This window comes from Triplophysa rosa, linkage group LG17 (assembly GCF_024868665.1).
Source record: "Triplophysa rosa linkage group LG17, Trosa_1v2, whole genome shotgun sequence".
NCBI classification, from domain to species: Eukaryota; Metazoa; Chordata; class Actinopteri; order Cypriniformes; family Nemacheilidae; genus Triplophysa; species Triplophysa rosa.
The window spans coordinates 15,902,901-16,130,945 of NC_079906.1; the positions used below are offsets into that span (position 1 = coordinate 15,902,901).

At 38.9% G+C, this 228,045-nt stretch overlaps 12 protein-coding genes across 24 annotated transcripts; 6 read left to right on the forward strand and 6 right to left on the reverse strand.

Moving 5' to 3' along the window:
- Positions 1 to 4,693: 4,693 nt before the first annotated feature.
- On the reverse strand, positions 4,694 to 17,672 carry mknk2b (MAPK interacting serine/threonine kinase 2b). The gene is made up of 14 exons (XM_057356610.1): positions 17,543 to 17,672; positions 16,739 to 16,918; positions 16,367 to 16,457; positions 16,127 to 16,228; positions 15,870 to 15,967; positions 13,709 to 13,788; positions 13,442 to 13,515; positions 13,189 to 13,293; positions 12,790 to 12,845; positions 12,490 to 12,585; positions 8,641 to 8,835; positions 7,838 to 8,002; positions 7,710 to 7,750; positions 4,694 to 7,615 (listed from the first exon to the last, which is right to left on the reverse strand). The coding sequence occupies exons 2-14, from the start codon at positions 16,787 to 16,789 to the stop codon at positions 7,342 to 7,344; spliced, it is 1,428 nt and encodes a 475-aa protein (XP_057212593.1). The 5' UTR covers positions 16,790 to 16,918; positions 17,543 to 17,672; the 3' UTR covers positions 4,694 to 7,341.
- Positions 17,673 to 21,486: 3,814 nt separating this feature from the next.
- On the reverse strand, positions 21,487 to 27,991 carry mob3a (MOB kinase activator 3A). Its single transcript, XM_057357656.1, has 4 exons — positions 27,792 to 27,991; positions 26,397 to 26,883; positions 23,051 to 23,253; positions 21,487 to 22,343 (listed from the first exon to the last, which is right to left on the reverse strand). The coding sequence occupies exons 2-4, from the start codon at positions 26,812 to 26,814 to the stop codon at positions 22,314 to 22,316; spliced, it is 651 nt and encodes a 216-aa protein (XP_057213639.1). The 5' UTR covers positions 26,815 to 26,883; positions 27,792 to 27,991; the 3' UTR covers positions 21,487 to 22,313.
- Positions 27,992 to 28,269: 278 nt separating this feature from the next.
- Positions 28,270 to 38,251, reverse strand: LOC130568558 (tyrosine-protein kinase ZAP-70). The gene is made up of 13 exons (XM_057357504.1): positions 38,038 to 38,251; positions 33,289 to 33,748; positions 32,143 to 32,303; positions 31,498 to 31,636; positions 31,005 to 31,083; positions 30,837 to 30,853; positions 30,690 to 30,729; positions 30,272 to 30,467; positions 29,680 to 29,886; positions 29,341 to 29,533; positions 29,105 to 29,245; positions 28,903 to 29,015; positions 28,270 to 28,758 (listed from the first exon to the last, which is right to left on the reverse strand). Exons 2-13 carry the CDS (start codon positions 33,688 to 33,690, stop codon positions 28,632 to 28,634), a joined length of 1,815 nt encoding a protein of 604 aa, XP_057213487.1. The 5' UTR covers positions 33,691 to 33,748; positions 38,038 to 38,251; the 3' UTR covers positions 28,270 to 28,631.
- A 1,025-nt stretch (positions 38,252 to 39,276) lies between these two features.
- adamts10 (ADAM metallopeptidase with thrombospondin type 1 motif, 10) lies at positions 39,277 to 74,795 on the forward strand. Its single transcript, XM_057356749.1, has 25 exons — positions 39,277 to 39,441; positions 43,486 to 43,783; positions 48,633 to 48,976; positions 50,250 to 50,409; positions 50,649 to 50,851; positions 51,328 to 51,411; positions 52,581 to 52,726; positions 53,559 to 53,602; positions 53,693 to 53,798; positions 55,301 to 55,447; positions 55,993 to 56,134; positions 57,564 to 57,671; positions 57,903 to 58,048; positions 59,115 to 59,178; positions 59,757 to 59,859; positions 63,731 to 63,864; positions 65,138 to 65,261; positions 69,621 to 69,701; positions 69,939 to 70,102; positions 70,406 to 70,532; positions 71,033 to 71,162; positions 71,365 to 71,569; positions 71,653 to 71,829; positions 72,497 to 72,656; positions 73,035 to 74,795. Exons 2-25 carry the CDS (start codon positions 43,681 to 43,683, stop codon positions 73,142 to 73,144), a joined length of 3,312 nt encoding a protein of 1,103 aa, XP_057212732.1. The 5' UTR covers positions 39,277 to 39,441; positions 43,486 to 43,680; the 3' UTR covers positions 73,145 to 74,795.
- A 1,039-nt stretch (positions 74,796 to 75,834) lies between these two features.
- On the forward strand, positions 75,835 to 95,127 carry myo1f (myosin IF). Its single transcript, XM_057357464.1, has 28 exons — positions 75,835 to 76,002; positions 79,808 to 79,939; positions 80,523 to 80,612; positions 80,703 to 80,797; positions 81,873 to 81,960; positions 82,065 to 82,154; positions 83,139 to 83,270; positions 83,501 to 83,635; positions 83,738 to 83,870; positions 84,042 to 84,238; positions 84,326 to 84,406; positions 84,813 to 84,899; positions 84,990 to 85,076; positions 85,213 to 85,380; positions 85,472 to 85,557; positions 85,795 to 85,876; positions 86,005 to 86,111; positions 86,622 to 86,720; positions 86,850 to 86,994; positions 87,168 to 87,282; positions 87,554 to 87,723; positions 89,154 to 89,299; positions 93,063 to 93,209; positions 93,301 to 93,449; positions 93,521 to 93,580; positions 93,748 to 93,961; positions 94,039 to 94,211; positions 94,386 to 95,127. Exons 1-28 carry the CDS (start codon positions 76,000 to 76,002, stop codon positions 94,460 to 94,462), a joined length of 3,288 nt encoding a protein of 1,095 aa, XP_057213447.1. The 5' UTR covers positions 75,835 to 75,999; the 3' UTR covers positions 94,463 to 95,127.
- Positions 95,128 to 97,600: 2,473 nt separating this feature from the next.
- acer1 (alkaline ceramidase 1) lies at positions 97,601 to 102,553 on the forward strand. Its single transcript, XM_057357006.1, has 7 exons — positions 97,601 to 97,832; positions 98,609 to 98,730; positions 99,110 to 99,224; positions 99,679 to 99,817; positions 100,407 to 100,544; positions 101,106 to 101,243; positions 101,486 to 102,553. The coding sequence occupies exons 1-7, from the start codon at positions 97,799 to 97,801 to the stop codon at positions 101,661 to 101,663; spliced, it is 864 nt and encodes a 287-aa protein (XP_057212989.1). The 5' UTR covers positions 97,601 to 97,798; the 3' UTR covers positions 101,664 to 102,553.
- Positions 102,554 to 103,552: 999 nt separating this feature from the next.
- mllt1a (MLLT1 super elongation complex subunit a) lies at positions 103,553 to 118,217 on the forward strand. Of its 3 annotated transcripts, none has more exons than XM_057357495.1 (12): positions 103,553 to 103,676; positions 107,027 to 107,207; positions 110,155 to 110,237; positions 110,849 to 110,992; positions 111,719 to 111,844; positions 112,580 to 113,200; positions 113,415 to 113,508; positions 113,881 to 113,992; positions 114,529 to 114,628; positions 115,038 to 115,115; positions 115,403 to 115,474; positions 115,856 to 118,217. In XM_057357495.1, the coding sequence occupies exons 1-12, from the start codon at positions 103,665 to 103,667 to the stop codon at positions 115,982 to 115,984; spliced, it is 1,752 nt and encodes a 583-aa protein (XP_057213478.1). In that variant the 5' UTR covers positions 103,553 to 103,664; the 3' UTR covers positions 115,985 to 118,217. The 3 variants fall into 3 exon arrangements, with proteins under 3 accessions (XP_057213478.1, XP_057213480.1, XP_057213479.1); XM_057357497.1 differs by having other exon boundaries at positions 115,038 to 115,106; XM_057357496.1 differs by having other exon boundaries at positions 113,418 to 113,508.
- Positions 118,218 to 118,687: 470 nt separating this feature from the next.
- acsbg2 (acyl-CoA synthetase bubblegum family member 2) lies at positions 118,688 to 139,618 on the reverse strand. Of its 2 annotated transcripts, none has more exons than XM_057357259.1 (15): positions 139,441 to 139,618; positions 131,028 to 131,160; positions 129,574 to 129,653; positions 127,255 to 127,523; positions 125,206 to 125,294; positions 124,663 to 124,783; positions 124,427 to 124,507; positions 124,173 to 124,322; positions 123,880 to 124,056; positions 122,942 to 123,123; positions 122,236 to 122,478; positions 121,888 to 122,105; positions 121,651 to 121,790; positions 120,616 to 120,862; positions 118,688 to 120,400 (listed from the first exon to the last, which is right to left on the reverse strand). In XM_057357259.1, exons 2-15 carry the CDS (start codon positions 131,135 to 131,137, stop codon positions 120,282 to 120,284), a joined length of 2,226 nt encoding a protein of 741 aa, XP_057213242.1. In that variant the 5' UTR covers positions 131,138 to 131,160; positions 139,441 to 139,618; the 3' UTR covers positions 118,688 to 120,281. The 2 variants fall into 2 exon arrangements, with proteins under 2 accessions (XP_057213242.1, XP_057213241.1); XM_057357258.1 differs by lacking the exon at positions 139,441 to 139,618 and adding an exon at positions 134,270 to 134,462.
- A 963-nt stretch (positions 139,619 to 140,581) lies between these two features.
- Positions 140,582 to 171,457, forward strand: rfx2 (regulatory factor X, 2 (influences HLA class II expression)). Of its 4 annotated transcripts, XM_057355969.1 has the most exons (19): positions 140,583 to 141,017; positions 155,488 to 155,625; positions 155,786 to 155,897; positions 157,230 to 157,319; positions 157,735 to 157,814; positions 158,088 to 158,352; positions 159,798 to 159,872; positions 161,346 to 161,527; positions 161,849 to 161,968; positions 162,306 to 162,427; positions 162,580 to 162,698; positions 165,890 to 166,002; positions 166,147 to 166,304; positions 166,414 to 166,511; positions 166,932 to 167,081; positions 167,185 to 167,393; positions 167,625 to 167,778; positions 169,369 to 169,411; positions 169,503 to 171,457. In XM_057355969.1, the coding sequence occupies exons 2-19, from the start codon at positions 155,591 to 155,593 to the stop codon at positions 169,613 to 169,615; spliced, it is 2,238 nt and encodes a 745-aa protein (XP_057211952.1). In that variant the 5' UTR covers positions 140,583 to 141,017; positions 155,488 to 155,590; the 3' UTR covers positions 169,616 to 171,457. The 4 variants fall into 4 exon arrangements, with proteins under 4 accessions (XP_057211954.1, XP_057211952.1, XP_057211955.1 ...); XM_057355971.1 differs by lacking the exon at positions 159,798 to 159,872 and having other exon boundaries at positions 140,582 to 141,017; XM_057355972.1 differs by lacking the exon at positions 157,230 to 157,319.
- Positions 171,458 to 171,581: 124 nt separating this feature from the next.
- fcho1 (FCH and mu domain containing endocytic adaptor 1) lies at positions 171,582 to 206,341 on the reverse strand. Of its 4 annotated transcripts, none has more exons than XM_057355966.1 (27): positions 206,251 to 206,341; positions 196,702 to 196,753; positions 189,327 to 189,418; positions 187,190 to 187,264; positions 185,173 to 185,314; positions 184,764 to 184,916; positions 184,277 to 184,381; positions 182,252 to 182,350; positions 181,955 to 182,051; positions 181,598 to 181,703; positions 180,492 to 180,516; positions 179,879 to 179,939; positions 179,361 to 179,545; positions 179,152 to 179,176; positions 178,855 to 178,911; positions 178,121 to 178,172; positions 176,933 to 177,051; positions 175,654 to 176,598; positions 175,464 to 175,570; positions 174,405 to 174,519; positions 174,184 to 174,295; positions 173,807 to 173,962; positions 173,500 to 173,632; positions 173,109 to 173,305; positions 172,888 to 172,952; positions 172,283 to 172,450; positions 171,582 to 171,914 (listed from the first exon to the last, which is right to left on the reverse strand). In XM_057355966.1, exons 2-27 carry the CDS (start codon positions 196,738 to 196,740, stop codon positions 171,886 to 171,888), a joined length of 3,459 nt encoding a protein of 1,152 aa, XP_057211949.1. In that variant the 5' UTR covers positions 196,741 to 196,753; positions 206,251 to 206,341; the 3' UTR covers positions 171,582 to 171,885. The 4 variants fall into 4 exon arrangements, with proteins under 4 accessions (XP_057211949.1, XP_057211950.1, XP_057211948.1 ...); XM_057355965.1 differs by having other exon boundaries at positions 171,583 to 171,914; positions 181,598 to 181,709; XM_057355967.1 differs by lacking the exon at positions 179,879 to 179,939 and having other exon boundaries at positions 179,361 to 179,531; positions 181,598 to 181,709.
- A 522-nt stretch (positions 206,342 to 206,863) lies between these two features.
- znf692 (zinc finger protein 692) lies at positions 206,864 to 211,982 on the reverse strand. 3 transcript variants are annotated; one of them, XM_057357506.1, is made up of 12 exons: positions 211,752 to 211,982; positions 211,508 to 211,569; positions 210,975 to 211,165; positions 210,585 to 210,616; positions 209,932 to 210,444; positions 209,773 to 209,857; positions 209,491 to 209,601; positions 209,371 to 209,421; positions 208,840 to 208,918; positions 207,852 to 207,966; positions 207,662 to 207,761; positions 206,864 to 207,263 (listed from the first exon to the last, which is right to left on the reverse strand). In XM_057357506.1, the coding sequence occupies exons 3-12, from the start codon at positions 211,136 to 211,138 to the stop codon at positions 207,095 to 207,097; spliced, it is 1,419 nt and encodes a 472-aa protein (XP_057213489.1). In that variant the 5' UTR covers positions 211,139 to 211,165; positions 211,508 to 211,569; positions 211,752 to 211,982; the 3' UTR covers positions 206,864 to 207,094. The 3 variants fall into 3 exon arrangements, with proteins under 3 accessions (XP_057213489.1, XP_057213488.1, XP_057213490.1); XM_057357505.1 differs by lacking the exon at positions 211,508 to 211,569; XM_057357507.1 differs by lacking the exons at positions 209,491 to 209,601; positions 211,508 to 211,569.
- Positions 211,983 to 213,371: 1,389 nt separating this feature from the next.
- Positions 213,372 to 218,171, forward strand: lpxn (leupaxin). Of its 2 annotated transcripts, XR_008964710.1 has the most exons (10): positions 213,372 to 213,473; positions 214,491 to 214,615; positions 214,755 to 214,801; positions 214,977 to 215,076; positions 215,269 to 215,550; positions 215,629 to 215,802; positions 216,072 to 216,153; positions 216,257 to 216,405; positions 217,188 to 217,652; positions 217,740 to 218,171. XR_008964710.1 is itself a non-coding variant. In XM_057357508.1 (9 exons), exons 1-9 carry the CDS (start codon positions 213,461 to 213,463, stop codon positions 217,452 to 217,454), a joined length of 1,239 nt encoding a protein of 412 aa, XP_057213491.1. In that variant the 5' UTR covers positions 213,372 to 213,460; the 3' UTR covers positions 217,455 to 218,171. The 2 variants fall into 2 exon arrangements, 1 of the variants encoding a protein (XP_057213491.1); XM_057357508.1 differs by having other exon boundaries at positions 217,188 to 218,171.
- Positions 218,172 to 228,045: the final 9,874 nt, after the last annotated feature.

The following is a 228,045-nucleotide window of genomic DNA, read 5'->3' on the forward strand; positions in this document are numbered from 1 at the left end:
CGCCATCTCTCTCTATACACTGTTAATATCCAACCACCTGCAAACCGTAATACAGCAGTAATGATAGGCGGTCCATTTGCGACACATGCTGAACGCGTTTGACCAATCACAGCAGACTAGACCATCTGACCAATCACAGCAGACTACACTATCTGACCAATCAGATCAGACTACGCTGGCGGAAAGGCGGAGATTACACAGATGAATCGCGGAACGAATCATTTGAGAGTCAGTCAAGAAGTAAGGTAATAAAAACTGCTTATTATTACGAAATAATAGTATTTTTACATCATGTATGTACATAAACTTGTTGTCGGACACTCCATAAACCAAAATAAGCCCTTAAAAATATTGAGGAATGTACTCTTTAAGGTTTTATATACAATTAATACATGTAAAAAGTGACAGATTAGAAAATTTTATTGCTTAAAAAATGTGTAAATTTGTTTAATAACAAATAAAAATCTGTAGTAAACATGGAATTGAGCAGCAAGCGAAAGCAGCAGCTAGGAATCGATTCTTGAAATAAATCCTTTCGATTCCCAAACCAGGATTTGGAATCGGAATCGACTCCAAACAATTCAGAAACCCAGAATCAAACAGCCCTATGAAGAGGTGTGTGCGACTATGCGGCGCTGCGCAGACTGATAGGACATTCAAGTACCGCGAGAGTAGACCGCTTTTGACTCGCTTTCGCAGTAGTTTGATATTATAAATCGATCGGTCTGCGCAGCGCTGCATTGAGTCGAACCATTTAAAATGCCACGAATGTAATATAAGGCTTGTTTGAGATGCACCTTGCTTCGCCTGAAAAGAAGTCGATAAGCGCCTACAGTAAGGAGAGGAGTGAAAACAGCGCAGGCAAGGCGGACACTTCCCAAATCGCGCTGTCGAGTCGACTGGAAACGTCAGCAATGGAATAGTTCGCTTTTTATCGCATTTTTCTTGGGCCAAGAAAGTTTAAAAGTGAGAAATGTTCTAAAACTTATATTAGACAAACTCTCAGCCATGTCAAGTCTGTAAGAAAGAATTTAGATATTTTCTTTGACAAACGAATGCTTAAACATTAGAACCTCCTATAAGTTTCCAGTTTATCACAAAAATAAAAGAAATTCATTTAAAAATTGTGTGTGATACATTATTTATCCTTCTGGAGAGTTCCTATATTATGTAAATTCTGTAACTCATTTCCAGAAAACAGACATATTTTCTTTCAAAGCATATTTTTCTTTCATTCCTGGACAAATTAATAAAATGTGTTAGAATTTAACATGTCGTTTATAAAAATTAAATATGGAAACTGTGAAAAAGGAGGTCAAACTTTTTTAAATAATATGAATAACTTCTGTTTGCTAAGAATTTTATTCCCAAATGTAATGTTTTATTTAATAATTATTTGGGACAATAAAAATGCTGTCAAAAGCAAATAATAAAAAGCTGGAATTCTGTTAGACTCGATAATATAAATTATATTTCTTGTTTTGAATTTATTAATATGGATGGATTGAAAAAATCCTTCTTTTTTGTCTTCTTTGTTGTTTGGTTTGTTGTATTATCTTTTATGATTTTTTCTTGTCTTAGCCCATCTTAAAATGTATGTTTTTGAATGTAAACTGCATACCATCTTGTTTTGTAATGTTTTTGTTATGCTTTAATAATAAACAATAAAAAGCGCTTTTATCGCAGATGAAATCGATGCAATTGAATTGCCACTGCTTTTACATGAAAGTGGTTATGAGGACAATATATTTCACATAGGTGTGTTTTTGCCACATATAAATCACAAAAACTACTGCAGTTAATGGACGTATTAATGGAACACATAAGAAAAAAGATATCAGCTGACATTCTTTTTTTTATTCTTTGATTAGAACATAACAATACATCATTGTCATCAATTTACCATCATAAAACAGTAAATAAAATAAATACAAGCCAGGGTCTTTCAGTCCAGTGCTATGTCCTTAAATAAATCCATTGTCCTTATATGCTTTAGAATTTGTAGTGTTCAATAGATTCGAAGTACATTTTCATTTAAATTTTTCATTTCAAAATCAATGGTTTGCTTTTAATCTTTTTCACATTTGTAAAACATGGCATTTGATCAAATCAAGAACATCGCACCAAAATGTCATTGTATAACTGCAATTCCAAAACAAATGTACTGATGTTTCCATGTTTCTCAAAACAAAAAGAGCAGTTTGTATCAATATAATTTTTTTGTCTTTTGAGAGAACACTTGTCTGGATAAAACCTATGAATCAATTTGAAGGTAATCTCTTTCACTTTGTTTGTCATTAAATATTTGTGTGATAAAGTCCAAACTTTTTTCCAGGGGATATCATTTACAATTCCATTCCAGTAAGAAATTACATACGGCAAAGAAACCAAGTCTTGCTGAAATAAACTTCTGATTCTCTTATTTTTTTATTTGTTAGAAGAAAAGCACTGTTTACCTACAAATGTTTTACATAGGTCCAAAGAGTGACAAGATAACGATGTAAAAGAAAAACCTTTAAAAAGCATAAGAACTCCTTTTGGAATTGCATCAGCCACAAACTCCTTAGGGGTTACAGGAATTCCATGCTTAGCTAAGAATTCAGAATAATTACATATTGAACTATTGTGATTAAAAAGTTGAAATACAAAAATAATACCATTTCTAAACCAGCTATAAAAAAAAGATCAGCTGACATTCTCGCCCAATGAGCATTGAAGCTGTGTCGTCAGCAAGTCGTTTCTCATCGTGCTTTTATCAACGCAGTCGGGGGAGAAGCAACTGTCGGTACACGATCCGGGATGCCTGCACGATCCGTCCGCGCATGCGCATAATGACGTAGTAGATAATTCTGTTTAGCGACGACACTGCACGATCTGTTCCACGCTTTTCACTTCTGTGTGCACACTATGCGTTGAAATACTCTGTAACGTTTCCCCAGACTTGTTTGTAGTTCTTTCTTCATGTAAATGCAGATAGTCTAGGCGGAAATGCATATTATGTTACTTATTGTGTTCTGTAAACACCATTGAAGGGATTATTCCTCATTTAGATTATATAGATAGATATATTAGCCTATATATAGACCCATACTAATACAAAATGAGTCGATTTAAAGTTAACTAATATTAGCAGCTTTTAATAAAAACCGTTTTTGACAATACTACTGACCTCAGATCGAAACACAGCAAGTTAAGTAGGCCTAATGCCATGCAGCAATGAATCGCAAAGGGGAGTATGGAGGAAACTGAAGGTTTGCAGTGACAGACTCTCAAGACTCAGACTTTATTCCACATGTAACCAAAATCGTGTATGTTCATGTAACATCTCCTTTATTATTTTGGATTGGCAACCACGTAAACACATCGTAATGTATAGCGTAAGCTACATTTTAAAACATCAAAATAGACCCGCCATGAACTGTTAAATGAAAAACACAATGTAGCCTACAAAAAATATGCCGCCAGTTGTGCCGTCTGGCCATCAAGTGTTTCATCGCATGCTTGATACCAATAGTGTAGGGAAACCGTGACGTTGTTAACTACGTCATTATGCGCATGCGCATAACGGATCGTGCAGGCATCCCGGATCGTGTACCGACAGCTGTCGGATCGTGTACCGACAGCAACTGCGCTCGCTAGCGGATCTCGGCCAGACCGCCTCGCCGTCGCGAGAGTTTTTTGGCACACGTCAGCATGACATCAGAGTAAGGCGGACGTAACTCGGACACATTTCTAACCAGCATGCATCTTGCACTGATCACCAGTGATCGATTCTGCGCAAAATTTGGCCATCTCAAACAAGCCTTTTGGCAAATTGCACTTTTCTAAACGTTTGCACGTTTCTTAAATTACACATTACTAATTCTTTAATGGTTTTATTATAAAATTAGACGGCATGTGGCCGCCCAAATAAAGAGCACGTCCCTGTTCATCATGGAGTAAACAAACACTAGAGGGAGACATTAGATCGTATAAAGGGGCTACGAATTGTATCTTTATAACGTGCAAAACCCCAGACACTGTTTCCCATTTGAATAATGTTAAATAATAACTATATAAACGTGTTTTTCTACTTAAAGCACACTTTCTATATTTTATATATATTTTTTAATACGTTTATATGTATATAGGCATAGGATGCCACCTTCATATATAACAAAATAATATGGTAAAACTGCATTGGGCCAGCACACAAACCCTCATTTTATTCAGCCTCATATTTGTGAGAACACAGTAACGTTGGTGTGATCCAAGCAGTTTGTTGACTCACTTTCCTCCGCATGTTCAGCCCACACTTTTAGATTGCTCTGCTGCTCTGTGGTTTCCATAGCAGCCGGGGGCTGACTGGCTTTTACAGTGTGTTTGTATCAGATGCTGTTTAAGCAAAAACCGGCCTTGGCAAGTTCATGTGAAATATCAGCACACTTGGCTCTAATGATGTTTACTTAGTAAGGCGATACACCATGTGACTCATGCTCAGGTGACAGAGACAGGCATGATTGGGTCAATAGGATTGCTACTTCAAGGGAATCTTATAAGAGAGTCTAGGAGATTGAGCCTGGCTGCATCAATACTTGCAGTATCAGCATATGATACAAGCATCATGAGTCTGTGAACAAGCAGTGGTGGATCGATAAAATTCAACTTTTGCTGAGACCATGAACCACTGTGAAAGGATAACAAAAGACAGGACTATGTTCAAAGCATTTTATTGTGTTTTGTCGGTTTGTTTTGTACAAAACAATACAAAATTCAGCAACAACAGTCATAAATTTAGCTTCGAGTGAACTGCAATCAGCCACATGGTACAGTAAAGTGCTTCTTAAATCAATACCCATGTCGTCTCAGGTGATTTTTACCCCAATTTGTATGTTGGACAAACTTTGGAATTTAGAAACAGACAAACAGTGCTTCAAAAACAATAGCTTTCAGGCTAGAGGGTCACATATTGAGGATAAAATAATCTATTCTTGTGTACCTGAATACTCTTATCCCAAGAAAGTTTGGGTGGGACGTTGGGTCATACTACAATCCTTTACATTTGTTTTGCAATGGCTAATATTGGGCTGCGTAAAACAAGAGCATTGAACTGCAAATGAGAACATTTTACACACCCCAACAAAGAAATCTTGAGAATAGAATTTGGATTTGTTAACACAAGGCAACCCATATCTCCTCTATGGGTAAAACAGAGGTGAATATTTTGTCAGAGGCACAGGGGCTTTTGAGGATATACCAAGTGCCACAGACACTTCAGAAAATACAAACCCAAATATCTGAGATATCGGCAATATAAAGCAAAAAAGAAAAAGACAAAAATACTGAAGAGAAGTGTCGGAAATGGTATTTCCCAGACCAAAGATTGCTTTAAATCTAGCTTACGAATGCTTCTGTTTACCATTTGTACATACTCATTGTAGCAAAGTAGTTTCCTGAACAAAACATGAGGAAACCGCTGTACATACAATTCAAGTCTTACTATAAGACATAAAACCCCCACAAAAGATGCATCTGTAAAAACATTTTCAAATTAATAAAGAAAATCAATAAAGGTTACAATCAGTGTCATAATAATCAGCATAATGGGTCCTTCAAAACCAAGGCCTGCCATTAGGTTTCATATATTTCAGAGCACCACACGACAGAACTGGTGATGCGCTGAAAACATTCAACAGGATACACTTGAGCAATCCAAACTCCCAATGATGATACTAATGCTTGTCGATTTCATAGCCTCTGAGAGGCAAGTGATCTATGCTTGTGTCGTAGGAGTTAGCATGTAAATGGCTAAAGCTGATCCAAGATCAGCACTCCTAGACCCTATGGCAAAATGTGTTGCATCTCACGAAAACCATCAAGCATTACAGAGAAAAAAAGGAGTTTAAACAACCCGAAAGTCACTTTGAAGGCAAGAAAAAAAACATTTGAACAACAGACCTGCACTATCAGCCTCTTTCTTAATTTCCTTCAGGTTTTTTTTTGCCCTCTCTAGTCACATTCACTCTCTCGCTCTCGTTACAGCACATAAATCAACATCAATAAGTAACAAAAATTATACAAAAAGAAAAATATAACGTTCCACCTGAACAGCACCTTTGTAAAAATAAAATAGAATATTCTTTCAATAAAAAGTTAAACAAAGTTTGAAACATCAGTGTGGCACACTCCGAGTTGGAGTCAACCATTAACATATAAAAAACAAAAGGTAAAATTTCTTAGACCATTTCACTCATACAGCTACATTGTCTTGGAAGACTTATTTTTTTAAATACTTTTTCCTGGAATACTTTTCCATTTTTTATTTTTTTTCCGTTTTTAAGTGTTATTTGAAAATAATCTCTCCCTCCCCTCCCATTTATAAATCGCTTTGTTCGATATTTGCGTACCACAACTGTCCACTCTCAAAGACTTTACTCCCTGATGCCAGCCGTCGTCATTCATCTAGCCATACTGGCAAACGTGTGCTTGTCAAACCACCAACCACTAGAACCTTATTGTGCTTAAATGTTTTCATGCGCGTTATCAGCTATTGATAAGATATTTGGTGACAGGTTACTGGAAACTCTTGTGGCTTCCTGGACATTGGTTGGGATGAATCTATCATGCCAATGAAGTTTGCAAAGTGAAACCCTCACATAAAAAAAAATGGCTGGAAAGAACACTGGGGCAATCTGCAAGTATGAATTAGAAATACACAGTCTGGCACTAAAATGGCACTAAAGTGCTCGACAAAAGATGCTGGTATTCCCAAGTCAGGGGATTCTTTTACCGATGAAATGAATTAGAGGCGCTATTCAGAACTTCACTTAAATGAGATCTCCACTAAAATAAAACGAGTCATAACAGCCTTCATCCGCATTGCCTGAGCGCAAACTAGCATCTTCAGTATCTGCAGAAGGGGAGGGGGAGTATAATGATCGCACGCATACAGGAGGAACATTCCTGAAACGAACAAACTCATCTCTCACAGAGAAAATTCACAGTGAATCCAGTTGTAAAGTGGAAGCAGCACATAAATGAGGTTTGGGTATTAGACCTTTGGTGTGTGAGAGCTGGTATTTTATGCTCCGACAAATTCCTAAAATGTCTGATGTAACCCAGTATCCTAAACTCAACGTCGAATAGACTGTCGTTCCCAGGTTGTCGAGTGCTGTTCAAAAGTGCTCTAGAAGCATTTGCACCGGTGGAACCGACAAACAGACTTTAGGACAGACAGACTCCTAAATTTTAGGACTTTAGGAAAGAGTTCGGTTTCAATTGGACCAAGGGAAAAAAAAGAGGGGTGAAGGTAGAAAATACTCAATCATTGGTTTGTCTGTACAGGGAACCCAGCTCAACCAATCAAGCGCAGTCCCCCACAATGACCAGCGGTGCCAGGAGCTGCCGGAGCTCTGAGGCGGAGACGGGTGCTCCCTTCAGCATGCTTCTCCTCTGTCTGCGTTTGGCCAATTTGGAATTAGAGGGAGGGGAGAGGCGCACAGATGTGGCACCGATCGTGACGACCTGAGGAGAGTCCTGCTGTTGCTGCTCCTCCAGGTCATCCTGCTCGGCCAGTTGACGGTTCATGGCAACTGCCTTGCCGGCAAAGAAGGTTAAGTCCTTAGTGCTGCTATTCCTGTGGGCGTGCGGGAAAGACAAAGTTAGAATGACATTTGCAGATACTACATGCATCATGAACTGGTACCATTTGGAGAAGAAAAAAAACTCACCTTTGCGGCAGGATGGACGAGAGGAGACAATCAAGAGCACCCTGGAGAAAAAAAGGAAGAAGTTCAAATAAAAAATTTGTTGCAAAAATGTTCATTCAAGTAAACAAGAAAACATCAGAGCTTCTTACCCCTTGTACCCAAGGGTGCTGGAGAACCTGAGCGGCACCGAGACGTTTCTTGGCGTCCCGTACAAGCAGTTTGGAAATGAGGTCTTTGGCGCTGTAGGAAATGTGAGCCCATTCTTTCTCTGGAAACTCATACTTGCCCTCCTGGATGCTCTCAAACAAGGTGTTCTGAGAGGAACAAAGAAAAATATATTTATTTATTATTATTATTATTTATTTTACTTTTACATTTCATCTCAAATGAACACCAACCAGAGCTACATCTGTTCATAACAGTGCACATGGTCACTAGGGCTGTCACGATTATGAAATTTGGGTGACGATAAATTGTCTAATAAATCATTGCAATTATGACGATTGTCTGTTTTAGGGCTTTGTCATTTAATTCTCATACATTTTTTTATTCGGCTTTGAAAAGACCATATTGTTCTGAATAGAAGATTTTATTTTCTCTTAAAAAAAATGGGGTCATCATATATTTAAGGTCTAGGCTTTTACATGTCAATAATACAGCAGCCAAATACGTGTAAAACCAGTTTGATCAGGAGTGAATTGAAGCCACCATTAAAATGCTATCAGTCATAGAAAAGCTTCTAGTCGTTTATAAAAATGTTACTTACAATATATAAACTAAAATATGCAATATGCAGGCACTCCAGCTCCCCCTAGTGTCTTCTATAGAGGTTTTCAATAATTGCGATGATCTGAAACCATTGCGATGAGGTCAAACAATCGCGATGAGACGATTATTGAATAATTGTGACAACCCTAATAGTCACGTGACTACACAATGGTAGGCAATGTACCTGACATGCATGGCAAGGTTCTCCATTCTCCCAACCGCAGTCACTTCCACACCGGCCCACGAAGGGAGGGTACCCACTCAGCATGATGTACAGGATGACCCCCAGGCTCCACAGGTCACAGCGTTTATCGTAGATGGTGGCTTCCTCATTAAAGGCCTCCACCACTTCGGGGGCCATGTACTCAGCAGAACCACACTAAAGTAAAAGAAAAAGGAAGTAGGGTTGAGAATAACGTAAACAACTGCCACCTGCGTCGTCTCGGTCACAAGGCACAAACACATGTAGTCACATCAATTCTGGTGGCGTGCCATGTTAGCACAACAAAGATGGAACAAAAAGCAAACAGAGAACAGTAAAACTGAACGCGCTTGTATTGGTTCTAAGCAGTTCAATTTCTAAACGCTGCATTCAGCTGACAAATGTCATGTAGACCCTTAAGCACATCTGAGACATACTGTGTGAGAATCACATGGTGAACAGCAGGTCGTGCCAACCCGGAGGGGGGGCGGGTTGTCAAGATTAACAAATTGAATGCATAAGGATGCACCTCACGCAAACCTCGACTCTTTTCCTGCCGCAGTCCAGATGGAAAATGCGGCGTGGCGCATAAAACCTAAAACATAGTAACCACGGTAACGACGGTTATGTCACAGAGGCGGGGAAGTGAGTCATGGAGTGTTTTGAGGGCTCAGCTGCAAGCTCTTGTTGGGTCGGGCTCCATCCGCCTCTGCCTGAAACTAGGTCACACTTTGGAACAGGAAAAAAGAGGATTGTGTGTCCCAGAAAACCCACATACTGTTTATTACATAACAGCAACACGGTCATTTGCGACAGCGACACACACACGCACATCTTTGATATAAACAGGATAAAACCATTTGAGAGAGCAGTTCACTGGTTAAAGGACAAAAGAGATTCTGGAACATTCGGCAGAAAAGGGCTCTTTAAATTTTCCTCAGCAGGTTTTGCTATTATGCTAGATTGAGCATCTACAATTATGCAACAGAGGTCATTGTTACAAAATTACCCGTTCACATTTTTTCCCCGAGATGAATTCATTTAGCAGACACTTTTGTGCAACTTCGTGTATTTGTAAATAATATTTAACTCATACAACAAACTAAACTTGCTGCAGATACATACATTATCACACAAAGGTGAATTTCCAAAGTAGACCGCAAAAAAACACAGGCTAAAAACCACAAACGCTGGTATGACCCACACCCCACATTCAATGTTTTCTCAGGTGTTCAAGACCAACGTGGGTCATGCTTTGGTTTGTTTCTTTGAGGTTAAAGCAGCAGTCTGTCTGCACTGCCGGTCTTTTGTTACCCTTAGCCCAGCTGCCGCCTAAACTCCACCTCCAAACACACTTATGTAATGCTATTTCGCAGTGCAGGAATCCGAAGGCAGACAAAAGCTCCCACTGTTGCACCCAACCCCCATCAACACGGCTGTTTTCGCTCGCCATCTCTCAACACCCTCACATTCAAGAGAACACTTTACATCACCCCCACTCCTGAACAAAGACTCTCACGACACACTAATCCAGACTGGCCTATCTGGTAACAAACACTGCTCTGTAGTCTGTAACCAACCCTATTTGTGTACCTATATTTTAAAAACATGCCTAAGGGCGTTTTCAGATTGGGCTCGTTTGCTGCGGTCCGAACTTGAGTGCCCCCCGCAGCGTTGGTTTGGTTTCAGACTCAACTTGATTCTGTCGAACTCTGGTGCATTTGCGTTCGTCTTACGTCATCAAAAATGTGCGCTGCGCATGACAGAAAACAGAACACGGATCAATATATTGTGTTTTTATTAATTTGGTGCTATTATTCGCAACAGAGTAAATGACATTTGGGTTTACTGTATGCGCGTTGCATGCAGACGGCTTTCTGCTGCTTGCAAACAGACTATTTTGAGAAAACAGTGGATTACCATTGCCCTGCCGCTCTGATTCCACTTGCAACGCTGAAATACGATGCAGCCTGCACTCTCGCTCGAATCCAAGGTAAATCATCAACACTATCATCTCTTACATGTGTTTTAATGAAGGAAATACATCGTAATTGGCTTAAACGCATGCGCAGGTCACTTTACTTCCTCATCAAGTGCGCACCCGGGTCCGTGTTGCTTTCATATTCATGCGAACCCTGCCACAGTTCGAGAGCAACCGAACTCAGAACACCTCCTAAAGGTAGTCTCGGGTTCGGTAGCCAGGTACGCACCCGGGTTCGCTTGACAGCTTTCACATTAGGGATTTTTCATGCGAACCGCACCCTGTTCCGAACTAAACTCCAAGTGTGAAACTAGAGACTACCGCTGTCTTTTGGAATAACCTTAAGTGACTTTTAGTTTCAAGACAAACTTAAGATGCAAGACTAGCACGACGTTGCATCATTTATTTGGACTAACGCGATTGCTGTGTGCAACCACATGAGGACTAGCATCCGACAGAGTTCTTGGTAGATTATATGTGGGACTTTCCGAGTTCGGTGACAAACTCGCTTAAGGGCTTTTTGTGGCTAGCACCAAGGCATGCTTCAGCTATGCGAGCTACTCAACTATACATAGATAGCTGAATTTCCCTTGTGGTTATGGGCGAATATATCCTGCAGAAACCTGAATATCCTGCATTTCCCAGAAAAATCAAGACTTCCTTTTCATTGCATAGGTAACACCACATTAAAACAAATAAAAAAACGTAATATGCCTGCTTTAACTGTAACAATTGCCCTACAATAAGAAACAACTCCCTAGTTTGTTAAAGAGACAATCTTGTAAACAACAAAAGGTTTGCGATCTACTCAGGGAATGAAATCTAGATAAGATCTCTTGGATCGGGGCCAAGAAAAACATGTTGAGTGCATGACCAGAACACACTAGATGCTCCTCCCCCTTTCAACCGCCCTCTCATCAGACCAATCGCAGAGCAGTTGCTAGGAGTGGGGGTGACTCTAATCGAAAGACTAATGCCCAGACAGGCTCGAGGAAATCCAGAGAGACAAAAACAAAGAGAAACGCAGTCCAAATGTGCCGAAGGGGGGCGGTATGTGAGGAAATTGAAAAGAAGCCTGAAAAGTTTATTTGCGTTTAACTTCTGTTCCCGTCGAGCAGTCTGGCAAAATGTGGCAAGGCAGGAATGAAGTTTGAAATTATATCAGAAGAAACAAACACTGGGTCCAAGTTTAAGAATGAAAATAACTTTAACACTGTGTACTTTCAGAAAAAGTCCACAGCACAACGCATTTTAGGAATGTCGAAACTAAATGTTTTTGTTCTTGGCAGATTTCAGTTTTTCCAAAAAGTGAGAGCATAGCCCTCTTCAAAAAAAATTTATAAAAATAATTTTCACCGTTAACTACAATTTTGGGGAACTCGCCAACACAATCTCCATGTCTTAAATTAAAAAACAGGTTATTCCTTTAAGATTGTACACCATCTTGTCCACAAGATACAGTACTGATAAGTACAATACAAGGATGTAGATAAAGATGTGGCCTCATATCAGAGAAAACAGAGGAATGACTGAACTATTATGACCTCTTTAAAGTTTCACCGTGGTCATAAACCCAGCCGTTGACCTCATTCTTTTTTAGAATGATTAAAACCGGCCAATCAAAACAAGGTACATCAATGACACCACCCAAAGCCAACCAATACCATTAAAGCAGTAACCCCAGATAAGCAACGGCACTGAAAGTGCACACCATATCCATACACCCAGCAAAAACAACAAGCTTCCAATCTGTTTCTCCTTTGAATTTAATAACATTTGGTCTGGTAAAATCTGCAGCCAGTGCAAGAAGATAAAAAAATAAAGCAAGCAAGAACAAAGGTCACACTTACTGGAGTGAGGAGCTCTGGAGTGGAGATGGGTGAACTGTCACTATTGAGTTTAATTCCACTGCCCAGATCAAAATCGCAGATCTTCACAGGTGAAATCTACAAGAAACACACAAACGGGAAAATCAGATCATGAACGTATGCTCAGAAATGACTGACCACAATTGGCAGGTATGTTTGTTGAATGTTTTCACTGTGACTGGAAACGCAGAAACCTCAGACTCTATTATCAAGCCGCCTAAACCACAAATGCAAAATATACTTTTGAATGCGACTACAGTGACAAGCGAATGTAAAACTTACCCTGTCCACATATTCACACAAGATGTTTTCAGGTTTCAGGTCTCTGTGGGCCATACCTGCAAGTACACAAATGAAAGTCACATGTTAGCTTTAAGTGAAGATTGTCGATGGGGCGAAGCGATCATCGTGGGGAAATGTTTCCAACACAGACTGCTGCTTAGTGCCGCTATATTTAGTGGAGCATCCCCTCACCCATCAGTACTGACAGGATTAATACATATGAGATGCTCATAACTTCACATAGAAATGCACATCCTTCAAGCTAACAGATGAAATGCCAACTTGATTTCCAACGACCCCCACTTCTCACTAGTCCCAGCAAACCCCCAATGTGAAACATCATCTCCTTATCTCCACTTTCCAATCCTTACCCGCCCCTCCCCAACAGTCTTCTCATACCTTTGTTATGAAGGAAGTCCAGCGCACTCGCAATCTCTTGCACCACAATGCTAGCTTCCTGCTCGCTGAAGTATCTCCTCTTGTGAATGTGGTTCAAGACAGAGCCTAAAACGTAAGGTTACACGTTAACATCAGACCATGCAATCTTTTGGTTTCAGTCGATACAACCGGCTCTCTATTCAATTAACTAGTACCCGGGGGAGTCTGGGTAATGTTTCTCAAAAGTAACAACAACACTACAGAAACTGCGTACCTCCTCTCAGCTTCTCAAACACGAGGTAAAACTTGTCCTCTTCCTCAAAGAACTCCACAAGCTCCAAAATATTTCTGTTTGGTGAACAAAAGACTAGTGTTGAGTGACAACAGTCAACAAAACAACCTTAAAAATGACACGTACACAAGTTTCTTCAGGCGATATTGCTGTCGTCATTAAACTGACGCACGTTTAAGATTGAATATATACTAAAATAAAGAAAAACCGGTTTGGATATGCAAAGCAGATCAGTAATAACAGGCTTACCTGTGGCCCTGGCACTGGTACAGCATTTCCACCTCTCTAAAAACACGACTCCTGCTGTGTCCTGGCCTCTTCTCAATTATCTGAAGTGAAAAAAAATCATAGGTTAGGATCAAAGCCGAATGACACGGGCAACACCCTGAGGTGACAACCGACCTTTGAAATCTCCCCCTATAGTAACCATTTGGTTACAAATTACCTTCCTAAATAATTGTAGCACTTTTTTTTTTTTAAAGTTTTACACAATTCAGGACATAAACCAATCCAATCCACCGCATCTCTACATAGAAACAAAATATAATAACCTATATTCTAGTAAATACAATTCAACAGTTTACTCATTCACCTAGTAACTAAGCTAAATAGGAATCATACATAATTGCTATACAACAAACCTAACAGTCTACAATGAAATCACAAGGCCTCGTGTTTTCTCAGAATCTGTATGTGTGTGCGATTTGTTCAGCTCTCTGGATTATTGTCGCTATTGAGAGCCGAGCATGCAAGCGCACAAATGTGCATCGAGGTTAAGAATGAGGCATGTGGGCCAGCGCATTCCCAAAAACCCCAGTGCTGCTGCTCCACGGCTGAGTCAGCAATCAATCCTCGCTGCAAAAAAATTATAGGGTATAACATGCTCAGAGGAACCAGAGGCATGTGGCGACAGAATTAACCTAGTTTGTGCATTTAAAATGTCATCCAAAAGACTTACTCTCAAAGTATATACTTAATTAGCTTGCATGCAGGGGAACCAAACCTACAATCTTGTCATATCAAGCACCATGCCAAATTCGGCTACTGCTGTAACCCATGTAAACATGTTATTTCCAGGCAGCACATACATTATATGTTTATCTCCCATAAATCTTTATCCTCATATAGAAAGAGGCCCTTATAGAGACTGTCTGACTGCTGTTCTGTAAATCAAACCAAGCTTGTAAACACGCTACCCAAGCATGCTGGTCAGGAGGCCCAGCTGAGGAGGCTACTGGGTTGTTTTCATTCAGCTTTGCCTTTTGTTCAGACTGGGACATACAGGGGGAGGGTAGGGCAGGACATCTGGTGAGAGCTGTCTGAAACCCATCCCATCATTAACAGACCTAATGCTTGCTTGTAATGATACAACACCCCCAAGGGACAAAGACACATCCCTAAATAACATCGTCTTTGTGAGGTAAATTACATTAAGCCAGCTAAATGTGTGGATTAAGACCACTTTAGTATAGATAAGAACATGAAGAGCTCAAGTAATATGGAAAACATTTTGATGCTCGCTAAATAAAGAACTTGAAAAATCCCAAACAATCCAAGTTTCACAATATTTCAACTTCCTCAAATAAAAATGTGAGACTAATGTCTCTGGCACACAATGTTCATTTCACAACATACACTTGGTTCTAAATTCTGCAGTGCACGAGAGTGCAAAAAAAAGGGAGAAAAGAAAAGAGAAACTAGGTAAACACTTCCAGGACGTAACTCCACCCTATACCCCACTCCCATTATTGAGGTTCATGTTTTGATCGACTTGTCAGTACAGAATGTTCTTGCCGCTGTACATTCTACCAGCCAATGAGAGTGATGAACGGTAAAGGATGTTTCTGTTCCAACTCTCTGATTGGTCGACCTTCTTTCCGGTCTAACATAAACAATGAAGTCTTTCCACTAAGCCTGTACCAAAACGTCTAGCGCTAACACAATAGAGCGTCTAGTTGTTCAAACAAGGGTCTCTGAGAACTAGAACAAAACTCTGTGAAGTACAAAATACCAAGACAAACTACAGTTGAGTGTGAATTATTTCAACAAATTCAACAATTGTTTTATTAGATTGAAAAAAGAAAAACTATTACAGTTATCCCATTTCAGAAGAGGGTCATTCACAGACAGTCCATATTCATGAGCTCAACATCCTCAGCTTGTAGGAATCTAACTTGCCCTAAGCAACTACATGCAACAGTGCCAGTCAGCACAAAACAACTACAGTCACGTATGCATGTCAAAGGGGTAAATCTCATTCCCTGTAACCCAACACACTTCAAAAGGAAAGTCCTTTCTAACAATAGCCCTTGAATGCCATATCAGATATGGATGCCTGTTTGTTAACATGTACATGAAAGCTTAGCTTGTGGAATTCAACTTTTATTTCAAGATAAACAAAGCATCTCACCTTCACAGCATATTCTTTATGGGTGATTTGGTTGATGCAGGTCTCGACCCTGGCATAGGCGCCTTCCCCTAGTACCTCATCCTGCAGTTTATATACATCTGAAATCAAAACAAATACAATTGTTAGAATTACTGAACCCACTGTGAGCCTCAAATTGCAATATTGTCAATTCTACATTAACATGTTAGTCCCAAGGACATCAAGATGCAAAAATACAAATCGTCATCCCATTTGATATGCAAACACTTGCAACTCACCCTCAAATCGCCCTGAGAAGCTGTCCGTTGCTCTGCATCTCTTTTTCTTCTTGTTTCTCTTCTTGGCGTCTGGGATGTCGATGGGCTGACTGGATAGTATGTCTGATTAAAAGGACAGAGAGCAAATTCCAGTGTTGGGTATAAACACTCACATGCAAAGTGGCAGTGAGATATACGTATGTTTAATAAGATCATGTTTATTCACATCATTTGTAAAATATTAGGTAAAACGTAATATACCATGTCGGGCGGAACAATCAAAATTGAAGGCCGTGTCAAGAAGATGGGATCCGTTTTTGGTAAATTCCTCGGATTCAAAAGGATTTTGCCCCTGGATAGAAAAAAAACATTTTGCTCATATGTACTGGGGTTTAAAAATCAATGCACTTTGTCATGAGCATACAACACACATTTCAGAATTAAATGGCAATCGTTCACCTATTACTTGTATGGTTTAAAGTCCAAAAGATAAATATTAAGTTAAGAGCATTCTGGAAATGGATTAATGTTTAAACAACCCTGCGATCTTGAAATCAGCCTCATCTCCTAAATCGTAGTAAATACAGATCAGTGCTTATTTTCATGTACACCAAAAATAAGTCACACGCTCACCTTAAAGGAGCGATGGAATCCGGTAACCTCGGTGATTTTGTTCTGCACCATTTTGTCCTGATTTATATGACTTTGTTTGGACTGGTGGGCTGGCGGCAACAACGGCGGTTTTAGCTTCAGTGATCGAACTCACTCAGCTAATCCAATGTCTTGCGAACCGTGGCGCTTTAAACGGGAAACCTGAGAAAAAAAGTTAAACTGCACTGTAAATCAGGTACCTTCAGTTAAAACGTTGCACTCAAACTGCTAAACAACTACAGAACTTTATTTATAAAGCTGCCATTTTAAACTGTCACGAACCGAAGCGACACAATAAGACGCAGTAAAGGCATGTCACGTCACGGGCAGGGAGACATGCCCAGGAGATTTGTGCCAAGAATAACTTCGATAGAAAATCTCGCTATTTCCGTTCGTTATCCATTTTGCCAAAGTACGTTACTTTACGCGACTAATATGCACGCAAGCAAGTTCAACCGAGTGATTCAAATGAATCGAATGACTCCAAAACACAAAGCGTAACGTTAAGGTCTGCAATAAGTCCACCAGCATTAAGACAGGTCGAAATAAACCAAAACATCAGTAACGGTTACGCCAGACAATGTGAAAATGAACTGACCTAAACGTCAACTGCAATAGTAATTTCTACAAATTTCCTGAGATGTGGCAACAATGAACTAAATCCGACCGTTGGACTGCGTCCTTTCAAATAAAAAACCATGACGTTATCCCGTCCGCTCCTCTAACGTTAACGTTACCGCAATAGAAAAGCCCGATGTATCAGTCGAATGTAAAGCTCGTCCTTACCCCGTTGTTGTCTTTAAAGCTCCAGGCTTGACGCCGTTGTATGAGCCTCTGCTTCGGGAGCAGCAGATGGTGGCCGTGGGGTGTATAGGCTAAATGTGTGTAAGGTACAAAACGGCGCACGACGATACTGGGTTTTATAATCTCACGCCCCTTCCCACCTCCTTTCAGTTAGACCTGCCCCCTGTACCCTGTGTAAACACGTACCACATAAGCTCCACGCATCAAGCAGATAGACCGAGAGAGCCAGAGAAAGAGCGAGGGAGAGATCACGTGAGCTGATGACGAATGTTATGATTATAGCCTGAGGAGAATGGGAGCTGCATTCTTATTAAGAATTTTAAAACACTTTAAAAACAGAATGGTGACAATCTACTTACACACAAATTATTTTCAGGACACATTCATGTGTGTCCGTTATGTAAATTAAACGACATCAATACATCGTGTAAAGGCGAACTGCATTCATTTTGCCTGATGCAACATTCTGCAACAGCCAAATGAACTGTCAAATTTCCCAAATGACTAATCATGAATTGCAATTTCTCGACACCTGGTCTGAACAGGTTTTCTGTCATGTCAATATCAAAGCTAACATGGTTTTGTATATGCGTAATGACCAGGAAATAATATTCTTGTGCTTTTCCCTCAAATGACGTTTTATGCTAACATTTGTAGCGGTCACAGTGTAGCATTTGAATTTGGACCATTATTCTGTAAGCTTACTTAATAAACAACTTTATATTTTTGTATTAATAGTATAAAAATACTAGATTAAATTGCTTCCATGTTTGTTTCGTGTTGATTAAAACGTTAACATTTTCCTTAACAGGGTGGAATCCAAATATAGATAGTGGGAATGTTGGAATCCACGGGCAGGCGGCTGACACACCCGGATGGGACAGCAGCATGTTTTACAGACATGCTGAGATAGGTGGACAGTCTGGGCATATGATCCTCATGTTGGTGTTAATGAATGAGCCTTTATGAATTTGATCCTTTGAATGAGTGAAATGAAATAGCTGAGATCTGATCCCCAGACATAAGCTGAAACTGAAAACACCTGGAAAGGGATAGTTCATCCAAAAATGAACATTCTTTCATAATTTACTCACCTTTATATTAATCCAAACCTGTATGACTTTCTTTCACAGAACACAAAAGAAGATATTTTGTAGAATGTTGGTGACCAAATAACATTTGGTCACCCAAATGTTATGGTCACCAAATTGGCCCCCATTGCCAATGTTATGGACATTATGCCATTTATATGGACACAAAATGGCTAACACATTTCTTCAATTATCAGGTTAGGTTTTGAATGACATGAAGAAGGTAAATAAATGATGACAGAATGTTTATTTCTGAATGAACTATGCCCAAAGTAATTTCAGTGTAGGTTGTGATAATAGCATTCTTATCCAGAACTCGCAAAGGTTGTGTCAAACAGTGATAAATTCTTCTACCAGATGGCCCAGGCTTTATTTTCTCGTCGTATCTTTATTGTTGTTGTTTCAAAGCGTTCAATGCCAATTGTAGAGTTTGTGGGACATTATGTGACTCTCCCTCTTTTATATCTATCTGTCTGTCTGTCTGTCCTCACCGTGTTTGCTTTGGCCTATATATTCAGCCATGAAAACAGCACCAAGGATTACGCAAAGTTCAGTACAGGGAAAAGAGAAGCACATGATGAAATGCCAAGATATGTTGAAAACAAGCACGTGATGGAGGAGGGGCAGAGGGTACTCTGGGTTAACGTATTAAGGCAGTGGGGCCATCGCAAAAGGTTCTGAAAGGCATTCAGACTCTCCATAGGAATGCCTTTTATAGTGAATAACAGAAGCACATGCATGTAAGAGGGTGAATCTGAAATCGGATATTTAGTGGGTTAGTCGGTTATTCTGTAAAATGTGATTTTATTCACAACACAAGCAATGGATTAACATACTAATGTATGGTGCAAGAAATTTTAATGAGAGAAGAAAAGTGGTGGAGAAAGTGAGAAAGAGAGGTGTTTGTGAAAGAGGGTGAAGTGTGAGCGTGTGTTTGCAAAGGGAGAGAAAGAAAGTTAAGTGTACAAGTGTGTGTGCATGTGTTACATCAAGGGTGTGTAGTTTTTCCAAGTAGTCAGCTCGAACATACACACGATGAAGATTTATTCACACTTCGAACATACACACGGTGAAGATTTATTCACACTTCTGCCGTAGTATCTAAATCTTATGCTCGAAGGAGAGCAATTGCCATTCAGCACAATGTGCCTGGATCTGCAGTAGGCTACCTGCTTAACTAGGGAGTGCACAGAACAAAGCATACATAATTATCAGAAGTTTGACTAATTCAAAAAATGATCCCTTAAATACTTATAATTAACGTTTGAAACAAGTTGACTGTGGAGGGAAACAGGAGCTGCCTCTGTTTGTCTAAATAAAGGAATATTGTTCATTCTAGAAAATATTTTTGTGATTAAGCAACCTGCATGGGCCCATATTTCGTAAGTGCGCTTTTCTCTCTGATACCCTTTTTCCTAGAAATTGGAATTTAAGAAATTGTAATTTAGGCCAAACAATAAGCCCCAGAATGCAAATGCGGTGACAAATGGAAAATCAGAGTAATTATCATGAAGCGTATGATTTGCATGAAGACGTTTTGTTAAATATTTGCATGACTACTTTGAGAGTCAGACAAGATGGACTAATACTGAAGTATACACAATTTTTACAATAAACACATATAGAAAAAGGCATATCCTTCCAAGTTAAACACAAACTGGCATATGATGTGTTAAAAGTAAAAATGTGCTTTTGTCATAACCATGATGTATTGATCATGCCAATTTTAGTTTCAATTTGTTGTTTCTTTTGCACAACCTTATGCAACATTTACCCGCATTGAATCAGCTTGAAGGAGCCAATGCGCGACTGCAGTGTGTATTTGTGCGTATGTTCCTCTCGTTGTGCACGTATCAAAACTGAGAGAATGAGATCAAGGCTCCACCCACTGACGTGTCATTTTCCCTTCACTCTGATTCTGGTACATTCCAACAGATCACAACAATGCCGTTATTGCAGTCCTTGCACTTTCAGAAGTGTAAACACACGACCAGACGCTTTTGTTTTGCACGAAAGAGAAAGCGCGTGCAGCGCTGCACATCCGTTTATCAGTCAGTTTTGCTTTAGTAAAGAGTGTAATCCGTAGCCCACTGTAATTTACCAACACATTTACTTCATTTTGTCCACAATCACCTACAACTGTTTAAAAAGACAGAGATGGGTCCCTTTTAACTGCACGTGTGCGCATGTAAGCACATTCTTTATACCACAAAGTAAATAAAAACTTCTTGAATTGGTTGAATTTACGAAGAAATGTGCATTCTTGATCTCAGCATGACCTTGCTGTTGCAGCGAGACTGAGATACGCCCACTTATTATAATGCCGAACCTTCTGGAGATATCTGGCATTGCGTCAGAAGAGTAATTGCGAAATTATGGGTTGAGCGTGATTAACAATTAACAACTTGATTTTCAAAACAAACTGCAGGAACTAGAGCAAGAGGTTGAACAATAATTTCTTTTAACTCGGCACTTTTTTCAGCACATAGACTAGTCCAAGACAGAACAAAGGTCTCTTAATACTCACTGAAATTTCGAAAATTACAGTAGGCCTACTTGAAAAGCACATTATAAAAGGGTTTTCTTTGAAAATTAAAACTGGTTCCATAACCAAAATGTGGACCCAGTTTTTTAAATAACTGAAGTTTTACTGACTAGTTATTTAAGCTGGCAAGAGAGCCTATGGTAACGCAACATTTCATCATCAATCTCTGTCTGACTTGCGTGATGTGAGCGTTGTCTCCATCTAGCGGACAGAGACAAAATTGTTTCGTTGCGTTACACGTGTATGGATTTCAAAAATAGTATATCTCCAATTCAAGACTAAACACGAAGTTGTAAGTCAGTCTTTTACTTTTAATTGTGCAGGGCATCAGAAGGCTGACACAATACCACAAAACAGCTAGCTGAAAAATAAAACATTAGGATTGTCTTTCACAACAACAAAAAAAAAAGAACATGAAAACCCCAATATATCAGGGGGTTCGATTAAATGTCAACTCAAATGCACTGAAATACTGTGGGAAAAAAAACAGTTTTTCTCCAGACTACCTAATTTTTTTACAACTCAGTGCAATGCCAGATCTCTGACATGAATCTCTTACAGAATCAAAAATTCCAAATGTTTTATGCAGTGTTGTGTGTTTGTTCATTAAAAATGTTCCAATTTGATTGTTTTAGCTATTAGTAAGAGTATAGTACCATCAGCTCCATTTAAACACATTTAAATCAGTTCCAGACAATTTTGAACCCCCCACAAAATCAGTTTAAAAATGGTAAAAAGACCACAGTGCTACCAATAGCAACTAATAAGGTCCACAGACGAGACATAGTGGGTTTAATATCTCAACCACGTACATAAATAACCACAAATATAATCTGTATGTTATAGATTATAATAGCACAACAGGAAAAAAGGAATAATTCAGAAATTAATTTGGAAAAAATAACTGGTAATACTGATTTCTAATAAAAATATACTCCCTATGCCTGTATACACATCAGAATACAAATATGTAGACGTCTCTTGCTAAACAGAATATTACAATACTTTAAAAGTGTATAAAAATAGTCTTTAAAAGTTTTCTATTTTATCTGCTTTTAAATTGTTAATTTGGGTGGTTCTTCTGATCTGTGTGGAATGTGAGGGGCCGCTCTCCATTTCAGTGGCACATCCGTGATGTCATCTCTTTCTGTTTAAAGAAACACACACTGCATTAGTGCCCCAATAACCATCACACAAACCACATCACATATGTTCAGCAAGCAACAGGTAAAAAAAATGGCATGCACAAATATCAATGCTATCATTTTTGATTAAAAAAAATTCTTTCCTTTCAATGTATCGATTCATTTAAATATGGTGTGTATCAATATAACATGTATACAATCATGCTCCCTTTATTTCACTGTACTATACCATTATAAATCCCTTATAAACGCACTATGCAAACGGTGACACCAAGCTCCTGATGTCAGTAACGGGATCTGCCATGACACCTGATCTCAGGCATTCAGCCGTGACTACAGAGAGAATTAATGACTGCGTCTATGGGGCTGGATTTTCTGCCTCATGAGCTCAGACGCTCATTAACCGCATGTGAGAAAATGACGGTGGCTGAAATATCAAACATGCTGACTCATCTTGTCCTTGCACAGCCCTGACAATTAGTTAAGGCTTTTTGAAATTGGTTTGTTAAGCTACTAATCATGCGGTCACGCATTAGCATTCGTTCCTTTATCGGTCAGTCTTTTGTTTCTTGGTTTCTACACTCAAACAATTTGGGAAGCACATGTCTTTGTCCACAACCTTACACATGGAAACAGACAAATCTACAAATAAACACCTAATTTAAATATTCATCTTATAATTTTCTCTACATCTCACACACGTGCTTACCAGAGGCTCCAGTTCTTTGTGGTCTATGAGGCTGAATTCAGTAGCGAAGTAATAGAAATGTTTGTAACAGGTGTTCACATGGGCTTCGGCTCCCATGTGGCTCACACGGTCGAAGTGGTGGATGTACACATGCACGAAGACACGGAACAGACGAGATAAGATCTTCTTTGCTACTTGCATGAAGGTCTTGGGGAATGGCGTACCTAAAAATAAAAAATAAATTGTTTTCATTTCATTACAGTCACATTAAAGGGGTCATATGGTGCGAATACGTGTTTTTCTGTGTCTTTGGTGTGTTATAAGTTGCCTATGCGCATGTATTAGACACGTAAAATTGCAAAAATTAAAGTATCGGAACAAAACATGCATTCTATCTAAAAGCGAATGCTCATCCAGACCTGCCTGAAACGCCTCGTGTAAACACACCCCCACAAATCTACGTCAGTTCGTGGTATAATAATAAGTTTAATTTGTATAGCGCCTTTCCCAAGCTCAAGGACACTTCACAGTGACAAACAATATAAGCAGTCAATCGATACATAGATGGACAGTAGACATTTGCCACGTTCCGGAACATGCGGTTGCAAGTTGCAAACCATAGTAGTAATACAGATAGTCAAGTACAACAAACAATCAGATACAGCATTAAACCACAACAGTTTAAGAAGAAACAGGTGATGACCGATAATATTGATTAAACAAAAAAGTTTTGAGTTAAGAATTAAATTCATGTAGTGTGGTTATTGACCGGAGACACAAGGGCAATGAGTTCCAAAGTTTCGGGGCCATAACAGAGAAAGATCTCCCTCCCATAGATGAAAGGCGAGATCTAGGAACACAAAGAAATTCCCCTCCAGATGATCGAAGTAAACGAGAAGGAGTATATGGAGAAAGTAGGTCAGAGAGATAAGTAGGTGCAAGACCATGAAGTGACTTAAAGGTAAGCAGAATTTTATAAATGATACAAGAGGACACTGGTAGCCAGTGGAGGTTAAAAAGAATAGGAGTGATATGAGCAGACCGTTTGGTGTATGTTAACATTCTTGCAGCAGAGTTTTGAATATTTTGCAAACGGGAGATGGAGCGTGCTGGTAAACCAGAAAAAAAGAGCATTACAGTAGTCAAGGCGAGATGTAATAAATGCATGTACTAGTGATTCAGCATCTTTTGGGCTCATGAAGGGACAGAGTTTTGCAATACGTCAAAGTTGAAAGAATGCAGCTTTGGAGAGTTTGCTAATATAAGCGTCTAGATTTAGTGAAAAGTCAAAAATGATACCTAATAACTTGTAACTAATAATGATACCTTTTAACAGTAGCAGTTGGAAAAATTGATGTAGCTTCAAGGTCAATTTTAGGAGGGTTAGTTATGTTTTTTGTTACAGTTAGAGGACCGACAAGTAAAACTTCTGTTTTTGTCAAGTTCAAACTGAGAGAGTTGGAGTTAAGCCAGGTTTTTAACTCATTGACACATGTCAATAGAGTAGCAGTCTGGTGAATAGAGTAAGGTTGGCAAGAAGTGTATATCTGAATATCGTCGGCATAGGAGTGATACTGAAAACCATGGCGGCGAATAATTTGTCCAAGGGGCATAATATAAATGATAAATAATAATGGCCCTAGAACTGAGCCCTGTGGCACACCCTGTTTAAGAGGGACGGTGGGAGATTTGTAATTATGCATGGTGATGTAGTATTGTCTGTCCGTCAAATAGGAGGAAAACCAGGCTAACGCAGCTCCCGAGATTCCAATCTCTGAGAGGCGCAAGAGTAGTAGATTATGAGACACAGTGTCAAAAGCTGAGCTAAGGTCAAGTAATCAGAGTATGGAAAGGTTGCCCGAATCACCAGAAAGAAGGAGTCATTTGTAACCCTTAGTAATGCAGTTTCGGTACTGTGTTGCGAGCGGAAACCTGACTGAAATATATTAAAGTGTTGGTTGTGAGCAAGGAATGACTGCAGCTGAGTGGCAACAACCTTTTCCATGATTTTAGAGACAAATGGTAGGTTGGCGATTGGACGATAATTAGCATAGTCAGCTGGGTCCAGACTTGGCTTTTTAAGAATAGGAGTGATAGCAGCAGTTTTGAGGGAAACTGGAACAGTAGAAGAAGTAAGAGACATGTTTACAAGATGTGAAATAGAACCTGAAATAGCAGAGGTGCAGTGTTTCAAAAGGAATGTAGGTGCAGGGTCAACATGGCAAGAAGAGGAGTTGGATTTCAGAATAAATTCATTAATTAAGGTGGGGTTAGTCAAGGAGAAGCTATCAAGCAGTTGAGTAGGACGAGCTTGCTCACAAGTAGGAGTGGTCAAATCTGCACCGAATGTCCCACATAAAGCATGATTTAACTAAGACCGCCCAAATGTATACGCAAGTAAGGTGGGCGTACCTGTCAGTACAATTGCTTTGGAACCTGATGTTCCAAATATGGTAAGAGGCGTTACATTTATGTCACACGCTTGCGGTATTTGACCAATCACTACGCACTGGTTAACTGGCCAATCATAGCACACCTCGCTTTTCAGAGCGATGAGCTTTGAGAGGAGATACAAACATGCACGACATGTGGAAAATACAGCGTTTTTGAACCTTAAATCGTGCATACACATTGCATTACATCGAAAACAAATGATAATATTCGTTTTAGCCGTGTCATATGACCCCTTTAAGTGACATACACAGCATGCTAACATACAAAATGACACAAGTTCAAGTGTAACAGTATTATTTAAGTGTGTATGAGGTTTAGCGATTTTTTGTTGTGACTGTGATCAGGTACAAACATAGGAAACGACATCAGAAGGGATATTATTAGATTAAGCTACAGCATGCAAGCGTTCTGATTTCATTAACTCTCCCGTCTCTTCTCTCATCTGCACAACATCTGCAAAAATGTCTCATCTGACGCATGTGCTGCGACGGACATTTCCGCAGTGGCGTATCATTAGAACAGGTGACGCATGTGATCACATGTCTAGTGTGGCTTTGATGTCTTGAAGCAACTATCATATAAAATGTAGACTATTTAGACCAGTATTTATGACACGAGTAACCAAACAAATAAAAGTTAAGCGTTTAGATTTGAGTATTTGCTATTGGGAATTTCCCAGCCTCTCCTGGCATTTTCTCATCCTCAGTACACCATCCCACATCTGTGTTGCTTTTCAAATTGGGTCATATAATTTACAGTGGTACCGGTGTATGTAACGGGTTCGTAGAATGCAGCAAGACCGTCACCGAATTGAATATGTGTAAAGAAATGTATTCTGCATATGGGACAGAACGCGGGGGGCACTATTGATACATAGCGTGCACACAGGTTTTCTGGTTTGTGGTGTCCTTACCAACATTAGTGGGGAAGATATGTTCATTGTTGATCTGGACCTCAATCCACTCCATTAGCAGACTCATGTACTTTGGTGCAGGGAGAGCGGTGGGCTTCTTGTACTTCTGTTCGTCCTGCCAACGATACTCGTACTTGGGACCCCCGGACATAACTGGGCAGGTCTGGTCTGTGCAGGAGTCGCTGATGGTGCCGTAAATGAGGTTGATGCGATTAAAGAAGTCCACTACGTGAACGGCCACCCAATCGTTGAGGTCCTCACCGTGAGGCAGCTGAACCGCTTGCTTCAGGTCTAGGCCGGCGTTTAGGGACGCCTGCGCTTTCTTGTGCAGTTCAAAGCGCTGCGTGCCGGGCTCAAACTTGCGCTTGGGCCGGAATGTCCTGTCCTTGTTGAAGACTTGTTTGAGGGCCATGGACATGTTCGCTGGGGGGGGTGCGGGGTTGTTGTGTAATGTTGAAAATGAACCTTTTGTTAGTGAGGATGAATGCTGAAATAAAAAGGAAAACATAAACTTTCAATTTTTGTATGTGCTCATTTTGTAGTCTATTATTATACAGATGAATGGAACACAAACAGATGAAAGACACAACATGTCAAAAGAGTGCCTAACATTTTTGTCATCTGTGACAATGAAATAACTTTATATGTCTGGATTTTTGTTCACATTTTTGCAACTTTTCAAAACCACATTCTTCAAGCCAAGGATTAATTCCAATTCACTGAGCTTTAAAGCCAAGTGGCATTAAGTGTGCAGTAAAAAAACAGTATTTTAGATTTAGTATTTTTTTACTTTAGTATTTTAAGCACATTTAACCAAGCCAACACTATCTTTGCAGACAATCTTTTGAATTATAAGGAAGCCAGTTACCACAGACTATGAATGGGCTTTGTTTAGTGGAATAAAAAAGAAATACCAGTTTACACTGCATGTTGTACACAGAGCCTTATATTTAGAATATTCGGGGAATTATTGAGTAATTTCCGGTTGGGCACCATGGGTGGCATTTACTGATCACGGCACGGAGGAAAATATTTACGCATTATGATGATTCACAAAATAGACATAACTACATATTCATATTGCAAACGCAATTCTGAAAGTGCAGACAATTTTCACATATTTTTTAACGAATGGATGCCAGTACCAATGAAAAGCGAAACAAACTTGTTGCGTGAGATGCTCGTCTGTTTAAACGCTCATTCCGTGTGACGATGTTTTTAATGGCGCGAGCACGACTGACAATCACATGTATATAACTTTCACTAAACCACATTAACGAGATAAGAAAATAAGCTGTGTCAAATCTCGACACAAATCCATAAACTGTATAAAATAACTAGGTTGTTAGCGAAATGGTGTCGTAGCCTACAGTAGAGAAGTTGAAACAAACTTACCAAGCGAGCGCCTTTCTTGTTCCGCTTTGATGTGGACCGCCTTTTCCCGCCACCCTCTGTTTGAAGATTATTCAATAACGCTTTTTGTAATTGAAATTACATTGTATTTGCGTTTGTTGCAGAGTTAAAAGGAACGTGGCCTTCGCACTGTAACAATTATTTAGTCTACACGACTACACTTTCTAAGGAAACCACAAGCCCCGCCCTATTGAACAAAGTACACTTCCTCTCTATAGAACATTAGTGGAAGGTCTTTATGAAGGAAGTGGATTAAATAAACACATTTTACTTTTATAAACGTTGAAATCATCTATTCTAATGCGTTATATATATTATTGCATATTTATATACAATACAATATAACAATATAATATTTTTTATAAACTAAATTATTTTCACATTTCTGTATTACAAATATGTAATTCTAATTGTCTTAAATTAAATTACAATAATTCTGTTGTCTTAAAAAATATTTTATGACATCATGAGTTTATTGGCTAACTTAATTTTCTTGCATGTACAGTTTATTTAAAGTTGCAAAATAGCAGAAACATTAAACAATTCATTCAAAATACAAAACTCCAAAATTACAGGAAACTACAGGAAACACACAATATCCAACAGAAAGCAAGAGATTGTGAGTTTGAATATCACATTGCATATTTAAATATTAAATGATACACATTATAATAAACATAAGCAATACAAAGTATCTATTACTGATGGCAGCAGGCATATAATAAACAAATCACTTGCATTCTTCTGACGGAGAGTTTTATAAACATAAAGTCAAAAATATTTTCAGAATGCTTCTTCCCATGTTTTTATTGTGTCCTCAATTCAGTTAGCATTTGTAGGGGGACTTTCACCGTCTGTCTTCATGTACTCTGGTATCTTTTTGGCAATGGAGTAATAGAAAGTTCTCATCTTCTCCTCAACAATTACAAAGCCTGGTCGGTCTTCGTGCCTGCAGAAGTTAATCAGAAGTTATTTATACTCCCACACCAGAATCACATAGAAAAAACACATACATGATTTGTTCTTGTAACTGTGTTGAGAAAATCACTTATTATATTGGCTAAATTTAAAAACAATATTGGATCATATTTACTTGTATGTCCAGCAGTCTTTCATCAATTCATACATGGTGTCAGGGCATCCAGTTGGGCATTCCATACGATTTCCACTTTCTATAAAACTCATTACTTCTGGGCCTTTCATTTTCTGCACAAAAACGTGACAATTCAATATCATACAAGCAACTCATTTAAGTTGGCACTAAATATGTTGACCAAATCGCAGCAAATGCTTACCTTATACGGTTTTCCTCCATAGGTGAAGGCCTCCCACATGGTAATGCCAAAGCTCCAAACGTCACTTTTGCTGGAGAATTTGTGAAACTGGATGCACTCGGGTGCATACCACTTCAAAGGCCATTTCCCCCCTGTGCGTGCCTGTACACATAAAAAATCACACTCAAAATGAACACTGTCTACTTACGGGGCTGTTTTCCGATTTAATAAGGTTGTACACCTGTGAGCAGTCCCACCTTGTAGTAATTGTCATCTGCACCCAGCGCCTTGGAGAGACCAAAATCACTGATCTTGGCATATTGCTGGTTGACCAAAAGTACATTACGGGCAGCCAAGTCTCTGTGAACAAAGTTCCTGCCTTCTAAATACTTCATCCCCATGGAAACCTGATGCATTAACATCACTATGTTATCCGCATTGATCTGGTCCCTGAGAGATGCAAAAAAGCATATGATTCAGCAATGAAAACAACACCATGGAGAGAAGTGCTTATTGTGCAACATTTTGGTGTCAGTGTATTTGAACAAAGCAACTATTTGTTGAAGTAATTTACATGCACATATTGATGAACTCACTTTTTGCCAGAGAGAAACTTGTTGAGTGGGCCAGCAGGGGCCATCTCCATGACCAACATGAGTGCTTCGGCCTCACAGAGCCCAATCATGCGCACAATAAAGGGATCACTCAGCTTATGCATAAACTGTGCCTCTCGCATCATTTCCTCCTTTACTGATTTGTCGTTCTCGTTTTTCAACACTTTAATAGCCACATCGATCTGTTTGCTGTGTTTGGAAACAATTTAGAGATTGGAATCAGTTATGGGCCTAAATTTGAGTTGAATAGTATGCAACTATTACTAGAATATCCTTAAATCACGTAATCTAACTTTATGCAAAGAAAATATCTTTTCTTTTTATTTAACTGCCAATATATGAAATCATTTAATATATTTAAAAACATACAGAATAATACATTGCTAATATATTGAATAATAGGTTACATAAGGAATTGCTCTTCATATTGAAAAAAATATAACTTGGTTCCAATATATGGAAACGTATTAGGCGTAGTATCTATACATTGCATTATATTTTCCAGTTTATTTCCATAAGGGTATTTTGGGTAACGTCGTAACCTTTTAGGCCTATGACATCCCTTCTGGCCCACCTTTCCATTTTAAAAACACCTTTCTTCACACAGCCGAAGTTGCCTGATCCAAGCTCCACCTCGTCGATCATGAGCTTGTCTCTCTTGATGAACAGCGTTTTCTTCTTGCATTCATTCGGATCGTCATAAGGACTGATGAATGCATCATGGTCCATAGGCAAATGTGGACGAGACTCGGCTCCTGGAGGTTTGGGAACTGGCCCACATCATAGCTGATGTTACTTGTGTGAAGTTATTGGCATGCTCATTAAAGGTTAGTAGCCTACAGGTGACTTAACCTCTGCTAAACTTAACTAGTTTAAACATGTTAGATAAATGAGACATAAAGCACCTCTTAAAGCGAGATGGATAGGAAAAAGTCAAACACTTTCAAACATAGTTTCAACTTTCAAGTTTTGTTGTAACACTGTAAACTTACCCGAAGGGGGCGGTGTGTACCCATTTTCCTTATTCCACCTCTGGAATAGACAAACAGAAATGCTGCTCAACGATCAACATCAAACACAATATTGTTACATGCGTTTAAAATTAGGCATCATAAGTGATTGTTTTCAGTTATACTTACCGGGCCCTTTGAGACAACTACAGGTAAAATCGGAAAAAGAGATTTTAATAATAAAAAATAAAAAAATCAAAGGCACATACTTTCTTAGAAATAGGTAATTAAAATAGGTAATAGGTAAACAGAAAAATGTGCTTTAATAAATGCAGTGAGTATTTTAAAAGTCCATACCTGCATTATTTTGGTTGACACATGGTTCTCTAAGTACAGTCACAAGACCATCTGGTTTCATCTTTAGGTATTCAACCAGCTGCCCTCCAAAAAATAGAATTATTAAAACAACCATAGTGAAAGGTTTAGTTGTCATTCAAAAGTTTTGTGAGTTGTGTGAGCAAAATATTTATTAGCTAGACATTTTGGCATGGTTATCCTGTATTTGGTGGCCTAACACAATTCAAATAATTTTTATTTATTTCCATCTAAAATTTGTTTTAGTTGTATACCATTTATTTGTGTATGCTTCGAGAATAGTTTTGAATATCTACATCAAACAGGAAACTCTCTCTTGTGTTTATTTAGCTAAATATAGGCTAATCATTTAGTCCAAATATACAAAATTTTGTTTAAGTTGTTCTGTTCAAATGACCTTACCTTTTGAAATGATCTTACTCATATTTTCCCTTTTTTAACTGAAGAGAATATGAGATAAAAGTGTAAAGGTTACCTGCCAGACAGTGTCAAATTTAGTTCCCTCTGGCATCGCATATTTCCCTGATTTGTCGTGTAAGATCTGATAATGGTATACTGTTTTCCCGTATGTCACAGACAGCGCAAAGGTGCCAAATTCTTCTCTATCTCTGACTCTGGAAAACAGATCAAATTAGACAAAAGATGTCAGATTATTTGATTAGTTGAGAGAAGTTGTTTTTATAAAGCATCTTATCTGCTTTTCTAAAGGTTGACCATTTATTTAACCAGATACACCACTCTAGTTTGAAGGGATAGGTTACCCAACAATGAAAATTCTGTCATGAATTACTCACTCTCTAGTTGTTCCAAACCTGTATAAATGTCTTTGTTTGGTTGAACACAAAGAAAGATATTTGGAAGAATGTTAGTAACTGACATTTCTAAGGCATCATTAACTACCATACCAGAAAAAAATCCAAAAATATATCTTCTTTCGTGTTCAACAGAACCAAAAAATATACAATAATTTTTCCTACTATGGTAGTCAATGATATTTCATTTTTGGGTGAACTCTCTTTAAAGAAAACAATAATTGTCTGATTTGCCCCTAAAATCTGCCTTTTTGTAGCAGGAAACCTTTAGATTGTCAATCTGATGTGTAATCAAGGCTTTCGCTCACAGGAACTTTCCGTCCGGCTGAGATCCTGAGTACAGCCGCCTCTCACCCTCCTGTCGAGCAATCTTGCCATGGAACCAGGGCATTTTTTCATGCGCTGTGGTGGCAATCAGTTTCTCTAGCTGTGGGGCCTGGCTAATGACCGCTTGCTCCAGCGCTTCACCCTAAGGAAAAGTAATGAACAATCCTTCAGTGCCAGAAGATTTGTCAATCTCTCATTAGAACATCTGCTGTGTGCTTCTAGCTTGATGGGTCACATCATTTATGAAGCGTGTCTAAAAAGCATATTTTTTAACAAATCCAGTGGATAACATATGGTATAAAAGATACTTTTGAATAAGGGGAGGATTTATATAACCTATATAGAGGTATATGTCAACATGTTAACTGTTCTTTTTGTACTATTTTAAAACCTTTATTAGGAGACTGAAATTGACAAATACATTTAAAAAGTACTAATATTTTATGTAGTTACTCAATTGTTATGGGCTTTTAATACGTGCATATTTAAAGAATAAAAAAAGTAAAAAAGGTGTAGCATAACAGCTTAATAGCTTTTTATGTAATTTACCCAAATACCACATATAATGGTAGTTTAAGATGACATATATTGTACTGTATCAGTAACATTTGTTTGCCCAAGACAAATTTCTCTGAATTTAATTAAGTTAAATCCCAAATGTCAGTATAATATGTTTATATCAGAACACTTTCTTGGTATCTATCCTTAAAACATCATTAGAACTACTTAAAGGGATAGTTCACCCAAAAAAATGAAAATTCTGTCATCATTTACTCTTGTCATTTCAAACATGTATGAAGACGATATTTTCAAGAATGCACCCATTCACTTGCATTATTTTGTATCCATACAAGGAATGAGTGGGTGCCGGCGCTGTTCGGTTACTAACATTCTTTAAAATATCTTCTTTTGTGTTATGTGAAAGAAAGAAACTCTTACAGGTTTAAAAAAAAGGGTTTAAAATGACAAGAGAATGAGTAAATGGAGTAAATGATGACCGAATTTTCATTTCTGGGTGAACTGTCTCTTCTCTTTAAACCAAACTTTACATCAAAATGAAAAATTCAACAATGTTGTAATGTGTATTTTCATTGTCTTTGCTTGGTTACCTTTGCACAAAATCTCACCTCTAAATTCCAGGTCTGGCGCACATATTCTCTAAACATGTTGTCTCTCAGGCTGTCAAACACTCCAGGTGTGATCTGCGTGTCGGCCGATCGCAGGCATGGCTTCCTAAGGGTGCACACCAACCCGTCTGGGTCTTTGCTGTAATATTCGCAGAGCTCCGCAGGTCCACAATGAGGCTTTCCACCCGCAATGCAGTACGTCCCATTTAACTGTTTCTCTATAGAGTAGTGATAAAAGTCCAGGTTCCAAACTATGGAGAGGACATAGCCGCCCAGACTGCGGAGGCACTGACGCAGGAGGAAGAGACCGTCTCCCATGCCGGCCAGCTTCAGGTGCTCCTCGGCCTCCGAGCGACTGATGCTGCCATAGTAGAACGGGAGCTCCGCAGCAGGGTCGGACATGGTGGAGGTTACGAGGAGGCGGTGACGATGTTCCACAGATCAGGGACTGTGAAAAATGCTGCCGTTTGAGGCAGAAAGAGAGAAAAGAGAGGTTGAAGAAGCTGATGAGGTCATCAAAATGGGGTAATCTGTGAGATGTGATCTGTGAGATGCGGGATGTGGGAGGATGTTTTCTTCTTTAAGCCTCTTTAGCTTTGTTTTCCTTTGTTTCTCACACATAAAAACAGCTTTTACTGACCCCTCATGCACCAAAGAAATCACATATTGAATGTAAATGTTGTAACACAGCTGTGTAGATTAATATAACGCAATGTGTTAAGGCTGGTGTGGTTGATTTTTGCAACTGGCGAAGTCTCGCATTCGGTTCAAATCACCACAACAGGAAACTTAGACATATCCTTTCCCCGCCCCCGCCAGGGTTTATATGACAACCTCTCCACCCAGCACAGGTGCTGATGCTTCAAGAACGTTCCTACAGACCCATGTCAACAGACACATGCTCTGTTGAAACGTCTTTCTGAAGGACAGAAAGAAAAAAGGACAAGGTGCGAATGAAAAATGAAGTACTTGTAGATAACGGAAAGGCACAAAAGTGCAGCTCTGGCACCATGGAAAATAATCTACAGTATGTGCTGTGATTAATATTTTCCAGTTGCAGAAGATGTGTAGGAGAGGGCAAGGGCAATGTTCAAAGTATATGGATACATGACACACACACACGCACACCTATATTTATGAAATGAATGTAGACTCAAAGTTTTACAACCAAAGAAAAATCCCTACTCCTTTATTCATCGCCTTATGATGCCTTTCATTGGCTTAATGCAATTGATCTGACAATGTCTACCGGAGTAAAGTTGCACATGTCTTGAGGTTGAATCACATGGAGCATCATCAAATAAGAAGACAGATGCTCCTCCATTGCTATCTTTGATTTAACCACAGCTTCCTGGACACAGAGGTCTTCTGCTGGCCACACTTGCAGGGATGACAGTTACTAACTCTTAAAGAAAGACCCTACCACAGCCGCACACACACTGTCACAGACCACCACAGGCCACAGCAAAGACCCCGGGGGACAGTGAGACTTGAAATATATGAGGTATCACATGGCAAACATTTATCATTTGGTTCCATTGACATGTGTGCTGGAAATTGCTGTTTTGTTTTTGACAATTGTTATGTTTTGTCATGATTTTTTCAGACATGCAGTGGAGGTGGAGAGGGTAACAGGAGTCACAAGATGTCAACAAGCCTCCAACTCATGTTTCCTGAAACGCTACTGCATAACATGTCGGAAAAAGCCCACAAGTTTATCACTGTTTAAAATGAGCGGTTCTGGAACTTTTGGCAGATTATGGTGATGCTGAATTAGACACGCCTCCTTGCCCCAAAACCCCACCCTCTGCAGACATGCACACTCAAGTTAATTAGAAATATGGCATCATCAGTGTTGGGTGTAACTAGTTACTAAGTAATTAGTTACTGTAATTTAATTACTTTCCCCTTGAAAAAGTAAAGTAAGGGATTACTCTTGTTTTTCTGTTTAATTACAGTTACTTCTGATGTAATTAAACTAAATCCTTTGTGTAATATGTGTGTGCAATAGTGGAATTGACATAAAAATTCAAAGTCTAACTTTAAAATCCTTGCTTTAATGTATAATTCTCACATTTGTAATACTTTGGTCAGTTAATAATACTACTTTATGTAGTTTAATATTATTTATTTGAATGAATTAAATAAGCCGTTTCATATCCTTCAATCACTTAACTAATCAAGGTTGATGTAGGATATAGAAAGTAATTAGTAATAAGTAACTAAATACTTTTTGGAGAGAGTAATTTGTACAGTAATCTAATTACACTATTGAATATGTAATTAGTAACTAGTAATTAATTACTTTTTCAGAGTAACTTACCCAACACTGGGCATCATCTTAAAATTACAGGTAAGGAAAATAAAATCAACAGCAAACTCAGCTTCACACATGCCTTAAGAAACGGTAGAAAAAAGCATCACTATGTGAGAAACTGGTAAACTAGGCTTTCAGTTTCTGATACAGGGCCTCTGTAAAAAGACCAAAATGATTGACAAGCGTTCTGGTTGGCTAAACAGAACCTGCAGATTACAGAGACAAGAGTGATATAAAATTTATACTTCACCTAAAAATTATTTTATTCACCCTCATTTGTTGTTCAAAACCTGTATGACTTTCTTTGTGGAGCACAAAAAATATATTTTGGGAAATGTTTTTGACCTTTGGGAAAGGTTTCTGTACATACAATAGAAGTCAATGGGGGCCAGTTGGTTACCAACGTTCTTCAAATTTTATTTTGTGTTCTGCAGAAAAAGTCATACTTTTTCTGCATATGTTTAACTTTAGAATAACACAAGAATAAGACCATTTTAATTTTGGGGTAAATTATCTTCTTAATATTTCTTAACCATATAGCACACAATGCAAGATTTGTAAGATCTGTTTACAAACACACAATTTTAAAATCTTTAAAATGTAGAGGCGAGGGTCCATGCATGCTCACACATTGAGTTGCTGTGTCAGACATGGGTCTGTGTCTGGAGTAGGTCCTCTCTTTTGTGGGTCCACAAAACGAGGCCTACTTGTTTAACATGTATTTTGAGGATCAAAAATGTACTTTCAACAATGAATACGGTTCGCCAGTGTTTAATGGAAAATGTAACTTAATAATTTGTTTTTTCCGGTGTGAAAGACAGTGACGCACTGCGGCTGGGCCTTCCTCGCAACAGCAGCTCTTTTATAACAGAGACAATTTTTACCTTAAACAAAAACATGTGCATTCAGACATCAAGCGACAGCATTTGATGTGCATGTGCATCTAATGAGCTTTGAAATTGTGCTTCTTTGAAAATGCTAAAAATAATTAAGCGTTCTTACCGTATTAGTGTTTTAAAGGGTTTCCCAATATTACGAGTTGCAAAGAGTTTCAAGCTTATACATCAGTAATCCATCAATAAATCAGTAATCATTGCTGTAATCAAAGATGTTTAAAAAAAAATCTTCCAAACTATGATGTCTCAAATTTAAAGTCAAACTTTCTTGAATGGAAAAACAGTTTTGTTCAATCACGCAAACTACATAGGACAGTACAATCTTCTTTTCCCTTATATGAACTGTAAAAGTCTATTTGACCCTTGACCGTTTTCAAGACTGCTCAGTTTGTTTGTATTGCTCATTTTTTGTCTAACTTTGATTTTGTGCCTATTTAGATGGTCTCACGGGACCACTGAAACATCATGGGCATTTGGACATAAAGAGTTTGAATTCCTGCCAGGCTGCCACCAAACTCACACAAATTAAAACGTATGTATGTTAAAGATTCAGTGCTCTATATTGTGCTTTGAGGTTAAATAATTCATTCCACGGTAAACTTTCATTTCAAACATGCTGTATTTTATGAAGTGTGACCTGTTTTGTAAAATAACATCAGCTAGCTGAATTAGTTCAAAAATGTTGCTGTCAGTGGGTTAGTAGTTAACCCAAGTGTCAAAACACAATTTTTGAATGGTATATACAATCTTTATAATGCTTTACTGCTATGTTTAATTTAGAATTGTGTGTGTTGCTCTGTGGTGAGTGATAATATTTTATCTTGCTGTGACACATATTTATCATTGAATTTCATTTTAAAAGCATTAAGAAACAAACTTTTTAAGAGATTATAAACTGATCAAATGGAAATCATATACGATGTTCTGCTAAAACACTGACCTACATCTTGACTTTTATGAACTCATGATAGTTCTATTAAATAATACTTTTTATTAAAGATTTGTTTAATAGGACTAGGTGTTATAAATATATTAAATAATTAAAACTATAATTTACCTCTAAAGCAAAAAAAGCTAAATAATTAAATGCAAAATATAACAGCAGTGTTTGCCCAAATGAAACACTTCTACACTTTAATTAAAAAAAATAGTTAAAACTAATATACTATCTAAAAAATATTTACATTTGTGTGAAAAACAAGCTTTGTTACATAAAATTTGCCTTGATAGCTCCCATAAACGTTGCTTAACATGCATATGAGTATGCCAGCAGGATGTTACAAATTAACTTGATATCTGCAGTCTTAATTTAATGTAATAGTTATCTGTCAGTACGGTATTTGACCTCCTCTGAACCCTCAGCTGTGAGTTTCCAGCAACTTTTCTCTAATATCTCACCTCATTTGCACATGTTACATGTCTGACATTTTGATTAGCCTTGAACGTTTGTAAATTTGCCCGATGATAAGATAAGAACAGACGGTCCTTGGCAGACGGAGCTAAAAAAAAGCCAGAAAAATCTTATTTAACACTCACCGTGGCCTGTAGCTGTATCCAGGGAGACAGAGAAAGAAAGAGAGAGAAATAACTGGTGAAGAAGAGGTATAGTGAAGAAGAGGTATAACAAATGTATTTAGTCTGCTGAGGTGATGAAGCTCTGTGATCTGGCTTGTACGCTAGACGGTTTCTACGTTTGCCAAGTCTTACTGTCTGTGTGTGTGTGTGCGTGCGTGCGTGTGTGTGTGTGTGTGTATGTGCGTGAGCTTGAGAGAAAATGTGCACACAGGTGAAATGTGTGGGCTGTTAAAGTCGCTGAAATTTGAATTCCCTTTAGACTTCTCAGAAACTGTAACTTTTTCACCAAAGTCTGATGTGCAGCTTTGGGATGTGGCTGTTTTAAAAGCCAGCCTCCAGACTAATGCCTAAAACAGGTACAAAAACGTTGTAAAAAACGTCATAATTTGCATTTACTTGGTTTATGGATCCATTAATGTATTTGAACAATGAGCTCTTCATAGTGGACATAAGAAATATAATGCTTTTTATCAGTGTTAAAAGAAAAATAATCTATCCTAAGGAATTGGTCCAACAAAGGAGAGTTATTGTCAAAAATGTGTGTCAGGCATAGACATCCATTTCAGGTTAAATTACACCTATTAATTTCTAAAGGAATCCTAATTCGCTTTTCCTCAACCTCATGACTGTTGACGAATGCACATCTGGTATCCGGCTCTGTTTGGCGGGTGTGTGTATGTGTAAGTATGTGTTGTTGGGTATCCGATATCCAACAGGTGATCGAGGCAGCCCCCTCTGAGGGGCCCAAACACGCGTTCATCAAAGTGAACCTAACGGTGCGACGCACAGAGCGCAATTGTTCCTCGCGGTGGCTCCTCCCGGCGTTCAGTGTCTGTTATTGCTGTGAGCTCTGTGCAGAAAGTGATGTAAGAAGTCTGGTTCGTTTTACACAACCGGCTCGTTTGTGCGAACCGATTCAAATGAACCGGTTAATAAAAAGTTTCGAGTCATCGCTCAAAACGTTAGTGATTATGGACATATTTCGATAAATGCAGCTCTTTTTTTCGGTCACTTTAAATGATGGGGCCATAATATCGCCAAGTGTACCGTTAAATGTTTATTTACAGTCAAGGGATTTACAAACGTTTTGTGAATCGGTTCGATCGAATATCTAAAGAGAACCGATTCAGTAGAACGAGGGGTTTTGGAATCGAACATCAGTAGAGCGCGAGCAGAATTCACTCAGATTCTTTAGCGGTAGACTGAAGGCAGCAGAGAAATCACACAGCACCAGAGCACAATTCACCGGCTCGCCTCACTATGTGGCAGAAAACTAACCGGCACTGAAAAAAGACGACAGACCAGACGGATTGACCAAATCGTAGAGTCGCAAATTTCCCCTAACGTTACCTGGACAATTAAACGGTGAGGATAGTTTTATGAACGACTTTACGCACTCACTCTTTGCTTATTATACAGTGTGCAAACGAATGCGGTGCAGTCGTGCACACTTATTATTCTCAAATACTTTATTGCAAACTTTTTAGTCGCAGGGCTATGCATGCATGTCTGTTTAGCTGTCAAGTTCTTACATCCAGCTTGATAAAAGTATACCGATGCAAACAGCGGCGTTGTCAGAGTGGTGATCACTCTAGCAGAAAGGAGAAATAGCTCTCTTTGCGGGGATCCGAGTCTGCCAGGAGCCTCCGAGGAAAGCTTGCAGTCTCCTAAATGATCTGCAGTTGTAGTATTGCCATAAATGCCTGATTACAGCTGCTATAAAAAAAACACTGAATGTTAGACAAACATCTGAAATTTTATACATGTATAAAAATGCATGATTTGGCTTTTAAAAGGTTTTAAAAAGTTGGATAAACGATTAAATTTGAATGCGTAAATTGGCGATGGCAGGAGACCTTCTCCCTGTCAGGTAGAGCGAGCGCTTCTGGCGCGACTGTCAGTGCGCGTGTACGCGTGCTGAAGAGAGTTTGGCAAGCTTTGGGGAGATCCTGGAAACTACGAGGCTGACGAATTTTATTATAGTTAGTATACCAGGCTTATCTTTACTCTCGTATTTGAATAGTATACAGCTATTTTGAGCATACTAAATGTTTGTCACTTACATTTACATTTAGTCATTTAGCAGACGCTTTTATCCAATGCGACTTACAAGTTGGGTAAACAATGGAAGCAATTGGGTCAACATTAGGAAAACAAAAAGCATAAGTGCAATAAAACATGTCTCATAAAGCCTACTACAGTGTACAGAGCTATGTTTATATATATATAGATAGATAGAGTAGAAAAGATATAGAAGTCAGAAATGATCGGTCAGGTGCTGAAGGAAGAGATGTGTTTTCAGCCGATTCTTAAAGATGGCCACAGAATCTGCTGATCTTGTAGCAGCAGGCGGATCATGCCACAAATGTGGAAATTTGACGTTTCTATAGTGAACATAAGTTTATACGTATCTATGGTTAATATACGTTTTTGTAGTTATTCTGGACTTACATTTTTTTATTTTTCAAAAGGACAATGGTGGTAGCAAAGCGAGTTTTTTAAATCATATGTCACCTAGTCCAAACTCATAATCTTTGGGATAGGAGACTATTTACCCAGTGTTATCACCCTCTGCTGGTGAACATTATGACTGTCACACATCAGGGAAGGAAGAATATTTGACTTCTGTCATATTTTGAAATACAAAGTACGTAAAATAAACTACAGTCAGAGAAAAAGTGTTCAGAAGAATCCGACTGGTTCTGAGGTGTGTGGTATGAGAGCTGACTGAAATGGTCATGCTCTGCAGCCGGTCATGAATAGCTCTCACATTATGGTCACCGCTGATGGATTCAGAGTTCATTACCGGTTGTTACATAAGTCACGTCTGTTCTTCTCTGTGAATCAGTGATCATAATCTTATTTCACTTGTTTGTGCTTTGTTTATTCGAAACAGTGCAGCGAATACATTGAGAAGACTAATATGCCAACATTTTGTTAATATCATGTCGACTCTTTTGGAGGTTTTCCCAGTTTGGATCCTCTGGTTTGTGTAAATCAAGCCTTGTTGTTAGACATTGTTTGCGGATGCCAGAGACCTGTGGCTTTTTTTATTGCCACAGCTCGCTGTCAAGCTAAATTGAAGAAAGTTGCTGCCTGCATATCATCCAAATGGAGATGGCCAGGGAATGCCTAGTTTCCAAAGAGGTTTGGAGCGGCGAGAGAGTGCTTTCCAGAACATTGGACAGAAAAGAAACGGGGGGAGAGAGAGATTTCTCCATTGCGGTGAACTCTTTACATTCAGTCATATGGGTTTAATTATCAAAGTCTTGCTCGTGCCTAATGGCTCCTTGACCTGCTGGTGTAGTCTGACAGCACGAAATGCTTCTCACCGTCTCAGATCAAACGCGTTGTTTTACCTCATGTCTGATATACCAGATAACAAGTCTTGTTGTGAAATACCGTGTCACATCTACTGCTACTGTATGTTGACACACAGCGTGTAGCTCACAGATGCTTCTCGTTCTTGATTTGCCCTCAAGAACAGCCACTTCAGCTCCTTCAAGGCCACAGCTGAATCATTTGGATGATATGTCTTCCTGCAGCGTCTGTGGCTTGTGCTCTGTTGATCATTGGCTTAGCGTTTTATCTCGAAATAGACTGCATTGCAAAGAGACATCCATTGGAAAAGTTTCATTTTTCTCTCTTCACTCAAATTCTGTTGTATAGCATAATGTTTGCTTTGAAGTTTCTGAAACACAAATAAAGAACATTGAAGAACAAACTTGGACGTTTCCAAGTTCAAGTTAAGATAATGTTTTAATGAATCTTGATTATCTCACTATAAAACAAGTCTTTGGCATGAGGTAGAGTAAAAGGGGGATTTGCAGAGCATGAAATAACAGGAAAGGCCTTGGGACGGGGACGGGGGGTTGGGGTGGGGGGGCTTTGGATATGGTTGGATGGATTGAAAGGGTGTGGAGAGCATAGGGTCTTGTAGTCCATCACTATTTGAAGGGCACAAAGACCTCTTAGTGTTTTAAGACCGCTTGCTGCATTTAAGCTCTTTCAGTGCAGCTCATAGGAAATGAGGGGAACTTAAAACCAGTCAACCTGTTTTCCTCCGAGGCCTCTTTTGGGTCTTGACCTATTTGTTGGTGTTACATTTTTTACATCGAGAAGAAAGCGGGCAGGCAGGCAGTTTAACATGGCTTATTTTAAAGCAACAGAATTCTTGGATGACTCTTGCACAGTGGTTTCAAATAACTTTCCAACAGTTCTTTTATAGAAATTAGACAAAGCCTGCACACACAAAAACGTCATTTTTGTCTTTGCAAAAGACAGGACTAGTTATCCCAGATGGACAAACGAGTGTGTAAACTCTATTTTGACTGCGTCTCCCTGAGATGTTTTCTCTCTCGAATTCTTCCTTTTTTCATCAGGAGGCAACTTGTATCCTTATGTTGCCAAATAATTTCCCATCTGTTCTTGATTACCTTTGTCTGCACTTGGTTTCTCATCACCCATCTGGGCTGGTATGGCATCTCTGTTTCCCTCTTCCCAGAATGCACTGTGTGAAAGTAAGAGAGGAGAAAAGTAGACTGGGGTGAATAGCATATTCATAGCATACTGTGTTTGTAGTTTGCAAGATGTATGCAAAGCACACTGTAATAAATATTACAATGTAATGTGTTTAAAGTAAACTTCTATTTCCAGAAGTTTAACCAAACAGTTATTGGCCACCACTGACTACCATTGAAGGAAAGATTGCTTTATAAATTTCTTTGTTCTTCACAAAAGAAGAATGTAAGCAAAGAGTTCTTGGGCACTTTTGACTACCATTGTCATTTTTCCTACTATGGTAGTCAATGGTGGCCAAGAACTGTTTGGTTACAGACATTCTTCCAAATATGTCTCTCTGTGTTCATCAGAACACTTTTTTTACAGATTCGGAACAACTCGAGGGTGAATAAATGATGACAGAATTAGTATTTTTGGGTGAACTGTGCCTTCTTTTGTAAATAAAAATATATAAGGCAGCGTGCTTAATACCTGCATATACATGCATTAAACAGCATGTCAGTCCTCCATTCAGAACATATTCTATGCTTGCCCCTTTTCTCTGTTATTCATAACAGCAGTGCCACACAAGGCCCTCTTGTGGCATTTTTCATATTGAAGCGATATTCTTTTATAGGTGCCTTTAATCAGCCTACCCCAGACCTCGGTCAGAACCATCCCCCTAAACTTTCCATACTTCTTTCGTTCTTCCAGATTAGACTAAGGAGAGAGGGGCCCCCTAGTTCGGAAAGAGTGTTTTTTCTCCTCATTGGATGTGAAAGGAGTGATTGATTAGCCCAAGTGCAACAAGAGGCAAACAACAGCCACCCAAGCTGATATGTTTGACCGTTCCGTGGGGGAAAAGATTGGCCAAGAGACTCCTAATTCTCATGTTTTTTTTCTCAATAGGGAGGCTCTTCAAATTTATGAGTCCTGGTTCTGTAGAGCTCTTCTGAGAGGCAAACCGAAAGGATCCACAAAGAAAGGGAAGCCGTCATGGTCCCAGAATTCTGTGCGTCACTCTGGTGAGTGTGGGCCGTCAGAGGGCAGAAGACATGTTGGGACGGAGGGCTGGGCATCGCACTGAAGCTTGCTGTAGTAACCATGGAAACGGTGTGGAGGAGTTTAGCCTGTGTTGGCATCATTGCCATGGTTGCCAGTGGAGTGGCAGAGAGTTTGAGTGATCAGGAGTTTGCTCAGTCTCAAGGTGAGATTCCTGTTTGCTATGCGGTTTTATTAATAGCAGTATAGTGATTGTTGGGTATCTAGAGAAGCACTGAAAAATCAATCTGTGTTCAGTGAAACAGATTTTTTAAGTATATTTAAAATAACTACTAAAATCAAAAATCTTATATATTATAAAAGGAAAATCTCCTATCAAAAAAGCAAAATCTCATACTTGCACAGAAAGTTATGTGAGAAGCTTTATAGACTGTTTCAGTGGATGTTCACCTCTGGCCCGAAGTTTACTTCCGGCTTGTTATATTTAATTTAATATACATTAATATTAATTTATATGAATATGTTATTGTATAATAATTGTTTTAAATAAACAGTTTCTTGAATTTTATTGCATATCATTTTTTAAATAAACAATTTGTTGAATGGGTCATGTAATTTTGTTGCATTAAAGTTTAGCCAAGTAACGGTTCTTCTACTGGTAACCCAAAATAATACTGACTAGACATACGTTGAACTTGCTAGCTAATGAAATTTACTTGGTATTTTTTTTGCATGTTATCAGAAATAATATGCAGGGACTCTATTCTTTGCGAATGTGTACCAGAAGTTAATTTTTGGGCCACAAAAGCGTGCATGCGCAGTAACGTTTGATTATGTTGTTGCTTTGGAACCGTCTATACTGCACAACTGACTTGCTAATGACAGATCATGAAAGCCGGCTGATCCTGTGAAACACAAAAGTCGGAGTCTGAAAGTAAAAACAACTGTCTAGACAACCAGGAACATATGCACAAGGATGTGACCTCACAGCCATTACAAGAACCAGCCAGAACCATTGATCCAATCAGAGATCTGACTGTCTAGGGTATTTCCATAAATACATTTCTTTTTTAAAAGAACTTGCCAAAAAAACATATCTGGAGCCGGTAAGACTTAATCAAGTTTTTTCTCTAAGATGGCGATCAAGACTAAACTGTCAAACTTCCACAAGTTAATATTTAATTGAATGACCCAGTTATCCTTATTACAAGAGTTTTAAATATCAATATGTGTTTCCCTACAGCACAAATCCATTACGTCATTCCAAATATCCAAATCAAAAAATTGAAAAAGAGACAATCCTCATTCACATCCGAATCAGAAAATTGAAAAAGAGACAATCCTCATTCACATTACATAATAGGAACATGAATAAACATGTGGATTTGACTTCACCAAGTGTGTGAGCCTTTCTGTCTGCGTTTGTTGTGTTTATTTAAAGATGGATGAGACAGATGTGTACACATGCTGTAGTTGCTTTACTTTTCTGTTTGTTTGGCCTGCCATCCTTAAATAACATAATGATGTCTTCTAACCAGCGTTACATCACATAACCATGTGAATGGAAATTAAACCAATGTATAATGTATTCAGAGGGGTCGCCACAAGCATATTTTAGTCTCTCAGACAGAATTACACAAACAGAATATGGATGGCTTATGCTTTAGTGGTGACAAGGTCTCCGTTCAAGAAAGACGTCTTAGCCTGGCATGAGGGAGAATTTCCTTCTCCACAAGTCTGGACTCACTCACTGACTTGATGCAGCTGTTGCACATCTGGGAAAGGTAGAGAGACATCCCTCTGTCACTCTTTCTCTCCACGGGTTTCCACGGGAACGCTACAGTAAAAGGGGATTCGGTTTATACCCCCTTCCCCACCCCCAGCCCATTAAGGTTGTTCTTAACCTTCTAAAATAAACTCTCAAAACCTGGGCGGCTCCTGCCGTCAGTTTATTTGAATCAAAAGTGAGGTCTTTATTCTTTTAATGGGTGTCCGTCTGTGGAGAGAGAGGGGGTTTATGAGGAAGTAATCCAGGCGTTCTCCACCTCTCTTTTCCTCGTTGAGATTAAAGGGAGATCAAACGCTCTGTAGGATCGCTGCTCCCATTAGGTGTGAGTGCAGGGAGGACCCTTCCATCAATTGTGGGCCTTGTGTTTACTTAAGATAGGGCCCGTTGATGGTGGTCAGAGGGCTGGGTGTGTGAGTTGTACACTTTCATGCTTTGACATAAAAATCTGGCTCCTGTTACTGGATTTAAATGGCTAATTTAGTGTATATTTTTGACCTAAAGTGCTTTACAATACATTTTTACTATACGGACATAATAAGAATAACTTATCCCCTTTAAAGGGAGAGTTCACCCAAAAACGAAAATTTGTCACCCTCTTGGCATTTCAAACCTATATGACTTTTTCTTCTGCAGAACACAAAAGAAGATATTTTGAAGAATGTTGGTAAGTGAAAACCGTTGGTCTCCATTGACTTGCATTAGTTTTGTTTATATAAGTCAATGGGGACCAACGGTTTCTGTTGAAAATATCAATTTTGTGGCTTTTAGTTTATTTCTGGGTTTAGGCTACAATTTTTTCAGTATAAAAGACAAAATATCATGTCTGAACCTGGCATATGTCTGGCATATGTTAGCTATTTGACTTAATGCTTATGGATTCTTCAAAGTTGACAAAACAAACCTTTTGATTTGAGAAATTAAGCAAATAGATACATTTAAAAGATACAGTCTTTCTAAAAAAAAAGATACAGGGTAAATGGAACAAAAATACTGATGACTCATCATGCACTATACTTGTTTTTATCCAATCAAATAATATAGAAAACGGGAATGTCCCTCACCCGTAACACCAACCAACTAGCAAGAAGCAAATCGTGATTCAAATACACAGAAACAAATGATAAAAACTCAGAGTTATGATGTAAATTCTAAATGTAGCGTGTTATTTAAGCCCAGGAGTGAGCTTGTTCTTAATTTTAATGATGAACCTCCATCTGTTGAGCTCCTCTGCTTGTGGGCTTGAGTCCGCATAGGTTTCGAAAATCCAAAGAAAACACATGTGTGGCTCAGAGGCAGCTGCTTTTTCATTAATTACATTTATCAAACAGTCTTAGTCTGAATAAATGGCTTTAGGAAAAGAAAGATAACACTAGATATAGAACCGAACTCCCCTTTATGAAAGTCTTTTTGAAACAGGCTGTATTTTATAACATTGTTTGTTATTCTCCTTTTGACATTGTACACAATGCCACATTTAATATAAATCACATGCTAAGCCGGACGGTGTATTTCTACAGCTTTGTAAAGCAGAATTCCTACAGTGAATTGTTTATTATTGCCCTGCAAGTCATGAGAGGTTATGGAAAACAAGCTAAATGAAGGTCACACACACACAAGTCTAGTCTCTGGACCCAAACAAAGAGACATTTCTGTCGCCCCGCTTTCTGTTTAAACTGGCTGAATAAAGTAAACAACACAATGGAACAATCCTTGTTTCACATTAGGAACACTGATCCTGGCATGCTTTTTCGCCAGGAGTATTTGAACGTATTAAAGAGTTTGGTCTGAAGGGTGTTTGTGTCTATATGGGGATCTCCGCCTCATGGGTGGAGTCGTTCCAACACTGAATTTTCACAATTAATCTCCAGGCCCACTGTCGGGGACAGGAAGTATACAATTTCAGGATTTCCATAGCAACAGGCAGCCCTTGGCCTTTGGGCTTCTAGCTAGCTTTTCTTCTCTGTGGTCTTTTCAATGGTTTCACTGTGAACTATCTTGTTCCCCAATTGACACGGTCAGAGTACATGAATGCAACTGAATAAAATCCTTGTTAGTAATTATTGGATCTTTGCACATGTACCTCAATTTGTGTTTGTTTACTTTCATTTAAAATAATCGTCCTTAAAGGACTAGATCATCCGAAAATAAAAATGTATTTTGTAATTTACTGAATGAAGTGAATGAATAGTGAAAGCTTATTTATTCAGCTTTCAGATGATGTATAAGTCTCAAATTTAGAATAATTGACCCTTCTGACTGGTTTTGTGGTCCAGGGTCACAAATGAAGAACGCATTTTCATATTTCCATTTAAATGATAAGTTCATCCAACAATTGGCTTGGAAAAAGTGGCCAATATATTTTATTATGTTTCACAAAAAAGTACACATGTCTGTGAGTCATCGGGGTAGGAGATATATCTCATAAAGTAGAATCATTTTATATCACAGGAATTTAAATATCACCAATATAATATATCAATTGTATATATCATTCAAGTCGTAAGTTGGACATCCATATCTACGACTTTGGTTTTGTGGTGTACGTAGAAGCAGTATATACATACACTAAATCATACTGTGATGGAAAAATAACATTTAGGTCTGTAAAACTGACTTTAACAGTAACTGCTTTAAAGTCCCAGTGATATGAAATATTGCAACGTTTATTGTAAATAGTTTATCAATGTGGGTCATTCTCTTTTTAAAATGTGTGTGTCCTCATAATCTTTAGTTAAAATCTGAAAATGCACTTCCTTCCTGTAATGACTATCCATCTTAAATGACATATGTTAGACGGCTTGGGCGGAGCATCCGTTAACTCCTCCCCTTCAACTGTCAGTCTGCTGCCAGTTCCATTTCAAAATGCAATGGCTGTCTTTTTACATTCAATCAAATCGCAGAGAATGAAAAAGGCCACGGCCACTATTTTTCTCATTACAAATTAAATTTCACTCGGAAATGAGTCAAAATACGGAAATAAAAACGATCGCAACTTCTGGTTCACGGGAACTTTAAATTCTTTTAGTATTTGAAATAAGTAAATATAATATATAAGTATATATAAGTAAATAAGTTTCCCTCGTGGCCCACTGCTCTTTAAAATATCAGTTCCGCTCAGTTGAGTTTTCGCATTAGTTTCTTCGTTGCTCTAAAGTGTCGGCAATATCTATCTACATGTCATGTTACAGGTTGACAGGTCGCGATATATATCGCCACGATGTTGCGTCCTACTTATGTCTCAATGACCGTTTATGTGTTTCCACAGCTGAGTTTCTGTCCACTTTGGGCCAATATGAGATTGCCATTCCAGTGCGAGTGGGGCCACATGGGGAACCGCTGTCGGAAGAGGAGACCCCTAACTCACAAGGCCGACAACGGCGAAGCACAGAAGATCCACAGCTGTACTATCAGCTGTCAACGCCGAGCGCTGACCTCCTCCTCAACCTCACTTTACAGGGAGGACTGCTCTCACGGGAGTTCCGCGTGGAATACTGGAAAAAAGGCCATGTGGCCTGGAGCCATCCATACCTGCCCAACTGCCACTACGTGGGTCACCTGCAGCACCAGCCTCACTCGAGTTCTGTGGCTCTTAGCAACTGTAACGGCCTTGTGAGTTCCATTGTCGTTGTCTCTCAGAGAATGTATTTTACAAGTATATTGACCCATCCTAACCCCCTGATGATAGAGTGCAGACATCATATCAGTCTACAAACATGTTTTTTATTTAAGATGAGGGAAATATACATGTAGTATGGATGTGGCAAAAATGACATTTTTAGGAGCTGACATGCTCTTTTCTGTGGTAAAAATGTATTGTCCAACATACTGTATGCTGTAGTGAGGTCCAGACAGTGAAGAATACATTGTAAGACTAAACTAACAACACACATCAAACAAATACACAAAGGATTTGCATTTATTTATACACACTTTTAGATATTCTACCAATGATATCCATAATGTTGCGATAATGATATATGATACATCATAATCTCCTTCTTTCCACACTTGACTAAACTGTTATGGCACCCATTGAGATCTGAAATGGGCAGCTGTCTGACTTCTGTCTGTCTCAGCTGGTCTAAAGCTCGCTTCCAAAAACAGGTGTTTTGGAGCCTAATGAAGGATTTAGTTTCAAGCGGCATGCTGTGGCACGCTCATTATTTGCCTGTGGTGGTAAGGCACCTGCGTAAATAGATTACAGAGTCATGCTTATTTATCCTGACCCTTTAAATATTCTGTTGTATTGGGTGATCTGACTGTCGCGCATCAAAGATTCTAATACTTCAAGCCATTTATACAATTGCTTTGATTCATGGTTTTGGCAGCATGCTTGATATTTCATCCATTTGGGTCAATTAGGTCTGCGCTAACATGAGTAAATACAGTGGAAGATTAAGTTTGCTCATGAAGGCGGTAAAAGGCTCCCAGGTTAATTACTGATGGTCAGAGTAGCATGATTTAATTCAGCAGGGAATGCCCAGTGTGTTCACAAGAGCATCACTGGGCGCATTAAAGGATTACGCGGGCTTTGAAAAGTGTGCCTGTAAGAGATGAAAAGAGAAAACAATGAAACATGCTAAGACCCTTTGGCCATTAGCCATAAGGTCTTATTTCATCCAGGATTATTACACTCAGTGTTTGATTCAGTGCGAGCTCATTATTGTCAAGTGGCTGCTCTAATGATAGCAAGATTCGATTATCTTGTAACCTGTCCATCATGCAAAATCAGATCGTCCAGGGAGGCCAGGGATCAAGAACCACCAACTGTTAAGTTCTTTCACATGCAAACAAAAGCTCTTTGCGTGCCTCGGTGTGGAGCCCTTCATGTTAATCTGGAGGCGAGTGGAAACGCTAATCCATGATTTTTTGGTTTTTACAGCAAGGGGTGATTGTGGCTGGTGGCGAGGAATACCTTATCGAACCTCTGGTTTCTGCTAAAAACTTTACCAATGAGGACGGCAGAGAAGGACGCCCTCATGTGGTGTACAAACGGTCATCTTTGAGGTACCAGAACATGGACCAGTCCTGTGGAATCATTGGTGAGAGTATAAAACATAAATACTGTATCTTGCTTTAAAAAAGTAACATGCAGTTTTATGTTAACATAGTTGGCGACAGAGAGTCAAAAGATTTGGTTTTCCACTATGAAAAGCTTGAAACAGTTTGGAAGTGTCAAACCTTACCAAATAAACAAAGATGTTTGAACATATTGTTAATTGCTAAACTACGACATTTTGTCAATAACTGTGGTTATATGTTATAAATAACATTTGAACAGATGAGAAGCCTGGTAAGATCTATGGATGGTGGCAAAGAACAATAAAGCCGTCACCCAACCAGATGGGGCGAGGCCAGTTACCACTGAAGCGTTCGGTCAGCCGAGAGCGCTATGTTGAAACCCTGGTGGTTGCTGACAAGATGATGGTTAGCTATCACGGCCGCCGTGATATTGAGCAGTACATTCTGGCTGTCATGAATATTGTAAGTTTCAAACCTCCTTGTTTTTATTTCCCGGGGTGATGACATCTTTATGGCAGTTTGGGGAATGGATGTCTACAGTTGACATCAGCTGGCTCATCACAATTCAGTCTGCAATGTAAAATTATCTTCGGCGTACGATTGACCCCCTTCGGGTCATTTGAGTTGGCTCACCAGCTAATGATTAAATAAAAAACAGTTTTCTAAGCAAGTGTCTTCAGTAAGAATCCACATTACTTTGTGCAATTTATAATCCCCATAGGCGATTTGTGGCATTGCTACAAATTGTTTCATACCTGTGGTATGTGTTTAATGAAGAGCTTACCTCACCTTACAGCCAAAATGCAGCAGTTAGCACTTGTTTTATAGCGAACTGTAAAACATCCATCTTTACAGTAAACAGCAGTATTACAAAGGTCTAAAAACAGATAATTGGCTTGTTTTTTAAGACTGTTTTTTCTTGTTTCTCTGGAGGTCAGGTTGCCAAACTGTTCCAGGATTCTAGCCTGGGGAACGCAGTGAACATCGTTGTGACCAGGCTTATTTTACTTATGGAAGACCAGGTACTCTTTATGTAGCACACGTGCACACATCAGCCTTGGTCTGGTTTATTTCACCTGTCAAAGAGTTCCTTGTTTATTAATTTCTAGGCTAAAGTGTCTATCCTAGTCTGAGCCAGTTGAGACAGTCCACACAAGTTTGCACTGTTAGCTCTGCTGGGTATGTCTGGCGAGAGTCGGCCATGAGTACTTTTATTGTCGATTGTGACCTCTCGTATTGCCACATACAGGATACTGAAAAAAATGTAATAAAAAATAAAGCGAACCAAATCTATGGGCAGGTGGGAAATTTACACTGTACCGACACTGTTCCCCACCCGCCGATGTGTGTCCGGGCCACCTCCTGTGACGACACCACACGAGTGAGTTGGCTTCCTCAGCGGGATCTCTGGAACACACAGACAGAGTCAAGACCTCAAACGGTCTCCTACAGACAACATGGAAGGCAGGGGAAGGATCGGAATAGGTTTGCGGTGCATTTAATGAGCCATTAATGATCCCAAATCGCAGACAGCTAAAAATAAATCCCCCCGTAATTTGTTCCGCATAATGTCATTTGACAAATGATGGGAGACCGGTCATTAGGAGCAGCATTAGCTGTGTTGAGATAACCGCAGTCAGGCACGCGGAGGTTTTGTGGAACCGAACGTGGTTCATTTCCAAATGAGAACACCCCATTCTCCTGAAGCAGAGGAAACCTGGAAAGTTAGGATTTTACGCATAGGATTGTGGGATTTTACTGTGCCAGTGTGTGCATTCCTGGGTTATAAGGGTAATGGTGAATGCCAGGCAGTCACAGGGGTGCAGAAAAACACTTTCTGTTAAAGGAATAGTTCAATAATCATTTTTTCACCATCATGTCATTTCAAACCTGTATGACCTTCTTCTGTGTAACACAAAAGAAGATATTTTGAAGAACGCTGGTAACCAAACAGCACTGGACCCCATTGACTTTCATTGTATGGACCACTGAGACATTTCTCAAAATATCTTCTTTTGTATTGCACAGAACAATTTCTTTATTAGTTGATTTTTTAAATTTAAAAATAGAGATGTTAGGCAATCAATTCTCAATCTATATTAAATATGTATGTACTTCAGCTGATCAAATAATACACACTGTTATATCTGAATGTATTGAATGTCAATACAATCTTTTCTGTTCTTATCAGCCCACGCTAGAGGTAAACCATCACGCAGGAAAATCTTTAGACAGTTTCTGCAAGTGGCAAAAATCCATCTTGCACCGGAATGGCCATGGCAATGCCATTCCCGACAATGGAATCGCTCACCATGATACAGCAGTCCTCATTACTAGGTTGGTTTGTATTAGACTTCTGTTAGCACTGTGAACCCACAGTATGCTTTGTGGTTCTCAAACTTCTACTTTCTTCATGTGAGCATAACCAAACTGTGTGAATGGTCTTGTATTTAACATTTCAAACAGCATTTACAATCTTTCTGCTGTTTGTGTGACCTATGTGTTCCCTGCTCCATCTGTTTACTATTCATCTGTTCATTGGCCTAAAAATGGTTGAAGACTAATGTTATTACTTTTAAACGCCATAAGACCTAACACACAAACAGCTGTCTAAAAATTCATGGCACTCCTTTGGTCTAGGTCTAGGAAATGGGTCACAATTTAAAAAAGTGTTTACAAGTGACAGGGAAAAGGCAACATCTTTGCAATAACTAACATGGTGTTTGGAAGGACTGGCGATTAATGGTACATACTGTACATAGAGCTATAGCTTTCATCTACACTGCTTCATTGCTGTGTCTGCAAGTTACATGCAGATGCTTTATAAGTGACTTACAGTGCATTAAAAGTAGGCTATACATTGGATAAGTTTGTATGCCCTGGGAAACCCATGATCAAACCTTTGAGAAAGAAAGTGACAAAGAGATATAAAGTTAGTCTGGGAAGTGTTGAGTCGTTCATAGAAAGCTTTTATCACAGGCTATGTGTGCATTTCCTTTCATTGTCTTCACTGTCATACCAGGACAATGTCCAGCTGGTTGCTCTCTAGTGTGTAAACAAACACGTGCGTGTGTGCGTGTGTGTGTGTGTGTGTGTGTGTGCGGCCGAAGCAGTTCATTCACACTGACAAAACTTTTTTTCAAAGATTTCTGTAATGTTTGTTTTCCAGATATGACATCTGCATATACAAGAACAAACCTTGTGGAACACTTGGTAAGACATCCATTCATTGGCCAATTTATCTGCATATGTAAATTAAAGCATATGTTATAACACAATAGCATTTGTGTGTGTTCACATAAGGTCTGGCACCTGTTGGCGGTATGTGTGAACCAGAGAGAAGTTGCAGCATCAATGAAGACATTGGTCTGGCCACTGCTTTCACCATTTCACATGAAATTGGACACACGTGAGTGTCTGTCCTCATTCTCTGTTCTGTTTCTCTGTTCATGCCAGTCTTTTTTCCTGCAGTTTGGTGATTGATGCTGCTTGCGTTGGGTTAAGACCCTTAAACATTTCACTAAGGTTTAATCAAGCAGATGTCTATATTTACACAGCACGTTCTAATGAATAAAATGGCTTCATCCTTGTTTACATATGCTCAAAAAGCGCCCTGAAATTTCAGTGCCACCTGCTTATGTCTTCAGTCAACACTTTTGAACTTACATGTTTGACATTTGATCTCTACCCTGTGCAGTCCATTAAATCCAGCTTTGGGTTAACTTCAGAATTGAACCCGGTGACCCATTGGCAGCCTTTACATATGAATGATGCTCATCACCTACAACTACACTAATATTTTCTCTCCTTTTTGCAAGATATTTTTATCTTCTTAGTGGAGCAAGTGACGACAGACTCAAATGACTCCAGGCACTAGGCATTTCTTCTGTGGTTTCTTGCACTCCGAGATGTTGAAGTATTGTTTTACTTGGTGGTCCACCATTTCACTCACTTTGTGCAATTCATTCATGCATGAATTTATGGGCACGCCTGGCCAATATAGCGCACGTATCATTCCTCAAACTTTCTGAATATTTCCATGAAAGGCAATTTTGATGTTTTGTTTGTGGAAAAGTGTATTGCGCTATCATTGGGAGATCTCGGCTCTGTTTGTGCTGGGTCACCGACCATTCTGTTGCTTTAGCTACGCTCGCAGGTCTCCAAACTGTTTTCATAGGTGGTGAAGTCATTAGTGGTCTGGTTTTATTGGTTTGTCCAGGTACCTTTGAACCGACGACCATCTGACGCTGCCCACTGGGGCTGTCTAGTGTCTAGACAAAGGGGCATATGTTTGTGTGAGATACTGATGAGTTTGCGTGTGCACACATACTGCAACGAGGGGTGAAATCACTAAATATTTCACATACAGTTACTAATGCACAAAAACCTGCACGCACACTGTTCATTAACCACTCACAATCCAGCTGAAATTAGGTTACCCAAAAATAAAAAAATCTGTCATTATTTATTCATCCTTAACTTGTTCAAAACCTGAATATGACTTTTTTCAGCAGAACACAAATTAGGATATTTTGAGAAATGTCTCAGTGGTTTTGTTTGCACACAGTGGAAGTCAATAGGGTCCAGTGATGTTTGGTTGCCAACATTATTCAAAATATCCTTTGCATTTTGAATAAAGTCATACAGGTTTGGAAAGACATGAGGTTGAGTAAATGATAAAAGATTTTTCTTTTTTTGGTGAACTATCCCTTAGCTTTTCTCATAAATTCAATGCTTATTAAGATCTGTGCTTTATTTACAAAACTCAGCTCTGTCTGCCTGGTGGGATTGATATTATGGTAATACCGCGCAGGGAAAGTAAATCAGGAAAAGTAGAATTATTACATGTTTTATATTTTTCCAGACTGAGTCCGTCCCACAATTCCATAAAATCATTCATCTTTTTCACAGGTTCGGAATGAATCATGATGGTGTTGGCAATGCTTGTGGGGTGCGCAGTCAGGAGACCGCGAAACTCATGGCCGCCCACATCACCATGAAGACCAACCCCTTCGTCTGGTCTGCCTGCAGCCGTGATTACATCACCACCTTCCTCGAGTGCGTCTGTTTCCCAGTTCTGAGATCTATATTTCCACTTGGACATACTGTAAAAGCTGCATTGAGCATGATATATTGACCATAACTGTATTTTGCTGTCACAAATTTTCAGTATTAGAGTACTCACTTATAAAATGTATTGATATTTAGGCATTTTTGGCTGTTATCTCTTTACAAATTGACGATTTGGAAATGTGCTCATTCAGCCTAGTGTCACTTACAACACAGATGCTGCTGTCAAATACATTTTGTATTGTTTTAGTGAAATGTTAAAGTTATTTGAAATGTATTCATTTTGTGGATATTTTATTTGATATGATCATTTATGCCCCCTTGCCATTTAAAATAATGTCGTTCAACCAGTAATTTAATCCATGTGATATGGCAGTGCCCTAAAAACAGGTGGTCAAACAGGTTTTGATAGCTACTCAAGCTTTTGGGAAACCATCAGTTGGATTGAATTATTAATCTTAGTGTTAGTAGCCCAATTATTTTATCAAATTGCTTTCACAAATCCTGACACATCTCTATTTTGTTTTTGTCAGCTCTGGAATGGGTTCCTGCCTGAACAATGTGGCTGCCAAGCAGGAGTTTGTGTACCCCACCACAGCCCCTGGCCAAGCTTATGACGCTGATGAGCAGTGCCGCTTCCAGTATGGAGTGAAGTCTCGTCAGTGTAAATACGGGGTACTTGCCTTACTCAGTGACAACCATTGTTTCCTAAAGACTCTTTTACTATTTTTGATGCATATAACAAAACTGCACATAACTATATAACAATGCTTTTTGGACATGGCACCATGAAAATGCCATGTATTTTTCTGAAGATACAAGACCACGGTGTTTCTGTAATGCTTTTCATGCCTGTACATGCACATTTTATATCGACTGTACGAAACACCAATTTGAACAAAACCATCCTATTGCAGGATTCTTTGCAAGATATAGTTCACCCAAAAATAAAGATTCTGTTATCATTTACTCACCCTCTGACTTTTTTTCTTCTGCAGAACACAGAAGATATTTGAAGAATGTTGGTAACCAAACAACAGCGGTACCCATTTACTTCTATTGTACGGATACAAATCCAATGCAAGTCGATGGGTATCGCCATTGTTTGGTTACCAACATTCTAAAATAACAAAATATCTTCTTTTGTGTTCTGCAGAAGAAAAAAGTCATACAGGTTTGCAGGTCGCGTCTTTATATAGAAAAAATATGTTGCTGGCTGAGGTCCTATCCAATTTACATGTATATTCCCATAGTAAATCATTTTGCCTCTCTCTCTAAATGTGCACCAGATGGTCGCTCTACCTTTCGCTGACTCTAACATTCCATTTTTTCCTCCCCCTTTAAACTTCAGACTGCTGGCGTTCTGCCATTTTTGTCCAAAACCACAAGATGGTCAAAAATGTTGCATTTCGCTGGATTGTGGCTCTTTGCTTTGCCGGCTGTGTTTGACCTTCCCACCTCAAAAGACTCAGAGATGATTTTTACAGCAGGCGGTGTGTAAAGTGTACCATACCTGCTTTTAAAGAGTTGAGCCTTCTGTATTGTCTGCTTTACACGATATCAGAGCAGGAAGCTGAACATCTGGAGGAGGATAATACACTTTAGTTTGGCTCTCACTGCAACTATGTAGTCTAATAAAACAGGAAGTTGTTGGCTAAGAGAAGTGTGTTCTTTCAGTTAGATTGACAGACAAAAGCCTGAGAACATCTAATAATTAGAATTTGGGCTTAAGAAACATTAATTGTGTTTGTAAAAGTGCTATGGTATCACAATGGTATGGTAATGCCCTGTTTTAAGCAAAAATCGTTTTACCATGATTTTAGACAAATACCATGGTAATAATTAATTAATACAATAATTAAATAATTAGTGCTGTTAATTCTGACTGCCTGACGCTAAAATGTGATGATAAAACACCATTGCAGCCTCTATAGTCTCTTTTGGTACGTCTAAGCAACAGCATATTCAGGTTGAGAGAGTTGATTGGCACATTTTATTAAGCGTCAAAGGCTTGTTTCACTTTCACAGCTTCAGTGTTTATTTAAAGTCTGTTTATGTTCCATTGCCTGGAGTCAATTTCTTTAGTGTGTGTGTTTGTGTTCAGGAAGTGTGCAGTGAGCTGTGGTGCATGAGTAAAGGGAATCGCTGCATCACCAGTAGCATTCCAGCAGCCGAGGGCACCATCTGTCAGACCAGCACTATTGAAAAAGGGGTAAGCGCTGAGAATTCTGGGAGCAGGCCAGGAATGCCAGAACACTGCTATATCCAGGCTCAGGAAATAGCAGTCTGGCAGTCTGAAAGATAAAGCTTTTTTTGGCTTGATAGGCAGATAACATTTATTTTGCTTGATAGTAAAGTCTGCAACTCTCAATATTGAATTTTCATATGAAGTTTCGCAACAAATTTTTATGTTGACCTGTGGTCAACATTTCTATTTCTTTAGTGGTGCTATAAGAGAGTATGTGTGCCATATGGAACTCGTCCTGAAGGTGTGGATGGTGGGTGGGGCCACTGGTCTCCATGGGAGGAGTGTAGTCGCACCTGCGGGGGCGGAGTCTCATCCTCCATTCGCCATTGTGACAGCCCTAGGTGGGTCAAGGTCTTGTGTTTTATAGAATCTGATTGGATTGTTAGTTAATAGTTAGGCTAGTTGGACTTCATGCAGTGCAGACCAATCGGTGTGTCACATCACACAGCTTGAAAGCATGCAAAGGCCTCTACTCTCTAATCTGTGATGTCACATGGCAATTGGTTTGCGGGGTGTTAAACAAGTCCAATATCTTCCAAAATGTGTAAAAATGTCTTGTCAGTGTAATGTAATGAGTCAAAAATGTAGTTTTTACAATTCATGCAAATGGATATTGACATTGGACACGATTAACAATGGTAAATTTTAGTAATGCACGATATTTCATTTTGCCAATATTTTTCAATTCATTTTAACTGATATTGATATACTGTAAGGCTATACGTTTATTCGAGAATGATAGCACGAGACGTGCATCTCTAAGTTTGTTCTATCATGGCATTTCCAAAAAAGTTTTTAGTCAATGATAGAAAAAGCAATCGTATATGTGAGAACGCCTACACATAATCAACACGTCTTTTTATCGGCAAAGCATATTGGTGTTATTTTTATATGTGGTCGATACCAATATTTTATTTATAAGCCAATATTAGCCGATAAAATCTTAGTGCCAATAATATCGTGCATCCCTGGTAAATTTGGGACAATCCATGTTTGGTTTTGATTTTAATGTCATAAGTTGTCAGTTTTGTATATCATTGTTATATTTACTGGCAAATTCTTGCAAATCCCGCCCATTTGAGAGTTCACCCAATCAGGACTAAATGACATTGATTGAAGCAGTCTTCAGATTTTCCATAGCAAATAGCGCTTTTTATGCTGTAATAGCCTGCGGTATAAATCTCTTTAAGCAATCGCCTTTGTGTAATTGATTTAATCATTCGTGATGTTCTTACTTTCAGCCCCATTGAACTCTATGAACCTATTCTGAAGACATGCCAGAGAAAATCGGAAAACTAACAGATAGACAGGCAGACAGAAGATGTCTGGCTGAAATGAATTTAAGCAGAAGTGATTGTGTAATTGTGCATTTTGAGTTGCACTCAGATGGTTTTGATGCTTATGCAGGCCAACGGTTGGGGGAAAGTATTGTCTGGGAGAGAGAAAGCGTTTCAGATCCTGCAACATTGATGTAAGTTTCAAAGCCACATTTTGATTGTTTGTTACAGAAGACAATGTTAGTTCAGATGCTTATACAGCATATTATCATATAGCACACGCAAGTTGTAAGTAGCAAATGTTTGTTTGTAGATTCTGCTCCTATACACTCAAAAAAAAAGGTGCTATATAGCACTTAAAGTGGTTCTTTGCTAATAATCATAGGGGAACCGCTTTTAGTGCTATATAGCACCTTATCGTGCTTCAGAGGTTCTTCATAGGTTCTTTGGGGTGACCGAGGTGCTATATAGCACCGTTTCCGTATAAAGAACCTGTTAAGTCCCTATATGGTTCTTCAGCAGTTCTATATAGCACCTCAGTCATCCCAAAGAACCTCTGAAGAACCTCTGAAGCACCAAAATATGGTTCTGTATAGCTCTAAAAGTGGTTCCCCAATGATTACGAGCCAAGAACCACTTTTAGTGCTATATAGCACACATTTTTTTGACCTGCAGTCTGGTGGTTTTCTCTGAAGGAAGATAATGACTGATGAAGTCATGCTCCAACAGATTGTTAGACAGACTAAATTATGTGTGTTTGTTTATGGGTTAGGAGTGCTCGGCCGTATCCCAGGACTTTCGGGAGATTCAGTGCTCCGATTTTGACAGCGTTCCTTTTCGGGGAAAATATTACACATGGAAACCATACAGAGGGGGTAAGTGAAGGAATTATGTAAAGGAGTATTTGTTTTTAGAATTGGTGTTGTGTTGTTTTGGAATCACATGGATCAATAAAGCTGAATTGTATTAGAATCTTCTGCACTTTTCTATAGTGACCACATCCACCAAGCTATATAAAATACTAAAAACATGAAAAGCAAATAGATAGCCCATCATAGAACATATGAACTTGTGAATGGTGCACTACTGTCCAGGTACTGAATTGAACTCTTAATCTCTCAGTATCTTTTCCCTCTGTCATAAATTTACAAAAAAATGTTTTGTGAATTTTGGGCTTTTGGAGGCGATTTAGATATTTAGCCTGGACCACCATGCTCCAGAGATATAGATAATGATAGAGAAAGAGAATGCAGACGATGGTCTGGCATCCATATGCTGGGCTCTGGGCTGCCAACTCTCAGAGTTCCCAGTTTGAGATCCTGCTCTTGATGAGTTCAAAGCTGGGTAACTGCATTTAATCTGTCCCTTAAATAACATAATGACTTAAAGAGATAAACCCACTGCAGACTAGCCACAAGTGCTGCTTTCATCAAGACAGCTGATTTTACAATGGAAATCCCTACGGCTGTTAAATATCTGCCAGACTGATGTTTCAGTCTGTCATAAGGTCGGGTAGCAGATAGACCCTAGACCAGCATCTCCTCTTTATCTGTTCACCCCATCATCTTATTGCTTTTTGTGTTGCCTGCTTCACATTTTCTCTCTGTGTGGGCCTGCATTACTTCTTTCCATAAAATAATTTGTAATAATTTGGGTGTAATGGCATACCACCACCCATGTTTTTGTGATGAGTATAGGTGCCACAATGTACTGGTATTGTCAATAATCGTGATATAAAAAACACAATATTGATATTTTGTTAATACTACACCAACGATAATACTGTGAATTATTTAGCACCCATTTGAAAATTTGTCTTTGTGGTTACAAACTCTCTCTCTTTGCCTCACTGCGTTCATATTTTAAGTGTGATTAATTGGTCAAAAGAAAGAGAACACAAAATAACTTAAAGGTGACTGATTGTATTACTTTTTATATTTTATTACATTTTTAATCAATAGGTATCGCGATAATACTGTTATACTGAAATCTTTGGACACAATAACCGTATAATGAAAATCTGATATCGCGACTTAGTTAATTAGTTAATAGTATCTTAAACGGTGTCCAGATGCCGTTTAACAGCAGACGCATTGCATTGTGGGATACTGTGTTTAATGCAAGGTGCACTGTAAAAACAACATGGTGAATTCCATACAAGGGGACCCGTGATGTACACTGTAAAAAAAATCCCGTAAAAAACAGATAAAGTACTGGCAGAAAATTACCAGTATATTTTCCTTTATTTACATTTTCCTTTTTCCTTTTATAACAATATATAGCATTTAACAAAGCAGGCACTTTCCTCCACTTTTAAAGCCTGTCTATTGAAAAAACCTCATACTCAAACTCTCATGAACCCCATACACTCCAGTGAAGCGCTAGCCACCTCCTCAAAAATATACCTCTGTCCTGCCAGAGCAAAGCCTCATGGGACCTGTAGTTTTCCATCGTAAGACTGCTTCAGTAGGCTTTCATGTTTTCACAAGCACCATGGACCTTATCAGATTAGGCCAACACTAACAGAAAATTGGCATCGAAGGAACCTGCAACCTTTCATTCGCAGCTCAAAAACTGCCCTCCTTAGGTTTATAAAAAAAATGTTGTAGAAGGGTTATTGTTTAGCATGTAGACTTTGGTAAATGTTTTGGGTTGTAGCATCATCACTGCCAGACAAAAAGGGGAACAGGTTCAGACCTAATGGCCTTTCACGCATAATATTAAAGGAGGCCCATGGAGGGGCCTTGCTGTAGGGGGTCCGAGACAAATTAACTTACTCGTACCAGTGTTGGATTAGATTCTATTAACTCCTTGTTCTCTATCACATGACCAAGAGCAAGCTAAAAATGATGTGGCGCCAGTCTGTATCTTGGAAAACTGGCTTCACATTTCACAGTATGGATTATAAGACTGTATAGTTCCTTTAGATGCTAGAGCATGTGAATGTCATGGGTTCGATTTCCCCTCTTCCTCCTCCATCTCATGACTTCTGTCTTAGTCTCTCAGGGAATGCGCTGAGAACGACTTTTCCCCTCCAACATGCTTTATTTTCTGTTTCTTAAATTTGTAGGGCCGTGACAGAAGAGACAAGGGGAATGAAGCATATGTGTGTGTTTGTGTGTGTAGATTTGAATCAGATTCAGCTGCTTGATATCCATAAGCAAGCCATCTGAAATGTGCTTCTCCCATCACTCCCGGGCCCCCCATCCTTGTGCTACCCGAGGATGTATCGGCAGTGGAAGAATAAACTTACATAAACCCCACAAGCTCATTAAAATACCACATGCAGCCATGGGACTCAACGGAGTGTTGGCGGCTGTCCCATAGAGTTAGTATAGTTATAAAGCTCAGTTTGGCTGCGTGTAATACGTCGTTCACATGTCCCCATTGTTAGGGGTGCATTAAACAAAGGAGAGAGTTTGTTGTAAGTTAATTAGTTATAACACATGAAGTGCCAGGTCAACACAAATAACGAGTAGCCTATTGGAACAGCATGATTTCTGTGCGTGTGTGTCAAATTGAAAAGTCAGGGTTAAAAACTTTAATTCTGTATATTACATAATATCTGTGTGTTACAATTCATATCTGTGTCTTATGCAAGATCTTTGTCGCATTTAAACTATAAACAAAATGTATATGGGTCAAAGACATTAAAATGTACAAAAGTGATTTTATGTCCATAGAAAGCACATTAAATGTAAGTAAAAGGTCTACTTTATGGTTTCAACTAAGTTTGAAATAATGTAACATTGTCATTCAGTGTAACACAATATTTATGTACAAATTCAAACAACATGCTTATTCTGACTTGTATATATTAAAATATGAGAATAAGGGAGCATATTACATTTTATTGTGCTTTAAATGAGTAAAAAATTATTATTGACAAATGGGCAAAACCTAGGATTGTTGCACATGTTGAACTGAATGACATTTTAAGGGAAAAATGTATATTTATTTTTTGTTCATAAAAACAAAAAAAACAAAATGCTATTAAATTATCATCAATTTAAAGCAGTATTACACTTTTTATGCTTAAACCCTTTTTCATCCTTGACCCACATTCAAGACATTTGCAGAAGTATTAAGCTTATGAAGTTATGAATCAACTTTGTCTCAGATGTTTTGAACAAAATGAGATCCAATATGTCCAATATTATGAAAAGACGACAAGAAGAATGCATGATCTCCCTGTCTTTCCAAAACCTTGTATGTCCAGATTCGCTGTTTTTCAGAAAATGGAAAAAACACTGCACTTTTAAAATTCTTAAATCAAGTTGACAAGCACTTTTTAATTTCATTGGTTGGATATTTGTAAAACCAAGTGACAAACTTAAAGGGTGACTAATAAAAGTGATTTATGGCGAAAAAAAAAAATCACGAAATATGGAGATATGAGGTGTCGTATAGACAGCAACAACATATGAAGAACTGGAGAGAAATATTTGACTTTTCTATCTTGTCAAAGAAAAGTAGAAACATTGTTGATGCTTTTCTCTTAAAAACATTTTCCATTTGTTTTCTGTTGAATCTCATTGCCTGTTAAGCTATTAAAAAAAGCTCTCCATCGTGATTCTGTCGCATTTCCTGCAGAAAAAAAACATGTTACACTTCATTCAGTGACTTATTTACTTTCATCTCTGTTACTGTCTTCCAGGCCAGCTCTTGTTCTCAGTATTCACCTCATGTTTCTAACTAAACGGCACGTGTTTGTTGTGGTGTGATGTTTTGTGCGTTTGGCCGCAGGTGGGGTGAAGTCATGCTCACTGAACTGCCTGGCAGAAAGCTATAACTTCTACACTGAGCGCGCTCCAGCTGTGGTGGACGGTACGCCCTGCAGAGACGACTCTCTGGACGTGTGTGTTAATGGAGAGTGTAAGGTGAGACATGTGCGTGCTTTTATGAACCGTACGTTTCTTCAGATGGATTGGAACCGTCTGCCTGAGTAAAAGATAGAAATGGTTTGAATAAGTTCTCTTTATGCTTTTGTGATTGAAACGCACGTTTTTAGAAAATACGCAGAGCTGAATGAATGTCAAATGGAATGAATGTGTTAACAGCGTTAAGCACATTTAATTGATCTCATACGCTAGAGAGTTAACTTTCCTATCCCCTGATGTTCTGCGTGTGCTCTCTTGGACCGAGTTGGACTGCTTTATCCCTGTACTCTCGTCCAGACCGACGGTTCTGTTTATCAACAGTTCAGCCCAGAGTTCTGCTCTGCACTGAATGCCGCAAGAACTCCATGACCCTCCAAATCCATCTGTCGGCAGTACAGGCAGCTGAACATGATCACAGTGCTTCTCCCTCCCTCCCTCCTTGCCTTCCACTCATACTCTTTCTTTATTTCTTTCCTTCACTCCTATTCTACTTTTACTTTTCTTTCTTATTCCCCTATTGATCTTTTTTATGGTGTACATGAAAACCAAAGATCAGCAGGGGCAAAAATCTAAGTAGTGTTTGTGGTTTAGCCTCCAAACCAAATAGCCACTAACTTGCATTGTTTTTGGGAGGAAATAGGTCAAACATGTGCAGGTTATGGAATCTAGGCCAGGTCAACAAAAGTCTTTGGGGCTTTAGTGGGATTTTTCTGTGAAGTTGGACAGCTCTGGATTTGGAAGGTCTCGTAGTTTCAAGAGAGTACGTTTTGTGTTGCCTGGGTTTGTTTACCAAAGATTACAATCATCATTTTGTTATAATTTACTCCGTTATCATTTACTTACCGTCGTGACGTTAAAAACTGAATTGTAAGATGCTGGACAGTCTTAGTCGCCATTTACTTTCATTGCATTTGTCCTTTACAATGAAGGTGAATGGAGACTTGAGTCTGTCAGTTGCTAAAATTCTTCCTAACATATTTTGTATTACTACAGAATGAAGAAAGTCACATGGGTTTTAACAAGAAAAATCCATCATTTCATTCATTTTTTCAAAATGCCTTTTCATTCCTAATATTTAAGTGACACTATTCATCAAAAATGATGGCTGAAACGTACTTCCTGTGAATATTCTTCAGAAAAAAACAGCTGTTCTTTGCACAGTGGTTTTGTGTCGGTTTATTTTGCATGTCTGTGTACAATGAAATATCTGCTCTTTTTTTCTTGTACATTGCTTGACCTCTGACCCCTCTATTTACATGTACCTATTTTGCAGCACGTGGGCTGTGACCGGATCCTGGGCTCGGATGTTCGGGAAGATCGCTGCCGCGTTTGTGGAGGAGACGGGAGCAGCTGTGAGGTCATCGAGGGGGTGTTCAATGACTCCTTGTCCGAAGGAGGTACTGAGCGTGTGCACTTTGTTTTGAACTAGAAGGATTTGTATCACTGTGTGCAAAACAAACATTGCGGAAATCTCACTGAGCACTAAGTTTCCAAAGACTGTTCTGTTTTATATCAACAGGCTCATGAAAGAACATTTTAGGTGTTAAAATACAGGCCCTCCAAGAGGTTTCAGCTCCACTCTTGACAGAGGTTCAGTTTCTATAGCTGTGGATTCACAACCGGAGTTAAAATACAATATGCTTGGGTGCTAAAATACTATTCCCGTCAGCTTTGACTAGAGTTAAAATATTGTACAGGTTCAAACACAATTCCTTCATTGATGGCTGAAAATGTAAAGTTGCACCATGATCTGATATGAAAGCATATGCAAATAAACATTGCTAACTGCAGACGCAACTCATTTGTTGAATTCACTCACAAGAAGAATATAATTTAGTCTGTTGACTTTGCTCTTGTTAACTGAAGTAACACAAGCCCTAGTGCCTGAATTGAGTCGCTGCCCCCTAGATCTCATAAATGTGTGTGTGACACGCTTTGAGGTACTGGGAGCAGCCTCGGCCGGTTCGCTTGGTGTCTGGGGAAGTATTTTGAGTGTTGGCTATAACCCAGAAGGCTAATTGATGCTTCTTTGAGTGTCCAGAACATAAGAGAGATGAATGCTTCTTAGTGTTCTTTAGTGCGGTACACAGACCTTTAAACTCCTTGATAATACAGCTTTCATGTTCTTTAGTCAAAGCTTCTAAGAAAGCCTTTAAATACACAATCAGAGAATTATGTCATTAGATGAAAAAGGTTAAAGGAGACGTCAGATGAAAACCCCACTTCTTCTGTGCTATAATGCTATAAAGTGCTATAATCGGGTCCCCGGTGCATCTAGCAACCCAGAAAACGTGAAAAATAAGAACCCAGTAAGTTTGTTTTGGTGTGCCTTTCCCTGCAAGCATGTGAGAAATCGAGCCGTTCAGATTTTACTCCAATTGTGACGTCCAAAGCGGATTTTATTATAATATTACCGCCACTTAATCTACACAGTACCACCCACCGAGCTCCGCCATTGTTGTTTTAACAAGCGACAGCGGTGTACGTGACGCCATAGCTAAAGTTAGTGAACAACATGCAATGTAGTCGCTGCACAGAGTCCAAACCTAGGAAGAGACAGGGGTGGATTTATTTTATTTTTAGTGGAAATCCATCAGAAACCATAAGTAAAAACCTGCTTTGCGCGAATCACTTCAAGCCGGAGTGCTTTTTCAACCTGGGACAGTACAAGCAGGATTAGCTTCAAAGTTGTTCCTCAAGAGGGATCGAGACCGACTGAACGAGACAAAACTGCCGATGTAAGTAATATTTATCAACAGTCTGAATTGATGTAAATGTACCGTATATATAGGAGCATATGATAGCGTATACGTTAGCATATGATAGCGAAGGGAGCTAAGTCAGTCACGGGCTAAATAGAACATTCAAAACCAGTGTTAAACTTACTGTATATAAGTGCAGATGGACACTTGGAGTTTAGCTGTATGTATGTTAATTCATTATGTGCGTTAATATGTTTAGCTGCGGCAAGCTGTTTGTTTTGCTAATGAACAGGGCGAACACTAGGGTTAGTTTAGTTTTCTTCTTCTTCTTTTACTTTCGTTTTAAACGTCTCAAATCATTCGTGCTTAGGCTGAAAAATCTGTCACAGCAAACTAGCTCTCACGTTGTGTGTAACGTTATAACTTGTCAATGACAAGCGCTAAAATCCATGTAATTCCGCTGAGATCTGCAGTGGATTCCGTGGATTTTAGGCAAGCATACATGAACAACGTGAGCGCTGTTTGCTGTGACTGATTTTTTAGTCTCCGGACGAATGATTTGAGACGTTTAAGACGAAACTAACCGCAGAGGAATTCAGGAAATATAATTTAGCTAAACCATTGCCATGGCAGTTACTACACGTGTGTTGTGTTGACACGCCAGACAGAAGGGGGGGTGGGGTTCGCTGTAACTCATTATCAGTTAAAGAGACATGCACCAAAACGGGTTGCTGAGAGCATAGCTGTTTTTGACGAGACAAGAAGGGTTTTGTTTACACAACAGAGTGTTTTTAAGCAAAATATGTTCCAGACATTTCATGAAGACCCTAATAAATCATACCAACTTGTTGAAAGTGCTCGTCTGAGGAGACCTTTAAAGGAATAGTTCACCCAAAAATGCAAATTTACTCATGTCATTCCAAACCTGACTTACTTTCTTCTGCAAAACACAAAAGAAGATATTTTGAAGAACGTTGTTAAAGGGATAGTTCACCCAAAAATGAAAATTTGTCATTGTTTATTCACCCTCAGGTTGTTCCAAACCTGTATACATTTCTTTGTTCTACTCAACACAAAGGAGAATATTTGGAAGAATGTCAGTAACCAAACAGATGTCATCTCCATTTACTGCCGTAGTAGGTAAAACAAATATTATGGTAGTCAATGGGGGATGAGATCTGTTTGGTTACTGACATTCTGAGTAAATATTGACAGAATTTTCATTTTTTCAATTTTCAACCAAACAACACTGGTGCCCATTGACTTTCACTGTATGCACACAAAACCACGGAGACATTTCTCAAAATATCTTATTTTGTGTTCTACAGAAGAAAAAGTCATATACAGATTTTGAATGAAATGAGGGTGAATAATTGATGACATCATTTTTGTTTTTGTGTGAACTACCTATTTAGGAGTTGTGATGAACCTTGCACCTCAAGACCTGTGTAGATGGCACAGACTTAGTTTCGAGAGGCTGTTTCAGAACAATGTGTATAAGGACTTGTGTAGTAAAAATAATGCTACAGTTCAGATACAGTATATGTCGGAGAGTTTCCTTGCTGTTGAGGGGTGCTCAGGGACCCCAGCGGTTCTCAAAGGCGTTTTATAATTACCTGCTCACATGCAAGGACTCTCTTGAAACCTGTAAACCCTGGAACACAGAATCTTGGCCATGCAATACTCTATCCTCCATTTTCCTGTTAAACATACAGACCAACCATTATTAAAGGAATAGTTCACCCAAAAAACTATTCCTTTAAATTTGTTAGCTGATAGGAAGGTTTTGAAAGTTTTGAGGATAATAGAAACACATTGCAGGTATACAGTATGTGCGCATATTTGTCTGTAATGTAGTACTTTGCTAGTTTTAACATCTGATTTAATTAAGATTATAATGGAAAAAATGGTCACAAAAAACATTTTAATGTACTGTGGCCATTGTTTCCAGTAACACCGGTCTCAGGTATATTCATTTATTCGAGGTTTCCAGTCACCCGCTTTGACTGATTGAATATACAGGACTGCTATTAAAGGGTCATGACGTGACACTGAATGATTCGGATGATTTTTGGGAGATAGCAGTGTTGGCATGTGGGCCGCATGTTTGCTGTGGGTGGTGCAGTCTGCTGGATCTGTGCTGGGTTAAGGGTTATTCTCAGATTCAGGAAGCCCTTGTGGGCCACTCCCTGGGCCGGCAGCGGAGAACATTGACCGCAGTGGCTAGCCGAAGCAGAGATGACGGGTTATTCTTGGCTTTATCCTTGTTTGTGAGTTCAAGGTTTTTAAAGGCATAAATACAATTTAAACAAACAATTTAAAGTAACAACACTCATATATTTTTTTAAATGCGCTCAAGAATATTTTCAGGATGGGTTTAAAATTAGCAGTCAAGTGTCAAAAATGAGTGGAAATTTACTTGGGTGAGTAAATAAAATGGTCAGTGGAAGTAGGGAGTCAGCAAGTTCAATGTAGAGTAACAAGCTCTACACAAATATCGAAAGGAAAACATTATCTAAAATATTTAAATAGTTTTAGATATCAATTATTATAATTTATTAATGTCAAACACAGTTTTATGGGCAGTAAACCTTATATTTTTCATTGCCAAGTGTAGCAAAAAGTTATTTTTTAAACAAAATCTCTCTCTCTCTCTCTCTCTCTCTTTCTCTCTCTCTCTCTCTCTGTATGTGTGTTAAGTACTCCAGCATTCAGCATTGATGCAAAAGGCAGGGGGTCACTATGGGATTTACGGTCAATGTCTTCACCACATGGTCTCAGTTAACAACAGAGCCTCTGTCAGTGATACGACTGAATTGAAATAAGTTTAGCTATTTCTTTTTTACCTTCTGGTCAGAGTCTGGAGTTGTTTGTAGGCCTGTGGTGGAATCTGGCTTTAAACACAATATGTGTTGGGCAGCATAATGTAGAGACGTTGCCCAAGAATTCAATCGGAATTTCAAACTTCTGCAGATCCAGTCACAGTCATCTACTAAGTGCATTGTTCTGCTGCTATGAATAAATGTGTGTGTGTGTGTGTGTACTCTCTCTTAGGTTATGAAGAAGTGGTCAGAATTCCCAAAGGATCTGTGTTTATACACATCCAGGAGCTCAACATTTCTCTCAATTACTTGGGTGAGACGATTTTTCATGGTTTTGCCTCAAAAATGAGGCTTTGCACTGTAAAAAATATAAGCTCGAAAAGGTTCTAGTGAAATGCATCTACATTTTTGAGCTCAATTGAGGTTTCATAATTGCATTACTTGTGGCAACAGTCTTTTCAGCAGGCATTTGTAAAATCTTTTTTTTTTATTGTTTTCTTGCCCTCATGTTGTCGAAAAGTAGCATTAACCCTTTCTGTACCCACTGCAGTGTTGAAGAGCAAAGGGGATCAGTACTTTATCAACGGCAAGCTGACCATCGACACGCCACGCCGCTTTGACATCGCAGGGACCACCTTCTACTACCGCCGACCCACCAATGAACCGGAGACCTTGGAAGCACTTGGGCCCACAAACATGACCCTGATTGTTATGGTAACGTTACTGTAGCTCCATGGTGCTGGGTGGTCTGTATATTTGTGCACTGCCTTTATTTGTGGTACAGATCTTGCAGAATTTCGTAAGCTGCCGTGTATTTGGTTTCGGGGGGGAAGTGTTTGGGAAAGCGTCTGGAAAGAACAGCCATTATTTTTGCACTCTTCAACTTTAAATGCCTTGAAATAGTAAATAGCATGAAATTGTAATTCTTAGTGGGAGTAATATACAGTTCTGTTGTTTAACTTTTTGCTCAACATTTAACATTGACTTTAATCCTCTGTTGTTTGTGGTATGTTGCAGGTCTTGGTCCGTGAGGAGAATCCTGGCATCCATTACCGATTTAACCCACCGGTCAATAGAGATCTACTGAGCGGTTACGCCTGGTATTATACATCCTGGTCTCACTGCTCTGCGCTGTGTGCGGGAGGTAAAGTCTTGTGTATTACAGCTTCAACATCTGATCACAGACACACAAAACTTGCACACAAAACTATACATGAATGTGCAAAAGAGACGAAAAGCTGACCAATAAATTCACACAAACAGGATGTACAATTTGCTAGCCTGGGAATTGAACAGTTGCATGCACTATATACTGAGACCACCACAGAGGATGTTGCTAGCTCTGAAGTCACTTCCTGTCCTTTACTTTCTTTTCCCTTTATTCTTTCTTTTAAGTCTTTTGAACTAATGACCCGAATCCATGTTGCTGATAAGAAACCATTAGCTGAGGCGCATAACTATTTGCTGTGAAAACTTAAGCTTTGTTCCAAACAAAGCTTGCCTAGTGTAAGACGGCATTTAAAAATGAGGTTTTTCTTACATTTATTAATTTAGCAGTCGGTTTTATCCAAAGCGACATATAAATGAGAGAGCATTTGTAATGCCATTGTAACCATTGTAAGTGGCTGCTCTTCTCTGTTTCAGGGGTTCAAGTGCAGCAAGTCGTGTGCAAAAAACAAGCTGATCTCTCTGTTGTGTACAACCACTTCTGTGACAAGAAGAACAAGCCCAAAGACAAGAAAAGGATGTGCAACATGGAGCCCTGCCCTCCAACGTGGGTTATAAAACTCCTAAAATTTCTCTCTTCCAGTTTTGCATAAATTAAAATGCAGGTTGTCAATGCGATCTTAGACATATCTTAGTTATATCAGATAACAATGCAGTACAACATGGTGACATCACCAGTGGCTGATGATGAATGAATGAGGCATTTATGATGTGTGGATGATGATGGGCTTGATGTGTGCGTGTGTCAGGTGGAGGACCGGGGAGTGGTCAGAATGCAGCAGGAGCTGTAACGGAGGAGTGCGCACACGGGAGGTTCTGTGTGAGAGGAAGATCTCGGCCACAGAACAGAAAGTCCTGGATGACTCGGTCTGCGGCACCCCACATCCTTCCATGACTGAGCCCTGTCACAACCACACCTGCCCCCCAGAGTGGCAAGCGCTGAATTGGTCTGAGGTAGAGGAACACTAAAGAGAAAAATCTCTCACTTTCTCTCTCTCACTCCCTAAATCTGTCATTGTCTTTCACTCATCTTGCAGTGCACTCCTAACTGTGGTCCAGGTTACCGGTACAGGGTGATTGTATGTAAGAGTGGAGAAAGTGGAGAAACACTGCCTGAGGCAGAGTGCCCGAAAAAAAGCCGCCCGACCACTAGGGTGCGCTGTAACATACAGCGCTGCCCCCCACCTCACTGGGTCACGGGACCCTGGGGAGAGGTAAGACCTTCTCCGGTTAACAACTGACTTTTCTGATGTTTAAAGTTCAAGTAATGTTAGATTATGTCTTGATGAGATGTGAATGGCAGGCGTGTGCTTAGTTCCGCAAACACTTGCCAAGTTTGTAACCTTTTTGAGTTAAAGGTGCAGTTTGTAACAATTTTGCAGTAAAATATCCCAAAACCACTAAACTAGTGTTATATATTTTGTTCAGCTGAGTACTTACAATATCTCAAATGTTTCCAACTACTTGTAAATCGTGAGAAAATCGGCATTCTAAACAGTGACACGGGGCTGTGCAGTCGCCTGTCAATGGCGTCATATCCGCGTTCCCCCTTTGTTACCACCTCTGACGTAGAAAACCGTATGACAACAGTGTCGTGGACAAATGTGGAAGTAGTTTCATGCGTCTAGCAAGCCACTAACTTGTTTCGAGCAGTCACTTATTTATAGACCACAATTATTTGCAACATTTATAAAACTTTACCTCATCCGCTAACATGATTTCTCGTTCCCGTCTGATTGATGGCCATCAGCGGTGGAGTTGAACACAACAGATCCGGCACAGCTATGGCATTGTTGTTGTTTTGATCGTGCGCCCTCTAGCGGCGTTCTTTACAAACTGCACCTTTAAGCCAATGTTCTGTCCCATGTGTTTGCGTTTCAGTGCTTGTCTAAGTGCGGGATGGGTCAAGAAATGCGCTCAGTGCAGTGTCTGACACACACCAGCCAGCCGTCCAATGAATGCCCAGAATCGCTACGGCCTGCGTACACGCAGCAGTGCAAGAGCAATTGTGAATACAGTGGCCCTACAGATAACCCTGAAGGTTAGAGGTTACAGACAGACACAAAGAGACACGTTCTGTATTCAGATTTACATTGACCTAAATGATGTGGTTTGATTATGGTTAGAGCGTTATGGATTATAGCATGTTGAAATGAATCAAACGTGTCTAGATGATATGGCATTTTAACGCATGCACATGTATTTGAACATGTGTACAAATCAAACTTCAAAACTGCATATAAAATCAGGAATAGTTTACCCCAAAACGATCCCCATTGACTTGACCATAGTAATTTTTAATCCTACTATGGAAAGTCAATGGGAACATTTTTGGGGGTCAGAAATACACCTCATCAAAAGGTTTTTAGAGCTGATCTTTGTAGTACATGTGACTGATTTACATTTTTTTGTCTTGCAGAGTGTAAAGATGTGAACACAGTGGCGTACTGCCCCCTGGTGCTCAGGTTCAAGTTTTGCAGCCGCCCATATTTCAGACAGATGTGCTGCAAAACCTGCCAAGGACACTGACCTCTCTCTCTCTCTCTCTCTCTCTCTCTCTCCCCCCCCACCTCTTCCTTCTTGCGTGGCCAAACCGCCCATGCTCAGCATTCCACTGGAGGAGTGTTGTTAACCACTGACTGACTGACATCATTGTAGTAGAGAGTGTGGAAGAAATGAGAACGAAAGAGAGACTTGCGGCTCTCTGTCTCTCTCTCAGACCAGCTGCTTTGGGCCTGTTGCTGTGAATACCAGTCTGTCTGAAAGACCTGTCAGGGTTCTTTTGCTTTCAACGTGGTGCCTTCGCAAATAACCTGGTGTACAGAAACGGGTTTGTGACAATAGTTCTTGTAATGTGATAAAGGAAACTGTTTCTCAACGTTATTTTCTCAAGGGCCGTTCACACTGACAAAAAAGCGACCGATTGTTGAGAGAAGATGTGTAGTGACATGATGACCAGCATTGCACAGTATTGTGACTGGAAGATGTCAGTGTGAGCAGCTTTTAAGATAACAAACAGTATCACTCAGATCATTCGATCGTTTAGATCTCATAAGCTCTCATTCGCCTGTTGGGCTGGTGCTAAGATACTGTATCTTTAAATCTGATGGCCTCACGACTGTTTCCTGATAACGTGCCGTTATCTTATCTTCTGGACCTGTAATGCTTTCACTAATAATCGTAAGGTAAGTGCATCCGTCAAACCTGAAACATTTGAAGTGTTTAGCGATCAGAGAGATTGAGATGTGAGGGCTGTTTTAGCTTACATGTACATTGATGGACGCTGAAGTGGCCAGTGATATTTTAGCTCAGTTGCTTCAACTCAACTTTGCTCTGTTCCTCATTAAAAGGCTTGGAAAGAAATTCACGATGAGCAGATGTTCTTTTTTGGGGGATTCTGAGTCGTGATGTAACCTGTCATATGGTGTCTCATATGTAGTGTTTTATATATATTGAAAGTGACCTTAAACCCAGGTTCCAACCCACAGTTTCCTGCTCTACCCATTAGGCCGCTCGGCCTATGATCATATCGCTTGCAATTAGTTTTCATGCTTTTAGGTTTCCCCTAGTTGTTTACAAAAGCCTAATAGACTTAAAAGATTTGAGAATCCAAAACTTTTAGCTCAAATTTGTCACTAAATCATCTGTCTAAATTTGTTAGGACTGTTTAGAGTTCTAACAGATGTTGTCTCTGTCTTGGATCCTGGCAGCGCTTATCAAATGTTTGATTGAAAGAGCAGATGGCCTCCATTTAATGCTGGTGGCTTATCTGTGGTGCTATAGTATGGTGCTATGTTTTTATTGGTCATAATCTCAAGATTTATGTATTTTTTTTATTGTAGGGATTGCTGTGCTTTTTTTTGCTAAGAAATTATAAGCAAGATTCTATGAAAACTAGAATTATCGTTAAAGTCTCTCTATAGAGGCGCTAAATGCATAATCAGATTTTGGTACAGTTATTACAGTATGTGAAAGACGAACATGTGCTTTTGAAAAAAAGCTTTTTTAATATTTTGCTGTGTTCATACATTTGCAGAAACTGTAGATTTACATTGGATAACACAGTCACATGGTTTTATGTTTTCACATGCTATTCAGTAATATGCTGTTCTGTATCGTGTCGATGTAGTTTGTGTCTGAACTGTAAGTAGACGAGTTGAATTTGAAATACTGAAATAAAAAATGCATTGTGTACAATTTACACCCATTGTATTATTTTGATTGTATTCGTAGGGCTGTTGAACGATTTATTGCGATTAATTGCATCCAGAATAAGAGTTTATGTTTACATGATATATGTCTGTGCACTGTGCATATTAATTTTGTATTTATAAACACATATACATGCATTGTATATATTTCAGAAAAACATAAAAATGAATAAATGTTTATATATATATATTAATTAATATTAATATATACATGCACATATTTCCTAAATATATACATGTATATGTACGTCTATGTTTATAAATATAAAATAAATATGCACAGTGCACAGACATATATTATGTGAATGCAAACTTTTATTCTGGATGCGGTTAATCGCGATAAATCGTTAAAAAGCCCGGTATGTGGTCACCTACATTAATTTCACTCTAAATGTCAGATGTGTCCCATGCAAACCTCACATTTGTAAGTTCCACCCCTTTGTCATGACATTGGTGTTTAAAGGGACAGTTCACTCAAAAGTAAACAGTGTCCCCACTTATTTACCTTCATTTTGTTTATTCCCTTATGACTTTATTCTTTTCTAGTATGAAACAACATTTTCATATGGTTTTTAATCACTCATTATTTTTATTTGACTTCATACACTAAGGTACAGCATTCCTTTAATATAGGCTTTGGGCATCCCTGGCCCTGTCCAGAATTTCTCTCTCTCTGTCTCTGCCATTTTATGCTACTAAAGCACCATGATTTTGTATTGAGAACCGAATAGAGATGTTTAAATGCTGTTGAGGGTGTGTTCAGCCTTTCTGCTTATAGGATGACCGTATCACTCTAACTTTACTGCCATCCAGTCGCAGGAGGGGCTGCATCCTGTGTCTCACACCTCTCTTCAGCATAACGGCTAACCTTAAAACTTGAATCATCCTGAAGGGCGATAAGTTAAACTATCTATCATTGCGATAGGGGTGTGTGTACGGTCTGTGGTTGTCAGTGGATGTAGAAAGCATTCAACTTCTCGTCTCACCTAAAGGCGAGTTTGAGGAAGTCATATCTGCTCACAGACTGTTTCCCTTCGTTGCACTTTCTGCCCTTGTGCTCTACAGTCTGGCAGTCATGGCTGGGTGCTGAGAAACCTTTGGATTTGTCAAACTCGCTACACTAATCGGCCAAAAGAGAAGAACCACAGGGAGGAGAATAAACAAACCAACACAATGGTAAAGAAAACAGTTTATATGTCACTGCTGTTTAGTATGCTTGTGGCTTATTTTAATGAAGCTATCTCAGATAAGCTTTGACCAAGTGACTGTTACAGATACTGTTATAGATCAAATAACATTTTATTAAAGTTATAGCACAAAATCATTTAACTTCACTTGAGGTTTTTTATGTATATAGCAACACTTTTTTTGTTTACTCACAAGTAGTTGCTAAATCTGAATGTCAAAAGCAACATAATTTCTAAAAAAATTTGAGACGACTCCTGTAGGTCGACAGAACAGCACCACATACAGTCACAGGGTTTGTAAGGAATTTCGACAGCTCCTTAAATGGAAACCAATTGACTCTGTTTAAATTATGGTTTAATGTTCTGCATCTGCACATTTATGGGTGGAGCACATTTGTTATTGAAAGACGCTGTTCACATTTCCTTTGCTACTGAAGGTTTCCCTGAGTTCACCTGGTTGTCTGAAGCTTGTCAATGCTAAAAAGGTACTCTTAAGGAAGTGAATGTTTGACTCGTAGCTTGAGGTTCACGCAAGATTTTTTGGCAACAGCATCTAGAGTTTGTAGAGTTGGGTGGGAGGGAAGTGAAGATATGTGTCAGAGGGGACTGGTGGTTCCTGTCTTGGTATGCTTTCTCACATCTTCAGCTTTATGGAGTCTGTATTTCAGTCTATGCTAAAATGTCCTCTATAGGTGGCTGCAGCTTCCGACAGCCAGAGGATGGATGCAAAATCAGCGGTAGTCACATTGTTTTAAAGGATGCGGTGTGATACATTGTAGTCCAAAAATCTGAGAAGTGGGAAGAAAGTCATTCATTTGGAGGTTTCGCAAGGTGTCATGAGGCCCAAACGTGAAAAACAGCGAGACTGTTAACTCTCTTCCAGCTGTATCTACACTGTGTCATTATACAGAACGTCAATGAAGTGTGACTTGACGTCTGATTTGTCAGGTGTATTGTAGCATCCGGATAGATGAATGCTGTCATTTCCTCTTTCTGGATTTTATAAGAGCACATCAGCTAATTCTTTAATCTCTATATGACGCATTGGCCAATTTTGGATTAGAGAATCAGAGACTTTCTAAATACGGAAATCAGCATTTTCCAAAGTTCAAGCATATTCCACTTATTACCGGTTCTACATTACAGTGATAGGTCACACAAAAATCTTTATTTACTCACCCTAATGTCATTTCAAATGTGTATGACTTTCTTTCTTCCGGAAAACACAAAAGACGCATTTTTGAAGAAAGTTAGTAAACGAAGAACAGTGGCATCCATTCACTTCTATTGCAAAGACACAAAACCAATGCAAGTGAATGGGTGCCAGTTAACAACATTCTTAAAGTCACCATGCAATCAAACAGGAAAATTCGAAGTGTTTTACACAGCGTTGCAGTGATTATTTTAAATTATTTATCCGTGCACACCATTATTTTTTAAAGATTAATTTGCACTTGTTATCTTTAATCAAAAACGTCAAGCTCCTCTCCCCCAACAACGATGCTTTACCACATGACGTCAGCAAAAAAAAGAGGTAGGACTATACTAACTGTCCAATGGCCAGGCATTTTTAGCCCTCCCCTGCAGGCCCAACTTACAACAAACCAATCAAAAGGAGAAGGGCAAAATAAAGGCCCGCACTACATTTTTTTCTAATTTCAGAAGCCGTTTCACTAGGATACACGTCACGATACGAGAAAAGAAGTCAATCGCAACTTTAAAAATATATTTTTTGTGTTCTGTGGAAGAAAGATAGTCATATAGGCTTGAAATGACAAGAGGTTGAGTAAATGATGACAGAATTTTCATTTGTTGGGTGAACTATCACTTTAAATGTTAACTGTGGCTAAACTCTAAAGCTAATGCTTAGCTACTAAAGCTACTTATAACTTGTAGCTCAGATAAATACAAACATTATAGTGGAAGAACCCCATATGATGTTGGAGCTTTGGCTCAGGCATTCAGACCACAGACACAGCAATATGGTGAAACACATCAAAAGCAAAGAAGACTTAAGGAGAACATTTAGGGTAATGACTGGTTTACCTCAAATTCGAATGGGAAATCAATATGAATCCTGCTCCAAAGACGGTGAAGACTTTGAGACACTGGAAATGTTTGATTGTTAGCTGTTTTGAAACCTCTCCAATTGTGAACTGTGGAATATTTATTTATTCTTATAAAAAAGTATCAAGCAGGTATTTAGGCAGCACTGTTCATTTGCATGATGTTTTGTAAGAGGATTGTGCTATAGTGCTATGTACACACAATAAACTGTGACACACAGCTGGTCTATAGTCTCTGTATATCTGCTTCATGCTAACTATTTGTGGTTTCCTGTCATAATTACCACATGCAACCACCTTTCAGTCATTGAAATAAATCCACTTTATGTTTCAGAAGACTGGGGCTCTTTTTCTCATCACATTTGTAGGCTTTAGAAAAACGTTGTAATTAGAAGGATACAACAAAAAAAATCTGTCATAATTTATGTACGTTAATGTTATTTAACAGCTATATATGACTCATTCTTCTGTGGAACACAAAAGAAGATATTTTGAGAAATGTCTCAATTGTTTGTGTCCACACAATGGAAGTCAATGGGGTTCAATGTTGTTTGGTTACCAGCCTTCTTAGAAATATTGTTTTGTGTTCTGCAGAAGTCATACAGGTTTTATATGACTTGAGGGTGAATAAACAAAGAATGAATTTTCATTTTGGGGTTAAACCTATCCTTTTAGTATGTTAGACCTTACTTAAATCTGCAATTTAAAACCATCAAACCACCAATTCCCTGCAAACATTTGTTTTTAGAAAACATCGGTGTCAAGTCAATATGATTTTGAATTTCTGAGTTGATTTTTGTGAAGATCATGTTCCCTTAAAAACGCATGCGGTCGCCCATCTCAGTTCAAGTTTTAGCTTCTCTTCTTCTCTATGTGCAATCGTAAATGGTTAAATGTGGTGGTAAACACTTCAGCAACTGGTAAGGTTGAAAGAGGAACTGGATTCCGTTAGTCTGTTCATGATAACGCTGTCAGTTTTCCAAAGGCAAGGTCTTTTTCCTGCCTGAATATTAATGCTACATGCAAAACTTTGGTTAAGCACCTTCTCTCACACCCATTATTTTTATATAGATTATGTTGTTAGATTTAACATACTGACCTAAAAACATATGACCTCTAAAACAGAAACTTCCTGTTATAAAACAAAATATTGTTTTCTGGCCTGTTTGTCTTTGTAATCTTGAAAATGTAGTAAGCTCTGCATGTGACGCGACTTTCTTTTCCAGCTGATGTTTGACAGGCTATTGCATAATGCAATACATGTTCCTAAATAAATTTATTAATTGTTTTAAGTTAAGTTACTGGTAATGCAGCTTTTAAAAATGTTAGCAGGTGTTAACGTTAATTGTGATGTTATGACAATAAAAAACAAATATCAATGGAATTGAAAGGAAGCCATTGGGATGTTGAGATGCTCTCAAGGATGAATTTGATCTTCAGCATCCTCATCCTGGTCGAAAGGTTTCGTCAAAACCAAATGGCATTGTTGGCATTATTCTGATACCAAACAGCCACATTTCACAATCAATTCCTGATGGATGACACACCCATCCTATATATCCTATGGATGATTAGTTTACAGGAGATATGTTCAATTATACAAATGAAATAGGCTGCAGATGCCAAATTGTCCTTTATTGCTGTATTTTCTAATGACTGTTTTTTCTAAGTACTAAGTACTCTAAATGCTCCTCTGAATACTATTTTTCCATTCTGTCTCTCTTTCAGGCCAGTAAGTACCACTGGCAGAGTCAAAATGTCAAACAGAGCGGTGTGGATGACATGGTGCTTCTGTCCAAGATCACAGAAGATGCCATCGTGGAAAATCTCAAAAAGAGATTCATGGACGACTACATCTTTGTATCCTTTTAATCAACAGATTAAAACAAAAGTAATTAAGTTGAATGTCTAAAAGTTTTCTGATAGTAAGAATGCGATTTTCTTAAAATACTTTTATAAAAATCAATATTGACATCTTAATGTAAAAATATTGAATGTATAGAGCTTGAATCAAAAGTTTATGCCCTTCAGCTTTTGTGTATCTCGGATATACTCACTTCCTTATTTCACACAACGCTGAGCAGTGACTGTGTTGGTTATATTATGAGAAAACCTTCTTAAGCCCAACATTGCTTTGCAGAAAAATGCTGATTGTTGATTGTCAGTGATGTTTAGGTCACATAAGACAAAATAACTACAATTATACATACAATGTTATACAACAATTAAAATACAGTTATTAAAGTATTGTACATTTTTTGTTTCACTACAGTCTTCTTTGGGATATTTGTTTTTACATTTTTCAAATCAGCTTGCATTGCTCTTTGGCAAATAATCTTGAAAAGACAAGCAAAAATATAAACTTTTTTTAACAACTGAGCCAAATTGAAATAAAACAAAACTACACTGAATTAGTTCATATGTCCTTAACTCAAATCTAAAGACGTACATAGGGGCTGTATTGATCTCAGTGAATCCATTTAAACAGATGCCATACTTCACTGAGCATGAGATTGAACTCTACCAGGGAGCTGTACGTCCACATACAAACAAACACTGTTACTTTAAATATTCATTTGTATGTTGATGTCAAATTCACGTCTGTTCATCTTTCTCTCTTCAGGCCCAGTATGAAAACCCACCGCATATATATGCTCTGACTGATAACATGTACAGGAACATGATGATAGACAGTGAAAATCAGTGTGTCATTATCAGGTTTGTAAGTTTCAACACCAGTCTGTTTTCCTGTAACTTGGTGCATTCAAACTCAAAGCCCGTTTCACATTAAAGCCACACCGTCGTGAACCTCTCCCAAAAATAAACCGCTGGAGAGCGAATATCAGAGAAGTGATTCACTTTTGCTCTTAGAGACTCTTCAGCTTTGAGAAGACTTTTAACTTAAAATTGTGACATTTTACTTTCTAACAACTTAAGTATAATTTACTTTGATTTGACACTAAATGATTTGATGGTTGTGCAATGCACCTACACCTACACAGCAAAATCGCCAATGAGAGTGTGTATTATATATATACACTGTGAGTGTTAATTTGATTTATTTTAACACTGGCGATTTGGCCGTGTACGCATATATCACTGTGGCTCTATTGCCATTATTAATTCATCGTTTTCTTTTGACTTTTTCTTGCTTTTGGCAGTTCCTTCCCCTATTTTTTTTGTCACACCCACCAAAAGCTTTGCAGCAGTAGTGGTCACCGTTCTTAGTATAGCTTCCTTCCTGATTTGCAGAACACAGGCTGATGGCTAAAGACTAAAGGCAGTTACATTGCCCATCCACCCAATAACCTAACAGACAGCATTATTGAATAACAGTGTCTCTAAAAAGAGTTAAACTTCCAAGGCATGATGACCAGATATTTCGCAAACATTGGATTTCCGGGACCTTCATTCTCAGGCACAGCCAATGAAATAAAGCATTCGTGTGTAACATGACATTTTTGTTTTTGCAGTTTGATTTATCACGGTTTGCATTTCTTTGAGGAAGCATTTAATAAAGAATAGGTGGGTTTTAAAGCCATTACCCACAGCTTCCTGTGATAGTGATGAAAGCAGCAATAGTATGTTTGTGTAAAAATGAAATTGTGAAAATGAATCTTGAATGTGGCACATGGCTTTTCAGAGCATGAGGACATGGCGTCGATTCCCAGGGAACGTGCTTACTTGTACTTTGCAAAGCACTGTACATTGCTTTAAATACAAGTGTCTGCAAAATGCAAAATGAATGTAAATGCATATGTGTTGTGGTTACCTGTCTTGAATGTGTGTCCAGTGGAGAAAGTGGGGCAGGAAAAACAGTTGCTGCTAAGTACATTATGGGCTACATATCTAAAGTGTCAGGGGGAGGAGCCAAAGTTCAGGTAACGTCTTTGAAACTCTTCTTTGCAAAGTTCTTTTAATATTTATGCAGATATAAAGGAGATCTGAGCCCTGAAACCTCTTTTGTGTTGTTTGTGTTGTTTAGCATGTGAAGGACATTATCCTGCAATCGAATCCTCTTCTGGAAGCATTTGGCAACGCAAAGACAGTCCGCAACAACAATTCAAGTCGCTTTGTATGTTTCACACTCTTCATATATCTGCTCAGTTTCCTACACTCCCGAAAAGGATGTGTTAATCATTAACGCATTGTTTGTGTTATGCAATTTAACACATGGTGTGTTATTTTAGCACACTTGTGTGAAATAAATAAAAGGGACAACACGAAGTAATACAAAATGTGTTGTCCCAGAAATAACACCGTGGTGAATTCAGTTAAGGACATTTTAGTATAACAAGTTATTTTAAGTAAAATTAAAAGAAAAACTGAAAGTGAAATGGAAAAAAGTTCCAGTTTTTTAAGTATACTTTATGCAGTAAGTATACTAATAGCAATGTACTATTTCAATTCTTACTTGGGACTAAATTGTCCCACTTTTTAGTTTATAAAAGTGAACTTTTTAGTAATTTAAGTGTAACAGTAGCAGTCACTTGGAGTACACAACAGATTGTGCTGCAATTGTACTAGAAGTAAACTTATAGGGATACTGATAGTTTACTACTGATAGTTTAATACTATACTTTTAGAACGTTTTTTTTAATGACAGTACACTTTGAAGTTTACTCAGTAAACCGTTAGCTTAGTAGTTTTCATGCTGTATACTTGTACATTCTAAGTAAACTTAACATCATAGTTTACTGTTTAAATATTATAAAGTACAGTATTATTATTAAGATAATTTTAAATGTATATTATACTATTTATGTATTATACTGTTACCATACTTGAACATATAAATAAGTATTATTATTAATCTTTTAATAGGCTACTCAATCTAAAGAGTAAACACAACTACACAACAAGTATATACTTAGAAAACTAAATTATGCTTTAAGTATATATATACTTGAGCCAAATATACTTGATTATAATTTTATGTGTGTTTCTCGATACATAAAAAGTTCACATTCTTATTTTGAGTTTGTAAAGAGATATACTAATAGTGCACTTGAATAAACCTCTTATTTGTAAAGCTTTGTAACATTGGTTTGATTGACAGGGTAAATACTTTGAGATTCAGTTCAGTAGAGGAGGAGAACCAGACGGAGGGAAGATCTCCAACTTTCTCCTGGAAAAATCAAGAGTAGTGAGTCAGAATGAGAATGAGAGGAACTTTCACATCTTCTATCAGGTAAAGCTAGTGTTTTTTAAGAAGAGTTTGTTTACTCCTTGTTTGCGTACACAAGTTTATCTTGCACAAATTTAAAGAAACTATATTAATATTTTGTTTTATTGACACTTTCATTCTTTTATTCTTTCTTTCTTTCTTTCTTTCTTTTTTTCTTTCTTTCTTTCTTTCTTTCTTTCTTTCTTTCTTTCTTTCTTTCTTTCTTTCTTTCTTTCTTTCTTTCTTTTTGCTAGCTTATAGAGGGAGGCTCACCTCAGCAGAAAGAACAGTTAGGAATTATGACCCCAGATTACTATTACTATCTGAACCAGTCTGGCACCTACAAAGTGGATGGAACCAATGACAGCAAGGACTTCCAGGAAACTATGGTAAATCTTCGCATATAACATAATGACTTTCAATCTGTCAGTTTCATTGGAGTGAGCAATGACCCTACAATTGATGATGTGTATTGATGATTTTGTCCACAGGAAGCAATCCAGGTGATTGGCATACCAGCGGCATTTCAGAGTCAGGTGCTGCAGATAGTATCTGGCATCTTACACCTGGGCAACATCAGCTTTGTGGAAGCTGGAAACTACGGTCAGGTGGAGAGCACAGACTGTGAGTGATATGTGCACACTTGATAAACAATGTTTTGTCCATAATTGGGGACATTTCAACCTTTTTCCACCCTCACCAAACATACAAGATTTCTAATAATGGTGACTTCTACTCTTTCATTGGAGTGTTCTGTTCTGTTCTGTTCTGTTCTGTTCCACCTTCTCATCCCAGTGTTAGCATTTCCAGCGTACCTTCTGGGCATCGATCAGAGAGGTCTACAGGAGAAACTCACCAGCCGGAAAATGGACTCCAAATGGGGTGGCAAGTCAGAAACCATCGATGTGACTCTAAACAGGGAACAAGCGTGCTACACGCGTGACGCTCTTTCCAAAGCTCTGTACACGCGTCTGTTTGACTACCTGGTTGAGGTTAGGAAACAGTATACGGCTGTAAACATGCGGCTATACTGTAACCTTCAGTGGTTTGAGTTAGAGAATTGTTTTTTCTGTTTTTAGGCAATTAACAAAGCCATACAGAAACCTGTCGAAGAGCTCAGCGTTGGAGTTCTGGATATTTATGGATTTGAGATTTTTCAGGTAAATATTCACCTTTCCTCATTTTATTTACTGTATATTAATACAATTAAGGCTGTTTTAAATAGAGATGCACCGATATATCGGCTTATAATCGGTATCAGTCGATAAAAGCAATTAATCACACTATCGGCCGATGGTTTAAAAACAGCCGATGATCAAGGATCACGAAAATGTTAAGAAACATCACCAGTTTTATTTGAATTAATAACGTTCAGAAAGTTAAGAAATATTCATTTGATCTTTCAGAATCGGTTTCGGTTTCAGCAGATATCACGCAGATGTATTGCTCTTGTTGTGCATTATATTTTCAATTGAAGCTTTGTCCCATACTTTCATCTGTATTCTGGGAATAACTAAATGAATAATAAAGGTATTATTTTAACCCTCTCTTTCTGTCTTACTCTAGAAAAATGGTTTCGAGCAGTTTTGTATCAATTTTGTGAATGAGAAGTTGCAGCAGATCTTTATTGAGTTAACACTGAAAGCTGAGCAGGTACAAAAACATGGTCATACAGATGTACAGTATATATTTTATGTTTATGAGGACTTGATGTCTCTCATCATTCTTCTTTACTGTCCACAGGAAGAGTATGTACAAGAGGGCATCAAATGGAAACCCATTGAATATTTTAACAACAAAATTGTGTGTGACTTAATAGAAAATAAACTGGTAAGTCCACAGAGTGCTTTTGCAATATGCTCTTAATAATATAAGTCTAAACAAAAATCTTAAGGTAAAAAACATGTGCCATTATCTTGTTATATTTCTTCTCTACGCTTTAACATTATTTTCTCCTCAATCTCAGAATCCCCCGGGCATCATGAGTGTGCTGGATGATGTGTGTGCCACCATGCATGCTAAAGGAGAAGGGGCTGATATGACTTTACTTCAGAAGCTTCAGGCTGCTGTGGGGACACACGAACACTTCAACAACTGGAACTCTGGTTTCGTCATTCACCACTACGCCGGCAAGGTGTGTATAGAGACTTGCGTTGAAAAATTAGGTAAATATCAATGTCAGAAGTTGTCTGGCGAACAGTTACGCTCATATTTTTCTGATTTAGGTGTCGTATGATATCAACGGTTTCTGTGAAAGAAACAGAGATGTGCTTTTCCCTGATCTCATTGAACTGATGCAAAGCAGCGAATAGTAAGTATTATCTCCCTTTTTTGTTTTAGGCCTGAGCATTGTCTATGTTCCACCCCTTTTATGTAGGTTTGTTGGAGAAGTAAGCACAGAAAAGTTATGCAATGCAAGAGAGCTACAAAGCAAAGACAGATGAGCATAATGAGTTTTCCAGAAAAAAAACTGATATACCCACTTTTATTATAACCTCAATGAACGTATTCCAAACATCCAGAAGTATTTCTTTCTGTGGTACTGCAGTGACTTCATCCGAAGCCTCTTCCCAGAAAACCTCAACACGGATAAGAAGGGCAGACCAACCACAGCAAGCTCAAAGATCAAAGTAAGTCCAACTGTCCTTAATAAACTCTTAATACTTCTGCGGATCAGCACACCAGTCACATTTTCCATGTTTGGAGTCCAATTAAAAGAAAAGAATCGTTTCTTATGCAATCACTGTGTGGTTCACAGAGACAGGCCAATGAATTGGTCAGCACACTGATGAAGTGCACGCCGCATTACATCCGCTGCATTAAACCCAATGAGACCAAGAGACCAAAAGACTGGGAGGAGAGCAGGTGAGTTGACCACCTGAAGCATCACAGATTCACAGAAGAAGAAAAAATGATTGTAGATTGTAGAAAAAATGCTTTATAAATTTCTGTGTCCTATTGATCACAAAACAAGATATTTTGAAGAATGTAGGAAAGCAAACAGTTTTTACCATTGTAATGTTTTCTACTATGATAGTCAATGGTGGCCAAGAACTGTTTGGTTACAAGCATTCTTCCAAATATCTTTCTCTGTGTTCATCATAAAGAAAATATGTAAATAATAACATAATTTTTATTTTTGGGTGAACTGTCCCTTTAATTTAACAAGTTCAGTCGAATGACTTGTAAGGTCAATTTGATTGTGCTTAAAAATGTAAGGCAGCATTTTTTTCACAGTGAATAATATTGTCTGTCCTATAAAGGCAATGATAGCATTATTAGATACAACATTCAGACAATGAGACTTAAATTAAAATGCCAAGACACTAAACAAACTCACAGAATGTAATAAACTTTGATGGTCCTCTATCCTAGAGCTAAACATCAGGTGGAGTATCTCGGTTTACGGGAAAATATTAGGGTGCGACGTGCTGGTTTTGCCTATCGCAGAATCTTCCAGAAGTTTTTACAAAGGTAAGTTTTACGTAATATTATATTTTAGGATCAGTTCAAAAATAAATACATGCTGGAATAAGCCTGACTTTTTCACAACTTTCATGCGTGTTTGTATGCATTCTTTCCGCAAATGGTCACCTTTGTTAGGTACGCCATCCTAACTGCAGAGACGTGGCCGCATTGGCGGGGTGCAGAACAGCAGGGCGTTTTGCACCTCTTGCAATCTGTAAACATGGATACCGACCAGTATCAAATGGGCCGCAGTAAAGTCTTCATCAAGAACCCAGAGTCGGTGAGGATCTTAAATCACTAAACACCCCCAAAATAATAAGACGTAAATACATAACCTGTTTAGTCAAGACTGGCTATCTGACAGCATTGAGGGCATAAATAAACTGTTCTTCAAATTCCGCCTTGACTTTCAACAGCATTTATTGTTCCATCCCCCATTTCTTCTAACCGTAGCTATTTTTACTGGAGGAGATGCGAGAAAGGAAGTTCGACACATTTGCCAGAACCATCCAGAAGGCATGGAGAAAATACATTGCCAGGAAGAAATATGAACAAATGAGGGAGGAGGGTAAGTGTGAGATAAAGCGATGAGTAATATGTTTACCATCTATAAAACAAAGCTGTTTGTTTTAGGTTTGCTCATTTATGGATGACACTTATAGCATGTGAATATACAGGAAGACTCAAGGCAGAAGTAGATTTATGCAACTATGCTCATGTCTCATCTCAAAGGTTTCTGTATGACTGTCCTCAGATCTGTCAAACTCTGTGTAAAGGCCATAGTGTTTCACTGATTGTGCCCCCCCCCCCCTCTCTCTCTCTCTCTGTCTCACATTCAGCATCTGATATACTGTATAACTTTAAAGAACGCCGCCGTAATAGTATAAACAGAAACTTTGTTGGAGATTACCTGGGCATGGAGGAGAAGCCTGAACTTCGACAGTTCTTGACCAAGAGGGAGCGGATTGACTTTGCAGACTCTGTTAACAAGTTCGACCGCAGATTCAAGGTGAAAAACTCACAAGAACAAATAAAACAGAAAGAAAGACACAATAACAGACTATGTCCTGTGATGCAGAAACAACCTGTTTAAGCATGACTTTATCCAAAAGGTGCTGTGAGCTACTTTTATTTAGGCAGCGGCAATTCGCACTAAGTGTAAATAGCAATAGATGCTATTTACACCAAGTTTAGATAGCAGTAGGTTCTGTTTACACTATGTGAAAATAGTAGCATTTCTTAGCGATATGCTATTTACACTAACCACAACTAGCTGTATTTTCTTTGTATTAAGTAGAAATAGTAGTTAGATGCTATTGGTACTTATAAATAGTGTCAGATAACGTTACTATTTGCACCTCAGTATTGTTGTGCATTAAACATTATGCAATGTAAAACAGTGTAAATCATTATATTTATAAAAATTATGGCAACTTATTGAGATGTTAAAGCCCTACACCTACCCCTAACCTAACCCTAAACTTTATGAATAAAAATAATTTTAAGTCTTAATCAATTTTATTGAAAATAAATGCCTTTATGATCTGCAATGTGATAGAAAAAGGTAAAAAAGGGTTTTCAGCAAGAGGTGGATTAGAACCCCGGTCTCTAGTGCCAAAGCTATACAGACATTACAACTCACGCCACTGTAGTCGCTGTTTGAAATGGTGTCGTTCTTACCCTTTCTCTATTCCTGTCAAGAATAGTCAAAGGAAGAACCCAAACGCAGACAGCGGTCTATACTAGAATTTTAATTACAAAACAAAAACCCACGTTGGGGTAAAACGGACCTGAGGTAAATACAGAAAACTAAAGATTTCCCACTAGGGGGCAAAACAAGGTAGAGACAGTATAACCACACTTAAATACTAATCACAAACTTAGGTAGCATAATACTCATGGCACAATAAACTAAACACGACTCACATGAGGTACATAGTTTCTAACACACAGGACCCAAACATAAGGTGTCTGACACAGGAATAATACACAATGACACAGCACAGGACAGCGAACACCAGGTCAATATATAGGAGGACTAACAAGGGTCAATAACAATGGGAAGGTGTGGGGAATCAGACAATGGCGGGAAGCTAAACGAGGAAACGAGGGGACGGGGTCAAGACGAGACAGGAGAGCACATGGCACGCCAAAACAAACAATGCCATGTGTCTCACACAAAACACGTGGGGCTGTCATGACCCTGCCACAAGGCTAGAATATCAAGACAAGAAGAGGCAGGATCATGACAATTCTAATCACATATTGGTGGGCTGAGCTAGTGCAAATAGTCTCTGCCAACAAGGTGGGCTATTTGTACTCAGTGTAAACAAACACTCCGTTTTATTCATTGAAATGATGTGTTGAAAAATATATAATGATTGATAAAATACACATTCTTGCAAGCAGTCAGTTTCTCTTTTTTCGCTGATTTTTCAGACAATAAAAAGGGATCTAATATTGACGCCAAAGTCCATCTATCTAATTGGTCGGGAGAAGGTAAAGAAAGGACCGGAAAAGGGTCAGATAAAGGAAGTCCTGAAGAGAAAGCTGGACATCGGGAGTATCCGTTCGGTTTCTTTGAGGTGTGTTTCGGCACAACATGAACTCCAGATATGTGCTTGTTTAGGAAAGACGCATATGGCGACTGCATGCAAATGGGTGGAGCGAGCCCCAAACAATATGGACCACAAAACCAGCTATACGGGTCCATTTTTTGAAAGCTAAATGAATAAGCTTTCCATTGATGCATGGTACAATATTTGGTCCTTATACAACTATTTGAAAATCTGAAATTTGATGGTGCAAAAACAAAATATTGAGAAAATCGCCTTTAAAGTTCCAGTGAAATAAAAAATGTTTTTTTTCATGAAATATTCCAGCGTTTATTGTAAATAGTTTATCAATGTGGGTCATTCTCTTTTTAAAATTCGTGTGCCCTTATATTTTTCTGTTAAAATCTGAAAATGCACTTCCTTCCTGTAATGACAATCCATCTAAAGGCCGAAGTATAGTTCCCTTTTTACGCGTACGCGAGGGACAGCGTACAGTGCGCGTGACGCCAATTTCGTCATCAGAATTGTACGCGCGTACTGAACGCGCACCGCCGGAATTTTGTTACCTCGCGTACAAATGTACAACCTCGTTTCCAGCAGTAAAACATGATGTATGTGATATAGTAAAACAAATAACCCTGCCGTGCATTATAAGTATGAAATAGCAGCATATAGTCATATAGTAAAGATGAATTGTTTTGATTTTTCCCAGGATTTTAAAGTGAATAAGATGTGTTCTGATCATGTGCATTTAATCTACCTTAAATTATTTCACATTAGCGATGTGTACACAATTATTAAGCCTAAATGATTGCTTGACAAGCCTGTGTTTTAACAGTTCCGTATGACAATAAATGTCTATAACTGTTACGTCTTAACTGGAGCCAAAAGGTTTCTGAAGTCCACGTAAATAGAAAAGTATTGAAATTAGTTGAGAAATGAAAACCATGTTGTGTTTTTATCCAGAAAACTGCAGCTCCACCCATCCACTCGTATGTCTTTGTCGTCGGTTTTTGCCCTCACCAATATGGCGGTGGCATTGACGGGATTAGGAACCACTGTTAGCGGGGAACGCTACCACCGGTGTGTGTGTGTACCCCTATAAAACAAGATGTGCAGCACAATGAAGCGCATCCAGGGACAGATTTCTGTTTATAATGGGTTATAGTCTTTTGCCGCGCGGCTTGTGTGTGGTTTAATGATAGACAGGGTGTAAATGAAATGGTTGCAGCTTTCCTGGCAACATTACAATCCCAACCCGAGTTTCATCCTCGTCTCTTCTACACCCCTGATTCACAGCAACGCATTTTCGTTTTGCTGTTGAGGTGCCAAAAATGACTCCTGCCAAATTATGACTCCCCCATTCCCCACTCACATTAGCTGTTAGGATTACGTGTGGAGAAGGGGTGAGGATTAGCTAATCCCGCAGCAATTTCAATGAGGGGAGTAGTAATCTGGTGGGGAGTCAAAATTCGACAGTCCATAACAACAAGTTACAACATTCTGGACTCTCGAGTGAGCGGATAGGTTCAGTGTCGAGGCCATTGTGTGTACAGCTCATGCTGAACTCAGTTTATAACTTTGAATTCTGTTCGGATCTCCAGCTCTGTCTCTCGCCATTGTAAAAGAACAACGCGACCATGGCTCTCACACGCTGAACTTTGATCATTCTGTGCTGGAGTCTGTGTGTGAGATTAATGAAGAGTAATTTGGGTTTTGGGTTCACATATGCAGTGTCCGAAATTAACTTCTGCCATGTTATGTAGTTATGGCGCGCAACATAAGGAATTACGTTACTGTTTTAATGGCAGTAGGTCTTTGGCAGTAGGTCTTTCTTGCTGTCCAATGAAATTCCGCCTTACAATTACTTTGTATGGCATGTGCGAGAGGGGGTGTATCCTAAAACTGAGCCGAAAGCTGATTGGTTTCCCCCATGTGTGTACAGTCCAATGGCATTTTTTGACTCGATTGACAAATGGATAAAGAAAAGCATTTGGCAAAATGACAAAGTAAAGCATTTGGCAAATGCTTTTTTTAAAAAGCGATTTAAAATGTGCATTTAAAATGATTTATGAATGAACTTTTTATTTTTTACGTTTCAAAGCATGAATTAAATAAAACGTTTTAAATGTATCTATTTATTTAGACATTTAAAAAGATTTTTTCAATTTAGTGTTTTATTATTCAATTAAACTACATTTTAAAACAAGTTACAAGTTAAATAAATCAGTTTAAATAAGTCTATTCATTTCTCAATTTAAAAAGTGATTTATTTGTTTACATTGTTATGTTTTAACTATTCAATTAATCAAATGATTCTTTCTTTTATTTCTAATCGGCATCCATACAAATATACTTGTGATACTTTAGACTGGTTTTGTGGTCCAGGGTCACATGTCAGTTTTGCTTAACCAGTATTTCCCAGTACAAATGCAATTACAAAACTTTAAATGAGGAACACCAAGAAAAGAGGAATATTGTGCTCACTATTTGTTTTGAAATCATAATTTAAATACAGTTGTTTCGGCCTGACAACCTAATATTTTCAGTGAAATACGTTGCACGTTTAGCCACAATCGGCTAAATATACAACTATTCAAAAACACATTTCACCTCTTTCAAAGCTTTTTGGGTCTGAGCAAATGTTCTCTACATATTAATAGTGTTTATACTTAATTGGGGACGGTGCTTATGTGCAACACAAACAAGCTTCCAGACAACCACTGCTGCTGTTGCACACGGTCTCATGCGGAAGTTCTGCCACTGTTTGCAAACTGCAAAGGGGAAATTAACAAACAGGAAATATGTTAATATTTATGGCTCTGTTCTAATTTTTGCCTTATATATATGAAGCTAAAGCTTTTGTGGCTGGTGTGCTTGCACATACGTGAGGTATAGAGAAAGAGAGAAAGGAGAACGAGATGGTGTTTTTCAGAGGAATGGTGATTGTTCATTACTCTGATTGAAGAGGATATATCAAAGATGTGCTAAAATCATGTAGAAATCAATTGCAGAGATAACCACTGTTTCTTCTCTATAATAAAATGCATTATTTCCTCAAAAACAAATGGAAATATACAGAAAAAATAAGGCAATATATTAATTCAATTAAATTTCCATATGTTGGAACCAAGTTTAATGGGTAAATTAAAAAAAATAATGACCATTCCTTATGTATTTTTCAATATATTTATTTATTTGTGTAATGCTATTTATATATACAGTATATATATATATATATATATATATATATACCATATTATTTAGATTTTATTTAAAATATTTTCAAAATTCTGGTAATATGCATGAAAATATGTTTCTGCCTTATATGTTCTTAAAGGTTTTGTGGTTTGTTTGCACATACGTGACGAAGACAGAAAGAACAAGAGAGCGAGATGGAGATGGTATTTTTCAGAAGAATGGTGATTGTCCATCACCCTGGTTGAAGATAATCTAAAAATCAATTGCAGATATAAGTTCTTCCTTCTGTACTTTGTATTATCTCAGCAGTCGCGCTCTCTCACCTTTCCTCTCCTCTGCTGTTATCGCTCATACCTTTTACACTTCAGAAATCATTCCACACGTTTGCCAATGCAAATGATGTCTCTAAATGATAAAAAAAATCAGTTTATTGAGGATAATTGAGGCAAAAACAAAACACTTCTTGAGAAACAAACAGCTAACATCAATGGCCCAGAACATCATGCAAAAGTGGATGAGGGCTTTTTTGGCAAGCACCACTCACATATTTCAATGAATGTTAAACTATACTCTTTTTTGCATTACCCTCCAGCACAAGACAAGATGACTTCTTTATTCTTCATGACACCGAGTATGACAGTCTTCTGGAGTCCACGTTTAAGACAGAGTTTCTCAGCTTGCTGTGCAAGCGCTACGAGGAACACACCAAAAGCAAACTTTCACTGTCCTTCAGCGACAGGTCCTGATTCAATTTTATTTCTTTCAATGTCATTTACAATGAATTAGTGCAGTCTCCTTATAGCAGTCCAACATGGTCTCATGTTGAACAGGCTGGAATTCCATGTGAAGAAAGAAGGCTGGGGAGGAGGCGGCACCCGTGTGGTGGTTTTCCAGAGGGGGCAGATGGATGCAGTTCAGATCAAACCTGGAGGAAAGACGCTTTCTGTATCTGTAGGAGATGGACTTCCAAAGACATCCAGTAAGTGAATGTGGGAATGGATGGAAATGATTTACAAAATTTTATTGTGCTCTGATGTTGTGTTTCTCCAGAGCCAACCAGGAAGAATATGCAACAGGGTCATGGAGGAAGAACCCCAAAACAACACAGAGGTATAAACATGAATCTCTTCATTTATGAATCTTTAGTGTTGAAACCTGGAAGGCCACAACCAAATCTGTTGTCTAATATGTTAGAATCGGTTATCCTTACATCTGTCATGAAAATAACACCAGTAAAGCATTGACTCCACTGAGCTCCACTTTTTTATTTCTCACAGGTGGCCATCAAAATGGGGCTGCACAGTTTCCCCGGGCTACTGCTCATCAGCAACAGAGGGATGCCACATACTCCCTCCCCATGAGGCAGAACCCTCCACCCAGCAAAGCTCTTGCCAAACTGGGATCACAGAAGAGTCGGAAAGGCTCCAGGCCGGCGCAGAATCAGTCCACAAACCTTGATTTCCTCAATGTACCTGATCAGGGCATGTCAGGGTAAGAGAACTTCTGAAAGAACATCTAAAATCCCGTTTTTCTGAATACTGCGTCTAAGAAGGATCTTTGCTTACCAGAATGCAGAGGAAAAGGAGCATCAGTCAGCGGCCACCCCCGGCCCCCACAAGCCGACACAGACCCCAGACCCGACCACAAGGCCCACGCTGCAGAGCGCTCTATCAATATGTGGGCCAGGATGTGGATGAAATTAGTTTTGATGCTAATGACATCATAGATCTAGTCAAAGAAGGTGAGACCTGGAAATGAGAGAGAATGCCATTATTTAGCCATGTAGGACATGAAACCAAACAACAAATCCATTGTTGGCCCTGGAACCAAATTTTAAAATAAGTCACATAAAAAATCATGTCCTTGGCTTAACCATAATACCTTAAATGTGATGCGTTCTTTGGGTTTTCTGTAGATCCATCAGGCTGGTGGCGAGGGCGGATTCATGGCAGGGAAGGTCTCTTTCCTGGGAACTATGTTGAGAAGATCTGACCTTTTTATGTGAATGAGGTAGACAGCACTGATGAACCTGAACCATGACTTTTGACCCCAAACCACCACCAAATCTATGGAAATCTGGGAACACTCCAGTCTTAGCCTATGATAAGATCAACAATTTCAAATGCGCTCAAATTGTCAGTTGTCAATATTTGTTGGTACAATTTGAAGGCTAAGAGGGAGTATACGCTGTTTACAAAGACTCTGCACCGTCCACAGGTGACCACTGGGTTGTGCTGTTTACAAGATTTTCAAACTGTCTTAAAACCTTACCATGAATTAACAATGAATGTCTAATATACCAAAAACTGCATAGGTAAAAAATGCATGTTTTTTTATTTTCTATTTTTTAACACACATTGGTTTTCTAGGATATTAACAGTATTAAAGTGAGTCTTATTAAAATAACCATGCTATATTATAACCTGTATAATGTACAGTAGTATGAACTTTAATGAGGTCCTGAAAGAACTCATTTTACATACCATAATTTCAGCCACAGATTCTAGTGTCTATATTCTCATAAATAAGGAAATTATGTAAAAAAATATATATGAAAATATAAATTATGTATAAAAGAGTTCCTTATTTGTGCTGTACTTAGAGTGGTCCAGTTCAAGGTTTCTTTAAAGCAAATGCATACGTTTGTGGAGCTTTACTTTTTCTTGAAGCCTTGCATTTGACCTTCAATTTGCCCTTTGGCCAACACACCATTGTTCCTGAAACAACATTTAGACCCCAGTCTAAAAAGCCTCACCTTGCGAAACATGTTGTAGTCTTTGCCCCCACCTAATTTCTACAGACAAAACATTGAGAATATGTTTGGACTGGATTTGCAATAGAATAGAGGTTACTTGCCCTGACACAAAGTGTTTTGACAGACAGGTGAAGACGGAGAAACGTTCTTTCTGTGGCGTTGAAGGTAGATGGAACTCCCACTGTGGGAGAACTGGTTGAGCAGGTGTGTTCAGAGTGAAAATGTTCTCCTTAACAGGTGCACAGAGATACACAACAATAATCGGTCCCTCATGTAACATAAGCATTTATGCAAATCCTCAACATGTTGCTGAGTGTGAAAACAAATAGAGATTTAAGAACATGCTTGATATTTGCATGTGATCTTAATGGGTTTAAAGGAGTAACTGCACTTATTCAAACTTATTATACCCCATTTTGTGTCATGTAGGCTATAGCCTATGTTTTCCAGGCTGTAGGCTGATCTTCAGGGGCGTGTCCAGGATTTTATACATGGGGTGGCAAAGGGGGACAAGAGCACAATGAGGGGTGGCAATACCTACACGTATCAATCTTCATTTTCGCAGTTGTATTGTAAGGATTAGGAATATTATAGATTCCTAATTATTGATCCCTATTTTAATCTGGTTCACATCATTTTTTTATCAGCAAAAAAAGGAAAATCTTTAGCCTACATTAAAAATGTAGAGGGATTAGGTGATGATTACCATGACGACTTCTTTCTTTGAACTATAGTTAAGGAATAAATAGTGTTCACATAAATTGTTTAAGGAAAAGGGGAATTCTCCCCTTAGAGGACTTTTACAGTCCATGTTGTTTCAAAGCAGCTTTACAAAGGTCACAAAATAGTGCCTTAAAATCTCTCATAATCATATGTGAAATGATACATAATTCTTCTTTCAGGTCTGTTTCCCAGCACAATTGAATCCAAACTTGTGCTAATTTGTATTGTTGTTTCTGAAAGACAACCGCAGACACTTGAAGTTCATTGCTGATCATAGAACAGTTTTGAAAAGTGAATGTGAGCTGAAATCCTTCCTGGCTACATCATATTTATAAAAACAGACACACGTATAAAGAATAAGGATGAATATGTACACAAACGTGCAGTTGAGCAAATAGCTGTATATCTATCGAGATCAGACTGACAGATGTAGTCCTCACCTTCTAGCATGCGCAACGACTCTTGCCCAGCAGCGCACATTTTATTTATATCAAACGCATGTGATAGTTTTTTTCTAGTACAGACACTTTGTGGCGTCATTTGTGTGTCGAATTAGCGGCTAATAGCTTTAACGCTACACAACACTATAATTTTAACTTTACGCTTTGCCTTACGCAGTGATTTAAATAAAGAAATAGGCTATATGCGATAATGCGCTTTCATACTGAACTCGCCGAGGTATATAGAGAGAGAAAGAGATGGCATTTAGAACTGTCTTTCACTCTATGATAGAAAAGCTTTGCAGTTAATCCGAGGGTCACGCAACACAAGCATCTTAACAGTGGGGGGCGCGTTCCAAACGGATCACAGATCAACCACAGTCCACTGGACCACGAGCTTTAATTGCAACAGTAAACAGGTTTTACTACTACTATTGCTTTGGTATATTTGATGCGTGGAGATTTACATTCTCACCTACATGTCTCTGGAGAAGTGCATTTTTCTTTCGACTCGACTGCAGTTATACTACCGCTCCTGCCTGAGCGCTGTGATCAGGTTGCTCAAATGCCGACAGACACGCGCCTCTATCAGAATATTAATTAGCAATTTCCGATTTTCAGCAAAAATAATGCTCTCCACAAACCTAATCCAAAAATTGTTTGTGCATTACATTAGTACCCAAGTCTGTATGGTCAGCGTTGGGGTGGCAACTGAGGTGGCAAAGCTCATTATTAGGGTGGCAGCTGCCACCCGGTGCCACCCCTGTGGGCACACCACTGCTTTGCGGGTTAACAGGCATTTTAAAAGAATTTGCAGCCCATAAATGTACTATTTAGTTACCAGTTTAAACTGAACCAAAATATTTATAGCATCTCAACAATTCAAGAAACTTTCAGATTCATTCTTGACATTAATTTTTTTTGACAGATTAAATGCATTCTTTTTATTTTGTTCAGGCCTATATATGCAAATAAGCAGGCCTGCAAGATTTAAATTGGACTTTTAAAAAAAAGAGCATCAAAACGTCCTTTTACCTTTTCATTGAATATGATCATGAATGAATGACACTCATGACATTAAATACTAAAATTGTAAAAAAAAAAACATGAGTAATGAGTCGAGAGGTGTTTGATACTCGACAGGTGAGTTTAAAGTGTGGTTCACCTCAGCTTGTCAAACTTGCGCTGCAGCTCGTGCCGGAGGCGGCGCGTGGTTGCCAGCCGTTGTCATGTAAAACGGCTCGTTTCAGGTCTGTCCACATAGCGCATTCACAGCTTTACAGTACAATGGTACCATGAAGAATGCTACTGTTCGCTCGGTTTCACCTGAACTCTCCAGGTGATGTCACAGAGCGAGACCCGAGTAACAGGATCGGGGACATTTCTCCCCTACTTAAACCTACCTGACACATGGAGCGCGCGGTGGTGGATACATTTTTAAGAGGTAAGTGATAGTACTGCTTTTTATCTAAGAGTGCGATCGTTTGGAATTATCGATTTGAGAGAGTTTATATAGATAATCGTCAGCGTTTCGCATGCTTGAAAATGTGCTTGCTTGCGCTGTTGCTGTGCCTACAATTAATTTATTATCCCGTGGATTGGCATTGCCAGGTTTAATAAGGCTAAGTGGCCTATGGTGTAATGTTCTGAAGAACATATCCAGTGAAAAATGTGGTTGTATGGGTTTGTTAGTTTAGTGATATTCCTAACTGCATACAGGTGCAATTGGCTTATTTAACCTGTACAGGTAGCCTATTGATTTAGAAAACCACGTGACCGCAATCAGAGGTGTTAATAGGCTATAGCTACGAATCAAAAAGGATAAATTGATTTTTAATTGAAGAATATTAAATTGAAAAAAATATATACATGTTTAGTTAGTAAAACATTAGTGAAACATTTGTGTCTTAAAATCCGAATAGGTTTATGTTGCTCAAAATGACAACGTTTGAGTCACAGGAAGCAATGTTGTACTTGCATGCAAAACCTGCTCAGGCAGGATAAACGTGAAAATGTCACCTGTCCGTTTAAGCTCATGCTAGAAAAGACAGAGTTTCTGTCAAGGTAGTTAAAGTGCTTTTGTTCCCCATTCTGGATTTTTTTTTTTTTGTGCAAAGACAACGTGACTGTTTGGTGTTTTGTCCTTCAAAAAACATCAGTTAGTCATGTACATTTGGACGTATTGTGCATTGACAGTCTCTCTCTTTCTCTCTCTCTCAGGGATCCCTTCATTCCCATCAGCGGATAAAATGGCAAACATATTTTCTTATGAGAGCTCTGAAGTGGACTGGTGTGAAGATAACTATAAACACTCAGAGATTGTTGTGGAATATTTTAACACGGTATGCAGCCACAAAACCTTTATTCAATCACCACCCTGTCTGTGAATATCATCATTTAACACTCCTTTTTATTAATGAATCTTATTCAAGACATTGCTGCAGTCTCCATACAGTAATGTTCAAAAGTGTCATGCTTTTATCCAGAAACTACACCCACACTATTGACACATTTCCAGTGACTCAAGCACAATCTTCTGTCTATCCCATGTGTATCAAAGACTATTTGTTCAGCCCATTCAAGTGTTCCGGCCCTACCCGAATAACAAACCGATAAAAACATATAACTGCAGATATGTGTGACAGGCAGCCAGATTTAAGAGGCTGGGTGATTTGAGTATGTGTCCAATCCACTAACATACTGTGTCCTTTCCTCCTTCAGATGAGCAGTTTCATCTTCTTTGTGATCTCCCCTATTATGCTTTACCTGTTACATCCATATGCCAGGGAAAGGAACCTGGCCGTGCACCTGGTCTGGATCATGATGGTCTTTGTAGGCAAGTGTCAGCATATCAACACGAGTTGAATTTACAAGGCGTTGTGGCATTGATAATCCAGCAGGGGTCAGCATTGCTCGGTAGTTAAAGGGATAGTTCACACAAAAATAAAAATTCTAGCATCATTGATTCATCCTCATGTCATTTAAAACCTGTATATAACTCTTTACAATGTATAACACAAAATAAGATATTTTGAGAAGTGTCTCAGTGGTTCTGTGTCCATACAATGGAAATCAATGGAGGCCAAAGTTGTCTGGTTACCAACGTCCTTCAGAATATCTTCTTTTGTCTTCTGCAGAAGAAAGAAAGTCATATGAAGTGTTTAGGATGTGGTGTTCACAAGACCATGTACATATTTGTTATAATCTGATTTTTAACCACAATCGATGACCATGCATGTAATTTGGTCAGGTAAAAATAGATTAAAAGAGCCATTTGTATCCCTCTTCAGGTATCTTCTCCATGTATTTTCACATGACTCTGAGTTTCATGGGACAGATGCTTGATGAGCTGTCAATCCTCTGGGTTTTGGCTATCGGCTACTCTCTGTGGTTCCCACGCAGACACTTCCCATCTTTTGTTAAGGACAGGTAATGCTGAACTTTATTAACTACATTATGCTTTTTATTCTTAATGTACCATATGGACTCTTTCCATAGAACTGTGTGTTTTATTCCCTGGAAAACCTGCATCTTCAATTTAGTAAAAATAGTAAGAAGCAATTAAAGGATCCATTTACTCTTTGACGCGTGTAACAGTAACCCGGTTTTACTAAGAAATATCAAATTCTACTCACCTCGCTGTGGGAGAGATGGTGTCCACAGCTTTCTCAGTGAGGTCCAACCGACTGTTTATTAATATTTAAATATGGGTAAGAAATAGTTTAAATCTAGATGAGAGGGTTTGCTTAAAATCCCTGTAAAACTCGAATATCTAATTGTAATCCAGAAAACGTTTGATCGATGTTAAAGTTGTATTTTATTTTTTAATTCATCTGTCATCGTGGGTTGGATATCTAATACCTAAAGAAAGTATAAGCTCCCATGTATCATGGCTGTGCTAGCCTAACCTTGAGTTTTGATTATATTATATAGAATTTTTAGCTGACTATATGGTGAAAAAGTGGGTTTGGCAATGTAATGGTTAATGTTTTTTCTGTCTTTCTCTGTTGTTCTTCAGGAGATCCTTCTCTCAAATGGTTCTGGTTATGACGGTTGTAACCACTATATTCTCCTTTTTCAAACCTACAGCCAATGCCTACGCTCTCAACTTCTTTGCACTACATATCATCTACTCCCTGTTGGTGGAATTAAAAGAGTAAATTATATACATTCAAAGTCTTTTATTTGTCATATATACATTACAGTAAAACACATAAAGCACTGTCCTGCTTTTTCTAATATGGTGCATTCTTATGTAGGCATAAGGATAAATATATATATATTATATGTATCAGATATTAGATTTTTGTTCATATCCGAATTGTCGTTTCAAACCTGTATGACTTTCTTTCTCTTCCGCAGAACACAAAAGAAGATATTTTGAATAATGTTGTTAACTGGTACCCATTCACTTGCATTGGTTTTGTGTCCATTCAATAGAAGTCAATGGGTGTCGGCGCTGTTCGGTTACCAACATACTTCAAAATATCTTCTTTTGTGTTCTGCAGAAGAAAGTCATACAGGTTTGAAACGACAAGAGGGTGAGTAAATGATGACAGAATTTCATTTTTGGGTGAACTATCACTTTAAGGCTAGAAATACTAATAGATTTACTAGATTTGATCTTTAACGCTTATGAATGTGGATGCATTTTTTTCTTATTTTACCGTCTTGCTTGTTTTGAACTTTTCTCAACTGCTGTGTTTTTCTCAAACAGTTGCCCAAATCAGAGAGTTTTGCGACTGACCTGGGCATCTATTGGTCTGTGGGTGCTGGCCATCTCCTGCTGGATCAGCGATCGCTTTGGCTGTAGTTTTTGGCAGAAACTGAACTTCTGTTATCTGCATGGGATCTGGTAAGTGAGGCAGTTACAGTTTACAGCAGTGTGTTCCAGTCCTTTATTTAATTTGACATGTCACAGTCCTCTTATTATGTTAGGCTTGCATTTGTGTATCATTATTGTATAAATGGCATTTTTTATTTTCTGTGCATAATGGAATACAAGACCTCGATGCTGTGTAAAATATTTGTCATATAAGTCACAATACAGACTGTCAGGTGACCATGTTATTCTTGGTTTTTCACCTTTCTGTTCAGGCACATTTTGATTGTGTTAGCCACTGCTTATGCTAGCACTTTGATCGCCTACCTGGATGCTACCCTGGAGATCCCCTATTCACTACCTGACGTGCAGTACTGGCCACGGGATAGCTGGGCAATTGGGCTGCCTTACATTGTCCTTAAAGGCACCACAAAGCTGAGGAAAAGGTGTTAGCAGACAGAACAAAAAGCAAATGAATTGTCATATTTATAAAGCTACTTGGTGTAATGCTGATCTAGGTTCGGCTTGTTTTATTCTAAACAATATATTATATACTGTAGGCAGGATAGAGATAATCCTGGATTAGAGAGACACCTTGCTCTTTGAACGCTAAAGTGAAACAAAGTAATAGTTATATGAGACAAATTTTACATCTTGTGGTGATGTTGCCATTTCTGGCACTTCATCCTGTGTGTGTGTGTGTGTGCGTGCGTGCGTGCGTGCGTGCGTGCGTGCGTGCGTGCGTGTGTGTGTGTGTGTGTGCGTGTGCGCGCGTGTGTGTGTGCTCTGTAAAGTTGAGGGTGACTGTCTGTGTACTGATTGTATTATAATTTTTACAAACAACTTACCATCTGTTGTGTAAAAATTAGTATTTGCACTGTTGTGACAAGATTAAATGTATTTACGACATTTAATTCTTGAATTTTAATCAAGGGCTTTAACGCTTTTAAAAGACTATTATGTTTATTAACTAAAGTGTGACAATTACTTGATTTATGGGAAAAACTTGAATGGTAATTGTTAAGAAATGCTTTGGTGTGAACTTCACACTGATAAGGTGCTAATGTAAAATATGTTCGATTAATAGTCTATTTATGGAGAAGTCACTATATTTGTCTGATATTAGACGTCACTTCCATAATATTCTGTAAAATGGTGAAACTGTTTGTTTACAAACATAATAATTTGGGAATGTATTGATGTTGGAATTGTTTTTAAACGTATTTTGTAAAGAGAACTTTATACTTTCGATAACCTCCATATCCTTGTATGAAATTGTGTATAATGATGTACTGACATGACATCACTGTTAAAAAAGACTTATGTGGCATTAAATAATACTAATATCATCACTGTCTAGTTATGATTCTTAAAACATCGTTTGGTACAAGATTATTTAAAGGTTTAAAATGTTGTCATCGTGAAGGATCTTAATGCGCACTAAACTCTTGACACACAGAGAACTGGTTGGTAATGCAACTTGTCGTATGCTTTATTTGGAAAAATGGGGTCAAGTCGAGGTTAAGGATTTTCCAAACAGATGTATCGATTTGCTCTCACATTGCGCCATCTAGTGTACATCTTTGGGACAGATCACAGGTGCCGTGCATGCATACAGTTCATACAGCCTCACCTCCTTCTGCTCTGTCTACAGAGATTTTTAAATATTTAAAGATTTTTTACAAATATTTTGCATAATTTACAAATATACTATGTCTTCGACTATAGGATATACAGTTGTTGTTATATGATATTGGCCAACACTTTCAAAACACTAGATTCTCACACAGTTTGAAGTAGATTCCCCAATAAGTAATACGTGCCTATGGTATTTTCACGAAAAGTTACCAATGACGAAACCTTCGTACGTTTTACAGCTCAAAAATGTAATTATTACAAGCTTCCTAAATCAATTTGTGACTTTAAAAAAATATATTAAACTAAACAAATCCCCCAAAATGGCAAGTGAAATCCCTATCCGTTAATAATTTACTGTAATCTTCCTAATGAAACAGAGAACAGAGGTATGTCCTCAACTATCCAATCACAACACAGCTGTGTCTAACATGCTTTATTTTGAGGGAAAGAAATACATTTAAAAAGTGCACAGGAAAAAAATTAATAGCATGCCATGTAGTGCGACTAGACTGAAAAAACAAAAACATCCTATCGGTTCGGCTAATCTCTAATTATTACCTACCACCAGTACAGCAGCCCGTGGGAAGTCCCGCCTACCGCGCTTTGCGATTGGCTCCGATGCGTAAAGCGTGTCGTCGACGGCACCTGATTGGACGCAAACGCTTTCTGTTTTGGGTGCATGCCAGAGGTCCGGAGAGGGGAGGGGAACCGTCTAGTTTCCGGTTTTGGGCTGGAATTGACACACAATGAGGAGTCGGGAACAGCCGCTCAAAAGCCTTCTGTAAATAAACAGGACCTTCATCGTGCCGGTGAACTATGGAGAATCAGGTAGAGTATTAAACGCTTTTGGTGTTGCATGGGGTGAAGTCAACTTTTGTAAGCGCGCGCCTAGAGAAATCCACCATTGCAACTGAATGTGGACACTTGGAGCTCGTGAAAGCAGCGGATCGGAGCCGTATAACCCCCTCCCTCCTCCCTCCACTCAGCTATTTGACTCGAGCAGGCCACGCATATTAAAGCTACATCGGTATTTGAGGACACCAGCTCAGATGCGTTAGCCAGCTTTTGCAGTGGGCAAGTCCTGCGTGCACGATCACAAACACAAAGAGAGTGTTTTTGTCCCGTACTTCTGTGGCCCGGGAGTCAGTAACATTCTGCGGCTTTTATCAGAGGAAATGAGGAGCATGCGTTTTTATGCATTAGTGCTTGTGACAGAGCATGCACGGTGAAGGGTGAGGGCATTGCACAGGTCTCGTGTAATAGTGGGGGTTCCTGGTATGCTTCTGGAAGCGAGAATCTATCTTCTTCCAGGCAAATGAATTGCCCTTTTTATGCATTATGATTTATGAGATGCTTAAACGCGGAGCGAAGTAGCAGTGATCATATGCTGTAGATGAATAGGATTGCATTAACATTGGGGCTTTTATTGCTGGTTGATGTTTTTCATAATGTCTGTGGTTTGCAGGAGCTTAATTTGTTTTCCTGGTGCTTTTACATTCTGAAAAAAAACATTGTTACAATTAATGTGATTTGTTAAACCGATCCCTTTAAAAAACTAACTGAATCACATTTCTAATTTCAAATACAGTATTGCAACTATTTTTCTATTCTTACTAAGTGTAATATATTAACCGTTAATCTCCTTCAAGCGGTGAGTTGAATGTTCTTTTTCCCTTTGACAGTTTAAATGCAATAACAAAAGCCTTGTGTAATAACTATGGTATTTTGACAGAAATGATGGTTCTTCTTATTAAAATTAACCAGGGTTTTATCACTGTCACCATAGTCAAACTATGAAATTTGTATTAAAGCCATAGTAACCACAAATTATCACAGTCTCATACTCTCATTATGATAACCATAGTTTAAACATGGTATTTGTATGAAAAATATGGTAATACAAATGGTACTCAGTCTGCACATTTACTATAAGAAAACCATGTTAAATATTCCTAAAGAAACTTTTGTCAGGCAGTTCCCGGACAGGGATTAGATTAAGACAGAACTAAGGTTTACTAGTTAAATTAGGACATTTATGTAGTTTTTACAAACATGTTTTACAAACAAACATTACGTGTGTGCATTTTCAGACAAATCAATAGCGCTGATATATTTCCATACGGATTCTATTGCAAGCGGTTTTCAGTTAAGACAGTTCTAGCTGTCAGTTCTGTCCCGGAAACTACCCCCCTTGACTACTGATGGTACTGTTGATGACAAAAAATGTGTCATGTAGGGGAAAAATCGGAATCATCCAGCATAATATTAAGAAATGGTTTGCTTGGCATTTGCCTTAGCCGTCCAGTTATATTGTTTACCTTATTTTAATCTGCCCATGCTTTTATTAGGCATACTGCAATTGTATAAGACATGATAACAAATATCAATGACCTAATTTGTTTATAAATCTGAGTTGTGAATTGAAGGCTGGTTGTAAGCGTGTGTTTTGTACACACCATACTCCTTGCTATGAAAATAGCCTTGGTGCTGATATAACATTGAAGAGAAAAAAATCAACCAGTATGTCAATAATAATAAAAAATAAAAATCCTTATGAAAAATCATGAATGCAGACTAATTAAATTCTATTTCCTGAGCTGCTTCAAGCACAACAAAATTGCAGCTCCTCTGAGACTTGTTTTATTGCTCCCTCTGTGACTTACACATGTGTTGCTTGTATTTTACTCTGCTTGACTGGTAATCTGTATCATAGCAGTGATCCAACCTACTACGTATTGTCTCCGTTTTGGCTTTGATAAAGTGATGCAGGTGAGTCTATCTATGCTGGGGATTTGTGAGGTCTGCACCCTCCCGTCTTGTGTCGAGACCAGAATCCAATAGACTTGTGTTTAATCTGCTCCTTTTCTAAAAGGTCCTTTTGATGTTTTTGCCCCCATTCTCCTGGATTAGTGTTGGATCCTATTATGCCTGTCTCGTATCATCTTTGTATTCGGGCGGTCATGTTCCACTCGGGCAGGAAGAGGTTTTTTGCGCTTAGTGTTTGTAATTGTTACCTCAAGGCGAGTTGCTGTGACAAAATAACAAATAGCAAGGCCTGGAAATAGAACAGACTAATGCTGTATCGTCCTTGCCGTTGAAGGAAGCCAGCCTTTTGTCTGTATGTGACATGATGGCTGGGGATTGTAGTCAATGAATGAGAGATGGACTCATGGGGTAATTCTAATGCCTGGCAGCATCGGGCCATGATGGCCGGTTTGGAAACGTGGGAGTGTCGGCCAACAGAGAGTTAAAAGGGCATTATGATGTCAAGACAAGCAGGCCAGATGGCAGCCAATAAGATTCTTCACCTGTCTTTCTCTTTATTTTCTCACCTACTTTTACCTTCTTTTATATTTAAGCCAGGCTCATCTTAGTTGTTTTTTCGGTTCTGGTTCTCTTGGTGAGAAGGGGCACGAGTCAACAGCAGCTGAGCATCTGGGCACCTGGACCCACTTTGGCCCGTATCCACCCTATGTGGAGTCTCTGGGCAGCGTTCTTTTTTCCTGGCTGCTTTTCAAGGAATTCCCCTGATGTCTTTCTCTGCCCATTTGGCAGAACCAGCCATGATACAGATGATAAGTGTATTGAGCATGTGTATTAAAAACAGGGGTAAATGACTCCAAAAATATGTTGTGCCTAAGTTACTCCAGTATAACGGTTTCGACTTTATGAATTGTGACCCAGTCTGTGAAATCTAGGCTAAAGTCTCATAATCTAATAATGAGAATCAACGTTTGATTTCGATCATTAATTTCACTATGATTTCAATCTTTGAAATGGCCTTACTCAGTCAATATTAAAGATATATTCTTTACATTTTTTGTATGACTTTATGTAGAAAACAGTTAATCACAAAAATGACTTTAGCTGGGTGTTTACAGGCAGGGTCACAATTGGTGAAATATAAAATGAGTCTTGGGTGAATGAGTCTTGGCTATTTATTCTTCTCACAGTACACAGTACAGCTTTGCAAGTATTCAACTGTAAATTATTGTTATACTTGGCTTGCAAATATAATTAATTTTTCCTGAAGAAATGTTATTTACTCATACAATCTTGTCTTTCTCAGTGTCAACATCTTAATACTTTTACTTCTTATGTGTCTCATACCGAAGAGAATTGTATATCGATTGTATATGAATGGTTTCATTTAGATGTCTGTTTCTCTCTGTTGACAGTGTACGGTTCAGGTAAAGCTTGAGCTGGGTCACAGGGCTCAGCTGAGGAAGAAGGTGACATCAGAAGGCTTCACTCACGACTGGATGGTGTTTGTTCGAGGCCCGGAGAACAGCGACATTCAGCACTTTGTGGATAAGGTCGTCTTCCGGCTGCACGAGAGCTTTCCTAAACCTAAGAGAGGTACAACTTTATGAAGAACACATTTGCACCAATCACAGTTTAATATCCCAAAACATCACTGGGAGGATGTTGATGTGATACAGACTCGCTCAAATTTGTTGGTACCCCTCCACAAAAACCGAAGAATGCACAATTTTCTCTGAAATAATTTGAAACTGACAAAAGTAATTGGCATCCACCATTGTTTATTCCATATTTAATAGAAATCGGACTTTGCTTTTGATATTCTATTCAACATAATATTGTAAATTTCCTTTGTTTTATTAATGTCATGGACAAAAATGATGGGACCCCTAACCTAATATTTTGTTGTACAACCTTTAGAGGCAATCATGGCAGGCAAACGTTTTCTGTAGCTCTCAATGAGACCTCTGCACCTGTTAACAGGTAGTTTGGCCCACTCTTCCTGAGCAAACTGCTCCGGCTGTCTCAGGTTTGATGGGTGCCTTCTCCAGACTGCAAGTTTCAGCTCTTTCCATAGATAGGATTCAGATCAGGACTCATAGAAGGCCACTTCAGAATAGTCCAAAGTTTTGTTCTTATACATTCTTGGGTGATTTTAGCTGTGTGATTTGGGTCAATATCCTGTTGGAAGACCCATGACCTGCGACTGAGACAGAGCTTTCTGACACTGGGAAGTACGTTTCACTCCAGAATGCCTTGATAGTCTTGAGACTTCATTGTGCCCTGCACAGATTCAAGGCACCCTGTGCCAGATGCTGCAAAGCAGCCCCAAAACATGACCGAGCCTCCTCCATGTTTCACTGTAGGTATGGTGTTCACTACTTTGAAAGCTTGATTTTTTCGTCTGTGAACATAGAGGCTGATGTGACTTGCCAAAAAGCTCCAGTTTTGACTCATCTGTCCAAAGGACATTCTCCCAGAAGGATTGTGGCTTGTCAATATGAATTTTAGCAAATTCCAGTCTGGCTTTTTTATGTTTTTCTTTCAAAAGTGGAGTCCTCCTTGGTCTTCTTCCATGGAGCCCACTTTTGCTCAAAAAGCGACGGATGGTGCGATCAGAAACTGACGTACCTTCACCTTGGAGCTCAGCTTGTATCTCTTTGGCAGTTTTCCTTGGTTCGTTTTCTACCAATCGCACTATCCTTCTGTTCAATCTGGGGTCGATTTTCCTCTTGCGGCTGTGCCCAGGGAGGTTGGCTACAATTCCATGGACCTTAAATTTCTTAATAATATTTGCAACTGTTGTCACAGGAACATCGAGCTGCTTGGAGATGGTCTTGTAGCCTTTACCTTTACCATGCTTGTCTATTATTTTCTTTCTGAGCTCCTCAGACAACTCTATCCTTTGGTGCACACAATGATACCAAACAGCACAGTGACTACTTTTCTCCGTTTAAATAGGCTGAATGACTGATTACAAGATTGGATACATGTGTGATACTAATTAAAGAAACTAATTAGTTTGAAATATCGCTATAATCCAATGATGTATTATCTTTTCTAAGGGGTACCAACAAATGTGTCCAGGCCATTTTAGAATATCTTTGTAGAATAAGCAATAAGTCATCTCTTTCCACAGCTTCTTTGCTTTATTCTATTACATACCAAAGGCATGCAAGTATACATGATACAATAGCTTTTAATTTCATCACTCTTCAGGAGGAGTGAAGCGTTATTTCAATGAGCTGTAAGGGTACCAACAAATTCAAGCACGTCTGTAATTAGTCATTCTTAAAATTAGAAGCAAAAACATCAACCTATTTGATGTGTTCCATGTTTCTAAAGTAACAGAGCTGGTTTTGCATCAAAGTTGTCCTTCTGAAATCTCGTATCTCTATATTTGGTGATTTTTATTTTTTTGCCGTTATTTTATGTTTGTAACTGGATTTGCAAATATCTAACCAATAAAAAGTGCTTGTCAAATTTATGTTTTCGCTTCTTTGCCGAAGGAGATAACGTATTTATGAAACGCGCTCTGTAGAGCAGAATGTCCGTTAAGGACTAAAGTAGAAACAACATGGCAAATTCCATGCAAGGGGACCCGTGGTGTATGTAGACAGAAATAGCTCATTGTAAGGTAATAAAAACATCACGCTTCATTATGTAAGGTCTTTATACACCTCTGAAGACAGAGCTAAGTATATTATATTGCGTTTCTGTCAATTAATCCCAAAAAATACCCGTGGGATCTTTAAAAACTATTTCCAAAAAAAACCAAAATAAGTTTGACACCCAAGGTTTCGAAAGGACAGGGGCAATATATAATATTTACATGCATAAGGGATCATTTACAGTTAGCTTGTCAAAATAAACCCACACAGGATGATCGGGACCTAGTGTTGGGGTACATCATCCCGCTTTAATGCTGAAATTACGCTGTTACTTATTTCATATTGATTTGTGTTTGACTTATTTGTTTACGTGAGAAGAAAAGAGTCTGGCACTGGAGTGACATGAGAACATGAAAAAGCAGTGTATGAAATTGGTTGTCAGGGCCAATGGGCAAAAACACACTTTAGTAGTCATTATATACAAATATGTGATCATAAAATGCTTATGATTAACCAATCATAATAAACTATTCCAGAGAGACATGTGATGCTGTTTTGTCTGAATTATGGATCCTCTGGTCAACACAAATGTTCATTTTAAGCCATTAGAGAAGAAACACATAAGTATTCAGCTATCGGCTATATTCAGCTATAATGTAGCTGAAAGGTTTTCCAAAATTTGGTGCATGAACAGAAATATTCATAACTATAATAGAGACTAACATTGCTGCTCTTTTGCTCTGTGTCTGTTTTATGACTATGACAAATACCTGGTGATCATTTTCTTCATCTCTCAACTACAATGAGATGAAGTGGCAATTGATCAATGCGGGTTTATGATGGCAGATGTTCAGTGGCAGAGAGAGAGAGACATATTTTTTATGAACCAGTTATACTTATGTCAGTGCAATAATTCATGTTTTGCATCTCAGTATGTAAGGAGCCCCCATATAAGGTTGAGGAATCAGGGTATGCTGGCTTTCTGATGCCCATAGAGGTCTACTTCAAAAACAAGGTAAGACCTCTTTCCCTACAATTATTCTTTTTCGTGTCTCATCTGCATTCACCCCCCTCTCTGACTCATTCCCGTATGCGCTTGTCTTTTTCTGTCTCATCTTTTGTGAAAATCACCACGCTGAGATCGAGTGGGCACCGTATTGTACGCAAACTGCAGCGATTCGCTTTATGAACTTTACACTGGGTGGTATAATGCGATACAATTACAATCTCATTTTCCAGACCACCCACAGCCTGACAAGCTTGTGATATGTAACCGTATCAGTCGTATCTTGTTTTAAAAACATCCCACAATAAAAGATTCCTGTTTTCCTGAGCCATCTTCAACAAATCCATATTTCATCGTGCTGAGGGAAGTGGTGAAAAGAGAGAGAGAGGTGGAGTGGGAATGTTCATTTGTAACTGTAATCTTTCTTAATCTGTGCTCAGAAGCGTTGCCGATGAATCTCAGCCTGCAGTTCTTTATCTCTGGACTGTGAAATGTAATCCATCAGATTACGGTGTCGGTCTTGGCTCTGCTGGCTTTGCTTTAATGCTTTGATGCTAGTCTGTGTTGTTCGCTGATATGAGCAGAATTAATGGCAACACTGACTATTGTCATTCACGCAGGAGGAGCCGAAGAAGGTGTGCTTTAACTACGACCTCTTCCTCAACCTGGAGGGCAACCCACCTGTCAATCACCTGCGCTGTGAGAAACTCACCTTCAATAACCCCACCCGCGATTTCCGTCGCAAGCTTGTAAAGGCCGGAGGGGTGAGTGGTGCATTATGGGATGTTTTTTTATTATTGTTAATTGAGATGGTCTCTTCTGATGCATACATGACGGTTGTTGTCGCACTGTTGGGTAGTTGACATGGGATAGTTTGTCATGTCCTGTGGTGTGACATGCTGTTCTTCTAATAAAGTGGTTTCAAATGGCGTTCTGCTAATTCTTTTTTCATTATAATGAATGCAGCTTTTATGAGCTCATATATATTTAGAGACTACGTGGAAATGTTCCTCCTTAATTTGTCTCGCTGCAGGACTGTTTTAAGGGATCGTTCACACAAAAAGAAAAATTATTTCTTCGTTTATTTGTCCTCATGTTGTTCAAAACCTGTATGTGACTATTCTGTGGAACACAAAAGAAGATATTTTGAGAAATGTGGTTTTGTGACCACACAATAGATGTCAATGGGGACCGGCGGTGTTTGGCTACCAGGGTTCTTCGAATTATCTTTTTTGTGTTTTGCAGAAGATATAAAAGGTCCTACAGGTTTAAATGATATGAGTGTGAATAAATGATAAAAGAAGTTTCATTTTTGGAGAACTAACCCTTTAAAATGAACTAGTGAAGGCAAAAACGTTATTAAAAAAAATTGACAGGACGTAAGATATACGCTTTACCTTATACATTCAACACTAAACGTCCATTGATACATTGTCAACTACCCTTCTATATCTTGTATTTTACACTCTTATTTATTGTGTATATAACAGATCATGGTGGTCCCAGAGGGGGCAGAGGTGGTCCCGAGACCCAGTCCAGATTACCCCATGCTTCCAACCATCCCGCTGTCTGCCTTCTCGGACCCTAAAAAGAGCAAAACCCCACAGGGATCAAAGGTATGAAAATTGCAACTTGCTAAAATAAACGTCCTTTTTAAATACTTATTACAGATCAAGGCACTACAACAGAGCAATACACTACATTGGTCGTACAGCATTTTCTAGTCTTTTGTTTACTTGTAATCACAAGATTACATCATTTTAAACGGGAATTAAGTGACTATTATGTAGGACGTGCATCATATCACTGCTGAACGACCTTCAGTTTATTTATCATATCTGAGCGCTGATGGCTTTGTCTGGGTCGCTCTGTGGCATCTTTCATTAGCTCAGGAAAGTGAATCAGTCGCCCGCTGCTGATTCGCTGTGATCATCCAGAGCGAGCTGGACATCGTCCAACATCCCCATTATCATTAACACTCCTGATCTGAGAACAGCCTCATTAACAAAGCACATGACCTTTGGGTCAATGTTGAGTTAAATTAAACTTGCTGTAATGCTTTTTTTGTGATGATTTTTTTATTAAGAGGTGTCAAGTGGTAATTCATCTTTGTATGGAATCTGTTCTGTTATTCTGTAATATTTGCAATAATATGTCAAATGTATTATGTTTTCTATGTTTCATAATTTCCATTTTTTCCCCTCCTTCTGTCACTACAAACTGTATTAATATGTATTTACTTTAATGCAACAATTGTGAGATGTGTCAAATAAATCAATTTGAATTAGTGAGTTGAAAGTTTGATAGTGGAAATTAGAATTTGACATCAAAACAATGTTCTGGTCTTGTAGGAGCCCAGTAAAGAAGGAAGCAAAGTGTCCAAATCTCACAAAATGGCCAAGGAGCATCGAGAACGGCCCAGGAAGGATTCGGAGAGCAAGGCGACGTCCAAGGGAGATGCCGACCGGGACGGCGCCAGCAAAGGTAGCCGCGACCCTTCCTCCTCTTCGTCCAAGAAGCCAGAAATCAAAGTGAAAGATGAGAACAAAGTTGTGCTCAAAGCTGCTTTCAAGGAGCCCAAGCTCACGCTGAAGGAATCCAAAATGGAAGGCATGTCTCCTAAAGGAGGGGGGGCGGGGTCAGCGGGCGGTGGAGGGGGAGGCGGGGCAGGCGACGCAAAAGTCCCCAGCAAACGACCTTCCAATGCGGAGTCGCCCAAACCCAGTGTCAAGAAGCCAAAGAAGGGAGGGTCCGAGGGGTCAAAAGGCTCCGGGGGCGGGGGGTTCACAGGCACTTCCCCCCGAACGGCGTCGTCCTCAACAACTTCTTCAGGCTATGGGGATAAGAAGGCATCTAAAGAGAAGGGCCGCTGGGCCAAGAGCAAATCGGAAACCCAAGAGGTCAAAGAGTCCAAAAAGCCTCCGGAATCCGATGACTCCAACTCGGAAGATGAGGCTTCGTCTAAGTCGGAGGTTAGACTTTTGTTTTTTGTGTTTAACGATTTTATTTATTAGGTGCAAAGAAAATGTGAAACATAAATAAACATTACTGTTAAAAGCCTGAAATGGTGATTTTTTTGTTGAAAAAATGTAAATGACACTTATTGTTCAATAGGTCGCCACCTTCGGCTTGAAGCATAAGTTAATAGCAGTAATAACAAGAGTTTTTATCTTCCTTTCCTTCCAGCAGCAGTCGGCACCTTCCAGCCCATCTGATTCCAGCTCCAGCTCAGAGTCGAGCTCAGACTCGGACTTTGAACCACAGCAGAAACAAGGCCAGGGTAAGACGTGATCTTTCACCTCAGGGAGTGTCCTGATAAGCACTCGGATCCATAAATAGATTTCCCTACTACACTTTTCCTCAGTTCACTGTCGACTTCTTTAATCAGTTTCCTTGGAGAGGTAACTTCCAATTTAAAGATGTAGTTTATGTTAAAGTAGTTAATGTCATAGTTCTGTTTGGTTATGCTAGTGGTGCATATATTACATTCTGTTAAAGTGCCAATTTGAAAGCAAACGGAACTGGAAAAATAACCAATAGATTTTCTGAACACAGACTGCAGATGTGAAGCTAAATCTGTCCTATGAAGAAATGTATATAAAATAAGGAAAAAAGCACTTTAGATGTTTATTGTGTGGACTGTGTACTGTAGGTCCCCTGCGCTCTATGGTGGAGGATCTTCAGTCAGAAGAGTCAGATGATGATGACAGCAGCTCAGACGAAGAGACGCCAGTCAAGAACAACCTGCCCAATCGGGACTCCAGGTCGTTCAGATCTCTCTCTCTCTCTCTTGCCAGTGTTTGCTTAAGCAAATCTTTCAGATGCTTTAAGTCTCTATAATCAATGTTAGGGGAGGCAGGGAACAGGTTTGTTTGCTCAGAGCAAACACTTCAATTTGTACGCCGCTCTCTGTTCGGTCTCATTCAAGTCGATGAGCTGAATTTAAAAATTTACTGTTTGAGGTTGGACGCATTAGATGAATTGTAGAATTTGTCATTATATGTTTTTATTTAAGTCTACAATGCATTTACTTACATTAGGGCAGAATAAATCCTACTTTAATGTAGTCAAAATCCAATCCTCAAAACATTGCAAAACATCAGGTTGAAAGGTTTTATTTGAACATTTTATGTTTAAACCCATTTTTGGTACACACTGCATGCCTACATTTCAATTTCGATCGAGACATTTTAGAAATAAATTCAGAGAAATGGTCAAAACAGTTGATAGTTGGAGCCTAAAAGGGATTTATTTAAATGTAAACAGGAACTTATTTGACCTTTGCCCTCTCCTCTCACAGGCTGAGTCTAGACAGCGAGAGTGACTGCAGCGACGGGCCGCAGCGTCCCAGTCGAGATCCACCCCCCCAGCCACAGAAACACAACTCCAACAACAACAAGGTTACTATATATTCAAGACTGCATGGCAACGTTTCTTTTTGAACCTTGACAGTCGTCCAACTGGAGTCTTTATTCATACATTTCTACAAATCTTTTGGCTGGCAGCGAACGCTTGTTTTATCCTCTTTGATCGCGGCAGTCGACTGCCCGCTGAGGAATTATTAATGTTGAAAGATGATGAACGATTGGCATTAGCTCTTGGATTACCCTGTACCCGGTGTTGAAATGAGGCGGTGACTCGCGGCTTTTGATCGAATGCTCGTGGAATGCCGCATAACTTAGTTTGCTTAGTTTTAACAATGCTCCAAACACTGGCTCTCTGTTACTGGAAAAACGCTGCCATGTATAATTTTTCCTTAGTTTGTCACTGTCTTTTTATCGTTCCCATCTCTGTCTGTCAATCACACAGGTGTCAGGAAGGAAGAGTCCGGACCCCTGCTTGCGTCAGGAAAAGGTCCTGAAGAAGGGTTACGACAAGGTAGGAAGGGTAAATGAAACTTTTATTTTTACACATCTCACCCTTATGTGTTTATTCCTATTTGGTTAACATCACACAAAAGCCCTGTGTTGAAAACCATTAAAAGCTATCTGTCCAAACTAAATGTGAACAAAAACGTTTTTACAACAGTGGATTCTGGGATTGCTTATCCACTAGAGAAGGCGCCATAAATATGTTGCTTTGTCTATGATGCTTTTTAAAAGCAAATTTGTTATAAAATAGATTTGGTACGAGTGCATGTTCAACACATCTGTTGGTCTAATGTCTTGTTTCAGGCATACACTGAAGAGTTGGTAGATCTTCACCGCAGACTGATGGCGTTAAGGGAACGTAATGTTCTGCAACAGGTATGTGGATCATACTGAAAGGCATTTTGGTCATATTGGCTAATGGAAGATTCAATAGACGACCGAACGATGTCACTTTTAAACAGCTGGTCAAGTTAAAATAGTGTCTGAGGACCCCAGTCTCTGTTTTATTCAGTTGCACTCATCCTCATCTCAGTTGTTTGAAAGGAAAAACACATCCTGTATACAGTATGTGTGCTATTACAGTGAAAGTCACAGGAATCGACATAACAAATCCCAAAAAATGACTTTCAGTTGGTGTTTGTGTGTGAACGTGCGTGTTTTAAACAAAAAAGACCTCCTGTATGATTTTACTTTTTCAATGTTTTAACCAAATCATGCAGCCCTAACGAATGCCATTGACCTGTTTTGTACCTCCAGATCGTGAACCTCATCGAGGAGACAGGCCACTTTAATGTCACCAACACGACTTTTGACTTTGACCTTTTCTCATTGGATGAGTCGACTGTCCGTAAACTACAGAGCTACCTGGAGGCTACCGCCACATGACAGGAAGTCCATCACGGTTGGGGGGAGGGGTTAGGGGTAGGGGGCTACCCTTTTTCACTTTTGTGCTGAGAGAGAAAGATGCAGCAGGTGAAAAGTCTATGAACAGGAAATGGGGAAACAAAGGCATGGCATCACAGCCATAAACAGATTACTAAAGAAGAGGAACAGAGGACGAGTGAAAGGTGTTGGTGCACGGACGATATTTTGGGAACAGCTGCTAGCCGACCAGAAAGGCTTCCCAGGAACAAGCGGTTCCTTCATTCTTCTATCTAAGGAACTCTCCTCTGTTTTCTTCTTTCTCATCCCATCTCAATATCCTGCGCAACAGGAAGTTCTCTGCTTAAGGGGCCTGAACTGTTAAAGAGGGTCGAATCGGAATTAGAGGAAAAAGTCTCTCTGTAGCCATACGCACTGATGCATCGAGGGCCACAACCTTTTATATTTTATTTTTCTACCAATGTTTTTCAAGGTATTTTCGACTGTGGTCGGTAAGAAAGCCCCGCACGCCATGAATGTATCGCTTTTTATCCTCTAGGGCTAGTCTTAGTGCCTTTATCATCTCATTCGTGCTCTTAGGAATTACAGCAGTGTTATCTTTCACTTTCTTATGTGTATGTGGGATGCTGGGATATCCTTTCCGAGTTGTATGCCAATATGTATCGATCCTCATTTGTGTGTTTGCCAAACGGGCCTTAGAACTAAATGTTGTGCTTTGCTAGTGCAGCTCGTGAAAGTATTTGCAAATCTGTTTTGACGTGTTTTCCGTTATCATATTTGGTTCATACGTAGACTGAAAAAAGAGAGACAAAAGAAAAGGAAATATGGGTGAGACAAGCTTACGTGGACGTAGGTAATGAATAGGAAATGGCCCCTGAAACGGCAGTCTGTAAATTCACTGTGCTTCTGACACAAACTCTCTCTCTGACTATCATCTCGGCTCCGCTCGATCTCTCGATGCCCCGCGCGTCTATTCTCATGCTAATAGCTTTAAAGGGCGCTGTGGACTGAGCTATAGACCATATGCCCTTAACTTCACCCTGTGTGGGAGTACTGTATGTTTGTGTGTGTGTGTGTGTGTGTGTGTGTGTGTGTGTGTGTCGTAAAAGTGTTTGCTTGCAGAGTTCATTTCAATCTTCAACAGATTCTGATGCTGTTGGTCTGCTGCACAGCAAACAATTTTATACTAATTCACTTTTGGTTAAGAGTTGTATTTGAGAGAGTGGCTGAATTGTGTTGTGTGTGACCTTTTAACTCCCAACTCCTAGTTCATGAACTTTAACCTTTGACCGCATACTGGTTCAGGTCAGCCTGTCATAAAGGGGCAGGGCAAGAGGCAAAAGGGGTGGGGTTAAGTGAACTTGAGTGGCAGCTCTGAAGAATTGCCCCACTGAGCACACCCTGTTCTTTTTTTTCTTTATCTTTTTATTTTGAGGGGGTAAATTTATTTTTTATTTATGTACCTCTGCACTTTTGGCTTTGTTGACTCAAGTACTTAAGTAATTGTATTTTTATGAATTTTATACAATATTTACATGCAATATGATATTAACTTTGTGTCAAGAATCGCCAGTTTTTTTAAGGAACTTTTAGTTTTGGTTTCTCTGTATCAGCACATTTTATCATCATAGACTGTAGGAAATGACCGTACGAACTTGAATCTGTTACTTCAGGCCGATATGCAAGATCATGGCAGGGTGTGTTTGTGTAGAAAACTTGACATCAAGAGTTGACAAACCATATGGTTTGTTGCAGCCTGCTGTACACAGGACCCTATTACCATTCACTACAAGGGGAGAAATGCGGATGGAAAATAACAATTATCATGTGAGTTTTCAGAACTGTATTTTACACAGAACAGGAAATGAACACTAATGGTAGGGTCATAGATTTAAACAATATTACATAGAAGTACATGTATAATACACAGTGGGAGTCTCATCTACAGAATCAAATACTGCATCATTTTCTGATCCTCAGCTTGCAGGTGCAGAGAACTGTCTTTTTGTCAGTCTGTGGTGTTTTTATTTGTGTTTGCTGTATTTATCCGTGGGATCGGGGAGCTCTGGGTTTTTACGTGTGATCTGAACAGAAGCGTAACCTTTAGTATGATGTGTTAAACTTGGCATACAGTGCCACCATGTGGTCATTTGATGCAAGTTGTAATAAGGGCAAAATATGTTTCTTTTTATGTTTTTATTGCAAAATCACATTATGAATAAAGTCATTTGGGTACTGTTCACGTGGCTTTCAGCGTCTTTTGTTTTACTTATTTTACTCTGGGTATAAACGCTTCACATATTTTTTTATTTAAATGACGATTGTTGTTTAAAAAAAACTTTGGCTTTGATTTTGCTTCGACACATTTAACAATGAAGCTTCAATCTGTAATGAAAAAAAGTACATAATATGTTTGCGGAAAACGGTTTCTCGGATAGCCTATTTTGACGTCATTTTGATTTCAACTCACGTAAATTATATTAAAGTAAATACACTTTATTTCAGCAATCTATATCACTAATAGAAAGTACTTCCCGCTAACAATATTTGCTTCCCGAACGTTCGTAACCTTAGTTTTTAGTTACAGAAAAGAATAGAGATATATAATTATTTGGTCCCCAAAAATAACCAAATGGAATCCAACGGATGTTGGGTTACTGATTATATAATATATATTATTTACAGAGCAAAGGAAGAATGCACCAACATTATACATCACATTTATTTTTAGATAAAATGATGGCCTCAAACATCACACAAGTGCAAATCAGAATTCCATCTCAAAACCAACTTTATCCAACATCAATCTTGTGATGACAGTGATGCACTTTCAGAACCTTTAATGTCACACGAAACACAACAAAGTTGTCACCCAGCTCAAATGATTTTAGAGTCAGGTAAAACCAGATATAACCTCCCATAGTCTGAGACCTCACATTGTTAAGCTTGTAAGCTCTACATTAGACTTTTATTAAACCGTAACTGTATTTCTAAGTTCATGAGAGCAACCAGATGGAATTGGAAAAAGATTGTAGAGAAATATAGGCTTAAACAGAAATCCCAGACAGAAGGACTCACTAGCTCAATTCTACCTTCATTCTCAGTGTTTGAATGAGCTAAGTGTATATTTTGTATCATTTCATGCACAAATCACTAAAACACTTATTTACAAAAAGGCCTCACTGTGGTTATGTCATGCTGCGTAGTCCGAGTATACATATTAAGTATATCTTGCTGAGAAGAAAAATCTAGTGCATTTACAGAGGGAAAATAAAATCTTTGGATTTGCGTTGCAAGTTTCAGGTTCTTTGTGTATTCAAGTATTTGACTGATTTTAGTTGCAGACATTTCCAAATTGTCACCTCTGCACAGTTCCTTCCTATCATTCCCTTATTTCACAAGATAAATATACGGCGTTATTCCAGACAACAATGGCAGAACAATGTTTTTCCATAAAGCTAATGCTTATACTGGAACTCAATGGAAAACCAATGTTAGAATTTTGAGGACTGTCAGAGAGAGTCAGTAAAGCATCAAATAAGACCACAAAAGAAGAATTCGCATACGTAATACATATCAACACACACACACTATACAACAGCTTCATGGCAAATTAACAAAGAATTACAATAAACAACAAAATCAACCAACTGGTCAAACATGTGATGCATTTGGTTTCAAAAAATAAGAAAAAATAAGATATATGGCTTGTTTGATATGGGTGTTGCCAAACAACCGCCCTCAAAGAACGAAGTCTTAAATTCCTCTACATGCATCCAGTTTTCATTTAACAGAAATCAGATCATAAAACTGATTTCATTCACATCTTTCTGACATTAATCATGAGCATCAGTAAACACCCCAGACATATTCTCAAAGCCATTTAGTCACACCCGATGTCTTCACCATCAGGCGTTCTCAAGTTTTGATGACAATTTACATCATAAATAATTCATCTTTGAACATAGCTTCTCAATCACCCGCATCAAAGTTACATATTACATGGCTCATATGATACTTCATTCATTGGGAGATACCACGCTTCATTACAATAAGGCAACAAAATAAATAGTAAATCACCACAGAAACAAATGTCACGAATGGCTTTGGGTCTTTTTTAACAACACAGATAAATGTAAACAATATGATAAAAGATTAAACCCTGATCAAATTTAAATTAAAAATAGACACAAGCAGAAGCAAACATAAGGTCTGAAGTGGTGTTCCTATGTGTGTGTGTTCGTGTGTTGTTTGTTAAACCATGTCAGTCTCTTTGTCTCTCATCTCTTTTGTTGAACATCTATTTAGAAGGCAGGGGGTCATCTGGGGTGGTGGGGGTCGCGACTTCTTTGTAAAAGTTCTCGATTTGCTCTTTCAACATCTTCATAACCACTGGCCTTTTGAGCTTCATTGTGGGCCCTGACAGACAAAGAGAGAAGCTGTTTAAAATGTGTCACCAGCTAAACAAATAGAGACTTTGACTGACATATGAACTCACATAAAGCATTAGATTTTAATATGTTTGAACAAAGTATAAGAATCAAAAAGGTAGACGTTAAGAACTACATTTTGAAAAGAAGCTCTTATACATTTTGGCTGGATGTCCACATCATCCCTATCTAATGTCTACTCACCCAGCTCTCCTCCGGGGATTGAGAAATCTTTCTCCAGCACCGTCCATTTCTGGATGCGCTGGGCGTTAGAATTTGATTTTTCATTGACGCGGTTGATGCCCTCCTGTATAGCTGCATATACAACACGGTCACGCCCGCCGGCGATCTCACTGACTCTTGTGGAGTTGCTGCCGAGTTTGCGACACAACTCTACGGCTTCAGGAGTGAGTTCATCTTCAGGATAGCCCGTCTCACCGTTTAACTTACACTGAAAGACAGACAGAAAAACAGTCAACAGTTAGAACATATGGTAAGAACTCTTGATTCTAATTACATGAGGAATTCTATTTATCTGTATATTAAATTGTTTTTGATGAAGTCAAAATAAAAACATTACAACTATTTAAATTAAAGGATATAATATTGTTATTTATTTATCTTTATGCCACCCCAGATAATCCAAATGACTCAAAATCTTATTGGTTCTTTTCCTGATTTATTTTGTCCCGAACACGCAAGAACCATTGAGATTTGAAGTTAGTAATATTCATTTTTGCCTTTACCACTCACATTGAATTTAATTATTTATTTGATTGAGGTTGTTTTTTGCTTTTTTAAATTTAGCAAAATAAACTTAAAATATTTATTTTTACACATCTATCATTTTAATTCAGAACACAATTTATCAAGAAGGTTTCATATTAAAACTAAACCTAGTCTTTTCGTGACAGATGGCTGCCACTAGGGGGCGTAAAGATCCCAGTAAAATGTTTTTGCATTAAGCCAATGTAGTTACACTCATTGTGCATTGATGGCAGCAGCTTTAAGGCTATGAGTTTATGAAAGCGTTTTGATGACACAAGATTTATCAGTGACTGATAGAACTTGCGTATCTGAAAATCATATAACCATACACACAAAACTTTCTATTGGAGCCATCAGATCAAATACACAGATTAGATTTGTATCATGAAGTTATCCATATCTTTCATAATTACGCAAGGCCATAAGTAGATAAGTAATAGAGTTCACACTGACACACAGACCCTAGATTACCTTAATAGTGATCAGCATAGACAGGAACTTTCTCTTATCTCCGATAAGCATGGCGTTGCTTATCAGTGGAACAGCTTCTTTAACTGCATCTTCAATGGGCACAGGAGGAATGTTTTCCCCTCCGGCTGTGATGATCAATTCTGGAATATTTACATAGATTTTATTAAAGAAATCACATTTAAATCTGTGACCACATGGTATTTCAGCTACGCATCTGCTTTTGATCCACGTCAATACCTTTAATCCTTCCGGTGATGAATAGAAAGTCGTTCTGGTCATGTTTGCCGAGGTCGCCCGAGTGCAGCCAGCCTTCTGCATCTACAGACTCTTCAGTTTTATCAGGCATGTTCAGATAGCCCATGAACACATGACGACCCCAGAAACAGATCTCTCCATTCCCATCAGCATCAGGGCTGAAGATCTTTGTCTTACAGCCTGGAATCACCTTTCCACAGCTGAGAGAGCAAGCAGGAGATGTTAGATACATGCTAGGTGAATTGAGGTCATTTAGTTTGTTTTAGTTTTGTGGAAAAATGGATGGAAACACAAACTTGGGCTTTAAAGAAATGACGTGTTTGTGTGTACCTGGTCAGTCTGAAGGCATCGGGCAGTGTGATGGTGTGAGGTCCAGAACTCTCACTCATGCCATAGAGCTCCAACAGTGGAATGTCCAGACTGAGGAAAAACTCCAACGTGTCTTTGGTTATAGGAGCAGCTCCAGTGTAGCATTTCCTACAGCGATCCAGACCCAGTGCCTTCCGAACCTTCCGGAACACCAGACGCTTTGCCAACCGATAGTTAAGTGGATTTCTGGTCATGTTGCCGTTACTGGAGAGAAAAGTCAATTACTCTCTATTAACAACGTACAAATAACTTGTATTATTTCATTGTAGAAAACATCACTCAGTAATGCATAATTCTTTAATTTTACATTTGAATACATTTATTTTGAATGCTGATTATATTATCAGTGTAACAATTTTTTTTGGAACACTAAAAAAGATATTTTGAGAAATGTCCCACAGTGGTTTTATGTGTCTATTCAATAGAAGTCAATGGGATCCGATGTTGCTTGGTTACCAAAGTTCTTCAAAATATCTTCTTTTGTGTTCCACAGAAGAAACAAAGTCATACAGGTATAAAATGACTTGAGAGTGAGTAAATGATGAAAGAATTTTCATTTTTGGGTGAACTATCCCTTAAACTCAAAATGGAGCTCTGGCTTTCTAGTGATTTTTTATAAATACTGACTCACATACTTTGTGCATTCTGTATGTGTGTGTGTACGTACGGCTCTATTTTGTTCAGGTTGGTCTGCAGACCCACATCTTTGGCCCAGGATGCCACTTTCCGGCGTACGGTGGAGGATTTGGCTCCGACAGACTTCATCGTTTCCTGCATCTTCTCCCACACTCGCGGGACGCCCATGAAAGCAGTAGGACGAACCTCACGTAAGGTGTTGACCAAGGAACCCTGGGACACACAAAACCATTTCTATTAATACATGTCTCAGGAAGGTTCATCAGTGCATGCCAACATCAGCTGACACACCCAGGGTTAAATCAGGTGACATGACTAGCCTCTTATTAAGTGCACGTAGATCAGTTTCTAGCTCTGAGATCCAAAAACAAAGACTTTATTATACAACAACAATCTGGTGTTAGATTGAGACGTACGTGGTCTTCTGTAACAGCAGCTATCACATGCTCAACTTCAACGGATCTTTAAGAGACTTAACGTCATTCAGGGTTATTTTCATAGTAAAGAACAAGTTAAATATAATAAAATTGTTTTAAATGTTTTTTTCTTATTTACAGATGAATTAATTTGATTATTTACAGATTAATTCAAATAATATCACCAGATCAGTAGACACAGATTGGCTTGTTTTTGGGCTGAAAATTAAACATCACAGAGGCCTTTTTGTACATTAAAGCATTGAAAGCATGTAATGATTTCCAACAGGGATGGGTCACAAGTGTTCACTTGATTTTTTCCCCTAATTTTATTCTTTACCACTACTGCGTAAAAAACTCAATTTTGTACAGTCAATTTTACAGTAATTAAGATCAATGACGCTCAGCTCAGTAAGTTTGGCTAATAGGTTTACCGCTGCTAAATGTCATGTATCCATCATTCACATCATGTCACAACTCAATACTGTCATTCTGAAATGATTTAAAGGCAGCGCCTCTTAGTAAGGCCGTACGTGCAAAAGCGCACACTAACCTTTAGTGCATCAGGCTGTGCGAAGTACGAGGCTCCTCCTGCTTTCATGGTGATCCAGATGTCAATCATCTGTGCAGCAATATGGCTAAGCGGCAGGTAGCTCACCACGATTTCCTGTGATTGGTCTGCATTTGTCAGACCCACATCTCGGCTCGTTGCAAATGCTGTCCATGTCAACTACAAAAGAGAGAGAAGTTTTGTGCATTTTGCTTGCTTACTAAAAAGTGTACACTACTTAGTAAACTCAGTAGTATTGTCATAATCAATATTGCTCATATTTGGGTTTTACTGACGTTGTCGTGACTGAGCATGACTCCCTTCGGCTGGCCCGTGGTTCCGGACGTGTAGATCAGCGTGCAGCACTGATTGGGTTTCTGGGAGCTGATGATGTCATCAAGCTGTGTATCGGGCTCATCGCGGCTCAGCTCCATGAACTCCGCCCACTGCGTATGTCAGAGGTTTGCATTGCGAATGTCAGCTTTCAATATTAGAGAATTATTTGACGTTGCGATCTGAGAACAGCCGATATTTGTTTTATAAAATGTACCGTGTAGAGATTCGGCTTCTTCTCTTTTAGCTCATCTTTGTACTGGATAATGGCTTTGAGGTGGGGCAGTTTGTCCTGGACCTAAAATGCAAACATGCGCAGAGCATAATAGGTGAATAAAAAAACAAACGGTGCAATTTATCATCTTAGATCTGAATATGAAGCAATAGTAGGTTAAAGGTCTGATCTGGTTTGTTGAATATGTTCAACACATTAATATTTTGTACTATTATCACCTGTAGGATCTTCTGTAGCTGTTTGTTGTTTTCTACCACCAGGATGTTGGCCTGGCAGTTCTCGGCTACGTACTGGCATGCCTCTGGGGAGTTGGTTGTGTAGATGCCCACAGCAAACCCTCTGTCGACAACACAAACATATTCTCTATTTAAGCATCCTAAAGGTGGTCACCACAGTACAGCAACAGCAAACACCATCAAACACAAACGTCATTCCCACCTATGGGTGTTCCGACCCACTCCACCGAAATGTTTGCAAACGAGTAAATTTAGGCCGCTACGTAGCTGCACAACAGAGCCACTATTTATTCCTGATGCACTGATTACAGCTTTGTTTAAAACAAACACAAACCGTGTGTATATGATGCGTTACTGAGAACGACCTAGCGTGCCTCTGGAGTAGCATTGTCATTTATCATCAACATTTATGGTTGAGCTGAAGACTCATGTATGTGTAAAAGGCTAAAACATATTACCTGCAGATACACGGCACAACACGCAACCACACACACATGACAAGCAGGACACAGAGCACACTCTTACCCAGCTAAAATAGCTCCGATGTCAGCGATAAACCACTCGGCAGAGTTGAAGCCAAGGATACCGACTCCATGATATCTCTCAAGACCAAGCTGTGATCACACAAACACATAATTACCTGTAGTTTACACACATTAAAACAAAGAATAATTACATGAATTCATCGAAAATTTCAATGATCAGATATAGTATTTTTCCTTCTGAATATGCAGTTAACTAAAATAAAAAAGTATTTTTTATTTGATGTTTATTTCATATTTTAAGGTTATATTGTAATAGTTCAATTTCAATAATTATGTTTTGTATGGAAGCCTTGAAGAAATTAGGTACTGTGCCTTTAAAACAATTTTTGTAAGTAGGGGATTATAAATATATGTCAGCCATGAAAATGATGAAAATATGTAGGGTTTTACTGTAAATGATAGATTATATAAAAGATTTCAAAATAGAGTACTTCGATTTTCATTTATAATATGATGAAAGGTCAAATTACTGATTTTATGGACAAATTAAGTTTTACACATTTGCACAAAAAACAGCGGATCTTGGCTTCCTAAACACTGATTTCAATCTTTGACATGGCCGTACTCGGTCAAAATACTTTTTGGAATACATCAAGGTTATAGTTTCAAATAACCTTATGTACATTATGTATGATGATTTTATGTAGAAAACAATAAATAACAAAAATGGTCACATAAAATAAAGAACTAGTTTACATCACCACACTTTTTTGTAACTTGCTGTAACTTCATTAACTCTTACTTTGAATAAGCAAAAATATAATGATATCTGAAATTCTGGCCTTAGTATTTCAAATGATCTTTTGGCTGTTTGGGAGTCTAAAACATCTTTTGTAAAGTCTTTCCTCGGTGTATGCTACCTAGAGAGAACACACCAAGACCTGAATTGCTCCCACAGGGTCAGAGTCTGTCACGTTACATCTAGAGTTTCCTAACTAACAATAAACAAAACCATGGAAATCTGCCCACATCGGCCGGCGGGCATGATGTTCTGTTCCCCACAGGGAGAGCATGACCAGTCGGCAGTTGACGTTCACCCTGAGCAACACGTAACTTGATACAAGGTCATTGAAAAACAAGCTGATGTACAATGGCCTGTGCATACAACAGTTATTATTCAACCCATGTTCATTACTGTATTGTATCACTCTCAGGGGGGTCAGACCAAACGTTCATAAATGGCACAAACTAGACTCGCTCGGTGTGTTTAGTTCCATGAATCTAAAGCTGTTTCAAACGCATGTGAACGCATGGCGCTTTCGTCCTGCAGTAACCTGAAGTTAAAACTCTCACTCAAGGACACAAGTGTTCGAGGAGGACTGTGATCTCATTAACACTTCAAGTCCATCACTTTATAAGCACTTTTATGCTTTTAAATGGTTGTTATCAGGCACCTCTGACACCAAAGTATTCCTCTTATCAGGACCATTACAGGGTCATTTCAGTTAACAGTGTACAGGAATGGTAAACTGTGGCTATCACAACAACACAGACTTTAAGATAATGAGAATTACTAGAGTTATCTACAGTATCAATGGGCAGGAGTTTGTTGTGATACGACGGTGCTAGACTCAAAACAAAGCATTCACAGACTGAGTGTTTGAAACCTTTGAAATATGGACGAGGTTTATGACATCAATGCTATTGTGAACTACGCCAAATGCCATCCAGATAATGTTATATAGCTGGTTATAGATGAAGTTTTGCCAACATTGTATGAATGTAATGCTTTTTTCAGCAAAATTAAATGAATACATGGAGTGCAGCATAGATAGAATTTCAAGAATAGTTATAATATAATATAATATAATTTTAAGAATCTATTGCAAATTGGAAATCAAATAAATTATTTGTAGTACTTTTTAATTATTACTTTGTATGAAAGGATGAATAAATGTTAAAAGAAAATAAAAAAATGACAAAATCTAATATATTTTCCTTTATTCATAAAGAATAATCCAGAAAACATTTAATGGCCATAGGTCTAAGTAGGTCACAAATAGAGACATTTTCTCTCTCATGCTCTCACCTTCAGGAAACTCTTGGCAGCAGTACGGCAAGCTTTGTAGTATTCACTGTAGTTCATGGTTTTCCACTGTTCTCCTTCTTTCCAGCCCAGCGCGGTGTATTTGCCATAGAGTTTGACTACAGTGGTGAACATCTGGTTCACAGTCACAGGAGCCTCAGCCTCTGGGCCAGAATCACCCATCCTGAGCTTCACCTCTCCATCCCTGCATGTGGTCCAGAGCTCTGTCCCCTGACGCGGAAGGGAGAGAGAGTCGGGACGAGGTGTGGCACCTAAAAACGAAAGAGAATAGTGATTATTATTTATGTTACATTTTCATTATGTACGCAGAACACTGATCTATATAAATGACTGGATTGCGCCTAGAACACTAAACCAACGGCAGGTGAAGCCACTGGAAGCGATCGCGCCGCCATCTTGCCCAACTGAAAGAGAGCGCCATTGACTTACAGTCAAAATGACGATCCAAAATAACCAGCTTTTCAGCGTGTTAGGCGCACGATACGTTTTTAGTTCACATGTGTGTTTAAATTAATTCTTAATTCTGATGTTTTTCCAATGTTTATGTTTATTTTGGGAAGAATAGCGACGTATAGAAATCAATGTATAGAAGGTGAGTGTGTATTGCACACTGTTGTAATGGCACATGAGTAAATGTTTAGAAATAAAGCGTCATGGCTTAAAGGCGGGGTAACCGATTTCCGAATTACGCTTTAGACAACTGAGTCGGGCCGAGCACCAAAACAACCTTGTAGCCAATCAGCAGTAAGGTGCACAATGCACAGGACGGACATTAGCCGAGCCGAGCGCTGACGAAAGCGAAAGATGGGGGTAGGGGTGTGTTTGTTTTGGTGATTTGAACATCAACAACGACTAAGAGAAATCGGACACCCCGCCTTTAAAGAACATATATAGCCTGTATTTATCTGTATTTAGATGTCAGAATAAGCACATTTGTCATATGCGGAGGTGTCTCGTTAAGTCTGCTGATCTGATATGTACGCTACTGTAATAAAGATTAACCTAACTTACTCTATATCTAATAAGACGGAAAATGCTTGAGACATTTGCGTTGTAAGAATGTACTGTAAGACTTTAGATATAAAAACGGGGACTGGTAAATTACTGTTTTATCATTAATATGTGAAAACTCCCTATTAATTTAAAAGAACGTTTGGGCATACCAACATGGCGGCGCGGTAGCTTCAGTGTTAAGACGTCATTGAGCAATCCAGTCATTTATATAGATCAGTGACACAGAACCACTTTGTACATGGCTCGATTTAAAGGGACAGTGTGTCATTTACGCATCACTAGTGGCACAAGATGTAACTGTCCTAATCCAGCAATATCTTGAGCAATGGTGTCAGTTAGTTGTGGGAATTCTATTTTTTTTGCCAAAACAATGAAAGACTGCTTTTGCAATCAATGCTTTCACAGGCTAATTTGGGTCTGAAATAACACAATGTGGTGCAGAATACACTGTACCTTTTAATAAGTAAAACAGTTGCAAGATTAACAGGATTTTTCTTGACTGATTTTGCAGATGTTGAAATAGGAAGAATGCCCCTCGCCCACGCATTGTGCAATATTCTGTGAAGTGTCAATCTGATACCCATAACCCCCAGCTGCTCCCAACTTTTTGTTGACCACACACAGCAGCCTGACCTGTAAATTCAGGGTCATGTGACTTCACGACAAGGTGACCTCATTCAAAGCACAGTTATCTAATGTAAACACGACAGACAAGAGCAGAGCGATGAAACTTCGGAGAGTTCACACACACACACACACACACACAAGTGCTCTGTAACTGTTTAACTTACGTGTAAAAACTCATACGTGCCTATTAAATTGATATAAATTCCCATAAAACAACGTCTTCCTGCTCAGGGAACAGGAAGTTGGCTAGCACAGGGAAGGGCAGCTTCCTTTCCAAACACTTCCTTTAACACAGCGTGCTGACTGCGAGTTCTCGGACAGTCGAAGTTACATAAGAATTTTCAAGTATGGAAATACTGAGGCACATTGATGTGTGTGTTTTCAGTTATTAAGTGCACCGGCCAGTTTTCCATCGCTCTTTATCACTAAAATGAAGGACCGTCACCGCATGTACGTGTGGTGGTTTTGGGGCCCATAAAAATGTGTAGGGCTTGTGTGCTTAAAGTGGGTGTTAAGCTCTGGATTAGTGTGTGCGCAAATGAAAATTCACTAGCAAGTTTACGTGAGTGTTACATCCACAAGAGAGTGTGTTTGTTTGTAAGGGAGTGAGAGTGTGTTCTGGATATTTTACCCCAGTGTCCGAAATGATTTGTGTCTCACCTGATTCAGTGTGCACGCTCTGTTGGGCTTTAGTGTTGATCTGCTCTTCTCTGGCGCATGCCTCCTCTTCCGATGACTCACTGTGAAGAATTCAGTAAGAGAAGATAATGTCAAAATAATGGATTTTCCAGACGAGCAGCATTCTGTAACTAGCTTTTCTTTCACAGATACTTATAGGTATCGCCCTGCCTAGCTCAATACTCTGTAGTTATTCTAAGACACCAGTTTAAATGAGCGTTAAGAACTCTTAGATGTACTTTGGACAGATTGAGAAACTAAACAAAGTGCAAAATGTTGTAGAAAATATGCAAAGCATGATCTAGAACGGCAGAATAAATTTATTTTCTGGTTTCTTCATCCAATGTGAACAGTAGGTCTGTGCGATATTGAGGAAAAATGCGATATGTGATAGCATGCTAAATAATGCGATATTCGATATGCGATACGATATTTCTTTTTCTAAAATCAATTTAAATTGTATTAAAATATATTAAAGAAATGATATAACCAACATTATTTTAGGAAAAAGAAAGCATCACTACAACTTCTGAAAGTGAACAGCCATGTTTTACTGTTGCATTAAACAAATCTGACATTTTGTAAATAAACAAAAATAAATAAAACAAATTTAGCTTCGCGGCGCGGATTGTTGATTGACTTGCGCCAGAGCGCGCGCAAGCTATCATGCACACGTACGCATATCCCATAACATCCGCGTCATGCCAGATAGATACTATACTATCCGCATCGACCTAAAACTTTGACCATACATAACTTTCCAAAGAATTAAATAACTCATTTATCGCAAACCATCGCGATATGCATATTGCGATATGCACATATACATACATTTTGATAATTTCGATATATTGCACAGCCCTAGTGAACAGTGTGATTGTCTTTACAAAATTTGTGAAAAAGTCTTTGAATAATGTTAAGTTGGGCTTGATTTATGCCATCTGATCAGCATATCATGTGGTTAAAGCTGCTGTAACTTTATTTGGTTAAGCATTAACAAAAATCAGTTATTAAGGGACAGTTCACCTAAAAATAAAAAGTCTGTCACGATTTACTAAACCCTTGAGTTGTACCAAATCTGTATGAATTTCGTTGCTCTGATGAACACAGAGAAAGATATTTGAAGGAACGCTTGTAACCAAACAGTTCTTGGCCACCATTGACTGCCATAGTAGGAAAAATGACAATGGTAGTCAAAAGTGCCCCAGAACATTCTTCAAAATATCTGTTTGTGCTCAACACAACAAAGAAATTTATAAACCCTTCTTTCAAATCTAAGATGACATCATTCTCACATTTACAAACACGATCCTGACATAATGTGTCAATATTGTAAGTCTCAATAACCAAGGCGAGTTTTGTAGCAAGCATGGGCTGGTATATTTAAACATTAGGTATACATGTACATAAAACAGAAGAAATTAATTTAGACTGACTTTGCCATACACTCGGTGTTGATGTCCTCGAGGGAGGCAAGACTGTCCCCTGCGCCACAGGACTGAAGGTTCACGTCTCCTGGATGATCCATCACTACAGCTGTGGACATGTCTGTAGCTTCACAAGCGGTCACTAATGAGAAAAGAAGTAGTGGTTAAACAACTTTAGTTTCAAATATATGCCAAGTGAAAAGATCTAAAGAGAGCAGGGTGGACAAAAGCAGTGTAAAAAAACAGTGTAATGATAGCAAAATCTTTTTTTTAAATGCATTAAAAGCTTAGTGTCAGACACAGTCACACAGTCAAGTAAATAGGATGCAGGTGACACCTACATTCAAGTCAAGCCAAAGTCTAAATTTGAAAGTAGGCACCTGATGCAGTGATCAAGTGACACGTGACAGTCACACATCCCAACACAACACATGCCTCTGTCTCAATGGACTAAAATAAACATGACTTTTCATTTTTATAAACATGGTTTTGCCTTTGTATTTCTTCACTAAAATCTTTAGCATTTTCCTTTAAGAGACCTTTTTGAATTCGCTACGGCACTTTGTATTATGAAACCCTGTTTTGTTTATCAAAACCTGTGGGCAAGTCCCCAAAATCTCCCTTCATCCCCCATCATATGACGTGACACATGCCAGCAGCTCTCCTGCCCATCTGTAATAAACTCTGGCAAAGTTCTTAAATCTCGCTGGTTTACCACCATAGTACGATGCATCGTTGGGGAAATTAACGATGCGACTGTTTCGCGAAACCGTAGTAACTCTGTCGGAGATCAATTGTTTGAACCAAGTTGGCACTGCATGTTGCTGGCTTACTTTGATCAAAATGCATGTAAGTCTACATGTCATAATAATAAGGAATGATGCTTCTAACCACAGCTCTAGACCTGTAGTTCCAACCATGCAACTTTGCGACGCTGCTTGGGATTGATCGTTGGAACGGTGGTTTTGGGAAAAACTTGAATCGTTGAACTATGCTGGAACGACGGAACTTGCGACCATAGTTGGCTAATGATGCTTTTGGGAAACGCACCCCGGTACTCGTGTGAGCTGGCTCACTGCCCTGTGTGTTTTGGAGCTGGTGGGCGAGAGGAAGCCATCAGTTTCCAAGTATGCATGATCAACGTAGTTTACTACTCCATCTGGTACTGGCGTTTTAGGACTCTAAAGTGCAAATAGTTCTTAGCGACAGCTTCATAAAACCTGAACTCCCTCGACCAAATACTACTACTACTACTATCATTTCAAAATGATAGTAGTAAAAAAATCCAAGAAAAGCACAGACCGTATTAGTTTGTTTATATTAAAGAGACTTTTTCTATTATTAATTTGTTATAAAATTGCAGTTTAGTTTTGTTATTTGAAATAAAACATAATTTTATTATACAAAGAAACGTGAAGCATTTAAGAAATAATGCAAGGGAAGTTGTTCATTTCTAATTTGTTTCAACTCATTTTGTAAAAATAAATCGTGAATAAATCGCATCGTGAGCTGAGTGAATCGTCACATCCCTAGTAATGAGCACACTTGACTTGTATTTTTCACCCTGGCACTGCTTTGGGACCTTCCCACAGGAATTCCCATCTAAATCTGTCCATCTGGGGACCTGTTCAAGCTGAGATCTGTGTATTCAGCAATTTTTTTTCCACAAGGTAATCACCATACAGTTTTGCGTGACTGGATGAGGGTACTGTTTTTTCCCTGACTTACATCACACATCCCAAATAGTGTGATTCACCTTAAAACAGTGAGCAAGTCATATACGATATGTCAAGTTCTTATATATAGTACATAAAGATGCACCAATATATTTCTGGCAATAATCGGAATTGGTCGATGAAAACAATTTTTCACACTATTGGCTATAGGCCCATAATAAAAAAAGGCGGATATTCAGGGCCGATATATCCTGTCAATCAAAAGAGGACAGGAAAATGCAATGACTTTGTGCTCTGTATAAAGAAAATAGTAAGAAACATCACCAGTTTGATGTTTAACGTTAATAGTCATTATATGAATTAATAACATTCAGAAAGTTAAGAAATATGAATTAAATCTTCAGAATCGCTATCGGCAGATGTCACTCGGAAAAAACGGTTATCGGTGGAGAAATGTAGTATCGGTACATCTCTAATTGTAAATTTAATATTTTGTGATTTATATGAATTACGTGGCTGATACATTTATAAGCAATACCATCATTGTCGTACGCAAAACCTGTATTTCCAAAACTGCTACTTTTCAGGAAATTGATTTTTTAAAAATAATTATTAATTAAATAATAATTAATAATAATAACAACTAAAAACTCTGTTGTCAAAGTTGACAAGCTCCTTTTAATATTTTTTATTGTTTAAATATGCAAAACCCACAGACAAACATCAAGGGTGACCAATAGCATTGATTAATAAAAAATATGAAAAAAAAATATTTAATATAAAACATTTTGACCTAATACATATATATTTTTTCTATATTCTTTACTTAAAATACATTTTAAGGCTTGTATATATATGTGAACTGGATAAAATGTAATTTTGTTAGTTATTCTTCATGTAATTTATTGAACACCCTCCTCACACAAGTTTTTTCCTTTTCCAATAGAATTAACCTTACCTTCATATAATTAATTTTCTATACAGTTATGAATATGAAAAGTGTTTGACAAGCATCTTCTCTACAGCATGATGGAAGAATAACACCATGTGTACATAAAATGATGGCCACACCTCAATCGTGTCATTGATTCACTGTCCCAACCTCCAAACATACAGGACTCAACAGGATGCTTGGGAAGTGTGTGTGTGGCGGGGGGGTTCACATAGCTAACCCTGCCAGCATCATCCCCCGCCCAAAAAATTACCATCTGTAAGCCGGTACTGAGAGTTTGATCCCACTGTATTTACATTCAAAGCTGTTTGTATGGCATATAAATTTAACCTGAAACCAAAGTATGTGAGCTTCACCATTTTGATGCTCAAAACATCATGTCACCCAGCACACAAGAGCCACACCTTTAGATTTACATCTCAATTTACATCTCTTCACGTCCAAACACAATAATGATACACGCACAGGAATATACCTAACAGAGAACTGTTGCTTTAAAGACACACATCAAGCCTTCATAATGCAATTCATCATTATCAGCTTGTATAAACCATAAGACATCAAACCATGATGCTATAAAACCATCATTCACATTCATCTTAAAAACAGAAAATGTAACTTACAGCGCATCCTTACAGGTGGAATAAACTCTGCTCTGTCTTGGGAATTCCTGTGTGTAAAAGCTATTGGTGGTTTCCTTTGGTGTAATTCAAGGTTCAGTTGAGACAGCCGGCAGACTCAAAAATGGTGGCCGCTTCCTCACGCCCTACTACTGTGCATCAAGCACATTCATTTTCAAACACGAAGCATTCCCCCCTCCGTAACCACACCCTCAACGGCACATCAACCCCCCTCCTTCAGCCCCCACCCTCACAAAAACACCCTTCATTTTCTGATTGGCTCAAATCTCTCACACCACAAGACTCATCTCTCCAAATATGGGCATGCTGGCCTTTTGAGGGGGAGGAGCTTCTGAACACTGTGCACATGATGCACCACTTTCACTCTAATACAGACTGATGCACACGTTTGGTTGAGGTTACTGCAGGCCAGGGTAAGCTTGAGTACGCCACATCATTTTACAAATCCAAGCACAGCTGTGTCTGACATCAGTTCATAGATATTCCATAGACACGTAACCCACAAACACACATCTGTCTTACTTAGACGCAGCAACTGGAACACTTTAAAACATAATGGTGATATTGTGCTGCTTGGATTTACTCTGCATACTTGGATCTTTAAAGTCCCAGTGAAATTAAAAATGACAATGCCTATTTTTTCATGAAATATTGCAGTGTTTATTGTAAATAGTTTATCAATATGGGTCATTTTCTTTTTAAAATTTGTGTGCTCTCATAATCTTTAGTTAAATTCTGAAAATGCACTTCCTTCCTGTAATGACTATCCATCTTCACAGCTTGATGACGGAGCGTCTTCAACTCCACCGCTAATAATCAATCAGACGTGAATAAGAAATCATGTTTATGGATGATGTAAAGTAATAAAGTTTTATAAATGTTACGTTTGATGATGTGATTTTATTTCATTATAATGAATTAGATGTAATTCATAAAATTAATTTATTACTATTTAGTCATATGATGTAAAAACGAACTGCTTGTTCAGTAAATATACTGTATACATGACACTCATGCTAAATTAAGAAAAAGACATTCAAACAATAAGACTAACCTTGTTGATCGATATAATATCATACGTTTTCTGTCAGTAAAGGAATCTAAACAGTTGCTCAACTGTCTAGTAAAACTATGGAAGTATTTTATGCATTTAGTCTTTGAAGCAAAAAGCATGTTGAATTACCACTAATCAAAAATAAATCTGTTGCATTACCAGTGCTTGCATTTTTAGAGTCTGCAATTCAATATGGTTGAATAGATAAGATGTGAATATTTCAAATTGAAACATTTCACCGTTTAAAAATTCAATAATCAAAATTCACCTTTTAAATTTCATTAAGAAAATTCAACTTGTTTTAAAATACAACCTTTAATTTTCTATAGACAATTTTCAGTCCATATAGTTTCGGTTTAAAAATTTGCTTCCACTAATTCAGTGGTTCAAATTTGGCTTGAAATTCAAAGTTTCACATCCGGGAATCCCAGGAGAAGCAGTAGAGTGCCGAATCTGCGGATGCATGATCTCTACCTGCTGCCTGACCACTTCACCAGCAGGTGGTACAAGTCAGTTCTGACGAAGACCAAAGTAAGAAATGCAGATACATTTTATATGCTGGCCGCACAGTCCAGTCATCTGCACAATTAAGGCCCAATCCCATTTCTATTTTCTACCCCTTCGCCTACCCCTCGCCCCTTGCCCCTTGAAACATAGTGGCGAGGGGAAGGGTTGCAAATTTTCCGCTAAGAAATGGGACACCACTACTACACTGGTATACGTCATCATACGTCGATGCTAGCTCCTAATGTTACGTCAGAGGACATGCACCGATGCACCGGGTATATGACATAAAAATAATAATATTGTGCGATCAGTGCTGTCCGCTAGCAAAATTTAGCGAATTTTTTTGCAAACGTTAAAAGAACATCACCGTAAATACAAACACAAGATTGAATGTAACATACATAAAATGAAAAATTGTCATCAAAATCCTTATTAATGGCAAAAATTACTTACATTTGGGTCTGCTTGCTCGAGTGAGCAGCCATGTTGGAAATTTCTCTTAGCCCTTCGTTTGAAGTGAGGTCCCGAAAAATCTTCGTTTGAAGGGCTATCTGGCCCTTCCCCTTACACCTCCAACCAAAAGAGAATTGAGACACCCCTAACCCTTCACGTGAACGCGCCAAACGGAGGGGTAGGGGAAAGTGTAGGGGTAAGGGGTAGAATTGGGGCCTAAGTGAATTTATTTGTTCTCATAGATCTCTTCTTATGCATCATCAAGAAACAGCTTAGCTCGCCACTATCAGCCCTGGAACGGAAATGGAGCACGGGGACAATTCCAGGTGGCCTGGAATCAGTGACCTAGTCACACATTTATAGGTTCTCAAGTGTTCTGCAACTGCCACAATTTACCGCCTTCACTGCATGATCACCCACAAGTGACTTGTTTCATATTATATCTGAGCCTAACCAAAGAAACCAAAACCTTTAGTGGAGGGAGATGTACAGACCTGTTAAATGCTGTTCTTATATAAAAGTTTAAAAACTTTGATAAATGTGCATGGTCAACAAAACAAAATTAGGTCACAGTGAAGCTATGTAAGCATTTACATTTTAGCTAAGTCTGACGGTCAACTCCATCCTGTATTACTTGTTTATTTCTGTAACAAAGGTAGCTGGAAGATGCCCCTGAGAAGGAAATTAATGTGAGAATTGCATTGACATGCAAAATAGGAACTTACTGTGGTGGGTGACACCTAATATCAGAGCTGCTGCTCTATGTCTTTAAATTTGCATAGTTTTCTTTGAAAGGATTCTGAAAGTAAGTGAAGAGGAGACTTTTGACCCCGAAATTCAGCATAATCATGTTAAAACTAAAATTACAGACGCAGGGAGCGTTTTTCTCTAACAGATCACTTCACCCAACCATTGAGTGTTCAAAAACCAACCAACCAATGAAAAACCACCATTAAAGTATCATGAAAGTGTTCCATGTGATGTGATATGTTCCTTGTCTTTTGAAGCCAAACAACTGGTATAATGAACAGACTGAATTTTTAGCTGTTTGCTGATCTGAGCCCATGTTCATGTTTGCCTCGAGAATGCAATGCCATTTTGCGGTCAGTTACATTGATGTGGTGTTTAATTTGGATGTGGGGCTTTGGCTGAGGTAAAGATTACAGTATAAGTGAATATTATATGGTTTCTGAAGATATAAAAACAGTCATATGCGCAATTTCTGGAAAACACAACCGCATAAGCTAAAAAATAATGGTATGTTCTTTAATAAAGTACAACCTTTCTCGCAAATCAACCGATTGGCCAAATATTGTGTGTGACATTCCATGCGACATTTTCCCAGTTTCACTGACGAGAACAGGAAAATCGTAGTTTCCTCTAAAACAGGAAAGCTTATGATGACATCACTCTTCAGCCTTCACATCTCCATGTAAACCAGAGTGTCTTACGCTACTAACCATATGGTTTATTATCCAGCGTTTACACCTCAGGAAAAAGCGTTTAAACCAATCTAGAACACATGAACGGCACTCCCGTTGACTCATTTGCAACAATCGTCTTTGAAATCTTGAATATACGTGCACTATATATACGGTATAAATGCGTGTTGAATACTGCAAAATACATGTTTTCTAATATCTTCAATTGTTGCGTATATACATTTGTAAACGACTTTACTTGGAAATATTGTGCGAGCTGTCTCTTTAAAGGCGGGGTGTCAGACTTCTCTTAGCCGTTGTTGATGTTCAAATCACCAAAACAAACACACCCCTACCCCCATCTTTCGCTCGGCTAATGTCCGTCCAGTGCACTGTACTGTACACCTTACTGCTGATTGGCTACAAGGTTGTTTTGGTACTCGGCCCGAATCAGTTGTCTAAAGCGTAATTCGGAAATCGGTTACCCCGCCTTTAATACCGCATGGGTTATATACATGTTGCTGCTGAATGGGCTGACATTCTTTTTTTTGTGATCAACTTTTTATTGTTACAGAGTGAAAATATACAAATTCTGATACATGAAAAAAGTAATAATATAAAGATACCTCTGAACACTTTCCCCCCTAAAATGCCCTCCCACATTCCCAAGGCGACCTCACCCCTTAACCCCTATGGCTGACATTCTTGACAAACCCACAAAATGAGAAAACTTATTTCAAACCCTGTTGCACACCGTTTCCAGGAAACGTGTCGTTTGCCGGAAACCGTGGCAAAACGTTGCACACCGGTTTGAGCTTGAACGTGCCCATGATGTCCCATCAGTGTGGTCATGTGATCTGGCAACGACTGTAAATGTCAAGGGTAATTTGATTCAGGCATGATTAGTTGCCTCAACAGCTACTGTACATACAAGTTCTGTGTGCTATTTCCTAATCTTTTCGTTTGTCTTACTTGAAAACCACATTTTGAGATCATTTGCATTTTCAGGAAGCTGTGCTAGTTTTAACGTCTATGCAAATATACCCAGTCTTGAGGATCAAGGGTAATTGACACAGTAATTTCAAAATCAGTGATGATGTTTCTCCTCCCCAACGTTGTCCGACTCTCTGACAGCCAATGACAGTGTGTTTGAAAACCGTGCGATCACGTGACCGTTGACCGACCATCCGGTCAAGCAACTGGCGCGAGACATCGCATTCGCAACATGCGCCGCAAGAGGTTACTGGCGGTCACTGACATCACATCATCATTGATGCGTTTGTGCGCACTTTGTAGTGTTCTCATTAGTATACGCTACAAATGCTCTTTTAGGGCTAGTGCTGGTAGAGTTACTAGGTAATTATAACAACAAAAGTTCACATGGAGAACACATTAATTGTACCATCATAACGTAATGTGCTAAGCTGATCAATAGTTATATACGTTGCACACGCTTGTTAAAACAAACTGAACCTAGAGAAAGTTATATTGTTGTCAAGATTTAAAAAATGTGCACATATTCACAGACTTAAGTTATGTATTGTTGTTCGTGTTATTATTTCCGTTTCACACGTTTCATTCATAGACCTGAGTAACCAGAATATCTCGCTAAGCAGCTAAAATGAAGCTTGCGTGAACACTGATAACCGGCGGAACTACGTTTAGATTGAAATCACACTCGCATATATCTTTTCAGAAGAATCTGTAAAAGTACTTACCCTCTTTACAATATCAGGACTGCCAGATGTTTACGTTGTTACTTCAGCAAATTTCAGACAATTTTAGATTTAAAGATCTAAGATTTAAATCAGTAACCGTGTTGAGAAACGGATAATGTGCGATAACGTTTATGTGCGACTCTGTCACAGACCGGCTCAGTTTACGAAGTTCACGCCTGCTAGTAAACGCATGAGTATCGAGTAGTCTAAATAATAGGTAATCAATCCTCAGGCACACGTCCCCATCTCTTATCATCCTAAAATATATCCCAAGCGCCACCTGGTGTATACTGTACTGCACAGATTACACACCAAACGCCCACTACAGGCTGTCACAGGCGTTAGATGATAACATTTCAATTTCCTTTTAAAATAATTTTTACGATAAACAATTCAATTAATATTAAGGTCATGAATAAGTAAGTTAATGAGTAGATAAAATATATGGCGATAAATTGGTTAACTAATGATTACACAGTGAAATAAAATTAAAAGGGTGAGGAAAGTACATATAAAGCATTATTAACCACGTTTTCTTCATTCTGTGGGTTCATACATTTACAGACACATGTGGGTTATTATTTTTTCAAGGTAAAACTGGTGAACACCACTTTTAGGCTATACTATTTCACATATTTGAATTAACACTGGGGGCAAATGCAGTATATACTTTACAGTATGCAAATATAATGCATGTACATCCTTAACCTCCTCACATAACCATCCTCGCCCTTTTTGACCACATTAACATTTGAAGGCCCCCCACTCACAATTTCTACCCATTCAAATATTTTAGACTTTGGTGTAATTAGAAAGATGTTTGTTTGTTATAAAAATAAGTAAGTTATAACTTGATTGTAAGTTGTTTTAGCTTAGCTCAATGCTAATTTAATTGGTCTTATTTTAAATACATTTATGTACTCTTAACCCCCCTTGGAGGTTTGTTGGAGCACCATAGTGGGCCTTGTCACCGGTTGAGAAAACACTGTTCTATGATGGAACACTGCCACCGAGCGATGATTGTGACGAAGTACACATGAAATGTATCCGCGTGCATATATGCTGCTCACTGAGTCTGACAGCACGAACAGTTCTAGTACAGACGACGTACGCATAAAAAGACGATTTTTAAACTTCATGGATTGCGCCCCAGATTTTTTTAGTTGCTGAAAATGGGTGGCCCATACCGGTTAAATACGTTAAACATTCGAGAGTTAAGATTTCTTCGTTTTGTCAGTTTGTCTGATATCTTCGCGGTAAAATCACAAAGTTGTGGCGGACAGAAACGAAGCGCGGCTCTCCGCGGGGAATCAAACATTAACCGGTTAAGCCAAGAGTAAAATGCTCTAGGAGGAGCCTAAACGTGGCCCTCCCCCTCTCGCTTTTTAGCCTTTGACGTATGAGGAGGACGATAGCAACAGTTGCCTCGAGACCCCCGCTCGCCATAGTGACTGTAGTCGTGGAGACAGTTACTTACCAACGGGAGCAACACTCAGCAACAGCAGCAGCAGCCGCAACTGGAGGAGAGAGAGGGAAAAGAACAGTAAAGCCAGGGCAGATCTAAGCAGAAGCCTGAGGTGAATATCTTTTTACTGGTTAGAGAGATCGAAATTAATTTCATGAAAATGTAACAGGCCATGAAGGTTGAGTAATCTGCATCTGGACGCGTTTTCACGCCCTGATCTCCTCGCTGTCTTTTAGAATCACGTTAGCGCGCTAGTTGGTTAGCTCATCTGACTCGCCAACTTTGATCAGTTTGTTTTACGATCCTGGGCGAAAACCTCAAGTGATCTGTCTGAATGTTAAATGTCATACATCTTGTTTATTACGTCTGTGAGATGTATATAATGTCTTGATGGGGCAAGTTACGAGCTAACTTGCTAACCAGCTGAGTAGACAAACTTTCTAAAAAGCTAAAACAGTTTTAATAACAGCAAAATCTGTTCGAGGAGTAACAGTAGCGGTTTAACAGCCTTGTTCCGCAATCGCTTCCCTTCACGAATCGCTTTAATTTCCTAAAGCGCGTGAGTTTACTCTGATTCTGCGCTGATTCCGAGAGACTGATGTGAAATCTTGACCCAATTGGTTCCGTTTAACTAACGTTCTGGTTAAATACTTTTAATATTTAAAAATGTTAACATCACATCGTAGATTGTTTTTAGTCATGTCATGTTTATTTCAGCCAGACGTTGCAGGATGGGATGCATCAACAGGTTGTTAAAGAACGAGAAGTGGTGGCCAGCGAAAGTGATCTGACTGATATACAAGCGTCATTGGGGTTACAAACTTTGTAAACTATTTAGACAATGGTATATGTCTTTTTGTATATTTGCGTAGACTGATTTTAATGTATTTCCGTCATATAAACAGACCCTCCGGCTCATATCAAGATTGTTATCTTAACTCTTGTCTTGCAGCCTATCGTTAAAACCCGTAAAAATCTGTAAAACAGAGAATTATTGAAAATCTAATAGCGAATCAGATTCGAGAATTGACGGTGAAGTGCAATCGGCGAATGTATGAAATAGAAATTGAGATTCATTTTATTATCCTTAAGACACGGCTGACTTAGACAGGAATAAACTCACTGAACTGTTTTAAGTGGCTATTGCGCATGCATCTAAATTTGTCTTAAACCTTATTGTTTTATGCCTTATTGATTTGTGCGTCAATTTTTTTCTTAAACAAATAGGAAATCAATTAAATTGATTTAATACATGTGATGCGTATTTGATACCGGTTACATGTCACTGGTTCACATCCCCCTGCCTTTCAAAGTTTTTAATGGCGTAACTAAGTAGAGCTGTGTTATAGTGATGTGAAGGACCATACTGTAGTAATTGTGAGCAAATGAGTTATGTATTTGCATGATCATTCTCCCTAATGAGATCAGACTGGCTGTTGACGCTAACAGCTTGAATGTGCTCATCCAAAGCTGCTGTAATTTTTCTGAAGTTGCAACGTGTCGCCGTGGCGATGTTACACCTGCTCGGCAGAGAGTCTGGTAATGAGCCCTCTTCATGACAATAGCTTGCGGTCCAGGTGTCGGCCCTCATTGGGCTCTGCCTCTCTATTGATCTCTCTTTAGCCAAGAGTGTCCCTGCTACTGAAAGCCTGCCTGATAATGAGGATAATTGGCATAGAGACAGACCCTGATGTAACATGTACCTCACGTTGACCAGCTCTTTCCTCACTATCCATAACATCCTGGATGGTTTCTATTATTTCACTCTCCCTGGAGCGCTGGTGGTGGGATGTTTAAGATTAGGTGTATTCGTCTGTCACATTGAAAAGAGTGTGTATGTGTGACTGGTCCCTCCTGAGCTCATCTTAACGGGGAGGGGACTGGCAGCATAGCTCGCATCAGTTGCCGACGTGTCTGTCAAGGGCTTCACTGAGCTCTGAAATTCTCCCCAAACACATCCTTACGATGTGACATCTCCAAAAGCCCAAAGATCCGGTTTCTGTAATGAAATATATGTTGTTACAGGTGCATTTCCAGGCTGGAGGAGAAATTAATCATTCATGTAATTGAAGTTAATTATTGATGGGGCTGGTCTCTGCTTCCTGGGCTGTGTGATGTCCAGTTAGGTAGTTTTGTGGGGTTTGCAATGCATGCAACACTATTGTTGAACTGACCCGTTCCTCGGTTAGACGGTAGATGGCCAATCAGAATCAAAATTATTTGTTGGTTCAACTGTCAGTTTGCATAAGCTTGGGTACAGTAGTTTGATGTGTTGCCAAGGGACATCGTAGCCCAGTGGGCAACATGGGCTGTGAGGCTCTGCCCGCAAGCACAAGGGGGCCCCAGGAACAAGAGATCAAAAGTGTCTTATTAGTTTGCCACCATTGGCAGTACATACATAATTATGATTTCTGCACAGGTTTCCCCATAAACGCAAGGTTGTTTACCCGAAAATACAACATTCAGTGAATTAAACTAGACGGATGTGTTGAATGTGTGTCATGGTTTGATGTAATCTGAGGACTGTGTCATGCCAGCTTGACAAATATTACTTGAGAATTTTGCTTGCAAGACAACTGGAAGCGGGGGTTTGTGGTAAAGTTGCATTTAATTCATTTTAGATCTCTGCCTTACTATTTCTGCAGTTGTAATGTGACATTACAATACATTTATCCTAACTGAATGTATTTTCTATGTCGTCGCCTGTTTTTGTATGTCACCTGTATTTACTGTATGCTCCCCATTGGAAAATTCATGGTGTGCTTGTCATTGGCAGGTTAGCTGTTTGTTGCCTTTTTGTCACATAAATGCAGGTGGAGTTACATATTGGAAAAGGCAAGTAGGATATTGAATATTTATTAGTTTTTGCTGCCGTTACTACATTTTGCGGTTCCTCTCAGTCATGTGACTCTATTAATATGAACGAAACTTAAACCCCCAAAGCTTAATGTAGATTTCCCAAAAAGCATATCATAACCCATGTTTGTTAAAGTTTTGCCTTAAACACCATCTGTGTAGTTTATATATCTCTATTTTGTAATGCACATATGAGAAAGAGATTAGCTGTAAATCAGATGGCAAATTTAAAACCATTTGTTCACTTGTTTTGACAAAGCCCCGTAATGCGATGTAGTCCACATCAAGCTTTTAATTTGCTTACACACCCACCACAAAGAAAAATAAAGGAATGGGAATGGAATTCTGCGCAACCCAGATCCTAGCAGCTGTTATGTTTACATGGCAACTTGATACACAAATACAGCCTTGGTTTTGGAATCATAGGGGCTGGGCCGGGGGGGTTCTGTGTTATTCTTTTAAAAGTCAGTGGTTTTTAATCAACTCTTCAATCTGTTTGTGGTGATGGATGCACAGTCTCAGCTCGCAAAGGAGGTGAAGGGCTAGATGCAGATACAGTACCAGAATTAGTCAGCTGAATCACCCATCACTGTTCTATGCCAAATATCTGCTTTGATGTGAGTTTTGACGTCTCTGGTTTTCTCTTCCATGCCCTGGAGAAGCATCACTAGCATGAGAGCAGGTGTTGTACGCACTGCTCTCTTTAGCATCTGTATGGATAATCACTTTTAAATCATTTAATGAAATCAGGCCACACTATCTACGTTTACACAACAGGAAGTGATAACATCAGGTGTATGCGTGAGGTAGTTTACCTACATCTGAACACGCACGCAGATGCATGCATGGGCAGTCCCCATTACATCACGCTCATCTGTCAGCGCTAATGTAGAACCATGCCTGCGTCCTGTATTCTGTGTCAGAGTTCATCTCCTCTCCTCTCCCCTCCTCAATCTTCTGCCATCATGGAGACTTCATGATTGTTTTACCAGGGTCTACTGTAACCTTATACCGTACTGAGCTTTTAATGGACTATAGTACATGCTAACAGCTGCAGTGGTCCCCTGTGAAAGGTATTTGTGCATGTGGATGCATCATGGGGGAGGGGAGGCAGATGACCAGATACAGCTCTCCCGTGTGTGTGCATGCGTCTATGTGCGCATGATTAAGCTAGTGCTGTATTTAGCCCGTGTCGAAGAGGCTGAGCCAGAAGCAGATCACTGCTGTACCCGTCCGGCAGCTGCCCTTGTGCTATACAAGGTCACTGTGAGGCCTGCACCCTGCGTGTCAGCGTCAGGCCTGCTCTAGTGCAATAATACTCGAGATAAAAACTAGATATAAAGTAATTGGAGGAAAAAATACATTATAGTTGCAAAATTAAATTGTTTTTAAAGTGAAACCTGCTTTGGCACCGTGATGTGTTTGTTTTATGTGTATTTAGAAATAAAGATTTAGTCCTGGCAGTGTGACCAATACTGTTGATCATTAGTCTTTTTTGTCTCCATAGATATCATAATCATCGTGTTTTGTTATCCTTTTTATGGCTGTAATTATCTCATTATCTTATCATTTACTCAGATGTACAGAAACGGCTTCCCTCCGTAATGTCATACAGAATTGACAGGTTGAGAGAGAGCTAAGAAGTTTCAGTTTGATAGGCACGCATCATTATAGTCTATTGCTCATAGTTAGTGCGAGGGAACTTAAAGGGACATTTCACACCAATATAAAATTCTGTCATCATTTACTCACCTTAGCATTGTTCCGAATCTGTGTAAATTTCTTTGTTACAATGAACACAGAGAAAGATATTTGGAAGAATGCTAGTAACCAAATAGTTCTTGGCCACCATTGAGACTAGCATAGTAAGAAAAAATACAATGGTAGTCAAAAGTGCCCCAGAACTGTTTGCTTTCCTACATTCTTAAAAATATCTTTTTTTTGTGTTCATCAAAACAAAGAAATTTATAAAACAGTTTTTCCTACTATCCAAATATCTTTCTCTGTATTCATCGGAAAAAAGAAACTTACACAGATTTGGAACAACTGAGCAAATTAATTTTCATTTTTCTGTGATTTTGTGTCTTTAAGACTTGTTCAGGGAGTGTAATATTTAAAAGAGATAAAAATAGGTGGACAAATCTCATAGATTTACATTGAAAGGGGCATCTGATGACTAAAACCAGATTCTGGGGTGTTTTTTACTTGGGGCTAGTACAACCCAGAGCGCCTTAGCAACTGATCTGGCAGCATGCCAAAAAACATTCCCTAGCAACCATATAGCAACACCCTGGCAACCATCCATAAAACCTTACGTTTTTTTTTAAAAAGTTTTCTTCAATCTAATTATGTAAATTATATTAGTGCCAATACATTGTATTAAGCTACTCTTTCTGATGAATAATATGTAAAGTTGATCAAAACCCTGTCTTTTTTTTTTTAGATAAGGGAAACGTGTGACTTGGCTGTGAGATGTCTGAGCAGCAGGTTGAGACTTGTTGAAGATTGAAATGTGTTGCTCACGAGAGCCTCTCCCTCAGCATTTAAACCCCCCACCCTTTCGTCTCAAACTGCTCCTCGTCGGGCGTTCTTTACATTCCACCTGCTTTGTATCGTAGCCGTACAACTGCTAATTAAATTTCCTGCCACAAACAACACACTGGGCAGTGACATTTGCATCACAATGGCCTTGTCTCTTTCTCAGTCTCTCATGATCCACAGACATGGACAGTCCCTGTAATGTCCTCCTTTTTAACTGTTGCATATTACACAAAGGTTTTTTTTGTCCTTTACTCGGTTTTCTGTTGTTGACCTCAAAGAAAATGTAAGTCAGGTTCGAAATAACATGAGAGTGAGTAACGTTTGGATAAGTTATTCCTTCAGTTTTATTTTATCGTTGTCCTTAAAATCTGGTCTTTACTGACTTCATTTCTGTGTTCTGTTTTGTTTAATATCCATTACTATGAGGTTTGGCACACTTTGTAGCATCAGGATTCACCCAGTTATTCATCCTTTAGAAGGTCACTTCGGTACATTTATTCCCACAGAAAAACATCTCTTATTCAGCACTTTTTCTCCACCTAAGCTAACGTCTCTGTATTTATCATGCGTTGCTCAAGCTATGCCTGACTACAGATGTGCACTTTAGCCCATGGATACCCATTCACGTCTCTATATGCACCTGAATAGACGACGAGGAAGTGCTTGTTGATTCTGTGGGGGCTGAACCTTGTGTGACTCTTGCGTTGCCCTCTGTGCTATTGTATGCAGAACTGGTCAAACAGTCGTCTTGGCCCCTTTTGCCCCATCGGTCAAGGCCAGGTTGTTGAGGAGAGTCTTTGTTTATTAAAAAATTTCCACCGTTTGCAAGCAGTTAAGTTCTCAATCGTTTTTTATGCAGCTGCTCACAGGATTTCTCATAACGGATATTAAAAACCCTCATGTCCTTAATCTGAAGATTTGGCCAGCATGATCTAGAGAAACCATCCATTAGATCGGCCACAACCATTGACATGGGTTATTGGATTGCCTAATGTGGTACTCAAGGAAAGACAGCTAATGAACCGATCTTTCTATTAAAATGTGTGTTGGGTAGAAGCCTGTTGACAGGCAAATTTCATCCAGTCTGTTTCCTTTCAGGCGGTAATAATGACCGATTGTAAGTCAAGAAGTTGAAATGTCAACAGCACATGGAGTTTAGCTGACGCTTTTCATTTACAGCTGTAGAGATCGGTCATAAGAGCATGTTAAAGGGCGTCTGTTTAGATGGAACCGAATGAATCGCAGAAGGTATGGAGAAGGCTGTGTTGTTTTTTCAGATTAATAAAGGAAAGATTACTCGGCCTGCTCGGCTCCGAAATCCCAACGTGGAGGTTTTTCTCTGGAGAGCAGACGTAATGTGGAGACAATGTGGTGGAACAGAATCACTTTAGGATGTTTTTTTCCCTCTGTCTTCTCTTCGCATCCCAGTATATAGGTAACCGTTGACCTGATGCCATTTGGCGCTTATCTCTGGTCGTCTGGTTATCTTCTTAGGTTCTTCAAACAAAAATGGCCAGATGCATACAATATTAGCTGTATTTTATTGCACATAATAACAAATGTAGATATGCGTACAAAAACAGCTGTTGCATTTGATGCATTTAAAAGTCTTTTTTTATCTGGTGGTTTGTTTGCCAGCTGGAACTTGTTGCAACAGTGCAACAGCAAGCCCGCAGCTGTAACTGTGATCCATCACATTTGTGAGGCAATTTTCCCTCAACAGTTTTTCTAATGTGTCACTGGGTGTAGTAACCACTATGTATATTTTTGCGCCCCAAACAGGCACCTGCTTGGAGAACATTGTGAAATGCGAGACTTACCCTGGAGCACCTTTTTGTAGCTCGAGACTGTTTTTGTATCACCATGGGCAACAAGATGGTGTGACAACAGAAACTGGAGTTCCACCATTTTGCTGGAAATGACTCCTACAAAACCATTAAACAGTTTACTTAAATGACTGTGTCTTTCCCCTTGTACTCTTTTTTCAGTCTTTGTTTCAAACATAAGCTTTCGGTTTTACAATCCACGTTCTTTATTCTCAGAATCATCATCTGCTCCGGGTTGGGGGTGGTGCGGAAATCTGGAAAGGGTTATCGGGGGAGGAGGAGGAGGAGGAGGAGGAGAAGGAGTAGGGTGGGGGGGTTGTAGAGTTGTAAGTGTGAACAAACGGTCTCCATGGCAACGCTCGACCGATTCTCCCTGGCTGCAGAGCCCTTTGCTTGTGGCGTGCTGGCGACGGATGGACTGGGGTTGCGATGGCAATTGAAGAATGAGGGTTCTGCGTATGTGTGCGTTTGGTGGACGATCAAGGAGAGAACGTCAAGGAAAAGCTACAGGTTTTTTGGAAGAGCTCGAATGGATCTAATCTGACAAAGGGTCCAGCTGACCACTTGCATCGTGACCGTCCACTGCCATCTGCAAACCCATCCACTCTTACCTCTCTTTGTGTACGCAGTGCAATGTGTGAATTCACACACATTATTAAATAAAACTGGATTGCAATTTAGTTCTAACCAAAACCAGCTCCCACGGCAGTTTAGTAAATAATCTACAGCTTCAAGATTTGTTTTGTTCTGTCAGTTAGTTTAAATTAATGTCTACATTATAAGCGGTAGGCAGCCCGCTGTGTCGTTTGTGTGTGTTTTGAAAACCGTGTATCTGTGAAACATCAGCCGAGCTTGTTGGACGCAGATGTCCAGTATAGACAGCCCTTTAATGGCAACAAGTGCCTCTGCTTCATTGCACGACTGTTTGAAGCTTCCGGTGGTTCATTAAAGCAATCAGAGTGTAGATCCAAGCTGCAAATCTGTCAGGGCATTGGATTATGTAGTTGGAAAAGTAGTTTAAAGCTTCGTTTACTAAGTGATTGTTGTGTTTGGAGTGTCGAGTCGCTTTTCTTTATCCGTTTTTTGTCTTAATATTTCCTTTCTGATAGCTTTAACATTCCCTGTCAGCGTGACCACGTAACACACCAAAGAAAAAGACTAGAAAGTTTAGCTGTACAGTGTCTGTAAACGTTTTGCTGTAAAGGCACATGGTTTTCCCCTCCCTAGTCCCTGAATCCCCCCTTACAGTGTCAGAGTAATAGTTTATGTATTTATTGTTCTAAGTTTCTGGTTAATGTGAGATAGAAGGATCACTTGGGGGATGGCATTGTTTGGTTTGGGAAGTATTCTGTTGGTTGCATAGCAACAGGCTCCTGGAAACGGGAGTGGACGGTGTTGCCACTAGCAACCGTTGTTGCTCTGCAAACAATGTGGGCCAGTGCAAACAAGAGCCAAGACTGTGGGCTCCTGTTTTTAATTGAACATCTGCATGTGCTTTTGCCCTGATAGAGCGCTGTTAAAGTTCGATCTGTCTTTGACAGATGTCTCTAAACCTTTTTCTCAACACTAAACTCATTAACAGGTATAGCATTGTGTTTTCTTTGAAGGGAGTGAGACCGAAATCCTTTCTTGGCATTAAACAACAAACTCAGGTTAATGAGAACAGAAGGAAATCGCCGCTGTGTTTTGGCGGTCTTTAATAGCTCATTTGTGTTTAGCTGAGGTGAGCGGTTGTGTCGTGCGGCGGGGAGTCTGGGCTGTACTGTAATAAAGCACAACCCTATTCAGGACGGGCCTCTCTTGCTTCTCACACCAAAGTGACGGGGCTCCTGCTGTTTTTCTGCCTTTGTGCAGGTCGTAGCTGCTGGTGGGGAATTTGTGTGGCTTTTAACCTTCTCTAGAAGCTCACGCAAAGTCCAGAAAGTGACGCCGCTTGTCAAATACTGCCCTTAATTCACTTTTTCTTTATCTTAGTTTTACATTAGACAACAATACGCTGACTGACAGGCTGAAGTTGATTTCTCTCGGAACACCTGAAGGCTTACAGTGAAGAATATTAACAGTAGGAATAATAGCGGTAGGCAAGATTCGCCTCCAAAGATAACTGCGTCTGGGCCAACCAAACGTATTTATATCCAATGCAACACCCCTCAGGCGAATTCCTTTCTTTTAAAAGATCTAAGCGCGCACTTACTATTTACTCTCAGAGTTCTGATGAAACTTATCTTTTGGATTTTAACTGAATAAACCCTGTTGATTGATTGGATGTGACTCAGTGATTACTGAAGATTTAGCACAGAGTTTATTTATTTATTGTTTATTTAGTCAGTGTTGAGGATTACACTACCATTTACACGTGGTTTAAAGGGATACTTCACCCAAAAATAAAAATTCTGTCATCATTTACTCACCTTCGAGTTGTTCCAAATCTGTATAAATTTCTTTGTTCTGATGAACACTTAAGATAATTGGAAGAATGCGTATATGACCAGACAGATTTTGCACCCCCTTGACTACCATAGTAGGAATAAATACAATGGTAGTCAAAACGTGCCTCAGAACTGTTTGCTGTCACATTCTTCAAAATGTTTTCTTTTGTGTTCAACAGAACAAAAAAATGATGAAGTATTTTTTCCTACTATGGGAGTCAATGGGGGGAAAGATCTGTTTGGTTATACCCTAAGCATTCTTCCAAATATCTTTCTAAGTGTTGATCAGAACAAAGAAATTTATACAGATGTGGAACAACTCGATGGTGATTAGATTTTCATTTTTCATTTCATTTTCAAGTATCCCTTTAAAAGACACAGAAACTAATTTTGATGTCTTGGTGCCATGAACAAACAAGACTGATAGAAAGCAGATATCAGTGAATTTTTAGCTCGCAAAAGCAATGGAAATTTCTTTGCATTTTAAGACTATATTTTATACATTTCTATATTTTGGAGTTTAATATCTACAAAATGATATTTACCTTATAAAATATTTATAAGGTATTTAATGAAATTTGTGATAATGATATAAACCTTTCTCGAGTTATATGTCTTCAGAAAAAGGATGAACCATTATGGAAATGTATTTTGTTTGTGTATGAATTGGCAATTGAATTTTTACTGACTCTTCTAAAGCATTTCATCCTATTGCTGCTTTATTTTTTTATGCACATTTTTGTTATTTTTATAATACACCCAGAGCTCAAACTTTACTCAATTCTAGGGATGAACCAGCACCGATATGTAAATTTTGGCCGATAACGGATAATTCTTTAACATTGGAAGCCGATATCCGATATATTGGCCGATATACAGTATCTAAATATTAATATAAAATTCCCTAAGACTGAAACTAGGGATGTCAATTTAGACAAATTCCCATAATCGATTTTCATTTACAAACCCGATTCCAAAAAAGTTGGGACACTGTACAAATTGTGAATAAAAACAGAATGCAATGATGTGGAAGTTTCAAATTTCAATATTTTATTCAGAATACAACATAGATGACATATCAAATGTTTAAACTGAGAGAATGTATCATTTTAAGGGAAAAATAAGTTGATTTTAAATTTCATGGCATCAACACATCTCAAAAAAGTTGGGACAAGGCCATGTTTACCACTGTGTGGCATCCCCTCTTCTTTTTATAACAGTCTGCAAACGTCTGGGGACTGAGGAGACAAGTTGCTCAAGTTTAGGAATAGGAATGTTGTCCCATTCTTGTCTAATACAGGCTTCTAGTTGCTCGACTGTCTTAGGTAAACGCAAAACGCCATCTTCCTCATAAAAATTCAGAATAAAAAGTTTAAAAAAATGCTAATATAAGTCGGGCAGTCGTGGTCTAATGGTTAGAGAGTCAGACTCGTGACCAGAAGGTTGCCGGTTCGATCCCCAGGGCCGATGGGTAACGACTGAGGTGCCCTTGAGCAAGGCACCTTACCCCTACTTGCTCCCCTGGCAGCTGCAGTGATAGCTGCCCACTGCTCCGGGTGTACGTGTGTTCACCACTTGCTGTGCGTGTGTTCACTACTCTCTGGATGGGTTAAATGCAGAGTCACATTTCGGGTATGGGTCACCATACTTGACAAATAATTGAATTATAAATTATTAATTATTAACATATGGACCAATATACAACGTGTTGCCGCCTCAGATATGCACTCTGGTAATTGCATGTAAGCAGACTCATATCATTGCGCGCGTCTGCGTGAGAGAATAGGTTGATTTGTTATTATAAGCGTGTTGTTTTCTTTCTAAATGTGCATAGGACACAGTGCATGGACAGTATCGACAGTATTACAGAGAATCTGTAGAATTCGAAAAAGGGCATTTTAACTCACAAATGTCCATAACGTGTTACAACCTTTAGCGGTCCTGAAGTTGAGACTTGTGTCTCACACTGAGGCATAATTTGAAGGTGGGACATGTCGCCACCAATTTTTGCCAAGTCAATTGTGTCCCGAGCACTTATTTGAATAAAACTAAGCTTATGGAACAAACACACTGTGAATGCACCGCTTGCGCATCCATTGTCCAAGCACAAAAAATGTGTAAACCAATAAAGAAGTATAATTTTTTATTATTTTAGTTATATTTAGTTATTATATAAATATTTTCTTTATTAAAGTATTGTTTTCCATTGATTTGACCGAGCCCAGCGGGTGGGGGCGGACTTTGTCCCCACCACTTTTGAAAACAAAGTTACGCCACTGGTCTCACATAAATAACATCATTCTTTGTATTACATGAGCAGAAGCTAAAATAACAGTTAAATGATGTGCTAAACCATTTCGAATAAAATAACTGATAAGCTGTCCACATGCGATCAATGCAAACCTAAAAACCCTGATGGTACTGTACACTTTTAATAAACGTACTGTACACAGGATTTAATAAACGTGTGACAACATACGTTACCGATACCACACATTATAAAAGAAAATATATTTGCATTTTGCATCTATAGTGCTTATTTTGATCTGCAGCTTTAGATCTTTTTTCTTTGACTAAAACAAATGCTTAAAATGTTTCTGCATTATTATTCTTAACAAAAAACTGAACAATCATAAAATAGCCTAGTATCATTACAAACGCACCTATGGTAAAATGTTACTAACAAAGGCGGATGGTATCCAAAGGAAAAACAACATTTTCTTTTGATGCCAATAGTTATACATTCATTATTTACTTTTAATTAAACAACAAAAGAATAGTACACTGACAAACTTGCTTATATGAAACAGAATGTTTATTAACAAAACGAATAAGACTGATAACATTGTACCTGTTTTGTAATGTAAATAAATTCAAAGATCTTCGGATTTTCCCCTTACTTCAACACAGTTTGTGGTTTATTATTATTTAAATGAAAATGCAACAATAAAACAAGGACAACGCTACTTGCCTTGACCTGTCAATCATCGCGCCTCTGCACAACTGCAACGGCTGCAGCTCCCGCTGACAGACATGCGCCACTCAAACTCTTGCGTCCATTGTTCAAATGAACAATGCAAAACTAAGGTGTGTCGGTAGCCAAGTAATGTAATAAGTGGATAGCCATTTCGTTTTTCCACGAGTCTGCTGTATGTGTTATGTGCATAAGCCGCAAGCACGTGCAAGCTTTAAACTCGATCATCATTGAGTTATTTCGAGTAAACTGTTATCGACAATTAATCGATCGTCGAATAATCATTAACATCCCTAACTGAAACACAAGGCAAAAAGTGGACAACTGCTTTTATTTGAAAACATTCACAGCTGAAAACAAGGTAACCAATTGTTCTCTTTTTCCCCTTAAAATCACGTACCAAGCCTACTTTACACTTGTTAACGATTCTTTAACCTTCAAACTTTTCTGGTATATTTAATAAACAAATTATAGATGTTCTTCCAGAAAAATGTTTAAAAAAAAAGTTCCAGAAAGCATTCAGACTGCAGTCTGATTCAAACAATATGCTTTTGTTCATATAACCGACACATTCATAAATACTGTATCAACATACTATCTACATCAGCAATGTTTTGCTAATAGCAGTAAGTGAATGATCATGACAGAAAATAGTACTGTACTGTATCTTAACTGTGAGCAGCGTGCAGCTGAAAAAGTTTGACCAGAGGAAATGATTTATGATTTATCGGCTATAATATATCAGCCTAAATTTGATAATGTTTTTATATGTTTATACCAATAACATTTAAAATGATGATTTATCGACCGGTACCGATATGGCCGATAATTTATCGTGCATCCCTACTAAATTCATCTTCATTCACTTCTTTTATTTTAGACACTGTAGACAGTTTTATTCGTCCTTATTCAGCTTCAATTAATTTACCTTTGAATTGAGCTTGCCACTTCCCACTTGAGAATTTATTATTTCACATTACTAATCTCAGAAACACAATTAGCCGCTTTTCTTTATTCTTTCGCTCCCAGTGGAAAACCTTGAGTGCTTTTAATTGTCATCCGTGTTTCCCGCAGATGAAATCGTGCATGTTAAGCTTATCGCTTGTTGTATTTTGCTCCATTGTAAACTTCAACTACAAACTGTCAGTCAGAGGGTCTCTCCAAACGCATGAGCTCTCTGATCAGCCTTCACTCTTGACAGCCCTCTGGATCAATGCAGGGACGCATTCTAACCGCTGATCTGGGACCTGTTGCACGCTTTGCCGATTGCTTTTTAAGTGCGGAACGAAAGATCTGTGTCGCTGTCAGGCAGGTTAAGAGCTTATTTAGATGTACAGAGATCGACAGGCCTCCCTTAGCTCTATTTCCATGTTTCTGAGTCTGTCTGTCTCTCTGCCACTACAGAGTTCCTGTGCGCGAGCTTAAAAAAGAATAGCGCTAGGGGTGGGGGGAGGTTGGGGTGGTATAGTTAGGGATGGTTGCCATGGATCCCTCACCATAGCAACCAACAAACGTTTACAAAGCATTGAGGAATTTCCTCATATCAGCTGTATTATTGGAGCCCCTAGAGACGGAGTTCATTCCAAACAACTGCTGGAGATCATCAGTATCCTGGCGGGGGGACCAGCCTCATTGCCGTTTTAGTTTTTCTTTTTTTTTCAGGTGTGGGGGGGCGTTGTTTTTTCCACCCCTTAACTCTTTCCAAAGTCCTGTGCTGTCTCCTCTCTTGTTCCGTTTAGATTTTCTCTTGTTCCATAAGAGGCCAAATGGTCTCCATTTGTGTCACCCTCCTCTTTTATCTTGCATCAGGGCTCGGATGAGTTGAACTGGGTTCCTGACGACAGCGTAAAACTCTTTGGCTCTACACTTTAGCTGAATCCCCTCCCGGCTGGTAGGAGCCGAACCGTGCTTGTGATACGATTGTTAATGTCTCCTTTGTTCATTTCCACATAATAGAGTTCAGAGGTAAGTGGCCTGCTGGGGCTGTGGGTGACTTGGTCTGACTTGGCTGGTTCGAGCTCTTCCTGGTCCTGTAGTAGAGGCTTGTGTGAAAAGGCACATGGATGATGGCTGGCGAATGTGCAGAGTGTTTCAGTGAGCCGCTCTGATCCCTCTAGCAACTTGATGCATCTACGATTCCGTTATGCAACCCTAGCTGCATCCCAATTTGCATTATTATAAAGATGTTTTATTTATTATACCTAGTATTTACATTTAAGATGTAGTGTTTTATTTTCTTTTAAATTTTTCTTAGGAGAAACATGCAGCGGTCAGAGGGTGGCTCAGAGACGGCGTCCACTGTGGCACTAAGGACGTCCACCTCAGCCCAGGCGCCTGTGGTTCAGCCCGTTCCCCCCTCACAACAGGTAAATGTGTTCGGCATGACACGCTATCACACATCGTAAAACAACAAGGCAGATAATAATTATTATGAAACCTCTGCCACCTTAAAGAAACACAGAGCTTTAGTGTAGCTCTTCTTTCATCGGTCTGAATCTTGGTAAAGATGACTTCAGTACACGCTGGATCCATCTGAAGTGATGAAAGATCTCTCCTCACCCGCACCCTTCAGCTGTCAGAGCCGATTGAAATGATTAGCAGTGACGTTGAGTCGAGCTGTGAGGAAAATGTTGGGGTTGGATCAACCACACATTCAAAGAAACCCATCTTTATATTATTTAGGTTCGTGTTTTTAGTAGTACATCATATTTCTTATGACTGAAACCGGTAGAAAACTTTAAGCCATGCTGTTTTCGTTGCAATTCATGCTCTGTGTATAGATTCCAATTCGGCTGTCACACGCGTACAGAAGAACATTTGAGGTGCCAGCAGTCTGGAGAGATTCAACCTGGTTTCTATAGGCTAAACCAGTGTTAAACAGTGGTTCTCAACAGGGGGGCCGGGGCCCACAAGGGGGTCCCAGCTGACTTCAAGAGGGGCATCAAGGTGACCAGTATTTTAAAATTAGACAAAATTAACATTGAAATACATTTAAAAACTAAAAAAAACCCAAGATATTATTATTTGGCCATTTTTATAGTTAATAAACCTTTTTACAGTCAACATTAAGCTCTAAAATATTTTATTGGGTAGAAATTTTGAGGTTTTGTGAGTAGAAGGGGGGCCCTTTGAATATTGTTAAATACAATGGGGGGCCTTGGAGTCAAAAAGGTTGAGAACCCCTGGACTAAACAATATTTTCAGTGTCTATCAGTCTTTCTCAGGATTTTAAAGGGTAGTTGACCCAAACTCAAAATTCTTTGTGATTTTCTTGCTTCTGCGGAACACAAAAGAAGATATTTTGAAGAACGTCAACACTTAACAACACTGTGGACCCCATTGACTTTCATTGTATGAACCCAAGACCTCTGAGACCTTTGTTAAAATATCATCTTTTGTGTTCCACGGATAAAAAAACCTGTCATATACAGGTTTTGAACCACATGAGGTGCAATAAATGATGACAGAATATTTATTTTCGGGTAAACTATTACACTTACATTTATTCATTTAGCAGGCACTTCTATCCAACACATTTCAGTTGAGAAATACAAGTGATTGCCTGGCCCCCAAATTATACTGATAAAGAAGTATTTTAAACTCCAGAAAAGATACGCTTCACCTTTCAAGGGACCTTTCAAGAATTAGAGGCTCTTAATTCTCAAGTTTGTGTGTATGTGTGTGTCCCTCACCTGCAGCGTGTGTTAGTTCAGACCACTGGTTCTGCCCAGAAGGGTGCTCAGGCGCAGCAGCTGCCAGTGCCTAGAGTTCAACAGGTCCCTCAGCAGGTACACACACACACACAGGACAGCCAATCACTGCACACCCCGACGACCCGCAACATTTCCGGCTTATCTCTTTCCCCTCTTCATATCTCTGTCACTCTCTCGGCTGTCTTTGTCCCTGCATCGCCAGCTCTGTTAAATCAACAACATACTGTCAGAGCCCCGAAACACAGACACGCTTCACTCTCACGCACGTCATGCCTGAGCTGTCGCGACTAACACGCTAATAACTGCTTTTCCGGCGTGAAAAGGTGTCTCTCATTGTCGAGGAGAATCTTTGTGTTCACTGCCCTCTGCTGCCTGCAATCTGAATGTAGAACCTCATTTCGCTTGCAGAATCTATATTGGCACATGTCAGAAGTGACGCAGTGCTTTTTGTGTCTGATCTTCATATGTGTGTTTCTGTGTGTCTTTGAAGGTCCAACAGGTCCAACACGTGTACCAGTCCCAGGTGCAGTACGTGGAGGGGGGGGAGGCGGTCTATCCCAATGGAACAATGTAAGTAATTGATATGGGTGCTCATGATATTTAATTAATTAATTAATTTTATATTTTATTTGATCTTTTTTATTTTTTAATATTTTGTCACCTTTTTGCTAATTGCTAGTTCGACACTATTAAACATTTGACAGTGATTTGTACGTAAAAGCTGAAGTTATTCATTTCTTTTAATGACTGTCGAAAAGTAAGTACATGGGATCTGTGTTAAAAGTTTCTGAAAATCATGAATACATGACTCTCACGTGCACACTCTCTTCTGTCTTACTTTAGTCGCACTGCATACTCTTACAACCCAGACTCCCAGCTGTACGGACAGGGCAGCGGAAGCACCTATTTTGACTCCCAGGCAGGGGGCACCCAAGTCACCACCGTTGTCTCGTCTGCCAGCGGAGTGCCCACTCACAGCATGGTGGGCATCGCCATGGACGTGGGCGGCAGTCAAATAATTTCCAGCGGCAGTGCTTACCTGATCCACGGTGGAATGGAGAGCGGCCGTCACCACTCCTCTCACTCATCCCGCTCCTCATCTGCAATGGTACGGTCCTCTCCACTAAAAGATTGCAAAACTGGTCCATTAGTGATATGGGAGAGGGGTTGAGATTCTGTGACAGTTTGAGTATTTGGAAAGCTGCAATTCCAGAAATATATTTGGCCACCACAGAAACAAATTGCTCTCATCCTTTAGTTTATTAAAAGAAATAAAAATCGTCATTACAGTTCAGATACAGATGGGGCAAAAAAATCTGATTTGAATTTATAACCACACGACTTTTACATTATATCTGTTCATATAAGAGTAGAAAATTGCTTACTAAATATTTTAAGATATATCCAGTTCTCTATCTCATGTCATAGCTGTTTTAAGCCAACCCCATGATAACATGCAAATGTTGCAAGTCATTCCAGGACCATTTAGACAGCTCAGGTGCCACACATTTTGGTTATAACCCCACTAGGAATGCGTTGTCCATAGACTTCCATTATAAGTGCGTTACAGTAAACATGCATTTCTAAAAAACCAAGTAAAAATTGTACTAGCGACATGTCACTAAAACGGTCAATACTGAATGTTTTAAACCCCAAACATTCCTTTAAAACACCAATATTTTGCAACTTTTTCAGAGAGTCACTTAAACATGTACAATACCACAGTAATAACCTCTGTCGTATAGTCTATCATGTCATCTGTCATATGGAAGTTTATGAGGTGGTCCTGAGGCAGGAATAGAGTTTGAGAAGGCAACGGCCTCTAAATAATTCAGCTCTGTCTTGTTTTAGCAGTTTTCACAGCCACTTGAGTGGCCTCCGAAACAAAGCAACCCCTGGGGCTCAGTACCATTTGGCCAAGAGCCCTCGGGAGCCTTTTAAACACTTGGAAGGATGCCAGTTTTTTTTTCTTCCACCCTTTTTCTAAGTTTGCCACTCTGCCAAATCTCTCTCCCAGTGCCTTCTTTTATTTCTTAAATTTTTTTAGGCCTCACTTTATTTCAAGTTTAAAGAGACAGTATTTTTTTGAAAATCGAAATTCATCTTGGCCACAAGTTTTACCTCAGTGCTGAGAAGCCAATCCTCGTCCAGTATTGGAAACTTAAATCCTTCTCCCATGCAGGTGATATGTTTATAAACATGCTGTTTATAACCGTGCGATTTCAGAATCGCCTGGCGAGTTGTTCTCGTGTGTTTGAGGGTAGCGTGACCTCAGTTCATTACCATATATGAGGCCGAGACAGGAAGAGTGCCGTAACCCTCCGAGTTCCTCACATTTGCATGCTTTTTGTCCACCCGTAATGAATGTGGCTGCAAATACTGACAGACTGTTATAGAAATGCTCAAAATCCGGCTGCAGCTAACAGACTGATTTCCTTTTCTTTTTTGTGTGTGTGTGTGTTCTCCTCTGTTGTCCCCCCACACATCCCACCCCCTCCATTCTTTCTTGTCGTCCCCCCGTTTCATGTCTCGCATGCCCTTACTTTTCCTCAGCTTGAAATGGCGATTGAAAACCTTCAAAAGTCAGATGGGATTGCCACTCACAAAAGCAGCCTGCTCAACAGCCATGTAAGTCAAACCGGGGGGGGACTTGATTCGAATCGGGAACAAAATCTGTAACTGGGCCTATTTCTCCTGCCTGCTTCTTTTGCTTTGCATTTCACCGCTGATGCGAGCATGCTTTTATCAGAACTGCCCATTTGGGGTTAAACTGCCCCTGAACTTCTGCATTCACATGTACACCACTTATAGAGACATCCAGTTAGCATGAAAGGGGCTGAACGTGTTTGTGTGTATTTCAGCTCGTGTGATGCTAATGAGAGTTTAAGGCCCTGAATTTGAATATCAGAAGACGTTGCTGTATGTTCCACCCCTCCACCAAACACACACACACACACACACACACACACACACACACACACACACACACACACACACACACACACACACACAAACTGACAACTTAACATTAAAGCGCACCTCTCAAACCTTACATTAAAGGTTTCATTTAGCAAGTTCTAATTTGCCAGGGGTTTCAGATCCTAGTCGAAATGTGTTAGATGTTTAACGGCCTGAAGTGGCTTGGAGCTCTTGAGACCGACACATTTGTATAGCTCAGCATAAAGACAGACACCTCAGCCCATGGTTATGAATATTTACAAATTTTCAATTATCCTCCTTTTAAGAGGGCTGTATTGGCTTAACAAAGCCCGAGGTAACGCTGCTGTGTATGTTTGTGTCGGTGGAGGGTCTAATTTAATCTTCACATATTAGCTGTTAGTTGTTTTTGCTTCAAAGTCTGTAGATATCTCCCACATTTCAAATAGAGCCATTTAACACTCCCTCTCTCGTGTTTTTAGCTCGGTTAATGGTTGGCCCAAACAATCCACCCCTGCAGAAATCTTTAATTATTTTGGCAGATTAAATATTAATTTTGCAGACTAATGCCACTCATCTTTTTGTTCACATATCCAGACATTTTGGCTATTATGATCATTCAGAAACATGAACAGATGCACAGACACTGTGTAAAAGGGATAGTTCACCCAAAAATGAAAATGTTGAGTAAATGGCAGAATATTCATTTTTGGGTGAACTATCACTATCACAAATTATGTCATCATTTATTGGCCCTCAAGTTGTTTCAAACCTGTATTCATTTTGTTGTTATTCTGAACACAAAGAAAGATATTTGGTAGAACGTTTGTAACCAATCAGTTCTGGGTCACTATTGACTACCATAGTAGAAAAAGAAACTACTATGTTAGTCAATGGTGCCCCAAAACAGTTTGGTCTTATTTTGTGTTCAACAGAACAAAGAAATGTATACAAATTTGAAACAACTTAAGGTTGCGTAAATGATGACTGAATTTTCATTTTTGGGTGCACCATCCCTTACGAATATGTATGATAAAGTGATTCGTTCTGTGTGGTTTGTTTATGTATGCTTGTTATGTTGTTTAAACTTGAACTATTACTGTAGTATTCATGATCTGGTTTGAGATCGCTGTCCATTTGTGGTTATTGTGTTTATGTGCGCAGTTGCAGTGGTTACTGGATAACTATGAGACTGCTGAGGGAGTGAGTTTGCCACGGAGCTCTCTGTATAACCACTACCTGAGACACTGTCAGGAGCAGAAACTGGATCCGGTCAACGCCGCCTCGTTCGGCAAACTCATCCGCTCTGTGTTCATGGGTCTTCGCACACGTCGACTTGGCACCAGGTCAGATAAAGAGCTACACTCACAAGAACCCCCACTAAATCCACAAACACTGTCAGGCTTCAGCCAGAGCTGCAACCACAATCACTCCAAGATTTAGTCACAGCAGCACAGAGGAACGTTTATTCGGTCTGCTGAAAACACTGCTGTAATACTTAAAGTATGATCATGAGGTGATGGGCTGAAATAAATCACATTCAGTCTCAAACTGTGGTGTGTTGATGCAGAGATTGGGGTTGCCGGGATAAAGCTGATGGGATAAAAATGCAATGGCTCATTCTCTGTGTGTGTGTGTGTGTGTGTGTGTGTGTGTGTGTGTCTCAGGGGGAACTCAAAATACCATTATTACGGCATTCGTCTGAAGCCTGACTCGCCTCTCAACCGCATGCAGGAGGACACACAGTACATGGCAATGAGACAACAGCCTGTCCATCAGAAACAGAGGTGAACACAATCGTTCTGTCCGTCTCTCTCGTTTCCCACTTGCATTCAACGTGTCATGTCACAGTTACATCAGCATGTGTGTGTGGTTTTGTTCGGGTGTCTCGCTTAATTGTTTAGATCCAGACAAAGTTTTTTTTTTCAGAATAATTTGTTGGATTTGAGGGTAATGGATTTCCTTCACTGATTCACACTTTCTACTCAAAGTTTTTCATCTTCTCTTTTCAGTCACATAAATCCCAGCATACTTAGCCTCCATCTCCCTCTCTGTCCATATCTCTTTTTCTCAGTAGTGAATTCTAGTCCACTTGTAAATTTTGTGACGTTTTTTTATGTCCAGGTTTAAGCCCTTGCACAAGATGGATGGGATGGGAGACAGTCTGAACAGCAGCTCCCAGCACTTGTCCGGCACCCCAGAGCAGAGCATAGCCGCCCAGAGCCAGCATCACCAGCAGTACATTGGTAAACCTCCCGTGGCATGGTGTTTTTTAATCCGGCCTCTTAGGAAAGATTCAAATTTATCTACACTCACACCCACTAGTTTACAATCCTTCTTAATTGCATTTTAACTTTTAAGAATTATTCACATTGTATGTATGTGTGTATTTTGGCAGATGTGTCCCACGTCCTCCCGCCCTTCCCCTCTCCCGATCTCGGCTCGTGTCCTTTGCCTGAGTCAATCAGCTTGAATGATGTGAAAAAACTGCAGAACAACTACAGGATCCACTGTGAGGTATTGCACACTTTTGCACATTCTTCTTTGTATCATTCCACTAGAAGCTCCTATAAAGCATTGATAAATTATAAATTGATAAATCAGATAAATAAAAAATTGATAAATCATTGATAAATCATAAATCATTGATAAATTGTATTGTCATTGTGTTGAATGTCTGTACTAGAAGCTTCCAACACCAAAGAAAATTCCTTGTGTGTGCAAGCACACTTGGCAATAAAGCTCTTCTGATTTTGATTCTGAAATCATGCCCGCTTTCCAGTGCTGGACAGAGCTTCTGCCCAAAGGTGGACCCGGACCTGCGGTCTGGAGAAACCCCTTAGGCCTGGCACTAGGGTTATGTTGTTCTCTCAAAAGGTTTAGACAACAACAACTTAGTCTGGCTGGCCTAATGTTACAAAGATAAACTGAAACTTACAAGGGCCTGATAGCTTCAGGTGATGGGCACAGGCCCTTCTGTTTCTTTGTCATGTCTGTCTAAAAGAAAATGGGTTCCCCCCATATAGAGTATCCCTATAATTCCCCCCCCCAAAAAAAACATTTATTACATATTTTCCACCATGAGTGCAAGTCTGACAGGGTAAATAAGCAAAACACTATTAACATTTACCAGAGAATGTAAAAAAAATCATTCGCAGCCTTCTGTAAAAGTTCTGTTGTGTGTGATTTTTCTAAAGAGGATCAGACCACAAACACCACAGTCCTCCAGTGGACCTCACAGTTGTCAGATTTTTTCCATGGCTAATTAACTTTTGTTAAACATCCCAGTCACACATTTGTATGATACATTAAAATTATCATTATAGTTTAAAACTAAACTAAAACATTTATATAGCTTCTATTATATATTCATACTAAATGCTTTATAAATTATAACTAAATATGAGTAAATATGTTCTCAGTCTTACTTTCACTTTCAACAAGCTATAAAGAGTGACAGGACAAACAGCACTACATTCGTGTTGCCAGAGCAGTTTAACTGCAGAGAATGAGGTTCAATGCAGAAGGAAAAAACTCTTAATTCAGTTTCAATTTAAGTGTGCTTTTTTGGCATGAGAAATAATCATTCATATTGCCAAAGCTTGTACAATGAATCTCTCTCTCTCTCTCTGCTCTTCTCAGTATTCCTTCTGGTTCTCTGTGCCGACAGAGTTTCTGGTTTGACATGTTCCTTGAGTTTTACCTTCCGAATGCAGCTGGTCTCATTACAGCGCTGTTCTCAATATTCAGAGAGATGGATTCGGCCCATCTTCATTTCGGAGCTCAGTCTTAATATCATTGCTGTCGTGATCTCATGCACTCTCTCTCTAGCCCTTTCTAGCCTTTTCACCGCACGTCTTTTTTTTTGTTTTCTCATGTTTTTTTTGTCTTGCCAATTAACCTTAACCCTTTAAAATCTTTACTGTGCGTCTGTAGCTAGCTGCAGGTTTTTCTCACCGCCTTCATTATTTGGCTCTTCTCATACCCTCTGAATGGCTGATTTAAGCTTACGTTTGAGCTTTACTACCCACAACAAGTAGAAGTTGTACCTTGCATACCATTTGTACTAAAAAAATTAAACTAAAAATGAATATGTCCCAAATCAAAGAGGCCGTTTACACGAGATACGAGAAAACGCAAAAAATGTATGCGTTTTGGCAGTCCGTTTACACGGAAAGGCGTTTTAGTGGACTGGAAACGCAAACTTTTGACATCGGGTCTCATTAAAGTGCAACTTTTTGAAAACGCCGCCGTTTTCGTTTCCATGTAAACGGCAAGACAGAACTTTCTGAAACGCCACGCGCATGCGTATTACGCGCTCAGTTGCGCGAGTATAATTAAAACAATATGGCGGCTTCCCGTACTGTGAGCTCACGCTACTCGACTATGCATTAACGTTTCCACAGCAAAATGTGGATTTGCTGCACCAATAAGACCAGCGGAGACACACTATTTACATTCGCCAAACTTTAAACACACACATACGCCCACCAACGGTATTAAAAAGCACTTTTAGCTTATAAATGTGTATGTGCCAAGGCACGTCCTGTTTCTTTACACAACAACATCGCCATCCACTGGCCTGGCGTACATACTACAGCGTTTTTATCCGTTTTCCTGGATCCGTGTAAATGCAGACCATTTTGATAACAGTCATGTGTACGTGAAACTTTTCAAAAACGTAAAGGAAACGTGGCCAAAGTAGGACGTGCTTCAGAGTTGTTTACGTCATGCTAAATGGTCTGTTGGGTTTGTACTTGTAGTAGTAGCAGTACAGTAGTAAGACTATTTTGGGAAAACATATAGTTGGCCTATGATGGATCCCTCAACAGGTGACAAATCTGACGTGTCGACTTTTGAGGAAGTGACTTACTCATAGCTGTCTCTGCACATTATACTGTGATAAGAGAATGTGTAAATTACCATAGAAGAAGTGTTCTTGAAGTTTTGTGGTTTTAAGGCAAGTTTATAAGCACACTTTAAAACAACCCATTTGTCTCCTGGAAGTAAGGAAATAGTGCTTTTCTCCCTCTTTTTGATGAAGGTAAGACGGCTTGTTTGTCGAGAAAGAGAATTTTCTCTTTTTTGTTTTGGAGTGCTGTGTTTGAACGGTTGCCGGGGTGACGGTAAACAAGGTTGTCATGGTGACCTGGCTGTGGAAGCCAAAACATAGCATGTGACCAGCGAGGGGAGAAGGGCGCTGTGTAACTGGATACAATAGTGTGTGTCCTCATCCAGAATCTGAAATCTAAGTGTGAATCACTCTTGAGACGGTTTACCACCACCACACACACACACACACACATTCTCACTTCTGCTCTTAAATGAAGCCAAACACCTTCTTTTGTTTCCTCGTGCCACCCGAACCACACTGGCTAAAGTTTCTTTTTTAACCTAAAACTGAATTTAAGATGAATATAAATCAGTTTATGTATGTGGTTGTGTTGTTTAACATTTTAATTTCAAGAGGGCACTTCAATAAGTATTAGCTCAGACTGAAGGAGACTCTCATCACACAAATGTTATCTTAACCCATTAGAGACCGTTCTCCTTCGGTATTAGTCATCAAGAGCTCCACCTTTCTCTTTTAATAAATGCGTTTTAACAGGTATTGTTGGAGTAAATATGTCAGACGAGACGTTTTACTGTTCGGATGTGTTTAATCATATTTTATTTTGTTTTGTAATTGTGTTCTTTTTCTCCGTCAGGCGACTCTCGATGTTGTGATGAACTTGCAGTTTCATCTCATAGAGAAGCTGTGGGAGACCTTTTGGTATTCAACAGCGCCATCTAGTGACGGAGCAACTACTATTGCCAACAGGTGCCAAATATTCTTAAAAATAAGACTACCTAAACATTTAAAATCATGTGAAATTTAAAAATAGGACATTTTATTCTTTTAATTATTATTAATTATTTTAATTTTAAAAACAAATTGATGTTTGTGGGTATTTGTTTTTGGCAGTGAAGAGGATATGGAAGACATCAGAGGTTTCCCCAGAGAGAAGCTGATGGCTCTGTGTAAATATGAACCAATCACAGATTGGATGAGAAGCTGTGATCACATCCTGTATCAGGCACTGGTGGAGATCCTCATCCCTGATGTACTGCGGCCTGTTCCCAGTTAGTATTTATAGTAATACACTTACAGTGAGCTGTTCCAGGATCAGTGTTGCAGATATATTGTGAGCAGAAAGAGTGAGCATTACTTATGACAAATATGATCCTGCAGGTACACTCACTCAAGCTATCAGAAACTTTGCAAAGAGTTTGGAGAGTTGGTTAACATCAGCCATGAGTGACTTTCCACAGGAGATTGTTCGCACTAAGGTACAGTGTGTGTGTACACTTGAAAGACAATATGTTTAAAAAATAATACAAGCTAAATCTAACAAAATACAGTGTTTAAAAAGTTTTTGATGATATCAAAAATTTTCAATAATTAAAAAGAATGAATTAAAATATTATGAAAAAATGTTATTATAAAGGTTACATATAATAATACAATAACATTTCCACTAATATAATATTGAAAATAAAGTATTATGAAAAACATCAAAAATGCAAATTAGCAAACATGTCATTCTGAAATGGGAAATAACTGTAAATTAGTATTTGCATTTCAGTTAGTTTGCATTAGTAATAATTCAATAATGCTGACTTTATCTGTGCAATTTTGTTTGTTTCGAGTAATTTAATAGAGTATTACATCAAATAATACTAATACAGAATGTTCCTCTGTATGCGCAGGCAGCAGTAGTGAGTGCGTTTGCGCAGACCTTGCGCAGGTACACCTCTCTAAATCACCTTGCGCAAGCGGCCCGTGCCGTCCTGCAGAACACATCCCAGATCAACCAGATGCTCAGCGACCTCAACCGAGTGGACTTCGCTAACGTTCAGGTCCGCCTCTCTCTGAGTCTCTTTGACTTGTGTCTGTGCTTAAATGATTTGAAATGCGTTACGGTGTATTGTGAGTGTCTCACTCTGTGTTTTTGTGTTACAGGAGCAGGCGTCCTGGGTGTGTCAGTGCGACGAGAGCGTCGTCCAGCGTTTAGAGCAGGATTTTAAAGTGACCCTACAGCAGCAGAGCTCTCTGGATCAGTGGGCCACCTGGCTGGAGAATGTCGTCAACCAGGTGCTAAAACCTTATGAAGGCAGTCCCAGCTTCCCCCGCGCCGCCCGCCAGTTCCTCCTCAAATGGTCTTTCTACAGGTACAGTAAAGTTTACTCTACCAGCATAATGTCTCTTAAGTTGTCCCTCAATGATAGTAAGATTGTTGAACTTTTTAATAAACACAAAGCTTAGCAGTAATTGATCTTATAAGAGTGTTAATTGTAATAATAGGCACATTTCTTCGCCTGTGCTTTTAATTTGTGGCTATTTTGATGTGTGATAGGGTTATAGTTTAGTATGATGAAATTCTCCCATTGCCCTGGTTACAGCTCCATGGTGATCAGAGATCTGACTCTGCGCTCGGCCGCCAGTTTTGGCTCCTTCCACCTCATCCGTCTGCTCTATGATGAATACATGTTCTATTTGGTAGAGCACCGTGTCGCCCAGGCAACCGGAGAGACGCCCATCGCTGTCATGGGGGAGGTGAGGAGATCAGGCTGCTTGATTTCGTTGCATATTTCAGACCTTCACACATTAATAATGTAATAACAGCTCAGTGACAGATTTAGCCTGTGAACGAGTTTAGTGTTTTAAGCACTTTAGCCTCTTTTGACAATTTGGAAAAACTTTTAAAACACATTTTTTATACTTGCTAGTTTATTGAATTTCGTCACTAAACTCAAATCTAATTGGACGGGGCGTTTCATTGCAGGGCGACGGGGGAAAAATCGACACACGCACATCGCTTTTTCGCGGCGCGTTTGATCGCGTGCCGTGCACTGTGAAAAGGGTTCATGGGGAGTCTGAAAAAATTAAGAGACCATTTCAAAATTATTTTCTGTTTTTCTGAATTTACTATTTATAGGTATGTGTTTAGGTAAAATGATCATTTTTGTTTAATTCTGTGAACTCCTAATAATATTTCTCCCAAATTTCAAATAAAATTATTGTTTCTATTTGCATTTATTTGCATAAAATGAAAACTGGAGAAACAGGTGAAAATAACAGAAAAGATGCTCTGTATGTTTTCAATGCTCAAATACTGCAAAGAAAAGTTCATGTCACTTTTAAGCAATAAATCAGTCATATGTGTATTTAGGAAAAGTTCGAAAAAATAAATTGTGATAACCTTGATTTTAATCGTATTTTGTCTTGCTGTCAGTCTTTCACACTTTGTCACTCCGGAGGTTTGATTTTGTTGAAATTCATCAGACACCGGACTGGAATGACCACAATACATCTAGAAATGCTGATTAAATGAAAATCTGGAATGGTCTCTTAATTTTTTCTGCGGCTGTGTATGACAGGAGAATCTTCGTCATTTTTCAGACACGTCATGATAGAAATTTCTACCATGTCTCACATGCTGTGATAATTTAGAATTTTGTGAATATTGTTGCACAAATGTGACCCTGGACAACAAAACCAGTCTTATGGGTCAATTTTTCGAAATTGAGATTTTTACATAATCTGAAAGCTGAATAAATAAACTTTCTATAGATATATGAGTTGTTAGAATAGGACAATATCTGGCTGAGATACAACCGTTTAAAACTCAGGAATCTGAGAGCGCAAAAAAATCAAAATATTGAGAAAATTGCCTTTGAAGTTGTTAATCAGGGGCACTGTGGCAGACCATCCACTCACAAAAATAAAGTTTTTATATATTTAAGGTAGGAAATTTACAAAATATCTTCATGGAACATGATCTTTACTTAATATCCTAATGATTTTGGGCATAAAAGAAAAATCGATAATTTGACCCACACAGTGTATTTTTGTCTTTTACTAAAAATGTTCCCGTGCTACTTAAGACTGCTTTTGTGATCCAGGGTCACAAATGATGGTGATGGATTTTTTTATTTTTGTTTGTCATGTTGTGCACATTTTTAAACCTTTTTGCATTATTTCATAAAACTATTTAATTATTAAAACGAAATTATTTTTGACACGGAAATAAATAGTTGCAAATTACTAAAATATTTTGCGTTCATAATTTGCATAAAAATGGAATAGTGCCCATAGCCACCACGTCGCTGCCAGTTTTAACAGTTTTCTTTGTTTATATTTCAGTTCAGTGACCTCAGCACAATGATGCCATCAATCATGGAGAAAGGTAACAGATTTTAAAGCTCACCAAACACACGTTTCTATTTTTCAAGGTTTTTCTGCTTCATATTCTCATATTCCCTTTTTTCTTTACCTAGACACCTCATTCTCAGATGATCTGGCCAGTGATGGAGATATGTCAAGAAGCATGAGCGAGCCAGCAGTGAAGAGAGAGAGAATCGAGATCAATCACTCTCTGCAGGAGATCTAAGAGCCTCATGCCAGACCACGAGCCGGCCGCTTGTGTGTGTGTGTGTGTGTGTGTGTGTATTCTCAGCAGTGAATGTAGGGCTGCTTGTGGCCAAGCTAACACTATGTGAGGTTTTGGTTTAGCTTGAGGGTACGTCAGTTTGTCTCTCCTTCTCGCTCTCCCCGTTAGGTTTTCTGCGACTGTGAATAAAGAACGTGTTGGTTTTGTAATGTTTTTCCTTTTTGTTGACGTGCCATAGTCTTCATTCAGTGCCTTAGAAACACTAGAGCAGACCTATCTCTATTTTCGTCTCTATCTCTCGTTCTGTCATTTTCTCGGCCGTGCCTCTAACCGCAGAATGAATGTATCGTCTCAGAACCTCAGATGTCTAAAGCACCTTTTAAAGATGGTCTCATTTTTAGTCGTGCCCTTAAAGACTTTCGGCCTCGGCCGATACCTGCGGCTCTTCAGGCTTAGATGCAACCCCGCTGACCCAAAGCCGCCCGCTCAGCTGCACTGCAGCGTTCCGCCCAAACCTGCTGCACATGCAAATGCCTTTCCATGATGACATGGAGGGTCGACACTTAATCCTTGCAGTTTTGTAGATATAAAGCCCTGGCCATATGAGATGACTAGTCTATACCTCAACAGTTTTTACTCCTCAATGTCTAACTGTAATGTTTTGTAAATCACTATTGAAGCGCATCCCAATGTCAAGTTTCAGGATGTACATACGCCTACTGTGTTGATGGTTATTACTCTGGTAGAGCCATTTTCCTAGACACCAAGTAGTGCAGATCTCACCAAATATGGTTTGTAAAACATTGGTTTAGTTTTGTAGACGTTCTTAGTTGTTTGCAGTGGTTATAAAGAGCCTAGATGATTTGTGAATATATTGAAAGTACCTGTGTGTGTGTGTGTGTGTGTGTGTGCGTGTGTGTGTGCGCGCAAGTCTCTATACAAAGCCTTCTAATGTAACTGGAAGTGAGTGTGCATTCACCGGGTTATGTGAATATTTTGTCATTTTTATTAAATTGAACATATGTAGGCCTACCTGAGCTTTTTACATAGCCTCTTTTTATAAAGATTAAAACCTTCCTTTGCATAACAGACCGAAGTAGATATTGTGTATATGTAATAGCAAAAAACATATGGGTGACGCATTATAATTCTATGAACCCTCACATCTCGCTTTTTCTAGATGATTTAGAAAACCCAAAATAGATACATGCAGTAACAGAAAATATGCAGATACTTACAGAAACTCATCACCTGGTGCTGTACATCTGATCTGTTGATTTAATTGTAACGCTTTAGATGGAAAGCTGTTGATGTGCCCAACTGACCGATGTAAAGCTGGAAATATTTTCTAAAGATGTTGTTTTTGTTTGTAATCGTTTGATTTCCAATGTTGTGCTGAACCCAGATGTAATCTTAACCGGTGCCTGGTAGCGGCCCGTAACGGGCACCCTACACACCCCTCTCTGCTATTTACAAAGAGAATTGTCCTTTCTACTTGCTGTTTTGTGTGTTCTGAGAAGTGATTGGCTGATGTTCTCTCACCGTGGTTGGTTGTGAGTGTCAGGCTCTCTGTATTCTAACGCCTGTCACGTTTGTTGCCTTTCGTGTGCTTTTGGGATGGGAACTTTGTGGTTTCTAGTTTTCTTTTATAATGCTGTTTTAAAGCTTCTGGCTAAGGAATATTTTTATGGAGGTAGATGCAATTCTTCTCACTACTATATTGATACCTTATTTTTGTGTCTTTAAAAATGTTCTTTATTTAGCTTCAACCGCTTAGTTGGACTGTATTTTGTACTGGTAAAAAGTGTAATAAATTTGTGTAAACCACTTTTGTGTGATGCTTGGTGTTCAAGTGTAATGAATCATTTCCATTTTCATATTAAATCTCCCTTGAATGCACAACATAACACCATTTTTTCTTTATGTAATTTTTTTTTTTTTTTCATTTTTATACATATATATATTTTTTCGTTCACAAATTTGCACCAAAATGACAAATTTACATCCAGTTTTATAAACTTCAAAAAGGTGCACAGACCAAACAGTATATACAGATAAGAGTACAGATTCTTGGATTTATCATCTGTAGACCAGGAAATCCCAGATCTCAAGCTGGTTGTGGTCCCCAGTTCCAGTGCATGGTTCCTAGAGTGGGTAATATCCATTTCCTATACAGGTCCCACTAGTGGACAATATGAATTGTAGCTCAGGGGGTTGAAAAAAGTGCAAATATTGTGCATGTGGTACCACACCAGGCACCATCACCTCGCTCACAAAGAACATCCAGCCATGTACTTTCCTAAAAAAAGTGAGGAAAATATGATTTCTTCCTTTTTTAAGAGCATGTTGCAAAAAACAACCTTTTAAATCATGATTTATGCAACATGCAAAGAAACTACATTTTACCAACTGCAGAGCATAACAGCACTGTAAGCATTCGACCAAGGTTGCAAGTAGGGCCAAGGGCTCTGGCTATTCACCAGCACATTTGTGCATGTAATGTAATTCAACATTTTCTGGGATTAGTCACAATAAATGTTTAAAATGGACAACAAAAATGAAAGCTTCAAAAATCGAGCAAACATTTGTTTTCACCCTGTGATTAGGTTTCAATGAACAGGTGGATACAGCAAAGTCATCAAGGCTGCAAAAAAAACTAGGTCTCACCTGTGGCAAACCTCTTCTTCACCAGGGACATGCGGTATCGGCTGCCCACCAGCTCAACATTCATGCCTGAGAGAGACGCCCCAGATCCAACAAACTGAACAGCCAGGCTTGGGGGAGGACCCCGGGGCACCTCAAGGCACTGCCAACTGGCACACAATGTGCCAGACCCTGAGACCCAAACATAAATAACTGTGTCATTAGCTGCTCTTTGATTTAAGAAAGTCTTTTTAACACTTATGTTCTTTTGATATTGTCTCTGAGACGCCTATGACATATGTGTAAAAAGTTTTGAAATAAAACATCTAGTTACTTCCAAAATGTTCTAAATTCAAAAATCTCCCATGATGCTCTGATCGGATCATATGTATTTGCTTCTTGGCCTCTTGCTCTGAGCAACTCCTCTTCCACCCACTATTACAGAAAACATCTTGTGTTCACACCGCAATCTAAAACCAACACTAAACTTTATATAGAACATGACTGGCACTACATAAAATGCAATATTTTGGGTCCAGAAAGTCAATATTTCCTATCTACAATACTCTTCGATTCAAGCACTAAGTAAGAGAGAGGGGTAAAAAAGAACAGGTGGTGATGCTAATAACCTTTGCTGTGATTGGTCGGAGAAAGGTTGGGTAGCTTCCATAAGAGACGTCTTTCTTCAGCGTTCCTGTGACATAAAACAGGTCTTTACTCATTAGCTCTTCACCTTTATTTCTCTCTTTCATGAGTACCCACCCATCCCGTTTTTTAACGGGAACTCGCAATCATATTATGAAATGTAATGAATCCACATCACACCCTATGTGCACGCTCTGTTTCTCACCAGGATGCGGGCGGCTGACACTGCAGGTCGGTGGCAGTGTGATCGAGGGGCAGCAGCACTTGTACGGAGGTCAGTTGGGTGGCAGGGGCGGTTGCAGGGCAGCAGTGGTAATCCAGAGACACACGGGTGACTGTGCCACTGCGCTGACACTCAGCAGACAGCAGCAGGGGGGCACGACCCGGATCCTGAGATGATGCCTGTAACGTACAATATACATCAAATTACTACCAATACACTAAAGAACTAGACAAAGCGTCAATGTGAGTGATTTACTGCTTTTAAAAATCTGTTTTAGGTGAACCGTATGTTTAAGTATAGGAACGCCTTTAAAAACATCATTAAACCAGATTCAGTTGCAATTCAAGTATTATTAGGGTTTGCGGTGACTGACCTGGTATTTGAGCAAAGCCACATTGTAATAAGAGGCCTGTGGGTTGAGCTCTGCCTCTCTCTGCAGATGAAGCGTTAAGGCCGGCATGTTGAACCAGAAATCTTTAGAGTCTGGGTCACTCTGTGATGGATCACTGCAGGCACAAAGACAAAAATTAAAAGCCATCTGAAAGGAACGTGATGTCCATTACCACCAAAAATCATTCGGACTCTTTCATTAGTTTGATAAATAAATAAAGCATGTAATGTATAATAACTGCCCTATAGACTGCAATATGGTCAAAAGTGTGTGCTAGACGGCATCATACCTGTAGAGTAACTTTTGGTTGGGTAAGAAGTGGTCCACTCGAGAGATGTTGACCAATCTAAAGCTAAGCACAGGTGCGTTGGGGTTGGCGTTGAAAATGCGGGTGATCCCAGCAGGAAATGACATGGTGAGGTCACCGGTGATCTTAACTAGACAGCTGAAACATACACAAGCAAACCGTTGGATTTCAATGAAAACAATGAACAGCAAGTCACTTGAAGTAAGAGCAGGACAGTGTGTCAGTGGGTTTTGTTTTGTCCTCCAGATGGGGTGAAAGAACTGAAGATGGATCTTTGGGTGATCTGCAGTTCCAAACACGTGCGTAAATGTGTTGTTCTGGTTTTATCAAGAGCTTTCCCTTGAAATCCAAAGACTGACCGGTTGTGTTCTCCTCCTTTGAAGTAAGCATTGATGTACTCTGTGATGGCTGCTGCTACGGGCCATGATTCCTGAGTGCTCAGAGAAATGGGACTGGGCCCTCGAGACAAACCTGCAGGGTCACACAAGTAAAAGTATCAATATTTACATTCAATTAGGATTCTAATTTCCAGAATCTCTATGGATTTTTATAGTGTGGGTGTTAAGGATGTCAGAATCACCTCGGGCTGGACTGGGAACACGGTTCTGCACTCCCCACTCGCTAGGGCTAGAAGATGATGAGGAGGTGAGGGGAGGACTGGGATCAGGCAGCGGAGATGAGCACAGTGACCTAGACTAAGACACACGGGTCAAAGGTCAAAGTTGCTGTACTTCTGCAAAATGATGACAAATAAAAAAGTAACACTCCTCACACACAAGCCAGGTGTGTGTTTAAATTACAATATTATCATTATTATTATTATATAGTAATATAATATTTTAATATTATTTTGTAATCTAAAACCTTTTTAATACAACTGGTTAAAAGTTTAATTTTTTAAAATAATTATAATATCAAATAATATTATTAATTATTAACATTATAATATTATTAATATTAATTATATTTACAATATAATATCAAATGGGTTTGCGCATTTTATGTTGACTGTGCAACATGTGACCAATAACAAAACAGTAGATACTTACACACAACTTTTAAACTCGATTAGCATAGTTGACTAAATCAAAACTATTTAAATTATTGAATTAAAATCAAAACTAAACAAAAACTGAAATAAAAGAAACTAAACCTATACAGCAATATTAAAAACAAATAAATAACAGAATGACAGCAGCAAATAACGAAATTACAAAAACTAATTCAAAATAGTAATAAAACTACAATAAAACTAAAAACAAAACTATAATAACTCTTATTTCACCCTAAATCTTAATGTTAAAAATAAAACAACAAAAATCTGAGTACCGGCTTTTAAATTTTTTTTCTTTCAACTTAAAATGATGGAAAACAAGTGGCTGAAATTACTTCTGCGGCTGAAAGACTTTTCTCCTTGTCTTGTAACAATATTTCTTGTTTTCCAGTGTAAAGCGATGAAGCTCTTCAAGTGAGATCTCAATAGTGCTGTTAATTTAGAACTGAAGTCAAGAGAAACCACATCTCATAAAACAAGATTAAAAACAAAGAGTCTGATGAAGGGCTTTGTTTTTGTGAATGTAAAGACACTCGAGTGTTGCTAGTAGGACGGGTGGTATAACGAGGTCTGTGGAACATTTACCCGCTCACAGCCACTGAGTCTGCCCGAGGAGCGCTTGGACCGAACGGAGCGGGGCGGAGCCAACACCAGACGCTCACTGCTGTCCTGCCTGAAACCATGCTTGGAGACTGAAAGAAAAAGAGAGAGGTCAATCATCATCCCTAAATATCAGTATTACCACCATCCATTAAAAACCCACATCAGTTTATACCTGGTTGTGCGTTAACATCCAGGCAGTTCTGGTCTTTGTCTGTAGAAAAGCAGAGGTCCTCCTGTGGCCCAGAATGCCGTGTGAGCGGCGGTGCGTTCCTTCGAGGCTCATCATTAAATGATCTTTGTTTCCTGAGCTCTTGCGTGACTGTATTGTTGGGAGTTCCTTCGCTAAAAGGGTTATGCACGGAGTTCCAATGCACCAGCTCTTTCTTGGGATGAGAACTGGGGGCGGGGTTTGGACTGGGCGTCGGCCTATTTCCATTCACCCTGCCTTGTACAGCGGCCTGCGCTGCTAGAGATGACTGATGCGTTGGGCTGCCAATCATAGTAATAGCGAAAGGATCTTCTTGGGACTCTGAAGGCGGAACACTACGATCTCTTTTCCTCTCTCTGTCCTTGCGGGTGGACGATGATGAAGATGGTGGAGGAAGAGCTTTAGTGTTGGAAAAGGGGTCAGCTTGGTCCTCGACGCCGTCCCTGGTGAGCCGAGGTTGAGGCGGGGCCCAGGCATCAGGCAGAGGGATGTTGTCCTTGGAGGTCATCCGCTCAAAGGCAGCCAGAAAGGGGTCTTCAGGAGGGATGTGTTTACAACTCCATACTGACGGTTCCAAATCGGAAGATGCCAGGTTGTGGGAGAAGGCCGGGAATCTGAAGGTAGTGGGCTCGATGTCGGGTGGGGCACGTGGGGAGCGTAAATCGGAAGACCAGGCGTTGGCCGGGTCGGCCTGTGGTAGAGGAGAGCGGCCGGGCGAGGGGTCGCGGAATGCAGCTAGGAAGGGGTCCGAAGATCGACCCAAGTTTACAGAGTCTTTAGACTGAGCCGGGGGCCAGGCTGCCCAACCAGTGGATTCTGGGGACACCCCAAGGGGCTGATGGGATGGTGAATCCAGCCCAGAATCCTCCACATTCTCAGGAGAGGATGAATCAGAGGAGAATGCAGCATCTGGGAGAAAATAATCAGAGTCTTTTATTGATCAGAAAAGACATTTTCAAAGAACGGAAATAAAACAATAAAATGACCATAGAAACATAATTTATCCTTCAATTAGTCCTTTTGTCTGCAGTTGATTAATTCATGCTTCAGTGCCCACACAAACAGATCTGGGAAGGAAGGCAATTAATCCTAAAACTAATGCAATGCACACTTTGACAAACATTAGGTTCGTTGAGAGCTTTAATTGTCTGTTTTAAAAAAGCTGTAAAAGAATTGCTTGTTTAGTCGATTCTCATCTATCACTGTAATAAGTCTGGGGGTGGTGTGGTTACAGGGGACTTACATTCAGATGCAGCGAAGGCATTCTGGAGTTGCTCTCGGCTAGCGAAACTGTGAGATTTAAAGGCAGATTCCAGAGGAGGTCCAAACAGAGCGTCAGAACCGGAGGCTATTGAGCTCAACCTGCAGAGATGAAGTGATGCAGAAAACCAGTGAATACGGTTCTGTCATGACAACTCTCGGAGGGTTTAGCATGCTAGTGTACATGACATGTAAATGTATTTGGTCTTGGCGGAATAGATCTGCACGCTGCTGCACATATAACATATATGAATAAACCCCGCATAGCTTACGTGATCACCTTGTAGCAGATCTATACAGGTGGAGCTGAGAAAGGAGGAGGGTTTCTGAAACAGGCTGCGCTGCAACTACAATAACTAGCCAAGATTTAAACGTAGAGCAGCAAACTCATTGGCTGCTGATACGGAAGGAACCAATCAGCTGCGCCATGTAGTAAAGCTATTATGTCAGATTGGTTTAGACTTTAGGACTGCGCCATCTAGAGTTTCATGCCAGAACTTTCTCTTTCATTATGGTGAAATGTGCTTTGGGGAAACACCACAGAAAGTTGGGTGACTTAACGGCACTCCTGTTTTTTTTTTAAACAGTCCCATTAATGTGCTTGTATTTCGTAACACTACCATATGTCGAATATACAGCAGCGGAAAAATTAAGAGACCATTCCAAAAGTAAAATTTAATCAGCATTTCTAGATGTATTGCGTCCCTTCCAGTTCAGTGTCTGTTGAATTTCAACAAAATTAAACCTCAGGAGTGACAAAGTCATCCAACAGCATTGTGAAAGACTGACAGCATGACAAGACACATGAAAACTGTGATCAAAATGATCTGTTTTTGAACTTTTCCTAAATACATGTACAAATATGACTGTTGTATTGCTTACAAGTGAACATGAACTTGTTTTCTTTGCAGTATTTGAGGTTTGAAAAAAGAGCATCTTTTCTGTTATTTTGACCAGTTTCGCGGTTTTCATTTTCTGCAAATAAATGCAAATAGAAACAATATTTACATATATTTGTATTTGGGAGAAATATTGTTAGTAGTTCACAGAATTAAACAAAACGGATTACTTTAACTAAACACACCTTAAACTGGTCAATTTTGAAATGGTCTCTTATTTTTTCTGTGCCTGTATTTCATACATTATTTTTTTGCCTGCATCTATATTGTACCTGCTGTGATCTGGGCTAGACGTGGATCTGCGCAGACTCTCCTGTTCTCCTTCTACACAACAACACAGAATTACATTATATACATCAAGTGGTCAATGGTCATAGTATGATTCGACATACTACTACATCTTTAGCATAGCTGAACACATAATTAAATAGACAATTTATTTTAATACTGATTATCAATATCAACATTACATTACGTAATATTATCAAACCACATTCTATCCAAATAAATCCTTGTGAGGCAACTACTCCTCTATGTGACTAAAGGGATGAATAATAGTCAGAAAGACAACAGCCCACACCATTTTCATCAAACCACACACACTTGGCAAATTATTTCCACTTTTGCTGTTATTGTTTAATCCCGTTATACCGAAACAGAGCCCCGTCTGAGGCTGTAATTACAGCAATCTGCCATCCAGCAGACCCGAGATCAGTATGTCAATCTAAAGCAATAATGACAGTGCGCTTATGATGTATGACTCTGATGCCAGGTCAGCCCGCTGGCAGATTGCTGTGATTAAGGCGTCAGATGGAGCTTTGTTTGTGGAATAATGACTTCTATTAATGTGAACAGAGGAGGAGATGGGACATTCTCTGTGTGAATGTGGCCATTTGAGACAGCTGGGTGACAATATCACATGAACAATGTATGAACGCTAAAAAATTCATGATCTATTTGGTAACTGAAGCTGTAGAATACAGACGTTCTGCAGAGGCCAACCGACCTCTCTGAGGAACACTTTCTCCTTCACCTTCAGACCGACCCGCTGAACTGGAGTTTCCTATAGCAGAAGAACAACAACACATGAAAAACACAAACTTAGACACAAAATATTGTCAAAAATTTCAAAAAGATGCCCTGCTTAGTGCCTGACAGGTTCAAATGATTGACATCTCTAGTCTCCTTATTTTCCTAAACTAACTAAAAAATGAATGTAAATAGTACAAAAGACATAAATAATACATAACATTTTCTCTTAAAGGCACAAAATGGGGACTTCTAGAGGAAAAACTCAACTTACGTGAGAGCTGTTTCTTAACTGACACCTGTACAAAGAGGAGAATAAAAGGGGCATCTGTTAAATACATTTTAAGTCGATATGGTGCTAGCATGCATGAGTCGTTTAAATACTCCACATTATGACAAATAAATAGCTACCGTCAATCTACGGTAAAATACATCTTTTTAATGCACCTGAAGCATCAGTCACTAGAAACTAGGGTCTCTTACCGCTCTGTTAGGGGGCAATGTCAACGCCCCCACCGTAGCCTTCAGCTCCTGCTCATTGGCTGCCGAGTTGCTACGGCTACTAGTGGCGACCGGCCGGATCTGAATGTGAAATTTCTTGGGTTCCTCGTCATCGAAGTCCGAGTCACTGGAGTAAAAATTGCCGTCCTTGACCTCAGCAGCACAACGTAGAAAGCAAGTTAAGGAGCAAATTATGACAACAGAGCACACACAAATATAAGTGTAAACACAAATAACGAGAAATGCTCAGACAATGGAAAAACATAGGGAAGTGCAGAAATATCTGTCCTATTTAGAGACACATCCTAAGTTTCGCATCCTAAAACACAACTGATGGGGAACTTAACATTCATAGGAATCTTAGCAAGTCACCAGATCTTTATCAGAAGCTTGTTTAAGAGAAATTGTCTTCTGGCACTTCTGGCACTGGACAGACCTGTAGACCCCACCTAACATGCACACAAATACACTATCTCTGCATTTATTCTTCTGAAGGATATCATTCTGCTTGACGTCTGCACGTATCACAAAGCCCTCGTCGTCCACTTCAAGGGGCGAGTTCTACACATACACACAACATAAACACACAACACAGACTCACAATAAGAAACAACATTTTAAGAGACAGGACACATGCTCACAAGTGTGGTGAATCTGGTCAATGATCTGCTCTTATAAACAAACTAATGCTGTTGCTATGAATCCTGTTTGAAGAAACTGTCAGTTTGCACAGTTGAACATAAAAGCCCTTAACAGAGTGTTTATGAAGGATCCGTGGCAGCCGGTGGACTATCACACACTCTATTAAATACTCGGAGTGACAACAAGGTTGAAAATAGCATAATGAAGTAACCAGACCCAGCCACATGCGTCACTCATACACACACACGCAGGTTTGTTTTTGTATGGGATTGAGACATAGACTGTTGTTTTTTTACTGACTTCATCATAGTTTTTATTCTCTACCCCTAAACCTCAAAGTTACTATGCTTGTGGTGAAGACCTTTAGACAAAAAAGAATGAGAGCTTTAAAATGAGTTTTCCAAACAAATCCACAGACAAACATGTACAGTTTGTGGGCAAACAATGTGTGTAATTGTGTTGAGAACTCACAAGAGAATCTGCCACAGCTGAATCCCTGAAAAACAAAAAAACAGAAGTTATGAAACCTATTGACAAAACCAAAAACTGGATATGACAATACTGGCACTGACAATAATTCAAGTTTGAAAGTACATACTGTATTAATGAACAAAACTGCAAGGGTACTGTTCGAATTGTGTGAAAGCTCTTGGGGGGGTCCCCTAACCAGCCCTAAAAAAAAAATCGACGGAGCTACCAGTACAGGCATCAATCACATGATAGCTTGGATCACATCAATTTAACAACATTACACCCATAAATGTCCTTAAAATGTTGATAATCCATTAAAAGAGATCCACATGATTGTTTATTTTCTTGTCCTTTGATTCTGTTTATATAATTGTAATGCAGTGCTGTTCCCTTATTTTTGGGGGAATATTAATGAAAAGAATTCCTTGGAGCGAGTGAGGGAGAGGCTCGCGTCAAAGTCAATAGTGTCCGTCTGTACACTGCTGCCAAACCAGTCACCACCGTATGCAGAAGCGTATGAGCGTTTTTTATCTCTGGGAAAGTTTTCTGAGGGAAAGAAAAATATTCTTGGGAAATGCAAATGTTTGGCAAATGAATGCAATATTCTTTGGGAGGGCAAAAGATTTAAAATATTTTCGCTCCCTTTCCTATTTTTTCTATAGGTAAAGGCTCGCGTCGCATCTGTTTTGACAATGTGAGCAATAACAGCGTACATAAAGAAAGACTTGATATCAAAATAACTGTTGAGTTTTAAGATAAACGCTTTCAATATCAGAGGATCCGCACACGCGCGCCAATGTCTCGGTGCGACGTCTCTGTACATGTCTTCATTGAACACCATGTGGCGCACTTGAGCATGCATGGATTTTTCAGATAAAACTGTCATTTCGATTTGCATCTTTTAAAATTTGAACAAATAACGGACAATAGTGTTTTGTTTTAGCGTGATTAAACGTTAAACTAACGTTTTTAGTCTAGTTTTAATGAAAAACCAGGGGACTCCCCAAGTTCATTATTTTAGACCTTATGAGGGGTCCGGGACCACCCGCCCTTAATTCGAACCCTGTGCAAGGGTGTTCCCCCTTCAACATCACATATGTACTTACGTCGAATCAGGTTCCTTGTCTCTCTTTCCTAATCCAGGGATCCTGAAGGCTTTAGCACGACTCTTTTTACTGTTCTCAGGTAAAGACAGATGCTCCTCAAACCCAACTGGACCTTACACACACCCACACAGACACACACACACGCGTTAGTTTCATTATATTTGGTGTGGAGATCTCATAGACATCCATTATTTTCTTATTTGGCTAATTATATTTTCAATCAGTCAAACTGTCTGAGACATTTATAATTAAAAATATAAATTATTTTAAAACAAGTTTGCTAAAGCTTACTGAAAATCCATTTTAGTTCTGGAAACTGGGCCTTGAAGAGTTTGAAAAAAAATGTCTGAGTCTCACCGGGTCTTTCTTTCCCTGTTCCCTTCTGCTCTGTAAACTTCTGAATGAGATTCTCAACGCCAATGTTCTCCACGTTCTGCTTGAATTCCTCATGGACCTGAAGGAGGAACAGAAAAGAGATTTAATCTCGGATAACTAATCAAGACCACATCAAGCGGAACAACTGTGAACCACAGGGGGTAATTCAGCTGGACACACAGTTTTCACAACAATTACGGGATGAAAATATAAAACTGAAGTGGATTGAAATGATTAAAATCTCAAAAGAGATCGATGCGAGTTGGCCTAGAGTTGTACCTGTCCAACCTGTACGTGCGTGTCTTCGATGGAATGGGAATACGCTTTGATCAGCAGCTTCACTTGTCGTAGATGAGCCTCCTCAATGTTCTGAAATTTCTGCATTTTCGGAGAGAAACTATTTCTTCATTTGACTCAGCAAACGTACACTGTCAGAAAAAAAGGTTTAAAACTGTACCTTTTCTGTCGCTGGGGTGGTACCCTTAAAGATTCCTTTTTGTACATTTACCTTATAAACATAAAATGTTTTTATCCTTTTTTGGATACATTTTAAGGACCTTTGGTATTGTGTACTTTAAGGACCTATTGAGTACCAGTTAAATATTAGGGGTACAGAACATTTAACTGTACCTTTGAAGGTATTCAATACGTCCTTAGGGTACAATAATGTACCCAAAAAAGTAGGGATGTAACGATTCACAGTGAGCCGGTTGAAAATCGATTATAATGTGTGACGATTCAAATCTGTTGAGGTGTGAACTGAATCGCAATACATTTTTTTGAACAGCAGGGGCCGCTATTTTCACTGCAAATCTAAACGTGGACATGCTGATACTTCTTAAATGCAAAAAAATCCAAGAAAAGCTCAGACAGTATTAGTTTGTTTATATTAAAGATACTTTTTCTATTATTAATTTGTTATAAAATTGCAGTTTAGTTTTGTTATTTGAAATAAAACATTATTTTATTATACAAAGAAACGTGAAGCATTTAAGAAATAATGCAAGGGAAGTTGTTCATTTCTAATTTGTTTCAACTCATTTTGTAAAAATAAATCATGAGTAAATTGTGAATAAATCGCATCGTGAGATCAGAATCGTGACTCGAAACGCATCGTGAGCTGAGTGAATCGTTACATCCCTACAAAAAAGTATAACATTATATAATGATTTTGTATACCTTTAAAGGTACAAAAAAGAACCTTAGGGTACCACCGAGCGACAGAAAAGGTACAATTTTAAACCTCTATGTTACAAATATTCATAATAAAGCACAGTTTTGAGTGGCTTACTGTTTCAACAAAAAGGTGAAATTTCCACCATAATTTACTGACCCTCATGCCATCCCAGATGTATCCAATTTATTTTCTTCAGCTCAACACAAACATATATGTCCCAAAAAGCTGAAGCTCCAAAAATGACAGAAGTCCAAAAAGTCCAAAATAAATTATGAGAAATTTTTTCATTTCTTTGTCAAATAATAACCCTTTAATTCGAGTTCACTAAGCAAATTCATTAAAGGTAATTACACAGTTAATTAAAGTGTATAAATTCGGTACAGTGCAAGTATTATCAAAGATTTTTTTTTTTTAAAAGATCCTCTTTAAATATGGGGGCAGTCTATTTACGCACGTTCCATTTTACACAATTATTCTTGGTGAACCATTCATAATACACTCACAAAGTGCACCTCCAATTTCTCAGACTGCACCCTATATCTGGCATATTAGTAAATCACTAAATTAGAGTTGAAATATATCTGTCATTAACATTTAACACTGGTCATCCTCATGAATTTCAAGATTAATGCTGAAGCCATAATTGTGGGATACCATGACCCGTCTGTTCCCAGAGTGACGTCAGAACTCATGTCACAGACCCATTCTTTCCTCAGTCTCAAATTATTCATACGTGCAGGTCGTCACCAGGCAGAAATAGACCACAGGCGTGTAATTATTTTGTCAGACTAACTCCTAAAGGGTTGTTGTAGCCATGGTAAGTTTATCACTTTGTTGAAACGCTGCAAAGGTTTTTGCAAATTCACACATGTAACTTGTGGTCTGCACTAAACAGCTCAAAATGTGCTGGTTGACACATTTTACTTCTGGTAGACCTCCGCAAAGAATCAATAACTGTTGAGTAGTTTTAATTTAATTTAATACAATTAATAGACAATAAAATATTACTATAAATTAATATAAATTAAATTTTTATCTTACAACCAAACACAGACCGGAAGTTAACTTCGGACCAGGCGCGTGCAATGAAACCGTCTAAAACGACCTCAAATATTCACATCACCAACCTGTGCCGATTCACTCATCTTCTGTTCAAAGTCAGCTTCAGCGCGATTGAACTTCTTGATAGACCCTGCAAAAGATTCGGCCGCTTTCTTAGACTTCAGCTCAGCCTGAAAAACACAAGAGCGGGACAGAGAGAGAAATAAGAACAGGAAATATAATTCTTCAAGATCACAAACACATCAGGATGATGCAAGAAAGCTACCGCAGTTCACACAAAATGGAATAACCTGTCATCAGTCACCCATCCTCGTGCCATTTTAAACCCATTTTCTTTCTCCCGTGGAACACAAAATGAGACGTTCTGGATTATCAGATCTTCAATTTTTCCATGCAATTGCAAGTAATGGTAACAGAAACTTTCAAGCTTCAACAGGATGCAAAAGTACCATAAAGTGGCATAAATGTGGTCCATATGACTATACTTCAGCAAAGGTAAAGTAGTCCTAAAATCCTACATAGCTTTGCTATGAGGCCAGTAAACACACAAACCTTTTCCAGCTCTTTCTGAGGAGCTCCCTCTTTGCGCAGTCGCTCCAGCTCCACACACTTGCTGTGGTATCCTTCTCTGGTCTTTTGGAGGTGGGCATTCTGAACCTGAACACACTGCACGGCCTCCAAAGTCCCGATCACCTCCTCCTTCGTCTCCATAAGACACAATATAATACAGCGTTACATCTACATGCATCTATTACATCTATTTTATCTGTTACATCTATTTCATACAACGTCCAGCTTTTATAAGAGCTTAGATTGAAATGCATTTGAATGCATATGGACATTAAATGTCTGAGTGTTTGGGAGAGCAGTGATGGCGTCAACAAAACAGCAATGCATTGTGGCCAGTCAAATACACATACAGAGATCCATTAAAGGATCCCACCGCGAGTCCTTAAATTACCTTGCGGTGAATTTTGACCTGCTCCTCGTTGTACTTGTTGATGTCACGGATGAGGTCGTTCATCTTCTTCATGAGCTCCAGGTGGCAGAGGGCCAGTTTATCAGAGGACACGCGAAACACGTCCCACATGGGGGCGAATGTGCTGAGGAGCAGAGCAGGTGGTTAGATGTTGAAGTGTGGAAGTGCGTAAGCCGCTCGGATTTGTAACAGCGCAGCACTATTAGAAAAACAACAACAACACGCTTCCTTGTCTTTGTACATCAAGATCCCCACACTTCCCCACAGCTCATACGTTTACATGAAGACAGCCAAAAATAACAGTTTGTGGGACAAATACGTTTGAGTAGGTTGTGCTTAAAAACTGAAAGGAAAAATCAAAAACAAGGTCACGAGTTGAAATGACCTCCTATTAGCTGTGTGTTTGTACTCGTAAAACTTTTTACAAGTTTGGCTTACATTGCAAAGCCAGTTTCACCAGTGTTATAACACTGTGTGATTGTTGTTGAGACTAGCACATGCTTGTGCAGACAGAAAGTGAGGTAAAGAGCACAAAGGAGAAGCTAACCATAGCAACGACTTTTCAGGCCAGCAGCACAGCCAAACACACGTGCACGAAAATACAAGAATGCACGCGGTGACTCCGAAAGCACAGTTCCTGTTGATAAGTATCTCTCCAGACTTCACCCACTACTGCCTGCCATTAGAAACGCAACAGCAGTCGAAACTGCTCCGTTGCTGTAAAATATTGAAACCCTGATCTCATAATTAACAGCAATGACTAGGGCTGGGCAAATTTTTTTCCGAAAAATCGATTAATAGTTTTTTTTAAATGCGGTCGATTGCTACTACTATCCACTAGATGTCACTTTTCCTTTTACAACGGGTGGATGTTACAACAGGGAGCATATACTGTAGTTCATTCATTGCTTAAAGAGGTGCTGCGACGGTGTGTCATGCATTCTGACTTCTTTACGATGTTAAACGTGCCGTCTTCTCATGCTTAACATGGTCAACTTGTCAAAAAACGAGTTGGGCGTATTACGTAGCATTTCTGTGCTCGATACACTCCCCCAGCGATCGTACAGGTTTTGGAAAGCTTTTTTCGAACATATTAATCTGTTTTGTAACGATATTTCTTAGTCCCTTATTGGACAATTCTCCCGGAAAAGCACGCGGCAGCAAGGAGAGCAGGAGAAGGAGCATGCGCAGACGTCACTTTCACTTGTGTGCAGGAGAGAGAGAGAGAGCATACATTCGCGAAGTTCAGGTGTTTGTTTGTTCACTGCATTTGGGTGATGAATGTCATATAAACGGTGGATATAACGCTGGATTTGGAGATCGTTTGAAACTGATATATGGAGCCGTCCCAGCTCTAAAAGGTGCCGGACATGAACCGCACGCGATGAGTGAAACTGATGTCTGTGTTTTGTTGGCAAAAGGTGCACACGTGCTTTAGTTCAGCCTACCCCGCCCCCCCGCACGTGCCGTATGCTTTCGGAAATAATCGTACAGCTGTATCTATCTTTTATAAATGTGATCAAACTAAATACTCTTCGAAGATACGAAGTATGCAATACTACTCTATAGGTACTCAAGATTAATATGAGATTGGCAGAAACTGCATGTGTTAGGGCCGCTTTAATTAACATGGCAGATGCGGGTATGTCCTCGAAATCATCTTCACGTAAAAGGCAGTGGTTCATATGATTACACTCTTTCTTTACAGCTTATTTTGTGAAATTTTGTTAGTTATACTGTATCTCAAATGTAAAATAACCTGATCCTGTTTGATCAAGGTATGCGTGTGTGTTTAAAGTTTAATATACAGATTTGTGGCTCTTCATTTCATTTTTTAATTCACCATTGTAATCTGATATTTACTGATTTTTTTTAGAAAGATCTATAGGATTTGTAATAAATCTATAATCACTGACTCGAATTGAGAATCGAATCGAGAGCTTGTGAATCGGAATCGAATCGGAACATCAGAATCAGCCCTAGCAATGACATCACTCACCCGAGAGGGCTTCCATTGCTGGCCAACTTGGCTAGTTTACTCATTGATTTCGAGTAGGTCTCCTCAACAGCCGTCCTTGAATGCAAACACAAACACAGCAGGTGATGTTAGCTTACAAATATAGAAACACAGGTGATGTCTAGCAAACGTGATTTATCACTAATATTAAAGCCTCAATGTTCAAAGGAACAGTTCACGCAAAAATAAAAATTCTGTCTTCATTTTCTCACCCTCGAGTTGTTCCAAATCTGTATACATTTCTTTGTTCTGCTGAACACAGAGAAAGATATTTGGAAGAATGCTTTTAACAAAACAGATCTTGCCCACCATTGACTACTGCAGTGGGAATTTTTTCAGTCCCTTTAAGAAGAACTTTCAACAATAAACAATAAATTGTTCGGAAACTCACAGCTCTATTGCAAGCTCATTACACTATAAGAAACATCTGAGAACCTTACAGAGAAAAATGAATCCCATTTTCAGTATTTATACTTAAATACCACACTTACTAGTTATTGATGTTACAATAAGTGTGGAAACGTGGTATTATTAGTTACCGCTGTCATTAAAAAAAATCTGACTCTGAAAGTTTCTTATAGTTTTACACGATATATACTGTACACGTAATATAATATTTTATATACAACATTTAGCCAAAATCTCTTAATAGAGGTTGATCACATGATGCTTGACAACGTAGGTCTGCTCATAGGAAAAGGACGTCTCATTCTCTTCCTATTGACTCTGTCTGGATCTGGGCTTATCTTTTAGAAGACATCTTATATTATTCTTATACATGATTTTTTTTATAGTAACAGCACAATGCAAGGTAAAGAAGCCAAGAAATAGAGCCACTTTGAAGCATGATGTACTCTGAGTGGATACAAAATGGCCTTTGAAAATTGATTAATGTAATTTATTGCACAAGCTATGCTTTTATCACTGGCATATTTTGTCTCTCTCAATTTTCTTCACACTCCCCTCAGGGCTTTCCTGGACAGATTTCCAACAACATTTTTTTTAATTCTTCAGCCTATGATGAATGGTTCCTGGGTCCAGTCACACCATAATGGATGGAAGAGACTATGAATGTTGGCAGGAGGCTTGTAGGAGCTGTAAATAGTCCCTAGTCTCTCTGCAGAAGTCTTTACAGGGTTTCCGTTTAATTATTCTAATAAGAAATTAGCCTTGACTTGAGCATCACACTCACAGACCCCCAGAAAATCCTCACACTTCCCACATATTCTGGCAGTGGAAGGCGAGACAAATTCATCATTTGTATAACAACGCGCATGTACAAGTTTGGGAGCCTGCTGCGCTACCTTGCGTATGCGAGTGTGTGCGAGTGAACAGTGAAAACTTTGTTGTCTGCACTGCTTCTCTCAGGTTAGTGCGTTTTAACACTCTAGTGTTGTGTGCAGACAGCACAGTGCTGTGGAGAGAGACAGAGACCGACAAAAAGAGAGACTGGGATGGTCTTATAAGCAAACAAAAACATAATATGAGATACAATAGCACACATTAAAAATATCAAACAATACGATTTAATAATATCAGATAAAGCATAAAGTCGCTGCCCTTCCGAAACAGCTTTTAAGGAAATAAAAAAAACACTATACTTTTTAAATGATTATTTATAAATTACTTAGCGAAGCACAGCGTGACATAACATATTATTACTCTTACCATAGTCTGTTTGAATACTCGATTATGATTGGCTGGAAGGTGTGCATAAAGGATTTTAATGCACTTTGTGGCACGGTGTATCCCTAACATGTTACATATAATCAAATTGGCCAGCAAAACATTTTGACTTACTATTTAAAATTTCGGCCAGTGGTTGTTGCAACTTTTTAGTTGCACTTATTTTTAATAACTTATTTTGATGAACTAGAGTAATTTAAAAACTATTTAAAATTATACTTTGAAAAACCAATTTGATTGTACTTAAAAATTTAAGGCAGGAAAATGTTTGTAGTGTAACATGCTGAAGAAATGACATCTGCTTCTAAGATACAAGTGTGCGCAAGAGTGATGAAGAGACCAAATTCCATGTTACATTTCTGTCAGTAACAGTCACACCATATCATCCCTCCTTCCCATCACCATGACGACTCTTGCCAAAACAACACCTTACCTCTCGCGCACGAACTCAGCCAGCTCTTTGGTGGCGATCTGTCCATGTTTCATGTTGTGGTAGAGGACGTCAAACCCCGCATTCTTCTCTCCCTGTGAACAAACAAAATACCAGCATGAGGTCAATTACCTGTGAGTGTTAAAATGATTCATACACTAAAAACAAACTGGAAGGTGCTAATATCAAAATAGCAAGAAAAACGAGAAAAAAGCTAGAGTAGAGTACACATTTTGGGTCTGTGTGTTATAGCAAACACAAAATGTTCTCAGAAAACCTGCGGCTTGCTCGTAATTTCTTTCTGTACTTCGCCCTTAAAATGTCTTGGCATTTACTATGGTCAAACACAGTGTGGTGAACCAAACACGGACGGAAAAGACGAAAAACTGAGATGCTACGTGAGCGAGGAACACAACATTCATCCCAGACCCCCCTCAAGCATGGAGATCCATAGGCGATAACCTTTGAAACAAAGTAACAGAACATCCTGTGGTCAAAGTTTGCAAGTACAAAAATAGCACCCTTTCTTTGAGCAAACAGAAAAATGTCAACAAAGAAGAGAGAGAGAGATCTGACAAAACCAGGGCAGTCAGTGGCCATAGCAAAAGGTAGTCAAAACGTCCACAGAAAGCACTTTCAAGGTAAGACAGGGCTCTAGACTGTCATATCTAGAATATGTTTTACCTGAATTACAGGGTGTGAATGTGCTTAAAAACAAGTGTTCCGCACATGCAGCTGACATAAAGGAAAATCCTATACAGTGAAGTATTTTCCATGTTAACTTCTATCTTTTCCGATGTCCTAACAGCTGTGAAAAACAAACAGCGCGTCAATGTCCGCTAATGTCCGGATTCGCGACCTAATGACTCATTTGAACCGATTCATTTTGTTGAAACAACTCATATGTCAAACACTGAATTCACGTGACACACTGTCTGAACCCATCTGTCACTCAAAACACATCAGAACACAAGCATGCTTAGACCATTTAACAAGACTAGTAACAAGACTAACAAGACAAGACTAGTAAGATTAGTAAGATTTATTATTTAAAGTTTATTTATGACAATGTGTAGTAAAGTAGGCTACATATATAATAATTTAGTTCCGAATTGCTTTTGAGTTTTGAGCTAGCTAATTTAATTTAATTTAATTTTATGTGGTAAAAATAAAGACTGTTATTTAAAAATAAGGTCTGGCAAATGAAGCCCAGTGGGAAAATAACAGCTTTTTGCAAAGTGCATAGATAATAAAACACAAGTGTTAAAGCACAAATATGAAGCGTTCTATAGCCGACTATTTTAAAAGACTTAGTGACAAATTAACAGAACGAATTATCAACTGAGGTCATTATGCAAGGTCATTATGATTACTATAAAAAAGTGTGCGACCAAATTGTAAGTTGGTGCGACCAACTAAGAAAGAGAGTCGAACCAGTGCGACCAGTGGGAAAAATGCATCTAGAGCCCTGTAAGAGACTGACAATATTCTGTATCGCACAAAATAAACAAAGAACTTCATCTTTAAGGATCTACAGTGGGCACGTTACTCTGACTATTAAGAATGCAAAAGTAGTAAACTAAAAATGACATTCCCATTCATTTTTCTAAACACATAGGAATTCCTTGATATTCCTTTGAAGGAAATTTGGGCTGTGACTATTGTGCTTAGTTAGTACAGTCAGATCGAGACAGGATATCAATGCACCCTTCTGAGGTTTCATTTCAGTCTTTTATGTAGTATAAATACACATAAAGGTGCTGTTTAAAGAATAGAGATCATAAAAACATAGTAGACCACAACAGTTGTGCAACTTCACCGACATGTAATTTCAGTGTTGTGTTGCCAGTATGCTTGTTGAAACATGACCTCTTTGGAAAGCTGATCTCCCATGATTCGCTCTACTATTCCCACACAGGTACAACAGCACCCTTTAACACCACCTCACTCTCTTCTACATGTCTTCACTATCCTTTCTTAACATGTCAGTGATGGTAAACATGAATTTGGCAGGCATAATTCCCCTGACACTTGAAATGACAGCAAATCTGCCGACGTCCAAAGTCCTTTTTTAACTTTGTTCCCAAATGTTCATTTGCATAGTATCCGGAATTTGCCTCATCTAATGTAATGCCAGCACAGAGGACACTTTGTTTGAAAAGAACTTGATAGACGAGAGAGAGCAGGAGAAACCGAAGGAGAGAGGCAAGGGAGGGATGACATTAAGCAGGGCTGAAGGTGTTGAAAGAGGAACTCCAACGCTGCCCGACGATTACACCGTGTCTACACCGAACGCGGCGCGATGCGACAATAGAACGAATTAGAACCCATTATAATTTTAAAATTTGTCCACACTGGACGTGGCGCGACAATCCCATTAGAACAAGCCATGTGTCCGGTGTAGACACGGTGTTACACTCGGTATAAACGTGTCTCCACCACGATAGCGGTTTCTGAAGCAACAGGGTTCCACCGGTAACTGTGAGAGAGTGGGAGACATATGACAGCTTGTTACAGGTGACAGCTATATGCGTGTGTTCGTATAAGGGGGGTAAAGAAGGGTAAAGTATTATTTTTATAAGTTCCAGGGAGGGCAAAGTGTTATATTGAATAATCACAAAATACTCCACTATATCTTCAAATAACAGAATCGTACATTATTTTCTTTGCTAAATCTTCCGTCAACACCTGACCGATTAGTATCGACTTCTATTTCTTTTCTACTCTTTCTATAAAAAAAAAACATAGCTTTGTATACTGTGCTGAACTGTATGAGACCTGGGGCCAGTTGCATAAACTTGTTAAGTTGAGACTGCGTCTTAACAACTAATCTCACTAACTAGCAATTATAGTTCTATAGTTTCTAACATAGAAACTTCTATAGTTTACCTCATTTGTAAGTCGCTTTAGATAAAAGCGTCTGCTAAATGACTAAATGTAAATGTAAATAAATAAAAATAATGCATAAAATAATGCATTATATAACTTTATATATATTCAATATTCAAGTAAATAAAAATAGAAAAGAAAGTAAATGCTGGTCCAGAAGCAAGTCCGGTTTCAGTTATTTAATTATCATTATTTAAATCTTACATATATAATAAAATCTTAAAGCAATTTTTTTTTCATTTTAAACTGGTTATAAATGTTGGTTGTATTTTGTTCAAATGTTTTGTGTAGTGGAACAGGAAGTTCTTCTGGATCAGCGTTAAACAAGCGTTGTTTACGTCATCCGAAGTGGCCTATAGAATAATAAATTGAATAACTTCACTATATCTTTAAATAAATATAATTAATATATTGAATAATGCATTACATACTTAGCTACACTATACTGTATCTTCCATTAAATAACAAAATAATGCCTAAAATAATATATTGTATAACTTTGCTATATCTTCAAATGATTAAAAATAATATATTGAATAATACATTAAAATATATTTAAAATAAAATCGAGTGTCAAATCTTTGGAGACTTTCAGTGGCTCCTCTTTAACTGAGAGGTTTAAGATCTGTTCAGGGAAGATGATACTTCTCTAAACTTTTTCATAATGGCATGAGGCTGAACATTCGACAGCATTCAACAGTTTAATACCACCTCATAATAACTACCTCTCTTAGACGGTAGAGCTAACCAATCTCACTTGATTTTAATTACCCCTCCGCTGTAAACACAAGCTTGGTTAACAACTTTAGCAGGGTCTGAGCAGGACTAATCCAGGGCTTGATGAATAAGGCAAGTCTCATGGAAGTTGTAATTGAATCATGGCTGGACATTCCAGTATCATGATGCTCAGGGCAATGAGGCAATCATGTGAGACCAACCTCAAACCCATACCCACACACACAGCAAGCAACAGAACAGAGGGCCATTTTCACCAATCCCTTTAAAAACTTTTTTTGGAGACACCGCAGGTCCATGAGTTCAGCATGTCCCTCTCTGAAGGCCCACTGACTGAGATGTCCAATAATGCTGGATTTACTGAGGACATACAGTAGCATTACGCTGAGCCCTAGCTATAAAAGTAACTAGCACTTCTAAAAAGTCATCTCTTCATTAGGCATCTTTTGCAACATCATCAAACAGTGGATTTCCCAGTGTTCCCTGCAGAGGTACAGTACTGTTAAAGGATTTAACTGCTGACTGTGCACAATGGTTAACACACACACACACACACGACCCAATCCTGTCACCTCTGATGAATAACTATATTAGCTCTTAGGTAAGAAAGAGAGAAATCATTGACCGACCAAAAGTACATTATCCTCCTATCGTTTACCCTTATCTTCACGTCTCGATTAAATCAGAAAAGCAGGACATATGAGAAGCTATATCAATGTTTAAAAGACTAAGACCGCCAGCGAAACAACAAAGTTGAGATTTGCTCAACTTTATGCAAATGATGAGCATCTTTCGGGAGCGACTACCAGTAGGAGTAAAGCAGCGGAGCTCACGTCATCAGTCTCTCGTCAGTTACAGCAGGGTTTGTTTATAAATGTTACTAGAGCGATCAAACCTAGGAATGCCTTCTAACGACCTCGTAGCAAGAGACTAGCGACACAGTCGCTGGCGGTCTGAACGCACAGTAAGGGCGTTTTCAGACTCGGCACATTTGCAGTGTTCCGAATACGAGTGTGACTGATCCCAGAGCCTCCCGCAGCATTGGTTTGGTTTCAACCCTGGTGCATTTACGTTCATCTACGTCATCACAAACGCATGATAGAAAACAGCCATGGGTTATATTGTTTTTATTCACTTGGTGCTATTATGCGCAGCAGAGTAAACGTCACTTGGGTTTACTCTATTTATATGTATATTCGCTACACGCCAATATAATGCAGGCTCATTCTCGCTCGAATCCAAGATAAATCATCAACACTATCATCTCTTACATATTTTTGTTGAAGTACATCATAATCAGCTAAAACGCACGTGCAGGTTACTTTCCTTCCTGAACATGTGCGCACCGGGGTCTGTGTTGCTTTCACATTTACGCGTGCCGCGCCACAGTTTGAGTGCAGCCGACGTCTCGGGTTTGTTACTACCTCGGTGCAGCTTTCACATTAGAGATTTTTCATGCGAACCGTGCCCAGTTCTGAACTAAACTTTAAGTGTGAAAGCCACCTAAGACAGGATTTTGACCCATTCTGCATATTCTATGCCATTTTGTTGTATATGGAGCAGTGTAGAATGAGTAGTGTGATCACATGTAGTGCACTAGAAGTACTCGGATGAGGCACTTTTTTAAAGAAAAAACTAAAGTGTCTTCGAGGCCCCGTCATTGTCTACAAGAATATTTGAAAGTCCCTCCCTTCTCACAATTACTACCCCATAAAATATCTAGCTTGGCATAACTAAAGAGATTTATTTTTGTTATAAGAATTACCAAACACTAAGAAATATATTTACTTTTAATGCTTGTTTGGTCTATATTTTACATTAGAAGTCATCTTTTGGTGTTTGTTGAGGCCTAGAGGGACCCGGCCCCCTTGCTGAGACTTTAGAAAGTCTTTAACTGGTACCATCAGTGTAGCAGCTGAGAAACCCCGATGGTGATTTTATCAAGTAACAGCGAGTACACATCACAGTAATATCGATACTTGCTTTTGCAATGAACTAAAAAAAAGAAAAAGATTGAGTAAGAGAGAGAGGAAGTAATGAAGAGAGAATATTTCTCAGCAGGGTCTGAATCCAAATAAATACGAAGCAGTAGGCCTCATCATCCAAAGCTCTGCATACACTTTAATCCAAAAATGAGAAAACCCACATGTAACCTTGAGAAATTGAACTAAATGGAGTGATTAGGCTGCTAAATGAGCTCTCTGTATGAAGGCCTTCTGAACACTGTTCGTTTCTGATACTGAGAGAAAAACGGACATTCTACAAAATGAAGACATACGGCCCAAGTTAGGAGGAATGTGCTTAATCACTGGGATATAGCAAATTCCCTCTCAGAGACTTCATTCATCACGCGGTTTCAGTAATTACTCAAACGTGTCACCTCAATCATTTGACACAGGGCTTTATATGCAGTGCTGGAGGAACCTTCACAGCAGAATGAGCTAACACACAGATTGAGCTAACACACACAAAAAATTCTCAGAAATTAGTTGCAACTTGTGGCAAAAATGATTCAAATTCAAATTGTGGGTCATAAAAATTCTTGTAATTTATTTCTTATTTGCATTATATTGTGTATTTCCTAGTGAAGCATATCTTTTAGGGACTTGACTGCGAGTCTGCCATTATGGCATGCTGAGTTATCTTATAAGATAAGAAAAGATATGTTCTTGAAAAAATAAAAAATGCCCCTGGAAATCAATTTACAGTAAACTTTGAAGGACTACTGCCCTCCTGAAACACCACTGACACCCACAAACATATTTGACCTTGATGACATTAAGAGAAATGGAAAGCTGTTTCAATGATATGAGAAAGATGACTATAAACTTTTTTCTTTCGGATTACATGCATTAATGAATTGTGCACAACAAGACAAAAAAATTGTATAAAGAAAACACTGCAATATTTATTTTCATGTTGAGATTCAAAAGACAACGATTTTTAGATTAGCAAAGATTCAATGTCGAGATGTCTATGTGTGCATAAGCAATGAGAAGATCCAGAATGAATAGTTCTGCGTTGATGGTTAGAAGTTTGGGGGATGTTTTACACAAGCTTTGTGTGAGAACACAATAGGGGAGGTCTCTGCATCGACAACAGTCCAGCGACATAACGTGCTCCACAGTCTGAAACTACACAGATGAACGTAGCAAAGGAACCTAAAAATAAAACCTCAGTCCACACTGCAAATAAACAAGGTGCTAAGATTTTACTACAGGAAACGCAAACACGACTGATCACATTAGTATTGTATATCTACAGTACACAAAGTTCTTAAACTGGTAGGAGGACCTGTAACATGACGGTATTTTCTTGCTTTTCCTCTCTATTCTGCCTCTTTCTATCACTCTCTTGTTCTCTGAGGTGAGACTGACTAGGCATTAAAGTAGGACACACCTGAAATAGCCCTGCCAGGTGTGCGGAAAGCACAGAGCATGGCTGTCCTCGTGGGAATGCTTACAAAACCCTGGCCTGTCCCTCTCCGAGTCACTCTTTGGTTCTCCTCTCGCTCGCTATTTTGCTTTGTTCTTTACTCTTTCCGTCCATCCAGCCCTTTATACTCTCTAATCTGATCAAAGCTGTCAACATATGAATCTCAAACTGCTTGCCAAGCAACTGAAGGTCTAAACACTGAGTGAACATTAAGACCTGTTTCCCCAAGCATGCATGCAAAGTGGTGTGAATGCATTTTGACCCCCACAAGAACTGGTGCACGAAGATCCCATTACCGTACAAAATGCGTCAGACTTACCCAAAAATTGTTCTTGAAATACGCCATCCCCATCGACATCTTCTAAAGTGTTCTGAAAGAGAGACAAAGGTCATGGCATTAGTTTCATCCAGCTGCTCTGAAAGTCTGCAATGAGGTGTTACGATGAGTAATAAGTGTCTGGAAGAAAAGAGGGGAAGTCTCGCAGTTTATGGAGGGAACAAGGTGCACAATCGAAACAAGGTTAACCAAACGAGCAGACATGCAGACAAGGCTGATATATGCTGATGGCAAGAACTCAAGGTGCTTTAATAAAATCAAACCCATGCTGAAGCACACATACACACATTCATAATTTATCCATTTCATGGCTTTGCTTGAACAGGTGACTGTGAAAGTGTCTCTATGTGAATAAAAATGTCAGCCAACTCAGAAATATAAAACCTGTACTCCAGCTATTAGCACAAGCTTTGTTCAGATCAAGTCCATTCAATTTTATCCATCAAATTTAACTTTTTAACGTCACTGACACATTGGAAGTTCCTAAACGGGTTTTAAAGCTTACACATCAGATCAGTTGAACCCAGCTGTTACATAATGCACCACTTTTTATAATTGGGTTGTTTGGTTGAGCGCCTCTGAAGTGAGACATTATCCTGACAGCTACAACAGGTGCAGAGAGCCGAGTCATAAAGGCCTCTTCTGTAATACAGTCTCTCTTAAAGGTGTAATTTTTTGGAGGATCTATTGACAGAAATGCAATATAATATACATATTTATGTCTTCATGTTAGGGATGGGCGATATGGCCCTAAAACTCTATCACGATAATTCCTGGTATTTGTTGCGATAACGATAAAACTGACGATATATCCATAACGCCATCCACCGCTGTTTTTTGCGTCAAGTGATAGTAACTGCATGTAGTCTAGACCCTCAGAAAAACAAATATTATCAAAAAGTAAAAATTACCCCAAATCAAACAGCTCCTAAAATATACCTACAGTATTTTTGTAAATATAAAATATAATAGTGAGATTCGACTTCAAAAGGTTGTAGTAAAGAAAAGTTAAATGAACTAAAGCTCAATAAACACATCATGTCATACCTAAAACTGTATATATTCTATTGTTGGGTGGAAACGATCGATCGCATCACGCTGTCAATCACTCTCTTAAACTGTGTGAACCTTCTCTTCTCACAGCAACATACACTGAATCTGTCTATGACTCGCGCTACAGAAAGAGAACAGAAAAATGCGGATAAAAGAAATCTAATTAAATAATCCATGCTTTTATACGCTCATAAACGTATTTAAAATAACGTAATACAAACTCGCATTTGTACTGTATGTAAACAGGCAGCAGTGCTGTGCGCGCTGTGTCGCTATGAAAGCACATGTGGGCGCGAGCTGCGCACGGGACGCTCCGTTCATCCTGTATATAACAGGCAAGAAATCGTATTAAACAATTTGCGCACGCGCTCATAACATCTAACGAATGTTTAAATAAATACTTTTAGCCAAACTAAATGTTGTGGTGTAACGTATTATGACTCAACGAATACTTAACAAACGAATTAAATAAAACGAAAGTGAAACTAAACATTAACTCGGACGCATCTACAGTGCCAACCTAAACGAGATTTAGAGCTTTAGTGCAAACTCTTTCTCAGCTTCACGTCCGCCCTCCGCTATACCCGTTTTCGCTTCATATGAGCTGTGAATGGGTCTCACAAAGAAATACGTCATCAACTAGAATTTATCGTTTATATCGCGGGTAGACTAATTCCTATCGTGTGGGGAATTTCTACCGGTATATCGCAAACGATATAATATCGCCCATCCCTACTTCATGTGTATAAAGACCTTTTATTACCAAAGAATGAGCTATTTCTATCTACCTATACCGCAGGTCCCTTGCATGGAATTTACCATGTTGTTTCTACAGTAGCCCGAAATCAACAAACTGCTCTACAGGGCGTATTTCGTAAACCCGTTATCTCCTTCGGTAAAGAAGCGAAAACATGATAACATATTAGTCCTGTGTCAGCCACCGTAGCGCTTAGAAAGGAAGCGGTGAGTGGTGCAGTGAGCCGTTGGTTGCAATTTGCAACCTCAAAGCTAGATGCCGCTTCATTTTATACACTTGACCCTTAACACACACAGACCTTAGAAGTTATATTAGTTAAGACCTCTCAAAGGGACAATGGTTTTTATACATACTACGTATTTTAACCTGAACAGAAAACTTGCCATTTTTTGGATTTAAGGCTTTACATGATGACCACTGGTCAACTCAAAAGTTTCAACATGTTTTACTATATTTGTGGACAAACCGGCCCTCAAAAAGTATAGCCCTGCAAAACACCCCACGATACACATCCCAAACTCATCTCATCTTTCCTCAGCCTCTATTGTAAACATATCCTGCTCGTGACTGTGGAGCTTGTGACCGAGGCCACAAGTTCAGGCATCACTGTGCATCCAATATATTGACACGTACAGTGTATGCTTCAGCTTTGTAGCACACTAAGGGGCAATTCACATTTTGCATCTTTTGCACGTGCAAGTCCGTTTTTTTTAAAGTAGACACGCGGCAAGCGCGCACAAATAGTAAGCGCCGCGGCTCCCGCTTTCCGCTTGGTTTTAGATGCAAAATGTGAATCGATTATAACAAGCATATCTTTTTAATTAAAACATTTTTTTGATTTTAAGATGAACATTTTATCTTGTTATTTTAAATGTCATTTTGTCATACGGTTGAAATATAGGCCTAATTATAGTGTAAAAGTGGCAAAAATTACATTGACTACTAAAGAGATAGTTTAGTCATCATTTATTCACCCTCATGTTGTTAAAAAGTAGACAGTAGATAAGTAGATATTTTGAGAAATGTCTCCGTGGTTGTTTCCATAAAATTGATGTCATTGGGGTCCAGTGTTGTTTGGTTACCAACATTCTTCAAAATATCTTCTTTAGTGTTCTGGAGAAGAAAGTCATACAGGTTTGAAATGACAAGGTAAATAATAAATGAAATATTTTTTGATTTGAGTGAACTATCACTTAATTTACAGAGAAGGAAACTATTCTAGACGTTTATAAATAATACAGTAAAACCAACGCAGTTGGTTGCACAGTATAGCGATTAGCATTGAGGAAACTGCTGAATGATAGTGCTGTATGTCCTTGACTAGATGTGTTTTTGTGTCCCCCAGCAGAGAGCCGGTTGGAGGTGTGATTCCTCTCATGTTTATGAGAGCTGGATGTTGGCAGGACCTGCAGCCCTTACAGTGCTGACCACAGTGCTTTTCTCTGGCCCGTTAGTCCGCCCTCAGCCTTATCCTGGCACCGTTGAAGGCCATCAGCGGGCCCCAGCATGACCTTTCACCAGACAGGGAAACACTCATGCTTACCCTTCTTTCTCTCTCTCTCTCTTGCTCTCCCACACCCCTTTAATTAACCGGCCAGGCCAACGTTACACCCCTATGGACGACAAGAGCTTGGCAGCATGGCTTGTTCCAAAAATAAAAATCACAGTCGTTGGTTTAGAATGCTCCAAACAGACATCAGGGGGTAACGTGGCAGAGAGGGAATGCAGTCCAAGACATTTTAAAAGTTGGCTTCCTGTACCTTGCAATTAGGTCTATGTGTCAACGATGTGAAAGTAAAGTATGACATAATAAAAATATACTAAAGTGATGTTAAAATTCAATAAAAGCTTAAATGAAACAGACATGGATGTTATTATAAACCAATGGCATGTAATAATACACCAATAAATTACATGGACCGGTCAAATAACAAGTTATAGCTGTATTCCAGCCATTTGGGATTTTTCTTTGGGTTTGGCACCACAACAGTGACACTGGCACAGTTGATTTTTCCACTAAACACGGTCAGCATCCTAGACCTGCTTCTGTGGTCACTGTGGAGCGAGACCTGAATCTATCTGGTATTCAGCGAGTCTGTCAGGACCAGTGTACTTCTAATGGAAAGATAATAGACAGACCCAGGGAACTACATACAGTAGGAACTCTGTTTCGTGCACCATTCTGTACAGTAAGCAAATCACAAGTGCTGATGTACTGAATATCAGCACATCTGTCATTTGCTACCCACATTTGGCAGTGCAAAGGGAGCTTTAGAATAACATTTTTATGAATATTGTTCACAACTCTAGTAGAGGTCACTCAACCCCACCTGGGTATTAAAATAACAAAAAGACAATGGGCAATACAGCAAGAAACATCAGAATTAGGAAGTTATGACTGATATTGGCTAACACACATACGAAATCAACTAGCCAAACCCAACTCAATAAATATCAGGGTGGGTTACGTAACAGATTGATATAGTGTCCAGATGGACATTCTCAAATATTTGTTCTTCATTATTATGAACAGTAAGCTACTGCATGTTTCATTACAACACTGTTTGTGTAATATGCACCTGTTATAGATACGTAGACAAACAGATTGATGGATGGACAAATTGATAGAGACGGTCTGAGACAGACAAACAGAGGATACTTGGACAAAGAAACAGTCGGTCGCTATGAAAAATAAGGCTCATAAGCCTTTAGCCTCATGGCTCTCTGGAAGAATTTCAATAGCAACCCTCAGCACTTGTCATTCTTTCTCTCTTTCACTTCGCTTTGGCTGAGAGGATTGTTACAGAGTTATTGGCAAATGCAGATGCAACTCAGAGAGGAAACAAAGATGGGAACCTTCATATCTTTTGTCTAAAGTGTCTAAACAGAAGAAGCATATCAACCCTCAGCTGAGTGCACTCCAGGATCGAAGCATACATAGAGCCAACAATCAACAGTAGACAGCCTGCTTGGATAGTAGCAACCCCATCTGTCAAAGGGAGAGAGTGATTATACGAGAGAAAGAGAGAGTGCATAAGTGGGGAGTGAAATTCCTAATGAGAAAGAGCCATCAGAAATCAGTAAGAGGCAACCCTTTCGATATGTGATGAATATTAAATCTTTTTCAAGGTTTCATTATGAAGAAAAACTGTGGAAGGCAAAACTTGAAAGTTTTTGCTCATAAACTGATTGAAAATACATTTACAATTACAATAAATCAAATGTTTGTGTTAGTGTAAAGGGTCTCCATTTTGTGTCCTTCTCAGTATGTGGTTTGGCATAAAAATGCACGAAGAACACTTCCTGTCAGGGGTTTTGCTTTAGCTTCAGCAGCACACTGCCAATCCCCCACCCACATAAAGCCTTCCCATCTGTATCTCTGCATCGATGCTTCAGAGAAATTAACAGAGCTCGATCTGGTGTGATTACGAATAAATTCTGGGGGAATTTCATGAAAAGCCTGCGCTGGCTTGAGAAAACCTTTCTGATGATCTGAAGAAAAAAAACAAGCTTAAAAAATAAAATACTAGCTATTTGTTTTACAAGACGTACTGTAGGCCTGTGATGGTACTGTGGTAAAGTAATGGTTACAATTACAGTATGTATACCATGGTACTGAACGACTACCATAGTAAGGTGATAAAAAAATTCAGGAGTTCATAAATACTTTAGAATCAAGTCAATACACTCAAATATTTTCTGTTTATTCCAAATCCAAAATCGTATCAAGCTAATACAGTATATAAGAATATTATATAAGAATATATAATTTCACCACAAAATTTTAGCTTTAAATACCTTTGGACTAAACATAAAAAATAAATAAATAAATAACAATCAACACAATATAATTATACTATTATTATTATTATAGACCAGGATGCCGTGCCAAAGTCCTTCAGCCTTATAGTCACAATACAGTATTGCATCGTCCCTGCTGACTACTTTGCATAATAAATAGTCTCCTAAATAGCTAATCAGTCATTAGAACACGTCTGGATATCAGCTCATTGAACATTACGAGATAATGAAGCACCATGAATGGCACCATGTGGACAACAGCACCACAGTCGTCTACAGTAAAAGAGATCAGCTTGTGCTGTCTCTCTGTTCAGGGTGCAACGTTTGAAACCACAGCCTCTACTGCCTTTTCTATTGACCTGAATGCTGTTGTCGTCATCAGTGGTACTCGAGCACAGTCTATGACAGCAGGCCAGAGCTCACCTCCATTCGGGATGTCGCCAAGCTGTGCGCAAACACGCAATAATTAACTTTACACATTGCATGAATTAATTCAGACCATTAGGCTGTGTTTGCAAAGCCCCGACTGCATATTTCAATGCCATAAGGTCTAAAAGATGGTGATGGAGGCAATTGCTTTATTCATCCGTGGCTCCATCAAAATCTGTCAATCCTTGCTTTTGCCCTTTCAATTTGACCTACATTGCAAATTTTATTAGGGTCTCTTGAATTTGAGGACAGTTGAACCCTTTTCTTAGCTTGCAGCAGTCCTGAGGGTCTGCACTGACCTGATCATTGCACACAAACATGGCTAAGAGGGAAAAAATGGCAATTGACTTGTTATGCATATGTCTTTTATTTATTCCTAGCAGTTCTTTAATCTGATTCCCAGCATGATTAGATAAAATAATTGTCATCAAAATATCACAACAATTGGCAAAGATATTTCCAACACAAGCTACATCCAATTCATACAACAATTACCCACAATCAGGCATAGCTCAAAGCAACGTGTCATCTATGTTTCCTTCTGTTTCTGTTTGCCCCTAGAAAGCCCCACGGACAGAAATCCTTCATCCGCCAAGGACTGCCAAGATTTACCCACAGGGCCTGTCCTGCTTGGCAGGACTCCGGGTGAGCCAGCAGCACTGACACACAACTACGAAGCCGTCAATGTTGCCTACTTAGCATAACTAGTTTAAAGGGGTCATATATGACGCGGCTAAAACGAATATTAGCCTTTGTTTTAGATGTAATGCAATGTGTATACACAATTTAAGGTTCAAAAACACTGTATTTTCCACATACCGTCATGTTTGTATCTGATCTTTGCCACGCCTCTCTGAAACGCACAATTTTTTACAAAGCTCATCGCTCTGAAAAGCGAGGTGTGCTATGATTGGCCAGTTAACCAGTGCGTAGTGATTGGTCAAATACTGCAAGCGCGTGATGGAAATGTAACGCCTCTTACCATATTTGAACATCAGGTTGCAAAGCAATTGTGCTGACAGGTATGCCCACCTTACTTGCGTATACATTTGGGCGTAGATTTGTGGGAGTGTGGTTACACAAGGCGTTTCAGGCAGGTCTTGGTGATCATTTGCATTTAGATAGAATGCATCTTTTGTTCCGACACTTTAATTTTAGCAATTTTACGTGTCTAATACATGCATGGGCAACTTGCAACAACACAGCGAGTTCAATCTGATGAAGTCTAAATCAACAGGACCAATTCAAATTTAAATGCAAAGTAGCACGCACCGCCTCCCGCTCTGCACATCTCCATCCTTCTCTCCAAAGGTCTTCAGAAGCAGGGGGTGTCCCTGGATGATCCCTTTTAGCTCAGAGTGCACTGGCTTTTATGTGGCCATGCCTCTTTCAGTCAAAGTAGCAGGGGATTGATAATGAATCCAGCTCGACTCAAAATATGCCAGACCAGCTAAGACTCAACAGGCCCAGTATGGGGTCAGTGCATCTGCTGTTAAATGCGGTATGATCCCCTGCAGTACGATCCCCAGCACACGGAGCTAAAAGCAGTGGACGGGTCCAGGACTGAGCTCATAGACATCCAGATGTCTACAGGGCACAGAGCTTTAATCAGTCTTTTGTGTAAGGATGATTAACAAAAACCCTCCCTTTTTGCATAGTTCCCCTCCTCTGACATCAAAATTCAGCATGGAACTTTTAACAGAGAGAAAAGCTTACATCACAAAACAGAAAACAATGCATTCTGCATGCATGCGTCGCCTGCACTGGCGACCCATGCGGTACTGCAGCTCTGTGAATAACTCTGGAGTACACAGAGGAGAAGCAACACCCACAACAATCAGCAACTGTCTTCAAATATGGCCAAATTGTTAAGACTGTGCCGAAGTGTCAATTTATTACCTACAAAAAAGATATAAAAATCTGCTTTATTTACTACTTCTGTTAATGGGATAGTTCACAAAAAAATCTGTCATCGTTTATTGCCATTTCAAAACCTCCTTCTTTGGAACACAAAATATTATATTCTGAAATGTCTCATTGGTTTTGTGTCCATGCAATGGAAGTCAATGGGAATGGGGACCAACAATCTTGAAATATCTTCTGTGTTCTACAGAGGAAAGAAAGTAAGGTTTGGAGTGACATGATGGTGCGTAAATGCTTATTTTGAGATGAATGGCAAGCAATAAGTGTTTTTAATTAAAAGTTTAAACAAGGTGTGAAACTGTGATAAGGACATCATAAGCATCCATTACTAGCACTACCAAAATGCCCAATATATTGCATTCCATACAATACATACTAGGAGTTATTTATAAGATTGTTAATATCTGCATTCATTTAAAACATTAGCATGGCATTAGGAGAATCATATGGTTTTGAAAAGCATACCTGTATTCTTTTATTATTCTTGTCTCAATGCTCTCAAGTGGGCCATACTATGGACTGCAGTAATGAGTCTAGAGAGCAATGTTTCATTTCTATTTCTAAGTGCAGAAAAAGGTTTTGATTTTGTGAATCCCTGGGCTGCCTTAAGCATAGACTAAACAAGAACAAGACACTTAAAAGACAGTCTGCATCACAAGACCCTTAATCATGAGGTTAGAATACCATGACACAAATTCACAACATGCTGCAAAAGATTCCGGTAAAATTACACAGTGGAGTACAGTGTTCGTGAGCACAGGGATCTTTTTTTACAAGTCATTTGGGTCTCCAAACTCTTGACTTAGTAAGAAAATGAAAACATAGTTTGCAGTCATTCTCTGCAAATGTGAAACCACATGGCAATGGCTCAGGATGTGACATTACACACCAAGTGTTTCTAGAAATAACCTGTCACACTTCAGAAGAGACTGATGGCCACTTCTTGAGATATCTATACCCTTATCCACGTTATTAAACATGACAAAATGTATTCATTCGTAATTTGCTAAACAAACCACCTGTCTTTCAAAGCATAAAAGCATTTGGCAGTCTAAATAGAACTATTGCCATCTTGATGAAAACTAACTGATATACAGACACTGCTACACATTCAGTTTGATCTGAAACAACATGCAAAATAGTAAGCATTGCATATAAACACATACAGTATAAAGAGCTAACAAATTCAACTATTAAATGTAGATCTAAGAACCACAAAATATCCACTTTGTCAAGCATTACTATTGTAGAGACTTTCTTCGACAGAGCACCACGTTTAAAGTCTTTGTTCTAGACAAGGGAAATACATGCTGCACTGATGTGAAACAGCACTAAATGTTGCTAAAAAACTGTATTTGTTGCAAAGATAAAGGGTTTTACTCCGTGCTGACACGCTGAAACAGAGATGCTCCGCTGGGGAAAGCCTCCCCTGTCATTGTGGCATAACGTTACTGTACAATTAACTACCCAGCGCTGAACGCCTATTATGTTGCATTCCTGGGAAAATGTTTCAACGGAATAAGTACAACGCGCATTTTTATAAACAGAAAGGTACAAAAGTATGTTACCTGTTTGGGTATTAAGTACAAACAACGTGGCTCATTTTCTTCGCTAGCAAGCTCCGGTTAGTTGTTCCGACCGTGCTGCGTTCAGTGTGTTACGGAGAGTAACACAGTTTAAACGAGCAGTCGACAGTATTCGAAAATCCCCGCCTACCTTTGCTTCTATTGGTTCACTCGTCCTGTTACTCTAGCGTCACAGGAGAATAGTTGTGTACACATGGCAACTGTGTTTCCCATCGGCAATATTCGAGCCAATGGGATTGTGGTTCTATACAACAGGCGACGCCTACCTGTTTTGGACTAGCGTCATTGGATAAAGCGCTCGTCAGTCAACATAGGACCGTACAAAAGGCGGGAACTCTTGCGTTCGATTATTGTAATGTATGCAAATTCATTGCATTTCAACATTCCGCTATCCAAATCACCACAAAGATGAAACATTCAACACGTGAGCAATATCAAAAAAGATTATTTTATCATATTTATAATAATAAAAATATAAAATAACTATCCCATTTGTATATTGTTAAATGTTGTGCATTTGTTATCAAAACGTCTTCACTGCAGTTATTCAGATTTATTTACACCAAAAAGTAAACACAATCTTTTTTTTATTAAATTTTATTTAAATTGTACACAATATCTAAAAAAACTCAAGGCTCAAGGCTATACTTCTAACGTTACTCACTTCACTAGTAATGTATACTGCCCATAATAAACTCCAGTAATGACAATTAATTAAGTGCTGTCATTCATGTAAGCAGCAGGGGAAGATCTGTGCTGCATTGATGTCTGCGGGAGTGGGTCCGAGACAGAAGACACAGAAAAGCAGGTTTCCAGCATGGGTGTACTAATAGTCATGGTGGCTCTTGCTGCGGTGAGCTGTGACATTGTCTCTTTTTTCAAAGCGACGGCCGCAGATCTCACAGGGGAACTGGTAAGTGCTCTCAGCGTTGTGCTTGCGCATGTGCCAGTTCAAGGAGGCTTTCTGCCGACAGGTAAATCCACACACCTCACACCTGAAATAGAGAGATACAGAGAGTGAAAGAGATATAATGCCTGTGGATTTATATAAAATAGAAACTACAATAGTAGATAGATGTGTGTAGGCTTTAAATCAGATTTTCTGTCCATCCAAAAGTATCAATATAGTAAACATGCCGGACAGACAATTTATAATGCTCAAGGAGGTTCGTAGTACTTTCCAGACTCAGAAAAGCAAAAAGTTATTTTTAGTTTTGTGTGTAATATGCATCAGAGGGTCAGCAAACAAACGTTGGGAGGTGTGTGCGTATGTCACCTGAGACAGACAAGTTAAATAGTAGGACGTTGTGTTAAACATGAATAGAATGTTCATGCAAAAATGAGTAATGTAAGCTTGGGTATAAACAAAAGGTGTGTGTGGTGAAACCCATACTGCAAAGGTTTCTCTCCAGTGTGTATCCTCCGATGGATGATCAGGTTACTGCTGGTTCGAAAGGCCCGGGCACAGAACTCACAGATATAGTCTCTCTGATCTTACAGACACAAAGAACATTTAATAAGAAGATTCAATTATTTTCTTTTCTTAATATTATAACCTAAATGCACCAAATGTTAACACTCACTGCTGTGCAGCTTCTCATGTTCTTTCAGATGCTTCTTAAAGTTGAACGACTTATCGCAGGTGGGGTGCGAGCAGGAGAACGTCTTCTGCTGGAGGTGCAGGTACTTGACGTGATGCTGAGAAGAGGAACAGTTTGTGAGATGTACTGGCTTCACTTAGCAGACATGTTTCCATTAAAACACAATAAAGTACATTGGTAGCACTTTATGTTACAGTTTACACATACAGTATGTAATATTTACTTTTAATAAACTTCCTAAACCCATATGAAAGAGACGGTTTACCCCAAAATAAAAATTCTGTTATCATTTACTGATCCTCGAGTTGCTCCAAATCTGTATGAATTTCTTTGTTCTGATGAACACAGAGAAATATATTTGAAAGAACGCTTGTAATTTAAACAGAACTGGCCACCATTGACTACGATAGTAGGAAAAATTACAATGGTATTGAAAACAACCAATTTCCAACAATCTTCAAAATATCTTCTTTTGTGTTCAACAGAACATAGAAATTTATAAAGCATTTTTTTCTACTATGGTAGTAAATAGTGGCCAAGAACTGTTTGGTTACAAGCATTCTTCCAAATATCTTTCTCTGTGTTCATCAGAACAAAGAACTTTATACAGATTTGGAACAACTCGAGGGTAAGTAAATGATGACAGAATTTTTATTTTTGGGTAAACTGTCCCTGCATTTATTATTCTTATAAATAATCTGAAACTGTATTGATGTTGATGTCCCTCTACTGGCATTAGCAAAGCTAAAGTCCTAGGTTTAATTAATTGAGAATACACGTATACAGTATGGATTAAAAGTACAGTAATGTGTGTTTTGTAGGGTAAAAGCATCTGCTCTGCTAAACTGTGTATGTTTTTGTACCGACAATGCAGAATAATACACAACACAGGCCTTTTCTTTTTAGGGTTGTTTAAGTCCACTGAAGACGAATGATTATGTCATGAATACTGGCTTGACTCAGCACTCACATTTAGATATTGCCGACTGGAGAAAATCTTATCGCAGCCCTCAAACTCGCAAGGCAAAATGACTTTCTGTGTTATTTTCCTGTAAGACAACAGTAACATATAATAGAACATTAAAAATGAAAAATTCTGTCATCATATACACACCCTCAGATTGCTCCAAATCAGTATAAATTTCTTTGTTCTGCCAAACATAAAGGAATATATTTTGAAGAATGTCACTAACCAAGCAGATCTCATCCCCATTGACTCCCATAGTATTTATTTTCCCTACTATGGCAGTAAATGGGGGAGGAGATCTGTTTGGTTACTGACATTCTTGCAAATATCTTCCTTTGTGTTTAAAAAAACAAATTTATTCAGGTTTGGAACAACCTGAGGGTGAGTAAATCATGACAGGATTTTCATTTTTGGGTGAACTATTCCTTTAAAGATATTTATAATAAAGCCAAAGGACAGGCACCATATACATTTTAAAAATACTGTATTATAACAAAGAAAATTCGTTTACTTTGATATCAAGAGAGAACAAACCTTTTCTTCCTGCCACTGATCTGAGACATGTCATCTTTCAAAGACTGTGGGCTAGAGAGAAAACTGGAGTTTAATTTATTGGGATTAGGTTAGAATAAATTTATGAAATTTTGAGTTTACCAATTATTTTTAAGCATTCCTGCTTTTCTGTTGGTGTTCTGCTTATCTCCAGCATCTACTCTCCTCTGGTTCCCTCTTTTGGTTAAATTAAGCGCTGCAGTTTCTTCATTGCTAGGTGACATAATTAAACTACAGTAACTTAAAAATGTTCTTCTCCATTTTATCATTTTCTGCTGAACTGACAATGTGTACCACAAAAACTGAAGAGAGCTAAACATTACGACTAATACATTTGTGAACAAGTTATTACAACTAAATAACAACATATGCAGATATATGTACTTATGCTCTGAAAGGTGAAAGACATCAGTTCCATCATTTCCTCCCTCATTGACAGCATCCTGTTCAGTCTCCGTCACTGTAACATCTTAACACAAGATGGTAATTAGTTCTTGAAAACAACAGGACTTTGAGTCAATTCTTAATTCTAATCTAAGTCACCTGCATTTTTGTTGTCTCCAGAAATCTCAGATCCTGCCTCATTTTTCTCTTCCGATTCATTTAAGGTAACGTCATGTTTACGTCCCTGTTGTTGTCGGGTTGTCAGTTTAGGCAACTCTTGCCTTAAAGTGATTGGCTCCACCAATTGCTCTCTGCCCCGTCTGAGCCTCTTCGGACTAGCGGGGGTCACATCTCCACTGTTGCCATCACTCTCATTTTTAGATTTCTCTCTTTCAATAGGAGACCACGAAAAATGATGGCCACCATCACAAGTGTATTTGAGACACATGTCCACCTCAGATAAGTAACCAGAGTCCTCGGACTCAGATTGCACAACTGTTCTTCCTGTTTCATGGACACTCTTATTCTGCTCTGGTTGTTTTGTAACAGTCTTAAACTGCAGGGCAGGTGGAAGGGGGCATTTCTGTCCATGGTTGTGGACCAACAGAATAAGTTCCTGCAAAGATTCTGTGGTAGTTGACAGACTTCTTTTGGCATCTGTTTTCTCATTACCTAATAAAAGGCACAGCCATAAATAAAACCTCAAAGGGGGTGGATAATCAAAAACTTGAAGCAGTGAACATTATTTAGTTTATTCAAAGAACATTAAAAAATAAAATAATGTATTTAAACACCCACAATCTCAAGTTTACCTGAGCACTTGATACAAATTCTGGAATAGTAGCTGCAAAACAGAGCGCAGATGTAGCCGCCAGTTAGACCACAAATTATCTACAAACGTTCACACCACCAAAAGACTGTACTTGACTGTTAGCCAAAACTGAATTTTTTCAAGTATATATGATAACCATCATCTTTGTTTTCTGTCTACATTCCCTCTAAACCTCACTCATAATTCCTGTCGTTCCCTGTACGATCTGGAACTGGATCAGAACAAATGGAAAGATTTAGATATCTTCTTTAAAGCCAAAATCAACAACTGCAGATGTAATTCTGCATTTTGCATTACCCAGCCAATGAACGGTCATCTAGCGGGTATATGGGTAACATTATCTTTCTGTATAATAGGATGACTGTATTACCTGTCTATGAGATGCTGGGCGAGCTCTGAGTGAAGAGTGAAGCCCAGTTCCTCTTTGAGCTGACCCCAGCTATGCAGGCACGAGCCCAGGCGCACGCGCGATTTACTCCTGCGTGCGTCCAGTTCCCTGCGCCGCTGACTGCGCAGAACGTTTTTAGAAGTCATCACACTGACAGCTGGCAATCAAACAACCTTGTAAGTGAAAAGATATTATGAGTGTTTTAGTATGCAGTAACAAACGAAATAATAATAAATAACGTTATTCAGCATTATAAATCTTCTAAAGCCTGGTCTGCTGGTGAATGTTGCCCGATTATATACCACATTTAAATGAACATTTATGCATTTAGCAGATGCTTTTATCCGAAGCGATTACCGTATTAATACCAAATTACCAATAAAACAAAACCATTATGTAACCTACAGGGGATACAGTAGGGGATACAGTAATAAGTAAGTAGCTACTGTTGGACCTGATCTAAAGAGTCTAGTGATATTTCACCCAAAAATGAAATTCTGTCATCATTTACTCACCCTCTTGTCATTTCAAACCCGTATGACTTTCTTCCTTTCTTCAAAAATTCTTCTTTTGTGTTCTGCGTTAGAAAGAAAGTCATAAAGGTTTGAAATGAGTAAAGGATGACAGAATTGGGTGAACTAGCACTTTAATGTAATGAAATATACGTAGTAATTAAGACTAATTAGAATAAATAAGCATTTTAAGCAATTCAATAGTTAGGTTACAGTTAACAGCATAAACAGGACAATATTTGCAGACCCTCGTTATGATCCTGTGTGCTAGTGTTTGCGGGTCCACTCGCTGAAACTGTTGCCCTTTTAAGGAGGAGCCGCTCCAGTCAATCGATAAACTGTGCGCAAATACTGAGAAGTAGTCTACGTGATGCGTTTAATCTAGAAGAAAAATAAGAATAACGTCTGAAATCATCTGCCTATAATTTATTTAGTACCAGAGTAACATGACAAGTAAAGCGAAAAATTCAAATCGGAAGTTTAGCTTCCCACAATGCTTCACGGCATAGCTAGGATCTATGGGAAATGTAGGCTCTGTCCGTATTCGGGGGCTGCGTTCTTTTTTATTTATTTTTTATTTTTATTAACAGCATATAAACAAGTTTACATACAAAAAGGCATTGAATAAAGGGCTGCGTTCTTTTTGAAGGCTGCATTTTAAGAATGATTGCGTCACAGCAGCGCGACTGAAGGCTGGCAAGGCTGTCCCGATTCAAATGTTGCTTCAAATGCAGTGTCGCTCGACCTTATTTCCGCGGGTTTTTAAGGATAGAACGAATGTATCCTTCACAGCTTTGGCTATCCCGAGATTCATTGCGCGACTGTAACGGCTTGAAATTTTTCAATAATCATTCAAAACTTTAGTTAAATAAAAGTATGTAATTCACAGAAACGGTCCATTTCAGTGTTTTGATATTATATATGATGTTAATTAACATTATTGGTGCGTTATTGTGTTTTAAGGTTGGTTAATTTAATATACTGTTGGGCTGTTTTAATCTACATAAACGTGTCATATTCTCTAAAATTAAATATAAATTTTCTGGAAAATTTACCACGCAACAGGAGCAGCAGGTGACGCAATTAGGAAATCATCTGCGAGGCTAGGCGTCTCATTTCTTTTGAGGCTGCGTGCTTTGAAGAACAAGTCCTCGTTTTTAAATCCGCGACCTTAGAAGGTTGCAGCCCCCGAATTGGGACACAGCTGTAGTCTGAGAATAATTTATTTTACAGTGGCGCCAATCTACACTGGTTTGGCTTCCAACTTTCTCGAACATGTGATGAAACTACACGTGTGTTTACCCCATTAGTGCATATGTGTGGACGTATAGCCACTCATTTTAACCCATGAAGAAACTTAAGTTGGAAGAAAAAGACAAGAAATGGACGTCAGTTTTAAAAATATCTAGCATAATTTGTTTGCAAATGAGGTTGATATTTTATAATGAATGTAATAAAACATACATCTGAGGTATGGTCTAATTCTCAATTATTAATGCTTTGTAGGCTATCAGGCATTCAAAAGTGTTTAGATAAATCAAACATTTTTATATTAGGTTAAAATATCCCCTTAAATTTGTCATAGACTTTATACATTACACATTTAATTGACACATTAAATGACAAATTATATATGTTAGTAGATCATGTGTATAAAGAGAAGCTGACTCTACACTTTATATTGTATATTTAAAAACTTTATTTGCTTTGTGATAACTATACTGCATGACCCCCCCCAACTAAAAATAATATTAATCTCTGCCAATAAAACCAGGAAAGAGTGCCAGAATGTCATGCTATAGACATAATGTATAGACACAAGAACATAAAAAGGAAGCCACATCAGTTTCACATGTGTTGGGCTGAGCCCACACACGATCGCTCATGCACACGCTCACGCTCACGAGGAACACACGGCACACACTTCTTGCCTCTCATCTCAATCTATAAACCAGCATGGAAGAACTTGGTGAGTTATTCAGCATTCTGTGTCATTCTAACACTAAATATGAAGTAAAATCTTGATCCATAGCCTTAAGGCATGACAGGTTTGTAATCCAATAACTGATATAGAGATTCTTCTTGATCATCCTTTGCATTTTTGCTAAACAACTGTATCTTTTAAAACTGACATAAAAGTTAAGCAAACAGGTGTGTGTGCACGCAAAAGGTTGCGGTATTGAGGTAAGAAATATTCGCTGGCATAGGCCAACTCTTTTATTAAATTAAATTTTATTAAATTAATTTGTCAAATTAGCGAGACATGCCCCTAAAAGCGCCAGACTTTCAATGCAGCCAGTGCTTTACCACTGTCAGGATGTGACAGAATAAAGGTTAACCAAAAATGTTTAAGTAGAAAAAGTTTGTGTTACTTCAATGCAACAGATGCAGGAAGGAAGGGCCATCTTAAAAATATCAATTCGTTTGAAGTATAAAAAAGTACATATACATAGGCTACACACTTCCACATGCAACTTTTTCTGCATGGAACTATTTATCCTCCTAAACAACAGATGGGATACATGTTACATTTACTTTGCTTCCCTATAATAAGCAATTTTGCGGCAGGGGCAACATTTTTAAATGTATATGGTCAGTGTTCGATAAGATTTCATCTATAATAATACAGCTGAAATTGTTTTCATAAATAGTTGTTTGGTTAATTAAGTGGTACAGTACTGCACATGTGCTTTCTTTAAAAAAACTCAAAGAGTTGAGAGGCCGACCATTCATATCTATATAAAATAAAATACTTTTATGTGTCAGCAAAAGTATGTGGCAACGTTTGAAATGCATGTAGTTGTTTTTCATGTTCTGTATTCTACATCCGTTGTGTTGCTAGAGTCACTCGCCTTTTCACATCCTCAGGAAATGACATTGATTGCTGTAATGGCTTCATATTGTACTCCCACATTACCCCGATTGCTTCAGTTCAATATGTTTTTCAATAGATGATTTCAGGAGTGTGATGTGTGATTTTTTACAGACATGCTTTTAGAAGAGTTGGCCAACAACTCCTCACAAACTGCAACTGGTCCTGAAACTATACCACCCAAAACTCTCATGCTGGGAGATTCAGTTAAAAGGGACAACACAGCTAAGCATGAACCGGTAGTTAACATACAGTATCAGACCAATTTATTTCTGTTTTCATTTGTGCTGCAAAGCATTTAAGTTTTTAACTTTTAGTCTCTATAAAAAAAGTAAACATATCCAAATCCACTGCAATGCTGTTGTCTCTTCATTACAGACTGATTCCTCTAGACCAACAGCAACCTATTTCAATCATACATACAGGTATTGACACCTGCAAATGTAGACTAAAGTCTGTCCCCTGTATAGAACTGAGCATTTGGAGTTTCAGATCTGCTGAAACAACATTTTGGCATGCATGCCGTGCTTTGAGGTGACCACTGAGAATATAACGTTCCATAATGTACTCTGTTCACTTAATACAATAATATGCTTCTAGTATGCTTCCAACGCCGTTGGAGGCAGGAGTGATGAGTCCCACCACGGCCACACGAGAGTTAGACTCCATCATGAATGAACTTTTGAGTTTAGATCTTGGGGTAGGTAAAAAACAAAAACATGATCTACATCAGTTGCTGACCTTTTCTGCCCCAGCTAGATACATTTTTTGTATTAATGTAGTTAACAAGTAGCAACAGTAGAGGGCAGCATAGGCACATAAGTGTTTAGAAAAAAACCTTCATTCATATATAAAGTAAGGTTACATACTCGCATTCTGTTTAATTTTGTAGCTTCCGGAACAAGCACCCACATCAAACCCACCTCCAATCGCTCGCAAGTCGATAAAGGACAGAAATCCAGCAGCAACTACACAATGTGATCGTGGAAAACCAGCAGAGGAAAATACACAAGCTAAGAAACCACAGCATCCACCTCTGTCTGAAAAAATATCTAAGAGTGTGGATGCCATAGACGACTTGCTGGGCTCCCTTAGCTCAGACATGGAGAAGATGGGGGTCCACACAGCTGGCAAAGGCCACTGCGCTTCCTGTGGCAAGATCATCGCAGGAAAGGTACAATAAAAAAACATAGAGACTGATGTTGTCCCTAATTTTCCGCAGCACTTTAGCACGTATATCTTCCCTATGCAGATGATCACAGCTCTGGGTCAGGTGTGGCATCCAGAACACTTTGTATGTACGGTGTGCAGGGCAGAAGTTGGCACGTGTGGTTTCTTCGAGAGAGATGGCAAACCGTACTGTGAGACGGACTACCAAAACCTCTTCGCCCCTCGCTGTGGCTACTGCAAGGGTCCTATTATTCAGGTGATCTGTTTATACTCACACTGTAAAGCTTGCATTTATTTTGTTTTAATATGGAGCTCATGTGTCCTTTTATACCTGATCAACTTTTATTATTTGAGAATGTTACACTGCATTTAATAAAATAAATAAAATACAGCCCAAAACCCTCTCAGGACACCCTCAGCTACTGACCCCACAAATATTAACTAAATAAATAGAAAATATGTTGCCTTTTCAAAACTCAGATATTTATTCAGTAAAGCAATTAAAATTATATTTGTTTTGCTCAGAACATTTTAACAGCGATGGATCAAACCTGGCACCCAGAACATTTCTTCTGCTCCCACTGTGGAGATCTATTTGGACCTGAAGGTAAGACAGCTAGCTGGGCGTAAAAGTATATCCCAATACCCCACACATGCTACTTTTTTAAGACTGTGGTTGTCATTTCAGCATTTGTAATTTTTCTTGCCAGGGTTTATGGAAAAAGATGGTAAACCATATTGCCCCAGGGATTTCTACCGCCTCTTTGCACCCAAATGCTCTGGTTGTGGAGAACCAGTGAAGGAGAACTATCTGTCTGCAGCCAATGGAACCTGGCACCCCGACTGCTTTGTCTGTGCGGTGAGTGAGTTAGTGAGGTGGAAGACTGGAATGCAATACAATCATTCACTGCTTATAAATAAGGAATTTGGAGTCAGTCAGTCTGTTCTATTGTGGTGAGCTTCAAAGGTGAATTACTATCACTAGAAGTGAAATTAATATTCTTCTTAAATTTAAATGTTGCTTTTACTGTATATCCAACTTTCTTATTTTACCCCCTGTCTTTACCCAGAAGAAAAGTTTTTTAATACACTGTAAAAAATTATTTGTTGTTTTTTGTTGTTTCAAAAATAAGTTACCTGGTTGCCTTAAAATGTTGAGTTAATTCAACTTAAAAATATTTGTCAACACAATGAGTTTCCATCAAATTTATTTATTGAACCAGGTACTTATTTTTCAACAAATATATTTTTACAGTGTAGCTAAGAAAAGTTATAACGAATGTGTCATATTACTTTTCATATAAAGATTAGCTTCTCCGATGTTTCTAAAATTCTTTTAAAAATATTTTAAAAAGAAATAAAAATTAGGCACACATGAGACATATAAAATACATGTTTAACTCGGATTATTTGGTCTTAGAAAAATTTGAAGATAAATGTTTATGACATTGTTTAGATTTCTTATGGAACAGAGAGATTCCTGGCATCTTTTTTTATGAAAAATATCTGATAAACTGCAGACTTGTTTCCATCATGTTTCTATTTGCTCTGTATTTAATCTCATTGCAGTATGAACAATTAAGACATTTTGAAGTTCCCTAATGTGATTTTTCTTTTTTTGGGTCTCTCCTTTCTCTCCAGGACTGTTTGAAGCCATTTAAAGATGGTTGTTTCTTCGAGATGGATGGTCGACCGCTCTGTTCTCAGCACTATCATACTAGACAGGGGACTTTGTGTGGGACCTGCGGAGAACCCATCACTGGCCGATGCATTGCTGCTCTCGACCGCAAGTTTCACCCTGAGCACTTTCTGTGTGCATTCTGCCTTCGACAGCTCAGTCAGGGTGTGTTTAAAGAGCAGGGAGGGAAGCCGTACTGCTCGGTATGTCACACAAAACTCTTTCAGTAAAACTCTGCAAGCATCCTCTGAACATAAAGTAAAAAGTAAGTGTTATTTGAAGTATGTTCTATCTGCTTTAAGGCTTTCAAAAGAATATTTAACCATCGTGCCATAAAATGTATACTGCACTCAGGAAAAACTACAAAAACAAGTCAAATGTGCAACAGTTCTAAAAGAATAAAGTGAGATTTGGATCGAACAACATTGGTATGCTTCCTATAACATCTTTTTTTTGTCTCAGTTCTGCTGGATGAGACAATGAAATATTGACTGTGACTTTAATTGTGTGCTTAGGTGAATACCATATCATAATAAAATAAACAGACATCACTGCAGGCCATGAGGAGATGGTGGGGTTTGTGATTACATAAGGGTTTGAAGACTCAAGATTCTAATTGACTTAATACCATCTGTGTTTTCATAACCACTGCATTACAATGACACCCGAGAAATGTTTTCCATAAACATTTAAAAAGGTTCAAATAACACCAGGCATTGTTTTCTTTTCTGAAAATACATAAATACTACAGACGCAAGGCAAGATTGTTCATGTCAATGAGGCGACAGCCCATATAAACTGCAATACAGTCTTGACAGAACATACAGTACAGTATACTGTATATGCGTACATACTTAACAGTATATAAACAAACACTTGTTTTTAGAAAATATATCTTCAATATAAAATGTTTGAAAAACCTATTAAAAATGTTCTTTTGAAATGTACATTTATTGTGTTTTAAGGACATTTCGAAATTTTTACTTTTATTTGTATCATGGTAAAAGCATGGCATTAGCAACACCAAGGTCGTAGGTACAATCCCAGGGGATTGCACATACTTAGAAACAAATGTATAGTATAATGCAATGCAAGTCTCTTTGGATAAAAGCGTCTGCCAAATGCATACATTTAAATGTAAATGTAAAATTTATGGAAAATGTAATTTCCTAACAAATATTTGGCAAATAGTTTTTTTCATAAATTGAATAAAAAAATGTATTCAAGACTCTAAAAGTTGTATTACATAACTTGCACAATATGTATTCTTTGCAATGTTGCTAACAGTACATTTACTCTTTTAAAGGATGCTTAGATATTTTACCTCAAGAACAAGAAACAATTCAGATATGCACACATCTAAGGCAAAACTGGCAACTGCATTGCTCAAGATTTGTCAGTTCAATGCACTTACTTATAGGTTAGCCAGGCAGTAACTTAAGGATGAGCATTCTCATCTTCAAAGAATGCTCTCTGATGTTCTGCTAAGAGATGACAGCTGCTTTCTGGGAGGAGGGGTCAAAGATCAAGATGTTTATCACGCCACAAACAGTCACAAACCAGGGAAACCTCCCACAGCGTGTGGACAAACACGAACACGCCGTGAACTTCAGATTTTAACGTGTTGTTTGGATCCAACTGCTACTTACCGTAAATGGTACGGATTGAGCAACAATACTTTGTCTATGCCAAAGTGACCTACAGGAAAGCACATTGAATGGATCGTACTCTCATAATTGAGTTCAAGAGAGAGAGATCAGTGGGAGTAAGAGGGAAAAGAAAGAGGAACGTGCTGAAGTGTGGGTGTGATGTAAGGTTAGAGATGATAAATCAAGTTGTCATCACTACATGAGAACTTTCACTTCCCGAGTATGCAGCCCGGGTTAAAATAAGTTGCTGTCACAAAACACCACAAAAAATAGTTTTCTTTTTTAAAGCTTCTCTTTTTGTTGACTTTCTCTTTCATTTACTGTCCCTTTGCTCAAATAACTGCTAATCTTAGAGCTTTCTGAATGGGGTTTCTGTGTGGAACCACGCTGCGTGCAAACTGAATCTGAATCTGCAGTATTTGAGTTCAGGAGTTTTTCACTCTTGGATCCAGACATGCTGGTTGCTTACATGCCCAAATGAAAAGAGCTCCTAAATCTCCATGACATTTTGGTCCCTAGATAGGTTCCTTAATCACTTTAGATTTTTCATTCATTTTATGGTCGAAAATCACAAGTTTTATCTCTTAGTATCATTCATGTCCACAACACAAATATCACAGGGCAAATAATGCTCGGAGGTTTAAGATTTAGATTTTTAGTTAAAGGGATAGTTCGCCCAAAAATGAAAATTCTCTCATCATTTACTCACCCTCTTGACATTTTAACCCTGTATGACTTTCTTTCTTCTGCAAAACACATAGGGAGATGTTTTGAAGAATGTTGGTAACCAAAAACCGTGGGTCCCCATTGACTTTCAATGAACATTCTGCAAAATATCTTCTTTTGTGTTCTGCAGAGGACCGAAAGACATACAGGTTTAAAAAAAGAAGAGGTTGAGTAAATGATGACAGAATTTTAATTTTTGGGTGAACTATCTCTTAAATATTTTAATATCTCAATCTAAGAGCAACAGCACGTTTGCTTGCAGTAGCTTGCACCAAACTGAGCCAGACCAAAGCGTAGATCCATCTTGTGGGTGTAAACTTTACTGATATGAGAGAATTATAGGGGGGCAATGGTGTTGAGTGCACACTTGTAAAGCCACAGGGAACGAAACGTGAGTGTTCAACCTTGTTAAAGCGGCAGAAATAAAAGGCCTGTGAGTAAGTGTTGGTGTGGCGGCAGTCAAGTGACATTTACAGCTATGGGGCTGGAGGAAGCCGCTGGGTGAACTGGTCCGTGGATGCTATAGGGAAAATAGAGAGGGGTGTGCAAGTCATTGCAGAGTCAGTCTGAAACCCTAGCCTCACCTGAACCAGACCGTGGCCTCTCTGTCACCCCACCGATCCACAAAGCCACAGCACGGGTCACAAAGCGCCATAAATACCAACCTGGCAACACTGAGATTAGACTTAAAATGAAGCCAGTAAGTGTCCTGTATGACAGACAAGCTCCTGAGTGTGTAAACCCAGCGAACAAAACCGCATTCACAGGGCCCTGGCTCACCTTAAAGGGGCGGTAAGATGAATGTGGAGCGCTGGATGCCAAAATGATTAACTATATACGATATTTAATGAAACCAATGAAGTCAAAAGTAACTTAATCTATTTATGGAGCGAACGTGAAATGCTGAAGTGTCAACAGAGCTGGGTTTTATTGATTGATTTGCCATGTACGTATTCCATCACCAGGGAAACACATAGTAACATTTATTCTCATATAAACCAGATGGCTGCCAGTGTGTAGTTAGATGTTAGAGAAATGACGCAGAAGCTTAATTCAGAAATGTGATGATGTCATTTTTATGAAAGGCTTTCTGACGAATGATTTTGTTTAGTCTAAATTATCTGCATTAGAAAAATTAAAAGTGAAGATTATAATTGTGTATAATTGTATAATGTATAATTAATGGAAATGATTCTATAATTTAAAAAATATATTTATGAAATTTATAATTATTTTGAAGGACGGTGGTAACCATGCAATATTGGCCCCCTATTGACTTTCATTGTATAGACACAAAACCACTAAGACATTTCTCAAAATATCTTCTTTTGTGTTCCACATCTCACCGCTAGATGCCGCTAAATCTCATACACTGGTCCTTTAAAGTTGTCCAAAATTACAATTAAAATGCTACTTTTAATATTTCGATTAAAGGTTGTAAAGCTTTACAATACGTAAATTCAAGTCATTGCTCTGTGTAATAAAGTAACAGCCCCTGAAGTAAACGTTATTTTTGAATGAACACAAGAAGTGACAACTTCAACACTTTCTAATTGCTTCCTGGTGACACAGGGCCCATATATTAATTAGACAAGCTCATTCACAGAAGGAGGAAAAGGGCAGGGGAGCATTGCCCCCCTTCACCTATGTTTGCTTGGGCCTACAGCCAACCTAGCACAGGTATCACACCAGATTGATGACTGGCTTCTCTGTACCGAAGGCTTCCTGTGGCGATTAGCTGAGTCTCCTCGAGCCAGGCGACTACTTTTTTTACTTTATCACTTGATCTGTGGTTTCACGCTCTCTTTCCTTCAGCTTTGGCCTCTCTCGTTCCCTATCCCATCGTACTCGGGGACTCATGGTTTAAATGCCGATGTTCTGAACTGTTGTGAACTTTTTCTTCTGTATGTTTCTGAAAGGCATTTGTATTCGATTTTATGCTTTATTTTAGAGAACATGTCTTCTTTCATTGCAGGTCCTCTGCGCATCTAAAATGCAATGCCAAACACGCCCTCAGATTTTTGTGCCAACTTCTAAAGAAACGAATTAGGTTGTGCTGGTTAAACTAAGTGTTTATCTTCCACCCCTATTGTCGCTCAAAAGGGCTTTTATCAAAATATAGATGAATTTTTTATTTTTATTCAACAAAAATGAATGCTAATGACTATCAATATGCAATATTAAAAAACAAATATATACAATATTTTAATTTGAACCCATACCGCTCCTTGAATCCAACAAAAATTGTACCAGCTCCCTTTTATTAAAAAACAAAATGGTGCATGATGACCTGGACTCTGTGCAGCGGGTCACCGACAGAACCCCAAAATCAAAATCCTGCCTCATAAACAAAAAAGTTACTATGGTGACAACAGTGCTTGGAGGCAACCTGGGGGAGCTTCAAATCAACCTCAAACCGCAATCCTCCCACACACTAAATCCTCCTCTCTCATCCCTCTTCTCATTTCGTTCTCATCTGATACTCACACCTCCCACTCCCTGATCTTGAAAAGTGCAGCATGGGAGTTGTGAAAGTGTCAAGGCTGAGAAAGACAAGCCCTCCAGGGCAATGCTTCATCGGTGCTGATGGGAAAAGAAACGTCGACGTTCGTCATCTGCAGGATCTGACTCCACAAAGTCCACACATGAAATGACACGCACTCCACGTAGACGCATAATGCGCTGAAAGTTTATGCAAAGTTATAGCATCCAATTGCGCAGAACATTTTACACTGATGTGGCTTTTTCCACAAACTACATTTAAAAAGACAGATCCACCTCACAAACTACATTTAAGATTTAAGCTATATTATTGAGATATACTTTATTGAGGAATGGTTAACCACATGAGAACTTGTTTGATGGGTCTGTGTGTGCGTAGATTTGAGGCAAGTGGTTTGCTAAGTGATCAATCACAGGCTCTGTCAGAGCAGACTTGGACCTGGGGGTCTGTCTGGCCCCTGCCATGGAAAACTTTGAGAGCCACTCTTACACACATAATGTAAAATTAATGTATATAAACACCCGCACCATCCGAAGCCATTCATGTGAAAAACAGAAGAATCTGCTCAATCTCATTTAATTAACCATATGCGAAATCCCCACAACTAATTCTTGAAGACCCCAGCTGACTCTGAGCACTGACTGAAGGGTACAACTGGTCTTTTATTTTGATAGCTGTTTGGTCATTACAAAAATCCAAACTTGAACACAACATAGAATTTAGTCATTTTTAACATATATATAGTTATCTAATCGTTCATATTTTTCTAAATTTAGACAAATTGCCCTGATTTTTTTATCAGTACTATTACTTCTATTTTACATTTCACATGTTCAAGGACACCGTTTTCTTGACATTGGAAACTTTTATCCCCTGCATCAAACACGGTTCTTTGTTTTATCAGCATATCACATATCGTCCAACGGAGCCAGGATAAACAGGAAAGCCAGGATTATTGCAATTTTTCATCTCCGTCTTTCCTCTTCTGGGTTGGTATGCGGTGGTCAGGCTATGAAATTGTTTCCACTTAATAACAGTTTGAAAAAAAGTTGCAGGGATTACTTCTCCAATTATCTACATCACGGCTAATTTACTGTCTGGGTCCCGCATCTTGAAAACAGAAGTTTTGTCTCTGCAAACACAACTGTATGGCAGCAAAATGAGAGAACACATTGAAGCATTTGACCCGACGTCAGACATAAAAAAGAAGAAAAAAATAAGCATGAGAAAACTGTTTGGTCTGTTTGGTTCTTTGCATTCTGTATGCACATGACATTAAAAACGTTTAATTTAAAAGTACTGTAAATTGCATTCTTTGTCATTCCATTCTGTATAAAATGCAAATATAAATTGTACAATATACTGTAAATACAACAATGTACAGTAAAACCATTTACATGAGTATAGTATGTCTTAATATTACAAATAAAAAATGTAAAATGTATTATTCACCACCATCAATGAGATAAATTATTAGTAGTAACAATATTTACTTAATATATTATGCCTAATTTCACTCAATCATTTTGAATGTCTAGTACTGAAATACACAATAAAGCATAAGGTGACATTCTTTAAAATCTTTCTTTTTCCAAGATAAAAGTTTATTTCACTTAACAAAGATATGTGACGGTTGTTTAGTTATGGTCTCATTCTGAACATGGGAGACAGATAGCATCTTCAGCACCTGCACGCATCTCAGCCACGTATGCATCATTTAAACCTGACACGTGTGATAAGAGATGATGATGATGCATCAATCGACTGTATAGCTTTTCCTTAGAATAAAATTTTGCAAACAGAAACAAATGAAGGGTTTCATAACATGCGGATGAATCTGTATTTGACAGGAGAATGGAAAACAAGGAAATGTATCATCCAGGCCAAATGTTATTTGTTATGTCTGAGCACACTACTCATCTCTTACAAATCAAATGATACAGAGCTCTTTCGCTTAAATTGAGGGAAACAGCAATATCATGGAAAACATCTAGATGATGTGCAACTCGACACCCATAAATCTGCAACTTTCTGGGATTGATTCAACAGGGATCAGCATCTTATCGAAACAAATCTGCCTGAGTGCAGCCAGCGTGGTCATTAATCAAAAGACCTGTCTGCTTGTGGGCCATGCTGTGTTTTTTACCCCCTGTTGAGGGGTGGGTTTTAGGCAAACAGAGTCCATCACCTTTAAAACAAATCCATCCAGGGTTTGGTGGGGGTCTGGCGCACTTGAGCATAGTTAAAGCTTGACCTGCCTGAACGCCTATTAAGATTGACAGAACCATGAACACGGATCTTACAGGTTTGTGTAAAGACCTGGATTTAAGGGTGGCTGTCACAATATACAGGTTATTGGCAATGACCGTGATATTAAAAACCACGATTATTGACATCTTGATAATTCTATATGATAATTTCATAAAATAAACGATTCAGCACCCGTTTAAAGTTTTGCATTGAGAGCCACAATAGTCACAAACTCTCTCTCTATAATCTTTTTACTCGAATTTTACGTGCGATTTGCTGGCGCAAAAATAGAAAACACAAAATAAACCAAATTAAAGATGAATATGACCGACAGCAAATTTGTTCATAAAAATATTCATATATATATATATACTGTATAGTATATGTATATATACACACACGGTATATATACACCGTGATAATATAGTTACCGTGAAGTCTTTTGGCCATGATAACCGTGAAGTGAAAACCTGATATTGTGTCTTGGCTTACCTGGAAAAGTGAGGTATACGCATACACAACCACACACATGATGCATATAAATAAATTCATGTTTTACACATAATCACACAAACCTACATAATTTCTTCCATACCAACACGTGCTGTATGTGGAATGTGTGCGCACGCCATACAAACATGACCTGCCAGGCCAAGGCTCTTGGCAGAACAATAAACAAATGGCCAAAAAAAGAACATAACGTGTGTTTTCTTTTCTGAGGCATATTTTAGATTACAGTAAAAGCCTAGACACATGCACAGAATCAAAAGGAGATGCAGAAAATGGGAGTTGATCTATTCCTGGAAGCGGCCACACTCATTGTAAGCGAGCTATCGGGCTCTCATAAAGGCTGTGGTGGTTTTTTCTGTGTGTCTGTCATTCATTGGGAAGAGAGGTACTAGAGCACCGAAGAAGTGGAGAGTGGGTTGTTTTATGGGCTTTACCGATTCCCCACTGACAGCTTCTCTTCACTTCTGCTCTGGGTCGTGCCAGAGAGTAACAACTGTTTGCGAGCTGAAATTGAAAACATGCAGCGGTGCGAGAGACGGCAGGATTTGATTGTGCTGTTTACCGACAGCACTGGATGAGAACAAACTGTAAAGGATTGTGGCACGGTTGTGATGTCATAGTGCTGAAATCTGTCAATGCAACCAAAATAATGGCTTTTTTTTAACCTCCTGGGAGCTTTTTCTTTGTTTTTCTCTTGAGGATACCAGAAAATTACTTGCACTTCTAGCGTCCCTGGAGAGCTCCGGTTCATTGAATTTGTTTTGGTCTTCAGTGTGGTTCCTTGTAAGACATAAAATGCTGGATAACAGATTTATTTGACTTTTATTTATCCAGTTCAATTACACGGAGGACATCTTCTCTTGCGCAAAAGTACACAAAGATACACACAGCGTGAAAGAGATTAAAATCAAAGACAAGAAAATTATGTTTGACTGGATCTATGATCCACTCCTCCAAATGACAACAGGATTTGATAAATGCCATTGCATTCTGTGCAGACATCTTCTCTCCAGATCACCCAAAAAAATAATATTCTTTCATCATTTACTCACCCTCATGTCATTCCAAACCGGTATGACTTTCTTTTGCAGAACACAAAAGAAGATATTTGGAAGAACGTTGGTAACCAAACAACATTTCCCCCCATTGATTTCAATTGGACACAAAAACCACTGAGACATTTATCAAAATAACGTCTTCTGTGTTTCAAAGAAGAAACAGTCATACACACATTTTAAATTACTTGAGGTACTTCTCATTCATAAAATCGGTTACCAATGATCAACATTTTAGTCTTTGTTAAATTTAGTTCATAAAAATTGTTTGTTGTTCATTCATGCTAGCTCATTCTTTACGCATTATTGCCAATGTTTCCGTTTTATTTTAAATATATCGGCTACTAGTAAATGCTGAAAGTAACATATACTAAAATGAATAAAGACCGTAAAAGCATTGTTCACTGTTATTTAATATTAACTAAATAAGTAATATTATTAATTAATGGGTAAAGTTTTACCAAGTTAACATACCACTTGTTACAAATGTGTATGCAAAAATTATCATTACAAAAGACAAAAAAAGATAAGAAATATTGTTTATTGTTATATCATGTTAGCCATTGAATAAAGTAATATAAAATACAACCTTTAAGGCTTTAAAGAGCTACAAAAATATAAAGCTGTTTAGGACAAAATGCTGAATGTTTAATAAAATAAATCAGAAAGAGATATGAAGTTTTAAAGAAGTAAATGTTTAGTTTACCTTTCATTAAAGTACATCTCTATTCGGCAACAATCTTCTATATTTTAAGGCTGGCAATTCAAAATGTTCAATATCTTTATCAAATATTCTATTTATTCATTATTGATTAAAACATATAGGCTTCTTTGTGATATTTTTAGCCTTCATGTACACATACGTTAAACTTGCATCCGGCCAATGCCAAAACATTTCAAACCTGACAAGCAATTCCAGTCAAGAAACTAAGATGTTCTTTAAGAACACTGGAAAAACGCTGGATAAACATGGCTAAGATTTCACCACTCATAAAATCCCCAAACAGTACGCAGCAGCCAGGAAACAGGCCTCTCCGTATTTTCTTAGGCACCACTCTGCTCCCCCCCACCCATTTATGTCTCCCCCTCTCTTAAATATACACACACACAAGTATATTTTAAAAGAATGAAGATGATACACTGCATCTAATTGTATCAGTACACAGTGAATGGCAAATTTATTACAATAAATATGAGCTTGCTTTGGTCAGATTAAGTGCTTCTTCAAACCATATAATTACATGGACTGAGAATATCAGATTTACACAAGCATCAATATGAAGTGTGTCTGTCTTTGTGGGATGATACGGAGCCCTGTTGCCAATGTCCTATACTTTACAATGTCTTGGATAAGCCTATTTGCGGTAAATGTGAATGGACTGTTCTCTGACAATGATGCTGCAGTTATTTCCATATTTCTATGATTTGAACAGTGTCTCCTCACATTCTGGCTTTGGACTACCACAATCTTTGACCAGTGGTCATTGGACTCTTTTAATAGTTGTAAAATGCTTAGCAGCAGGGATAAAGGCAGTCTATTGAGACTGTAACACTACAAGGGCAGCAACAGATGATGCCATAGCAGGGGTCCCCCTGAGATCATCATAAAATTACACATATAATCTTTGATCTGAGAAAGCACTGTTGCATTATAAGAAGCCTTTGTCTGCAAACACTTTGATGTGATTCTTCAGTGTCTTTTGAGGTTATGAATACAGAAATGTGCAACAGAAACATTCTCTTTCTTTTCATTTGCGTTACGACACTTTCTTAAGCGATTAAAAACATTTCAATGTAAAACAGGCAAAGAAAATCCATTCAATTTGATAAATATTTCCTGGAAGTCGAAAACGTTTGTCACTTTTCCACTTAATATCTGTGAAAATCCATCATAGTCTCACATAAATAAAGAACAACATATGCATCTTTCAGCATCCAAACTTATCATCATCCACATCTCTCCACCCCGTCTCTCTCTCTCTCTCAATCTCTGCCATATTGATTCATGAGATAGCCTGACAGTCCTTGTCTGCATGTGAGTACACGCTATGAAAGAGTTGCATAAGAAAAGATTTGGGCAGTTATGTTTTGGAGTTTACCAGAACTAGACAATGTTTTTTGGTTTAAC

Bases quoted from the DNA above. Each gene is read 5' to 3' on its own strand.
- acsbg2 (XM_057357258.1), bottom strand. The intron at 127,524-129,573 runs GTGAGACACAAA...TTTCGTTTTTAG, and splicing joins GAGCGTGCACACTGAATCAG to GTGCCACACCTCGTCCCGAC. The intron at 122,106-122,235 runs GTACACACAAAC...TTGCTCTCTCAG, and splicing joins GATGCCTTCAGACTGACCAG to CTGTGGAAAGGTGATTCCAG.
- mknk2b (XM_057356610.1), bottom strand. From the start codon at position 16,789: ATGGTGCAGAACAAAATCACCGAGGTTACCGGATTCCATCGCTCCTTT. The intron at 12,586-12,789 runs GTAAGTTTTACA...TGTTTCTTGTAG, and splicing joins TGTGTGAATATGTGGACAGG to ATTTCACCTGTGAAGATCTG. The intron at 8,836-12,489 runs GTAAGTGTGACC...CTTTTACTTTAG, and splicing joins CTCCAGAGCTCCTCACTCCA to TGTGGTTCTGCTGAGTACAT.
- fcho1 (XM_057355965.1), bottom strand. From the start codon at position 196,740: ATGTCGATGGGGATGGCGTATTTCAAGAACAATTTTTGG. The intron at 172,953-173,108 runs GTGAGAAACAGA...TTTATGTCACAG, and splicing joins TGTCAGCCGCCCGCATCCTG to GAACGCTGAAGAAAGACGTC. The intron at 172,451-172,887 runs GTTATTAGCATC...TTTGGGTCTCAG, and splicing joins TCCGACCAATCACAGCAAAG to GGTCTGGCACATTGTGTGCC.
- mob3a (XM_057357656.1), bottom strand. From the start codon at position 26,814: ATGTCCATGGCCCTCAAACAAGTCTTCAACAAGGACAGGACATTCCGG. The intron at 23,254-26,396 runs GTAAGGACACCA...TTTTATTTTTAG, and splicing joins TATCTTCCCCACTAATGTTG to GTACGCCATTCCCCAAGACC. The intron at 22,344-23,050 runs GTAAGCACGTGT...TTCTTTAAACAG, and splicing joins ACAAAGAACTGGAGCCTCTG to AAAGAGATGACATCACGGAT.
- myo1f (XM_057357464.1), top strand. The intron at 93,450-93,520 runs GTAAGTGAATGT...GTGTTTCTCCAG, and splicing joins TGGACTTCCAAAGACATCCA to AGCCAACCAGGAAGAATATG. The intron at 93,962-94,038 runs GTAAGAGAACTT...TTTGCTTACCAG, and splicing joins CCTGATCAGGGCATGTCAGG to AATGCAGAGGAAAAGGAGCA.
- acer1 (XM_057357006.1), top strand. From the start codon at position 97,799: ATGGAGCGCGCGGTGGTGGATACATTTTTAAGAG. The intron at 97,833-98,608 runs GTAAGTGATAGT...TCTCTCTCTCAG, and splicing joins GGTGGATACATTTTTAAGAG to GGATCCCTTCATTCCCATCA. The intron at 101,244-101,485 runs GTAAGTGAGGCA...CTTTCTGTTCAG, and splicing joins TGTTATCTGCATGGGATCTG to GCACATTTTGATTGTGTTAG.
- lpxn (XM_057357508.1), top strand. The intron at 215,077-215,268 runs GTAGGTAAAAAA...TTAATTTTGTAG, and splicing joins TTTTGAGTTTAGATCTTGGG to CTTCCGGAACAAGCACCCAC. The intron at 216,406-217,187 runs GTGAGTGAGTTA...CTTTCTCTCCAG, and splicing joins CCGACTGCTTTGTCTGTGCG to GACTGTTTGAAGCCATTTAA.
- adamts10 (XM_057356749.1), top strand. From the start codon at position 43,681: ATGGAAACGGTGTGGAGGAGTTTAGCCTGTGTTGGCATCATTGCCATG. The intron at 43,784-48,632 runs GTGAGATTCCTG...GTGTTTCCACAG, and splicing joins GGAGTTTGCTCAGTCTCAAG to CTGAGTTTCTGTCCACTTTG. The intron at 71,830-72,496 runs GTAAGACCTTCT...TTTGCGTTTCAG, and splicing joins TCACGGGACCCTGGGGAGAG to TGCTTGTCTAAGTGCGGGAT.
- znf692 (XM_057357505.1), bottom strand. From the start codon at position 211,138: ATGACTTCTAAAAACGTTCTGCGCAGTCAGCGGCGCAGGGAACTGGAC. The intron at 210,445-210,584 runs GTAAACTTGAGA...GCCTTTTATTAG, and splicing joins AATTTGTATCAAGTGCTCAG to GTAATGAGAAAACAGATGCC. The intron at 208,919-209,370 runs GTTTGTTCTCTC...GTTGTCTTACAG, and splicing joins ATCAGTGGCAGGAAGAAAAG to GAAAATAACACAGAAAGTCA.
- mllt1a (XM_057357495.1), top strand. The intron at 107,208-110,154 runs GTACAACTTTAT...TTTGCATCTCAG, and splicing joins CTTTCCTAAACCTAAGAGAG to TATGTAAGGAGCCCCCATAT. The intron at 113,509-113,880 runs GTAAGACGTGAT...TGTGTACTGTAG, and splicing joins ACAGCAGAAACAAGGCCAGG to GTCCCCTGCGCTCTATGGTG.
- rfx2 (XM_057355969.1), top strand. From the start codon at position 155,591: ATGGATGATGGCTGGCGAATGTGCAGAGTGTTTCA. The intron at 157,320-157,734 runs GTACACACACAC...GTGTCTTTGAAG, and splicing joins TTCAACAGGTCCCTCAGCAG to GTCCAACAGGTCCAACACGT. The intron at 162,428-162,579 runs GTAAACCTCCCG...GTATTTTGGCAG, and splicing joins GCATCACCAGCAGTACATTG to ATGTGTCCCACGTCCTCCCG.
- LOC130568558 (XM_057357504.1), bottom strand. From the start codon at position 33,690: ATGTCCGACCCTGCTGCGGAGCTCCCGTTCTACTATGGCAGCATCAGT. The intron at 30,468-30,689 runs GTAAGTTTACAG...GATGTGGGCCAG, and splicing joins GTACACACCGCCCCCTTCGG to TTCCCAAACCTCCAGGAGCC. The intron at 29,887-30,271 runs GTGGGCCAGAAG...TTCCAAACACAG, and splicing joins GGTGTTTTTAAAATGGAAAG to CAAACAGATCGATGTGGCTA.